Source organism: Botryllus schlosseri, chromosome 6, assembly GCF_051294905.1.
Source record: "Botryllus schlosseri isolate E-star chromosome 6, Bs_hap1, whole genome shotgun sequence".
Taxonomy (NCBI): Eukaryota; Metazoa; Chordata; class Ascidiacea; order Stolidobranchia; family Styelidae; genus Botryllus; species Botryllus schlosseri.
In genome coordinates this window covers 19128860-19367578 of record NC_137241.1, presented here as the reverse complement: position 1 = coordinate 19367578, position 238719 = coordinate 19128860, and the positions used below count along the sequence as shown (strand labels likewise).

General features: G+C 40.9%; 13 protein-coding genes and 3 long non-coding RNA genes across 19 annotated transcripts; 5 read left to right on the top strand and 11 right to left on the bottom strand.

The window, feature by feature from the left end:
• Nucleotides 1-1332: 1332 nt before the first annotated feature.
• On the top strand, nucleotides 1333-4875 carry LOC145440217 (uncharacterized). Its single transcript, XM_080317788.1, has 4 exons — nucleotides 1333-2274; nucleotides 2341-2491; nucleotides 2552-2694; nucleotides 4697-4875. Exons 1-4 carry the CDS (start codon nucleotides 1404-1406, stop codon nucleotides 4741-4743), a joined length of 1212 nt encoding a protein of 403 aa, XP_080173914.1. The 5' UTR covers nucleotides 1333-1403; the 3' UTR covers nucleotides 4744-4875.
• Nucleotides 4876-7872: 2997 nt separating this feature from the next.
• On the bottom strand, nucleotides 7873-9602 carry LOC145441423 (uncharacterized). Its single transcript, XM_080319279.1, has one exon. It carries the CDS (start codon nucleotides 9246-9248, stop codon nucleotides 8316-8318), a length of 933 nt encoding a protein of 310 aa, XP_080175405.1. The 5' UTR covers nucleotides 9249-9602; the 3' UTR covers nucleotides 7873-8315.
• Nucleotides 9603-16842: 7240 nt separating this feature from the next.
• On the top strand, nucleotides 16843-32656 carry LOC145441400 (uncharacterized). Its single transcript, XM_080319250.1, has 4 exons — nucleotides 16843-17637; nucleotides 22407-22628; nucleotides 23563-23892; nucleotides 32475-32656. The coding sequence occupies exons 1-4, from the start codon at nucleotides 17495-17497 to the stop codon at nucleotides 32587-32589; spliced, it is 810 nt and encodes a 269-aa protein (XP_080175376.1). The 5' UTR covers nucleotides 16843-17494; the 3' UTR covers nucleotides 32590-32656.
• On the bottom strand, nucleotides 24421-27744 carry LOC145441401 (uncharacterized). The gene is made up of 3 exons (XM_080319251.1): nucleotides 27398-27744; nucleotides 25676-25755; nucleotides 24421-24837 (listed from the first exon to the last, which is right to left on the bottom strand). Exons 1-3 carry the CDS (start codon nucleotides 27399-27401, stop codon nucleotides 24547-24549), a joined length of 375 nt encoding a protein of 124 aa, XP_080175377.1. The 5' UTR covers nucleotides 27402-27744; the 3' UTR covers nucleotides 24421-24546.
• LOC145441402 (uncharacterized) lies at nucleotides 27851-30818 on the bottom strand. Of its 2 annotated transcripts, XR_013915816.1 has the most exons (3): nucleotides 30177-30818; nucleotides 29475-29738; nucleotides 27851-28047 (listed from the first exon to the last, which is right to left on the bottom strand). It is a non-coding gene; the product is annotated as an uncharacterized LOC145441402 (long non-coding RNA). The 2 variants fall into 2 exon arrangements; XR_013915815.1 differs by lacking the exons at nucleotides 29475-29738; nucleotides 30177-30818 and adding an exon at nucleotides 28355-28599.
• A 4406-nt stretch (nucleotides 32657-37062) lies between the features above and the next one.
• Nucleotides 37063-75123, bottom strand: LOC145441395 (uncharacterized). The gene is made up of 21 exons (XM_080319248.1): nucleotides 74605-75123; nucleotides 65867-66317; nucleotides 65616-65755; nucleotides 65410-65556; nucleotides 65179-65346; nucleotides 58257-58425; nucleotides 52907-53022; nucleotides 52385-52507; nucleotides 49899-50102; nucleotides 49641-49812; nucleotides 48240-48379; nucleotides 47268-47432; nucleotides 45783-45986; nucleotides 44171-44272; nucleotides 43379-43530; nucleotides 43176-43295; nucleotides 41750-41879; nucleotides 41455-41618; nucleotides 40688-40922; nucleotides 39190-40362; nucleotides 37063-38062 (listed from the first exon to the last, which is right to left on the bottom strand). Exons 1-21 carry the CDS (start codon nucleotides 74675-74677, stop codon nucleotides 37749-37751), a joined length of 4662 nt encoding a protein of 1553 aa, XP_080175374.1. The 5' UTR covers nucleotides 74678-75123; the 3' UTR covers nucleotides 37063-37748.
• A 4032-nt stretch (nucleotides 75124-79155) lies between these two features.
• On the bottom strand, nucleotides 79156-79886 carry LOC145441397 (uncharacterized). Its single transcript, XR_013915813.1, has 2 exons — nucleotides 79752-79886; nucleotides 79156-79697 (listed from the first exon to the last, which is right to left on the bottom strand). It is a non-coding gene; the product is annotated as an uncharacterized LOC145441397 (long non-coding RNA).
• Nucleotides 79887-80342: 456 nt separating this feature from the next.
• Nucleotides 80343-80900, top strand: LOC145441399 (uncharacterized). Its single transcript, XR_013915814.1, has 2 exons — nucleotides 80343-80475; nucleotides 80742-80900. It is a non-coding gene; the product is annotated as an uncharacterized LOC145441399 (long non-coding RNA).
• Nucleotides 80901-81035: 135 nt separating this feature from the next.
• On the bottom strand, nucleotides 81036-88876 carry LOC145441396 (exostosin-2-like). Its single transcript, XM_080319249.1, has 9 exons — nucleotides 87847-88876; nucleotides 87649-87784; nucleotides 86130-86372; nucleotides 85398-85581; nucleotides 84994-85195; nucleotides 84460-84556; nucleotides 84235-84401; nucleotides 82642-82827; nucleotides 81036-81294 (listed from the first exon to the last, which is right to left on the bottom strand). Exons 1-9 carry the CDS (start codon nucleotides 88617-88619, stop codon nucleotides 81156-81158), a joined length of 2127 nt encoding a protein of 708 aa, XP_080175375.1. The 5' UTR covers nucleotides 88620-88876; the 3' UTR covers nucleotides 81036-81155.
• Nucleotides 88877-92764: 3888 nt separating this feature from the next.
• On the bottom strand, nucleotides 92765-110248 carry LOC145441393 (carboxy-terminal kinesin 2-like). The gene is made up of 14 exons (XM_080319246.1): nucleotides 110048-110248; nucleotides 107567-107771; nucleotides 106522-106575; nucleotides 106333-106463; nucleotides 105398-105534; nucleotides 103199-103322; nucleotides 102940-103065; nucleotides 102119-102226; nucleotides 100979-101126; nucleotides 100440-100558; nucleotides 97724-97894; nucleotides 96543-96681; nucleotides 96341-96480; nucleotides 92765-93484 (listed from the first exon to the last, which is right to left on the bottom strand). Exons 1-14 carry the CDS (start codon nucleotides 110150-110152, stop codon nucleotides 93287-93289), a joined length of 1905 nt encoding a protein of 634 aa, XP_080175372.1. The 5' UTR covers nucleotides 110153-110248; the 3' UTR covers nucleotides 92765-93286.
• Nucleotides 110249-110341: 93 nt separating this feature from the next.
• On the top strand, nucleotides 110342-111953 carry LOC145441394 (zinc finger protein 277-like). Its single transcript, XM_080319247.1, has one exon. It carries the CDS (start codon nucleotides 110449-110451, stop codon nucleotides 111943-111945), a length of 1497 nt encoding a protein of 498 aa, XP_080175373.1. The 5' UTR covers nucleotides 110342-110448; the 3' UTR covers nucleotides 111946-111953.
• A 602-nt stretch (nucleotides 111954-112555) lies between these two features.
• LOC145441392 (ribosome biogenesis protein BMS1 homolog) lies at nucleotides 112556-123797 on the top strand. Of its 2 annotated transcripts, none has more exons than XM_080319245.1 (23): nucleotides 112556-112728; nucleotides 112784-112952; nucleotides 113638-113739; nucleotides 113807-113875; nucleotides 113943-114062; nucleotides 114126-114268; nucleotides 114328-114449; nucleotides 114932-115016; nucleotides 115072-115207; nucleotides 115264-115394; nucleotides 115972-116171; nucleotides 117745-117890; nucleotides 117951-118087; nucleotides 118377-118512; nucleotides 118852-118962; nucleotides 119022-119254; nucleotides 119949-120117; nucleotides 120178-120333; nucleotides 120399-120566; nucleotides 121241-121447; nucleotides 122764-122898; nucleotides 123197-123361; nucleotides 123567-123797. In XM_080319245.1, the coding sequence occupies exons 1-23, from the start codon at nucleotides 112556-112558 to the stop codon at nucleotides 123759-123761; spliced, it is 3408 nt and encodes a 1135-aa protein (XP_080175371.1). In that variant the 3' UTR covers nucleotides 123762-123797. The 2 variants fall into 2 exon arrangements, with proteins under 2 accessions (XP_080175371.1, XP_080175370.1); XM_080319244.1 differs by having other exon boundaries at nucleotides 115969-116171.
• A 2640-nt stretch (nucleotides 123798-126437) lies between these two features.
• LOC145441391 (F-box only protein 11-like) lies at nucleotides 126438-146314 on the bottom strand. Of its 2 annotated transcripts, none has more exons than XM_080319241.1 (19): nucleotides 145888-146314; nucleotides 144372-144560; nucleotides 143003-143150; nucleotides 142042-142171; nucleotides 139590-139658; nucleotides 139131-139260; nucleotides 138961-139067; nucleotides 138768-138897; nucleotides 137544-137650; nucleotides 135522-135659; nucleotides 134354-134497; nucleotides 134131-134290; nucleotides 133976-134070; nucleotides 133149-133357; nucleotides 132186-132406; nucleotides 130574-130792; nucleotides 129724-129832; nucleotides 129556-129654; nucleotides 126438-127244 (listed from the first exon to the last, which is right to left on the bottom strand). In XM_080319241.1, exons 1-19 carry the CDS (start codon nucleotides 145985-145987, stop codon nucleotides 127124-127126), a joined length of 2625 nt encoding a protein of 874 aa, XP_080175367.1. In that variant the 5' UTR covers nucleotides 145988-146314; the 3' UTR covers nucleotides 126438-127123. The 2 variants fall into 2 exon arrangements, with proteins under 2 accessions (XP_080175367.1, XP_080175369.1); XM_080319243.1 differs by having other exon boundaries at nucleotides 143003-143147; nucleotides 145888-146313.
• A 21774-nt stretch (nucleotides 146315-168088) lies between these two features.
• LOC145441390 (alpha-1,3-mannosyl-glycoprotein 4-beta-N-acetylglucosaminyltransferase A-like) lies at nucleotides 168089-177487 on the bottom strand. The gene is made up of 4 exons (XM_080319240.1): nucleotides 176592-177487; nucleotides 173944-174156; nucleotides 171895-172160; nucleotides 168089-168775 (listed from the first exon to the last, which is right to left on the bottom strand). The coding sequence occupies exons 1-4, from the start codon at nucleotides 177102-177104 to the stop codon at nucleotides 168715-168717; spliced, it is 1053 nt and encodes a 350-aa protein (XP_080175366.1). The 5' UTR covers nucleotides 177105-177487; the 3' UTR covers nucleotides 168089-168714.
• Nucleotides 177488-180664: 3177 nt separating this feature from the next.
• Nucleotides 180665-190111, bottom strand: LOC145441389 (inositol-tetrakisphosphate 1-kinase-like). Its single transcript, XM_080319239.1, has 11 exons — nucleotides 189930-190111; nucleotides 189844-189868; nucleotides 189658-189783; nucleotides 189421-189538; nucleotides 186860-186955; nucleotides 186749-186789; nucleotides 186159-186251; nucleotides 183661-183736; nucleotides 183356-183426; nucleotides 183126-183291; nucleotides 180665-181188 (listed from the first exon to the last, which is right to left on the bottom strand). Exons 1-11 carry the CDS (start codon nucleotides 190016-190018, stop codon nucleotides 180962-180964), a joined length of 1128 nt encoding a protein of 375 aa, XP_080175365.1. The 5' UTR covers nucleotides 190019-190111; the 3' UTR covers nucleotides 180665-180961.
• A 5685-nt stretch (nucleotides 190112-195796) lies between these two features.
• On the bottom strand, nucleotides 195797-204514 carry LOC145441387 (putative tubulin polyglutamylase ttll-15). The gene is made up of 12 exons (XM_080319238.1): nucleotides 204255-204514; nucleotides 204062-204191; nucleotides 203358-203511; nucleotides 202969-203033; nucleotides 202772-202902; nucleotides 202545-202698; nucleotides 202368-202452; nucleotides 201927-202117; nucleotides 201571-201762; nucleotides 196874-196961; nucleotides 196697-196813; nucleotides 195797-196374 (listed from the first exon to the last, which is right to left on the bottom strand). The coding sequence occupies exons 1-12, from the start codon at nucleotides 204376-204378 to the stop codon at nucleotides 196249-196251; spliced, it is 1557 nt and encodes a 518-aa protein (XP_080175364.1). The 5' UTR covers nucleotides 204379-204514; the 3' UTR covers nucleotides 195797-196248.
• Nucleotides 204515-238719: the final 34205 nt, after the last annotated feature.

The following is a 238719-nucleotide window of genomic DNA, read 5'->3' as shown; positions in this document are numbered from 1 at the left end:
TCTTCTGGTGTATTTTAAGGAAGACATGTCATGTAAGCTGTGATAATGACACTTGATGTTAGTCATTATGATTTTGGTTACTCATGAAATTATTTTTATTTACATAACAAAATGGCTAGCAATGATAATGTTCAGCAGTGGTGCATAAGAGGCGGATTCAGTCGCATCCTAAAAATGATTTTGAATTCTTCGCGAATTGGTTTTTTGAGCTTCGTGATAGTTTTCAAATAATATTATACACCTTTCCCTCACCATTTTAAAATTACAATACGTTACAAGAAACCATGCTCTGCAGTAGGCCTATACAAAAAGTATATATTTACAATAACCGGTGTGTGGAATCAGATCTTTACTGGGATTAGTAGTGCCTAGACCCCACATCAAGCCATCTCTTGGTTGGGTGACCTTCTCAAAGACAGACAGTTTGTTCTAACTTTATCCATCCTTTCCAAAAATCAGTATATTATATCGATTCGGCGCTACGACACTACAAAACTAGCAACTTGGTACTTCATTACGAACCCAAACACATGAAAAAAACTTTCCACCAATTACCCATCTATGTTGGAAGCGTAAGCTTAAATGCAGAGCAGAAACTATGACAACACTCAGCATGGAAGCCTCAACTCCAAAAACCATTTTCGTTTTATCGCGCGATGTTTCCCGGCCTTAAACATCGCTCAATTTTACCGACCCATCCATCCACTTGAAGGCACTTCCCCGCACTGCTTTGACGTCAATCCCATTACTTTGGATAACCTTTCTCCCGAATGAAGACTGACAGTATTACCACGCAACAATATTAAATAATTATTTGATGACCTGCACTTCGTTGTGAGTGAATAAATTCGTACTTCTGATTTTTTAATGGGCTTTTTTTAAACTGTTTTGCGACATGCGCCTCGAAGAAGGAACATGTCTGGCCGCCCCTGCTATATGCGATCCCATTGTTCCGGAAGTAAACGCCTTTCTGGGTAACAGCGCTAAACTGCCTCGCCCTGGGATGTGCCAATGCGTTGTTACAAACAATCGCAGCGTAATAAAACAATGTGTTATCGACGCCGGGTCCCTATTGTGTCGCAACATTGAAAATGAAGTCCAGTTCTAGTTGAGCACAGGTTTTAATTGTTCTTAAATTAATTTACGTACTGAGTGATGTACCGAATTCCGCATTATTTTACGCAAAAAATAGCAACGCGTGACTTTATCTTTTCCGAGAATATCATGTTGAAAAATAAGCTAGGGTCACGAAAATTTAGAGCAATTATTTTTGGGTCGCCGAAAAAAGTAGGCTATTTGCGGACCTCTTGTCTACATCGGTGACGATCGTTCACTTCATCTGTTTCGTGTCCTTTCCCAGGATTTACGTACAGTTGTTTTGTAACCTGAGGGGTGTTTTATAGATGTACCTAAACGAGTTTGCGGGCGGTGTAATCTGTTACGAATATTGGAAGCGATGGAAATCACCAAACAGCTCAGAATGGCGCCAGGAGACACCGCCTTCATTTCAGAGTATATGTTACAATGCTGCAGAGAACTCCAACAAAAATCATCGGACATCGACCAGGCAATGCAGACTAGGCGGGGTATTCGTTTACTCGACGTTAATTCCCCTTTCGTCGATACCACAGAAATATCTGATTGGTTCACTGGGCTCTAAGACAGCCACTAAACGAAGTATAAACCACTCTAATTCCAACAGATGCGACGAAATTGCAGTCAGTTTACCCTCCGCAAAACCACCAAACAACATCTCGCCAGGTCGCCGGTGCAGAGATAAGCGTGCTGCACAAACAGAAGTTTCTAGAGCAGTGGACAATCAAGCTTTTTTCCCTGACGCTCGTTTCCGTTACGGTGAAATACCGGCTCGCTCGCAAACTAGGACAACGACGCAATTATTGACATTGCGAAGAACAACGAACGCCTCTCTTGACCGACGGAAAAGGGACAATGTTACATCAACCAAGAAGATGGAGAGATATCGCGCATCGGAAAACAATCACCCAAGAAAAATTGACGCGCGTAATCGAAATACTGATTTCGGTGCGTATCCGCGACAGGTAAAACCGGTGGGGAGAAGCGCCACTTCTTTGCACGCGCGAAGGCGAAAATTATGCGTGACCTGCTGCCAAAAAAGCGATACAGATAGCGACAAGGAAATATCCAAACGCCAACAGTCTCGTTTCCGATCGAATCTTCAGTCCAATTCAGGAAGATTAGATCTTGTCCGCAGCGACAATACTAGCAGTAGCGGCGATAGCACCGACGATTCAGGTGAACGAGTTACTTTCTATGTAGTTCATTCATTTTCATGTAGCTTACTCTGTCGATATATTTTAGGTAGCAACACGGATCGAGACAATGTAGACATCGCAAGGATGCTCGATGTCACACATACTCACCGAAACCAACCCAACTCGTCACTAGATTGCGATTCGGACGGAGGTGACTCTACTTGCACATCAGAAGACTACTCTTGGTCACATGACAGGTAATATTGAACGCGACCAATCTGATAGCGTGATCCTATTTTAATGCGATATCACAACAGTTTGTTATATCGGGATGAAGTGATGCAAATAGAAGAAACGGAGCAATATAACAGAATGGGTGCGGAAAACGACAATGAATCCAACAACAGTGGCGCTAGCGACGATGATATCAGTTTAGGTGATACTATCGACCTATATTCATGTAAGTAGGCTTGCGAGCCATAAGTATATTGATAAAGTAAGAGTAGGGGCATCCGGAAAATATGACACTTTTTACAAATCACAAAAGTTAAATTACCCGACTAGAAAACGGGTGGTTTGAAAATTTTCACGGGAAATACTCTTGTGTTGACTAACAAAGATCATTTTTCCAACTCGACTCCCGAATGACCCGCTTTATAATTAATGAAAAGGTCATTTTTCCTGTCCGACCCCCGGATTCCAGATTCCGCGTCATTTAGGGCGTTTTTAGTTGTGCCTGTCCAACGGCCTGGCTTTCGAAGCTATATAAAGTAGGACGAATGGCCAAAAAGGAAGACATTTGGGCGTTCTCGGAGGACATTTTCGATTTCTAGAAATAGGAGGGCAGATCCCATATTCCGGTCACATGCGATTTACGAAGGAGCAGAAGAGGGTAACGGAGAATGCAAGACTTTTCTGCTTAAGTCTGTTCAGTGTTCACTTACTACTCGCCAACTTTACGAATGTTAGAGGTATGAAAGATCAGAGTGTGCGTCTATTAGTTGCAAAAAATGCAAACAATTTTGATGTAAATGAATGAATTTGATCAATGATATTGGCAGTTTCATATATTGGACATACGTGATCAGATTTACCTGCACATCTGATGGAAGTGGTGTCTGCGACAATCTTTAGCACGTAATCATGCAATACGCATGTTCATGCCACACGGTTAAAACTATTCATGAGATGCCCATGGATTAGCTCGGTGTATGTCCAGTGTCCACTAGTCCCGTCCAATGGACATTGTGAAGATTACCGCTACTCAAAAGATATTGGAAGTGTTCACAGAAGCAGACCTAACTAAAAGAACTCTTCGTTAGATGCATGCGGTTCCCAATTCACATTTCTTCAGATGGTGATATATTTTCTTCAATGGATAGCATTTGTACCGCGGGGCTTAAATTAAAACGACAGGACTCGCCGGTCATTTCGGCGTCTGAACTTGTCAATGTCGCAGGTTTCGGCCAACATGATGCAGCGATGGGCTAAGGTTTTACCGTCACTCGTCACCGACCCATTTGGCAGCGCGCTTCGCGGAGTGGAATGTTGTCCGAACCTTTATCATATATATTTGTGTGTTATGGTTTGAAAATGGCGGGAGCCGGACGCCGCTTGCTGACCGACCCACACCCGCAGGCTCCACGTCCATAAACGAAGGCATCCCAACGGCCTCAATCGATACTAGTAATATCCCTCATAATTTCGAAGACAGTTAGACCAATTTTTGGAACGCGCCGTGCTTCTCATTCGTATATTTATTTTTCGGCGGGGGTAGCTATATTCTATTCAAAGCAAGTCAACACACTAGATCTGCGACGCGCGAGGAAAAACTCACGTTGGAACAAATACGCTACTCTTTGTTAATTTAGAAATAATTTTGGTCCCCAAAGAGCTTGCCCCCCCCCCCCACACACACACACACACATCGGGGGTTTAGTATGCGACAGCTACGTCCCTAGAAATTTGAGTGCGGCTTGGATAGTCCACGGACTGGATATCCGTCGGATTTATTCTTACTTTAGCTGGAACCGGATTTAAAAGGGAGGATCGGAATCGCACTCTTTCTGATAGGGTCGTAGTACTATAGGAAGCAGTGTACGGGATTTGTCCAGATATGGTTGGATGTTGACATGATCTTATTATCGTTGAAGAAACAGGATTGGAGCCGGACTAGGGAATTAGGAGTTCCACTAGGCTGAGTGTGCTATCGTCTAATATGGGAACTTGCAACATCTAATTTGCAGGTTTTCTTATCGCCCACAAGGTTGGAGATAATGTCCTCCCGATCGGGCAATCCCTAGTTGCTGGAGTGAGCGTTACTACCACGACTGTAATTTAAACAAATCTTTTGTGAATTATGAATGATCTCAATTTGGTTCTTCGCTTTTGTTAACCATATCTCATCACGAATTCCCACGCCGTCATCCTGCTTATTGACTTGATCTTTTTTGTATTCTCAGTTTCTGAAGAGAGTGAAGCCGACCTGCGGACGAGCGATGATGAATAAAATGCGGAACGACCAAAATATCAGTTGATTGTTGCTGTACATTTCTTCCATTTGAGGGTTATTTTTAATTTATATGTACTCCATGCTCCTCATCATCGCTTACCTCGCTCAATAAACGACGTTTTGAAAATCCTGGAGTCAGAGTGAGTCTAGCAGCAAAGCGCCAGTAAAGACCCGAAGACGTACGTATGCAAGAGAGAGACCATGAATAACAGGAGGTTAGAGGGTTAGAGAGAGCATATTACGAGACGAAGAATTGTCCACAGAAACTTATCTCTGCTTCGGCGTCATTCTTGAGTTTTCAGAATCCACAACCATCAATAGATTGTCTGGCGCTAATACTGGTAGATGATATCCGAAAAACGGCATCTGGATACCTGGTAATATTTCAAACGATGAACAATCCAAGTGTTTGCTGCAATCAGATGTGATTTGGTACTTGAGCAAGACCGTTTCAATTCGAATACTAATTAATTGATGCCAGTGAATTAATAATATAACTGATTTACGATATACGTTATGTATAGGTCGGCAGACTTTTCTTCTAAACTTTTGAATCTTTTTAAATCCTTTTAGTGTGCCGATAACTCTTGATTAGAGGCACCCGACAAGTCTTCGATTTCACATATGCATATTCTTGTAATGGATATTGTCATGAAAGCTATCTTCTAGCTCGAGTTTTGTATGACTAACCTGTATAACTACAAATAAACCACGATAGGCTCGCCCTTTTTGCAAACGTTTGAAATATGAAAGAGATTTTTGGACATAATTGTTAAATTATCCTGCGCTTACACTTTAAATTACATCCCGCGTCGTATCAGCAGCACGAAACCTCCATCACTATAAGATAAACCAGGGGTGGGCAAACTAAGGCCCGCGGGCCGCATGCGGCCCGCAACACCGTTCTGTGCGGCCCGCGAGAGTCTAAAGAAACTTATTAAAAATAGTGATAAAATGCGTACTAAAAATCGAATTAATGCAGGGACTTGATTAAACTTTTTCTTAGTATATTTCACCATGATAATTCTAAGGCATCAGTGGTTCTCAAACTAGGGTATAGGCGCTCCCCTTGGGAGCGTGAAAGCATCTGAAGGTGGGCGCAAAGCTGAGATCAACTGAAATGTTTTTTCGCGCTCTGCGCGATTTACATCCACTTCCTAATTATTGCTCTGTATTTAGTCTGAATTTCATATTTAAAAATATCTCCTCCATAGACCACAGTCGTAACCTTCAATGTCATCAAACTATTCGTCAGGTTTGCTAGTATCCTGGTTGCGTTTTGTGATAGGCAGTGGCTATTCGTCCGGTACCGGACAGCTAGACACTTCCTTTGTGATATGGCGATAAGGGGCCGCGAAATCTTTCACCATCATAAGTAGGGGGCGTGTCTTAAAAAGTTTGAGAACAACTGTTCTAAGGTAAATACTTCCTATATTATTTTTTAAGTTTAATTTCTTGTGCGACCGTCTAAAGACCCACAGAAATCACAAAAATCTTAAACGAGATTGACATAATTCGGATCACGAGTGTGATTTCAGATTGGCCACACCAGTTTTAATTATTTTACTCCAGTTTTAATTATTTTAGTGATGTGCTTATAAAAACGATTCGCGCGTGTATTAAATAGATTCGTTCTCTGTATGCATAGAATTCGGGTATTTATATTTCATCTACAAATAGTAGAAGCATGCTTGAAGCTAACTTGGTTATGATTCTGTCCGCTTGTGTGTCTTGGAACTGAACCAAAAGTGGAACTAAATTTCAATCCTGCTCTTAGAATCGTGACGACCGACTTTCATTTTGACAAATTGGTTTTTGACGTCGACCAGCCTATGAAATATCGCCACTGTTTCTGACGCTTGTACGATATTATCAAAACAATGTTTGGTTTGTTTTAAATAAGCATATATGTAATATCTCCGTGTCCTCACTATATAATCAAATACCAATATTGGGTTGTGGTTTATAATCCCAATTTTATATAGTGCGGCCCGCGAATGGATTCAGATGTTGAATGCGGCCCGCGAGCTCAAAAGTTTGCCCACCCCTGAGATAAACTATTTTCGCTTTATTCGCCCAGAGTAACATTGCGAAAGTTGATTGAGGGACAACGACGCTACTCGTATACTCAGACTCACTCACTGGTGGAGGAAAGGGCACATGGCCACAATTTGGAATTTTGAAATAGTAATGTCGTCGTTTTAAGATGTTGCAGTAGCTCGCCAAGTCATTGGTTTGTATAGAAGACTGCTTGCATACAAATTTTGTGTCTCGTACACGGTACTGAGAAGTGACAACGTGCTATCGCACGACTTCGTAGGTTCTTGTTCACGACGAATTTTTCACGGGATCGATGGGCCGCAGCATTATTATTTTACTCGAACCGGTCCCGAAATGGTTGAGCACCAATGGGTTGCATTTAAAACAAAAGGCGTTTTAAAACACTTTGTTTAAAACATGTTTCAAACAGTGTTTTAAATGAAAAAACTTTTTAAAAAATTGTTTTTTAAAGTTGTAAAATTATGCTATAATTGTGTAAGTACTTTCCAAAAAACATGTTGTATGCGCCTACGGACAATTACCACCTGATATAGCCAACGTATATCGATATGGGATGGTTGGAGCCAGCAAAATAGTCGGTTCAACATTAATAGTACAGATATCTCGTCAAAGGAGCTATATGTACCCTATATTTTTAATTGTCAATGTCAATCCATTATGAAGTCACACTTGAATATCGGTGACGTCATGACTTTTAAAAAATGGTTTAAATAAGGGCCTTGTTTTAAACATGTTTGTTTTAAATTGATTTTTTGTTTTAAATGCAACCCTAGGCACCATATAGTCCCCACTGATGCGGGAAAACCAAAGTGTTGTTTCGTTGTTGGTTGTTGGTATTTGCAATTCAACATAAATGTTTATGGCACGCTGTCGATATATCGTGTATCGACGCATACGTAGGGATTCAGTCGAGACTAACAATCTAGGGAGGCAAATATCACATACATAGACCATATCATCAAGGGAGATTTTGCTATGCCATTTTGAAAACCTATGCCGAATATCTTGATGAATGAAAATCAGTATACCAATTTCAGTAAACTACAAAAGCAGTAGATCAGACGGTTCGGATTCAGGTCATATATTAAATATTGCAACAAAAGAAACATGACAATAAAAACTCACAGGTTTGTATTGGAGGCTACTGATGGCGTGTGAGTGGCAGTAACCACGTTCATAAGTAACCACGTTCATAGCCTCGATAGCGATTCTGGCAGTATCAAAAAAGTACGAATCCTGCTTCGATCCGGCTCAGACTGTATAAGAAAAATAGGAATCCGGCTCATATCTGGCTCCGTCCAAATATGAAAATTCCTGTTGGGTAAACAGTCCGGCTCCGGTCCATGCCCCGCTCTAACCCTCATAGTGGTGACAAGTATTAAGACATCTGATGTCGTCATCTCCAGACAAATTTATGAGTAATTTTGACGAAGCAATGGACTGTATGTCTCTGTCTGTCCCGTTCAACGATATTGGCGCTGAATTGCGTTAGATTATCACTCCAACAATCAGAGAAACTCATCGTCTTCCCCTCCGTCCACCTCGTCCGCGCGACTTTTGCCGAATGGATATAATCGAAATTCCCAATCAGGGAAGGAGAATGTTACACATAAAATATAAGTAAACACCAATAGTTCATGTAAGCCCTGTATCAAAATAGCATCAAGCTTGCAGTACAGAGAATAGGATATCGCTGCTGTCGCAGCGTCGACGAGTACCGCTATCAGCGTCGTCGAGCGGGCACGTCTAATTAACAAGAGCAACTTGGAGGAATCGATTTTGGAATTCTTCATGTCACGTCGATGCCTTTCAATTGGGTATGCGAAAAGTATGAACAAGGTAATTTGAAAGTATCCCGTGCATGAGATCATCAACGCTTCTGGTAGGTGGATCCATCCGGTGTAACTATGCACGACACAACCCCCGGCGGAACTGGCGTACTGTCTGGTAGTCAAAATCAACAGCACACCGACAACAACCCCTAATATCATCACAATTATAATGGAGACGCTGACCTGACGAAGCAATCGAGTTGTGATAGACTTCAACGCTTTCGAAGCGTAGAACACTCTCTGCCTCATCCACAGAACTAGAAACACTGCCGTAACGGACACGGCATAAACTACAAACTTGGATTTCTTCATGCCCTCGCACGCAAAATCATCTTCGAAGCCGTAGTGGATCTCAAAGGCACTCAGAAATAAGTGAGTTATCAGCGACACTTCCGCGATGACCATCAAAATGCCCATGGTGTTCCTGATGCGATTCCTCTTCCTGCTATATGTGGTCCTCGCTTTTCGCCATTCTGCGGTCACTGCGCAAATAGCCGTGTACAATGTTCCCACTAGAAGTACACCTGTTACGCCGGCCGCAATATACTTTGCATGATAATTCCCGATACTCATTCCACAACCAGTAATGGTGGCGTTTACTAACTTCATGCTTTGTGGCGTATATAGTGCTTAGCTCATCTGCAACTTCTCCCACTCGACTTCAACAATAACACACAATTAGCCCTCGAAGCATAGAAGAGTATACATAAGTGCCGTGACTATCAGCTCAAACCGAAGTATCGTATCAACATGAAGTAGAAACTATTAATTGTGCATGTGATAATTCAGGTATAATACTACTTAATAGCCTGCGATGACTCCCACTGCGCAATTACCGTCTTGCAGTCAGAGATGAGCTGGTATTGATTTCTGAGAATCCGAATCCGTCCGACAGCTCGGGTCTTTGACGAACTATCCGTCCGAATCCGAACAACCTCAACCGAAAATCCGCGCGAATCCCAAAAATGCCGTCAATAATCGGAAAACTCCGAATCGAATATTCCGAAGAATCATAATTGTAGATATGAGCACACTGGCGTAGCCAGCGAGGGGCGACAGGGGCGATCGCCCCCCCCCTAATTTTTGGAAAATTTTTCGTAAAATCAATAAATATGACATTATTTTAGGGCAGATGAATGCAACCTAAAAAATTTCTTCGCGCTTCGCGCGATTTAGTGTCCATGATCATAACAGTCTTGCTTTTATTATCGGTCTCCCGAAAAAAAATCTTCCGCAAATACCCACAATTGATTTTAGCTGCATTCTTAATTATGAGAATACAACAGTGCCAGTAGACACACGAAAGTAACTCAAGGTCGGTGGGTTGATTGAGTTTAGGGTTGTTAGTTTAGTATGGGGATTGGGGACTGATAGCTCCGACAATTCCCGTTACGGGACACACGAAGACATATAAAGTAGGTTACATGCGACTCCGCAAAGTGCGCTCCCAAAATGATTGACGGCCATAAAACCGACGCATGTATTCGATATAGATTTTCGGGTACTTAAATGGCTGGCGCCTAATGATCCTGTCCCTGCAATCAGACTTCTCCCACATGAATGCGACTGGCACAGGAAAATATCGCCACCTCCCTTTAAAAAGTGCTAATTTGAAATCGCACGAGCCTGATCAAAGGAGTTTTGTAATTTGGTCTGGTATATAAATCAGCAATTCCAATCTCTAAACTAGCATCAATCTTTACCAGAGGTCACTAAATAACCGTGCTTCAACGAAGTAATTATTAAGAATGGAATCCACTTGCTCATATACACGCACCAATATTATTGATCAAATACTTTCATTTACTCAAAAACATGTACGCTCCGCGCGACTATAGGTCCGTAATGCACACTGCTTTTCAACTGGAAGCAACTGGAAGCTTCCATAGGGTATGTGTGTGCGTGCGTCTAAGAATCGTCTGAATAAAGGGTAGTGATGAAATTGCCCATGGCAGGATATACGGTTCTGCGAGGTGTTCCCACGGGAGAGCTTCCCTAAACTCATAAAAATCCCCCCCCACACACACAATAAAAAAATGTAATTCTGGCTACGACCTTGTGTGTGAGTGATCTCTTGAGTGGTGACAGCTTTCTCCGCAAGCCATGAAGTAACAGCAATATATGACAACTGCCCCGTCCAGCATCCACCCTATACAAACTCTAAATCAGTGGCTCCAAACCTTTCTGTCGTCGCGGACCCTCTGTGCACCTTCACGTACCCCGGCGAACCCCCAGTTCTTATTTCAAATTTGCCTCTATTATCATGCAACCTTCATCTGTCTTGTGCAATTATTATCTGTAGGCTAGTGATAAACAACAGCGTAATGACCTTTCTTGACAATAACACCGACTTTTTATTATTTTAAAGCGAATTCTGTAGCTGCTTTTCTTGAAATACAGGGCTATGTCTTGAAAATCCACGTCGTCGATTTGATATGAACGAGTGCCGTGAATCAGGTGGCGAGATAGCGCAGTGGTATATTCCGCGGCTGCAACACCAATGGGTGCGGGTTCGAGTCCGACCGAGGTCGACTTCCGAAATTCGATACCTAAGTGTTGGAGGTTTACCTAGGCTCCTCCTCGCCACCTCATCCGCGTCAGCGGTGTCTTACAAAAGCCTAGAGGTGGGTCGTGCTATAAGTCGGCAGTTACGGAAAATAAGAAGAATATCGGCCTGGTGTAAATGACCATAGTAGTCGACAAACACCATGAATACCCCCAAAACAAAACAAAACAGTGCCGTGAATCCATTTCCACGGAGATAGGTGGTGGCAAATGTAATAATAACGCGTAACCCGTCCGACGACACATTTGGCTATGATGGCAACATACATGGATCAATATATCCTCCAGCCTAGTCATTTCTATCTAGCAGCTCATCGTGAAGTTATTCTGGAATAGCGGTCGGTGTATTTCATAGGAGAAAATGGATCTCTGCATACAATTATTTTCAAAACCCCAGCAAAACATCCCTAAACAGCAATGTGTTCGTATAAGTAGGCTATTGGCAATTAAAATGACTTTGCACGGTGGAATATTTCATCTCAGACGGCCATTCTCTGTTTATGTGAGTCCTGAACTTTCAGCAGTTATGAAGCGAAAGTGCTTCATCATCTCTCTAATTTAAAACAAACCAAAAATAGCTTATTATTATTAGGTTATCAACCATTTTGCAAATTTGGAGTTTTCGTGCATCCCTTGAAAAGGCTTTGCAGATCACCGGTTGAGAACCACTGCTCTAAATAGTCTTGCCGTGTGTTATGAACATAGTTCAAGTGTACTTGCCCTGAATGTTCGATGACACCACTTCTATTAGCTTTGCCGGTAAATCTGATAATGAAAACGTATTTGCAATATGCAAGTAACAATATAATGAACAATTTTCATTCTTTAACCAACAAATTTTCGCGCTTCGCGCGAAAGTATTGACGTCAGAGTTTTCTACAATCACACATCATTTTATATGAGCGGAATATATGCATAAAGATCGCCTCAGATGTTGTGTTAATCATTCAATAAGGGCCCAAGACCATCGTTTAGCCCATTTTTCCTTATCTTTAGGTGGGAGGGGCTCATTTAAGTCATCGAATTTTTCGCCCCCCCCTAATATTTTTTCTGGCTACGCCCTTGTATGAGCAGAGAAGGCCTACTCTTTACAAAGGCAAAACTTGGGGTTAGCTACTTTATATTAGCTTGGACTTTTGACAGAACAACTTTAGAGTGCTACCATTGCCATCAGAACGTGTTCACTGTCTGTGTTTGGTTGTCGAGAGGAAGATTTTCGCTTTGACTTGAAATCAACAGTCACGTCTGGTCAGAACCAGTGATGAGCATCGGAGCGGAGTCGGAGTGGATTCGGAGCGGAGTTTTTCCTATTTTGTGACAGTCGGAGCGGAGTCGGAGTTTACTACAGATATTTTTTCGGAGAATTTCGGAGTATTGTAACTTTTTTCTCTGATATCTTTGGATAGATCTGACTAGAATACACTATTGATTATGATTACAAACCAAAACACGGACAGTTGACACCTTGTAAAGTTGTAATATGACGGGTAACATGCAAAAATGATTGCCAAGTGCATAAAAATCAGCCATCTGGATGCAATTGGGGCTGGAGAGTAAACAATACTATGAGGCCAACCATATTATCACATGTACCATGTACCATGCTTGCCACTGTTTTGGATACTTGACGAGATTCTTCGAAGTATCTCGGAGTCTGGGATTGAGCTCTTCGGAGTCGGAGGTAGTTTTCCTCAGACACTAAAGTTGTCGGAGGGATTCGGAGTCTCGAAAAGCACTATCCGCTCATCACTGGTCAGAACTATTCAAATACATCCGAAGCAGAAGTTGCAACTATCCGAAAATATCCGAAACAAAATCGGCAATAGAATCCGAATCCGATCCGACTATATTAAAATTGTGCAAAATCCAGTCCTAACCCTATCCGAATCGGTCCGATGCGCATCACTGCTTGCAGTGCACTCGTTTTGAACAAGATAATTTATAATCGTATTATATCGACGGTATGTTCGGCGTACACTCGTAATGCATCGAGGGTGTAAACCGCTTAAACGTTGAGAACAATAAGTGGGTTCAGCTACCTTTCGTTAAACGTTGATGTAACATTTTAACTAGGGTTGGATTATCCGGATAACGGTTAACCGGTTAACCGGTTAACCAAAGGTGTTTTTATTATCCGATATCCGGCTATAAATCTGCCGGTTAACCGGATAAAATAGTATCGTTATTGATGTGTTTTAAACTTTTAGGAAGCTTCAATAAGTCGTAATATCAGTGTTTCGCGCGGCCAATTAGCGAGAAGCGTGTCGGCAATTAGCGGGATACGTCAATGCACTGTGTAACGCGACGCAATCTCCCGCTGAGAAGATCGCCAAATTAGGTCATTGATTGCCGCGAACTCGGCTATCGTTGCTGGCCTGGTTTTTCGAGTCTTCAATAAGCCTATAGTTCCGCTGGCAGAATCACATCTGCAATAGGCTCTGTGGACATTACACCATCTCTGGCCTACATCATCGCATGTGCATTGGCTTGGTGCTCACGGTATTATCGCTGGCCTGCGCAATCGCATCTGCAATAGGCATGGTACGAACGATATCATCGCTGGCGTAACCATAGTCTCGGGCCTGACATGCGTTGGCTCCTATCTCTTGGTGGCTTGGAAACAATATGCCGCTGAGATTATTATGATCAACGATTCTGATTAATGAGTGACATTGCGAAACTGAATGACATCGAATGTTCACATTCCGCAAACATGTTCGTGCGTGCAAGCGTAATTGATTTCCGCTGATACTAAATTCGAAAAACAATCGAAACCACCTCGTTTTATTCAAAACACCCCCCTTGTTTTTCGGCTGGCTACGGGCCTGATCATGTGAATTTCTCATGGAGGAATTAGAGCGAGCTATCATGTCGGCCTCAATTCCGGTATCAGCTACTCGTCCTTCCAGTACTGGACACCTAAACAGAAGAATGGGCGAAACGAAAAGGAAGCGCTGCTTACTATATTCAGCCTTGCTTAGACTACTATAATTCAGCCCATTTTGTGGAAGCAGAAAGAGCATTTAATACGTGTGGACTCTTTGTTACAAAACTCCGGTCCCGGCTACAGGATGCCACTATTGATGCGGTGTGCTTTATAAGGAGGGAGCTGCAATTACACTGTGTAATGATTTTGCGATCCATTTTTCATGCAGACCTCTTCAAATCGATTATCTCACTTAGGATTCACTATCCGGTTAACCGGTTTGCTAAATTCCAAATATACGGATATATCCGTTATCCGGATAGTGAAAATTATTGAAATCCGAACTAACCCTAATTTTAACCCCACAGCAAAGTAGGCCTACACATATATGATCGTCACATTCCTGAATATGGCGCACTAATAATATTATCAATATCTGCAATATGCCGTGATCAAAGAGTGAGAAAGGCGGATATGTGGCATTCCGTCGTGTTTCAGAACAGATCCTTACAAAATAATCCCTCAACCCCCAAGTGTTCGACATACGTGTGTATGTGACCATGTGCCGATCCTGTTGGACCCATTCTGCAGCGCTTTGGCTAATTCAGCAGCGGTGAGTTTATCAGGGATATGTTTTTTCGTAAAAATTATGCTGCTGAAACAGTATTAATAAACAAGGGGAATGTGCCAGTGTGGGTCCATATTCGAAGGGTCAATTCTATTTATTGTTCCAGTGCATTTTACACGCGTTTCCCAGACCCGCCCCCGCGGTCCGTTTTTCAGAATGAACGTCATAGAACTGTCGGGCACGCGATTGACAACACGCTCTCTCTCATTATATGAGACTTTATTCATTGCAGTCAGGAACAATCGGTATTTTGCAAAAATACTGTATTCTTTCTTTCTCAGCTAGAATTTCATCTCACAGGTATCAGTGGCGGACCTGCATTAATAGCTGCGAGATGAACGCCTTAGGAATTGAATATCAAGAACATCTATAAAGCGGGTTAGTGCTGAATTCCATAGGACTATGATTTACTATACTTGGATTAGGATCAGATAAGTGCCTTATGGTTATATCATCCGGATACTATGTCATTTGAGTTGGTATTCAATGTATGTAATATTTGGATCTATGATCGTTCGAACTAAATCTAACATGTGCTCATTTTCCGAATAATTTTCATTTCCAGTCCAAGAGTTTTGCTTTCGTTCAAAAAACTTATAGCCTATACGCTAAATGCAGGGTACGAAATGTATGTCAGCCGTTCAGTAGCCGCTAAGGAACATTTCCAAATACAAATGCCTTGCATATGTCATATTAAATTCGTGACGTCACGTGATATGACCCCTCAGACTACGCTCATGAATGCGTGCGTGTAGTCAGGATTCCCCACGTGAACTTTGGTGGTCTACTATCTACTTCTGCTTCTACCATTATTGAGATTTTGAAAAATAAGTCACATCATCTTCTATCGTCAAGACGAAGTTATGTCACCATGCTGCGGTCTTGCACGTGACCGCAGTAGACGAAGCGTACTGAAAACTTACCATTCCAATTCAATTTATTGCTAACAATTTCATCATTTCAATACACCAGAAAACTGCGATACAATGAAAAATGGGAAGGTGTCGACACCACCTGACCAAGGCGATGTAAATGAGAAGTCATGCTCATGTATATGCACACTGAATGAGAAGTAAAAGAAGGTAATATAAAAGGACAGGCCACAAAAGAGATGTCACGTGTCGGAACCGGAAGGCAACATCGATGTGTCAGGTCGTGGTCCTGGAAACTAGAGGGATGGATGGTATTGATTCAGTATAAATTGTTTGTATTTCGACTTGAATGTGGACTGAACTTGCTCGATAACTGTCGGATAGCCGGCGAGATACTGTTTCACACTATATGTCTGGCATATTTGATGGAGCGATGATCTTTTTGTCGACCATATGGTAGGGTTGGGCACAATGATTCGAGTACTCGACTCTGAATCGAGTATTAATTTTAATGATTCGAGTCGAGTAGTAAAAGACGATTTTTTCAAGTACTGAAATTATACGCTTCTCATCTCTGAAAGTTAATTTATCAACGAGACGAGAATTATAGTTCCGATAGTATTTTTCACTGTTGAAGCCTTGAAACATTGATTGGCGGTATCGTAGCATACGAAACATATGGTACAAAGTTACGTAGGTTACTGGACGTAGAACATTTCCTCAGTCATGATTAAACAACAACATTGTCACCAAGTGGAATGAAATCGGTATGGTCGAAAAAATACCAAAGTATCTTTTATGAGATAAATAACGGGCGTTATATTCTTTGTGGTACCTACGGTACATATTTGAGCTTTGGCGTATTACATTGTGTTATGACGTCATAATGAGAAATACTCGATAACTAACTCGACCCGAAGCATATTACGTGATTCAGAATCGAATCACTTAGGTACTCGATTTTGCCCAGCCCTACCATATGGTAGTTGGACGACGTGGACGCGAGTGTATTGTACTTATGCACTTTTGATACCGAGGTAAAGACGTTATTGAAGTTTTTGGGGTAGTGACCGCAGTGGAACTGATACATAAACTTGGCAATTTCTAGTTCCAAAATGACATATTGAAGCGGCCTGAGACATAGACAGGTCCGATTGTCTCTCTTCCTTCGAAAATGCGACATTTCGCTGGTGTGCATGACATTGTTTCTTGTATATCGCGTTGTACGTTGAGTGTCTGAGCGGATAAAACTAACAGAACCGTATATTATGCATGCGACTTTACCTGCTGTACACCGCGCCCAAGTGAATAGTGTTTGCATGAAGCATACACTCGATATGCATGAACGCGATGGGTTATATTTTGGTATTTTTGCTCGCTGACGCATTGTTTTGGAACGGAGTTGAAGCAATTGGCTATGGCAAACAAAGTGGTAGACCTGAAGAGTAGGTCGATCGCAAATTACCCGATATTTACGGTCTACGGTGCGGCGAAGCACGTTGTATGGGGCTACGGCCAATGCGTTCTAAACGGTTAGCAGCCCGTACTCGATTTAGCCGCGAATGATTGTTCATTATTCAGCGATAGAGTTTATGCGAAAACTCCTCGAGTAGGCCTTCCTGGGAATCGGTCGTGACCTGGGGTTATCGGCCGAAGTGAGATCGTTCTTCGAGAAGGGTATCTTTCAAAATTATCAGACCATAACGCTACGATGCGGAAGCGCGATCTATATAATCCTTGTGTTGTGTTTGAGTAACCGCTACGTTTTCGGTACCTGGTTCTTTCGCAGGCAGCTCATTGTGATGCTTATTGGTACGATGTATTTTCGAGGTTTTGATTAAATCTTTACTACTTTGTACTCACGATGGTTACTGAGAATGAGGTGACTGGACGAAGCGCACACCAATGCTGCGTCTGCCTCGAGGAAATCCAAGATGCTCGTTGTTTGCCGTGTCTGCACGTCCTGTGTTTTTCGTGTTTGAAGATGATATCTATGCAGAACAATAGGTGAGTCATGTTTTATGGTTTGGTGATGGCATGATGTTTATAGCGCTGTTTTACCTGTACCCGTAACTAGCTTATACTGAAATACCGGCACAGATATGCATTGGTTCCTATGGCCTACTCAACATTATACAATTTACTATGCATCAGTCGCTGATAGTATTATTTAGGGGGTATGTACTTAAAAGCCCTTTTGCATTATGTTTATTATATTCTGAACTCTGGTTAGATGTTTAGTCTATCTGTCCGCATGCAGTATATTTTAGTAAGAGACATGCACTAGAAACCGTGTTGGCGCCTGCCGTGCGATGAATCAACGATTTTTAAGTACTACAATTGGCACAGTAGGCCGACATGTTGTAGGTAAACGAAATGGGACCTCGATATCTCCCGTAGTACAGTAAGCACGTATCATTTAAGCACGGCTTCGCCTGTATCGATGCGATTATCAATGCGATCGTTTAGGCTACTACTAAGCGGTAAGGAACTATCTTTCTATTGATATGTCCTGTCCAGCATGGTGCAATGTGTGCAGTGTACAGTGTACACTGTACACATACACCCAGGACGAATGGTGTACTCCATAATAGCATCTTATAATTATGCGTTCGCTAGTAGATTACGTCGGTATGCTAGTCATCTCAGGAATAACATTACCAAATTATGTAGCACTTATATGCTATTTGTTTGAAATGCGCTGCAATCATTATTTACCATGAATCGATATTGCGATTAGAATCAGTCGTGTCTCTTAAATATCGATGCATCGATAAGTATCGATGTATCAGTTAAATGTATTCTCACTAGAGGTCGACCGATATTGAATTTTACAGGCCGATACCAATACCGATATTTCGACACTCACAAGGCCGATAACCGATATCATAGGCCGATATTAATATGGAAGGAGCAGAGAACAATTTCGCACAAAATATATTATATATTAGGCAAGATGGAACTTGTTCAATGCTCATGCCACAGAAAGGTGAACAACAAACGAGAAGACTGAAATTGAAAAGACTAATTGCTTAATTGTGAACATTCGTTGAAATTTGGGATAACCCGAAAATCAAAAGATGATACAGAATTGCAGATCAGTTCAGAAAAGGTAGATTGTAATGCAGGAAGCAAAGTTTCTCTGCATGCTCACCAAATTAAACTCGTCCTACAATGGTAAATCTGTCATATATTATCCTTTGCGTCGTCAAGTTCTTGAGATTGAGAACACGGGGCATTGAATTTCCGATATTTAAAAAAAAATTTCAATATAAAATATCGGCGGCGATATCGGCCTGCATAGACCGATATCGATAACCAGGCAAGCTCTAAATATCGGCCTCGATAATCGGCCATCTCGATAATCGGTCGACGTCTAATTCTCATAAACGGAAGATTTAGTCAATCGCATTCGGCGATAACATCAAAGTGGACGATTGCTGCTATCGTTATAACAGGTGAAATATCAATCCGGGTTTGTCAAAGTCGGTGGTAATTACGATGGCGAAACAAATTGAGAAGTGTCTTCAGCAGCGTCGTTCGACCTACCATCACACAACATGCGGAATGCTCGATGCGCGTGGTAGACAACCGCGATAAGAAATTGCGCAACATCTGATAACCGCAAAATATGCATATACGTATTCTCGGTATCGCTTTACCAGAATCATGTCAGCTAGTCCGAAATCATCATAACGGGATTTGTGATGCGGAACGTGGCTTTGGACTTGTATTCTTCAAAATATGCTCCTTCCGTCAATCCATTGACGTGACAACACGCGTATGTCGCATATTGGAGTTGAAATGTCTAGTCATGAATTTTGTATTCAGTCAGTACACCCTCCATTGCAAAGAATAGGATAAATCAAACTTTGGGCGGCATGTATTTTTTATCAAGTCATGGTCAAGTCAGAACCAGAATATACTGATCCATACCCAGTGGATTGCTATCATTCAAAACATTACATCAGATGTAGAACAATATATAGTCTATGACCTGCTATGACATCGAATCATAGAATATCCGGCGAGTAGTTTGAGTTAAGTCGCCTGTTCTCCAGGAATTTTGCGCAATGTATTCAATACATCTCGCTATTCTCGTGTATTTCTCATCAATTTTGCTCGGAACGTATGTAACAATACAATTATACATTCGGCAATTCTGGCGGAAGTTATGTGCGCGCGAAATGGCGCCATAAAACTGCGCATTATTGCCGGATCGCAGGCATGGAAATACCTCGGCATGGCGTTACTTCCTGTAATAAGACCTGGCCCGCACAATTTCAAGCGTTCCTTCGATCATGGCTGTCGGCAGCGAACTACTTCCCTCGTCAACTTGAAAATAAGACCTGACTCTTCGAAACAAGAATGCATTGATTTTTCAAGCGCGTTACAAGAAAATGCCAGTTAGCGAAACGAAATTGGAAACCCACCGGCGAAATTCCCTGTCCGTGGGATATAGCTGTAAAAGCGCATCCTGATTTATTTCATGAGTCGTACAAAAATATTACTCATTCATAAGGAATCCGGAGTATGACGCGTATAATGGAGTCTGCCTCACGCTGTTAGATGATTTTCGTGGTAAAAGAGGCGAAGAGATAGAAGAACGCGATAATAATGTGCTATACTCCAGGAAACCAGTGGTCCTCGCAATCCGATTGCATATGAATGCACTTTTCATGGCTGTGCAGTACTATGCAATATGCCTCACTATCATCTTTCAAGTGTCACGTAATTTCGTATTATTTAGCATTGTATTGGTCGTGAAAGTTCTCTACTCGACGAAACTGCCTCCGTCCTTACTTCTTGCGATACATTGAATTCGATAGCAAAGACGATTTTCAATCTAATTCAATATACTGCTAAGAATTTCGTCATTTCAATACACCACACGACTGCGACGCAATGAGAGATAGGAAGGTGTCGAAATGACTTGGAGTAGTCTTCGAAACCAGACACCCACCTGGAAACATCAAATCAATTGCTAACTCTCATACCGTGTTGTTGACGACCGAAACATAATACCCCTCCCCAAACTTGAAGAGTTCGAATTTGTATCTTTTATGCGATCACAGAGTGTATAATGCCAGGATACGTCATATAAATTTCCAAATTGTAAACACAGCTATAACATGGCGCGGATGCATCCTTGTGGATCCTTGCGCTACATGTTTTGAGTGATATGGTATAATTGGTACACGTACAATCGCATTACAAAGGTCCCACGACCGGAAAGTATGGAGACGCAGGAAATCTCTATGATTTCGTGGTAAGAGGTATAAGATTTGGGTATTCGAAAATAATGACTCTCTGATATACCAACTCATTATTCGACTGGAATTGGACAATTATTAGTTATTACTCGAATCATTGTGCCTAGTCTCTAAAGTTAATGACATGCAGGATGCTCTTCGTCATTGCTGCTGTTTTCAAGAATGTTTGCGTTTATGTATCACCATGCGAGTCCAGTGTTGGGATCAAGTCACTACCTTCGAGTCACGAGTCATCTCGAGTCATTGCAGATTTTGACTCGAGTCAAGTCAAGTCAATCGATTTTCGAAGGTGACTCGAGTCAAGTCAAGTCACTCGATTTTTGGAGGTGACTCGAGTCAAGTCAAGTCAAGTCACGAGTCAAGTCACAATTCAAGTCAAATTGAATTTTCGAAGCAAGAGTGATGATTCAAAGTCATAACATTTTGCCAGCTGTGAGAAAGACGATTAATTAGCCATTTATCTTGAATAAAATAACGAATATAAGGTTAAATATACATGCAAAGGTGCATTGTATCGCACACGCACACGTAGAACAACTAATAAAATACGTGAATAACTGTATAGTTACATGCTACAGTATGTTATTAATGTTATTATCAGCCAAAATATAGATTCGAATACGAAGCCTCGAGAAGTTCAAACAAATTGATGTGGTACAATACACTACCCAGCTATACATCCGTGAGAATATAAATGCATGAACTATATTCATTCTATTTAAATCATACAAGATGGTTGGTAAAGGTGACCACTGCGCAATGTAAGCACTAGGCCGTTTAAGAAACAGAGATACCCAGATACGTTGCTTTTAATCTACTTACTACTATACGGCAACGTAAGCTGTGATCATTTCGTTTGCGGCCAATATATTTGTGATGTAACAATGGAGGACCAGTGAAACGTACAGTAATTGAATGACTGGTTGCTCTCACAAGTGCCACCGGCGTATCGGTAATAATCCGAATATACACATGATACAGGGATTTGGTCGAGACCGTTTACTTATTGATGACTTGAAATTGACTCGTAAATTTTGCTCCGAGTCACGAGTCAATCCGCATTTCTGAAGCGCCGAGTCAAGTCAAGTCATTTTTGCAAAGTGACTCGAGTCAAGTCAAGTCATACGAAAAAGTTGACTCGAGTCTGACTCGAGTCAAGTCATGGCTCGAGTCATCCCAACACTGCATGCGACTATTATATTTTTTCGAAATTCTCATCCATATGACATCAAGCCGATGTAAGCCTACTTTGGTGATACTCAGATATTGTTCAAAACAATTGAGCTACATTTGTCAGGAATCATGCATTATCGAATATGGCAACCCTAACTCTGGAATAGTATTCAATAAAGATGCCAAATTGTTCATTGGATTTGCAATGGAGAAACCTGAGTATTTATACTTCACAACTATGGCTAATGGCTTGATCTTCCTGCGCAGTGCTCTGTACAGCACCTATTCGTTTTGCCGTCCGCCATTTTGAAAAACTCGCTTTGTTCGCAGGTTTCAGAGATATCCTACTGAAAAGATATTACACCCGCCTCCCCTGTCATGTCCAATATGTCGCCATACAGTTCCTGTAAGCGCGACAAGCATTGACACATTCCCATCGCCGATTATTTGCAAGATATGCCACGAGTACGTCGGGAAAGTCGTTACGATGAGCTGCGGGCATCGAAATAGTGATATTTGCTGCCAGTGCTTGACTCGGGATGAAAAGAGAAGGTTGGCGACGATTTCTTGATCCGCTGCAACTCTAGGACAAAATCGAATACCGTCGAGTCTAGTAATTAGTACTACTCAGATGACGTCATGTCAGGATGTACTACTTGGAATGTTCAAATATATATTAGTGTCTAGTGATACGAAATCATAACTCTCTCTGAATATTTTGACAAAAAATTCAAACGAAGAGGTCAAAAGGCTGAGAGCGGGGCCTTCGATAACTTACGGGGCCCGCGATAAGTTATCGCAGAAGAACTTGTCCAGCTGCTACCGTACATGTGAAGCGGTGGTTCGTAACCCTTTTCTCTTCATTCCCACTTCTGATTTTTCTCCCATTCTTCATTCCCCACAACCTAAAATCCCTCTATCCAACCCTTAAAAATAATCCCTTCAATAGAATTTGGTAAGACGTTGTTCAGAAAGGACTTATTATTGGTGCAAAAGTTGAGACGCCCCAGAATTGATAGTGACGACCCGTGTGAAGAAAACCAGGGATTGTGGCGATTGCTCGTAAGTTTTCTGAACAAACGTGAAACCGATGTTGTATGGTTGTACATTCTTTGAACATCAGTCATTACGTTTTATCAAACTTAAAGTTTGCCGGAGTGATATGCCGGATGTCACGGAAAAGATATTGGATCATTTGAGTACACCACTTTCCCATGGACGTATGTCAGTAGACAGACAGAGTAGTTTTATCAGCACTGTATACATTTTATGCAACTATTAACACTACAGGTTCGGAAAGATATTATCGTTTAAGTAGCTTCTATAAAAGTACCCGGCAACAGCCCACGACAAATGTCTTTCAAAATTTTCATCTGCATGTGATTAAGTCGAAACCCGATATTTACGTTACAGATCCGCTACCTTAGTATGGGGCTCATTCTGATTTCACTTCTCCCGGTGTTATGTCCATGATCTGTTTTTGCAGGCTCGTGTGTCCACGTTGCGGCCGCAAGACAAACGTCACAGACGCGGCGCGAATGTTCCGCTGCCACGCTTGCCACGAATTTTACTCCGCGAAATGCGGCTCGTGTACGCCCGAACTTTGCGGGCCGGGAATCCCGTCGGAGTCGTTCGATTTTGCTATGGACGCCGCTTGCCCGAGTGTATGCGCGAACGGGTCGTGGTTACTGGCAAGCGTCATCTTTGCGCTTGCGTGCATCGGGATTATTTCACTTGCCTGTGCCAGGCTGGTTTCGCTGGACACGCGCGATGGAGATGCCTATTCGCCGGACGCTGAGGCTTATGATGCTGTCTGGTATGGCTTCACTATTTCTCTTGGATTCACTTGCGTAAAACTGATTATTATAGAACAGGGCTTGGCGCGACGCTTGGAGCGATATTATCCGAGTCTAGTGCCAATTGTAATTATTCGGGCCGAGTGGGGGAGTCGATTTTTAAGCAATGGAAATATGCGCCCCTCGCACTAAGGGCGAAGATAAAACAGTTGGATTAGCAATAAAGTCGATTATCGCGTTCGTCCGGATTTATCAACCCTGGATTAAGGAAACCGGTTCATCGCAGCGCATAAAGTCAGCGTTAATCTCATGACCTAACAAGCCGGAGCGTTAATCTCATGACTTAACAAACCAGAACAAACTATATAGATAACTAGTTAAAGTTATTCATAAAAACTGCGTACACTGCGTACCATTCCTACGCACAAATGTTTTCGATAGTGACCGTGCCGATAGTCTCCAGGTAACAGATTCACTAAACAATCAACGAATTATGTACCCGCCATGGCAGAGCGATATCAATATTCTATAATCCGTTTCTTCTTAGCTACACTGTAAAAAATAATCATGGGTGTACCCATAGTCTAGACCTGGTCCCACCTGAGTCATGTTGACATGGAAAAGGCCCATGATAACTTGTCGACATCCATGTAGACCTGTTGACATCCATGTCCCTACCCATGTCCTAATAATGCTTCAAATTGACCTTTCACCTCTATTAATGTACACATACCCTGTGGTTGGATGTATTTAGCTGTATTTGACATCTGGAATGTTTGCAAGAAAATCTGCGAAAAGTTCAATGAACTCGCTGACGCTGGCGCAAACTTCATGTTGAAAACGCAATATGTCGCCACTGTATGATGGAAACTCATTAGTCCATCGACAGATTCCCAAACGAAATGGATTGTCCACTTTTTCTGAAGAGTATCGCACTTCATCGTCGGGTTGACATTCTTCGGATCCTATAATGAATATAAATGTCATTACCATGCGTGCACTATTCAAGGCACACGGGTTGATAGAATACATATGAATAGTTTCCAAGGTGGTTTAAAGTTGTATCAATCACAGCCAGTTAAGATGACAAAAATCTATTAGCACCTCATTACAGTGACCTTGTCTATGAATTGTCTCGGTATGTACAAAATCTACTTTTCACTTGACAATATCAAGTATGCACACATGCACTGTCTTCCATTCCTTTACCTCTGCACCACTATACTATTTGATGCTACGACCTACGATTATCCAATTATTAATAAATGGATGGATTATTGCACGGATGGGCGGTTAATCCAGGATTTGAAAACTTGTATTTTGGTGACGGAGTTCAACTTTGGTGATTGCGACCCGGCCAAAGGTTGTTTGTGTCTTTTCTGGGAATTCCGAAAACAGAACTACTCGCTTTTTCAAATCCGCAAGTAAAACTAAAACTAGGACTAATCAATCACCTTATAAAATTCAAAACTAGAATTGTAACTAAAATTACTCAATTTTCAAAATCCACAAATATAACTATAACTTACAACTATACCTAGAACTTTTTAAAATTTGATACTAGAACTAGTACTAGCAACCTTTTAAAATCAGGAGCTTACGAACTAAATCACAACTAACAATATCAATGGTTTTTGACTGGTTTTCCCGCGAGGCAATGGCGCACACTAAACTCACATTGTTTGTAGGGCTGGGCATAATGATTCGAGCACTTGAATCTGAATTAACTATTATTATTATTATTGTAGTATTGTCTTGTAGTATTATTGAGCAAACCAGTTTTGGCCATTATCAACAACTCACCTTATCCACAATCAGGAAGCTGTCGAAGCGTTCATTGAAAATGGTGGGTATGCCGACCACCCAGTCCAATTTCTGATTACCTGAATGAGAAGTGAGAGATCAGCTCAAGTGGAACATTCGAGAAAAAAACGGTTTGAAAATTAAATAAATGCAGTTACAAAAATTAAATGAATGCAGTTACTGTTTGTGTAGTGTGAACTGCAAATATGGGCGTGGCAAAAAATATGCAAATTTCAACATTGCCTTAGGAACCAGACAGTTTTTAAAATCGGCAACTTGAAATACCCTATTTCTATAATATCCTACCAAGTAATGACCTTTATAAATCCGCAACTAACGAACTATAATACATCGAACTCAGCCATGGGCAAAGTGAGCCCCATTATTTTGAGAAGCACATGTGGCCAATTTTTGGAATTAAAAACATAAAACCTACTTTTGAATATTGCTGAATAAAACCATAAGCTGGATAAACTGAGCTGGAACGGAAATTGATTTACTTTGAAACCTGCTCAATAATGTATCGCGATAACATAGCGTACGTCCCTCCCAAGCTTGTATGCGTAATCCAGATTTAAAATCAAGTCTATGTAGCAAGGTCGTAACAATAAGTCACAATAAGTTACTCCTTCCGTATAGTTTGGTTCAAACCTTCTTTGTTGCCATTGTCAGTGCGCGTTTTGACTGAAACCTCATCATACATAAAGGGTGAATGGACATATCATAAAAAGAATGTCGAAAGCTGAAATGCACTAAACACAGGGCCGCAACTGCCGCATCCCAGACCCCTCAAATGGAGAGGGCCCGAGCTCGAAGCACCAAAAATTACTTCGTAAATGGACATAAATCCTATAATTTATGAAATTTAATTCAAATTTTCTTCGCGCGATATATAGTGACTAGATGTTTTGATAATAATATGGGTACCACTCTACCCGCAAGAACAGCTAATTTATAGAGATCAGCATTTCGGCGTCGGCCGTTAGCGCGTCAGGACACACCAAGACGTTGACAATGACGTTTCGGCTAACATGTGACTCTGCGAAGTGTGCTGCAAAAAAGCTCAACGGCGAGGAAATCTTGACCAAAAGTACCGCCACATGTCGGCCGAAACCGATATATATATATATATGTCAATTTCATCAAGTCGCACTGTTAAGATATAGCTTACCTTTTAATGTATTGATATAAAAACCCGGATTACAGAGAATTCAAAATGTATCATGTTTAACATTATCTTGAATTAGGAGGGAAAATAAAGATAAATTTTCATTTCGTTAATTAACCGTACTTTTCTCATTAGGCTATCTAATATCAACACATCCACGGAGACGTATTTATTAAAAATGTAATTCACTGCTTTCCATTTATAAATAAAATCAATACACTGGAGAATATAGCTGAACATGTTGGTTTGGCTCGGCACGCCAACTTACTTTCTATTACTGAAGTGGCCTGCAGAGAAAAATAATTGCCCATCCCTGAACCAACTAGATCTGTGGAATCACTCAGGTAGGCTATTCGATTTCAACCCACCCTCGCGATGACATGTGTTTTTCAGTTATTGAGCACCTACACAACTGCGAAGCTGGAACAAGAATTACTCACTTCCCGAAACCCGCAACTAAAATTTGAACTAATCATTTTTCACAATCCGCGACTAGAACTACTCGACAGATATTGACCGCCAACTACCTAAATTTGCGAAAGTATCTTACTTACCCATAACTTTTTGAATTTCTATCGGAATTTCTTGCGGTTGCAGGAGACTGAGTGCTGAGCTCCAAGTCTTTTCCAAAATCTTTGAGGTCAAATCAACATCCAAACAGGCTTGATTCAGGCAACATATTTTCACTTCTTCCAAAATCTGAACATTGTGACAGATTTACATCATAGCTAATTAATTAAGTTTGTCTGCAGGAGCCTTTAGTACTATCAGTAGTCTCAATTTAAGCACAGGTCGGGCTTGTGGTCGAGGATATGTCACAACTATCGTAAATTATTTCAGGAATATATATATGTAGTTTGTTTTGTACTATCATAGCATTCTGTAAAACGAACACTTTGTGAGTTTGTTGCAAAGTCGCAGATTGACTCGATCATGGCAATGTTGTGTTTGAAACCACTGCGTTAGATTGTACCTACCAAGGGAGCATGGGTCCAAACTGATCTTCATTCTTCATCAGTATTCTTGCTGATGTTCCATTTACGACACTGTCGCGGCCTGATTTAAAAGTTCTTCACATTCGATCTTGCAGCATCTCTTCATCTGGCACCCTCTATTTCCACTCTGACTTATTTCCTTTTGATGCTCGTCGACGCTAAGTTCGTCTTCGGAAGGGTAGATGTGTTGACTTTGCAAACAGCTTTCTCTGCACAAGTATAGAAGAGTCACGATAATACTTGGCTTAGCCATGGAAATATCTCTTCAGCGCAAAAATAGCAACGTGCTTGTAAGAAATCGATTGCAAGGTTGAAATTAAAGGGGCACCACTCTAAATATGATGTGGTCTCTTAAGAAATAATCTATAAAAAACTCCAATTATGATACCCGTAATTTTCCATGTATAATGCGCAAAATTTTCACGATTTTTTGCCCTAAAATCGGGGGGTGCGTATTATACATGGGAACAACGCGCTTGAAAAAAATCTCCCTCGATAAAAAACTTGAAATCACACCTATCTTCATTCTTCATGTTTGTTTCCAATCGCGCATCACTTTCAGCCATCGCGCGCAGTAATAAGTGGGAAGCGACGCGTGTATCCAATTAACGAGAGTCGTGTGCAAAAGCACGCGATCTCCTGCTGAGTTGGTTTGCCGTTTGTACGCGAGCAAAATTAGGTCACTAATAGACACTCGTGCGTGGCAATTCTCGCCAATTCATCGCGTCAACGACCGGCCCGAACAATCGCATACGCAATTTATACATAGTACATACACAAGAGGCCATGTGCGCAAGATATAATCGCTTGCGTAATCAGTCGCATCTCCAACAGACCTGTTGCGCATGACATAACCGTTAGCCTAGGCGCAATCGCATCTATAATAGGCATCGTGCGCAAGATGTCGGTTCGTTGGCCTAAACTAACTCGCTGCCGGCGTCGCAGGCTTTGGCTGCTATCTACTATCGTTTAGACACAATACCGTTAATTTTATAATGATTAGCAATCGCATCTGTAAAAGGTCTTCTCGTGCTCAAGATGCTGTGTCGCTAGCCTGAACTATCGCGCCGCCCGCCTTGCAGGCTTTGGCTGCTATCTACTATCATTCAAAGACAATCCCGCTAATTGTATAATGATTAGCGATCGCTGTGTAATGATTGTTCAAGAGTGACATCGCAAAACAGAATGACATCGTATACGAAATCGGAACTATTCATGTACTGAAATGCAGGGTGCGTACTATACATGGGTACAGGCTTTTTCCCAGAATTTACATGCTATTTTAGGGGTGCGTATTATACATGGGGGCGTACTATACTTGGAAAATTACGGTAAATCCAATTACCCTAAATATAATTATTTTACTGCATTTTGATTTAATACAGTGTTCAGTATAACAAGTAGATTTAATTTCTTAGCCGTTTTTTTTTATCTGGACCATACAGTGAAAATGTGACGTTCGTCAAAATAACCCCATGGGATATCACCAAAACCAGAGACAATTTGAAAACACCAAGGTCATATTTGGAATCAGTGTCGTTCGGAACCTCGAAACAACTCTTCGAATATGCGTTAAGAGTGTAGCCTAATCCTAGTATAGTAGCCTACCAATTTATGTGTGGTAATAATTACTTACTTTCATCGTCTGTCAAGATTAGTCGTATTACTCCTTTATCTTGAATTGTCGAGAGATCATACGAGGCAAATGCCTCGTCGTAATATAGAAGTTGAATATACTGTCCCCGATATTACTCCGAAATACAGTTCTCACAGTTTCAGCTATTTCAGATCTGTGATCCACTGTAATCACTCGTTCAGTCGTTCATGATCTCCAGCAGCCTCATTTTCAATGTCACAAATATCACAGGAGTAACATTACAAACAACTGCAGTATGTATATCTGTAAAATACAAATTTACATCTGGTTCTTATGTTTCTAGGGTTTTCAAATCTTGAATCAAAGGCTCAAGTATAGCATGATATCCCATATTTTTTAAAGCTGAAGTTTTTTCAATCACCTCAGGATGAATATTCCTACAGTTGGATAAATACTTCACTTTAACATTGCCAGTACGGTACAAAATAAAAGCAAGGAAGCTTGTGAAACGTCTAGGACTACTAACGCATTACCAACTACCACATGATCTACAACTACATACAAATGCATACGCAGTAAACTTTGATCACTATTTGCAGCCGTTTGGCAGTTCCCGCTATATGCCGGTATCTGACTGAATACGACTAAGTTGCTTCAGGTTCGACTATACCCAGTGACGCATTGCAGATTCGGCGGATATATTACAACGAAGACAGGAACAATAAATACATCAATACTTACCATCCAATCCACGGCTTAATACAGCAACAAGCCATAAACTTTGCAACTTTCACAAAACAACCTATGAAATGACCGACTCCATCAAACTTCCTCTTTTTTGCAATCCTTTTGAATTGAGCGCTACGTCTATACTGTACGCATGACTGGTTTTGTAACCAGATAATCCGGAGTCATTATGGCTCCGTAACCGAACGGCGTTGTTTGCGTGCGATGATGTAGCTATGTACGAATCACGATGTTTGTGTATTGCAATATATCCTGTGAGGATGTAACGATGTTTACTTGTCACTCAGCTGAAATAGCGATATAGTGAAATGGTAAAGCGTCCTGCTTCTTGATCGGTAGGTCATATGATCAATTCCCGGCCATGTCAGACCAAAGACTAAAAAACTGGTATCCGTGGCTATCCGGCTCAACGTTCAGCATTCAGGGATAGCATGGTTATCGCATTTCAATCGTCAAAGCATCTCAATGGTGAAAACGAGAATAAGTCTGATTTCTCTCTTCCCCCTATCTCTCTCCTCCCCTCCCCCTCCCTCTCTCTCTCTCTCTCTCGCTCTCCTTTCTCTATGCTCCCTTTCCCTTCTTTCTCCCCCTTTCTTCTTTCTGCTCTATTCTCTGTCTCTCCCCCCTATCTCTCTCCTCCCCTCCCCTCTCCCTCCCCTCTCTCTTTCTCTCTCTCCTTTATATAGGCTCTCATTCCCTTCTTTCTCTCCCCCACTATTCTTTCTGCTCTATTCTCTATCTCTATCTCCTCTCTCTCCTTCTCTCCCTCCTCTCTTTCTCTCTCCCTCTCTCGCTCCTCTCTCTCTCTCTGTCTCTCTCTCTCTCTCTCTCTTCCTCTCTCTCAGTGACGATGATGATGATAATTATGATGATATCACTAAAGCTCAACGTGATACTCTTACTTGATAACCATAGACATGGCTCCCATCATGTCCCATCATGGAAGTTTTTGTCATGTCAACATGAGATTTTAAAACCATGTCGGTGTTTTCATGGAATTAACATGAGAAAGAGGAAGTCATGTCATTTCCATGATAAAATCCATGTTTATTTTTTACAGTGTATACCATACGAATTGGACACGACTTTGATTTCGCGATGATGTGATAGTTCGACCTATTACAGTGGCAGTATCGCTGTCAGCAGGCAGCTGTTTCATTCAACAAATTGACAACCGAAAGCCTGTAACGCGTTTCCGCAATATGAAGCAACAGATAACGCCACTTGATTGAAAACTCGGGACACCTCGACTAACCATCGCGCGTAACCTTTTCCAACTTTATACGTCGCGATTAGCATATTTAATCACACGATTACCATTATTCCGGATCAGCTAACTTTATTATCTGCGCCTAAATTGCGTCCCGATTAACAGTTTTTATTCACATGATTAGCATTCTCCCGGATCAGCTTACTTTATTATCTCCGCCCTAAGAGTAATTTCATCGACGGAGCATCGGACAGCATAGTCCTAACTTTGATACGAATATGTCCGGATAGTTGTGAACGGAAGGGAGTTTTGATTACAAGCCCACTGAAAGAAGTAGTCAATTCGATAACCAAACGCAGGCAGTTGACACCTTGCGATACGACTGTTAGCACTCTAAAATATTTGTCAAGGGTCCAAGCCAAGATAAATCAACATACACCACTACCATTGGAGAGTAGACAATACTGTAAGGCCAATCATATTATCACATATCACTTTATCTCAGCTCAGTTGGACAGTTGAAATTCTGTGACGGTGTTTTTCGATGCGGATTTTTTGGATTATTGGACGGGATTTTCGGATATAGTTGGATAGTTGAATTCTCGAAAATCAATACCCGCTCGTCACTGAAATACAGTGTCGATATACCTTCCTTGTCAACGTTGGAAGCCTTGAAACCTCAAATGATAGTATTCAGATTCCGTAACAGGCAGCCTATTTAGCACAAACGCAGAAACGACATTTCCGGGAAATGGTGATCGAAGCCAGAGTCGGCAACTGGCAATTTTTCAACTTTTCCAAATTATATTATATTATATTGGGGATACGAATTGTTCATTTTTCCAATTCTCTACTAGTTGCTAACGATTACCCCTGACGAGTGTCAGGCTAAAATATTCGGGTTTATTTCGATATGAGTATGCTATTCCATTAGAATCATCCCTACACAGTTTTCTTTCAAATTAAGTTATGATTAGAACTTCGGCTAAACACTTTTTTTTAAATCGACTAGAAAATGAAATATTTTTCACTTGCCCAAATTAGGTTAACATTAGAATTACTGAACTTTACTCTATGTTTAGTTGCTCCATCACGGTGTGGCACGTCGATCCCTGGGGCAATGTCGACACTAGCTGGTGCTCGGGCGACGATTGGAAGTTGTATAACTCATCGTGTGCGGTGTGGCCGGAAATTTAGTAGCAAACAATCTTCGTCATTCTTTCTTTTCATTCGTTGTGCAATATACGGATCTTGTTTACATCGGGATGCGGCATTATTTGATATGTTATGGCGATCCGTGGAAGGTTGTATATACAGGCAACGGGGGTGGTCAGGGTAGGCAGCGGGCAGTATATACTTATGAAGAGGTAACGCTATATAATTCTAATCAACTACACAAGCCCAAGTATCGAGTTCTGAAATAGAAAACTGCTTCAAATGGGACTAAAACAGTTTGGTCTAGGGATCACAATCTTTTAGCAATTAATCGGAGTAGGCTCTTTTTGGAAGTCCAGTTTGCATCTTTGCGACGAGTACAAAATGTCTAGACAAACAGCTGCAATTATCCAGTTACATTGATGTAGGGAAGTTTCGTCTTGGCACTATCCCCCATAACAATGATGTAAAGATTGCAAACATATCCCAACACGACTTTCTCTTTTACAAAAACTACCCTTTCAAAGGTAAGTAGATTGGCCCAAAAAGCTATGAAGTGGAAGTAGTCTGAAAACAGAGGCGCTGGAGTAAGTAGTGCAAGTATACTATAGAATTGCGAAAATGTATTAGAAGTATACTTGGTTGCTCAAGGCATATGTCTCGTATCTAGCGTTCGGGAGAATCTCGGCTGTTTCATTGCTAAATAGGTGGCTGTTGCTGGTGTTTTTTTGATACTAACACGTCAGAAAGGCAGATAGATCCGCTATACGATATTCTTAAGGCATACCACCAGCAGAGAGGCCTGTTGCGCAAGGCAACTATGTAGTAAAACACATTTATGGTGATTACCGAGCAGAAAATCCGACCACTTTTATGACCAGCTCCCGTGATGGTAGCTGGTTTCTTAGTAACAGAAATAGAAGTTCCAAGAAAAACAAGCAAAGAATTGTCTACTGGTCCAAATTACAGCGATGTTAACGCACAGTCAATGTTGATATTCTTATAATAAAGGCATCAATTAAAGGATTTTACTTGGATCTTGGCTTGCTTCGGAAGTGTCATGGAAACGGGATTAAGGTAAACGCAAGTAAGACCTGAATTTAGGTATTGTTATCTGAGAATTCGGCGGCATGCATGAAGAGCAATTAGAAGCAAAGGACTAATATGAATGAAAGAAAATATCCTCCGCGCCTACGTAGGCATACAGCGAACGGCTCTTCTCGCCGTTTAAATGTACCGTAACGCAATTAATCACATTCGATACCAACCGTCACAGTCAAATCTATAGGTCTAGCAATCTAGCATCGTCACAGAAATGATAGAAATACATCAGAATGAACACTTGTACAATTACACTGCAGGTGATACGAAGAAGCTAGTGCTGTTGGTATCGTACGGATTCATGGCATTTCCAATCGAAATCGCTGAGGGCATTTCTTTTCTCTTTTTTATGTCCAAAAGTTATTGATTCCAAGATGCTATCATTGGGCCAAATTTCATTCTAAATTAGGCTTATTACTTTTGTAGGCATGATCAATTCCCTTCGAATATAGCGTCCATGCACCCACCATTGTCTGTATAGCAGGCATCTAGGGCGGACTGCGATTTTCCTGGCCAGATCATCATACATGCTGCAGTTATATGTGAGGTGACTTCTCACAAAAGCTTTCAGAAATTTTAGTCTGGTGCAAAGCAGAATTCTCAAGTTTCGAAGCAGGTAATTTATAATTTTAGAAAGCTGCATCACTTCGAAAAATGTCCGGATTCTCAGATTTCTGAGACCTATTACCCTCATTCATCCAGCTAGAAATTTGCAATTCAGTGCCCGCAAAATGTAGTTGGATCTACGAATCTTGAAAAATAATGCCGTAGACATTCCGTCAGAAGATCCTGCTAAACTTCAATGCTCATCGGAATTTTTGACATCCAGAATCAATGCAACTACGCTACCTATAGATGTAATTCGGGCCCGCCGTCGTGATCCTAATCGTAGTCGTGTCTGATAGAGCTCCGCGTGCAAGTAGGTAGCGTGGCCTATTCCGTTGTATGTCAGAGAATTCTCATAATTGCTCAGATGTCATTAAAAAAGTGCTGTAGATTCATTCGCGTTATCGGACGCTGGTCGCATTGCAAACATCTTGAGCTTGTGGAACTGTGAGTGCAGTCGCGTAGCAGCCGCTTTAGCGCTTATGGCTCTGCGCCATGGGTAACAAAATGTTACGGGATGACCTATTTAGTCTACACTACAGAAGTACTGAAGCACAAGATTTCCAGTAACTATAATTGAAAAGATTGAAACTATTTCTAAATTGGGGCGGCAGGGGGCCTACGAATATCTTAGGCACCGGGCGGCATTTTCAACGAAAGCCAGGGGCGACAGCATATATGCTCCTACGTTACTGTGTGAGTGTACGACATTTGATCATGTGGGTGATGGTTTGGGTTGGACCAGGGGCTCTCAAAGGGTGGGTCATGGCCCACTGGTGGGCCACAGAGCATTTTGAGGTGGGCCACACAGCTATTTAGAAAATTTTAGAATTAATGCAAGTTTAGTTTTATTTGTTATGTTAAACGCTAGGAATATATTCATGAACTTTTCATCCGACTTTGATGAGACGTAGTGACACGTATGGAGTCAGCATGTACAAGTCAAAACGAGAGGGACAAACGGAGGCTTTTTCCGCTGGCTATGACAAGCTACGGCTATCAGCAACTAAAGTAATTTCAAGTATATGATAACTGGAAGGTAGTGCTGAAGTAACCAAGTATTCCTGCAGGGTCATATGTCGTATGCCGTTGAAAGGGGGTGAAATAAACTAGGAATGACGTGTAATTGATGTATAGATTATACTGTAGGCTACTTCGACAGGTCGTATTATTGTTAGGGCTGGGCACAATGATTCGAGTATTAATTTTAATGATTCGAGTCGAGTAGTAAAAGACGATTTTTTCGAGTACTGAAATTATACTCTCCTCGCCACTGAAAGTTGATTTATCAACGAGGAGTTTATCAACGATCAACGAGTTTATGCTAATTTCACTGTTGAAGCCTTGAAACCTTGATTGGCCGTATCGTAGCATACGAAACATGAAGTACAAAGCTACGAACGTTACTGGATATAGCACATTTCCGAAGTCATGATCCACCCACAATATTGTCACCAAGTGCAATGAAATCGGTAGGGTCGAAAAAAATAACAAAGTATCCTTAATATGATGGATAACAGGCATTATATTCTTTGTGGTCGCTTAAAAGGTACATATTTGAACTTTGACAAATAATATTCTGCTATGACGTCATAATGAGTGATACTCGATTACTCGACTCGACTCGAAGCATTTTACGTGATTCAGAATCGAATCACTCAGGTACTCGATTTTGCCCAGCCCTAATTATTGTAAGACAAAAATAGCGATAATTGAAAATACTTAGTAACTTCTGGTGAAGGTATACTGCACCACCGAAACGAATCGTAATGGATTGAGGATTTAGAAGAGCGCATTAATCTTTGGAGTAGGTTTAAAATGTCCGGCCTGGAAATCAGTGAACATAATGTAAGACTCACATGAATTGATTGTATCATTGGATTGAATATTCTGACATTGCAACTTCAGTTTGTTTGGTACAAGATACCAAATGTACATTGTACAGCATGCATATTAAGAAAAACTCTTTCTCCAGTTCTCTGTAGTACTAAAGCATTCATTAATGAATTGTTTGAAGCTGACCAGGAATGTTTGTATTATTCCCCGCAATAGTGGAACTAAAACCCTAATCATACAGTGAATGCGGGGATTTGATCATTGTGTTTCGCAACGCGAATGGAGCAGCGGATGATCAGAATATACACAGGAATTTTAGCCTATTATGCTCTACCAGGGCCGTAACTGCCGCACCCAAACCCCCGATTGGGGGAGCTCGAAGGGGCCCACGATTATGTCGTTGGTCGCTTGTTGGAGGATATTTATTCAACTCGAAAATTTTCTTCGCGCTTCGCGCGACTTCATGTCCCTGGAGGTCTAGTTTTAAATATCATCAGTAAATTAAGAAAAAAATACGCATATTTTAGATAAATAGGCATATTGGCGCCGACGACTACCACGTATTGAACAGGATTATGACTCCAAGATAAGAGGTGGGCCACAGCACATTTTCAAATCGGAAAATGGGCCACGACCAAGAAAGGGCTGAGAACCCCTGGGTTGGACTGTCGTCTTTTATTGTGTCACGTCCTCATATGTCGGACAATTGACATATTTTTTGCGGAGCTTACTCATGCTTTTCACCGTTCCTTATACCTAAGCAACAAGGATGACTACTTTCACCAATTCCGCGTGGTTTGACCCACCAGCATTCGCTAAGGCGCTTTTACCTGGTGTAACATATCTCAGATCTTGACCAGCAAACTAGTATCACGTCGACGTCAGTATGGTATCCTGGCGCAATTTGATCGCTAAGAATACCTCCCTCTCGATATCTCCCTGGCTATTATCAGTTGCAACAGTGAAGACAACTCGTATGATATCTTTGTTCATTGGTGACCACAATCAACGCTCCAATCACGAAAGAGTGACTTTCGCGAGAAACAAACAGAGTAACTGATACACCAAAGAAGAACCGTAAGAATGAAAAAAGACCGAGAAAATAGTACAAATACAATAGAATATCTCGTTAAAAATAAAACGCAAATCGACACGCGCGCGGCTGCAGTCGGTGCATGATTGAATTACAGATGGACGTAGACGAAAGCAGTTGAAATACGTCGCTGAAGCAAGTAAATTGTGTAGTGGTTTGCCAGGGTTTAACAACAACACAACGTAACTTAGATATAGGCACCAACACTGGGAAGCCTTGTTCCAAATTTATAAGAAGAACATTTCAACTTCATTCCAAAACCGAATATTCCAAACGCAAAGTATTCGTAAACTAAAGATCACTTCACCCAGGTTCTATTCCATGGACAGATGCATGTAATAGAAAGATACACTGTCGCGGCCCCGGACGACACCGAGAAAATTCCCAAAGCTCTGTTATGGCGTCACATTGTAATCTTTGAACTTGAACGAAGTCGATACTGCCGGCTCAAACTACCTTCCCGTCGTATTGCGCTTTCTATACGCATAACGTAACATTGCATATAGGTAGCGTACTGGTGACATGACACTTGTACTTATTATAGGAGTTACAAACTAACATTCGCTTAAACGAGAGTCGACGTTTGCCAGCCGCGATCCTTTTTACCGAGCGAATAATTCGAGTCTTTCTTGTGCGGCCTGTTTTTGTGGCGGGAATCGTGCCTGCCGTCCAAGTCCGCTACGAGCCAGCGGTCCTGTTTGGATTTGGGTCTCGACCCAGTACCGTCCACCGGGGTGTTGTGTCCGGAAGGGGGCGGCGTCGGGATACAGTCTAATCTCCGCGGTTGTTTGCCGCCCATTGGAACATTTTGCCCGCAAGGCGGATAGGAGGATCGCGCGGTTCTTGGCGGCGTTGTGTTGCTCTTCGAGGATATGTCGACTGGAAAAAGTATGTAAGACTGTTGAGGATATTGCGGCAATGTGTTAGGGCTCAAATTAGTAATTAATCAGCTAGCTCAGTTTACCATTGGTAAATGGCGGACGCAAGTGTGTTGATCGGTGCAACATATTAGGCTCGTTATGGGTTTGTCTGATGTGCTTGACTAAGAGATAAACAATTAACGCACCCCATTGACATCATTGGTCAGGTAAATAAGTGGTGAAAAACACATGGGAGAAATTTCAGTTTGTGCAATATGGCGGCATGGAAAGTAAATGAACTCCATGTGTAAATAATCTTTCAATATGACATAACGACCTCAATTAGATAATATAATGCAACCAGTAAATATTATTGTTGGCATGTGTGAAGGGGATAAATAATTCACCGAACTCGGAGAGTATCAGCTGATTTCGAAATCGACCGGTAGGCTCTGCTGTAATCCTTGAAATTCATGACCTCTGTGGCTATGAACTCCGCCATTAATCGCTATGAAATCATGTGAGGTAGAACCATCCTCAAGGGTAACAGTAACAGCCACTACTATTGTAAGGCCGTATCTGTATAGAATCAATTTATGTGTTATTAAGCTGAGATAGCAGACATTTAATCAACAAATGACTCCACACCGTACAGAATAGTGCGGAGCGGATCGACAAATTCTCTGGTCTCCGGTCCGACTCCTAGGCCGGATTCTAGAAATGACCGTGATCCGGTCCGAAACACTCCAATAATAATAATCTGTTCACAGGCTGGTATTGAATATTGACTGAAACAATGCAAGAGAATTAAAAACTCAAAAGATCAAGCCAAGCCTTTATCTGAAGTAATATTGCCAACTTGGACTTAGCATGTGGTTTATTTCCATGAACGTTTCACTTTAACTATTGATTGGGGGGAAGAGGGTAAGTAAGGCTGTCAATGCTGTCATATTCTTAGTAAATATTGCTGATCCGAGTCCGACCGTTTCAAAAAAGTACTGATCCGGCTCCGGTCAAAAATGAGAAAAACCGGCCGGATATACAATCCGACTCCGATCGATGCTCCGCCTTACTACAGATACACCAAAATACGAATGCGGGAATACGAATGCGAGCTCTCTGCTATGTCAGTATCACAACACTCACCGAAAATGTGAGGCTGCAATTTGGCCTGGTTTACCGGCGGCGTGAGCGGGGGCGACATCATAAATTGATGTTCCTTCCTCGCGTTCGAATACGCGTTTCCCGAAATCAACCCCTCGCCTTTTTTCATCTCCATCTCGTCCAAACTGTCCAGAGACTTCCGCCCTGCCCTGACCTTCATGGTCGCCGGAGAGACAGACGCCGTCAAATGCCTCGACGCGGGGCCTTCGTCACTTCCGATACCCGAATCGCGCGGGCTGCTAGTGTCCAGTTTCCTGCTGTTGTCTTTCGCTGGGTAGTCAAATACAGCGTCGGTGTCTGTGTTCGTATCGCTACCTCTGTATTTAGGCGTCCCCCTATCGCGATGCGGTCGCAATGGTGTTGGGTCTGCGCTAGGGGGCGGCGTAAGATAACCTTGTTTGTCCAATTCGATTGAACCCCACGAGGGTGGTTTACTACGATTAGTGCTGCATCTGGAGTCGTACGTGTCTACCCATTGACGTTCTCCGTACGGAGAAGCGCGTAAAATGTCTGCGTTCTGCGCGTGCGCGGTTAGTTGACTTTTCAAATCGTGCGTGTGGTCGTTAGCGTAGGTATTGCCTCGCTGGTGACCGCTATAGGGCCGGTGCATATTAAACTGAGTATGATTGGAAGTGTTGAACGCCGGGTTCGGTCGGGTGTTTACCTGGTGTTGGCGCTTAGCGCCGTGTGCGCCGTCATTATTTAACGGTCTGAAATGGCGCGGGTCGTTTTTCTGCATCATACCGGTTGAATTAGAGCGAAGCTCTTGCTTTACCAAGTCCGCGATTAACCCTGGTCTCGGGAATTGTTTTTCTTGTCGATTTCGACTACCGGGTGGTTTCCGCTCCCTCGTGCTGCGATTGTCTTCGTTTGATGACGGTCTGTAGTTTTTGTTAACGTCGGACGTCCTGTTTTTCTCCGTCTCCGGTTTATGTTTCGAGCAAGACAGCCCGAAAACTTGGGCTAGTTCTTCGTCTGTGCCGGACGACGTGGAAGACTGCCTGCTGACCGCCGGCTTGGTTGCTTTTTTCGGCAGCGCCCGGTCGGTTTTTGCGATCGCCGCGCCGCGGGCGGGTTTGAAAAACGACCAGGTACCGGAGTCTCCGAAGGCGCTCTCGTCGCAAACCAAAGGTTCGGTGGATGGATCTTCGTCATCTAAAACGATATTACAGCGCTTTACGCGTGAATAAGTGTACAACTGTACATGTACATTGTACATATACAAACTGTACATTGTAAACTGTGTACAGACGTCTTGAAGAATACTTAAGAAGTGGACAAGGTCAAAAATACTTTGTACACTACATACAAAACTGGCATCTATTAACCAGCATACCACCAGTATTTGCATCTGCACTGCATCCATTTGGTAAACAGACCAATATCCACCCATGGGTAACAAAATATAAGCATGCTGGATCCAAATATCGTAAGAACGAACGAATCAGGAACATATTATCAAAAATCTTCGTTCATTTACCTGAAGAAGCCATATCTCTAAACACGGCCAGTTCCGCGTTGTCTTTCAACGACAACTTTCCCTCTCTTGAAACTTTCGTCCTCTCGCTGCCCCAGCTACAAGCGCTCGCCTTCCCTTGCGACAGCGTAGTCGCCGCGCTCACAGTCGGCAGATGAGTCAAAACGTCGCATCTCTCCGTCGCCGCGTCATCCACCAAGGGTTCGCAGGAGCCGCGCCTTTCTCCACGCTCCGCGGCCTTTAACAGGATTACAAGGTAATTAAGGATGGCCTTTTCGCTTTCACGCCAACTGTATGGCAGACAGTAGAGAAACTGCGAATTGTACGTAATAAATTTCATGTAGAACATCAAAGACGACGTAAGCAATGATACCTTTGACCAACACTTCACTATGTTTGCCTCTGTCACTAACACACACCCGATCTGCTTCTACTTCTACTTCTACGAACGTTACTGGAAATAACACATTTCCGAAATCATGATCATCCCACAACATTGTCACGAAGTGCAATGAAATCGGCATGGTCGAAAAATATCGAAGTATCTTTGATGTAACGGATGCTAGGCATTATATTCTTTGTGGTGACATAAAAGGTGCATATTTTAACTTTGACATAGTTCATTCTGTTGTGACGTCATAATGAGTGATACTCGACTACTCGACTCGAAGCATAATACGTGATTCTGAATCGAATCACTCAGGTACTCGATTTTGCACAGCCCTACTATCAATGTATACGATATATCGTAATGAATGCGTTTTGCCAACCTGAACTGAAGTTTCGCCGTCGCTATCGATCGAGACAGACGTCTCCACGAGTACGGAAGCCGGGCTGGTGCCTTCCGCGTTCGGTAAACTCACTCGTATTCCCGAATCAGGCGGGCCGTCGTCGTCCGTTTTGTACAGCAGAGTGCGGGCCATTTTCTTTGCCGCTACAAAATCAGACACGGACAGCGCGTTACTCTTTTTGTTATGTTCAAGAACGCATGCATTATCAAGCGAGATTAGCTCGCCATCGCGTCCCTCGAGACAGGCTAGGAGATGTGTGATAATGACTTTGTACCTTTCATCCGCGTGACTTTCTTGGCGCGTTGCTTGTGCCTGTACAGCAGGAGAAGCGACGCTAGTAGGATGACGAGTCCGAATCCGCAGATCATGGGAATCAGGAATCGACGGTCGTGAGATTCGGCGGTCTGAAACGAGGTGGAGATGATCAGTATGGAGTTCGGCGTGCCGATACGTTCTTAATGTTGGCACGTGTATATGGTTCACCAGCGTGGCGACCTCTTGAGATGATCGATTTGGCTTGGATTCAGATTTTTTTTTGAATGGTATCTGGTCAATACCGAGAAAACCATTACCGAGAATTTCATTACCGAAAATGGGCACCACAGAGAATGGGCATTACCGAGAATGCAATGTATGAAATTCAGGCATGTTATGCATATGAAGAGGCCGTGTGCATGTGCATCACGGCTTTGCCGCATTCGGTGTCGGTTCTTAGGTGTATAAATTTCTCGACAGCGTCCGTCCCAGCAAGTTAGATTCTTGGCATTGGCCATTCTCGGTAACGTCCATTCTCTGTGGTGTCCTTTCTCGGTAATGACCATTCTCGGTAATGACCATTCTCGGTAATGACCATTCTCGGTAATGTCCATTCTCGGTAACATCCGTTCTCGGTAATGGTTTTCTCGGTATTGGTATAGAACCGAAAAAAAACCTAATTGACGACTTGAACAGTATTGGATGTACGATTTTTTACTGTTAAATTTGGAGTACTACTTAGACACCGAGATTCATATACTTTCCAATTTCATGAGAGTTTTGAGAAAGATTCTGTCATTTTCGTATTCCTTCGTGCCATACAAGTGTTTCGTAACGGTTAACGAAGTACTTCTACTTTCTCGGAGTATACTAAAGTACTCTTTGCCTATACTTGGTCTACTTACTCAAGTGATTATGATTTAAGATTTCTTCCTCTTCGGCGTAACATTTTTCAATTTTTAGGCAAAGAATACTAGAATACTAAAAATCACCACTGCACTTCAGTAGAAAATTACGACCCTGCTTCTACTTCTACTACGGTGCCAATGATAACTAATTTGACCTCCTCAGATGATATGAAATTCACTCTATTTTTAAATCTCAAATTCGGAACAGGATTTACATTTGACATATCAAATCCGATCGCCTCTGGCGGTATGCTGGGGTACCGCGTCCCGTAGCTTAAAGGTAGGGCGGCCTTCGCGCCACGCAAAATACCCGTGATATTTTCGGCGCGTATTAAAGCTTAGTAGTGGATTTACGATATCTTCATTCTAATATGAATATCGGCCTTCGTTCCAGCTCATTTTTAACACACCCTAACCTATACTTTTACAGTTATTGTCACGAGCACCTTCACAGCAATCGATAATAGTAATCTAATACACGCGATACCGGGCAGACAGAGTAAAGAGACCAAAACATAACAGATTCGTCGCATGTACCTTTCTTTCTATCGGTGGTATGGTAGCTCCGTTGGCAAGAAGTGTCGCTAAAGAATACGTCTTGTAATTGCACCCGGCCACGTTGCAAGCCGATGTCCACACCTTGTACCAAGTGCCGACCTGAGCGGAAGCAAACGCAATGTATAAGATTCCGAAATGTGGGATATTGGATAGTAGAGTATCTGCGGAGGGCTCGCACTCACGTGTAAATCCGTAAAAACGAAATAACCGGGATTTTGATCTCCGACGTCTCCGGTTTTGGTGTCGCCTGATAATCGTCCGTCGAGAACTTCCCTATCCAGTTTCGTCACGTTCCATTCCGTGGTTCCGTGTTGAGCTATTTCGATCCATAATTCTGTATAAGTAATGGTTTGACGTAGATCAGGATATGAGTGCGGGGTTGCACGACTAGAAAATTTTCAGATGTTACAAATTAGATTGTAACTATAATTACAGCTACACAGTTTTTTTCAAAGTAAATTGGAATCATTGAATTCGATACAACTATTAAATTGAATTAAATCGCGAATAAAAAAGAAATACTACTAATTTTTAGCTCAGTTCATATCAATCAGGGTTCGTTATCATTAACATGATAGTGACGAAAGTCTGTATACCATCAAGCTTGACTGGTTTCGCACTTCACAATTCTAATGTAGAATTTTCAGGAAAACCATAATATAAATTTGAATTAAAACTGGAGAATAGAAACATTTCACTTAGTACATTATAATTAGATTATTAGCATCTCGCTTTAATATGTCTAATTATACAATCAGAATGATCTAGTTTTCAAGTCTGGCAGGGTGACATAAACAGGCGGCACACGTGTTCCAGTATGGTACTGGCACATATTTTCATGTACGGCATAAAACATCGCTTTTGTTTAAGGACTCATTCACATTTTGAGTACCCCACGGCAATAACAAAACACCGGAAACCGCGTACCGAGTACGCACTCGACGGGGTAAATAGATTGACGACTTCATGCATACCTGTGATCGGGCAACCGCCGTTCTGAAATGCACGCAAATCCAAAACAACTGTCGTTTGATTCTTGAATACCAGTAGCTCTTTCTCCGCCGGTAACACAGGGGCTGTAAAAATACGGCGAATGTAATCGAATGCGGCAAGTATCGCATGTAAACTTGTAAATACTTGTAAAGTTGTAAAACTTGTAAAGTTGGGTCACACTATTGACAGCGAACATGTATAAAGGATATACAAAAGAATTCTAGTTACTCTGCATAAATCAATTTACTTGTTGTGGTGACGGTTAATTGTGACGTGACATTATAAAGTTACAAGGTGAGAGTAAGTTGATATCGTCAGGGCCGTTATTGGTCTCAACTTCACCTCCACAGGTTATGTACGCATTCCCGAAAAGATAGCAATGCGATATGCTGATAAACACGATAAGAAATTGTTGATATCGAAAAGTATTACAATAAATTCATAACACTTCCTTGCGAATATAAGTCCTACACAAATAATTAGGCGAATAACCCAGGTGCAACTAAGTATCAATACTCAGCCTATCACCACCGTCAGTTCATCGCACTCGTTCACGGAAACGGCACAAACAACGGACAGATGGCTCATTTATCGCAGGCCACTCCAGTACATAATATTTCGTGTCGCATTTTGACGGTTTCACGAGCGGCAAAGCCACGCTTTCCCGACGAAAACACATAATCATGTTTAGAATACAAATCGAGTGTTCAAGTCAGACCACTTCAAGTGACGGAGAAAGCCAGATGAACGAGAAAAATTACGTCACCGCACCGCAGCTAAAATCCAGTAGGCTTCTACTAAACATGGAAAGGTGTAATTGGATAGATATATATCTTTCCGGCAGAACGAATACATGTGTATTTAAAGCGCACGGAAACTATTACGTAATAATAATAGCTTTAAAAAGCACATGCGCGCAATTTGATACTGCGAGGTTGTCGAAGTACAAATGAGATATAGCCTTCATTTGAAACAGGGCATTACTCATAGAAACGATGATATATGCAAGAATCAATGAATCAGGTAAATTACGAGTCCTATGAGGTTAAGGATCTGCATAAACGAGTTATCTGCGGCTATCGGAAATGGCTGGAATCATCAATCAAGGAATTCTGGTTCAAAAGATCGAACATTTCATTGAAAACAGATGGTCGGATACTTCTTACACCGCGGTAACCCATTAGGAAGATCTGGTTCTTTGATTCGCATGATCTAATAAACAATACAAATGACGCGACTTCAACTTGGACCTCCATCCCACTTCACCAGCTTTTAACGCCGCCAAGATATCTATTCGAAAACATGTTTTCGGAAAAACCTTTCTCGAGTTGTCCGTGAATTAGTGTACCAAAATCCTAATCATCGCGTCATGTTGTGTGGACAGTGGTAATGTATGGCATCATCGTAAAGTAAACCCTAAAGCTCGTTGCAGTGTTTGTTTGTCAGTACATACTGATTGGGAAATAAGGCTGTCTGCAAGCATGAGATAGGCACAGATGTTGATGAATCATAATTGAAAATTGAAATCTATATTTAAATATCTCGACCTTCAACACCTATGAAATAAGAAATCAAGCAATAAAATACACCAACCTGTCCCTAATGTGGTAGCGGTCAGGCCTGTCGCAAGAGGGCTGGCGCCGATTTCGTTTTTAGCTCTGATGACAACTTCGTACTTGGTGCCGCATTCCAACTTATCCAAAACGATCTCCTGCGCTCCCGGCTTCGCTGACGCGGGTCGAGTAACGCGCACGGGCGAATTCGCTTCGTCCAGAGACTTGGTCTGTGTTGGGATACCTAAAGAAGTAGAGTGAAACTTATAATTTGTTCAATGAAAGTCGCGAGAGTATATCTCACGGAATTACAGCAAGGTTCTCTGTCGCACCATGTAAATAGCAGGCGTGGTCAGTGGTCACTAACAATATACTTCTATTTTTTCGAAGTGCTCATGTCGTTTTGCTTTAGGACTATTTCCACGTTTGCTGCAGTGATTTTACGGCAAAATCACTCACATTGTACACTTTGTACTTTGTAAAGGACGCAGTAGTTTGCGGTTTTGTTTTCATGACGGTAACTGCTCATATTGGTAGTTTGATTTGTCATTTCGCGTTAGACCTCACAATTTCGAAATTATCCACCACCGATTTACTGTCAAAAGTATGATAACTCTCCTCCAAATCTTCTTTTCGAAACTACTTACTTGAAAGCTTTTCAAATCATTCATTTTCTACTCCCAATCATAGCAGTTTGACATGTCGCGAAAATATTTACTTATACTTATTGTAATTGAGTTTGAGCAGCACCGATGACTACATTTACCGCCCGCGCACAAGACACAGAAAATGCCTTAATTTGCTGCTCAGTTTACACCGAATATATTTTGTTTACGAACGAAGGCAGGTAGGCATGACGGGTGGCGAAGATAATGCCAAAAATAATTGTCTGGTCGGCAAGCCCTCGGTTGACTGAGCACTCGAGTGAACTTACAACTTTTCCAAAGGCCGACATGGGAAATACGCTCACGATAAGTTACGCAGGCCGAATCAGGCGTATGCCGACACTTTCCGCGATGCATCGCAAACGTGCGGAAATGCCGTAATTGGATTAACGGAACTAAAGACGCTGACCTGCGACCCCGTAAGCGCATGCGCACACACCGGCTCGTCATCCCGTACAGGATGCGACCGTGTAGCGGTTATATTTCCATCAATTTAACAAAGCACGCATGAACTGCGACTTATAATTATCGGGAGTATGCCAAACAGCGAAAACACACATGCATCAAAATGCTGGTATAGTTGGTGAACCCTTTTTGTTTACCATCTTCTGAACTCGGGATGCATCTCGGTGCGGTTAGGCTTTCAAACTTGCATCAGTCTGATGCAGTAATAACAAACCTAAATGGTGTACACTAATAGACGATAAGCAAATAGTCTAAATATATTCATCACCAAGCCGTGGTACATGGCAAAACAGAAATTGCAAACTTGCTGAGCTAGGTCGATTATATTAGTATTACTCTTCCGCGGCATGCAGATGTGACAGTTAGGAGCTCTTTCCGAAAATACCTATGTGTACCTTCTGGCGAAGATGGCGTGTCGTTCGCGTGCGCTAATTGCAGATATGAGAGTTGATATTTCCAGACTCTGGATCCTCCGTCGTCCTTGCCGGGCGTGACCAGCAGCCGTAGAAACGAGGTTCCCTTGTCGATGACTTTGAATTCGCTCGGGGCCATCGGCGGCGCTGCGTATCAATAAAAGAATTTGATTATTGCCGATTGACAATTGACTATGTACTTCGTCATTGACCACCCCTGCATAGCAGCCGACAGAAAAAAGTCAACGCGATAAATACACGGTATGACTCAAGGCACATTAACGATTTCGCTGTACGACTCCCCGTGTCGAATGTGTTGTGTGCATGCACAATTGCACATATCCATTGCACGCGTATGATTGAAGTTATGGATCGATTTTTCGATTTACTGCAACAGCTTTACGAGTCAACAAACAACAGAAAAAGGTCGTAAAACGATGCGGACCCAAATGACACGGAACGTACATTAATGCAACCATCGGAAATTTGAAATGTGCCCACAACAAATTTTCGCAATGCTTGCATCATTATAGAGAAATTGGTGACGCATTAAAAGATACATTCCACGGAGATATTGCTCTATATGTAGCATAAGCGAGAGTATAGAACAGTTACACTCGCAATTTTAAGTCAACCCGATAGTCTCCCATCCGGCAGGATGTCTTAAAGGGCGATTTTCTGAGGATATCCAAGAAACTTAATCCGCCATATTGCCCCGCGTTTAAAAATGTATGAAGCGCAAAATTAAGAAGCATCCCGTTCGGTGCTCCTGCTAAACTGCCGAGAACATCAATCAGCGCACAAGGGACAAGGGACGCGACATAATTCATAACATCGATACGAGAACGAAAATCGATAACCTTTTAATCAGGCGGCGATGTCGAATGGAAGTACCACGCGCATTACAATCGAAAAATTATCTTCAACGAATCGATGGTAAATGTGCGAACCAACCTCTCACAAGGACGCTCATCTCCCTCTTCGAGATTCCGTATTTATTTTTAGCCACGCAGGTGTACAGCCCGGTGTCGGATCTGGTCGCGTTTCCGATCATCAATCTGTTCAGGGTGACCGCGTATTGCGAGTCCAGCTTGCTGGTGACGAAAATAGGCGTTAGAATGAATTCCATCGAAATCTGTCGGTTAGTATGAACTGAACAAGTACAATGAATAATAGTATTTCCAATGACCTGTACCTTTCCAGAGATGGTCAGTAACGAAGTGATCAAGTTCTACATATACGGTTTATACGCATAACTATACTTACTAATCTCACTTTGATTTCGAAAAGTATGAAGTAGTTTGGGACAAGGATTGCGTCACTATACTGAGTGAAATTGTAATAAAAACCACGTGAAACAGCCTCCGTATCGCGATAACAGGTTACAACTATTTGTAATGCCGTTACCTTTCATGTTCCACTTCCGCATGAAGTAGTTTCGACGGGACTTGGAATTCTCTACTTCTCCTTGTAATTGAGCATAAATATGCGTCGCTAATTTCACTTCTACTCAAGTATGTTTCAATCAGAACGGAAATCGGGCCGGATACAATCTACTATTTTACATTGAGCCCCAACCCTAAGTCACACGGATTGTGAATTCGTATTTGAAAGGCGTTGCCCTTTCATTACTGACACGAAAATAGAACAACACACATCATATGTTTTCGGCCAATTCTCGTGGGCTTTGTCGCACGCCACCGTTCATGAACTGAAGACTCCCCCAAGGCCGCATGAGTAATGCGTAGGCTTCGCAGATTAGATAACCGGTCATTTTTGCCTTCAAAAGGTTTTGACATCCGACCACAAAGCCTGCATGTATATCTTACGCCCGGAGAGCGCGCCATCTGTGTCACAATCCCGATTTTGTAGAAGTAAAAAAATAAAAGGTCTGAGAAGTAGTCAAGGGAGTAGTTTCGAAACGTCGATTTGGTCGAAGAGTCGTATACTTTACACAGTTAATCGATGGCGGCTACTTTCGAAGTATCAAGATGTATCTTCGCCATTAACGCAACACAACAAACGACGCCACACATTGTCTCAATCTTCGAAAACATATTCAGCAGTTACTTTGAAGGCTATTTCGCGTGGCTCTCATAACCATTCCGTACATAACGGTAAGACACACGTGTCCCAAAACCCCTCCCTACTTGATAACATTCCAGGTGTAAAACGTAAGTAGTCTTACGTAAAAAAACTGCTCAAGTAGAAGTGGGAGTAGTTCAAAAACATACCCACTCGAGTAAGTACCGCAAGTATACGCGAAACCTACTCGAGTACTTCAAACAAGTAGAGGTACTTCGCTACTGACCAGACCACTTCTGCATACGACTCTTTATACATAGCATTACTTACCCGTGGTCTTTCGCGCTTGTTTGCACGCGGGCTTGGCCGGCAGTTAACGCGCGGCCGTCTTTTAACCACGTCACGTATATGACGTCATCGCCCCACGTCGTGCATTTCAGCCTCAAGTCGCGCCTGTGCGTGATGTCCCGCGTGCCGAACACGTCCAGGATTCTCGCCGGGTCTGTCGAGTGCAATAAACACGAAATCGTAAATCCCACACTCGAGATGGTTGATGAGAGTGTACACGGCGATTAAAGCGGTACTCACTGTGCACTTGTAGCGATAAGAAGTTACTGGACTCGTCGACATTGTTCTTAGCCCGACAGAAATACTTCCCGGCGTCTGGACTCGATACGTTGGCGATGACCAGCGATCCGTTTTTGGTTTGATATATTTTTGGAAATCCGAAGATTTCCTTTGTTGTATCGTCCTCTTTTCGGAACGGGATGGAAATGTAATCGCTTTTTGAGTCTGGAAAGGATATTATTAGTTTTACATCTGGAATTGGATTTCAAGACACTTGTCTTAATCCGATATCAAACAGCGGTGATTTACTGTACGGCCGTCGTCCGCAAGTCTACATGCTATTAGTTACGTCATAAGGACATTAGCATTGCGCCTGACCTTCCATTTGTCATCGCAGGTACCCTTCACGATAATACAATATTTCACCATTGGCGTGTCCATTGGCCAGATTCTTTTCGGGCAATCACATAGTAAATACTATGACGATTCAACTATACATGGGCATCGGAGATTGAACATGAGCATGGACATGTAAATATCAATTTAACTTAATCGGTAAAAGGAAAGCATATATGCGTTGCAGCTAACTGGTTAACTAGTAACTAGCCAATAGTAACATAAACTTTACGCACTCCAATGCCGACTTTCGTGTGAGAAAAGCTATCAAAATTATGTTTTACTGCGTCAAATTTTGCAGCTACCCCTTATGTCCACCTTTTAAGTCTTTTGAAATGAAGTGACGTAAATTAAATTTGTCACTATAATCACATTGCTCACACATCGTAAGTTTACAAGCCCCCTACGGCGATATCCCCAATTGATCGCGATTTACGCTGTACCAACACATAAAGTATAAATTACGACTCGAATGAATATAGTTTTCGCAAATCCACACCCCAACGCGCAACCACATTCCAAAAAGTACACAATGTTTTACAACACTTTGACACATATTGCAAATACACCGGGAACGCACTGCGGTAGAGAACATCCAACGTGGTGACGAAAGATCTAACACGGTTCTTCGCGAAGGTTGATACGGAGATACACGAAATCGCGTGTACCAGCGAGGCTATAGTCAATCCCTCTTGGGATCCAAAACATGATAAAGTAGATCAAATCATAACTTTACGCGTGTTATATCCGCCACACGCGATTCGATTGCGAAGGTCAATCCGAGTTCTTAACGTCCACCAGGCCAGCCAGAAAATCATTTATGAACGCCAGATATATCGCTGATTTTACAGAATAAAACCGCACCGGGTATTGGTATTGATGAGTCCACAATGCTGGCTCATAAAGAGTATCAATAATCTGAGTATGGTACCGTCACATCATAATAAAATCCAAATAAAACCAGACTAACAGCCAATGTCCGTAAAAGACCTTTAATGGTGCGCGTCTGCTGTTATCCCATTCCAATAAATTTTCAATAAACCAAACCCAAGTCGAAGTATAATTCTTGTGCCATAGCAATTTTATGTGAGCAGTTAATCGAGAGCTGGCATTTATTCATCGGCAAAATACGAATCCATGCTTGCAACGACCAAGAACAGACAGTAAATCCAATTGGCATTGTCAAAGTTTGAATTCTTGCCTAATGAGCCAAACAGGAGCCAAACAGAAACCGTGATATTTGAAGGATGATTTACTTTCGTTTGAATAGTTTACATCTCACTTATAGGACCTATTGAACAGTGCAAATTACTTGACGCATTGCTTGGAAACGCTCTGTAGATGTAGTCATGATTCTCCATAGTCGATACAAAGGAGAAACGTACGCGTTTGAAAATTGTATCATTTTCAGGGTTTGACTGTAATTTAAACCCCGTGGAACGTAACGTAAAGGTATATCACAAATCGTATATCAATTTCAGATATATCTATTTTGGTTTGCAATTCGCCCCCGAATCTGGCTCTTACCCGAAAAGCGTAGCGAAACACGGTCGGTCAAATCGCAACTTCCAAAGTTGGTAGGGTTATGCCAAACAAGCGGCAGGTGGTAGGACGTATTAATTATGCAAAAGCCAAATAGCAACGGGGTAATATTTCAGGATTAAATGAAGGCCTTGACATTCGAAAACTCAATGCATTCTTATACCGATTACTCCATCGAAATTCCCAACAGTTTGCATGTAACATATTCTAGTACACAGGCAAAAAAGGGCTTCTGTGACAATGCGTACATTATGCAAGCGCTAAGTGATGGATATGCGTCGTTAGCACTCCGTAATACGCAGTTCGTGTCCCGTTTGTTTACGTGTTAAAGGGTTACCATACATCGATCATATGAATTGTTTCCGCTTAGATCTATATTCGCCTATTTAGGAAGATATATTGGATAGATATCATAAGTTTACGTCACCAAAAGCCAAGTTATCTTTATATACTCATAGCTCACAACCGCGACAACGCACGTAGCAACGCACACTTACACGCGTTGTCCCGTAACAATGCACACTGCTCAGTACACCGATGGTTACGATGATTCAATTACTCGCGCTTACCGGCCGACACACGCGCCCACGTAATATTCGGTTTCGGGTACCCGGTTGCCTCGCAGTTAATCTCCACTCGGTCTCCGGATAATTTCGATAGCTCGGACGGCAGGTTTAATATCTTCGGGGGATCTGAAGACAATATCGTAAATAGACATCCGGAACGGTCCGTTTACTTCGGAAGTACGTCATAAATGTTCGAATAAAGGGGTTGGAAATTAAGACGGATGTTATGATGCGCTTGTAAGTGGTATTATAAAAGCCGACTGTTCGCCAATTTACGCAAACGTCACGAGGTAACGTAACTGTCATCATCATCCAATTGCGTAGCATTTGACTGACTGATTGATAACAGAGTAATTGAATTGTGTAAAAAATCTCGAGAAATATCAACGACAAATTATGTCATTGGTCGTTGGCATCGTTGATTAAAATACAATTCACGTAAATAAACCTACGCGTTTTTATGTTGGCAAAAGCGCTCCATAACTAAATATAAACAAAGACTTCGAGTGTGACGTGTGCGCTTACCCAGGACGACTAAAGAACTTGTGTGGCAAGTACTGCTAACGTTGTTCGACGCGCAGCATGTGTAGTCCCCAGCCAGTTCCAGAGTAACGCTGCGTATGGACAGGGACAGCGACGTACTGCAAATAAAATTGAGAATAAGCTTAGCAGATTGCGTTGCATTTTCCTTGGTCAAATTCACACAGTGATGTAATCAAACTACCGTTGTTCTCTATAGTCCGCTCAACTCTGCAAGTGGGTGACTGCACAAGTGCACAATGTAGTGTATATTCCGACCACTACTAAGGCGGAAATTGACCCTGAATGACCTGAAGGCTATACAACGATACGACAAAAGTCACGCTGACATTGGGATTTTGATTTCTACCAATTATTGAACTTTTTTTAACAATAATTGCGTAAAGATAACTTGAAATAGTCCCACTATAGTTTTCGATTATCACAACTATCCTCAACCCAACCCTAGGTGTATGATTGTCACGATTTGTCCGTCTGGTACACACCGCATGCTAGAAAATTTGTGTTTTAAATACGTTCTTGGCTCGCCACGAATTTCAAGTCTGTTTTGTTAGTTTTTTTTAGGAATTCTGCGATACACTTCACAACAATTCAGGTAGTTTATTGATTCATGATCGCTATCTCGGATAAGACGCCGCGACATAGATACGAATCATTCGACTCGCATTTGTTTGAAGGACTGGGAATGTATACGCACTACGCAGGTCCGCGATCGCTCAGTTAAAATCCTGCGAATCTACCTTTCAGCGACAGACCTTTTACGGTATACACAACCCGTCGCAGGATCGTAGCGGACCTGTACATTTACAGCGCGTTGTTGATACCCATCTGTTCTCACGATTTAAAGATGTTATCGCAATGAACGCAATGGCCGCTAATGCATCATAGACGGAAACTTGGCATAATTCGGGGTCGAGACATATATTAAGTCAATTACAGTTGGGATATTTTAAAGGAGATGCTATAGAATCTACAGTTCGCTGCCATGCAACACCAACATTGATATTTACAGTGAAAACGCCAATTCTCGAGCGTTTCGCGTGCTACAGTTTAATGAGTTGTGCTAATCCGAGTAAGTCAAGATTACATCTCGTATAACCTCGGATGAGGTTATTACGGCTGGCTTTGTTGTGTTTATATTCGAAGATTACGCCGCCACATTACCACGACATACACGTCGGACCTGGCACTAAGCGTTATAAAATCCACATCGTGTGCATTGCGTATGTCAAGTCCTCCGCCGCGGACCTGTGCTTGTTTTTGTGACTGGTAATACGCATGACGAAAACGGGCGCCAATTCGCTGTAATTGCCAGATAGTTATCTCGGGAGCTATATCGAATTCCCGGCGTACGAGTTCTATTGTGTCTAACTCATGGTGTTTCGCTCGTAATTCGACAGTAATCTACCTATCGAAATTGTGATCAACCACATAGAATTGACTATGCGAGCCGTGAATTTGGTGGATATTCGAAGGTGGGCGACTCCGCTTTGTTCGAAAGGTATTTGGCGGCGCATAATTAAAAAAGGCCAATACCGGTAGATAAAATTTCGCAACCGAGAGAGTACGACTTCTAGCGCGCTGTGCCTTTCACACAAAGCTTCCAAATTTCACGTAAGATCCACCAGAAGACAGACTGGATATCAGTGGGAATTCCCATTACTAATCGCGGAAGCGATTTCGTTTCTGGCACCCAGTCTGTTGGGAAGCGGATCAAATTTTGGCTGAAGCAACGCACGCGCGCGGGGCACTACGCGTAAACCTATTAAAGGCACGCGAAGATAAATCTAATAAGGCCTAACGTGACAGATTGTCACCGAAAACCGGCAACGGCCGTGTTAATCAGAAACGGAGCGCATATGCGCGTATTCTTCAAACTCCTATCTCTTGAGAATCGAAATTTGCCGGGCGATGCGTCGGCACACAAAACTCGGATGGCCGTTGACTTTTATCTGTACCAGACAAATATTCACTGACGCGTCCCGCTGGGAAATTCGCGTGCGCCTAGAAAACAAGACATCAAAATCGCAAGCAACGTTTCCGAGACTGCGTATACATTGTTGAGGCGATTTGCGATTGGCGAGCTATAATTGCCATCGATTATTTTGTTCTGATTGCGGAACCATTACAATATAATTTGAGAAATGCCCGCGAGCCGATGCTCCTCGAGTCGCGTTTGTTTTCTGTGTTTTGGCATCGTAATTACATGCTGGTAGCGAAAGCGGGCTTTCAAGCACTTGTAATCAAGGTCGCAATTGAAATTCTGAACGTGATCGATCAAAGGCATGGAGCGATTACGTGATCGGTTTTGAGATTGGCAGACGAAAAGTCTGAGATTCAGGCCAACACTAAAATTCGGGAAACAAGCATACGTATGTATCGCTCGTAATGGTCGTATTAGTTGGTGCATGCAACAGAGATTTCGTTAAACACCGGAATTAGCGAGACGGAATGAATGGTAAAAGTCACGCAGAGTGCATTTTAAACGTAACCGCTGCATTGCTAAGCCTTAGTCAAAGCAAATCTTTTTTTACCCTATTAGACTTCGAAACGGGATATTTACAAGGAGGATTTAGCATCATTTTTCGTCTTAATTGCCCACAGCTTCGCAGAACTTCAAAGCGCGGTTCTCATCTCACAGTGAGTATCAGTGCATTCAAATCGGGGTACCCGATATTAACCCGCAAGTAAAAAAGAACACTGTCCACACGCGGCGTCGAAATACTCCACTCCAATCGTAGATTACAATATTCTACTACGGTTTGTAACATCACATACAGTTGACACCAAATCCAACGACACCCAAGCGGCGAAAGTTCGCTCACGCGCGTCTAATAAAATCTCCACATTGACCCGCATATCTGCGGTCGGTCTGTGAGGTCAGATGACCGATAGGACGCATAATAACCGCTCTAATGATGGATATGACAGGACCTTGAATTTCGGCTATGTGCTCAGCGGGTATAATGATAACCGTAAACCGATACGTGCCATAAATGTCACATATCGCCTACATTTCGCGCCTGCGGAATTGAACTTAGCGATAACGTAAAATTCCGACAGGGACATCACACCAAACACCGCGTTCTGCGACACGGTATGACGCGAGCAGACACGTAAAATTTATGCATGTTTGCAATAGAGTGATACACGCATTAAACCACCTAAATGTGCATGCTCTGTGGCCGATCCCATCAAAGGGTTTTCAAGGAATTTAGCACTCAGCGATTTGCTTTACCATCGGCTCGTTGCGGTTCGTCGACAGCGCTTGCGTCAGCCCCGACGGAAGCGACAAAGGTCCGGTGTGTATACCAGTCAAAACACCATCAAGGCGCTAAAAATACCTTCACCCGGCCATGACATGGCATTTAACGGCGCGATGCGTCAGAGCTGGGTAAAAACAGATTTCACGGACCCTTCCGTTATACTCAAATGTTGTCAATAACGAATTACAGTAGCGAAGCGATCGCTAAAATAACTTTCTGCATTCGGTATCGGTCGGCTGGTATCAATATGACGAATGATATTTCCATAGGCGATCAGTAACAGTACTTCGACTGTTTCCTAATAATATTATTATTGTAAAAAAAAAACATGGTGACGCTTTTGGCAGTAAATCCTTTTGCATCACAACAACTAACACATATTATAGCCCATATTACATATTACAAGAATGCTTACTTGCTACTCATTTGTTAATCGCTGCATCTACTTCTACTTGACTAGAAATTAATGACGTCACGTTTACTTGAGTTTCAGAGAATACTACCTTAATCTATTTCTATACTTTGAATTTGAGTATTTGGGAAGTGCTCCTCACACCGCGACGCCCGCCGAGAGTTATGAATCCCGTACGTTATCTGTTATTGATAACAGCCAAAAGTCACGATCAATTATTAATGACTGTCGAGGAAGCGGAATAGTGATAAGAGCAAATTAAGATAGCCGCAAAGTCTGGAGGCGGCCGCATGTATCGTCAACTTGCACGCTGTTTTGTTAATCTTGTTTTCGCCTTCTACTGTGGTGTATCCGGATTGGGAGAGCTTATTTAGAGCTGAATCGATACAGATTCAAAACAAGTGTTAATATTACCAAGTGTTCAGTGTTAACCCCGATGCGCTATATTCCAAACGCCCATCCCGCTAGGTCTTTTGTGGTAACTATATGTTCTCTTGAACGAGTTGCAAGCGTATTTACACCTAAAGTCTAAACGAAATCGTAGGGTGAAAATCGAGTCAACAGCGATTTCTAATACGAAATACAGCTTTCGCACACATTCCAATGGGTGAAAACGAGTCCAATACACTAATTCTCACGGAAATATGTCTCAGGGAGGCACTGGTTTCTGCTTTCGTGCGCAAAAGGCTGGCACACGTGGATGCAATCCACTACGCTCCGGCGATATGCCTCCGTAAGAATTGGTATATCTGACTAGTTTCCCCCGTCACAATGGTTGTGAAAGCAAAATTCGGTAGCAGAAAGTGCAGAGGGGCTGATTTACATTATTAATTAAGATGGAAATCTCCCAAATACAACTTTTTACACAACCATGCAGCGTATATTCCGGGTTATTTTGAAACTAATATATGACAAAGACTCCATAAATATAACATACAAATGTGCGAAACTTATCAACACCAGTCACGCTTCAAATGTCAAATCTCGATGTAATCACCGTATCCGGCAGCACAAGATCTCGACCCGGCAAAACAAGGTTGCACAACCGGCGACTCGCTTTTAAACAGACCGCGCTCTTCAAACGATCGAGAAACCCGACCCTTGCGTATCTATTACCAATAAACATCTACGATTCAATCCAATATCTCTCCCAAGACAGCAGGAAACGCGAGCCGTATCCAGGATGGGACTCGCGTTGCTGCGCAGCGGCGAAAATCGTTTTATAAAGATTTAGATTTAATTAAGATTCACAGTACACCTTTGCGGAACAGGTGATAATGATTAACGGCCGGGGGTCCATCCCCTTGGCGATACAAGAATTCGCGATTATCCGACCGATATTACTCACCTTTCCCGTCCCATGGGCCTTACGTGACACAACAATATCATAAAAAAACACCATACGTTACAGAATGCGGCTGTTGTCATAGTTGGCCGAGGGCATAGGTGGTCAAGATAGTCATCGTGGGTACTCAAGTACTCTAGGCTACGTCTTGCACAAAAACTGAAAACGGTGAAGTATAGAAGTAGCCCAAAGTCTCAATTCCTTGATTAGGTAGTGGAAGTAGGTCAAATATACTTGAGCACTTCAAAAAGGTAGAAGTATGTCCCACCGACTATCCCTACCTACTCACTTTACTTTTACTGTATGACTTACCTTACTGCTGAACGGGTCATTTCGATGCGATCGTTCGGTCGTATCGTGACGCCGTCTTTCTTCCAGTATATGTTGAGAGGTAGGTCGCCTTCCGTGATCACGCAGAATTCGGCGAAAGGCTGCCCGACTCTGACAGCTTCGAACGCGAAAACCTTGATTTTCGGAGGGACTGGAAAACAAGGAACAACAACTTATAATGGATCATCGCCATTTCAGCTACACATGTTGGATTTGTAGGAGTTATCACGTGACAATCAGGGCAGGGCAAAACCTAATACCTGGGTGGTTCGACTTTGAGTCGGTTATCCGAGCATTACTCACTATACGGATAATTTTTATAAAGTTCAAATATAAATATTTTATGCGAGCAAAAAGAAAATGTTGTCACTTACACACAGCATTAAAGACAATTTGTTATTCACTGAATATACCTATTTAATTGCGTTTTGTGTGAACGCCGTGGGTCGATCGCTACTTCAGAGAAATGTCGATTCCACTGATATCTGTAACTTTGTGCTACACGTCTTGATATGACATATCGATGATTCAAAGCTGCAACGGCGGAGAGGATCGATTCATGTAGCATAAAGTTAACACACGTTTATAAAAATAATTCCTGGTCGCAAGTGGCATATAATTTCGGTACTCAAAGAACTCGTATGTCTCTACTCGAATCGTTATGCCCAGCCCTACGGTGACGATATCGATAACGCGGAATTGTTTGACTTACTAATTTGGAACAATATGGAGGGCCCGTGGTTACTATGCGTATTAGAGATGAGCGGGATTGATACTTTTATTCCAGTATAGTTCTCAAAGTGGGGGGCGTGAAATGGTGGTCTACTGATTTTTTTTCGCGCTCCCCGCGATTTTCCTTCAATTCATAGTTATTGATTGCTCTGTATATAGTCCTAATCTCATATTTGAGAATTTTCTCATCAACAGTCATAACCTTCCATGCAATCAAACTAGCCGTTGGGATTGCTAGCATTCTGGTTGCATTTTGTGATATGGCGATAAGGGGGCGCGAAATTTTTCACCGTCATAAAGGGGGCGTGCCTAAAGAAAATTTGAGAACCACTATTTTAACCCCTGTTCCGGATTTTATACTGTAAGCCTAGGCCATAAAAGTTCAGATCCTGAACTCCAATCACGTCGATATCCAAATCTATGTACGTTACCGACTGGAATTCGTTCACGTGCATTCGAAATTATTCGAAATTCCATGCCCAAATCCTGCTCTAATTTTGCAACAATCGCAGATACAAATCCGTTCCTAATCACGTCCAAATATTCAAATCCGTTTTGTTTTCAAATCTTACGCGAAATCTAACCTCATCTCCCACGTGCGAGGACTTAATCCTAATTTTGGCAGATCCCGCCAGACATGGGGTAATCGCGATTAGTAATCGTAATCGATTACGACGATTACAGCATTTTCAAGTAATCGTAATCGCAATCGATTACATTCGAAAAAATTCCGAAGTAATCGTAATCGTAATCGACTACTTCCCATATCTAATCGATTTCTCTGTGAAAGAACGATTACTTTTTATTTTTGCAAGAACTGTGACATAAACTGAACATTCGTGAACAAGGAAGAGATATTATACCAGGCTCGTGACAGCGCAAACGTCTGATTGTCAAACGCCACAGCTCATTATTACGTCAGAAGCAGCCTATTAGCTTTGCGCGTCATTGCGTAAGAAGTATCCACACTAAATAGATATTCGATGTACAATGTACATACGTCGTACATTAGTGTCATTGTAAGAACAGTAGAACACCCGCCGTGCTGTATATCAGGTTATCAACACGTTCCACACGCCACTACCTTGCAGCAGTATTATTTATCTCCGCTCTGCCTAGTTTAAAATAGTAACTTATGAGTTGATGCTTGGTTATGCTTATGCTTAGTTAAACGCAATTTGACCGTAGCTGCTTGGCGAGCAGTAGGCCTATCTAGTACGTACGTACACCGGACAAAGATTTGAAATTTTGTACTCGTCAAATAAAACATTGCGAATTCCATAACGAAGCAGTAAAAATCAACAGCTGGTGATACATATATATCAGAACCGACCCGTTTTTGCCGTTTCTTGTAACGGCAGCTTGCCGTACAATATCTGTATTAAGTTGAAGGCAGAATTTTATGTTCGCTTCGTCTTATACTCATATGACTCTATACTTGAAACGGGCGCCAATCGTTATTTCACAATTCTTTACTCAACATTGGGACCTGCCGCCATGGCCATAGGCTTATATATCATGTTAGCATGGGTTGTAGCTGAAATCAGGACAAAAACAGCAATTCGTCCCCCGGTCTTTGGCCCCTATAGGGTGGTAATCGCAAGTTGAAGACTGAATTTCGTCAATAATTGCATTATATTACTATTAATTTTTAATCCTCTCTCAGCCCGCGATGGTTAGATTTACCTGTAGAGTTTTCAATCTTGGTGTTTGTCGACTACAACGGTCAGTTACTCCAGACCGATTTCCTGCATTCTGCACCCAATGGCGTGGCAGCCGTGGATTATACCACGGCGCTATCTCGCCACACAATTACCTACATGTAGAGCTGGGGGCACGTAATTCATGATTATAACCTCTGGTATCATGTTATAATTACTTTAGTGTATGTTGTTAATTCGTGACCTCCGGTTTGTTATATAATCCAACACTGTAGTGGCTCAAGCGTATAGCAGACTAAAAAAAACTTTCGTGATACGCACAAACAAATTGTCATGTCTTTATATCTGACTGCATGTCTAGCAACTCAAGTTTTAAATTACCAGGGTCAGTGGCCACATTAACTACAATAGGACTTGAAAACATTTTCATCATGGGCAAAAAAGCAGTCATTCCGTCAATGCAGCCGTTGAACTATCAAGTCAAATGATCTATTGGTTTGATCGTCAGATAGCGTTGTAAAACGTGTTGTAAGACCACCTGCACTTAATTAAGTCAGATGATGAGCAGACTTAAATTTGAGTGACGATCCAAACGCATTTGAGTGTGAGCATACTTTTTGACGTGAGTTGAGTAACGAAATCGTTGCTGAGTAGAGAATCGCTACTCGACAGCAAGGAAATTGGTCTCCAGCCTTAATTATAAACTCCAGATTCCAAGCCAAGCTAGTGTAATTTTTGAATATCAATTTTTTTGTTTCTTCTAAATTGATTTTATGATAGTTTTGTTGGATTTTCCAACGTCAATGGGAGCCGCAAATAGGCTAGCTCGGAGCCGCGGTTGGGAATCACTGATCTAGAGAGGATTTTCAAGTTAATTAGATCTCTCGAAAATACTCTATAACTTATGTTGGTTTATGAAACACTTTTTGAGTCCCCTTCGAGCTCCCTCCCCACCCTATTGGGAAATTTGGGGTGCGGTAATTATGGCCCTGGCAAGAATGCAAATCATTGGCCGCGATAAATTGACCTCTATAAAAATGGTCAATGGGTACATTATGACGTAACAAGAAATGACGCATCTCTTTTAAAGGAAGTTTGTTATCTCATTAGGCCTCTTCAGCGCATTCCATATATTGTCTTCCAACATAGCTTCTAAGATGCAAAATAAATGTAATCGTGAGTAATCGTGATTACTTTTCCAATGTAATCGTAATCGTAATCGACTACTTCCTGATTTTGCTGTAATCGTAATCGTAATCGTAATCGCGTCATTCAGAAGTAATCGTAATCGCAATCGATTACAATCATGAAGTAATCACCCCATGTCTGGATCCCGCCAACAATTACACCTCGCATTGGATTCGATCCAAAGAAAGTCGATGGAATATTTAAACAAAACATCGATAAATACACAAGGAAAACGGCTCTAAGTACGCAGCCACAACCGCGAAAGGCACTCGCGAGACACTAATCCTTCAATTTTGCAATTACAAAAATACGCCGTTGATGGATCGGACAGCGAGGCAGATGCACTGCGGCGCGACAATCACTAGATATATCCGTCGCCGCCTGCCATAACGTCAACTATCATACCGTCGGTCTGCGCTTGATCAATTTTAATTACGCATCTGGGAAATGGGAATCGCCGTTACGTGGCTTACGCCGCCGATGAAAGTCGATATTTAATGTTACCGGGCGATTATCGGGGGTCGTACGCCTGCGATCGCAACTTCACGCAAATCATACCGGGGTCGATATTTTTGTTGTATCAAGGATTTGCGCGTCTATACGCCAGACGAGCAGGCCCTTCTGTCAGCTGGCGAGTTATCTATTATCTGATTAAACGAAAAAAGGTATTCCGTCATGTTTAGTTTTTCGAGATGACAATGTCATAGACGCGAATAAAACTAGTTGATGGGATGTATGGGGATAAGAGACTGCTGATTTTCCCAACACGCGGAAGTTGTGCGCGTAAAGTCACAGACAGATGTTTTCTATTACCTCGTGTTGACGAAGCAATTGTTTGTTTGTGTGCAAACGCGGCTTTGAATAAATAATTAATCCCGCGAAACGGTAAGAGCAGGCAAATTAAGACGGGATTCGGCCATGCGTGCAGTCAAATCAAATACCGATAGGTGTTAGTATTTTGTGTTACGCCAAAGTCAGCAAAGCCATTCGAGAGTTTGTGGCGATGCCTCGTTTTACATTGCACTCTCCGAAAATCGTTAGTGGATGTTTTCTAGGATTCTAGATCTTAAATGGATGATAGGCCATCACGCGATGAAAGACCAAATACGGTAAAACGTAGCTATAGTTGCTGGAAGACACGTAATAATTCTGGGCGCAAAACAACGCAAAGTCTCGGAAGGTGTGTGGGCGGAACAGCGCAAAGTCATTACTAGGTTTAAAGGTCGTGACAATCACACACAAAAGTGAAATGTTATGAAACAGTATCCATTACCAGATAGCGATGATTTCACGCATCCCAGTATCAATCTACGAAGGATTTGCATAGGTTTGCGTGTCCGAATTTGGGAGACTTTTTCAATTGATTATTTATAATCCAAAATTCGATGGGATGTTTATACTGATGTGGAACTTACAGACGATGAGGTTTGCAATCGTGATATACGACGGACTGAAAAGGCATGAGGAACACAAATATATTGCACTACTAACCACTAACTATCAAATAGTATCAATTCACATCGATTGAGCAAAATAAATACGACTGCAACACAACCACTTCCAAAAGTCTTATACAAGTTATTTTGCAAGGCAAGCCGAAGAAGACGTGTCTTTGGAGATCGATGCACACATACTCATACCGTGAAATTTAAACAGAAAATATCCAGACAAGTCAAGAGGAATGTGCCACGATGTTTGGCAAACATGATGACGTCCATAGCCGATGGACTGATTAAATCCAAGTGATGCAGCAATAAGGTAATATTGCACAAGGGCAACGCAATACTTTGACCAAATCGAATGCGATTAATATCATAAGTCAGTAATTTTGCCGGGCGAGTGGATTTTTCATCAAAGAATTACGATAACCCAGTTACAACGTAATTTGGTCACCAGGAAATCGTGGTGTGAGGGTGAGGGGCACCTTACCAGATTTCGCCTGGTGCATTTAACACTGAAAACACGAAATAATGATCATTGGCGGTAGTTGTGTGTGATTCGCGTATTATCGCTAACCATATCTAAATCTAGAAAATTGCCGTTACATATCTCATCAGTGCCGTAATGGGCGGTACGAGTGTATGACGCATGACATATCAGTCGTTTTATCAGCATGATCTCGGCAAATGCGCTGCATAAATGCAAGGATCTTGTCAACCTGTGCTTTGAACTTGTGGTTTTGAACTTTGGAGACCTCTGAAACAACTGAGAGTACGTGGCTTATTTTCATTGCCGAGAAAGCTGAGTGGGGACTGAGTCCAACATTCCGGCGATACCATGCATTAATGAATTTTGCATTATACAAAAGCGACAGTCAGCGGTTGCGACATAATCAGATTCATATACAAAGGATGTGCCTATTGCACGTTTTTTTTTCAACCATATGGACAAACAGCATGCATTTGTAAGATCCTCTCTCCTTATAGGAAGAAAAAGTGCAACATACACAATATACACCGTGCAAACAGATTCGACTTTATAATATATTGGACACGCCACGATGTTTCATTGGCAAAACCTTTGGCATTAGCTAACAATGAAAAATTACATGCCAGTTGATAATAATTAATTGAAAACAAAATTACGGGCTCTTTGTTCCAGCTGTTGTATATTACATTATATTCGTAATAGTTATATTTAATTATACAAATAATAGTCGCCGCCATGATAGCGATGATTAGTGACTGAAAACACGGGAGAGCACATTTATATAGCCTGTAACTTGAGTTCAGATTATATTCAAGGCTTATCATCTCGACCTCGAGCTATATGAATATTTTGATACTATAAAACCAAACACACTAACATCTAATCCTGTAATTAGAGAGGCAAAGAACTTAAGATATTGAAAGCAGGACTAGCGACCAAGAGTCAAGACTTCCATTGGAATTTTTACTTCGTGGAGAAACCATCACCAAGTCAGCGTGAATAGGTCGGGGAGTAATGGAAGCTCAGAATAACGAGGATCTGCCGCAATTTGGTATCATATTTTGAGTAGTAAAGGAAGGAAGGAAGAAACAAGTAAACAAATGTTTAGATATAGCCCAGTTGCGGCGATATCGCAGACTTCGAGTATAGGAGCAGATATGTCCACGGTTGTTAGTAGGAAAAAATGCGCCTTCACCCCGCCCACATACTCAATTTGAATTATTACATTCCTTCCGGGGAAGTGTCACGTCACTGCTGAATATTTATTTGCTGCCACCCCCATTTTCATAGGGCCGTGTTGTATCCGTTAATGTCCCTATTTTATGTCCATAATTTTAGATATTTGGCGTGGAGTCGGCAACACAGTTGAAATGAGGAATTATCATTGTACTTACCCATCACCCTCATAGGTGTTTCCGTCTCTTGTAGTATCCCATTTAATTCAACCTGGCACTTGTATATGCCTTCGTTGGACTTCTTCGCTTCGGGTATTTCCAAACTTCCGTTTTGGTGTATTTTCTGTCTTGCATCGTTCGGCATCGACACCCAAATTTCAGAGGATTCTATTAATTGAAACACAAACTAAATAGGGGCCGAATAACAACAACCTCGAGGGTAATGCGTACCGAGATTGCTTCGACCTCGCCCAGGAAACTTTCGATAGAACCATCTCACATCGAAATCGTCATCGCTACCGAGCACAGTGCACGGAATTATCACCAGTGAGTTCAGCAATGCAGGGATAGGGCGGTTGCGCCTTAGCGACAGTGGTCCTGTAGATAAAATGCGCTGCTGCATTCCCAAAGTTTGCCGCCATGACGCGACCACTTACCAGCCACAGTTATTTTCTTCCTCCAAGACGCAGTATGCAAAAATACACTTTGTGCAACGCAGGCGTATATGCCGCCATCTTGCACTGTTGCGTTGTTCAGGGATAACGAACTCTTCATTGTGACCTGGCGGGGTGTCTCCCTGGTAAGTGAAGAGTGGATTAGATGCTTTATAGCATTATGATGAATTTGAATCATAACAATTTACTTCTACGTGTAACTATTTGTATTTTCGGTGTAAATGCATCCTTACTCGTTTATTGAAATATCCAGTACGTTCATCGACTGTCCGTCAATAAAACTGTTGACTGGTGATTGAATATGGATGGCTTCGGGCGCAGAAGTGGTGTCATCACGATCAGTAAATGACATGTTTTTGTTTCCCGTACTGTTTACTTCTTCAGTCTCAATTGCATCAACCGATTTCGTATCGGAATCGTCGTCTGATACTTCATTAGAAGTCTCAATCGAATATTTTGAATGCAAATACTCCCCCGCGTTGGATTTGTAAGGATTGTACGCGGATTGGAAGACGCTATTTGTCTGTGTTGGATCTTGGTCGTACTCCAAAGGCAGGCCGTCCAGCAGCCACCTTATTGACACGTGATATGCACCGGTGGCTGTGCATGTAAGCGTGACGCTCTCGCCTTGTTGCAGAAGCCGTCTTTCAAATCCAGAAACAATCGACACGGTCGTTGATGAAACTAGAGAAATACATATTCGATGAGATAATAACAGATGGTTCGATACAATTTAGAATAAACGTTACATGGACAGACCGTAAATATGAGTCATTTTCAACGACGAAATAACACGGAACGGTAAGCTAAGCTGCAATTACCCGGATCGCGCAGGGGCGGCGAGCGTTTGACTGGGCTTGATCCAATTTATCTCAAGAGTCAAATTGCATTTTAATACCCTCAACGCTGCAATATGCGATTTGAATGCGATTGCGTTTTTACTGGTGTACGGGCTTCGCAGGGTGCCTTTATTTTGTGCTAGGAAACTTATGAAAATTATGGAAACTTATGAAACTTATGAAAACTTATGAAACTTATGAAAACTTATGAAAACTTATGAAACTTATGAAAACTTATGAAACTTATGAAACTTATGAAAACTTATGAAACTTATGACACTTATGAAAACTTATGAGACTTATGGAAACTTATGTAACTTATGAAAACTTATGAAACTTATGGAAACTTATGAAGATAAAGAGCTCTTGGGTGAAGAGCCGTTCAATATACAATTTAAGAATATCTTCCTATTGAAATGAACCCGATTATTTTCGGCTGAAACACGTCAGGGGTAATCGTCAGTAGCTAGTAGAGAATTAAAAAAAACATTGTAAAGCAACAATCGCAATGATATAATGAATACAAGCCAAATAATCAATCAATTTTAGTTGAAACCGTCCTATATTATAAACCTGACTGGAAAGAAAAAATTTATTACCGTGAATTATACTGGACTCATTCACCTTTACTTTGCTTAAATTTATTTCGAATGCCAAGTGAAAACCGTGGGCGTTGTCAGTGTGAAGTTGGATAACTCGGATAAATTTCACGACCAGTTGTGGAAATTGAGATAAATTCAGTTCATAACAATTAAGTCAGAGCTCTTTGTTATAAGCACGAGAATGGCAAATGTCTGTACAACAACCTCGGTTTGTTCCGGACTATACAGTTCAGTACTATTTTCCGGAAAACCAGAAGTAGATTAGATTCAAAATTGTAAAGCATTGACAAATATCAGAATTAAATTAGAGATTACCAGCATTTCGCTCTAAGTAGACAATTATGTCGGAATCAGGGTATCTGGTATTCTCCTAAATTAACAATGCAATTTACATAAACATTGTTCGTAATTGTGGAAGAATTAAAGCTTCGTCCGGAGAGTTAGCATTTTTATTTAATCTGTTGTGAAAAACAGAGAGTACATCAAAACAATGAGACGTCTACCAGCGCATCTGAGATATTGTGCACATTGCGCAATCTTGAACTTTCCCCGCGCGGCAATCAAATTGGGTCACGTGTTAGCAATTTAGCATATGAAGATTGCGACACAGTCGCGTTTGCTGATTGACGCTGAATTGGTATCTTTGGAAATAATAGTCGACGTCAATGCCACTCAAGTAAAGATAAGCTTAAACTATGCTTTAAGACAACCTTTCCGGTTCGCGATATTATTGAAGATACTCGCGAAGTCGTGATACACTCATATGTGACGTATGAATATGTTGTTACTTATCGTTCCCAATGATTATGATTTTAAAAATTATATGTAGAATTGTAGATAGAATCACCGCACATCGACCAATCATCATATTTTGATGACATTTTGGGTCCGTTGCCCTGGTATTCGTGCGGCCCCGACCGTGCTCTGAAATTCTAAATTTGGCCCTGACACCGAAAAAGTTTGGGAACCACTGATCTAAATTATAATCCGTCGGTGTCGATGTGAAGTTTATTTGTAAAAATATTATTTCTGTCATGCCGACAACCAATATCCACGCGAACTCGGTTTACCAGACATATCGCGTGCCGAGAAGGGTTAATCCAGTTTTGTACGATGCGTTGATTGATCGCAGACATACTGGCGCCTGTGAGACAATGCGGTTTTCAAAACCTCATTGCCTTCCTAATTACCATCAAGAAATGAAGCGTCGTCGATGTTCAAGTTTATAAATTCATATTGCAATCAGAACACTCCCCAGCATTCTCTTATTAGGCGTGCTGGCACTTAGTTACCGCATGGTTTTAAGTATAGTACAAGAAGGCAAAGCCTACTCGCGGTCACCGAATAGGTAAAATAGCTTCGTCAGAGATCACCTCCGTGTGTCTATCGGTGCTGTCAAATCTTCCGGTAGTTTACAGTGTGCTGCTAGCCAAAAAAGGTCGATAATGCTAGGGTGCCGCTGACTATTTTCCATTTACAGAGGGTGCCGCGAGGTTGAAGATTTTGGCAACCACTGGTCTATGTAAATCTTGATTGCCATTATTGCAATCATGATTTAAAAATCCCAATTTGGTATCGAATACCGAGGCAATGGTCTCACAATAAACTTCGAATCTGAATTAATTTACCTCATGTTTTATAAGTTTCATAATTTCCCATAAGATTCATAAGTTTCTATAAATTTCATAAGTTTTCATAAGTTTTCATAAGTTTCATAAGTTTCATAAGTTTTCATAAGTTTCATAAGTTTCATAAGTTTTCATAAGTTTCATAAGTTTTCATAAGTTTTCATAAGTTTCATAAGTTTCATAAGTTTTCATAAGTTTCATAAGTTTTCATAAGTTTCATAAGTTTCCATAATTTTCATAAGTTTCCTAGCACAAAATAAAGGCACCCGCTTCGCAGATAGTCTGCACCTCAACACTTCGTGTCGAATGGATGGCAAAGGGTTTGACGTCTCGCGAATGTAAATCAATGTAAATAGGTCGAGAAATAGGCTAATGGTAATTCGCCCCCTGTGTAGTAACTTGATTTCAATGTACCTGTAGAATTTTATACTATATACAGTATGCACACTACACACCCTACATTTTATTCAATTGCATATACACTACATATGCAGATTTAACCACGGCTTACTGGAGGATAATTGACATTGAGCTTGTCGATTCGATATTTCAAAATTGGGTCAGTGATATTGCGACGAAACTAGCCTTGAAATCTGCATTCAGTTAAGATAGGTGAGATATTTTCTATCGAGGTATTGCAGCAGTCAATTCAAATGTCATAATAAATTGCAGTACGCGATTACTTGTTGCTTGCTCGGGGTGTTAACAACAGAACACAGTACTTTCATTTGATTTATGTTCCAGCATTGCGTATATTATGTACTCAAATAATGCGATTAACGACGATCACCAGATAATCCTTTTCCGTGTTAGTCACGGTACTTAACTGCTAATTATGTCGGCTGCGTGTATTGCGACACAATGACTTCATTTCATTTACTAATTGAGGAATATTTGCCACTGGCGGTTTCCTATTTCGAACCCGAAATCTATACTGAATCCCTATTTTACCTTTTTTTCATTCCGTGCGTATTGATAATTTTGTGTACGTTCTAGCTTATAATTAGCCATCATGTTCCAGACACAATGCCGCAAAAACCACGCTTTTATGCCCAATGAAGACTTTCCGTCCACTAATTACGATGTCTTGATTACGGGTTATTGCGGTGCTTCGCTAGTGATTGAACCGAAATAAACGAGTATCGCCAAATGCATATTATTCTCAACAATGCGGATTTGTCGAATGTGCAAAAATAATTGGTAGATTACATACGACATATGTAAAATATGATATATCATAAACCTCCATCAATAGCATAGCCTACAAGACTTTTTACCACCCAGAAATTTAGAAATCATACATCGTAATCAATCCTACATGGCCGCAAAAATTCTCTAGTCTTGTCTTATGACTGACGGCTGCCCTTTAACAAACGTTGCAGAATTTAATAAGTGGGGAAGGAGATGCATGCTTCCCGGCGGATTGACTTCCAGGGTCACAAGGCGGAAAATTGAATTTCAATTCCGTTATAAGCTTTCAAACCAACCGGCTGGGATATTAAAAATAAGCGATCCGTTTCGCGTGTAGGGTACTTCGGGCATAACTTGTAAAAACATTGGATAATTACATCAAACGGCAGCGCGCGTCCGTTATCATTACTTCAAAGAGTTTGAGGTATGATGAGTTTGCATAGGCTACATGTACCATGCAGACTCGCGAATTTCCTCCCAGTGTCCGTGCCAAAGGCCGTCCAGCATACAGGACAGCAGGTATCATTTCGGAACAGTTATTTGTGTTCGTTTTAACTGTGTTGAACAGTACATGGTGTTACTGTCCTAAACTGTTAAATTCGATAACCGATTTAAATGAAATGATTTTCAAATTGTTCGGTAGTAACACAACGAATACATTTCGTGTTGTTGGCGATACATTAGCTGCGTTGGAATTTTTGTCGCCATGCGAGATCACAGAGTGTGCTTCCACGACAGTGATGATTGGCATCCACTTGATATAATAATAAATTGCAATCTAGTTCGTTTCAAACTAATGCTTTTCGATTAGTCGGTAAGCAATAAGATGTGGAAACGGAATTTGGAATCGAACCAAGATCGGTTGTTCTGTCCGCTCATTATCAAGTGCCTTGGTGTGTGGTCTCAAAAATGAATTTGATGAGTTTATATTTGATAGTTTTACAGCCGATGCTGACGAATGTAATTTTATAGAGTGTCTCTGGTTGAACCGCGTTGTAAGGATGTCCTATGGCCATTTCGACTCCAACAATATATGCTATCACCCACAATACAGCACACATCCCGTTTAGAGTATGCGTCAATAACTTTGCACTAATAATAGTGCGTGATAACTATGTTAACGAAGAAATGTACCGGTTGACTTGAATCCCTTGATTAATTACCAGGTACCCGCGGACGGACTCACTCATTCAGTGACTGATTGCAGTCGGTCATTACGCGCCGGAAATAACCAGCATAATTTGCCACTTATTGGGTAATCCTGACGACCTTTCATAATCCGTGACCAGACCAACGGTTTGGCGCGCATGGCAACAAAATACAATTAGATACGCGTACATTCGCCAGTCGTTCGTTAGTCTGAAGTTATTCCCGTTATTTAGTAAAACTGATGTACGGCTGGCAGGCGATGAGAGCTCGTTTAAATATTCATGAGCCGCATTGTAGACAAAAGTTTGAAAATAACGCGACCCGTTTGCCTGATGAGGACGACATCAAACAGGTATCGTGGTCTATACGCTCATCGCTCATGCTTTCTCAAGAGGAATGAAACTCTCCTGTTTGGTAGAAGCTCCTGACAGGTTTTCGAATTGTGACAGCTAACTTGGCGTTTTCTGTCGTCGGAATGACGTTAGCGAAAGATACATTTATTCTTGTACAATATACACGAAGCAATCGGCACTGAGCGTTGGTAGAAAGACGTTTGATAAAGTCCGTGCGGAATTAACTTATTGGCATAATCTAACATTGTACAACGATGGTGAATTTGGAATTCTACCAACTTGCACGAAATTTGTAGCGACACACCAAGCGCCTCTATCGCTACGCAAAGGTCGCGCAGACCGTGTTGATATTATTTTCTCACAGTTGCAAGTTACCTGGCACTTGATTTGTTGCAGTTCAAATTTCCCATTCGAAATTAAGTGTCCATGGGAAAAGTATAATCGAAAGAATTGAGTTCGGAAACATCCAGAATCATAGTTTAACCCAATGCTAAGCGTGGGCGTCTTGTGTTTCGCGCTGCATCGGTGTCGGATCACAACTACTTCGCAAACACGAGAAGTATTTACACCACCTGCTGTTACAAGGACTAGTAATCTATATATTAGCGTCAATTACCTAATTTAGGCGGAAGACGCGCCTCTAGAAGTTCGAGTGTGGTTTCGCCACCTTCCAGTTACCTTTACTTCATTAAGGTTTTGTCTATGACGGCTTTTCGACTGATATTGCTGCCGCGTAGTATACGCTTATGAATTGTGTCGTTTAGCACTTGCTAACGCGACTTGATTTATTTGAAACATCATTCAACAGCACTATATTCCAAGGGTGTTTCAACCATAACAATGCGGGCAAGGTAAGCCACGATATGTTATGAGTCATTTTTTTCGGATGAACGGCCTCAGTTGACTCTGCTATCACAGACTTATGTTCTTACGCCCGACAACAATAAGCATAACATTTCCCCACCGTCACCTAGCATCTGTCGAGGAAGGCCTTATTGCAGAGTAAAATCCGATAATTTTACCCCAACGCTTCGCGGCGCCGTGGATGATCTCATGATTGTGGCTTCGAACCAGGAACGCCAATTTTCGGCTACACATAAACACATGAGGTTGCGTGTAGTAGCGTGATTCAAATCATAGGTTAAAAGGAATGTTAACACAGCCTCAAGCGCTTTTAGTACTAGTGCAATATCATCAGTCGACTCCGACTTTTTAGTATGCCACTGATCTTCATCGCGACATGTTTCCGTACCAGCATTTTCAAGATATGTAGATAGAAAAATATGCGACATCAATCGCCCGTATGATGTGGGGAAAGACACTTCGCCAAAACTTCTTAGTCACGTTCACGTCGTATACACCGAGAACTTGTTTGCACACTCAGCTTACAAAAATTTCGTAGCCGTCAAAACGGCGAGAGGTTGAGCGTGCTGTCATCAAAACATTGTCTCAATCGAGGCGGTCGATACCGAGACGGGGTTCATATTGCGGGTGACATGAACCGCGACTTGCAGAGAGTTCAAATATCAAAAGTTTCGCGGCAAATTGAGGACTGACGACCCGCGCGCCATGCGAAAGTATTTGAAATATTAGTAACCTCGCGCCACAGGACTTTCGTCAACGGAACAACATACAATACTAAGATGGGAACAGTGGCCGAAACAAAGCTAGACGGTTAGGAATTCTGAATGAGTTTCTGATTAATATGACTTACCAACTCTATATATACCGTACTGTATTATACGCATTATCTCCGTTCAGACAAAAAATATATATTCCATGCACAAATACGCTTCAATCGAATTTATAACAAATTACTGACAGCTGATTGTATTAATTGCGGCGGAGCCCTAATCTGCGAATGATTATATTTGGATTTACTCTATCGAGGAATTAGGAATTTTTTTATTTTGATCCAGTAGCTGCATTCATTTCTCAAGTTTTTCATATTTTACGGGACGATATCATACAAATGCATTAGCGTCACCATCATCGTTTACTATACTCCTACTAGGACAAAATAGCCCAAAATAAGTTTGCGGCGTGTTTTTGAAACTGTCGCCAAACCCACCGGCGTGCCTTCGACCTACGTGTTTTCGACGGTTAGTTAATCACTACATGGTTCGCGATTAGCAATGCGGTGACTGCAGAGGTCTATCAATTATAGCTCAAGAACAAAGATCAAGTCGTCTCACCGTCTGCCTAGTGCCTACCTTAGTACATTTAGGTATAGTTAAGAACGTACTTTTATTAAATTCAAGAAACATTATTGACATGTTGTCTTATTTGAGAATCCGAACAACTCATTAGTGGACTGTCAGTGTTGAGCGATATACAGGTGGAGATTCCGGACACATGTTTAGTGACGTGACAATACAATGTGATTGACACCAAAACAAACAACAACGTTGCTTATGTACATGAAATTAAGGGAAGACCGGTATTTGGGTCGATTGTTGTCTCAGCGCAAAACGAAGGAATGTAACATATACCGTAATCATATTATCACATATTAAATGATGTACGATGTCATTATAATAATAACGGGAATGGTAGGTATTATAATTCGGTGACTGATTAGCAATTGAATGAATTGATGGGATTTTATTATATATAATAGCTAGCTTTGGGCGAGCGGAGTAGAGAGGCTGAAACATTCTTTGGTTAATAAACTAATAATAATATATCAAGAACCATGTATAATTCGGTGCTATTTCCGCGCCAGAAGTTGAGTTACGATTTATAAATAATCTCATTGCATGTCTACACCGGTGACCTACGCTTGGAGTCGAATGTAAACTGTACTTAGCTACAGAATAAACAGAGGCGGAACTTTTGAGGTACATATGCTACTTTGGGATGGCTCGGATATTTGTAGATCAGTAAGGATTCAGGAATCGGAGACGGCGATGATAAATTTTGATCTACCGCGCAAATACGTTATCCCGCCAAATGAGGTTGTACATTAATTCCATTTTACGAGGTGCACTGCCCGGAGATAGGCGCGACTATCAAGTTCTATTCACTGAATTAGTTTTATGGGCGCACAGGAAAATTGAAGGGAGAATATTCGCAAAACCAGACCGCAAAGTCCGACAGAACACCACTTTCCAAAGCGGCTTACTGTGTGACTTCAGCATATGGTCTGCGACGAATGTTTACCTTGTAAATTAGCGCATTGACATGGAATAACAATTTAAAAGACTTACCCGGATAAAACATGCAAAAGGCATTCATCATGACAGCGTTGAAGAGCAAGAAACATCTATCCTTCCGATACATATTTACGCTCCTGATTATGTTGGAAATAATCTACAAGACGCGTATATCCAAAGATTGGAGCTTCGTCTAGCGTGAAGACGGGATACCTTATACTAGTTCATATCTGTTTAATTTCTGAAATAAAAAATCAATACTTCAACCTCAATCAAGCCTTCAGGTCGAGTATGCATTATAAAGCCCTTTGCGGTCAATACCTGATAGATTCGAACGAATATTACGACACATGATTGTTTTCTCTACGCGGGGTAAAACTGCTCCACTCAACAACTACAAAATATGAATGACTGGAGACGGTATCGCACGTCGCACCTGTTACTCGTTCCTCCGCTGAGCATCTGTACAGAAGCGAATACAACGAACACTAACGCAGATGCGCCGGTAATATTCGCCGATATTTTAGAGCATAACTCGATGACTCTGAAAGATTGCCAGTCAAATCCATAATCACATAACAACTAGCGGGTCTGCAGTCTGCCGCGAAATGTACGTCGTACTCGTACATACAATTTCGAACAAAGCGCCACGGCTAATTTACTATCGTTTACGAGCAAAATCGTTCTCTCGAAATCGCTTTTCGTTTCTGCGGCCGCCGGAGTCTACCTGTCAGACGCTGACGGGCGTGCTACTGTTCCATAGCCGCATTACAGCTGTCGAAGATACCAGATATCTCCCGTATCTCAAATCTATTATTTGTAAATATATATGCGAATAAGCAAGCGAAATATTCACGCTGTGAAGTGCCGAACGGAACACGGCGATTTTGCCGCTTGAATCGCCGGGCGGTATGGCTTGCGAAAAAGTCAAATCACCCGATGTCTATTGTCTACTCTCGGATATCAGTATTGACGCGTCAAAAGTCGCTAACAAACTCATGGAAAACCAGAAGCGATATCTGCGTTTAGGTCGATAATTGTTGCATTGTTAAAATCACTAAGTCCACTGATACAATCTGGGTAATTTAATTGCGTCTTTAGTTGTTGCTGCTGTGACTTTGTTAATTTTCCGTAACCTATTGTATATCGTAAAAGTTCGGTACTTGTGCCTATGAGAAGAGAATTTGTCACAAAGAACGGGATCGTTGATTTCGCCGTCTTTGTTTCAGATATATTTAAAGTGAATAACATCCATTGAAACTTGTTCAATGTTCAAGTTCAGTCATGCTGCAGGAATAATGATGATGATGTAAAAGAGTCATTCCCTAGTTGTTGTTCTATTTAAATAAATAAAATAGGTGCTCATCACCTGATGGCCTCTATTCTATTGCACCAGGGTCAATGATGACTTACAATGATATGCGTCAGGTAAGTACGTTGTTTCGTCTTTACTCTACCCGTAGAAAACCATGCCAACAATTAAAGCGTAAAGCGTAGGCTATCACAATACGGTTGTAGGTTTTCGGCACTTTCGGGATGCTTCAACAACTAACTTATGTACGTACAATCCAACGAATACTACAGTTATGCAATAGCCAACTTGTCGTAGCTCCGCAGCGCATCTAGTGTATAGTCTCGCCTAATCAGAAATATGTCTTGTAATTATACATACAGGATATGGTAGGGATGTCATAAAGATTATAGAATATAACTTGCTTTCATTTTTCCGAGATTGACTGGTTACAGCGATGACTGACTATGTTAGTAAGCCTACCGCCATGGTAGATATAGTTGCAATATAGATGCATACGTTGGAATGTATGTAGAAAATATGAACATAGTTACGCGCATGCTGACTGCCCTCACTAATCCCAATTACTATGCCAGTAAAGAAAGTTCTCAGTCGACCGTTCAAACACTTCAATATACAGTATATAAAAAATATATATATTCGCTTTAGCCCAGAGGTGACAAAGGTTTATTAGTCGCGGCTATCAATACAATACTTCGGAAGATACGCAGTAACTCATACATCCACCTATACAAAGTTCTTCAACTGTCATGGTGGATTTCAAGTTACCAAATACATTCATAACCTATCGGCTGTCTTTTCGAATCCATTAGAAATTGCCAATACTCTTCTCATGCAGATCTAATAAAGCGGCGTTGTTGAATTGAATTTGACACCACTTGCCATGTACGTAGGTCCTTTATCAAATTCGATCAGAGTAACCGAACGCAAATGTTTACTGCATTGTATTTTACATTACGCAGCTAGTTTGAATACAAAGATGGGCGTTATTATTTTTGCAACAAAAGTGCATATAGAAAACGCTTCCCTCATTCAACTCCTTTTGATATGCGATAAATAGTTCAACGTCGACGTCAAATCGAACATCAATATGTCATTCCGTAACACATTTTCTGTGATAACGACGTTACCATATTGCCGACTGGTATTTAGGGAATCAATATTGTACGCCTTTCTGTTGTCAATATCCTGGAATCGGGACTCTGAGAATAAGTTGTGGTATAGCCTTATAGAATTCCATTTGTCAGTAATAAGCGAAAGTGTCACGGATTAGGAACAGCCCTTTGCATCTCACCGCTAATGTATAATTTCACTTTTCCTATTTCTTTGTTGTTCGTGAAAATGCGGAAATATCAAGCGCGCTTTGTTTCATTGTGACGTGATATCGATATCTTTTTCATCTCTCGTTTTATTCAGCTAGATTTATGCTCATCGTAAAATCGCCAATGTATAGAATTGACTTCTACATTTAGAATTGTACGACTGTTCGTTTATATCTAGCCGCGAACACTGTCATGCTTCTGAAAATATTAAAACAGAATATTCGTGAATACTTGCCCCAAAATTGAAGCTTTATCAATCCTGGTTTTCAATAGACCTTAAATAAGTAGGTAACATGTTACTCCCCGTGGCACTGAAGGCCTTTAGAGACGAAAGGTCCCACCAAGTCCTAATTATTATAGAAGTAATTCAAAACCAAACCCGACTCGTCTGTGCCAATACCTTTGACAATATAGTTATTTCCTGTCGATGAAAAACTTATATATGAACTACCGAAAAAATGCCAAGAAAAAAGTAGCGCTAGAGAGTTTTTTGGTTGTTGTTTAATCTTGATAGCAAACAGGCCACAATGGCAAACTTTGTAGCAAGTTACCCACGATTCGTTTTCTTTCTTTGAAATCCCCTAAGGACCTTTGGCTCGGATGTAAAAATAATCCTTTACCAGTCGCTCCACCCATGGTCTTTAGAGACAAATCAATTATACACAACTTACCACGCCATAATGGGGATCGTAAACTTGATTTCCGGTTTAATCAAATCAAAGGAAATGATGACACGTATATCATGTAAAACCGGAAAGACAGTCTCACGTATTGAATATCCTCTAAAGTCGCTAATCCTTCCAGTTTACAATAACCGGCAGCCTGCATCTAATTCACAATATATTGGTAGTCTAGCAGTTTTGCTAAATCGCAGCAGGGGTTTGACGGAAGTGGTGGACTCAATACAGACACATGTAGAAGTGAATAACCGAACGATACTCGGAAAGATCAGTGCAACTCACTAACGCTGGTACCGTAATCACATTACGACCAACAACAAGAATCTTCGCCACATCGCATAGGATAGGTGTTAAATATTATTAAATCATTTGTTCCGAGAGATGATTCAACAGCCCGATATTACTATATGCCCTGCGCCCATCGTTCAATGCTTCTCTGCAATATTTTCAATTTCGCCGAATAGAACCCAAAAGTCTGGAATATGGTCGAGACCAGTAGCGGCTCCCGGTTGTGGGACGGGCTCTAATAACACAATCGGTGAATCACGATAATTAAACTTTGCTGTCATAGCAATTGCATCATATCAAAACGCGCAATTGCGCATGCACCGAGGATGAATTCGAGACACTTCATTCCAGACTCGACTCCCTTACAGAAATCCACACAGGTGCCTCTTCCCGAAGCGAGACAGGGCATATGCAGATCTTGAAGTCAGATTCAGACCAGATAGCAGACACAACTCGAATTCGTCATAATAGTTACTGATCCTATCTGCCACTCGAAATTGATTATCAAGACTAATTTTTCCGATACGGTAGCTGGCGAAATCTGGAACAATCGCACTCATAACATGCTGGCTCAATTGCTCATATAGCCTCATACTATGCCGCTTGCCAATTAGAAAGTAACCACAAAGTGAAGTGTTGATACGGACCCCGTCCCGGTCTACAAACACTTGACGGAATCTTGCATGGGCACGTTCGGGCAAGCCTGGTAATTCCTTGCCAATACTAGGTCGTCTCCAGCGAGTCTGTCTATGTTTGTAAACAAGTTGGAATTACACAGTATACACACTAGTTTCACCACCTCTTGCGTCAGATTATCGGGCTGCATGTGACTGTCAAAATTTAATCCGTGACATTTATCACGGCTCAACCAATGTCATTGAGCTCATTACCAGGTTACTTCCTTACTGATATTGAAATTCCTTGACCCTCTTATGGTAGTTTAGTTTATTCTCTCGACTACGCGACGGCGCTAACGGAATGACGGCAAGAATCAAAACACGTCTCAGACAATAAGCTGTATTATCGCAATGTCAAATTCAATCAGCAGGTATACAAGAATACAGAAAGGAAAATGGAATTTAGAAGTGGCAAAAAGAGCAAAATCGAGGACGCGTTTAGGCCATAAAAGTGAAGAAGCGTATTACTACCGCGATGCTGAAAAGTGCAAAAAGGTACAGTTGACCGCAAGTGTCGCGAAGCTATTTGATAAGTGACATTCGTACGTATTTGCAGCATACTGATTAAAACGGAAGTTCGGCTATAATAAAATTGTTTATATCGTTTGCGCTGATTAAAACAACAACCCCCAACGCCGCCAATTAGCACCTATCAACTTCGAGGCACTGGTGTCATATTATATGTTACAAGGAAGCTGATAGAAAGGATCATAGATAGGTTCATACTTAATAAGCTGATAGATAGGTTCATACTTGATAAGGAGATTACGCGGCTTAAATACTAAAATTAGTACAAACAAGGAAGCTTAAAGCTTGCTACAAATACAGAAATATGTTGGCACCAACACTGCAGAGGTATTCAGCCTGCCTACGATACGCTGCGTATTTGAATTACCTCGTGTGGAAAAGTTTTGCTACTGACCAATTCGATTATTACAAAGACAGTTACAGGCCTATAAAATTCATCAGTAAGATGATTCAGAAAAAGTAGTACATAGATGTCACATCGAATACCTCAATTGCATTACTTGGCGCGACTGAAGGATGCGCCATCAGCTATCTCAAATTCAGTTTCGTAACAGTACGTTGATAGCGGAAGAGAAAGCCAAAATTCAAGAAAACAGCCGTGAGTATTACCCGCAAACAGCATCAATTTCATCATAGAGTAGGCGTGAACGGGCTCGCCGCGAATTTTTCATCTGCGCGGCGTTTACCGCTAAACACCACGCTTTCTACGAAAAGACTGTCAGAAACGCGCCATGCCAACGGCACTCTCGCGGTAAAAAGAATAACAACATTGGACGCAAAGCAGGCGCGGGTCGTCTGGTCGATAGGTATCGCATCAGGCAGTGAACTAGCAAATGTACCACAGTAATATTCGGCGGTATTGTAGAATGTAGTGAATTGGAAACACCAGAGGCGGTCAAAATAGTCATCGTTGGAACCAGGTAGAAGTAGAATCACAAGTAGAGGTATCCATTTCCAAGACCGATTTCAGATTGAAAATGACAGTCTAAAAAATGCTCGGGCAGTTTCAAAAAGTAAAATTGGTCGATCGGCCGCGTACTTTTCACGATGACACTTGAAATAGACGCAATTTTCGTAAACAATTTCACTTAACGAGTTACTTGAAGAGCTTCTTGGAGGTACAGAACTTCAATATACAATTAAATAGTATATTCATATTGAAATGAACCCGAATATTTTCGGCTGACACTCGTCAGGGGTAATCGTCAGCAACTAGTAGAGAATTGGAAAGAACATTGTATACGATTGTTGATATACAATGTTCTTTCCAATTCTCTACTAGTTGCTGACGATTACCCCTGACGAGTGTCAGCCGAAAATATTCGGGTTCATTTCAATATGAATATACTATTTAATTAACGAGTTACAGGGGCATTTTTCCCAGTTGGTATGACAATTTCACCGGTAAAAGCCATGCAAACACACCCTAAAACAACTTCCTACTTTACAAAATCCAAAGTGAAAAAGTAAGTAGTTTTGCCAAGAAATCTGTCAAGTATAAACAGAAGTAGTATAAAACATAGCCGTAGTAAGCGAAACCTACTTGAGTATTCCGAAAAAAGTACAAGTACTTAGTTAACTGACCGCCTCTGGGATACACACAAACAAACGTTGGTCGCATTCAGAGCCGCGAACGGCGTAACAGTGATAATAACAGCAGGCCGGATTTGCTACAAGAACCAATAAAAAATTGCGTCCAGCAGGCAAAGTAATAAGCGTGCCAGATTAGAGCTCTCCCGCCGCGTCTACGATTGACCGGCGGCGTAATACGACACGCTTCGTCGCTCGCGCTGCGCGATCACAGCGAGCCCACGTTCGGGAACGCCTTGAGCCGGTCCGGAAATTCGTCCATGAAGAGAAGCGGGTCGGCTCGGAAATTGACGGTTTTCAGCGGCAGGCTGCCGTACATGCGCATGAATTCGTTGATGCACGTAGACCTGGAATTAGCGCGTAAATCTGAGCAAAGTCTCATGTATCAGATCCATTGCTGTCACTGCACAAAAGCACACAAGTGCAACAAACGAGCGGCCTTCTCGTCCAACCACATTATAATAAGCACAAATTACAGGAAAACGCATCGTATCACATCAAGTGTGCTGGACCTAACTGTGGAATCGTGTCTCGCCGGCAATACGACGGTATTGGAGCACGCCCAGTTTGCCACATTCAAGTCAAAATACAAGTAGCTCGAACCGAATAAATATTACTAAGGGTTCCAGATTACTGGACTACGATCTGACGTTTCGACTCGCCCCAAACGACGCATGCCACTTCGTTTTCATTGCTTGTTTTATGATATTGCCCGATACTTTTCATTCAGTGTACAATGTGCATGTGCATGTCTCATATTTAGATGTTCTAGGCCAAGGTGGGTGTCTGATTGAGACTACTACAAGTAGATTCGACACCTTCTTATCATTACATTCTATCGCATTTCTTGCGGTGTTTCGAATCGATAAAAGTTATTAAGAAACTGAACGTACGGTGCGATGCAGACATTCGATGGCTGTTGGATACAATCTGCAGCCCGCGTGTGTTTCAGACAAATATCTCGAGCAATGGCGACAGGCAATGATATATTCGGCGTGTTCGACGGGGAATAGTTAAAAATGCGGTTCGCGTTACGATTGTGAAGATATGGGTCGATTGGCGGTAGCTATTATCGCGATAGGTACGCGGTCACGTCAGCAATATGTTTGAGCGGTAAAGCCTTGTGGTTTTGTTTGTGTGCTCTCGTCACCAAAGCAAACATTGCCTGTCTACTACATGGCCGGGCAGAAGTGAGCGAAATTACTAACCAGAGTCAAACAAAATTTCAAATAAAAAGCTGGCTATGACTAAAATTCATTGTAGCCTTCAATAAAGATTGAAATTCTTAGACATTTCATTTCCATGTCCACTTCCATATCAGCCCAAACCATCAATTCGAAAATTCAAGATTTTAGGTTTTGTGACGTCATTTTCGTAACGTAACAATGTGTCTATGACGGAGATTCATTGTTGGAACAATTTAACCTCTTCAAGTCTTCATTCCGGCTAGGCCTCTGGTCAAAGTGATCAGTGATAAATATGGATGTCTCCGTAAAGTGTCGGCTTGCGCGCACCATTAACTAACAATAGGTGCATCACCTTTTTGGTTGCCTACTCCGCTAGTTCCTGTTTCCAATGCTTTTAAAACACGTTAGATAGAAATGTATGTGCACTCAGAACGTGTGTATGAATGAGAGGCATGAAAGTCACCGATACGAACACCAACAGCTTATAACCACGCCACAAACACTTACCTTTCCACCATGTGCGATTGCTCCAGCGAAAGGCTGCCGCCAGTCAGGCACTCCGGGCATCTGAATTTCTTTCTCGGCGTGACCTTGATCGGGGCTTTCCCGGTCGCGTTGCTGATCAGGAAATTCATGGCGATGTCTTCGCAGTTCATGTGATCGTCGACAAAGTCTTGAATCCCGGCAGGCATCCTAGACGAAATAAAAGGTTTCTTCAATAACAGTAGCGGAGACTACTACAATGAAGAGAAACCTTGCATCAATCACGGTTTATTATCAGGTGGAATGGTAACTCTGCAGCGAAAGGGGAACATAAAGGAAAGGACGTAGTTTATTTTTGTCCTTGATGTTTTTGCGGCATATACACCGACTCATGATACACATACACACGATCTGCGCATATGCATACCATGAGTGCATGATGTGCATATGCCGCCGGACAAGGAAGTGCAGATATAGCCTTTACGGCTTTTTTAAGTCATGCACCACCCCTCCATGCTCTCCCAGTAATGCATGAGCGCCAAGCAGAGAAGCCATGGATACCAGTGTTACTAATCAGGTCTTTGGTCTGACCCGGCCGGGGATCGAACCCATGACCTACCGATCAAGAAGCCGGACGCTTATCCATTACGCTATCTTGTCTTCTAAAATTAGCATTTTGTAAGACAATATCTTCAAGCAATACTAAATATGGTACTGCTTAATTTCGTCCCAGTGATAGATTAAAATAGCTCTACAGAAAACACATAAAACTATAGCGCATGTGTTGTTTGCTAAAACTATCCTCAATGACAAATATACAATAGGCTAGCAAAATCTACAGCTGAAAAATTATCGTGGGCTTCTACCAAATGCGTGCAAACCTGCAGTATCAATCCCACAACCAGCTAGAATTCCGTTGTTTGACAATGACGTGTACGCCGGTACATTCACAAAGCTCCGAGTCACAAGTCATTCTCACTTTTACGGTTTTGACTCGAGTCAAGTCGAGTCATTTTCAGTTCACCACCGAGTCAAGTCCGAGTTCAAGTCATTGTGTTGACTGCTCAATTTCCAGTTAAAGTCTTGTTAAGGCCACTCTTATAAATCTGTTTGGTGATGTCGAATGGTTCGCATTCATAATATACTAATTTTCCTCACTTTTATCAGTTTCTGGTCGCATTTTCAAGTACCAGTGCCAATTGACGTAATCCTAATAGAGTGGTTACTTTACTGTTCTTCGAAATTACAATGAAATGTCGGTCTTGGCCGGCTGAATCTCGAGTCATATGACTTAGTTCGAGTCATCTGCAATAACTCGAGTCCAAGTCGAGTCAATACACAAATTGACTCGAGTCAAGTTATTTCCATATTTTGAGAAAATGACTCGAGTCATCAAAAAATCGTGACTCGAGTCATTACAACCCTGATCACAGAAATGACAAATGGTAGTCCATAGCTCATTTCAATTGAATTAGAATAAAAAGGTCCAACATCTACTACCATCAATTAATGTCGGGCAAAATCGATAATCGCGACCCCCACAAAACCTTTGCTAGACCCCAGATAGTTGGGAACCACCGGGACGAATCAAAACAGCAAGCAGAACGAAGCACCCACTTGTTCCAATACAAATAGTTGTAGTATTTGTGATAGAACGCGGCCCCCGTCAAAACGATGGAGATGTCGTTTTTCCATTCCGATTCGTATTTCGGATTCCCGTTTTCGTCCCACACGTGAAGCCGAGGCGGGAATCCGACCAGTCTGTCCGGAAACTCCCTCCACACCTTCAGAAAACAAGATCTCGCAAATCTGGCAGGAGGACATGAACGAATCCTCGAGTACCTGATATCCGAATTCGATTTCGTCCGAGGTCAACATTACGATGTCGTCGTCAATGGCCAGAATCGCTTCCGTTTCGATCTCTTTGTACGGGAAAAACCTGGAAACAGTAACTGTATTGATATTGACACTGCAAACGTGACAGGTTTCTACTCAGAAGAGCACTCAGCAGTAAATCGGAAGTTTTTACTTCCGAAATTGCAAAGTGCATCTTAGAGACTAACTCAAAATGTCTATAACGCTACAGGTAGGTGAATTTATCGAAAACATATTCAGTTGCCGTGATACAGGGACTATTTCGCCCAGTTTTTATGCCCACATCCCACATAAAGACGATGCAAACTTATCCCAAAGTTACTTTCTACTTTTCAAAATCTAAAGCGAGCAGTTTTGCCTGAAAGCAGTTCATGCAAAACCAGACATAGTGGAAAACTAAAACCGCTCCAGTGGTGGAGCACCTCTAAAAAGTAGAAGTACTTCTTTACTGTCCAAGTCCAGTGACTAACTCGGCCAAACATAATGGCAGGTGAGAAATACCTGTTGCTAAGTTTATTAGAGGAAGTCCTTATCACGTTGACGGGCCTTGACAACGGCGGCCATTCTTCCTTGGGCGGAGGCGATTTCTGCTGATTATTCCAGACGACAATAATTTTTCTCAAACTCGGGACTTTGTCGACGCCCGACATGACTTGGTATAGACTTTCGACGCGATCGTAAGCGAGAATGACTGCAGTGAAGCCTGAAGACAAAATTGATAAAACATCCGGTGGCAATTGGCAAGCATGCCGGGTCTTTCCAAGCCATGATTTAGGCTATTGGGACACCAAAGTATGCAAAGATCATAGCTTCCAAATGAAATACAGCCTTGTCTGCCATGCGACAAGATTGTCGATCAGGCGCAAGTGACACAAAAGAACATCGAATATTATTATCCGGCTTACCGTCTTCCTTGGGCGCGATAAGAGGTAGATACAGCGGAGACTGCACGCTCTTCGTCCACCAAGGCTCGTTCCATTCCTCGTATGACAACGCCTTATGGGAGAAGACTCTGTCGTTTATAATACGTATCGTAGCCAACACGATGGCGGACACGGAACTGAAATACCGCTCCCAAATCCACCTCACCTGATGAAATGCAATAGAGAATTCAGTGAGCGTACAAAACCTAAATAAACTAGAAATCTTGAAGGCTATTCTGAGTACGCGTACACGTCGCACTGTCATTAGTCTATGCTTTGTTACAAGTCAAGTACGGTACGGTTTTACGATGATATAAGTTCCAAGAGACAAAACAATTTCAAGACCAAATTACTAAATATAATTCTCACTACATTCAAATATGACAAATTAAATACACATCGAACAATACGACCCAAGCTGAGATACCAGAGTAACAAAACAACTTTTCCTTAAGCAGCTTTCAGTTCTTTAGGCAAAGCTAGGCCTAGAATAGTAGCAAATCGTTACTCCTACATAAATTTTAGTACCAACGATGACTAGGCTACTTTAATATCACTTCTTTCTGTATAAAGCGCGGTTTCAAATGAATCAAGTATGAATATCGGTAAAATTGATGAACCTATTCATATGTGAAACATGAGAAGCGCTGGTGCATAGTGAACTTGGTGAAAGATTGAGTTCTGCGGCAACAGATTGTTCACACGTTCACTCACCCTGTCTTGTTTCAACTTGATTTCGGTCGGCGATATTTTTTCGAGCACTTTCACGGCGTCACGAAGGTCGTCGTATCGGACAGTGACGGAAGCCCTGCTCCAGTCGAGAACTTCAGAAAATGGCTTTACGTATCCGTCGTTTGCGAACACGGGAATGCAGCCCATTTTCAATGCGTCCGAGAGGGCGGTCTGACCCAACCGGGCACTTCGCAAAATCAGGCAGAACACGGAATCTCCCAATACCTGGCAAGAAAATATGAGTGATGAAATATTGGGGGGGGGGGGGTGAAGTTGACAGAAATCGTGAACATCATGTTGCGATGGAACACAAATTCAGGTATCATTGAAGACATTGGTTTGACAGATGAGCGAATGTTGACAGTTACAAAAAAATGGAAGAGGAGTGTCTTATAATACAATGCTACAGGAAAGATTGGTCTTTCTCAATTTCTGAAACTGCCACGATTCACTGCAAATATTATAATTTTGTTAAATTAATTAATTATGTTTAATACATACGGTAAAATCTCATTGTTATTAGTTTCAGCCGAAACTTCGTCCAACGCCGTAGACATTATTAGTAGGGTTGTAATTGTAAACAAGTCACAAGGCTCCGAGTCACAAGTCAATCTCACTTTTATAGTTTTGACTCGAGTCAAGTCGAGTCATTTTCAATTCACCACTGAGTCCAAGTCAGCAAACAGTGGACCGAGTCCGAGTCATTGTGTTGACTGCTCAGTTTCCAGTCAAAGTCTTGTTAAACCCACTTATTATAACTGTGTTTGGTGATATCGAATGGTTTGCATTTATAATAAACTGATTTTCCTCACTTTTTGTAGTTTCTGATCGCATTTTCAAGAATTAGTACCAATAGACGAAATCGCTTTAGTGTGATTAATTTACTATTCTTCGAAATTACAATGGAATGTCGGTTTTGGACGTCTGAGTATCGAGTCATGACTTGGATCGAGTCATGCGCAATGACTCGAGTCCAAGTTGAGTCAGTCTGCTGAGTCAATACACAGATTGACTCGAGTTCGAGTCGAGTCATTTCCGTACTTTTGAGAAAATGACCAGAGTCAAGTCGAGTCATCAGAAAATCGTGACTCGAGTCGAGTCATGACTTGAGTCATTACAACCCTGATTATTAGTAATGGACTTGACAATATGTATGGCATCCATAGGCCTATTGACGACGTGAGGAAATGAATTGGCACAGCAAGAAATAATTTAACACAAATGGACAGACTATTTCAACATGGATACCAGATTGTAGCATTTATTATATTCGTTCAAATCTATTTGAACCCCACACTGCCACTAAATGGTAGGAATATATCATCAGAGTGTATACTTAATTCACAATTACCCTTGACGAGTGTTAACAGACATATTAGGGTTTATTTCAATATGAATATATTATCAATAGTATGCTTCTAGGCTGTCTATATAATATTGGCATTTAGCATTACAAATACACATGTAGTACGCCGATAAATGTAGTACCATTAGAACCTACTTCAGGATAATTTTTACGGCTCGTCTGATCTCGGGTGCATCTTCTTAATTGTGATGGAACATCTTCTGGAATATTGTGGCACTTGTCAAGTATTAATACATTGGGATGAGAAGATGATAAGTCCTCCAGCAGTGATCTTGAAAGAAACGGACCGGTATTGTCATAATTATAGGTAGCCGTTGATATCAAAACACATACCTTGTAGACGGATGGATATTGATTTGTGACGAAATTAACAACAAAGATTTTGCGGATGACGATATATTCTTTACTGCTTCAGAGTTGACAATTGGACTATAAATAGGAATGCTGACGTCATATTCCGGACGGTAAGTCCATTGCGAAAATCCACCCCCAGCCACCAAAGCTTTTTCGTGAGGAGCGTCCAGTACTGTGTTATAATCTGGAGCATTTCCAGGTAGCATGTTAAAAAGTAAATGGTTTGAACCCTCTTTCCAATGTGGCAGAGATGATAAAATATATCCGACATCTCTCGATGAAAAGGAGTCTTGATTCAGCAGATCGATGGGAGGAATAAGTATGCACGCTTTAGATGGATCATCCGTGTAGTATTCACTGTCAACAATAGCTGCGTATAGCTGGTAGAATTCCTTTGACATTGAGGGCGAAATCTCATTGCTGTCTTCATCGAAATATTTTGCAAGCGGGTATAAGTATACCGATATTGTATTTGAGTTATTGGCTTGCTCGTCGCATTTGTAGATATTTAAACAGTTATACATCCGGCAGTCTAAATCACCGACATTAGTAGGTCGTGAATGAAATTTTGTCAGCTTCACTTCTGGTAGATCCGATAAACTGTCCATACCTAGAAACTGTCGCTTTTGTAGGTGCTTGTTAAATTGTTGCATCGGTGAATTTTTCAAGTATAATGCAATGGCAATTAAAAAAACGAATCCGACCAGTGACAAAACTATACGACGACGCAATTCATGTTGTTGGCGTGGCATACTCGGAGATAGATTCGATGCCTTACGATTTTCCAACAACCTTCACTTGAGTTGTACGGTACTTGAGATACTCCACACGGAACTCTGATCGCGTCACCACCACGGTTCTCATGTGCGGTCCATCGAATTACGACGCAAAATACTACAGAACACACAAGATCAACACTACCACACATATAAAACCATAACTAACGTAACGATGATCCTCATAATTTCCACTTGGAATCTGATAGATTCATTTCCGGAATAGACTACACTCCAGAGAGTCACCTACCGGTCGTACAGTATTGTAGTAATACCCGAGTTTTACATTATCGTAGTCGTCGGTGCACCGAAATCTATAGTCAATATATCTCTGACCGAAAACCGCGCGACTATCGGATGGTAAATTTTATTTTCGAAAGAGCACCCTACTCAAAACCAGGCTCCTCAAACTTTTTTGCGTCGATCATGTTCATCATCATCATCATCATCATTGGTTTATTAGCAATTTGATCAGTTCAATACACCACAAAAAATGCGATACAATGAAAAGACAGGAAGATGTCGAAGCGACTTGGAGTAGTCTATGGCACCAGACATCCACCTTGGCCTAGGCGATGCAAAGAGGAGGCATGCACACTGAATGAAAGTAAAGAATATATTATAGAAAAGAAAAACTACAAGAATCGGGCGGCATGTCATGGGAAGCGAGATCGATAGGCCAGTCGTGGTCCGGTAATCTTGAGGGTGGACTGTATTTATTTAGTAGTAATTGCTTGTATTTCGACTTGAATGTGGACATGCTCGTCGACTGTCGGATGGCCGGCGGGATACTGTTCCACACATCAGGTCCGGCATATTTGATGGAGCGGTGATCTTTTCGGTCGATCATAATGATATTTGGACGACGTGGACGCGCGTGTGTTGTACTTGTGCGCTTTTGATTCTGAGGTAAAGAAGTCATTGAAATATTCGGGGCAACGACCGTAGTGGAACTGATACATAAACTTGGCGATTTCTACTTTCCGCATATCTTCTATGTTTAGGACGCCGAATCTCTTCAGCAGCGACTTGTTGGATGGGCAGCCAGGCCCCTTTGGGGCCCTAGCTATGATTCGGAGTACTTTATGCTGTAGTTTTTGCAGCGGCTTGAGTGCAGTTTTACTGGCAGCCCCCCAACAGAGGATGCCATAATGTAATTTCAATTGGATTATTGATTTAAAGAGTATCAGAAGAACCCATGCTGGCATGAAGCGCCTAAGGCTGTAGAACAGGCCGCAATTCAACTTGCCAACATACACTGCAAATCAAAGACATCCCTCTTTTCTACTACGAAAGTACAACTAAAATAGTAAGATATACTCGTTAGAGGTTACCTTTTTGGCATGACTTACACAGCTTGTCTCGATGCGCTCGCGATATTCCAAGTCGACGTGGAGCTTGTCTTCGTTGTTTCAACATCGGCTAACATTATTACTCTATTTGTAAGCAGCCATTCACCGTATCAAGCTCGAAAATTATACAGCATCGGTCTAATTAAAGATAAATAACCCAGAGAGGTAAGGATCTTTGACCAAGTGTTACTTGGCGTAACACCTTCCTGTCTTCAGAAGTACGTAATATATGCAGTTCTACAGTACACCTTTTCTTATTTGCCAAACCTACACCATCCCAACAACTCCCAAATCGCACATTACAATATACAAATTTTGTATTTTGAAAGTTGAATATATAACACTCGCCCAGAACCCAAGCTCTGTGCAAACAGATTCCAATCACACGAGCAAGGATCAAGAACGGGAGACAGATTACTAGATTTCCAGCAGCAAGAATGAGAAACGAACACGCATTTAGAAACGGATAAGATACGCCGAGGTGGTCAAAGTAATCATCGCCGATATTCAAACAGAAGTGGCGATGCAAATTTTTACTCGAGTGCAAGTAGGAGTTGCAAAATATAGTGTTCTAGAACTAGTTCCGCCTAAAGAACTTGATACCATGAAGTAGAAGTAGTGATAAGTGAGAGTGTAGAAGTCTTGAGGAAGTAGTGGAACCAGGCAAAACATACTGAATGATTTCAAAAAGGTAGAAGTTCATCTTTGCTGACCACCTCCAGAATACACACATTTCTTTGTGACTCGCGCCTCGTCCGATAGAGTACACAGAGAATGTACATCGCATTAGCCTCAATCAAAACACACGTCAACAGATTACTTCAAAACTTGACTGCTTTTTGAGCGGTGCCGATGTTACACTGATTGACGGTGGTCGCAAATCTTAGAGTATTGATTGATTCCGACGCCGCAGATGGTGATGGGTTGATGTTGACTATCATCAGTGTCTTGCTGTTGCCTCCCAGGCTGTCTGATAAGAGCATCGTCAGCTTGGATGATCGGAACGGAACGTGTGCTCCCTAGAATTGAACCATCGTTACACAGGCCCAAGAAGACTTGTCAAAAAGTTTTCAGAGGCGGCCACTTTTGAAACCACAAGACCAATGCAAGACGACCAACGACACTATGCGTAAGCAGAATTTTCGAAAACATATTCAGTTACCGTGATACGACGGTTATTTCATGCAAAGGCGATGCAAACTTATCTCAAAAGAACTTTCTACAACGCAGAAATTGTAAAAGTGTGTACTTTTGTCTATAAGTGGTTCAAATCAAAGTAGCCCTGAAAAATAGCAACTTAAGTAAACAGTGCCTGCAGGCGAAACCCACTTGTCAACTCCAAAAAGTAGTACTTCATTACTGACCACCTCTGTGCCACAGTGTTCAACATTTATCAGCCGGAGCCACATATTTGAGGGGTAGCTCCGGCGTATTTCATAAGATGCTATTATAGATGCAACAACCATATCTGCTGAGTTCACATAATTCAACAGCAGGCTTTCGCGAAATTAAGAATCTTTTCCTCTTTGGCGCTACCTTTTCCGACTAACCATGTTCCTGGGGATTTAACAGCAGAGCAGTCATATGTTAAATGTTCAATTTTCATACACGAGTGCCGAACCTCGTTATGCAAAATATGCCTGTGAATATTGTGGGTAGTCTATGGCACCAGACATCCACCTTGGCCTAGGCGATGCAAAGAGGAGGCATGCACACTGAATGAAAGTAAAGAATATATTATAGAAAAGAAAAACTACAAGAATCGGGCGGCATGTCATGGGAAGCGAGATCGATAGGCCAGTCGTGGTCCGGTAATCTTGAGGGTGGACTGTATTTATTTAGTAGTAATTGCTTGTATTTCGACTTGAATGTGGACATGCTCGTCGACTGTCGGATGGCCGGCGGGATACTGTTCCACACATCAGGTCCGGCATATTTGATGGAGCGGTGATCTTTTCGGTCGATCATAATGATATTTGGACGACGTGGACGCGCGTGTGTTGTACTTGTGCGCTTTTGATTCTGAGGTAAAGAAGTCATTGAAATATTCGGGGCAACGACCGTAGTGGAACTGATACATAAACTTGGCGATTTCTACTTTCCGCATATCTTCTATGTTTAGGACGCCGAATCTCTTCAGCAGCGACTTGTTGGATGGGCAGCCAGGCCCCTTTGGGGCCCTAGCTATGATTCGGAGTACTTTATGCTGTAGTTTTTGCAGCGGCTTGAGTGCAGTTTTACTGGCAGCCCCCCAACAGAGGATGCCATAATGTAATTTCAATTGGATTATTGATTTAAAGAGTATCAGAAGAACCCATGCTGGCATGAAGCGCCTAAGGCTGTAGAACAGGCCGCAATTCAACTTGCCAACATACACTGCAAATCAAAGACATCCCTCTTTTCTACTACGAAAGTACAACTAAAATAGTAAGATATACTCGTTAGAGGTTACCTTTTTGGCATGACTTACACAGCTTGTCTCGATGCGCTCGCGATATTCCAAGTCGACGTGGAGCTTGTCTTCGTTGTTTCAACATCGGCTAACATTATTACTCTATTTGTAAGCAGCCATTCACCGTATCAAGCTCGAAAATTATACAGCATCGGTCTAATTAAAGATAAATAACCCAGAGAGGTAAGGATCTTTGACCAAGTGTTACTTGGCGTAACACCTTCCTGTCTTCAGAAGTACGTAATATATGCAGTTCTACAGTACACCTTTTCTTATTTGCCAAACCTACACCATCCCAACAACTCCCAAATCGCACATTACAATATACAAATTTTGTATTTTGAAAGTTGAATATATAACACTCGCCCAGAACCCAAGCTCTGTGCAAACAGATTCCAATCACACGAGCAAGGATCAAGAACGGGAGACAGATTACTAGATTTCCAGCAGCAAGAATGAGAAACGAACACGCATTTAGAAACGGATAAGATACGCCGAGGTGGTCAAAGTAATCATCGCCGATATTCAAACAGAAGTGGCGATGCAAATTTTTACTCGAGTGCAAGTAGGAGTTGCAAAATATAGTGTTCTAGAACTAGTTCCGCCTAAAGAACTTGATACCATGAAGTAGAAGTAGTGATAAGTGAGAGTGTAGAAGTCTTGAGGAAGTAGTGGAACCAGGCAAAACATACTGAATGATTTCAAAAAGGTAGAAGTTCATCTTTGCTGACCACCTCCAGAATACACACATTTCTTTGTGACTCGCGCCTCGTCCGATAGAGTACACAGAGAATGTACATCGCATTAGCCTCAATCAAAACACACGTCAACAGATTACTTCAAAACTTGACTGCTTTTTGAGCGGTGCCGATGTTACACTGATTGACGGTGGTCGCAAATCTTAGAGTATTGATTGATTCCGACGCCGCAGATGGTGATGGGTTGATGTTGACTATCATCAGTGTCTTGCTGTTGCCTCCCAGGCTGTCTGATAAGAGCATCGTCAGCTTGGATGATCGGAACGGAACGTGTGCTCCCTAGAATTGAACCATCGTTACACAGGCCCAAGAAGACTTGTCAAAAAGTTTTCAGAGGCGGCCACTTTTGAAACCACAAGACCAATGCAAGACGACCAACGACACTATGCGTAAGCAGAATTTTCGAAAACATATTCAGTTACCGTGATACGACGGTTATTTCATGCAAAGGCGATGCAAACTTATCTCAAAAGAACTTTCTACAACGCAGAAATTGTAAAAGTGTGTACTTTTGTCTATAAGTGGTTCAAATCAAAGTAGCCCTGAAAAATAGCAACTTAAGTAAACAGTGCCTGCAGGCGAAACCCACTTGTCAACTCCAAAAAGTAGTACTTCATTACTGACCACCTCTGTGCCACAGTGTTCAACATTTATCAGCCGGAGCCACATATTTGAGGGGTAGCTCCGGCGTATTTCATAAGATGCTATTATAGATGCAACAACCATATCTGCTGAGTTCACATAATTCAACAGCAGGCTTTCGCGAAATTAAGAATCTTTTCCTCTTTGGCGCTACCTTTTCCGACTAACCATGTTCCTGGGGATTTAACAGCAGAGCAGTCATATGTTAAATGTTCAATTTTCATACACGAGTGCCGAACCTCGTTATGCAAAATATGCCTGTGAATATTGTGGGTATTCGGCATACCCGCAATTCCATCATCAGCACAACCTTGTTGCCCAATTGTACGGTTCGAAAATAATGATCACTATGTATTACGCGAAATGGGAGTGAAGATAAAAACGTGATTTCGTTGCACATGTCAATATGACGAGCACGAGCCGAGAAATTCCATCTTATCGTTGCTATCAATCGAATGAGCAAATACTCGTTCTTTCTTGATAGTTCTTTAATCGGGCCGCGAAATAGGACCGTGTTATTGCATGAGTATGCAATTACGCATGCTAAGGAATTCAATACTGCGCATGCGCATGATCGTCATTCACTCCGGTAAGGATTTTCGAGCGTAAATAGGGGATGGCAGGAGAGTAGCCAAAAACGCCGTTACACTAAGCGGACAATTGTCGCGGTGCGGGCTACTCAATGCGATGTCATGACCCCATGGTATTTTATGTTGGAGACGAATTACTGATTTGATACGCGATTTCCAATTTGTAATCATCTGTTTCGTAAGTTCATTCTTGATGTCGGCTTGATACTATAGTATTCCCGGATTATCGCGCACTGTTACTTGTAAATGTGCAATGTGCATACTGCATAGTTTGATTCGTTATGGGCATGGCGCAATGTGCATGGCGCAGTGTTTAATTCGATTATTTGATTCGTTTAAGCGGGAAAATATCATATTCCGATAAACTTGATCGACACCGGACGGACTGGTAACGAGTGCACCAATACCGAAAGTCAAACCATTGGCCATTTGATCAATTTGGTACAAATTGAATTTCTATTGATGAGGTCGTGATACCCGCCCGTATAGCTACAGTTACAGTTGATTAATAATCGCACATTTAAAGATTGAACTGGGCTGTATGGCTTAATGTTAACAGTACAGTTCCAGTGTTAAAACGCCGCATCAGAATTTTAATGCTGTACAGAGTAATGGTGTTGAGTAAAGTACGTTCTAGTGCAACTATATGATGTTATCGACAATTGACAAGTATTCATTATGATGTCACAAGTCGGCACGGCTACACCTATGTCTTTGTTGCTGCATCCGATGTTACTGACGGCTCTAGATTACTATAGATAACTAACCTACGGGTAAATTAGTAATCTATATAGACCAGGGGTGGCCAACCTTTTCGGCTAAAGAGCCACATGAAATTGACGAACGAGTGCGCTGCCCTCTAGCCGCACCAGGCGCATAACATTTTCAAAGTTAATATTATTATTACTGGGGTATATTGCGGGTCGACTGTCGACTGACCGCTAGGCTCAGATTGCAAGGACAGGACTATTTGTCATCTGGACATATTGATATCGAAGATTTCCGCTAATATACGACAATCATTTTGTGCCTACATTTCATCGTCGACGATCTTTCTGCGAGCGCAAACGCGAAAAGACTTTCTCTCGTAATTGCGAATATAGTTAGACTCCATCGGCTAAATCAAGCGTTTTTTATTTTCAGGTGGGGGTAGGCTATAAAGCAAGAAATCGTGTGACAATTAAACACGTGAAGCGTGAAGAAAAATTTTACTACATGAAGAATTACTAATAATGTGACTGGGCTCTGGATCTGCCAATGCGTCGGAACTGATATTTTAGTCATCAACATCCCAAGTGTCGCGTCCAGACTAATCATACTTTTGGTTGGCCTTGCAAGTTCACAATCTGAGCAATTCAATTTCGATAATATAATGGGAAATTAGCTCGCGGGCTACTCAAAACCTTCTCGCGGGCCGCATATGGCCCGCAGGCTGCCCAATGCCCACCCCTGATATAGACAGACACCTTTGATAGTTTTCAGAGCCGGAGCTGGAACCGGAGCAGTTGTAATAATGCGGCTCCGGAGCTGGAGCCGGAGCTAATGTATGAAAAAAGAAAGCTCCGGAGCTGGAGCAATGCAAATTTACGGCTGCTATAAAGCCCTGATTGTAACAGGTAAGTAGTTTTGCTGATGCATGTTGGAGTAGAAGCGGAAGTCTGATTACATTACCCTAGCAATGGTCAAGTGAATCAGCGCAGCCACTCATGTATGCTTCTTAATGTCCAGGCAAAAATGACTATTCTCATCATAGTTTTGCTTAAAAAACTGAAAAATTGTAAGCACAAGTATATTCAGTTTAAAATTATAATCGCAAAATGGCAAAACCAGAAGTACCATAACGATGACCTTGACCACGTCTGCAAGTAGTCTAGAGGCAATAACCCTGGAGTGTTCCACGCACCTTTTTGGAGAGTGACGATATGACGGTGCCCAACACCGTTAGAGAATTATTGATCTTTGTCCCCTCGACAAACCGGATCCCGGACGAACCGTTACTGCCGCAGCGTTCAGACCCGGCCAAATCGATCAGGTTCAACGCGGCTGGAAAACGAGACAAAACGAACGTGAAAAATGCGACACCGCAAATTCGCAGCGGAACATACATTCCGTTTTCTGTCCTGTTTCCGTGTTTTTGGCAGCGATGCGCAAGATGAATACCGAATGGGAACGCGACGAATAATCGTTCGCATTCGTGGCCGCGGTGGCGCGTCTTCGTTTTGAAATCAAGAGCAGTTTTTTAACCTGAAAGGCAGAGGCGCAAATTGATCGCTGATCCCAAGTGCACAGAGATTCATTGCGCGACGAGTAGAGATGTGCAATATCGAATACCGGAGTGAATCGATCCTGAATCGAGTAAAAGGCTTTGGGTTGAGCTGAATATTCGAGTATCACAAATTGAAAATACCTTCTATGCGCCAACAGAGAATATATTGCCGGTTCTATTTCACACACATTAAAGACAATGGTGTGGGTCGATCACGACTCCTCAGATACGTCATTATCACTAACTTCACAGAACTATTATTTCCAGTAACGTGCGAAGATTTGTAGCACATGTTTTATATGCTGCAATACAATCGATCGAGGGTTTCAAGGATTCCAAAGTGGAAGATAGTATCAAAAGTATAATTCTCTATGGTAAATTGACAACTTGACAGCAAATTGGCAAAGAGAGTATAATTTCAGTAATCATCGTGCACAGCCCCCATGGGCGAACCAATTAACGACAAAACAGGCTCTTTGACGTCAATGATATCGCATATCGAGCCCGAGTTTTTGTCTCAATGACGGATGCAACGTTTTGACCTCTGACATTAAGGTTAAGTCAAAGGCGAATACGCTTTGTACCATTTGGAAGCCCTTTGAGACCGTGTAAAAAACGACTACTTTGTTACGTTCAAGAGATATGAGACTGAACATCGCTAGGAACTAATAGTGGAGGTTGATTCCTGGGCTGGAATTCAGAGGGTTATTTGGCTATATGACTTCATGAAAGTTGCTAAGATTTGGAAACAGTGGTGTAGCAAGGCAGGCTAAACAAAATGCGTTTTCAGACTTTTTAAGGTTCACTTATCCAAGGTACGCCAGTCCAGATATTTTAATAATACCGGAGCCAGTGAAAACATTGAAGAGATATGCTGGCAAACGGTCACATTTTTTATAATCATCAACAGTGCATGGTGCAATGCGCATCTTCGCGGCTATAATTCAAGTGCAAGAAGATCGCTCGATATGCCGTGCAAATTACTAAACACCAACAAAGCTACAACAGAGCGGATCTCACTTGCTCGTAGCTCTTGACCTCGTGCGAGGTAAGGTCCGGCACCCAAATCGCGGACTGCCCCGACGGTTTCTTCGTTCGTATTTCCAATTTGGCGGCGGGGGCATTTTTGGGGCGTAGCAAATCTTGCACGTTCTCGCAATAGATTTCCAGCTGTTCCACGTGGAACTCAAACTGAACAACACGGAACAATGAGTATCACACGCATCCTATACATTTCATATTATTCTTATTATATACATTAGGGTTGTCCATAATTTAGAAAATCTTACGAATCCTCCGTTGTAATGTCTTATTCTATAGATTATTGATAAAAAACGACACTGAGCCTGAACGAAGCTCACAGGAAGGCCGTTAAGATTTCGTGCAAAGCGTTTGAAAGTAGCTTCCGAAGAATGGGCGTGCCACCTACCATAGAACGGCAAGAAGACTGGGAATCACGAAACCACGGCTCTTGATTGGCTAATCAGCTATGCTTCAATGACCACAACAGCAGCAGCTTGCTGCGTAGGTGATCAAGGAGTCTGCTACCGGCGGCGATTCTGAAAGCGCATTGTATGTAGGTTGACAGATAATGATTTAGGATTAATTCAGGGTATGTTGAGGCACGAAATACATGATGAACAGACAACAGCTGCTTCACAAAAACGTCTAAAGCATGATCGCTTCATTGTGAAGGGAACCGCCGTAGCCTATATGCTAGTTGAAGTTTTGAAAGCTCTAAGAATCCGCTGAATCAGCGGGTTATGCTTGACTCTTGTCAGATGCTTGCATCAAAATGTATTCACTTGCAAGTGTTGTCAAAGTCCTTGATGATGACGCAGAAAAGAGGTGTAAAAGTAAGCACATACTATGCTGAACAGGATATGTCAAAGTCCTTGATAATCGCGCATAAAAGGGCTGTAAAGGTAGGCACAGGCAATGCTGCATAGTGCATAGCATGCAGCATAGTTTGTACATCATATCAAGCAATCAAGCATAGTCTGTGCTTGCATTTAAACCTCGTTTCTGCGGCATCATTAGGGACTTTGAAAACACTTACAAGTGAATTCAATTTGCTGTGAACGTCTGATGAGTGCCAAGCCTAACCGTTTGATTCAGCCGATCCCTAGAGCATTCAAAACTTCAATTATGTACTACAACCTGAGCCCAATAAGATCACACAAATTATAGTGTCATTGTTAAGCTTTATCTTTGTATTCAATAATGATATAGCCTTTCTGAAACTAGGAATCTGTCGGTATTTGCATAAGCTCCTATGCTTTCCCTCGTTGAAAACAAGGCATATAGGCTACGGCGGTTTCCTTCACAATAAAGCGATCATGCTTTAGACGTTTTTGTGAAGCAGCTGTTGTTTGTTCATCATGTATTTCGTACCTCAACATACCCTGAATCAATCCTAAATCACTATCTGTCAACCGACATAAAATGCGCTTTCAGAATCGCCGCCGGTAGCAGACTCCTTGATCACCTACACAGCAAGCTGCTGCTGTCGTGGTCATTGAAGCATAGCGGATTAGCCAATCAAGAGCCGTGGTTTCGTGATTGCTAGTGTTCTCGCCGTTCTATGGTCGGTGGCACGCCCATTCTTCGGCAGCTACTTTCAAACGCTTTGCACGAAATCTTAACGGCCTTCCTGTGAGCTTCTTTCAGGCTCAGTGTCGTTTTTTATCAATAATCTATAGAATAAGACATTACAACGGAGGATTCGTAAGATTTTCCAAATTATGGACAACCCTAATATACATATTACACAATACATACATAATATACGACTTCAGAATAATATACAGTTCTTTTGAATTCTCTACAAGTTGGTGACGATTACCACTGACGAGTGTCAGCCAAAAATATTCGGGTTTATTTCAATAAGAATATATTATTCAATTGTATACACATAATGTACGTTTTTAAGCCTGGCAGCACCAATTACCAGGCGTTTCAAAAACGGATGACTACTTGGCCGTGTGTTGCGATTTTGAAAAAAAAAATTGATGTTTTTTTTTGACTGCATGTGGATTTACGATTATTTTGAAGCCAGACTAGGATTTGAACATATATTTCTAGTGTCTTTCAACTTTTATGCGACCTTTGTACAAATTTAAACCATTACCGGATTTGGAGCAGCATTCGAATAGAAATGTAGTTCCGTCAAAATGCTCGGGAACCGAACTAACGTTGAAATTGCGCTGAAAAACTCCCTCTAATTCAGAAAATTCTCAGCTCAATTAGGACACAGGTCCGCAAGCCCTACCGTTAAGTTCCGACATAATAAAACAGTATTTTCCGTTCGCACTAACACAAGATGAGTGACCATAGTGAAGCAATGACAGTAAGAATCGACAATGAAATGAAATAAGGCCAGGCCAGCTTCGGTGCAATCATCTTTTCTGGTTTTAGCCTTCAATTAGCGTCGTTAGCTTTTCCATATGTGATATTCTGCCCGGCCCAAAGCCTCTTGCTTGGATTCGCACTGTTTTGTGGTGTACTTTCATCAAGTGAAAATACCGTTTTAGTCCCTGCTAAATGGCTTAGTATTGAATTTGAGGAATTACTGTACTGTGTGTATCACCGTAATAAAGTAACAATCAAGCAAAGTCGGCTGTAGTCCTAAATTTATAGAAATCACAGCAAACTAATTACGGATTCGAATCTAAAATCCAAAACAGGATTTGGATTCGAAAATGTGAAATTCGTTATCTCTGCCGCAGATACGTACTTCCCAGCCAAACTTGGCCCGCTCGTTGCCATCCTCAAATAGCTTCTTCATTGCCCGCGGTATAATTCCGCACGTGTCGTCCGATATGTCGTCGGGACCTTCCATGGTATACGTCTTGCCTGAACACGACGGCACATGCATTTGGGGGAGGAGAAATTGCACATATTCGACAAGCGAAAATAAGCAGGCGGGTACGTTTACTAGAGTTGTTCAAAAACTACATTTTTCTTCTAATCTTACTGGATAGTTGATAAAATTGATAGGTTGACTAAAAAAACACAGCGGACTAAATTCTGCTCAACTTCAACTTGTAGAGGCAAAGTTATTAGAGTTGAAAATTTCAAAATTGACTAGCTGGTTCTATAATAGGTAGCCTAATTAGTGAATTTCCTACCGCAAATGATATTTTTTTAATGAAAATTTTGTACTCCAATAGCATCGCTTTTACTGGTCGGAATTGAGCCAAATTCGTTGTCTATCGTTTTTTTAGCCAAACTAACAAATTATCAACTAGTCAGTACAATTTGAAAAAAACTCACCAGAGCCGGTCTGCCCATACGCGAACACACACACGTTGTACCCGTCAAGAGAGCTGGCCACGAGCTGGCCCAGCTCCTCGAACACCTCGGACTGGCTGGTCCCGCAATCGAAGACTTTGTCGAAAGTGTAACGGCTCTGTTTTTCGCCCTTAAACGAGAATAGGCAGATTCATTATTTTAATTCGCACGAGACACGGAATGTTCAACGTGATAGACAAAACGCAATATGATGTAATATTCAGAGGGTTTACCCATTTTGCAAAGCTGTCAAAGTATTCCCTGTTAGTGCCAAGTAGAAGCAAAGAATTCAATTTTTACTATACTAGTAGTGAGAGATGATTTTTTCAAGTACAGTTAACGTACGGTTAAGTACGCACCCGTTTAAGTTCGCATCCCAGATAAGTACGCAAAAATTCTTCACAAATTACGGGTTCAACTTTTTCAACAATTCATTCATTTCAAGGAAACGGGAAGACTTGCACGGCGCATGCTATCAATCCAAAGATATAGAATATCTTTCGGCTCAGGAAACCGACCGACGGATGCTCAAAACTTTTTGTCTCTTCAGACATCAAAGCAGAACGCTTTCGAATAACTTCCCGTATTTTCAAAATCTTTCGGATAGCAGCTTCACTAATGCCATACTCTCTTGCCATACTTCTTTTACTCGGAGAGGACGGCACACACAACTTGGCGATGACTTTCAATGTTTGGGATTCACTTTAACGCTTACCTTTACCTGACATCATGCGAGCGAGAAAATTGTACCCAACAAATTACTTGTGGTGTACTGTACACTAGCAGAAAAGAATGGCATACAAATCCACACACGAGCAACGCATCGTGAATTACGTAATAAATGCAAAATTTGAGCATTGCGTAGCCTAGGTGGCTGTTTAACTGCTAAGTTCGCCCTACCACATAAGTTCGCACAAACTACTCAGGATCAAGTTGCGTATTTAACCGGGAGATGACTGTACTTTAATTATACTCTTCTTGCCAGTGAGAGTAAACCGGACTGGAAAGCCTAGTACTCGATTCAGTATCAAATCACACGGGTACTCGATTTTGCCAGGTGGAACACTATATTAGTCTCAGCACCGATTTCTGGAGATAGCAGCCGAGCAAACAAATACTCACGTTCATAACATTGATGGATTTACCGGCTTGGCCATCATACGCTATGTGGTTGGGTGCGACTTCTTCTTTGAGATGCGGCCGGACCCGACAAAAAACTCTGATGTTACCCTGCAAAACAGGTAGGCCTACCATTACAGGCGGAGCAGAGTGCATAGGTCCGGCAGACAGAATTTGACGAGATAAATTCCAGATTTTGAATTCGGACCGAACGAAGAACATTTCTTCGAGCAGTAACAAAATTAAATCTTTTCCAGAGCACAAGATCGCGGGTGTGATCCAAATTCGTAAAGTTAGGAGTCAATATTTTTGCACTTGTAAATCGATATCATCCCATGGTACTTTTCCGGGGTGTCAATCATCTAAATCAGCGGTTCTCAAACTGGGGTCTTCGGACTAGTTTTAAGGGGTCCACAATAGGTTAATGTTTAGACTACAACTATTGTCCTTATTTATAAGATCTGTCCTTATATTTGGCTATTGTCCGATTCTTTAGTCACCGGGAAGCTCTTCAACTAGTCCCAACTCCGTGAATTTTCACTCAGAATTCTGTGTGGTAAGAACAACCAATTTTAACATCCAAAAAATTCAAAGACCCGTACCAAAAAAGTTCAGGAACCACTATTCCAAATGTAAATAAATACATACATAAAAAGTCCAAATGACACGTAACGTCAAGCCAGGGACTGATTGATGAAATCCACCTGCCACCGAGAACTATTAATATTCCCAAGTGTTGGTTGGATAGTGGAGAATTATTAAATTAGAGCGTTTTCCCAAAAAATCTCAGCTCGCCATAGCGAGTCGCTCGTTGAAATGCCTACCTTCAGCTCGATGACCTCATTCAGAAGTCGTTTCCGTTCTATCTCATAAGTTTTTATATCTTCCTCTTGTTTATCCAAAACATCTTTGCGAGACAGGCTCGTCTGTAACTCTTCTTTGTAACGGTTCTGCGAAATAACAAGCACGTTCGACAAGAATTATCACGCGAGTGTAAGACAGAAAACCGAGATGCAAATGAATTCATAACAATTAAGCGCGTTTGTAACGCTGAGAGGTATGCCGATGAAAGAAGAAAATTACTTCTAGTTGATCCAACTTTATTTTCAATTCTTCATTGGTTTTTCGTTCATCTTCTAACTGTTTTGCCAATGCGGTTTTTTCTCTACAGATCTTCCTCAGTTCGGTGTCTCGGTCGTCAAGATCTCTGCGGCATTAAAAATAACAATTTCACATAACAGACCTAACATTTTTTTGTCAGTCGACAATCTCAAAAGACGCGGGAAGCTTACGACAGGCACAAGCGCACCAAAATAAATATGCACGTTCGGCATTAGCAAACTACGGCCGCGGCATTTACCACACGCACAGTTCACTCCAATATGGGAGTAGACTGTTCTGATCAGAAATGAATGATTTCAAAATATTACTTTTTCGAAGTGCCTCAAGTAGCTTTTGCCTACGTTAGCCTACTCCAGCTGGAATGATTTAAGACTACTCCCACTGCCACTCAACAGATTTCAGTTTTTGAGACATAACCAGGCCTGGACTATACTTTTTCACTTGCTTTGAAAATGCTACTTCTACATCCACCACTACTTGAGTACCAAACAGGCGCATAGCAGGGGGGGTCGAAACCTTCCCTTTTGAAACCCAGTCTTTTTGAAATGGACATTCTGACACTAATATTCAGTTGCACTTCAATAAGTCGTATTTTCAGTGTTGCATGCGGCCAATTAGCGAGATTTATCTATGCACAATAGGGCTGTTCAAAAATAAATTTTTTTCCCGGATTCCAGCCGTTCACTGATTAAATTGTCAGGTTACCCTAAAGAACGCTGCACACCAAATTTGGTTCGATTCTAACAAGTATAGGACTCCGCAGATCCAATTAAAATTTTTAATTTATTATGGAAAATTGAAAAAAAAAATTTTCCAAATTTTTCTGCCAACCACATGAAATTGTTGAGCTGTCTTCAAAGACGTTGCAAAACAAATTTGAGTCAATTCCGACCAGTAGAAGCGGAGTTATGTGAGTTTTTCGATGAGAATTCTCGGATTATCCTTGATCGGTGGATAATCCGCGATTTATCAACGAAAAACTCACATAACTCCGCTTCTACTGGTCGGAATTGACTCAAATTTGTTTTGCAACGTCTTTGAAGACAGCTCAACAATTTCATGGGGTTGGCAGAAAAATTTGGAAATTTTTTTTTTTGAATTTACCATAATAAATTAAAAATTTCAATTGGATCTGCGGAGTCCTATACTTGTTAGAATCGAACCAAATTTGGTGTGCAGCGTTCTTTAGGGTAACCTGACAATTTAATCAGTGAATGGCTGGAATCCGGGAAAAAAGGTTATTTTTGAACAGCCCTAATGCACAATGTAAAGCGACGCATAGGGCAATAGGCCCGGTACAAAAGATATCATCGCTGGCATAACTATCGCGTCACTGAGTGACATCGAATGTCCGCAAACATGTGTAATTGATTTCTGCTATTACTTAAACATGACCATCACAAGATGTGTGTCAAGGCTTGAGTTATAAAAGATGAGAAAGGTTTGAACCGCCTGAAAACAGATTCCATAACAACTTGGACATTTTGACGCTTATATAAACACGCGTATTTAATTGTTCACGAGAGATCAGGGACTCGCTAACTGACAGCACTTTCAGACTCGTTGGCAAGCTTATTACACGCGTAAGTTCGTCAACACGAGGAGATTGTATAATCGTCATTTACACATGTACTTAACCCTAATGAATTGATGCTATATTAGTAAATTCGAAAAGAGAAAAATAAACGAACACCCATCCTTCAATTTTTGGCCGACTATGCGCCTGGTACCAACGATGACTAGTTTGACCGCCTCTGGACAGTAACAACTAACAAGCAGTTTTACATTTTCAGAGCACTTGTGTAGGCTTCGCTTACAGGCACAGCTTAAGTCATTGATTCTAGACTATTTCCACTTCTACTCAGCAGAGTTTAGGCAAACTAAGCCTATAATACATAGTAATCTAATTACTGGTACTTGCTTGGTACTGCTATTACTTTTACTCGAGTAGAAATTTTAAACTTTCTCCTACCTCTAATTGAGTAGTGAGTACCAACTATGGCTGCTTAGACCACATCTGCATCCACATCCACATCCACATATTCCAACATACTGAACATATGACAATGAGCTCCAACAAATGTGGTGCGATTGGTTGTCCATTAGTATCTACTGTGGAATCGTGGAAAAACGACACAAATTCAACAATGACAAACTAACAGTATCAGTGTTCTTTCTCTCTCTTTCAATCGTTTGTTCTCTGCATCCTTCGACGTGATTTGGTCTCTCAATTCCGATATTTCTCCCTGCTGACCCGTGCTCACGACCTGAATTTCTTTTTTTTCACCTTCGAGCAGCTGAAAAAAGGTCTTTGTTACTTTTATCCGTCTTCCGACAAATGGGTTATAATTAGATTAACCCGTATTCGTGAAAATGACATTAAAATTTACACATATTAAATCGTGATCCTGTCGCTTACAAACAATAAATGTCACAAATCGGATACGTATGACACAACAACGTTTCGAGTAAAGGCATTAGTCGAAAGTTGAACAATTGGAAAACTTTCTGCTTTTACAAAGTAGATTAGAACTAGAATTATAGCTACACATTTTTTTTACAAATTAGAAATACTGAATTCACATAAACTTGGAAATTTACTTGAATTCCAAATCAGAATTAGGCACACCAAAAAACCAAGTTCCACTCATATCAGATCAGATTTCATTCTAGCAACACTAAAATGGTAAATTCCGGACATCAATCTTGGCTTCTTTCCACTATACAGTTTCCCAGTAGCATTTTCAGGATAGCCAGACAATAGATGAGAATATAAGTTAAAGCATAGAAAATTTTCACAAATTAGATTAGAATGCATTTCATTCTAATTAGTGTAATTAGTCTAGAACTATCTAGTAGGCCAAGTCTGCGCCAAATGATGCGACTAGCGAATAATATAATGAACTCTTTAGTGTATTGGCAGACTTACCCACAAGTAACAGCGTGTACACTGTACACACTCTGCATTAGACCCTTGCACTATCAGGAATCTAGTCGTCAACGTTATGAATTACTTAGTGATATCGATGCACCATTAGAATCGCTTATCCAACATAAATTACAATGCTTTGAAAAATCTTTACTACAAGACATACCTTAAGCCTTTTGAGTATATCGTCGATAGTTTTATCTTTATCCTTCTGCTGGTTAAGCTCGGCCGCTTGCCGATTACACAAGGCGTTCATGTCTTCCAGTTTTCCTTTCACATCCCAAGCAGGTCTTTTTGCTAAATAGAAATTGATTAAAAAGATCTCGACTCTCAATGACCGGCACTGGCTTGTCACTTTTCTTAGACGTTGTCGCAGATGCTGTGTTGGCTTTCGAAGGCAGAGCTTTCCCTGTAACATGTATCGATGTTGGTATCAAATTGGCGCGTGGATATTTTGAATTCAGTGGTACACAATCAGAGTTGTATAAACTTTTGGATTTCCAAAAAGCGCAACTAGATTTAGGACTACTAAATAAGTTGTTTGTACATGTCTGCCTGACTAGCTTTACTGGTAGTCCTATACAGATTGCACACATGTGGTAGACTTTTGTTGTGTGACTCACTGAAAATTAGGGGTTCCCCGAAGGCTTGTAGATAAGCGTAGGGCAGACCTGGACATTTTACGGCCTGCGGGCCGGATACGGACCATACGCAGGAATTGCAGAGAAAATATTGAAGAAAAATAAAACTTGTTTCGAAAGACCCTACTTCATGTTGATTTACGAAATAATTTGGATTCACCTTCGAGCTTTTTCCATTTTGAAAACTTTAGTCTCACTTTTTGCCAGAAACATGGTTATAACGAATAACGATGCACATCAAATCATTTAGCGTGCCATGAAAAATCACTCAAATTACATACTGCCATCATTGTGAGCTTGTAGGGTGAAACGTAATCAGAAAAACATGGGACTCTATTCCTCCTAGCAAACCTAAGCTGGAGGTCTTCACAAGCCTAATCCAAAAAGTGAAAGATTGAACTTCACATCACGTTCCATATTGGAAACTGGCTTTTTAAACAACATCACCCGGTAATGCTGAATCAGTCGCTGTTCGCCTTTCATACAGAACAGAATTTCATCAGAGAGTAAATACAACATACAGTTACACATTATATTCATGACTTGTGCCGGAGTACTAACGATGAGCGTGGATTTGAAGATTTTGGCCAGATTAAGACTTTTTTAAGATGAATTTGGACTTGAATATGGAATTTCCATTTTTTATGCAATTTTGAGAAAAAATTCTGTTATTGTGGGACATGGATTGTTATCCGACATTGGCCGGCTTCCATTTTGGAAAAGCAGGATTGGAGTAGGACTATAGTACATACACTATACCTGCAGTTGTGGCTGGATTTCTCCTAGCTGTTGCCGCTACTCCCCTGATCCTACAAGAGCTACGTCTTTTGGTCTTGTCAATTTTGGTGAAATTTACTTTTGGAGTTCCACTTTGAGCAGCAGAAGTCCCTTTGCCGCCTACTCGTGGCCTTTTAGTGGCACCACCAGGAGGTGCCGCACCTTTTGCAGTTCCATGATTTTGCAGCTGGATATAGAAAATACTGGGATGAGTAATTTAGAATAACTGCAATCGTTATGTCTTCAAGCACATCCACATTCAAGTCAAAATAGAGCATATTCTATACTAAATGACAGCGTTTGTGATTACCAGACATCACCTACTACCGCCACAACATTTTCATCACTTGACTTTTTATGGTATTATTTGTTACTTGCAATTCAGTGTGCCCTTATCTACATTTTCTATAGGTCAGTTGTGCGTTTGATTGACAGACTATTCCCACAAGACATTATAACACCATCCTATATCTGTGGTTCTTAACCGGGGGGGGGGGGGGGGGGGGGTCCGCGAAACCTTTTTGTAAAATGATTGATAAGCTAATTTGTAATATATTTAAATTTGCGAAAGCATGATACAGCTTCGCTTCATAATTGCTAAATCTTCAGGAATCACATAATTAGAATGGTCGTCTGTGATAAAATATCCTACAGTGCAAACTCCTTTGCCAATAACTCATTGCCAATAGCCTATTGATACAAACATATTGCTGTTGAGAGACGTTTCGTTGGGGTCGTTTGAAATGTAAATTCCCGAATTTTTTCCTAATCTGTCCCAATGAAGGAATTGAAACCTCGCCACGAAATCTATTCTCTACTGTGATATATATAATCACTTCAAGATGACATGCTAGATAGAAATGACTATAGGCGGGACGTTATATGTTCATTTAAAACTTTTTTCAATTATGGTGCAATATATGTTGCGATCACAGCAAAAGGTGTCGTCGGAAGCGTTACGCGTTAATATTACATTCGTTAGCGCCTATTTTTGTGGACATATATTTTCGCCACTCGGTCATTTTAAATCAAAGACATGGATTTTCAAGACAATAACAATTTTATAATATATACAGTAGGGCTCTTCAAAAATGACTTTTTTTCTCAAATCGTACTGGCTAATTGATAAAATTGTTAGGTTACCTAATTTAAGCCTACACACCAAATTTGGTTTAATTCCAACCAGTATCCGCATTCCTACAGGAGAAGAAAGTTTCTATTTATTATATAAAAATAAATACCGAAAAATTTGAAAATTTTCTGTTCACCCCATGAAAGTGTTGGGTCGTCTATAGAAATGATGTTCACCAAATTTGGTTCAATTCCAACCAGTAGAAGCAGAGTTATCATCGTCGAAAAATTAGGATTAAAATGAATAAAATAGTATTTACGATGACCAATTCTTTAACCAAATTAGGTGAACATCGTTTCTATAGACAACCCAACACTTTCATGGGGTGAACAGAAAATTTTCAAATTTTTCGTTATTAATTTTTATATAATAAATAGAAACTTTTTTCTCCTGTAGCAATGAGGCTACTGGTTGGAATTAACCCAAATTTGGTGTGTAGGCTTGAATTAGGTAACCTAGCAATTTATCAAGCAGCCAGTTCGATTTGAAAAAATAAGGCATTTTTGAAGAGCCCTAGCATACAGCTGCAAAAATAACTTTGAAATAATAAAAGTCTATAGGCCTACCCAATTTATGCATATGATATTATGCTATTTTAACGAAAAGTAATTTTTGTTTCACACTAGCCTACAATTAATATTTGCACAAAACAGATGACAATTGCACGATAATTGAGCTAATTTGGAACGAAAACTGGTGGGGGTCTGTGGGGTCCGTGACAGTTCAAAAGGGGTCCACAAAGACAAAAAGGTTGAGAACCACTGTCCTATATTTTCATTGTATCACAATTTTGTGGTGCTGTAAAATGATGAAATTATAATAAAACGATCTATATAGCTAGATGAGTAAAAGAAAGAACAAGCAGGACACGCGCACCTAAATTCTTCTACGTTTCACACCGTTAACATCTTTTATCCATATCTTGGTCGTGTGTTTTTGACTGACGGTGACAGTGACAGGCAATTCATTATACCTACTTCGTCAAAAATAATGATAAATTTGAATGGGGGTGATATGACTTGCAAAGAACTTATAACTTGTTACCAGGAATGATTGCACTAACACAGTCAAAGTATATGCATTGTAACAGTGGATAGTACATAGTATAGTGCGATAAGATAACGATAACAGTGAAGAAACAACAAATGAACATAGTAAAATAACAGCAGCAGTTATGGCAACAGGTTAACCATTACAAATATGAAGTTGGAAGCAGTAACGAAAGGAGTAACTAATATATAGAACACAATTAAAGCGAACAAATCAGTGTATATAGTGTTAGTGCGAGTATATATGTGAATAATGAATGAAGTGTGGTGCCGGATACTTACAGCTGCTGAAACTGCCATTGGCCTCTTTAATTTTGAAACCGACGGTGCCTTCAGACGTGACGTGCCCGGGTCGTTAGGCAGAGTACTCTTATCGCTCGCTGCCATCTTCCAATACTTTAATACACCGTTCAATATAATAATTAATATATGCGCTTCCTAACTTCACAACAATTTTCGAATGAATGCTTATGCCGCCAAAACATACTTGGAGGCAAATGAATGTGATTGGTTCAACTTGTGCGGTCAAAGGTTACTCGCAAGGTGTCGCAAAATATCAAATAGTCATGCTTCACTTATTGTGTCAATCAACAGAGACACATGTTGAGATATACTTACCTGCATACGAACAGTATACATTGATAGCTTCGTATAGCGAAATAGCGATCAGTAATCCGGTAATCATGAGCTCCTCTGAAGCCGCGTGCTCAAGTGATGATTTATCGGAATTCGGAAGTAAAGAAACATTGCGAAATTTCAGTGAAACCCTCACTCTCACCGTAGAACGAGATTCTGAGCAACCCAAAGAAAAAGATGAGATTCTTGCAGAAACTCTTGATAACGCGTCCAACGAGTCTATTTTGAACCCTCTCAACCTTCCAGAGCCGATAAAGCTCCGGAAGATAGTTGAGCAGAGCTCGAAAAACGCTAAAGTTCTTAGTGAAGTGTCTGAAGATACGTTCGAACCCAACAAAACTCCATGCTTATTCTGCGATCAGCTTTATGACGACATTACTGAAAAAGCGACAAAGTCCGAATATCTCTGTCACTTGATTGTCGAGCATAAACTCGTGATAGCCGACGTGAATTTGATCGCGGATTTACGAAAATATGCCATCTATTGGAAAAGGAGATTTGGAGAGGCCCCAATAGAGACTTTCTGTGCTGTCATAAAAACGAATTCCGGACAAAAAGATCATCACCCCAGCGAAATGTACTATCTGCTTTGCGATGAAATACCGGAAGACAGGATATTGCGCGAGGAGCTGCAAATGATACGTCTGAAAGAGTTGATAGATATACAAACAAAAGAACGTGCCGATACTGGTTTCGAAAAAATGTGTCTGTTCTGCACAAAATTTTTTATCGGCAACCGAAATCAGTTATTCATCCACATGAACGAGGATCATAAGTTTAACGTCGGTCACCCTCACAATTTGGTGTTCATCGATGAATTTTTGAAGCAAATCGAGCAAAAACTAGCGGATTTCGAATGCCTCTATTGCGACAAAGTTTTCAAAGATCGCGTCTCACTGATCGAGCACATGCGTAAAAAATCGCACCGCCGTTTGAACCCGAAAGACAAGTCGTACGATAAGTACTACATCATAAATTACCTAGAACTTGGAAAAAATTGGGAAGTACTCCAAAACGAACCAGACCACTTGGATGGCGGCGACGATTGGTCGGGTTGGGATGATGAAATCGGGCAGACTGCGGTATGCTTCTATTGCGTCTCGCAATTCGACGCACACGACAAGTTATTCGATCACATGAAAGATAGTCATGACTTTGATTTTGTCTCGTTAAAAAAGGACATGAACCTCAGCTTCTACCAACAAGTGAAAATGGTGAATTACATACGTCGTACTGTGATTCAGTTGAAGAAATCTGACGAAGCAACCGTTGTAGAAACTGATGTCGAATCCCCAGGTATAAGTGATTGCAACAAGTACGCGTCTGCCATCAAGAGGTGTATATCGTCTTCGACTAAATGGAATCAGCCGCAATATTATTTTCCAACGTATGAAAACGATACTTTGCTCTGTCAACTTGACGATAAAGAAGGTCTCATTGAGCCGGAGGATAATTTCATTATTGGGGAAGACGGCATTGATTGTAAAGCGATTATCAACGGAAGCATTCTTACTGATCTCGTCGTGCATGGATATTTTGATTGATCACCTTGTTGTGTATCATCTTCTTTTCTCTAATTATGTTTAGCTTGTCTTACTCTCCTTTTAATGTTGCTCATAATCTTTATGTTATTTTAAAGTTATTTATACAACTTTGCAGTTATATTTACCTGTAACTCTTGTGTGTGCTGGATTTGTCTCTTCGAGGTATGTCTTTTTTGTTACATATTACTTTTTTTGTGATTGTCATTCGATCCCGGCATACTCGTTTCCAATACCTTGCCCCCTATTTCTTCGTGCATAACATGAGAGTTGTAAAAATTTGGCATGCATGTATGTGTCCCAATTTGTGTCGTTCCAGTTCTTGACTGTTATGGTCCTGTGGAGAATATGTTGGTTGCAATTTTACATTTGGTTTGTAAATATTGGCATTTTAGTGATGGTAACGGAATTTGGTGATATTCTAGTCTATTGTGTGGGAGAATTATTTCATTATCTGTACCGTGGTGGGTGCTTTTATGGCTTTGGGACTGTGTGTGTTGGTATTGATAATTGATATTTTAATTATTTTAGGAACCTAATCTACATTAATTACTGAACTCTGTATCACATATTAGAATCGTGACTCTATATATTCCTTTGGACTTATTGCAAAATGGATGAAGATGTGAATAATAAGTCTGCAAAGTCTCACAAGATACGAAAAGTGGGACGCAAGGCTGAGAAAAAGCGCCAAAAAACTAAGAAAGAAGATGCGGCCACAAAGCAAAGAAATCCCAAGGCGTTCGCGATTCAAAGTGTAAATAAACTTGCGAGGACTTTTCACAGGTAGAAGTACGCCGACCCAGAAAATTTCCATGTTTTTATTAATTTTTCTATTTAGGGCGCAAGATATCAAAACGAAAAAACATCACATAGCTGTTGTAGATCGAACGCCACAAGTGCCGCCCCCTGTGATTGTCGCGATTGTGGGTCCTCCAAAAGTCGGAAAAACAACCTTAATGCAATGCATTATCAAGAACTTCACCAAACAAAAATTGTCTAATATTCAGGTAAGCGCTTTGTTACAGGATTCGTTTCAAATTCCATATACCTGATAGTTATCCGATGAAATTCTTTAATAGTGGACTATCAGTAATGATCAACCAATCTTTGTCATAGTTTTTGAGTGTTGCTGTCAAAAGTCATACGGGAACAGACTGCATGTATAGCTAACTGTCTAAACCCAATATACCACCATCCCGTTAAGAATGTTTCTACCAATATCAGTCACCTTGCTCCACTGACTTGTAATGAGAATAGTACCTGTTGTGATATATGTAAAGCATTGTTCAAGAGCTGAGCAGCCAAGGAGCACTCCAAGTCAATATGGAATGAGCTACATATTATAAAATTCATTCTCTCTAACCACAACTAAATTATGGTTTTCTCTCAAGCCATTACGCGAAGATGCCTGTTACATCCTAATTTAAACAATCATTTCCAAGAAATCTAGATTGATGGCCGACACGTGATTGCATTGCATATGGTTATCACTGACCACTAGTATCATATGCACTTTTACATTTTTTTCTGTTCAATCAGTATACTCTCTTCGTGCCCAAAGAATTTGGTTGGTTTTCACAAAGCTAGACCCTCATTCTGGTATCTGCACTCTGCAGTAAACCTATTTCGCCTGTGTTTTGTATTTTTCCGTGCGACTTGTAGTATATACTGACACACCGCGTTATATTCCAGGGTCCGGTCACAGTTGTATCGGGTAAAAGCCGTCGTTTAACAGTCATCGAATGCCCCAACGATATCAGCGCAATGATCGACGTCGCCAAGATTGCCGACTTGGTAGGTTGATTCGTCTAGTTCTTTTATCGCAAGGTGCCATAACTGTGTGAAAACGATGGTCTTCTAGGTTTTGCTTTTGGTGGACGCGGAATTCGGATTCGAGATGGAAACTTTCGAATTTTTAAACATTTGCCAAGTACGTGCTGCCGTAAAAGCTGTAAAAGTCTGTGTTTTTTTTCAACCGTACGTACGTTTGGTTTTAGGTACACGGAATGCCAAGAGTGATGGGTGTTTTAACGCACCTCGACACGATATCAAATCCCAAGAAAGTGAAGAAGACCAAAAAAGTGCTGAAGCATCGGTTTTGGACTGAAATTTATCAAGTAAAATGAGTCGACCTCATTATTACGCGTCATATCATGAATTATGACCTTATCATTGCACAGGGTGCGAAACTGTTCTACTTGAGCCGAATGGTGTACGGGGAATATCAAAAAATGGAAATCCACAACTTGTGTCGCTTCATCAGCATCATGAAATTTCGACCTCTGGTATGGAGGTCGAGTCATCCGCACCTGATGGTGGACCGGTAAGTGCGGCTCGTGCGTGGCTTGCGATGCGAAGATTTAAAACGCGCTGCTCTTTCAGAATGGAAGACTTGACGGATCCAGAAAAAATCCGACAAGATCCCGTTTGTAACAGGAGCATGTCCTTTTACGGATATGTGAGAGGGATTCACTTGAAAAATGAGACACACGTGCACATACCTGGTATGTGATTTTGACACTGTTAACTAGTTTCGATGGCTTTGACGCGTCGAGACATAATAACCCAGGCCTAATCATTTTGGCCTTACCAACTTGAGCTTTTTGGGTTCTAACCCCGATATTTAGACGGCCATTGGTGCGAATAAGTTTTAGATGATCCGTCATCCTGTGTGATTTGGTGATTTATTGAAGTTGAGAGTGATATGGCACGTGGAACAGCTATGACGCATTATAGTTTGGCGGAAGTTTTTACTTTACCTGCCGCAGCCCTACCCATTTACACAGGCTTGGGACCATCACTGGGATGGATGTAGCTCGTCAGCGGCTGGGTTTTAGTTGTGGATGCTGACGCAATTCAGACTCGGGGACCTGTAGATCACAAGACCAGTCCTCTAGCTAGCGGCGACTGTCATTGCTGTCTGAAATATTTCTAGAACATCTATTTCAAGTCTTGTTCGAGTTCAAAAACCTTCACATCTTCCTAGGTGTGGGCGATCACAAGATACACGACATGGGATTCCTGTCGGATCCTTGCCCGCTGCCCGAGAGAGGCGAAAAGAAGCAGCGAAGGTAGGTTTTGCCGGTAAACGCATTGTTGCCTTTGTCGAAAGCCATGGTCCTTTAGGACGCTGAATGTGCAAGAACGAATGATCTACGCCCCGATGTCTGGCGTCGGTGGGATCATCTACGACCAGGACGCGGTTTATATCGACGTTCAGGACAACCAGCAGAATAAAGATGCAGTCGACGACGAGAGTCAAGTAAGATTATTTGCTGGGATAGTATGACGGGGTGTTTATTATATCTGAACTTTCAGGATAATCAATACGAGAATCCTATGCTCGGCGGTATCACGTCTTCGAAAGAGACGGTCGACAGCAAAATGGAGAAGAGCTTGTTTTCGTTTTTGAAAGGTTCAAACCCGATTCCTAACGAGGACGCTGAAAGGTTTGGTGATTTTGAATTATTGGACGTGGTGAATACTGACTCTTTTTGGGAGAGGGGATACCTTTTTTGCTCTGCATTTTTATAAGGCAAACGAGTAATTCAATTGGTGGTGGCCAATTTGTACGCTTTGGTTTGTGAAGGGTTAATCACTCGTTAGGGAGACTAGCTGGTCAATGTATTGAGAAAACAGCGCTGGACAGTATTTTGGTAATCAAAACTAACACACAGAGGTGGTCACTGACTGGTCAGTAATGCAATAATTCTACTTTTCCTGAGTGCTCAAGTAGGTTTTGCCTACAGTAGTTTTTAAACAAAACTAGACTTAATACTTATTGTTCTACTTACTTCGAAATCACTACTTTTACCTGTACTTGAGTAACAAGGCTGATTACCTTCACCACCTCGTTTTCAAATAATCGCTCACTCTTGTGGCTTTCGAATTTGCCATATACTTTGGCATACCGCACTTTCGTAAATTGTCTATCGCCTTTTTGCGTAAGTTGGTAACCTGTCTGTCTTCATTCCTACGAGGCGGATTAGATAAGATTACGGTATTGCTTTTATTGCCACACAGCAGCGATCGCGATGAGCCGCAGGAAATGGAAGTTGTGGACGAAATCAGCGGTAGAAAGCGAAGGAAAGCAGTCTTTGCCGACGAAGTCGACTCGGATGAGGCGGCATCTGATGATGAAGATGAATTTAGCGAAGAGGAAGCGGACTCTGATGGCGATGGTGACGATGATGATGATGGCGACCATGACGACACTCAAGACAGTGGTTAGTGTTTTGCATTTCCGATTAGAACGGGCAACTGATCCATCATTTGGTGGTGAACGATCGCTTTATCTACCTCTATAACGGCATCTGTCTGGTTGTGTCAGGTCTGAATCAATATGACGGAAATAGTAAGTTTACTTTTTTTAAAGATGGTTTACAAGAATCTAAACATGTAATAGTGACTTGAGGCACCTTGATTTTGACGAAGCTGGTGGGATTTTTGTACAGCTGTGTGATTCATTTTTAGCAGAATTATGAATTCTACTGTGTTGTCCCGTGTACCAAATTCGCGCCATATTGTGTCGGTTACTTAAATCCAAACAACCGGCTAGGTCAGGGCCGGCCAACCCGTGGCCCGCGGGAAGGTTTTGCGAGAAGGTTTTGAGTGGCCCGCGAGGTAATTTCCGAAATTTCTAATGTTATCAAAAATGGATTGCACAGATTGTGAACTTATGAGGCCAACCAAATATTTGATTAGTCTGGCCGCAACACTTTAGATGAGATGACTAAAATATCAGTTCCGACGCATTGGCAGATTAATGAGCCAGTCACATATTGGTAGATATTCGTAGACTACAATAAAGCAGAATAATTTACGATTGATTTATCAAAAGTAAATATTTTCTGCACGCTTCGCGCAACATGTTGTCACTCGATTTCTTGCTTTTAATAATGTTGCCCCTATATGAAAATGAAAGAACGCCTAATGCATCAGATTGAATCGAACTATATTCGCGATTACGAGACAGAGTGTCGTTCAACATATGCGACTTTGCGTTTGCACTCGCAGAAAGACCGTCGACTATGAAACCTAGGCACAAATTGATCGACGCATGTTGGTCGAAACTTTCGATATCGATGTGTCCAGACGCCAATAGCCCAGTTCCTGCAAATAGAGCCCAGCGATATGCAGCAGGCCCGCAATATAGTCGGGTGACAATATTATTGACCTGTGAACTTCAAAAAATTGTCGCGCTTGGCGCGGCGAGTGGCCCGCGTAACAGCTCGTCAATCGAATGTGGCCCTTTGGCTGAAAAGGTTGGCCAGCCCTGGGCTAGGTAGACGGCGTCTCCTGGGTAGTGACAATATCGCTGTCTCGGTCACAAAAGCTTTTGGCGTGCGTGTCGACTGGGTATCATACTGCATTCTGAAAATGACTCCGTTCAAGTTCAGTCATCTCAAGTTTTCTGTTTGAGTTGTAGTTGTAGTATTTTCCACTGTGGAAGCCTTGAAATCTCGATGGGTCGTATCTTGGCATGTGAAATCCGTATTACAAGGCAACACACATTAGCAAAAATATATCTGTTGTGATCAACCCCCAGCATTGTCAGAAAGTGAAATGACATAGGCAGTCTTGAAATTATCCATAATGTGACGTAGAAGTAACATTATATAGTAGCATAAATTGAACATATTTGAACCGCGATTTTGCCTAGCTCTGGTCACGTCAAAATTATTACACATATACATCAAATCCGGGTTGAGTCATATCGCAGCACCTTTGAAAAACTTGAATTTGGCTTGAGTCAAATTTGTCCCATCACTGTCAACGTTTTTCAATCTGCGTTAACAGAAGAGGTGGAGCAGTCTGACGATGATGAAACTGACGACGAGGCTGACAAAGGCCTCCTCCCCAAGAACGACCTCGACGATTTGCAATCTAGCAAGACCAAGTGGAAAGACAATCTCAAATCGAAAGCGCTCTCGTCGTTTCTCGAGGTACGTCACGGCCAGTTCTTTTCTCGGATACCCAGATGACTCCTCGTTTTACATCTTTAGAGACAGAAGCTCGCGGTCAATCTGCCGAAGCTAGTGTACGGAAAAGTGAAGGATGAGTCGGAATCGGATAATGATGATGACAAAATCGCGGGTGAATTGTTTGTAATCAAAAAGAAGGCGGAAACAAAGAAAACAAAGTTCGTATTTATTTCCTTTTATCTCTTTACTCTTCAAGTCTGTGAATTGTACCTGGGATCTCATTATTTCAAAGCACATTCAAAATCCAGATCCAATCAGGCTATGTTAAAATCAATAAAATCCTGAATCGTATTGTGATCACCGCGTATCCTGTTTTTCACCGAAGAGCTTTGCCAGCTGAAAATATGCTCGCCTACATAAGACTACCACTGTTCATCATTTGCAAAGTCATACTTGGTCGACTCAATAGCGTCGATTTCGAATATTATTCACTCTGCGGTCATTTAGGGACAAGCTGGACTGCAGCAGGGTCGCGTCGGAATCGAACGAACATCTGCAATTCGATCTCAAGGAAATGATCGCCGACTGTTTCGTTACGGGCGATTGGAAGGAATCGGAAGACGCAGAGAAGCTTCTGTCTCAGGTAAACTATCATTATGTGCACAGAGAAAAGCAGAGCAATTACAATTCTTTGTTGACAATCGGTTGTACATGAAATTCCGCAGATTGGCAGTGATAACCCATTTGTGGAGGCCGAATGTACACTGTACAGTACAGAGGCAAAAGTAGTAAAGTGTTTAGATAAAGAAAGGTCTATTATGATAGAAGATATTGTGCGTCATTTTTGCAGTTCCATATTTTATGGCGTCTGTCACACTGTATTGTATTGTGGCTCGAGTCTATGGCAGTAACTTACACAACTTACTGCTCGTATAGAACTATTCTGAATGCAAACATGGCCACTATCAATTTCCGCACACAGGACGACGAACTGTATGGTGACTTTGAAGATTTGGAAACTGGCGAAGCATACAAAGGCGACGGCAGTGACGAAGACACCGACGACTCGGGTGTCGGCGAAGTCAACGCGGAGGTATTTTGCGCGTGGCGGTCGGAGTGACGACGCTTCTCATGTTTCCGTCGGTTATTCAGAAAGAGGTCGACAGGGAGACGAGGATCAAGGAGAAGAGATTGGCGAAGAAGAGGAAGATGAAAGCGCTGTTTGATCGCGAGTACGACATCAGTCAGGAGGACGGTAAAATGAAGACCACGACAGGCAGCCTGTTTGATTCGGTCAAGGACGAGATGTCGGAGCAGGCTAAGTTGAATCGCGCCGAATTCGAGGATATGGACGACGCATTGAGAGTGCAATACGAAGGTTACAGGTAGGATTCGAAGTAGCGATCCTGCTGCATTGACGATTATGACAAAGTGTGCCTGAGAATTAGCTTTGTTTGCTGTACTGTCTGTTCACACGATGCGTTAGTGTTCCGCAATCTGTCGCGCCCTTGACGTTTCTATTTTTCTCTTCGTTATTTTTCTCCAATGCTCCTCTATATTGTTATTGAAATAAACCAGAATATTGTCGGCCGACACTCGTCAGGGGTAATCGTCAGCACAGCGGTTGGTAGAGAATTGGAAAGAACATGACGAGTATCAGCCGAAAATATTTGAGTTCATTTCAATATGAATATGGTAGTCAATCGTATATTGAAGTTCTGTACCTCCAAGATGCTCTTCAGATACATCTATGTGGGACCCCTTATTTTCAATTTCTATCCCCATATGTACTGATTACTGTCACGGGGCAAATAGAATATACTGTTTGTCGCATTCCTATATCGAGTTATGTAAATAGCGAATAACAATCGGTCAAGCTGTCTTTATTGTACAGGATTCTATCATGTTTCATCTTACACTGACATTATCATTTTTAATTGTGTTCAACCATCGTGAGCTGTGGATGGAATTGCCTTACGGTCACACTCACCCGATGTAGTTTTATTGATTGTAATCTATACTGAACTAAATCTTGTCTGGGAGCTATGCGGGATATCGTAATGCTGCTTATTTCTGCAGTCCCGGAATGTATGTCCGAATAGAGATTCACGATCTGCCCTGTGAACTCCTACAAAATTTCGATCCCAAGTACCCACTCATCGTGGGCGGGCTGCTTGCCACCGAATTGCAGCTCGGCTACGTGAGAGTACGTATTAAAAAACATCGGTGGTATCCGAAAATTTTGAAGGTGCGCGTCGTGCTTGTTTTGTGAGATTATTCCTATTTTATGCGATCTTGTTCAAATCAGACAAAGAACCCGATGATATTTTCAATGGGCTGGAGGCGCTTTCAGTCGCTGCCCATGTATTATATGGAGGATCACAACTTTCGACAGCGGTATTTGAAGTACACGCCGAAAAGCATGCATTGCTGGGCTTTCCTCTGCGGCGCGATGTGCCCGCAGGTATTTTGCTTTGTAGCTTTAGCGAGATGAATCGTATTACTTTACAACAACTTTTCGAATTTCAGGGCACAGGGTTCCTGGCGATTCAAGACGTTGCCAACAAGGACGTCCCGAATTTTCGTATCACGGCAACCGGCACCGTGCTGGAATCTGACATGACCACGCAACTCGTGAAAAAGTTGAAACTGATCGGATATCCATACAAGATCTTCAAAAACACGTGCTTTGTCAGGGTATGTTATCATGTAGATCCATACTGTCCGTTCTGGGGAAAGGGACATTCTTATATATGGTACTGGTGTTCCGAGCCTTCAGACAAGTAGCCTATAAGACCAATGCAATTAAAATGATCGGTATATAATTTGCTACGTACGACGTTCGTGCCCTATCCTGGCATAGCAAAATATGTTTCGCTGCTTAGGTAGCTCGCGTATTTGCGGTGATGCCTATCCTTTGAAATACAATACTTAGCTTCTTTTGTGTATTGAAATCGTGTGGAGTACTTGTGCTGTACTGTGCTACTGAATATTGTGCTGACCCGGGTAATTATGATAATCGAACACCGAAATATGTAGCGACGTACTCAGAATGACTAACGACACTACAAATAGGTGCAATTTCGGAAATATATTCAGTTACTGTGATGTAGTGGCTATTAATGCAAACATACCCAGGAACTACTTTGTGGTTTACAAAATGAAAAGTGTAAGAAGGAAGTAGTTTTTCTCTATAATTGTTGTTTAGAAGTAGAAGTACTATAGAAACATAACCACTTGAGTCAGTAGTGCAAGTAAACGAAATCTATTTGAGTAATACAATGGACAGGGCTGGTAAATTTGTACTGATCCTAAATTATAAAGCATTTTACAAAGCCATCGCTTGAGTTGCAGAAATTGTTGCTTCTCAGGGTATGTTCAACTCTGCTCTGGAAGTCGCGAAATTCGAAGGCGCCGCCGTGAGAACGGTGAGCGGCATACGCGGACAAATCAAGCGCGCCGTCACGGAGGGCACAAACACCAGCGGCGGGTCGGAACCCGGCTCGTTCCGGGCCACTTTCGAAGACAAGCCTCTCATGAGCGACATCGTGTTTTGCAAGACGTGGTGTCCCGTACAGGTGGGTGGATTTGCCGTGCCTTGTTTTGATAGTTCATTATCTAGTCGGTTCATTTACGCATCAACTTCCCACTCCGGGCATTTTCAATGCACCAAATTTGACTTCAACACCGGAAACTTTAGACACTACAACTCCAATCATTTTCTTCGCAGAACTCAGACTTCGACTTTCCTGTAAATCTAAGCAGAAAATGATACATTTATTACATCATAGTTATTATTGTTACCTTGTTACCTTTTCCATGCTAGAATGAGTCAAGCATTGAGTCGCTTTTCTAACAATAGAATTGACAGAACATTCTAATAGCCGCTGCGCTACGTTCTGTAACTGCAAGTCTGCAACTGCACATTGTAGTGAAAGTTTAGAGCAGTGGTTCTTAACCTCTTTTCCTCCAGCGCCCCCTTTCAAAAATTGCCAGGGTCTGGCGGCCCCTATTTTAAAGACTGTAGTAACAACCAGTGGCTAAGTGGTCGAAGTCCGGTTTCAGGTTGGGACTTCACTATTAGAAATATTGCGCGCTTGAATTGCGCCCCGAGTACCACTCGACTAATTAACGATATGATAATTGTATGTGCTATATTCGGGATCAAATCAAGGTTGTTATAACAGCCATCGGGTAAGTCTACGGGCTCGTACCGTTTGGTTCGAGCTCGATGCACACATCCCGAATTCACATCCGCGACTGGCAATGCGGGGAAGGTAATTGTATTGAGTTTTGATTTATTGCTTTGTGTGACTACTAAATCAAATGAGAATGTGGTAGAGATCTTCGCACACATTAAATTTAGTACTGCACCAAGCTCTTAACCTTAACTTGGATGTATTCCAAACATACGAGTATATTAGGTTAATCATTATGGTCAAAAAGTTTCAAAGAATCTTAAATATACAAAGGGCATCATACTCAATAGTGGTACAGTGCGTTTTCGATTTCGACAAGCTGTGTACTGCAGCATACAATACCTAGTTCGAAACATTTTGTGGAAAATAACCTGAGCTAGCATGACGGGTGTGTTTTAACAGGGGATTGAAATGAATTAGTGAATTTAAATAGTCCACTGCATTCGCGGAAACATCGCTGGTGTTCAGGATTTGACATATTTTTGTGGAATCCGAGGCCATTTTTTTTCAGCGCCCCCCATATCGCCGCCCGAGTGTTTTCGCCCCCTTCAAATCCAAATCGCCCCATGGGGGGCGCTGGAGACAAGGTTAAAAACCACCGGTTTCGGACGTTTGGTTCGATTTTAAAGTAGTCACAGTCGGAACAAATTCCAACTCCAAAGACTTACAAAATGACTGCGTGATATTGACGGCAGGTTCCGAAGCTGTATTTAAACTGCTCCAATCTGCTGCTTCCGGTGAAAGACGAATGGACGGCAATGAAGACGGTCGGGCAGCTCCGTCACGAGAAAGGCGTCCAGCTTGACGTCAACCCGGACTCTCTGTACAAGGTATGTGGGCCAAAATTATCCTGGGTGTGCACGCCAGGGCCAGAGGTGCTTTCTAATAACAAGAAGTAGTATCAATTTCCAAGGCATTCCAAAACTACTTGAAGTAGATGTTGAAAATGAGAGGTCTGAAAAGTGCACAGTTTTGAAAAGTAGATTAGATTTAGGTATCGCATTCATTTAACAGTCAATCGAAGAAGCGTTACTTTAGAATTTGCGAGGACACAAAATGACTGATGACGTCATTGTTTCACTCACAAGAATGATTAAAACAATCCATAACATGTGTTTCGTTTCGCAGCCGGTTACAAGGGAGCCAAGAGATTTCAAAACGCTCGTCATTCCGAAGAAGCTACAAAAAGAACTCCCGTTCAAGACGCGGCCTAAAATGATGCGAGCCAAGAACACGACAAAGCGGGAAGGCATGATGAAAACCGCCGTTATTCGAGAGCCTAAAGAGAGACAGGTGAGCTTTCGGGGTTCCGTGACGATGGGCGCCGAGTAATCTGAACAAATAATCGCGCCAATCAAGATAGATTATTTGCAAACATCTCTGATGAACCTGTTTACGTGTTGTCACGGCTCAAAGTAGTCTGGCGACGTCAGAGAATACTTTAATCTTTTTTTCAATATGCCATAGAATTCATTTTCACTCGAACCTCGATTTGCAGATGGCCGAATTGATGAGGGTCCTTCACGTTCTCGACAAGGACAAGAAACAGAAAACGAAACAGGTTAAGATCACCAAGAAGAAACAGCGACAGGAGATGTTTGAACGGGAGGAGCTGAGAAATCGGTGGAAACATAAAGACGCGAAGAAGAAAGCTTATGCGACTTTGAATAAAATGCAGAAGAAAAATACGTGATACTCGGTTTTTACTGAATACATACTATTGCGTGCATTCGTATTTTGTGTTCGTGAACTGAGTGAAGGCTACATTTGTTCAAGTGTGCTAGGGCGTATTCAAGCGGATCCTTAATGCTCACTGAAAGAACAAGACTCGGGTATTATAATTTTCCGCCCCTTGTTGACAAGAAGAATCGTTTAGATCAGTGGTTCTCAACCTTTTTCACCTCGCGGACCGGTAAAATTTCAGAAAATGTCTGGCGGACCGGTGAACTTTCGAAATTGAAATCGTTTACAGTCTTTCGCGCCGAAGGCACTGGTTTTCACCGACCACGCCAACTCGAATAATATTTTTCTCTTTGACAATATCGAGAGAAGCGTTTTGGAGTCGAACCAAGCGCCTTGTAGTGCTACCTTGCTCATTGCCCACTGCCACCGGTCGCATAGGATACTCTGGCAACTACGAATACAATGCGTACCGCAAGAAAACACCTTACAGCAACTATGCCGGCCATCCGCCAATCCGTGCCGAAAAAGCGCTTCGGCAGCCCAACCCCAAAGACGTTGATCTTGGGCCCCACAGGCGATAAGCCAAACTTCCGGGGGCTTCGCCCCCAGACCCTATAGTTTGGTGGATGTTTTCGCCTTTACTTGTGAGCACATTCTACTCAGTGTAAGCAGAGAGTTTATGTAGCTTAATCCCGCAAATAGCGAACATTTTCGATCAGATCAGTGTATTAATATTTTCATCATTTCAAGTGAATCGGTTTTTTCGCTGCCGAATTTTTGGCACACCTTTCGGAGTCCCATGTTAGGCTAAACTTCATTATGTGATGGTACGTCGTAGCGCGGTAATGGCTGATGCCGAAATGTCTATTTCTATAATCATGCGTATTTCTCGGAGAAAGACAACTAATAAGCAAGACATTTAGTGACACTAAATCGCGCAAAGCGTGAAAAGAAATTGAAAAATTTTGGGAAAAGTTTCAAAAAATGATGCTATATGATTTATGTTCATTTGCAAAACAATTTTGTGCTCTTCACAAGCTCGGCCCCTCGTCCATTGGGTTGTTTGGGGTGCCCCAGTTAAGGTCCTGCACAAAATGAATGAATCGAAAACGAATGATCGCGCAGCGCTAACTGCGCTGTTTAGCGATGAGTCAGCTCGTACCTGTTCTGTGCTTGTCACTCACATGTCGTCAAATGACACTTTTTAAACTTTAAGTTTAAAATTTGATGTTTTATTTATTTTATCAATGGACAAGCCTTCAACATCTTGCATCTTGAATTTAAGGTATAAAATTGTAATATACACCTGGCAGGAATGTCGTCACGGACCGGCACCGGTCCGCGGACCGGCGGTTGAGAACCACTGGTTTAGATAGCCTCGATTTTCCGCATCCTGTTTTCAAACAAATAGCACAAGGTTACACATGGTCAGGAACGACCTGTTGTATTGATTTGGTACACTATGTCTCAGTGGAGTGGTGAAGTTTAAAATCATTTTAATGATGTCCGGCCGGCAATATATACTTCGGGGAGGGGGTTCACATAAGACGTAGCCTACGTACCTATCTCTTCACCTCAATTAGGTTTTACCGTTACGGTGTCGTAAGGCGGGGTAACTAGTAATTATGTTTCTACGTATTCCGGTTGGATGAAAAATTCAGTCTCCTGCAGTGAATCGAAGCACATATCTCATCGACTTTCCCTGTCCTATTGGCATTAGTTGGCCAGTGGGTAGGCTGGGGCAGCTGTTCAATGACTTCGATGAATCCACAAATCCTGACATGCGAGCCGAATGTGATGGGTTGTATTTGCTGCCATCGACCAGGGTAGGCCTATTTCGCATACGTCATCGTAGCTGTAAGAGTTTTATCGCCTAACGACACAATCCTGAATCAACAGATGTTAGAAAGAAAGAAGAGAAACATGAGCAGGGTTGTAACCAAGTCACAAGGCTCCGAGTCACAAGTCAATCTCACTTTTTTAGTTTTGACTCGAGTCAAGTCGAGTCATTTTCAATTCGCCACCGAGTCAAGTCCGAGTCCAAGTCATCGAGCAGAGGTTCGAGTCCGAGTCATGGTATTATGACTCGAGTCCGAGTCCAAATCATTGTGTTGACTGCTCAGCTCCCAGATAAAGTCTTGTTAAACCCACTGTTATAACTCTGTTTGGTGATATCGTATGGTTCGCATTTATAATAAACTAATTTTCCTCACTTTTAATAGTTTCTGGTCGAATTTTCAAATAGTACCAATAGACGAACCCCCAATAGGGTGGTTATACGTTACTACTCTTCAAAATTACAATGAAACTGCGCTCTTGGCCGTCCGAGTCTCGAGTCCTGCGTAATGACTCGAGTCCAAGTCCCCGACTTGCTTCAAATACTCTGAACACCTCTCCTCATCGAGACACGCTAATCCGAATCTGTACCTCTACTGGTTTATCCTGGCAGTTATGAACGCTGCCGCCAGCCACTGTCCACTGGTATCACATCACAATTATACCAAACCGTTGCTATAGTGCTTATCTCATCACGTCTTACAACCTGCATGCGAATAGTGCTTGCCGGTTACCACACCGCTAAATGATTTCACACAACGTTGGCATGTGATCAAGCTACTTTCATGCCGAGTCGCCCTGTTTCCGACTGGACCTGGTCTTAAAAACTGCTACAAAAAACACAATAACATGACGGAGGGTGCATTGCCTTTTTTACAAATGAAAAGGTAATTCCAAATTGCACGCCGTGTCGCAAAATCAAGACGGGCGTATCAGAGAAATATAGCAGGCGACATGTCGAACACAGCCGTTATCCCCACAACCGATCGAGAGGCGAGTGTGTTTCACGATCATTTTGCTTACGGGGAATGAAGTGAAAGGAATACTTAGGATATAGATAAGCAATACAGTTATCAAGGAAGTACTTCGGTAAGAATGGTGGAAAATAATAAATAGAAAACCGTGACGCGCAACAAGATTAGAAAGATAAGGGTGGAAAGAAATAAAACGAAGTGGACAAGGCGCATTTGGATGGAGTGACCAATGTCAAAAGAAATACCATAAACACTAAAAAAAGAAAGCGTTGATCTCGCGAGGATGCAACCGAAATTGTTCGAAATAGCGGGAACCGTAAACTCGGAAACAATACTTACTGAGAGTTGCCGTCGCGAATCGAAACAACCCGGTCGGCATTAGCATGCCTGACTAACGCAGCAAAACTGAAAGCGAAAATAACTAAGCACGACAAAATTAGCAAGCAGTGAGCTAACCGATATAACCGGGATCTAGAGAAAACGATAAGTAAGAGCAATTGCAGTTGAACAATAGAACGGGATCCGCGTCGAGTGGATTGGCACAAGTGTTGTCTCGAGAGCTTCATATCGTGTTGGATTCGGTCGGAGCGGCGGAGTCGTACAAGGTGTCCGTGTCATGGGTAGGCTCGCCCGCTAAGCAGCACGTTCCGTTCAGGGAGCCAGCTCCACAGTCGCAAAAAAATCTGCGGGTTAAAAGCAATGTGTCACCGCGTAGAAAAGGTAACACAATCGTCATCAGCACCTTCTTCACAGTACTCGCATACCTTTTGCGTGCTTGCACTACTCAGGTCGCTGTTTCAAGACTGCTCCCACTTACATTTTTTCAAGCAAAACCACTCACTTTCTACACATTTGGATTTTGGAAAGTAGAATGTAGGAATTGGAAGTTATATCATTTTGTCCTTCGTGCACTTGCACCATATGCACCGACTTATGATATACATGGTTTACATTAGGGTTGCCATATTTTAGTGTAGCAAATTCCGGACACTCTTTAGCGCCTCCTAGCGGATTTCAAAATGAGGTGTAACACATTGACCGTCAGTATGACGTCACACTATCAAAACATCGCCCATCGACTGTATACACAATACAGGAATGAAGTGGACCATAGGTCATGAATTGGGCAATCTGTCATGTGAGCTCTGGTGATTGCTACTTGCTAGCAATAGCATCCTCTACGGGTCGGATGAAATCATCTGGCGGGCCGTGTCTGGCCTGTCAGGATTTGTGTTTGACAGCCCTGCTATACAGTTACGTCGGTGCGGCTATCTGTTTGTGTTTTAATCAGGTCCGAAACAACATTTTTTCTCCTCCCCCCCTTCCCCAAAGCACTGATCTTGGGCCCACCTTAGGGTAGTCGATGTAACTTGTTGGGCACTTACTATATGCATTTGGCTGTTACATTTTATGTATGAATTCTGTCAATAATATTGATTATTCGATATATTAGGCTACTCTAAAATGCACCAGCAGGTTGCACATCCGGTGATTTCCAACCTCTTATGCTCGCGACCTCATTTCCCACTTGAAAATGTTCCGTGGCAAAGCTCAAAACTTGATAAACTGATTACTAAAAAAAATCAGCTTGCCCAAACTTACACACGGCATAGGAAGCTGATTACGTTCAACATCATCGCGATCTTTGGATAAAGGCGGACGACCCCACAATATTTGGAGCCACTGTATGTGATTGAAGCATCCAATCGGCCTTAACCAACTCTAGGAATATACCGTTAGCTTATAATTGCGATTACAATCAGACTTATTTTAGTAAATGATGGTTATTTATATTTATTTGGATTGCATTTTTTGGCTATGGTGGTGCCTGAAGCCCATACTAATATCCTTATACGTTTCAAACTAGCGCGCGGCACGAAGAACAATTTTGAATAGCATAAACCTGCTTGATAATAATAGTGTTTATGTTGATTTACGAAAAACTTTTGAACCTGCTTCAAGCCTTCAAAATTCCGGACATTTAGGTATATTTTAGAAATTCCTCCCGGACGCAGATTTTTCAGTGAAATTCCGGACATGTCCGGGAAATTCCGGACGTATGGCAACCCTAGTTTAGATGCACACGATATGTGCACTGTATATCATGCGTGCATGATGTGGACATGCAGCTGGACAAGGAAGGTGTCTATGTAGTCTTGTGAGGCTTTCTAAGTCTGTCTGTTTGTGGGTGTTCATGGTGTCTGTCGACTACAATGGTCATTTGCACGAGGCCGATATCTCTTATTTTTTTTATTCCGTAGCTGCCGACTTGTAGCACGGCCCACATCTAGTATTTTTCAAGACATCGCTTCCATGGATTAAATGGCGAAAAGTCTAGATAAACCTCCAACACTTAGGTATATATTCTGAAGTCAGACTCGAACCGACATCCCCTTGATGCTGTCGCTGTGGATTTCACCACTACGCTATCACGCCACTACAACTATGAGGGTTGATCCAAAGTCATTACATTTTGCGAGCTGTTTGAAACACGGATTGATTTGACATAAAGTCCACCAGCCCTGCGTGCTATACCGGAAATGCTGAGCGCCAAGCGAGGTAGCCACGGAAACCAGTTTTACTGCCAAGTCTTTGGTCTGACCCAGCCGAGGATTGAACCCACGACCTACTGATCAGGAAGTCGGATGCTCCACCATTATGCGATCCTGTTTTGGGTTGAGTTTGAGAAAAACAACTGCATGAAATAGCGCCTATATAACGGAAACTCAATATATGACTATGTTTGTGCCAATTCACATAAGCCTCAAAGATACATCTTGTGATTTTGTCAGCAGCCGCCTTTGATTAAAAACTGCTAAATGTATGCGATCTCTCTATTTAAATCTACTCTTTGAAACTAATTTGAGAACTTTTCAACCTTTTTCAATTTCCACTTGAAGTATTCATGGCATGTCTAATCGCTACCTCTACATGTAATCATTGAGTAGAAACTTGCAGCACCGAGTACTATGATGACCTCTGTCCGACACATACCTGTCATGACGTATAAACTCGACCAAATGATCCTGGTGACATTTGCGAATGCAATTGACGCAGATCGCGTTTCTGTCCGTTGTGTTGCAAGTGTGACATCTGACAAACAGGAAATAAGAAACGTATCAACGGGATTGCCCGTAGCGTGACACTGAAAAACGTGCCCACCTGTAAAAATCATGCATAGGATAGCTTGTGTAGCTGGAAATTTTATAGAGGCATTGACCGTGCTTGACCGCTTTGTCTATAGCGTTGTGATTCCCGAAAACTTTGTTGTCTGAAAATCAGAAGAGTTTTATCAACAGCAGACTTGAGATTGGATAAATCAACAAACAATAATCGGAATTGATGACCAGTCCCACCATGATTTCGGGCATTAACAGACTATTTCCCACAAGTTGGAAGAGTGCTGTCTCGAAAGACAGAATAAAGGTGCCAGAAGACATTCGAACACACACAATGACATTCCAAGCCCGAAAAATTTTCCAGGGAAGAATTTTGGATTGTGCGGTTAACACAAATTTGGAAATTGTATGATGAACGTATTTGGTCCTCTACCACATTTCCCCTTACTCAGGTTGAATTTTTTTTTAAATTTGATGACTTGACGTTTTATACGAGGTTGAGAAGCGCCATTACAGAAAACAATAGGCCGTGCAACTAGCCACGGCATGTGGTTAAAAATTTTCGATCCTCAAATATTTTGTTGGCAATACTGACAAGGCAATGAACCTACAACTCGCTTACATATAAGCCAAATTTGAAATATTTCATCACTGCTAGCTAAATATGAGGCCTAGTCACAACACTAAATACCAGTCAGAATGACGAAAACTTGCTAAGCCTCCCTATTCCAAAGGAATACAAGCATGAAGTCCAATGGGAGCAATACAAACACATTGCACAAGTCTAATGTAAATATGAATATATTATTCAATACAATATTGAAGTTCTTTACCTCAAAGAAGCTCTTCAAACCCATCAATTCCATAAAATAGATATCAAAGTGTAAGCTCACCTTTCAGTACTGCAGATATGCCGGTGGCCAGAAAAATGCCGCCAAACTTATTATTGAACACTTGATTCCGTTCGAGAACGGCGGTCGCAGAGTTTGTGATCTCGATACCGGCCGCGAAACCGTCGAAGATCCGATTGCGTTTCAGAACCGGCTGGCTGTTGGTGCTGATCAGGACGCCGGCTTGCGCGTTTCGGAAGATTTCGTTCTCTTCCACGATGCCTGAATTGAAAATATCAGGCTCAGACATTTTGGCGTTATTTGGGCTTGAACACAGTATTTCTAATAGTTTCCAATTATCAGACATGAACATGAATTTTGACAGCATCTGAATAACAATTCTTGTTTTGGATTCGAACCTTATTCCTGAACAGGATTTGGATTCCAAAATATTAAATCGGCTCGTCTCTGGAAAGCATTGATGACATCAATGACGACAGTGATGAAAAGAGATGCAAAATCAGAATTGCAACGTAATACTGACAACAGTTTCACGAAGGTACAGAACTTCAATATACAATTGCATACTATATTTACACTGAAATGAACCCGAATATTTTCGGCTGAATACCGATTGCTGACGATTACCCGTGACAGCCGAAAATATTCGGGTTCATTCCAGTATGAATATACTATTGAATTGAATACTGACTAGCGCACATACTCCGAAACATAATAAAAAATGACAATTCAAGTAACAATCAGTATTCCATCGTTACTCAATATCACTTTCTTTTTCGGTTACAGCTTGTTGAATCAACTGCCGCCATAAAGAACATCTTTACACTTTGGCAACATTTCACCACTGTCACGTTGAGTTTTGTTGTCTATGTTGTTATATATAAATATTTATTTACTCATTATTATTATATCCCAGTGACAAAACTCTTTCATATCTTTAATTCAGTGAACGGCATTTACCGAAGTTTACTCCTGCTTATACACAAAGGTCTTTAGCAATCCCTATTAGTTGCTGACCATTACCCTTGACGAGTGTCAGCTGGAAATATTCGGGCATATTTCAATATTGAAATCTGTAGTCTCGATAATTTTTCGCACAAGCGAATTATCCCACAGACGTTTGCCAACGGCAGAATTTATGGCCCTGCACGAAAAATTATCGAGACGACAGATTTCGCGTCATCGGGAGGGGTGGCTCACACTCTCATCTGTGTGCCTTGGAGTCGACCTTTATCAAAATACATCAGCCCACTACAAAGGAATTTGTGTACCATCTTGAAATAGTACATTGAACGCTCTCGTATTTGAGATTTTATTTCATGCTGGTGACGTCATATTTTGTGATACGATTGTTGATACACAATGACTTTTCCATTACTCTACTAGTTGCTGACGATTACCCCTGACGACTGTCAGCCGAAAATATTCGGGTTCATTTCAACATGAATATACTATTCAATTGTATATTGAAGTTCTGTACCTCCAAGAAGCTCTTTAAATATTTCAATATGAATATATTATTCAATTGTTGTAGAGCTACTGGAAAAGCTTAAAGCAGAATACGAACATATCGTTTGTTGCATTATCGAAGATTTGTACTGTACCTCCAGAAGCCTACCTAGACTAAATTACACACTCTACAAACATGCATCACCTCTTCCGCCATTAAAAATGCATATCCCGCCGTCTCGCCCGTCATAGATTTTGTTGCTTCTCATCGTCGGGTTGCTGTCGGTCTTGATCCAGACGCCGGCCATCGCGTTGTCGAAAATCTCGTTATGCTCAATCACCCCGAGCCCCGAGTTGTAGACGAGAATGCCGCCGTTCTGACCGCCCCAGATCTTGTTTCGTCGTATCGTCGGATTGCTGCCGGTCCTGCAATGGCGCGACGTTTACCAACAGATTGTTGAAGGTTAGTGCTATTCGCGTAGAGGCCCGAGGTATATACAAATGAGTAGTCGAGCAAGACAGGTCAGAAAATACGATTTTACGGCGTGTTTTAGCCTCGTTTCTTTGTCCATACCCGATAACAATGCCAGAAATAATTGGTGAGCAACTGATACTGACATAGTAAGAATTTCCTGAGCCGTTTCAAAGCATCATAAACAACAGCATTAACAAAATAAACTAATGCAAATCCATCCCTGAAGATAATAGCCGGTGTTGAGATCTAGTGAAAAGTAGAAATGAAATGAACCCACCGGTTGAAGTAAAGTTATTCGGTCACAGAAAAACGCGACGGCAGTGGGCCAAGGTTACTTGTGTTCGATTTACAGATTATTCCGAATCTTGTGGTGTTTTGAAATAATGAGATTACGATTAAACTTGATGAACTAAACCGAACCGACCACAACAGCTATCATCAAGAGTCAAGACACACAAATCACGATCAGTACACGCCAACAAAAATCACTACACCACCAAAAAACGTGGAAGCAGTTAGACAGTATCTGTTAATACTTATTGTAAACGTGACAGATTTAGAAACGATGGCACAGTCAGAAACAGGCTGCAGTCCGCCACACACTCGGCCATTCAAATTCTCATATAAAACACGCAACATCTGTCTCACTGCCGCACTGTTTACAAAATGAAACACACCCGTGTATCACCACACCTTATTTGCACTCCCGAGTACATATGATTGTAAATGTCGTTATCCTCCAACGTTCCGTGCCCGTTGTCGTAGAAGTAAACCCCGACTTGCTTGCCGGAGTGGATTCGGTTCCTGCGCAGAGTGGGGGCCGACCCGGTGGTGACCCAAACACCAGCGAGTGTGTTTGCGTAGATCTCGTTCTCTTCGACGATGCCTTGACCCCTCTCGTGCTGCAAAGTTCAACGACGCATAAAGTCACGGTATATTATGAACGATACTAGAAGGACGTCATGCTCAGTGACCAAGTACTTCATTTCCGGAGTACTCAAGCACGCTTGGCCTATTTGCACGACCTACTCAAGTGGACACGTGTTTGGAACACTTCCAATTCTAGTTAACGGTATCCGAAGAGAAACTATTCTTTTGTAATATAGCAAGCAATTTTTGGATAGGTTTGCACCACGTTTACGAGTGAAATTGTCATGGTACCAGACCGAAATAGTTTCCGTATAACAGGAATTGAATATCTTTTCAAAAAGCGGACCTATTTACACTGTCATCGGTCATTTTGTGTTGATACATTGCCACATTTATATTTCTAAAGTAGACCCTCCCACCGATAGACTATTACAATCATGAGATGCTTCGACCAAATCTGCTTATCACAACTACTTGCTCGGGCACTTTTAACACCACTTTCCACTTCAACTTTAAACGGCTTTTACCTTATCTTAGGAACCGCTACCTCTACTTGTTGTAGAGTAGAAATTTGCAGCGTTACTTTTACTGAAGTAGCAGTGCCGACCACTCACAAATTCTGGCAACAATGCAAACAAATGCAAACTAACCACATATATCCCTCCGTGCTGGCCGTCGTGTATTTTGTTCCGCCTTACAATCGGACTGCTGTTCGTACGTATCTGTATACCGGCGAGGGCGTTACCTACAAAAAACAAATCACAGTCTTCATGCTGTCTCCTACTGTCTCGCCGTTTCAGCGTACCGTAAATGTTGTTCCTTTCGATCAATCCCTTGCCGTCCCCGAAGATATAAACGCCTCCTTGGTTGCCGTTGAATATTTCATTACCGCGTATCGTGGGATCGCTGTGCGACGTCACCCAGACTCCGGCAAAGGCGTTGTTGTAAATTTTATTGTCGATAAACTGCGAAACGATGCAGAAACATTACATGTGCATTACGATACCATCAAGATCCAAGTATTCTACCTGCCCGCGTCCGCGCGCGTGTACGTAGATACCGCCTGTGTGTCCGTGATGGATGGAACAGTTGACCACGGTCGGATTGGCGCCCTCTTTCACTTCAAAACCAGCTATTCTGTTGTGATGTATGTCGCATTTCTCAAAATAGCCCTGACCAAAGAGAATTGCAATGTCAGCGTAACAGTCTTTAGAATACGCGTCAGATAAGCGAAGTTCGGATAGCCCATATATTGATACATAAACGAAATAATAACTTCATATTGTTAATTTATCAAGTAAAAGTTTTTCGACCTACTCTCACCAGTAGCAAATACCACAGTTATACGGTACATCAAATTTTTGTCTGCATGACGTAATCATAACAAAACAAACATCTAGTAGACAGTGTGGTATAACAGTAAAGGTACATCAGTCAGCCAATCGAAAAGCTTTTACTGAATATATTAACAATATGAACAAAACGACGGCTACAAAACGACAGAGAGACGCAAAAGAAACGCAGTAAAATCAGCCAGAAATCAAAAGAAATCCGACATCCGCGCCTGCAACAAGGAGGCACTTGTCAATGATTAATTAATGAGCGCGATCCTCTGGGAACGAATGCACGGCACAGTGCGGAGACCAAAAGTTGAGCTGCCTTGTGACATGTCATTCACAGTAACACGAGACGTCGTAATTCAGAAAAGACCATTACGATTCGAAAAAATACAGATTTCATGATTATTGGCCGGATTTCGATGGATTTACGATTATTTCGAAGCCGTATATCGATTTCATCTTGGACATGAAATTTCAAATCATTTTCAATTTCCATTCAGCATTTGAACAAATTTCGGCCGAAATACACCAGCCAAGGCAGTGTCAACAAAAAGAGTTCGTGTGCCATCTAAAAATAGTACATTGAACGTTCTCTCATTCAAAATTTCATGCCGGTAACGTCATATTTTGTGACCCGATCGTTGATATACGATGTTCTTTTCCATTCTCTACTAGTTGCTGACGATTACCCCTGACGAGTGTCAGCCGAAAATATTCGGGTTCATTTCAATATGAATACACAAAATTTGGACTTGGATTAAAACACAACACCGCATGGACTTGGATCTGAATCTAAGTCCCAGAAAAGGAGTTGGATTTGTAAATATCAAATCCACTTAGCTCTGCGTGTACTTACACCGCCATGATCGAACGTGAACACCCCTACGTCCCGTCCGTGGTGAACGTGGCATCTCCGGATGACAGGCTTCGCGTGGTCTTTCACCCAGATACCGGCGAGAGCGTTGTTGTTGATTTCGCAGTCTTCGTAGAAGCCCTGTGGGAAGGAATAAGAAGGTGATTCCGCACGCACTGGCACCGAGTGGTGGTGGATAACGAAGTAGGCCTACTCGTGATGTAGATTTTTCCTACCTGAGCAGCCAAAGCGGTCATGATTTTAGACCGCTTTCACTACTTCATAGTTTTCGGTTTTCTAGGACAAACTAGGCCATGAATTCTGTCATTGGTAAACATTCGACAAATTTCGATTTCGTGTTGTCAGGAGAGGCCGTTCAGTTTCATTTGGAGCCATGGAGTTAACTTTTGTCAAAATACACCAACGAAGTCTGTGCCTACAGGAGTTCATGTACCATCTAAAAATAGCACCTTAAGCTTAAGCTCTCACTTCGCCCTGATTAATCGAAATTTAATGCAGGTGACGTCATATTTCGTGATACGATTGTCGATATACAATGTTCTTTCCAATTCTTACCCCTGACAAGTGTCAGTTGAAAATATTCGGTTTCGTTTCAATACAAATATACAATTCAATTGTGTCTTAAAAGTTCAGTACACCTCCAAGAAGCCCTGCAAAACTAGGAGTGGAATATTTGCTTTTTACGTACTTGAAAACTGTTACACTTAACTATTTGTACTTGAGTAGGAATTTACAGAGTTATTTCTACTGAATACCAACGATGGCTACTTTGACCAATTGCGCTAACACAAGATGCTGTCGGATATTTGTGATTTTTCATTCTTTCAAATTTCAAAGTGGAATTTTAATATATTTTTTCACCACTTCCGATGCTACAGACATCATATTCAGATTCGGAGTAAAATTCATTCAAAATGGGGATTTGCGTTTTATGATATTTAATCTGTGACGTGCATACATTAAATTTGTAAACACAAAAGGTCGTGCAGGGTTGCTCAGCATATCTCCAACGTAGTTTATGGTTTTCATTTTGTTTGCATATAGAGCTAATTATGGGTACAATCATCGGTTTAAATCTATAATTAAACACTTCGAGATGCCATCGGCATTCAATCAAGGGAAACGGTTAACCCAGTTCCCCTAAATTATTGAAGTTGAACAAGCGGAATTATGGATTGATTCAGAATTTTCAGCATCGATGAAAACTGATGGTATTAATCGCTTGACCTGCTTTGCCGAAATTCTCCACTCACTGGAACAATCTCACTTCAATCAACGGGTAAAGAGAGCAGTTTACTTAGACATAGTTTACAATACCTACATTTTACTCTATTCTACATTTTCGCCTAATTCATACCATAGTACATACACATAGTAAACACACTACAGAATCAGATGAGAATTATTCATACCATACATGATTTAAATGGAATCAAAAGCCCCTAGCAAAATTGCAGATTCGAAGGGGCCAAGATTGTTTACAATTACCACGCATTGAAGCGGATAAAGACGGCCACGGTCGGCAAGCGATACTGCACAAATTACAGCTCATTATCGGGAACCTACTCTTTGTTTACAAGCAAGAAATCAGCCAGAGGGCAAACGCATGCAATGTCAGCAGCGTGCTGAAAGGGTCAGAGAAGCCACTTCTCGTTCGAGACGAATTCCGGTTAGAATGTCAGAATAACAAATAAAAGTGTGGCAGCAAGAGTCAAACGTCAACAATTAACCTCATTGAGCCGATTCGGTTATCGCTTTAGTGAGTTACATAATTGAAACTTTTTGAAACATAACCAAGCTAGGGGCTAGTACAACAGAATATGTTCAGATCACAGTTATATAAGTAGGTCAATACTTGATCGCCGCATTGAATCCAAAATAAATTACGGGAGAGAAAAATTGGAATAATCTCTCACAATTCAGCTTAAACAACGTCCTACGCAGTTCTACGGCGTTCTTAACATTTTCCTCAACAGCATACAGCATCATTTCTCTCAGTCTCACCTCTGCTTTGTCGTTGATGTAGAGACCAACATTCTCGCAATCGCTGATCTTCACAAATTTGAACGTTGGACAGGCTCCAGAGCCAGTGACACAAACTGCACTGCCCACTGTAACGAGAGGATGAAATGGATGAGTTGCGATATCAAAGCGAATAAAGTCTAGCCTAGTATTGGCTGAGGAACACTATATTGTGTAGCCTATGCCTACATCAAGATTGTGTTATCCACAGCAGAGTAACAACCAATGCAGTCACGTTGCTATCAACAAGATACGAAAATCACCGTCGAACAAGTCAGCAGCTAAAGAGTAATTTGACAAAAACATAAGATACTTGATTCATAGACAGAATAGAATAGAATATAATCTACAGCCAACATTTACCGTTTCATTTAATTTTGTCCAAATGCTGCCTCACGAATTTTTATCAGATCAGCGAACCGGTTAGCAATACTACTGTAATGACTAATGCGATTTTTTTACCCGAAAAACAGAAAATTTTGACCTAAAAAATAAAAATTTTGACATTCTTCTACCTTAGAAAACTAAGTTTTGACCAAATTTTGACCTCATGTAGGCTATGCAAATTAGGTGCTTTCGGGCATAATGTTAGAATTGTACTACTTATCTTCATTTCTGGTTGGAACTGTCTGTCCTTTAGAAGTAGTTTTACTTGATAAAACTTTTTTGACTTGAAAAACACACAATTTTTACATAAAAACTTCATTTAACGAAATCTGGAAGTATGAAGTATTCCAGTAGTTACATCACGCGTTATGGTAGAAATGATTAAAAATTAGTTGTAGTACAACGAAAGATACTTTCCTACATTCTCGGGTAGAAACTGTCTCTGTCCTTAATAAGTAGCTTACCAAGAAAAATAAATCGCCCTCGTCATGACTTTTGTCATAGAATCCTACCACCGACTATCATCGCAGGCACGCCTCAACACTGTTATATCCTGATTCTCGCTATAGCGAAGTCACAAGTTTGCCTCACAACATGTGTTGTGAAGACCGCTCATATACGTCGCCGCTCGCGCTCACAGTAGTGCAGTAATGTTGCTTTCCCGCATTGTTTATTTCTTTAGATGTAGTTGGGATTATTAGCTCTAATCTAATAAATCTTCTGCCGGAACAGTCTGTCTGTAATCTATCATCAGCATCAAAGGACGAGACTTATTATTGGCGACGAGGATGGGATAATAAACACCATCTACAAACTTACCTGTCGATATACATTTCACAAAGCAACGATCAATGGTAGGCGAGCAGTTTGCTCCGACTTTGATGCAGTGCTTATCGTCATCAGCAGCGTATAACGACGAGTTGACTTCTTCGGATTGAGGATGATACAACTGCATGACAAAGTTCACGCATTAAACGCAGTCGGACACCCAGACAATCTCGAAAGATGGCACCTTGATAGTCATGTACCCCACGTACGAGTCTTCGGAACCCTCCATGAAAACGATGGTGGAAGTGTGTGTGTTTTCGATGATTACTTCGGAAGATACCTTGCCGGGGGCTGCAAAACGGCGAATACGTATTGATTTTTTTCGACCGATATTTCGAAATCAGAATAACGTACCGGCGCCGATGATAGTCACCGGGCTCTCCAGGTAAATCCACTCGTCCGTGTAGAGTCCGGAATGCACGAAAACAATCTTGTCCCGATTGCCTTCTGTCGCGTTGCAGGCGTCGTCAATGGTTTCATAATACTGCCGTGGAAAAATCGGATACAATATTTTGAGATTCAAATCTTTAAAGAGCTTTTTGAGGTACAGAACTCCAATATACAGTCAAACAGTATATTCATATTAAAATGAGCCCGAATATTTTGGCTGACACTCGTCAGGGGTAATCGTCGGCAACTAGTAGAGAACTGAAAAGAACATTGTATATCAACAATCGTATCTTTCAAATCTATGCCCAAATTTGTTAGCGTCAAAATCGCAATTGTCAGATATTTCATGCCAATTCCAATTATGGTAAATCGAAACCAATGCCTATCTCTGTGTATCAGGTGATGAATATGAAATCGTCTTACCTTTAGGTATCCTCTTTTCCTGAGATGAGAGTTTTTAGAAAAGTTTTGTCCCACATGCACGCCGTTCTTCTACAGAAATTAATTGAGCTTGTTAAGATTTCCAACACGGATGACAAAATGAAGCACTTTTCCAGTATCCATTGACCATTAACGACAATATTACAACTTATGTCTTCATCTACGGTTTAAAGTTTGAACTGGCCTGGTAATTAGACAGTGGACACACATATTTTTTCACAATTTCTGCAGCTCTGAACGTCGTTTAGGCCTTGAACAACCATGATTTTGGAAAATAAAACAACTTTTTTTATATTAAAGTTCATGCGCTTTACAAAAACACTGAAAAGAAAAGAGTTTACATTATATTTTGAGGACATTCAACAGTGCGATTTTCGCCAGCACGTTTATGACTCCACTACAAAACATCCGACAGAAAATATCCAGATTATGACAGAACAACTCCGACATTCGCGAAGGCATACTTCGAACTTTGAAGAAAGCATCAAGTCTTGATATATTAGGCCAAATAACATTACACAAAGTAACAGCTGGTATTCGTAAATAGTTTACAATAGATTTATTCTTTGATCCCACACCAAGCTCAAAATACACCATAAAATGAGGATCTGCTGCAGGTAAAAACATTTGAATACCGTAAACCGGGGTAACTTTGGACAATTCTCAACAATTCCGCTTTGTATCTTGGAAATGCTAGGGTGTAGGGGAGGCAAGTTTTGTGTTTTTTTGGGTCATGGAACAAAGATTAGAATTAACCAATCCAAAATCTTCATGGTCATAAATAAGTACCCTATTTTTGTAAATTATCCGTGTCCAAAGTTACCCCTGCATGTGGGGTAACTTTGGACAATGTAGTTTTTGTATGCCTTTACACTCTATTGTTTATGAAACCTCGTAAATGAGGCTTATTTGGTAAGAGTTGATGAGAGCAGTGACTAAAACTGAAACAAAATAGTATATGTCTGGCCTATTGCATGATTTTTACCTAATCCCCCCCCCCAAAAAAAAATTAGATAGTTTAGGGAGGCTAATGCCCCCTTATTCATCCCTTATCTCAATTTTCCCTCATGCCTTCACCAATTGGGACTTATAAATAACATATGGTGACAAGGGGTATTCCACTGGCAGTGTCAGCAATCGACAGCAAACATTAAGCATGTTAGCGTGATTTATTGCCGATTTCAAATATATTACTGTTCTTGAAAAGATACATTTTCCCTCTCCTATGTCCTCTGATGGATATATTTGTCGTAATTTACGATATCCCATATTCAGCAGGCGCATCTTTAGGAGTACGTGATACGTTTTTGAAGTAGCTTACACCCGATTATAATCTCTCAGATCATTGCCTACCCATTTTTTCATATTTTGGCAAACTCTTAATTTATTAACCTTCTCATTCCATTTTTAAGAAGCCATCAGGCCGGTCATAAGGAATATAGTTGACGATACACTTTGACACAGATGAAGCAGCCACTTTCCAGATCTCTAAATATCACAATTTTCACTGTCCAAAGTTACCCCGTTCTGATAAAATTTGACGGGGTAACTTTGGACATCACATTTTCTTGTATTAATCTAAGGGTGAGCCCACTGAGATTTTGGCCATGGATTAAGACTACTTAGAGGTATCTGCTGCCAAGTTTTGAATATATGAATCACATGCTATCTATGTTTGGTTGTAAGTTTATTGGCCATCAATTTTGACGAAATTGACCCCCTCCATTGCTTTATCAATGTTGGGTCAAGTTTATCTGGTAGTGAAATGAATCCACCTTCTATAGAGACTACTTGTGGTACTGTTGCCTCATGAAAAAGAATTGGACATCCAGCGGCAGCCCTTTTTCATCAATAACCATTTAAATCTTTTACTGCTTAGTGTCCAAAGTTACCCTAAGTCCAAAGTTACCCCGGTTTACGGTAGGTATTTTGCATGACATGGAGATAAATTGCTTTCCATTGAAAATGATAAAAAATTACTTCTTTGGCTTACTGTTAAAGAGACATTATACGCAGAGATCAAGGTCGTAATGACTCGAGTCTTGTTTTTTTTGGTGACTCGACTTCGACTCAAGCTATTTTCCTAAAATACAGGACATGACTTGACTCGACTCAGGTCCATTTGTGTGTTGTCTCGACATGTACTCGAGTCATTATGCATAACCCGACCACGTCTCGAGACATTTAACACGACTTGGACTCGGACTCAAAGCCTTAACACTATGACTCGACCTTCTGTTCCTTCACTTGGGCTTGACTCGAAGGTGAATTGAAAATGACTCGACTTGACCCGAGTCAGAACCACAAAAGTGAGGTTGACTTGCGGCTCGGTTACAACCCTGGCAGAGACACTGCGGCCATATGAGGATACTCCGAGCCCTAGCTGCTCACCGTCTCGGAACACAAGACAACAAAACAGTGGATTCACACATACCAGTTGTAAAAAACTATCTTTCCACGGATTTGGGCCATCGTGTTCTTTTGGAGATATTTGAAAAAACTTCTTCTCGGACGGATGCATCATCGGCATGCTGTATTCAAATACCTCTTGGTACAGTTGTTTCCTGAAGAAGTCACGTGATGTCATCGGTCAATGGCCAGTAGTACATGATATATGCAAATACAACCAACTCGATAAACGTAATTAAATCCCGTCTAGAATAGACTGTCACAAATATACATGACAGCAATAACTGGTTTGATGACGAAGTCATCACTCTTACAACTGTTCCATGTGAGAGGCTGCTCAGTACTATTTGATTGATTGATTTACGGAGGACCAGAGGAGTTCACTTCTTAGTGAAAATGCCGTTTCCTAAACTACAAGTACACCAGTTGAACCGAAAGTACTCAGATGGAATTTTATTGTAAATTAATAAAATTTATATGAGATACCCCACATTTTTCAAATAACAGCCACCAAATTAGAAGTAGTGGTTCAAAACTGTCATTGCAATATCAATACAAAACATTAGCCAAAAGAGGCCAATGTCATACAGACGATATAGACATCATCGGTTCAAAACTCTGATCGGTGGGGTATAATCATCGACAACACATCAATACGACTTACGCCTTTTCCTGGAATGTACTTCTACGATTCTGAAACTGTAATTTTTGGTTGTGTCACTCAGTGATATTAGACACCTTTAATATAGTGGGAATGTCCAACACACTATCGGTCCACAATTGACCAAACAGTAGCCGAATGTATTAATCTAGCTTTAAACAAAACTGAATTGGTAAGTATGATCTTTCTTTGCATTTCGCCAATTGATGAACGTTCAAAAATGATTACATGAAATAGTCATATGCTTACATCAAAAACTATAAAGGAAAAACATGTCAATAAAAAATGCCCATCCAATTGTAACCACACAATCTCAAAATCTTACCAGAGCACGCTGTCATTTCCTAATATACTGAATCGCTTGCATACTTTCGATACAGAACAAAGATCGTCCTCCAATAAATAAGAAAATATCTTGAGTAGCACCTCGTCAGGTAATATTCGCATCAAATAAGGTCCGCCAGTCGGTTCTGCTGGTTGAAAAGACGAATTAAGGGAAAAGCTCGCGACAATTTCAACCCATTCAACTGACCATGGTCTGAATATACTTGAAATTTCCAGTAAAACTAACTTGTCTATTCCAAACGACTAATCAATCGACCATACCATATGCAGTAAAGAGTAAACATGTCTTGCAATTTGTATCTCGTATTAAAGAGTTTCAAACAATTTTGAAGGTTTAAATTGATGAATTAACTGAATAACTTGGCAACAAACGTACTCGACTGTGTCAAATACTAAAATATGCAATACCGTTAGTTTACAACTTGGAGGAAATAAAATTGATTTCAGGCACGATGATGATGATGACTCATAATTACAAGCAATGTTGACATTTCGCTCTAGCTCAAACAAAAATAGTTAAACTGGCATCCTTTTGCTTTGTTCAACCAAAACAAATGTGCTAAATGTCAATAACAGCCTGGAGAGGCCCTGCTCTCGTCTGGATCCCATTCTAGTGTGTTTACCAATAATCAGTCATACTAATATTTTGGTTTCAGAGAATATTAGTATCAGCTGTAATTCGAAAATTACAGCACACATCTCAAAACATTTCAGCGAAAATTTCTTTTCGTTCGCATCTATGTATAATTAGTTGTGACACAAACGAACATAATTAGAGTAGAATCTGATTCATCACTCTTGCCTCTCTCTCGACATGGTAGCATTATATATTGCTTGAGGAAAGTATTTTAAAATGTTGGTTCTGTCACTGGGTAGCGATATTACACATTTTATACTTGAAAGAGATAAGATTTGCATCTTCCGAACACTAGTGTTACTTTGATGATGATTAGAAACGTTTGCGTCACCTCGGTTATTGGCTTCAAAGGTGGCAGAGCCCAGTGACACGAGGTCTCAATATGACCCCTCAAGGCATTGCCTACTAGGAATAGTAGCAAAATTGGTAGGTTGCAATAAGTGAGCCACCAAAATTCAATTGTATTCAATACAATCAGTCTCTACATACTTGCAATGATCTTAGCATGTCGCAACTCAAACGCCAGTATACTATTGTGGAGTTTGTGAATCCTTAGGGACTTGCAAATTCATCGATCTAGTTTGATTGAAAAAACAGTTTCTAACACTGGTAAGTGACGTGAAATTAATAGATAACACATCATAGTTAAGTTTAGTAATTGTATATATATGCAACATATCGGTTTCTAGATAACTATATTCACTAAGCTTACTGTTTCGGTCAGTTGATTTCACCAGAGACTTTCTGGCTCGTTTTGAGCGGACTTGGATGTTACACTCCGCATCCGGTTTGGATGGGGCGGTCATTTCTAGCAAGCGCTTGTGCTGGCATCTCTGTGACCTTCGCAGAGGGAGCATTTCCTCCATTTTTACATGCACCGTTGATTGATCTGAACTTGACGCTGAAACAGGAGTTCAGGAAATGCCGATAAGTAATAAGTACATGAGAAATTGTGTCTTATTTCAAGAGTTTATAAAAGAAACTAAAGACCATCACTTGAAGAATGCTAGGTCCTAGTCCTAGATGACTGATCGCAATGCAAGTTTCATGTAGATATGCGCAAGGAATTATGTAAAATACATTTGTAACAGAGTTACGGAGCTTCAACAGAACAGGCATCGCACTACCATTCCAATAAATTTCAAACAACCGTCTATACATCATTGAATTTTACAAAAGTTTCCATTGATGGACCCGGATCAGTTGATTGGTTTGCAACATGATACTATAAGTTGACAGACAGACTATCAACTTGAGTTATCGAAGTTAGTGAAGACTTGGTGATCTTACAGGCTAGGAAGCGAACTGAAGGAAACAATGCAAAAGATGCCCAAATCGAAAACTACTGTCACACTGTTTCAGAAATTATATAATCCTAATCTCATCAGGGCACTGTAACAACGGCAAAATCCACCTCGAAGTCGAAAATCAGCATCGATACAAGTTGTCTGAAATCATGAAAATGTAGGGAATAAGCCAAGCTGGATTCCGTAGCCGATGACACGCAACATTCGTTCAGGTTTCGCACTAGGTTTACACATCTATTATTCAATGCAGAAAGCCATTTTTACATAACGTTTGGTAAGTAAGTTCTTATGCCACACAGTAGCATCTTGGAATCGTTTCCACGGGTTGCTAACAACAGGTATGTATCTTACCGAACCTCCTTATCCTCAATTTGCCTGATTACTTTTGGCCTGCCTGAAAACATGTCATCACATTTTACAAAATGTGCCCTTAATTCAGCATACCAGGAATATCTACTTTGATGTTGTTAATAACTTAGTTTCAAAACTTTGTTTATTAGATTCAGAAGGCATGTTATGCGTTATACTGGAATCTCGGTACGTTTTGCCCGATATATCAGGTGAGCAGCGACGATTTTCCAAATTCAAGTATTTTAATAAAAAATGAAACGTAGCGGTTTGGTATGGTATCAATGTAAGTTTGCATCTTTCTATATACAGTCTGCTGAAAAGATAGCTGCTATCTAATAGGCCTACTTCATATTCAGAGACTGTGTCCTGAGGATATTATACGAACACCTAAAGCACCGGCAGCCCCGGCAGGTGCACCGCTAGCCTAGTTCAAGAACACTGGAACAAGCAATCCAAAAATATACGGTAATTCTGCATACAAAAGCAATAAGCTCAAGCAAATGATGACAAATTGCATTGTATCGATAACAGGAAAACTTCGATCTCGATACATATCACTTTTACACGAACCTCTTCCATGTCTGTGCTTTGTGGCTGCTGAAGAAGATGGTTCGGATTCTGCTGATATTTTTCTTTTTCTAACAGAATTTTTTCTGGTTTTTGCTGGCATACCTGACTAGTGCTGGAAAATTAAAAAGATACGATATCAATCGAGTGGACTAGCCTGTTACATCAGATATATGTTCTAAAATTTAAAAAAAATTCCATAAGAATCGGTAACGGTGCTGAACCCAAATCCAAAATGTATAGGCTACGGTAATATCGTATTTACATGAAATTATGCGACAACCGGTAAGCCTATAAATGGCATAAGAACCGCCAGACGTCCACTTTGAGCTACGATATATACGGAATAATTCCGGGCTTCTGGATAGCAATAACGTCGATAAATCTACGCCTTCGTTCATTACCGTCATCGCAAAACCCTGCCTACCCATCAGCAGACAGCAGAAAACATGAGATGATGAGAATGGTAGATTTTTTGACAGAGCCACCTTGTGGCATGGCATTGAGAACAGTCGCAGTGGGAATAAAAACAAATCTCTGTGGCGTCGCAGGCGGTAGGTACGGACGACGAGGCAAGCAAGTTTCGCTGGTGGCTATGTCTATGGCTATGCCAGTCTGGCTGGGTGGTATGGTAATCGTACCAAACGCTCAATGGTCATATCACACAAATGATACGCAGAACACTGGAGACATAATGAGCCTCTTTAATTAATACATTTTGGCTATTTGCATATCCTTGACCGCATCCTTTACCGTGCTGCAACGTCCGCAGTAGTTCGGTTACGTCAGTGGTTCCCAACCGGGGAGGAATTCCCCCCTTGGGGGGAATTTTGCTATTTTTAGGGAGGAATTCCACTTTAGAATTGTAACGGATTTCCCAAAATGTTCATGTCCGAACTGTCATGTTGGCAACCAGTTATATCAGAGCGTATGCTCCTTATAGCTGTTTTTTTGCTGAAAGTATGTTCAAATGCTATTTGAAATCTCTTTCTCCCATACAAGTTCGCCCCCTTTTTTTGAACTAGTTCAGATGTGCTGCAGTTCGCAAGACAATTTTGTAGGCCAGCGACGGTCTCTCAATCAAATATATTCTAAGCGAGCAAATGTCGTGCCGAATCTATCACAGCAAGGCCTCTAACGAAAGTATTTATTTTATATTTTCATGTCAACATTTTCATAAAGTGACAAAATATTCCAACGTCATCGATTCAAGCCAAAGAGATCGCTAGCCTTGCTTTATTTTTAGTGAACAGCAACTCGATCGAAAAAATGCATGTCAAACTTGGTGCAATGTTGCCGAAACCGAATGAGTGTCCTAAAAATTTCAATGAGCTCAAGCAGGAAATCTGATCACGTGTATGTTATATATCAAGGTATATATCAGGGCTGTAACCTAGTCACGAGGCTCCGAGTCACAAGTCAATTTCACTTTCATAGTTTCGACTCGAGTCAAGTCGAGTCATTTTCAATTCACCATTGAGTCAAGTCCGACGGTCCAAGTCACCGAGCATAGGGTCGAGTCCGAGTTATGGTATTATGACTCGAGTCCGAGTCCAATTCCTTGTGTTGACTGCTCAGTTTCCAGTTAAAGTCTTGTTAAACTCACTTTTTATAACTCGGTTTGGTGATATTGAATGATTTTGATTTATAATATACTAATTTTCCTCACTTTGAGCAGTTTATTGTCGCATTCTCAAGTACCAGGACCAATAGACGAAATTCCAATAGGAAGGTCACTTTACTGTTCTTCGAAATTACAATGAAATGTTGGTCTTGGCCGTCTTATAGTCACGAGTCATATGGCTTGGTTCGAGTCATGTACAATGACTCCAAGTCGAGTCAATACAAAGATTGTCTCTAGTCGAGTCGAGTCGTTTCCCTAATTTTAGAAAATGACTCGAGTCAAGTCGAGTCATCAGAAAATGCTGACTCGAGTCCGACTCGAGTGTGGTCAATCCTGCTATATATGAAAATACCAATATTATTGGCCAAATGCATACGCACACTTGAGAAAAAAATCGCCAGACCAGCAAATTTATGCATACTGATTTTTCACAGCAGTTATATTAGCGATTGGTGCATGATAAGCCGAAAACACAAATAGAAGTATGGGGGTCTGTTGAGTCAAGCCTTCCAGAATTTGTTTGATTGGGACCAAGACCATGGTTTTTGGAGGTCTACAAAGTATTCTTACAGCCCTGCTAGAAACAGACACTCCGTACCTCCGGTCTTATTCGTCGGTCAACAGGTGATTGCGCGGTAAAAAATGACCTATTTTAATCATCGGGCAGATTTCTCCTAAGGGGGGAATTTTGGCTCAAATTTCGGCCAAGGGAGGCACGAGATGAAAAAGGTTGGGAACCACTGGGTTACGTGAAATGGGAGAATGAATAAATTCTAAAACGTTTATGGTCGTTTTCAGTTTACTTACTTATTCATGGGGGTCAACGTTAGTGTCTAGAAGTTTGTGGTCATGATACTAGATATGACAACTGTTTGTCTGTGTTCACTGTCCATTCTTCCTAACGAATAGTAATCGCATATAAACAAACAATTTTACTGAATCAATACTAGTTAGCCCTCAAGTTTACCGGACCACGACCTGACATTTCGATCTCACCTCCCTACACACATATGACACCTTTTTTGTCACCTGTCCTTTTATATTATCTTATTTTACTTACCATTCAGTGTGCGTGCCTCCTATTTTACATCGCCTAGGCCAGGTGTGTGTCTGATTTCGAAGAGTGCTCCAATACGTTTCGACAATTTTCCCATCTTCCATTGTATCACGCTCTTGTGATGTATTGAAATGATGAAAATGTTAGCAATAAATTGAATTGAAAAACAAATGTAATTTAAACACGTCACGAGTGTGTACTCTACACATACAGTCCATCGATTACCTGTTCTTGACTTACTACATGAAGCTGGCAATCCTGTCATACCACAGAATCCGTGGGAGCTCGTATCATGATCCCAAGTCGCGCACCATAGAGCAACCGACCAAAGTCGTTTCAGAGGATCGCTTACTTTTACGCAACGAATTCGTTGGACATTATAGCGACGATAGCGCTAATTTTGGTGTGGAACACCTTCGTATTCAAATCTGTTTTTGAAGTTGGTGGGTCATCAAAGTAGTCACTGTTGGTATTCGCGTTTAAGTAGAAGTAATGCCGATGGTTTGCACTTAGTTACAGTAGAACGGTAGGGATTTCCAATTCATGACAAAGCTACTCCAAGTAGAAATAGAAAGTGTTGAAAAGTACTTGAGTAGGTTTACCATATTTTGGAAATCCGAAGAGGACAGTTTTTCAGACTTACAATACTGAAGTAAAATCCGGAATAAATGGTAAATTTTTCCCGACTTTGTGGGTGATTGACTAAAAAAAGGTCAACTTTCCGACTCAGCTCCCGAAATAACCGCCGGAGCATTACTTCGGAGCTGATTTACTGTATCTCAGTCGAAAATCTCCAAAAAGAAGACCTTTGGGCGTCCTCCGAGGACACTTCCAAAAAAGAGGACGTATGGTAACCCTAACTTAAGTAGTTGAAAGAAGTAGATTGGGATGTGGAGTTGCTGACTTTTGTTAGTCAGTCGGCAACGAAGGTTCTAAAAATAGCAAAATGCATCTTTGCGACCTACACGTAATGGCTTATGGTGGTGAAAATATGTGCAGGTTTTGAAATAATTATCTGGTACTGTACCGTGATGTATTTTTTGCATCGACCACTTGTATTGCACACATGAAAATCTACGCAAATAGTACTTTGATAAATCTCGTACAAAACAAGTAGCTTGGTTTCAAAAACTGTCAAGGTGAAGTGGAAATAAGTCTAAATAGCCTTCTTAACCACTCAAGTGGTACAAGTACACAAATACACTCCAGAATTTCGTAGAATTTGATGCCAACCACAGTTGCCACGTCGGTTAAATTGTGATTATTCTTGCTTATAATTTTTTCTGATATATTCAATTATTCACCCATGTATTCATTTAACGTGATCAGATGAAATCACCTTTCTCACAACATACAATATCTATACAAATCTGTCACTTATATACTTGACGAAAGCTTCAAAAACTGGTACCGTAATCAGATACAATCCAACTAAATGTGCTGCTGAAATCGAGAAAAGGAACTGAGCACTTGTATTTGCTCCATCGTCTATCCACATTACCAGAAAAATGGTGCAAAAAGTGACTTGCCTAAGCTCTTCACTGATCACCTATGTTGCCTCTGCCTGCTATGATCATGTTTAATATGTGGTTCCATCTAACATCTATTAGACCTAGTCAACATATATTCAAAGGTGGTCGAAGTAATTATTGCCAGTGAATTTGGCAGTTGGTGAATTTGGCATTAGAAATGTAACAACTCATTATTATGGAAGCAATGCCTCAATATTCATAAATTCGAAAATGTATCATTCACTGAATATGAGTGTTTATTGTGATAGGCTATATACTTGGTTAATTCTGTATTCTACTTGAACTAGACATAAAAAAAGGGATTGACACTACTCACTAGTTCAAAGAAGTATATTGAGCAGAGGCGTAGCAGACTATTGCTAGTCAGCTGGTAACAGTTTTCCAACCCACAATATACAGATTTGGGCCTAACAATGCCAATGAAAATAGGTCATTATTTTAATTGTAATCTATTTCCTTTATACATTGATACAAGGTCTGTTTCATGCAGCTTTCATGGCAATTTTACTCATGACAATGATGTAAATAGATCCAAATACCCCCTTTTACTTGACAAAGGGTAAAATCAGGAGTTGTTTGGCTTCAAAAATGACTGAAGTAGGAGTGGAAGTAGTGTAAGAACATAACCACCTTTGCAATATTATAGCACAGAATAAGTTTCGGTAAATCTAGTTTGAATAGATGCCTCATTCCTCTGGCTCAGCAAGGCTAAATATCTAAATAATCAAACAATTTGAAAACAAAATCGCAACTATCAATTTACTGATACTTATTGTGTTGCATACCGAGATAGTCAATGTATTATAGTTCAATATTTTTAAAAAGGTTGCAAACAAGATATCAGGCAATGTAGGAACATTTTTGTCTCGCATACATTTCAATAGCGCCGCTGGAGGTTTCTGGCTTACACAAAGTTGTGCCTGATACACTCGCAGCCCCCCTTGCCACAGTGTCGCGATATCAGTCATCCGCAAAAATGATCATGAACACATTTTGATCGATCAGACTAGAACTACATAAGAGAGCCTATATGAATCGTCTCTGTTCTTTAGTCGCTTGGTTTTTGTCAAAAATGTCTTTAGGCTTCTTATCGGTATCAGTGACGCTCCCGACATTGGTGCAGTCCTCGTTAATTGCTTGCTCTAATTTTCTTTCGTCTCTTTGTTCTGCCACGCTCACTCTATCCTTCGCTTGGTCATCAGTACGTAGCCACCATTCCATCTTGTAACCAATTAATCCCACAGTTGCAGACGCAGGTAGCATCAGCCAGGGAGCATATGAACGCGCCATTTGTACAAATACATTCATCTCTTTTACTTTAAAACTACCGGTATACAATCTTATCAAAAATACAGTTAGAAAACTAAGAATTAGAAGAAGAAGAATATATTATGTTCATTTAGAGGCAGAAGATGGTCAGTATCATAACATGAACAAGGCAGCGATGCTTAACGGTTAAATGCTGCAGTCATCGCAGTGGTAAATGACAGGGTGGCCCGGTATAATAAAAGTCAGTGCCACCGATACGATTGAGGTGGTAATATGAACACTGCATCGCTTTTCTCAGGTTTACTTTGATTAAATTGGTATTCTTATCCTTATGTGGATGATTTTGCATTAGCCAAAAAAACAGTGGAATTGGTTTAATTACTCAATTGTTCTATACAAGAAACCCTTCTGCCACGCCCAATTTATTGCCGAAAAGAATCACTATTTGCAGGGTAGAGAATAAGTACACCAACAGCACGGATCCGGATTTACAATATACTCATTACTCAACAAGGTAATAAACGGCATTTAGTAGAAACACTGGGTATTCTCATAGCTGGCGGTTAGAGCGCGAAATTTAATCAAACTGGTCTCAATCGAAAGATATTTTCACACTTATTACGAAAACATAAATTAAAATCAGGTCCGGGCACTGGAACTATAGCTCGAAATCGCCTTCAAAATTCAAACTTTCCATTGTTCCGAACAATAGGGGTGCCTCATAATGGAATCACAACTCGCGCATGTTTTGCTTTCAAAAATTGGATAAGCCTTAATTGTCAACGCACAGGCCTACTATAGCCTTAGAGTAGCTGTGTGATAATTAATATTCGTAGTCCCATCACTCCCGTCACCTGACTGACATTGAACATGATCGCAACTTGTTATTTTTATAGATAACTAAGGTTACCTTAGTTATCTATAGTTATTTTATGACGGGCGAAGTATTGCGCAATACCATGTCACGCCTGATCGGGAAACATCGGTGATGCCGTTCTGCATGAGTGTGTCTGTAGGCCCTACCTACAGTTTCCAAGAGCCCTGTGGATATAAAGCTGTATCAGCTGTATCACCCTGTTGATATAAATCTGTATCAGCTGTATCACCCTGTGGATATAAAGCTGTATCAGCTGTGTCTACCCGAATTATCTGAAAACTGCCAGAGTTGCCCCGGTTTACAAAGTCGACGATAGAACTAATGTCACCAACTACCGACCTATATCTGTCCTACCGTGTATTGGAATTGTGTTCGAAAAATTGCTCCTCTCCCGCCTATCTTCGTTCCTCGCCAAGATGTCTGTCATTTCTCCACAACAATTCGGCTTCCGCAAAAAGCATCAAACCTCGCATGCCCTGCTAACAGTGGCTGAAAAGTACTATGACATCTTGGAGAAACGAAGTGTGGGATGTAGCATTTTCTTGATCTAAAAAAAGCGTTTGACTGCGTCGATCACAGTATTCTTCTCTCGAAATTGGTGCGATTCGGGTTCTGGGGTCCACAACTAGAGCTCATGAAAAGCTACCTAACTGGGAGATATCAAATGGTTTCGATATCCAACACTTTGTCCTCCCCCCACCTTGTTACCTGTGATGTTCCGCAAGGCTCTGTTCTTGGACCTGTCCATTTTACTTTACATGTCAATGATATCTTTGAAACCTCATCATTGAATACCACACTCTTCGCTGACGATACTCACCTACTATCTCACGCACCTACTACCGCAAGCTTGAATGCCGTCACCCGTGATCAAATGCCCAAAGTGCATGAGTGGACGTCCCATAATAGCCTTCGGGTTAACGCTGCGAAATCCAAATTATTGGTCGTGAACTCCTGCGATAACCTAACCGTTGACATCGCTGGCCAACCAATTTCCAACACTAAAAATGCCAAATATACCTTGGTGTTTTACTAGATTCGGACATGTCCTGGAAGAGTCACATACAATCACTCAAACCACAACTATCGAAGGTATGTGGTCTATTTCGCCGCCTCAGCTACACTCTGCCAGTCAGCGTGCTGTTGATACTCTTCAACACTCTATTCCTATCAAAGTTACAATACGGAATTCTTTGTTGGGGTGCTGCCTGAAAGAATACAATTGACCCACTGCAAATACTTCAACATCGGATCATCCGTATCATTGCCAAAGCCCCACGGGGGCCTGGATGTGCAACTGATAAATCGCTTCTCAAAAGATTTGGTGTTCTAAACTTAGAAGATATGAGAAGGCTAGAAATTGCCAAGTTTATGTATCAGTTCCGTTGCGGTCAATGTCCCTCAAATTTCAACGACTACTTCACCTCGGAGACAAAAGCGCACAAGTACAGCACACGCGCGTCATCGAAGAACAACTACCATATCATCAACACTGTATACAAGAAAACGCATTGCTCTATCAACTATGCCGGATATAACGCAGAGCGAATGTTTGTAGTTGTATAATTGTATATCTGACTCCAAGATGTATTATTGACTCCAAGAAGGTTGCGTTTACAATTCGCTGCGTGTTTCTTCTTTCGTTCGACGAACCGGCGTAACCGCGCCGTACGGCCTTGTTGGCTGAAGTACCACGAAGCCTGTCTATTGGACACGTATTCGATGGATCACGCTGACGAATATATTTGTTTCCGTCTCCACGACTTGTAACTTTATTGAATCACGTACGACAAAGTAACGGACTTCCAAATCGGCGAAATATCATGAATTGAATTGAATGACCGTCTCTCATAGCCTCGAGAGAGTACATGCACCAATTGTTATCTACATTCACACCACAAAATATACGACTCACAAAAGTCTTATCAGGTTTCAGTTCCGGGAATTACGTAAGGTCTACCAACTCCTTATCGAATAATATTTAAATGGCGTTATACCAATATACTCCAAAAGCCCAAAAGCGATACCATAGAGACAATCACGATCTCATCGCTTGCAATAACATACCATCATTAAACACAACTGCAGAACTAAAATATCAATGGCACAAAAGCGGGACAACGGTGACATTAAAGGCCACTTCGCATGCAAAACCACAAAGTAATGAAAATGAATAGTAAAGATAAACAGCTAAAGTAACTACAATACAATTCATAGACAGAAAAAGTCTATGTGCACTGACGAATGCCATCAACGTGTATGCAAGGCCAACATTATAATTCATCCAGCAATCATGCCTCAAAACCCACAGAACCTGCTATTCACTGTCATTCACTTACTTCTTCTACTTTCTCATCATTACTGTTAACCCGTCCAGCGGGAACAGCAATCATCCGTACCAAATCCGTGTTGCTCGTTCCGCGTCTACGTAACAACAGAGGGCTTATGACAATCCAACAACCATTCTACAATCTATAGTGACCATCTCAAACATGACGCACCATTCCGTGACCACAACCGGGCCTATACGAGACTAACCTTTTGATGTCAGCATTCATTCATTTCTACAACGTATACTCCAGCAATGAGCTTCGGTGACCCCACCTCACATTCTACGACGGGGAGTCACAACATGATGCAGCAATCCTGCATTTACATAATATATCACTGTACGAAGCGCAATTTAACCGCGCCCATCTTTACGTTACGCGATTCGACAATCGATGAAGCAGCAATCCTGCATTTATGCAACATATCAATGCATAAGGCACAATTTTCATCACGCATATCTTTATTCTATGCGATTGAATGCAACACATAATCATTCAAATGTCTTGGTCTAACAATTCGTCTCCCTCTGGACGTATATCTTGGACTTGACTCGGTGATATTTCTGCAATCACGAGATATTTGGGTCTTAGCATCATCGCGCACGCGGGATTCACGCCTACGAATTACGCGATCAACAGCAACAGGTAAGCAATCAGATACACGCTCTCGAGACGCGTCACTAACACTACCCGGACAGTCGCTCTCGCTGTCATCACTACCGGACGAAATTACACCTGCGTCACCCGGAGTTACCGCGGAGTTTAGTACAACTTTGTCCGCATCAACGGGCGGAAACTGCTGCACAAAATCATCGAACATGTCGTTATCTACATCAAATGGCGGAAAAAAAAGTAACAACGGTCTGTTTATGCAGACTACTGAAATACAAATCAACAACATAAGGCGCTCAAAAAAAAAAACACCAAATATCACTTAATACCTCAAAACAACACATACACGATATTACGGCAACATTAAAGGATACATTACATTGGGCATTCAGAAAACCGATAATATCACTCGCACACGCAAACTAATTAGAAAGATACTGTTATGGGTATAAAATAAATCGAATATACACCTGCAATCATTTTATTCTAAATTGATATGAAACTTCCTAATTCATATCACGTAGCATTTAACATTGGTATATACCAACAGAACGAGAGTGTGCCCTATTTATTGTATTACATGCAAATCAATGTTTGCAACTATCATGCACTACCGCGGTGCATATTTTCTCAATCATATACTCAACATAGGGTATCGTCGTATGGCAGAGGCCTAATATCTCTTCATAAGGCTTGCAATACATCATTATTCATCACACATACATATCAAGCTATTCAGCTATTGGATGCATCATGGCATCGAATAAATAGGGTAGCCTTCTTGCTACGGGTTTACCCGCACACATCTCTTATCAAAACATTATGCCAAGGGTCGGCAACCTACGGCCCGCGGGCCGGATCCGGCCCGCCAAGCGAAATCGTCCGGCCCGCGACATCATAATCAGTTATCACAAGAATGCGGCCCTCCGTTTGATAATGAGTTTCAATCTGCAGTGCGGCACTGCTTGGAAAGAATGCGGCATTGCTACGATATAAGTAGCCTACATCGTATTAGTCTATTGTTACGCCATAAAACGAAGGTGGTTAAAGTAGGAGATGGAGATTGCCTGTAGAGTAGACTACATCAGTACTTATCAATCGGGTGTATCTCGCAACCGAACATGTGCCATACTTTTTAAAGGGTTTACCACTCTGATGGGGTGTGACAATAAAGGTGTCCTTCCTCTGCTTGCTGCAATCAATCAATCAATCGTTGAGTTATATTTTTCATCTGAACAAGTCACACACAATGTCCAATGCGATAACACACAATGCGATGTCATGAACAGATAGGAGGATGTCGAGTGACACGCAGTTGCGATCATATTATTCTAACTCTAACATCCACCTCGGCCTAGAGTGCCCGATGTCACAGTTCTTTTCGATGTTGATCTTTTTGAAGCCGCGGCCCATTCTACTAGTTCTTCCCATTCCTAGTGAGTGCTTTCTTTCTTCTCTCGGGTCATTTTCTGGGCTTTTTTTGTCGCCTTAAGAACGGCGACGGCGGGGGAAGAGGAGCCCAGATAAACCTCCGACGGGAATCGAGCCGGGCCGCCAGATTGGTAGGCGCTCATCGTCACCACTATACGCTATGCCCCCCGCCAACGCTTGGAACATCTCAGACGCAATGACAAAATCTTAAACTTACACTGTTTAATTATAGATAACTAGCCTCAGTAGGTTAGTTATTTATAGTTAAATTCACCAGAAGGCATTGTGCGCCAAGACAACAAACCTGAATAGTGTTTTGGCCACAATGATGAAAACTGTTTATATGATTTGGTCTCACAAACTGAATCACCAACATTTACGCCAGATAATATTAGAAGCAGATAATTAATATGGCGATGTCCTGTATATCTGCTATGTTCGCGCATTAAGTCGAACAGCTATGCTTGCACGGGATGTACGAACTGAGAAATGAAATAGCAACTCATCTCCTCGAAAATACAAATATCGCCGACTCATAATCTTGTAATCGAAAATTGTTATCTAATCTTGCTTTCTTTGTACATTTAACGTCACATCTGAACAAATTGAATTTGCAACTTCGAGGGAAAACAGCTGAATACATGAGATGTTGAGGCGCATTCGAAACAAATCTGCGACCCTGGGAATGTCAACAATACAAAAAAATTATGCTCACGTTCCTATACTGCGGAGGAGAGAAAACCTAGTACCAACACTACATTTGTAACTGTGATACGAAATTTAATTACTGAATATTCATCCGCTTTCCCCACATTCCTTCTCTACAAAATAAATTCCGACTATTCAGTACTCCGTTTAATGTGGACGCCAATACCATTGCCTGAAAATTTCAAATGGGCCGTTTTGAAATGCGTTGCAGTTGAATTGAATGACAAATTTCATACAAAGAGCATATCGCTGCATGACTTTACAAAGAGTTCTTGAAATTGGTGTTTATCCTAGCTTGACCAACAATGCAAAAGAAATTGCATCGATTTTTGGTAGCACGTACGCATGTAAACAATCGTTTTCAGCAATGAAATTCACGAAGAGCAAGCTGAGATGACTATTTCGGACGCTCATTTAAAATATGGTCTGATTCTTGCTTCATCTGGCTTGTTACCAGAAGTTGAAAACCTTTCACAAAGCAAGCTGCGTCAATTGTCACATTTATTCTGCGTTGTTGAAGTGTAAATAAACGTGTTTTGTTGTTGGTATGATTGAGATCGCAGCAATGTAGGATAATATACCGAAGATAGCATCAAATATAGAATCAAGAAAAATTCTGGCCCGCGAAAAAGTTGTACACTCGAAATTTGGCCCGTGACTACCAAAAGGTTGCCGACCCCTGCATTATGCTATATAAGCACCTGCGTCCAGACTCGCAGGAAATGCGACCCCTGCTGAACTTCTGCGATTTCTGAGCAGTTTCTGACACTGCAGACGTCTTCTTCATTGTTGTCTTCTCTCTGGAGTATTGATCGTCGAAAGCACAACCCCGCTGCATTTCTTCCTGGCAATAACGTCGTTGTTTTCTCTGAATGGTCTTTCTCGCCGTTGTGTAAGGTGAATCTTTATATTGATTGTCTTCGGTCGGCCGGTCGTCGTGATTAATTAAATGTCGGGGTCACCATATAACGCAGAGCGAATGCTTGTAGTTGTATAATTGTATATCTGACTCCAAGATGTATTATTGACTCCAAGAAGGTTGCGTTTACAATTCGCTGCGTGTTTCTTCTTTCGTTCGACGAACCGGCGTAACCGCGCCGTACGGCCTTGTTGGCTGAAGTACCACGAAGCCTGTCTATTGGACACGTATTCGATGGATCACGCTGACGAATATATTTGTTTCCGTCTCCACGACTTGTAACTTTATTGAATCACGTACGACAAAGTAACGGACTTCCAAATCGGCGAAATATCATGAATTGAATGACCGTCTCTCATAGCCTCGAGAGAGTACATGCACCAATTGTTATCTACATTCACACCACAAAATATACGACTCACAAAAGTCTTATCAGGTTTCAGTTCCGGGAATTACGTAAGGTCTACCAACTCCTTATCGAATAATATTTAAATGGCGTTATACCAATATACTCCGTTAAACCGGACCCCAATTGTGGAACAGCATCTCGCCGGCTATCCGACAGTCGTCGAGCATGTCCGCATTCAAGTCGAAATACTACCAATTTCTTCTAAATCAATACTAGCCAGTCTTCAGGATTACCGGACCACGACCTAACATCGACCTCGCCCTCCGCCACATGCCACCTCATTTTGTCGCTTGCGTCTTATATTCTCTGCATTACTTTTCATTCAGTGTGCATGCCTCTTATTTACTTCGCCTAGGCTAAGGTGGGTGTCTGATCTTAATGGCTACTCTAAGTTGTTTCGACACCTTCCTATCTTTTCATTGCATCGCAGTCTTGTGATGATTTGAAACGATGAAAATATTAATAAACCTGATTGATTGATCGCAGCTGTATCACCCTGTGGATATAAAGCTGTATCAGCTGTATCACAGCTATATCAGCTGTATCAGCTGTATCGCAGCTGTATCAGCCGTATCACTCATATATCAGCTGCATCATCCAGGTATCTCTCTGCAGACTGTGTAGAGACAAGTTTGACTGTTTGATGGCTGTGATAACACTAGTTGACCTCCAAGGTCGTATCGATCATCCCTATCTGATACCGAATACTGTGCAATGCGCATGCCTATTTTCCGTACCGCCATTATTGCCGTCTGTTTGTTTGTATTTCAATTGGATGAAGAAATGAAGACTCCGTCTGTCTCTTTGACCAAACCCAGCCTCTTACGGTGCGCAGATATCAGCTCCACTGATCCTTTAGACCAGAAGTTCTCAACCCGTGGCCCACATACGTTTATTTTGCGACCCGCAACATCTTTTATTATGAACGCAATTACTAATGACACTGTATTGTTTAATTTAGCTACTTAGCTCTCTTATCGTAGGGTTACCGTACGTCCTCTTATAAGAGGATTTGTCCTCCTTTTTCAGGTTTTCGCAATTGTCCTCCGAGAACGCCTAATTGTCCTCCTTTACAGCTTTTACAGATAACATATAATGGATCGATACGAGTGAAAATGGGCATATACGACGATAAATAGGAAATTCGTGGTTCGATCGAAAGCAAACACCTTTTTAGTCAACCTCACTAATTTTAAGTAAAAACTGTGTAAATCGGGAATCGGACGGAAGTGATGACCTTGTTTCTGTCAACCAACCACAAAGTTGGGAAAAATTTAACATTATTTTCGCGTTTACTCCAGTATTGTAAGCCTGAAAATTTTGAAAAAGTGTCCTCCTTTCCCGATTCCTAAATGTGGTTACCCTATCTTATCGCATACATATCAGTGTTGGGATGACTCGAGTCATGACTTGACTCGAGTCAGACTTGAGTCACCTTTTTCGTATGACTTGACTTGACTCGGGTCACTTTGGTCAAATGATTCGGCGTATCAGAAATTTGAATTGACTCGCCACTCGGAGCTAAATTCACGAGTCAATTTCAAGTCATCAAGTAATCGGTGTCGATAAAAATCGTGAACTGTATCTGGCATATGTTTGGATTGTTCGCGAAACTCTGGTATGACCCGTTTAGGCGAGAAGATCTGACTCACTAAATAGACACCCAATAGCGTATAGCCTGAGGGGATCGGTTTATCACCCTATAGGGGGCCCAAGACCAACGTTTTTTTAGGGGGGCTGACGAAGTGCTGTTACGGCCCTGGCTATATTGTGACCTGATAATGCTAATAAACCAATGATGATGATGATCTAGTTTACGTCTGACATTGCGTGTTTGCATAATCACTGTAGGGGACGATACCCTTGTGTTCCGATACCTGACTATTTTGCATCCCAGACGTAGTCTTGACGTGATACTTTTCATGCAGAGAGAAACCTTATATAACATGGGAGCAGCGATGATTCTCAAAGTTAAAGTAATTATAAAAATAATAATAAAAAAATCAAGAATTGTTTAAACACAAGACACCGATTCCATGCATGTAGTTGTAGAGTGATACAGCTGATAGAGCTGTGATACAGCTGATACAGCTTTATATCCACACTCCACAGGGCCGTTTCGCTTTCGAAGACACCTCATTGAGCTCTACCGGGAAATCTGATTACGTGAGGAGGGGGGATAAAAAGTTAATATAGCAACATATATGCAATTCCCGATCATCATAATTACCGATTAAATCATGAATTGTTGAAAATTTTCGCGCTTGGCGCGTTTAGACGTAGAATTGCGTCTGACTCAAAATGACAATAAATGTCAGTGGTAATTCGCGGCAAAGACGATGCACCTGTTAGGGGGTCTGGGGGCGAAGCCCTTCCCTCCTTCCAGAAGTTTGGTTTATCCCCATATGGAGGGCCCAAGATCGACGTTTTGGGGGGGCTGACGAAGTGCTGTTACGGTCCTGCTCACAGGCTACATCAGCGTTTCGAGTGATTCCGCAGATGGCATCATCTTCCGAAAATGTGGTTCATTGTGTGCCTCGAGAACTGCGAATCATTTGAACAGTTATTGCTGCACGGCGAGGTGTGATGGCTTTTTAAGGTAAACTGACCAGTCTGATTTTACTCTACGTCTCTAACGATTGTGGATTTTCCCAGTGTGTGCTGCGACCCTGACCTCGGACATGGCGCGTTCTGGTTCCGAGAAAAGATATCGCTTATTTTACGTGACAGATCGATTCTCAAGATGTTATGAGTCGAATATATCCGTCATTGGTAATGGTGAAACCCGATCAAGGTGAAAATGGCGCTGTCCGGATTCAGTGATGAGCCTGTATTATCATCGAAATTTAGCCAGACGTGTACGTTTCCAGTTCTCAAGATTGCCTGAGCTTTAGACCGGCCCAGCTTGCATATCTGATTTTGATTTGGAAGCAGGGCCGTAACAGCACTCTATCGTCAACCCCCCTCCCAAAAAAATGTTAGTTGGTATTGGGAGCCCATAGGGTGGTAAAGAACACCTCCCATAATCTCACCATCACGATATACGTTTTCACAGCTACTACTTCGTGAACGCGATTTGGTATAAGGCCTACCCATGACTGAGACAGTCTCAAAATAATTCATGATTGAATTGCTCAGTAATATCGGAAATTGCTTTCAGTTATGAATTTATTTATTATCTCTCAGTCCCAGTGTTTGGATCAAGTCACTACCTTCGAGTCACGAGTCATTGCAGATTTTGACTTGAGTCAAGTCAAGTCAATCGATTTTCGAAGGTGACTCGAGTCAAGTCAAGTCAGTCGAATTTTGGAGGTGACTCGAGTCAAGTCAAGTCAAGTCACGAGTCAAGTCACAATTCAAGTCAAATTGAATTTTCGAAGTATGAGTGATGATTCAAAGTCATAACATTTAGCCAGCTGTGTGAAATATAGATTAATTAGCCTTTATATCTTGAATCAAATAACGAATATTAAGTTAAATATACATGCAAAAAGGCGTTGTGTCGCATACGCACACGTAGAACTGCTAATAAAATACGTGAGTATTTTGGTGGGTAAATTGGTATGGTACAATAATACCCATCTACACATCCGTAAAACACTGTATTCATTAGATTTAAATCATTCAAGAGGGTTGGTAAAGGTAAGCACTACGCCATCTTAGAAACAGTTATTAGATTATTACTACTACTACTACTACTACTACTACCAGGGCCGTAACAGCACTTCGTCAGCCCCCCAAAAAAACTTTGGTCTTGGGCCCCCCATAGGGTTATTGACCGAACTTCTGGGGGGCTTCGCCCCCCAGACGCCCCTCCGGCCATGCACTGTTTGTCGCTATTTATCATATTCATTGGGATTTTGTTTAGTGAGCCAGCTTTTGTCGCCTAAGCGCGCGAAGAGCGGACAATTTATACAATTCATGATTGAATCGGTCAGTATGATCGGGAATTGCATATATATTGCTATCAATTTTTATCTTCTCTCTGCTCACGTCATCAGATTTGCCGGTAGAGCTGTGTTTGAAAAGGTAGGACCACTCAATAATAATTAAACATCTTCGGGCGTATACCCGTTGGCAGGAACGAAACAGCACCTCGTCAGGCCCCCAAAAACGTGGGTCTTGGGCTCCCATAGGGTGATAAAACGACCCCCCAACACGTTGTTCGCGTTTGTCATGAAGTCATCTGTACTGTATTGTGAGCCAGCGCCAAGCGCGAAAATTTTCGATAATTTATGGTAAAATAGGTCAATCAGATTGGCGATTGCATATATATTATGCTATCAATTTATTGTACTCTCTACTCACGTAATTAAATTTACCGGTAGAGCTGAGTGAAGTGTCTTGAAAACGGGCGGGCGCGTAAATAATAATTAAACATCTTCGGGCGGGCGGACCCGTTGATATGACTTCGTTACATGATGTTATTTCGTGACTTCCAGTCTGCTATACCAAAAAATGTAGAATCGCCCAAACGTAGGCCTCTAAATTAAGAGACGCATACGATTTCAAATTGGTATTTCTTCACTGGCATAAAATTTTTCCCGGTGGGATGGTATTTGTCTTGTGAGGTTTGGATTGCAAAGACAGGAACATTCGGCGCCAGTCATTTATGCGTCTATGGACACAATTAAACCTATATGTATTTTGTATATATAACGAAGTCTTCGGTCAGCATAAGGGCATAGACCTTTTCGGCCAAAGTTTTCTCGCTGCCAATCGTTCTGGCACACTTCTTGGAGTCGCATGTTATATGGCCTGAAACTTGATTGTATGTCTTGGTGGGTCGTGGCGCGGTAATGGCCCAATACCCAATAATAAAGATAAATAGCTACTTGAACTCGAATTTTGAAAAAATTGCGTAAATATTCAAAAAATACTCCATAATTTATGCTAATTCACGAAATAATTTTGCCCCCCCCCCAATTGGGGGGTTTGGGGTGCGGCAGTTACGGTGCTGACTACTACTACTACTACTACAACAACAACTTGAGCTGCGACCATTTCGTTTGCGGCCAATTCATTTGTGCTATAACAATGGAGGACCAGCGGAAGTGGAACGGAAAAGAAATGACAGACTGGTTGCTCTCACAAGTGTCACTGGCGTATCGCGAATTATCCGAACACACACAATTACACATGATACATTGAGTTAGTCGACACCATTTACTTATTGATGACTTGAAATTGACTCGTAAATTTTGCTCCGAGTCACGAGTCAACCCACATTTCTGAAGCGCCGAGTCAAGTCAAGTCACACGAAACAGTAGACTCGAGTCAATTCATGACTCGAGTCATCCCAACACTGCTCTGTCCACGTAGTCAGATTTACCGGTAGAGCTGAGTGAAATGTTGTCTTGGAAAATATAGGGCCCGTAAATAATAATCAAATATATTCGGGCAGACCGCTGGTATAATAACTTCGTTACATGATGTTATTTCGTGACCTGCTATGGCAAATGACATTGAAATCGCCCAAACGTACTAAACTAAAAGATGCATGCGATTTCAAATTGGCATTTATTCACTGGCAAACATTTTTTTCTCTGCGGGATGAGATTTGTCTTGTGGGGCTCATAGTGCAGGGACAGGAACATTCGGGGCCATCCATTACGGCGCCCATGTATATATATCGTAGTTTTGGGTCAGCATAAGGGCAGTCCTCTTCGGCCAAGGTTTCTCGCTGTCGATCGCTCTGGCACGCCTCTCGGAGTGGCATGTTACATGGCCTAAAATTTCATCATGTCTCGGTGCGTCGTGGCGCGGCAATGGCCGAAAAGCCCATTACTATATGCGTATTTTTTCATGGGGAAGGGTACCCAATAATTAGAAATTTATAAATTGCACGCAGCGTGAAAAAAAATGAATAAATTAACAAAAAATACTCTATAATTTATGTTCATTCATGAAATAATTTTGGACCCCCTTCGAGCTTGCCCCCTCCCCCAAATATGGAGTTTGGGGTGCGGCAGTTACGGTTCTGCGTAGAAGCATACAGCAATCATCTCGAAAAGCTGCACATGGATATGGGAATTTGATTTAACTGTATATATGCCTATTAGAAATTCCTTACCGGATAATCAATCGATTCTGTATAGTTTCCGAGCATGAAATGATTGAGGGACAATTTTTAGTTCAAACCAGAGTTCAATATCTCATATCAATCGTTTTAGATACGCAATTAAATCATATAGAAATACTATCAGTGGAGTGGGGTTGAATTTTTCATCGTTGCCGTCGCCGCTCATGATAGAACGTGCTTTCGTGGCATGACAAGGTTTCTGAATCACAGCAAAAACCAACTGTGTGCTACGGGACGTGGAGATTTTAGAATGAGATTATTCTTATCAAAACTCAAATCCAATTTATTGAGGATAATGACAATGCGCCATTTTCATTGGTCTCACTATTATGTGTACTAAATGCAGAACAATTTATTCTAGTTCTATTTTTTCGTCGTGGTGACTGTGCAACTTTGCATTTATTCATAGGTTAAATACCGTAATAAATGATCAAACTGAAATACAAAAGAACAGTTGCATCGACTAGCCTAATCCCTATCGCTCCAACAACTCACAAGACGTGGGTACTAATTAGGGCTGGGCAAAATCGAGTACCTGAGTGATTCGATTCTGAATCACGTAAAATGCTTCGAGTCGAGTCGAGTATTCGAGTATCACCCATTATGACGTCACAACAGAATGTACTATGTCAAAGTTCAAATATGTCCCTTTTATGCCACCACGAAGAACATAATGCCTGGTATCCGTCACATTAACGATACTTCGGTATTTTTTGTCCATACCGATTTCATTGCACTTCTTGACAATGTTGTGGGATGATCATGACTTCGGAAATGTGTTATTTCCAGTAACGTTCGTAGCTTTGTACTATGTCTCTTACGTTGCGCGACACGGCCAATCAAGGTTTCAAGGCTTCAACAGTGGAAAATAGTATCAAAACAATAATTCTCGTTAGCAAACTAACTTTCAGTTGCGAGGAGCGTATAATTTCAGTACTCGAAAAAATCGTCTTTTACTACTCGACTCGAATCATTAAAATTAATACTCGATTCAGATTCGAGTACTCGAATCATTGTGCCCAGCCCTAGTGCTAATATATACAATGCACGCACATCGCACAAGCACAACAACAAGAAGACGAGATCGCTCATGCGTTTAGGGAAACTATTATAGAGAGAGAGATAGTAGTAAGAGATAATCACACAGTGACGAGGGGAATGGCATTTTATTCATTGTCCAGGGGGCCGTAGCTCAAAAAAGTTTGGGAAAAACTGCTGTAACAGCATATTGTAGCGGCTATAGTGGCATCCAGCATCTTTGGAAAATCAAGTTTTAGTACGATTTTCAGTTTATTATGTTTGTCACATATTGCATCAAACATAAGCATGACCAAGATGAAGATGAAATATTGTGAGAAAGGAATTGATTTTCCTAAGATGTTCTATATTAGGGTTACCATCATTAGGGTTACCTCCATTAGGGTTACCTCCAAAAAAGAGGAACCATCACTGGGGAGAATTCATATTTTGTTGTTTCTCTGCGCCGTCACTGCACAGTACATGCGTGCGTACTTTTGAGGGAGTTTGTGGCTATATGACAATAATAATATTCGGATTTTCGGAATCATTGCAACAATACCATTCCACAAATGTCGGTAATTATAAATTCTGAGATGCTCAAAAGTCAAGATGAATTGCGCTCTGACAACGGAGGATTGGCTTTGTCTGTGCATCGCCTGTGTGTGCCCCGCTTACCCTTTCGCGCTATATTTTTGAACAATAAATATGCAAATTGCGTAATGTTGTTATAAAAATGTTCAAAATTAGTCATTCATGACCATCCATAGTAAATACCAATAATCATTGAAGTTTTTCACAATTCATTTTACTGATCTTGACAAGTGAGGCACTGCCACAGTTGCCTCCCCTGACCGCACGTCACGGGACTGACGACACGAGGAATGTAGCAACAACGAACAAATTAGTAAAAGATCCTACATCGTCACTGCTGGTAACGGATCGAGGCAGTAGAGAAATTAAACTCGTGACAACGATAGATCGGAATATGTCTTGATAATAATTGGCCCTTGCAACCGCGAGGATTCTTTCACGGTAGAATAGTTATAGTTGTCCAAAAAGTTGCCTGATATAAGAGCGTGTGGCACAATAAAATCGGAAGTGTCGTTGACGTATGCCAATTACGTCTAATATATGACGAAGATGTTTTCCCAAGTAATACCTTTCAACTGCGTTTATCACGGGATGGATTTCTTTCACTGAACAGGGCATGTTCTCAGGTTTATAATTCGCCTGCCATCAACGAAATCAGATCTGAAGTCAAAATCGATTACCGTACCAAACTGTGGTTCTTGATCACGCAAGTAATGCGCGAACAGTGAACACTCCAGTGAGATTTCATAATGAGGCACCTATACAGAATGTGTTTGCTCGTCCCTGCCATTAACTCTAGCCAATCCTTGAAATCAACCCGGAATGCAAATGATTGATCAAATATTTGTCGATAGATCAGGGGTCACCAACAAGCGGCCCGTGAGGTCATACGGTATTTTGCGGCCCGCGACCCGAATTCAGATTTCGGAAGTACGCCTGGTAAAGCATTTTAAAATATTGAAACTGATTTCAGTTAAAAATATTGCTGTTGTTGTTTAAAATACGCTATTCTCCTCTGCCTAACGTCACTATTTCTGCCAAGAGCAATAAGACGCTTAGAAAACGACTTCAGGCTTCTTCAGAAGATCAAACTTTACAAGGAGCGATAATTTTCCAGCAAATTTCGTGTTTGGGCAATCCCAATTCTTTACTCGCTGAAATGCATTGCCAGGCATAGCATTTTTATTAAAATATTATTTCTTTTGCGCTATACAAGCCCGTCGCCCATGTTAGAGAGCTCAGAGTTGTGCAATGTACAGACGTAAAGTTTTAGAACGGTGGTTGTTAAAAGGCGTGGACTATTTTATCTCGATATTGAATTCATGCGGCCTCTACGAAATTTGAAAAGTGGCCCGCGACCCGTTTTGAGTTGGCGACCCCTGCGTTAGATGATAGTAATCCGTATCCTGAATGAATATTGAGAGGGAAACAAAATTCAGCAATCAAGTCCGGTCACAGATGCATATGGAGGTAAGCAAGTACGCGATGTCGCAATTCCCAAAACCCAATATTCTAGTTCAGGAAGGCCGCCTCTACGTAGTGGCTCTGAGATTGATGTTATGTTTTCTGTCTGTCACAGCGTCGCAATATCTTGCGTGGGTGAGTTTGATACTATGGTAAATTAGAGTTTAGCATTATATCATTACCTTGCAACAACATATATAATTGCAGTACACCTTACTGAATCTTAAACGGGATCGCGCCAGCGATGCTTCAAATGCGTTGGTAAACGACGAAAGCAAATAACCTTAAACGTGTATTGAACGAGAAGCTCCATTGAATAGCAGCACTACCATTAATTATCTGTAGGAAAGTGAATAAAAATAAATATGCACTAGGCCAGGGACGGCGAATCACCAATTTGAATTTGAATAAACATCTACAAAACATCGAAGCCAGCAGTTCAGCTATATGACAGCTGGAAACTACACCTAATCAGCCTAGTAATATAAGACTTGCTGAGAAGCTGTAGTCGCAAGTTGTCATTGATGTTGACATGTCACACAGGCTCGGTGACCGACTTTTATCCGAATTCCATGATTGAGCCATAGAATGTCCGCCATCCCTGCGCTAGGCTGATAGAAATTGTAAATTCCGAGTGAAACGTGCAGCAAAATACAAAACCGAAGCAACTATAAGATTTATCACAACATCGCAATCATAAATATAACTATATTGCAACAGAGTCTATTGATAGAGTGCCGACCGCGCTGAATCAGGAAGTCAGCGGTCGATTGCATCGTTATTGCGGATGCTTGTCGGTCAACAATTCAAAGCAGCGTGTACCGAGCTCTGAGTAGTCAGCAGAATATCTGAGCCGAATGCGTGAGTTCACGTTGATGTCTTATACGCGGTCCAAACTGGATTCGTCATGTCTTTTTGAAATTCTTATCTTTCAATTTCTGGATTTTTCCAGGAAACGATGACGACCTGAAACAAATTCGCAGTGTTAAGAGGGCTAGCACCTCAACAGGGTTATCTCGCGACGGGCTACCCCATCACCATGAAATTTTCACAGCTGGTATACGCGTCGCTATGCTATAAACAAAATATATACCCACATTGAAATATACTCGAATATAACCCTAACCCTAAACAAAATATCAAAAATTGTAGCTCTAGCCCACAGAATTCGGATTTGACAAGAGAAATAGTGTTCTGACACACCAAACACCGCACCTCAAAATTGTGGTGCCCCCTTTCCGATCAAGCACCTGTTTTAGAAAGTAATATGACTTTCCTATATGTTGCTAAAATTTGGAGAATTATGTGCAACTCATCTTGGAGAAATTTCGTTCGGAAATTTCAGAATTCAATGTGTTTTAAAAAAGTCATTTGGGATACAGACCTTCAGAATAACGCGAATAAATTAACAATATGAAGTCATTGTTTCGCGTTATTCAATGTGTTTTAACAAGTTTGCAGCGAAGTTCTGTAACGCGAACCACGATATACCTAAGCCAAACGGAAATTAGGAAAATAATAGATCTGGATGTTGGCTTTTCAAACAATCACGAGCGAGTCATTTACGACAAAAATTTCGTACAAATTTTCTGTTTATGATGAAGCGATATAACGGAATTTTACAATGGAGAAAAACACTATTGAACATTTTCGCAGTAAAGTAAATACCAACGGTATGCTCAGTAAAATTGAAATTTTGCATTTTTACCTATTTTTGTTAAGATAAGGCGGTGACGTAAGAACAGAGGAACCATGTTAATAGTTCCAACCCCTTAAACGTAAAGCTACACAGATCAATTCGCGCGTTTAATACATCGCCATAAACGGACAGCGATCAGGGATAGGCAAATTCGAATGCCTGAGCGATTCGAATCGACTATCACTTCCTATGACGTCATACGAGTATGGATGACACGGAAAGTTCGAATATGTAGAGTTCAACAGTATATTCTTATTGAAATAAACCAGAATATTTTCGGGCTAACCCTCGTTAGGGGTAATCGTCAGTAACTTAGGGATGGTGTGAACCTCTGAAAGGTTCAGGTTCGTGTGAACGCGAACCTTTTTGAAAGGTTCTGTGTGAACGCGAACGTGAACCTAATGACGTCACGTGACGTCATATTGCTAATTACAACCCAACATTTCAGCGAAGTGATAGTCTATATCATTCTACACGATACCTAGCGATAACTCGGGCCACATAATGCCACAATGCTGAAGTACCTATTACCGTTTTAAACGTCGCCAAATATATCGACTGGGGCAATCAAATGATATAATAATCCCATAAAATCAATCTCTTTCGTCGCTTTGCCAACAATTTCGACGAGTAGTTGCAAGGGAATATAAGCTTAACGGTCTAGGCCAGACCGGACAATGCATTCGGCGTCTGAGTATTGCGACGTTGATATTGAGCAGAGTGTAAAACGAGTTTCTATACTTACTACCGATATTACCCCATTAACAAGTTATACAGCTGTAGCATACCAACATCCCGATAGCGTGGATTCTGTTGTTATGATACAATAAACATATGAAGTCAAGATTGACACCGTACACCTGCAAGATATTTTCCATCAGACAACGATATCAATTCCATTGATTGGTTTATTAAGCATCATTCGCTGACTACATGTAGTGTATTTCGCCCTTGATGTTGTGTCATTGCGGGTCAAGCTCACAGCAGAGAGCCACTAAATATTCACAAATGGAAAGCTGGATATTTCGAGCAAACTTTTGTAACAAAGCACGTAAAATTTTTGTGATTATCAAGAGGTATGCTCGTTTAGTGTTCATTTTTTGTTATGCTGCCGGCGCCACGCATAGAGTGGTCCGCAGTTGAAATGCAATAAATTTCAACCAAAGATGTTATAATGATGTGAAAATTGTAATACATGGAAAAGGTTCACAGTGCAGAACCTACCAAGGTTCGTTTGTGAACGTGAACCTCTAACTTTCCGAGGTTCACACACAGAACGCGAACGTGAACCTCGCGTTCACACCATCCCTAGAACTAGTAGAGAGAGAATTGGAAAGAAAATTGTATTGAATATCAACTAACGTTTCACCTAATATGAAGTCATCGACATGAACTACGGAATAATCGAGGCGATGAGATCGCTCACCTTAAATGATACACGAACTGTTAGCAAAGACTAGGTTGGCGTATTTTGATAAAAGTCGACTCCAAGGCACGTAAATGAAGGCGTGAACGGCCTCTCCCGGCGACGCGAAACCTGTCGTCTCGATAACATTTCGCACAGACAGAATCATCCGTCAAATGTTTGCCAATGGCCATGAATTCAGCCATTCCGGCCGAAAATATTCGAGTATATAATTCAATATGAATATAATATTGAATTGTATATTAAAATTCTGTACCTCCAAGACCTCTTCAAATGTAGCTTATATGCGCCCACAAAGAAATTGATGTCGGCTATACACCGCATAAAGGTAATTTGGGCTTTTTTTCGATGAAGCATGCTCCATAGGACTTTGTGACAATGCTGTGGGTTGATCACGGTTTCACAAAAATGTCATTTCCGCTAACTAGCGTAGCTTAATACTACATGTTTTAGACCCGTTGACACGATCAATTGAGGTTTCGGGACTTCCGCGTCGCAGGACAACATCGAAACTGTAATTCTCGTGGCTCTTAAGCTTTAGTAACCCGCAGAGTCATAAAAACGAAAATATACCACAATACACATCTAATACATTGCTACAGATTCCGGGGCACAACAGTGCATCGATAGAGTGTTAAAAGAAGAAAATCCTTGAAATGTGATTTCCGCACAAAACCGAATGGTTCGCATGCCGCACGTACAGGCAACGCATCATTTCCCAACAGCTAAGCAAAAAGCGCGTATTAAATACCACGCTTTCCGGTAATTACCAACGCATCGCTGTGCGTTTTGCGGCATGAGAATGTAACGGAATTACCCTCGGTTTAACTGTTGTTGCTGTTGGGGATTTATGACAATATGTGTTCCCAAATTCCGTTAACATATCAAGTATTTACGAAATATTATGACTGACATTATCGACACTCGCATTGCAGAGACGAAGTAAGAACATAAACTTACGTTCCGATATGCTGAAAGAGGCTTGGCTTGTAGACGACCTCGACTTCGGCGACAGCGGCGGAGCATTCCTTCTGGCTCTTGCCGATGTCGCAAACCCGTCCGCGCATATAGTCGTACATCAACCAGTCTAGAGGCTTGTCGGACCAAAACAGCTGGATATACTTGATGATGGAGGGCAAGATATCGCGCCGCATCAGTTTGCCGATCGCGCCGAGCTGACAATACGATATGAGCACGAAATTGCGGTCTTCTTTGGACTGCGCGTCCTGCAGATTCATAAATCGTTATGTGGCATCAGAAATGTTACTGGCTTTGATTTCAACGCGGCCCAGTAGTACTGTTATAGGAGCAAATGAATAGTTTGCCTTTATGAAGAAGACTATTTGAGCTAAGCATGACGAATTGTGTGTGTGGAATCAGACGTCAAGTGACTATTTTTAAACAACTCACAATGCTATCATTAAAGCGTAACGTCGGCCGTACTTCCTGCATAGGCACAACGAAACGAGATGGAAAAAGAAAACATGGATTTACATTCTATACACATATCCTGGTTTGTACCAAAGGGCTTTTGGAACTCTGTATAGTCTGTACCTAAATGACATGATTCAAATTACTATCTGTATCAGTAGAGTCTAGTGCTAGTCAATAAACAATTTCATCAGATCAATACACCACACGATTGCGATACAACCAAAAGAAACAACTTGGAGTAGTCTTTGAAATCAGTAACCCAACTGGACCTTGGCGATGTAAAGAGGATGCATGCTCACCGGATGAATAGAAATAAAGGATAACATAAAATGACTCTCGTGGTTTGTATCAAAACGCCTGCGTAGAAGCAGCATCGCCCATAATAGCAGGGATGAGCAAATAAGCCTGGATTAGGCCAGGTTAGCCTGAACCCTGACCCGCGGTCTGCGTGCGTTTCGGTATTTCGCGACCCGAGAACACTATACAGTTATACAGATCGGACATTAGTTTTAACTATCGTAACCTTATTTTTTCTACCGGTGCTGCTCGCAGAATCAAGTATAGTGTGTAGACTGTAGTTCTTCAATCGCTTATTACTGAACAAGTACTTTTACAAATAGATTTCTTGCTGGAAACGGATTAGAATATAGTTGATATTCAACGCAGAAGCGTTGTTGAAGACTTAATTGGGACAACATATATTTTCTTCAATGAGTCCCAAGGCGCGTTAAAGGCCACTCTTGCTTGACAAAAACACGATCCGAGGATTCAGACTGATTCCCATGCTGATATCCTTGCCTTTAAGATTAAGCCACACTAGCGTAAGTATTGCGGGCTCAATAGCAAATCCAATGAAGCCCTGCCTACCACGTTTCGTTCGTCAGAAAATCACCGCTACAAAGGTTTTTGGATGCTATTAAAAGCAAAGAACTGCTTCCCCGCCATATAGATTTCGCGCAGAAAACGTGGTCAATGTACGGCAACATAGGATGAAAGCATCGCGGCAAGGGACATGTATCGTTACGCCTGTCGCACACCGAACCTTTATCACACAATGTCCTAACAATGAACCACAAAAACCTATAGAATCTTGAACTGGTCTTTAGAAGTGTCGTATAAACTTTGCTTCCTAGTAGAAAATCGTCATTTGAGTCTCCAATAGGCATTGACCATTGGGACAGGGAATTATGTCGGTTTAATTATTTCGGACTTTCACATTTGCGGCAGCGAGGCTTTAGTCGCGACGCGATACTTCAACCAACCAGGATATGGTCATTGGGACTTGGACGCGAAAAAGAAATTTCTCACAATTTTGAATTTTCACTAGAGTTTCAGCTGTAGTGATTCCAAATCGGAGTTGCATTTTAAAACCATTCTGATTTACGGGAATCGATCTGTTTCACTAAATATCACAATGAAATGTCGACATTGCGTTCCCCAAGATTTACGCCTAAATCAAGAATGGTCGCCAAGAATGCACACTACATCAAAAATCATTAATTCGCACGATAAGAGCAAGCACAGGATCGAGTGTCAAAGTCATAAGAATCTGTATGAAAAAGAATAAAAACTTACCAAGTATATGACAGAGAGATAATCCTTGGTCGCGACAATATCATCTTCTAACATAAGATAGTACTTTGGTTGCAGGGAATAAGAATACATCATAAGATAAATTTGGTCTAAATTCTGCTTCGATCGCCATTTCACTCTCGAAAATTCGTCATTGAAACTTGGGCGGAGCTGCGCTTGCCAGTCCGGAAAATAATCCTTCGGGGGATATATAACCTGACGAAATAAAAAAAATAATATCAAAATACTCAAATTACAAGTATACCCTACCGCCTAACTGCAAGGTATACGATGTATACGAGACTGCATCATTGACACAATGAGTATAATAGGATAGCTAACAAGCCCCGGGACGAGGACAACGGTTGTTCGTAGCCATACAATTTCACGGGTGTTAACGCGACTAGCCTATAGTCTCGCCAAGATATCCCTGGTTCGATAATGTCGATGGTATATCAACGAAAATACCTAATAGTTTTTGGTCGCAAGCATCAATTAATGAAGGATCATAGTCTCCTAAGCAACCACGAAGTATTATTGGCAGACAGCTCCATAGCAATCCAAAAGAAAGAGCTTATTAGGTAAAAGGATCGCATTCCTCGCGAAAGCTGAGCCCAACAGACCCAACTTGCAATTCGTTTACCGGTGACGAAACTTCACGTTCTAACAATTGGCTCCAATCCAGTACCAAAATATAGGCGTGTGTACTACAATGTGGGTATATAATTACTTTCCACGGTTCTCACGACCCAGAATTCTTTCCGGTATCGACAAAACAAGTTTAATGAGAGCAATCCAATCTCGATAAAATATATCTGTTTACATGCAATCTGTTACTGTAGGGAGTGTAGGGTGTTATTGTCGGCGCATGGCTTCATACAGGACTCGAAATGGATGTTATTTTGTTTGTTTTAGTCGTATTCACTGTGTTTTTCAACAACAATGACCATTTACACCGGGGCGATATTCTTTTAATGTGATTCCGTATTTCCCGACTTGAAGCACGGCCCACTTCTTGGCTTTTTAAGACACAGCTAACGCCAATCAGATGGCGAGGAGAAGCCAACATACAAAGTGGTATTTTAACTAGCAGAATGTTGCCCACTGCCCCGTTTGCTCATAACAGCCAAACTTGTAATAGTTACCATACGTCCTGATATACGCGAGACAATGCCACTTCTTTCCCCGACTCGAACTATTCTACATAGTCAGCAGGTGGGTAAGTAGAAGTGTTTATCCTTTTTTGTTTAGTAATCATGTGCGATATGACGCAGCCATAGTGATAGCCTAGTAATAGTGCTATTCCTGATGGTCGTGCAACGCGCCATATCGGTCACAGGCATATTAGTTTGGCAGCGAAAATTTCCAAAATTTCATGAAAATTCCAAGTATATATGCCGATGCCTCGATCGTCTTATCACTGTGATACAGAATTTAGTTTCAATCGGTATCAAATCATCAGCGCGGCCATGGTAAACACTCGCTATATCGTAACAACGCCTATCATAGAATTATCAGACACGTAATATAATTGAACCCTTTCATACAATGCGGTACCATCAGTGATCCATAAACTGTGTGCCGCGGCACGGTAGCGGGCCGATTCTCAGGTGTGCCGCGAATCTTAAAAATTTTTGGAGAACTGTAAAAACATTTTAAATGAGACACGCAGACAAACACATGCTACTTAAAAGCTCTCCAACAGCTTTACTAGCTAATAAATGCGTACATTTGACCATGACCATGACCATGACCACGAAACCAATGATGACATATTGCCAATGAGTGGGGTAATTGAAAAGTTATCATTGGGCTGCTATGTCTCGAATAAAGTCTTTGATTCGTTTCGCGCTCAAGTCATAAACAAGAAATCGTCCCGCAAATCATGAGCATGTTGTCTGAACTGCAATATTACTTCCCAGGGTTTGTTGTTAACAACTCTCGATGGGCAGTAAATCCATTAGGAAGCAATGAATCAAGCAATATCTTTTGCACATAAATACAGCCTACGTAACTATCATATAACCCTGCTTTTGCAGAAGATGAACACTTCATTGATCGACGAAACGCCCAATTTCTACGCTGTCTCCACAAAGGATGGGTTTGGGTTGTATCCTTCCAAATCCTATTCCATGATTGGTGCGAAAGCAACGAAACTTTTATTTTCATTTGCACCTTCATGTCTATGCGAACATAGCATTTCTGATTTGACTAAAATTAAAAGCTATAAACGAGAGAGACGACTTGGAATTGACGACGAAATATGAGTATGTTTGTCGGCAATGCAAAGTCGTTTTAGTCGTATGCAGCATAGCCATTGTATCATAAACACGTTAAAACTGTTTCTGTAGCAACTTTCTTGAATAGGTAGGTGTGCCGCGAGCATTTTAGAAGTTTTCGAGCGTGCCAGAAGCCGAAAAAGTTTGGGGACCATTGGCGAACCTGGTGAGCCAACGTTTATGACGATATGGACTACAAGCAAGTACGTCAATATTGACTAATGGCCAAGATCTGATACACCGTACACTTTGCCGAGGAGAAAAGCGGGTTCCGCGGCAGCACATATGTAACTTGTAAGCCGAAAGAATCTTCGAAAATGCTACATGTAGCAACCGTTTGTTAGCACATCGTAAATACGCGATTTTACTTACGTGTATTAGTCCAGAGCTTATCTCCTTCGGATAACTTTTCTTGATTCCAGACTCGATTATTTGCCTTTTATCATCATCCTCTTCGCCAATATAGACAAGGATGACAACACTCGAATAATTACCCAAGTTCGTAATCAATGAATAAAGTGTTTCATGCAGATAGCTAACGCTTCCTCTGGCTATCGTTGGTATTCCTAATACAAAGTCTTTTCCCCTTACATTAGTTGGAATATCCAATTCAGTCAATGCGGGATAAGTAAATATATCGCTCCATTTGGTCCGATTGAATGACTGCGGTAAGCTGGGTTTACTTGTAGATGAACTTTCCTCCCGTGAAGATGAGTTACTACTTTCGCTTTTACTGAGATCAAAGGGAACCGTTGCGTTTGATGTGCTGCGACCGCCGCCAACAATCTTTACAGTGCTTCGGTCGATGAATTTTCCAATGGTGATTAAGAATACATTTATTATAATAAGATAGCTTGCTACAGTCTTGAACTGGACTGCTCGCATGCTCCGTAGAGGCAAGTCATGAACCTGTGAATGTAAAAACTCAAACAGAAAGCAGGAGCAAGTCGGTCTATTGAACGTCACATGCTCTTCAAAAAGCGTCTATTACAAATCACCATACTCAAAGAGTTCTGGCTTTAAATTACTTCCTCATCCGCTCCCTGCTCAAATCTAAACACACTTTAGTTTGCTGAACAATACGTAATAGCTGAACAGACTATTTGTAACAATCATGCCCATTATGAAGAAATATTGCGCATTTTAACAACATCTGTTCTGTATTCAGTTATTCGACAATCAACATACGCAGTACACACGCTCTGCTATATCCAGCGGCCTATACGATAACTATCCCCGACGGACGCGACCTCTGCACTGAGTATAATAGCAATGGTGCCTACAATACATTCTCATATTTACACACATGATCTGCGGTGCGAAGACGAGGCAAGCGAAGCATGAACGTACCAGTCGTAGTGAGTGATGGTTGCGTAATGTTATTTAAGCTATCTTGGCATATATCAATGCGCCTAAATCAAGTCGCAAGCCAGTTATATTGTTTAACATTAGTCCGGGGTTCATACAGTATGGTACCTTTAGCTGTAGGTACCATTATTGTGTTCGGCTGTTTGCCTCCACCCGTTCACGTCTCTGCTATACATAATTGGTCGATCTGTAGGAGGCGGTCCATTAGAACGTTATAAGAACGAATACCGCGGAAGAGGTATCCCGCTTATCAGCTTCATACAACGACCCATATAACGGGCTTGAACGAAACAGCCCATTTTTTGTGTTGGTGTATTGTACAATTCGTTCACCGGCTCCTGGAAGGTGAAGGCGCGACGGGGTTGTTCTTCGTCAAATTGTAGTTTTGTACCACATGTCCCACGATGGCCCGGTTAAACGCAGCGGCTAACCCACTCACAGTCGTTAGAGCCTTCGTCAAGCCAGACTGACGTCAAACAACAGAACAAAGGTGCGGCCCGAATACCTCGACTTCACTTACAATACTGCGAGTGTACGATGCCTGAGCAAGGAGCTAGTTATTAATCCACCAACGGAACGGAGAATTCATGAGGCTTCGTCAGTATTTTATATATATCTACATATAAATTAAAACCAAGTAGGTCAAAATACTACGTCAAAGTTGGGGTGAATGGGGCAACTCCATGCTTACGTGGCTATGTTTAATCTATGGAATTTGTCATCAAATAAATGTCAAATAGGAAACTTTTCCTCAGTCCAGTTATCCGAGGTGGTATCGTCTGTACTTCACTGATCTTCTCATGCTAGATAAGAGTAGTGGAACTATAGAGGATCCTACATCCTCTATAGTGGAATTCAATACCAGTCATCCAAATTTACCGGACCATGACCTGACATTTCGATCTCGCTTCCGACACATGCCACCTCTTTTTGGCCGCCTGTCCTATTATATTATCATCGGTTACTTTCCATTCAGTGTTCACATGACCCCTTTTCACATCACATAGGCCAGGTGGGTGTCTGATTTGCAAGAATAGATATACTATAAGTCGTTTCGACACTTTCCTTACTTTTCATTGTTTCGCAGTCTTGTGGTGCATTGAAATGATGAAATTGTTTATATAATAAATTGAATTGAGATCCTGGGCCAACTACGGACGTCCGGATTGGTAGAAATTACTGGGTTTTCAAAATGCGCAACTACAGCTACAGCTAGCCTAGTCACTTTTCAGAACTAACAACTAACTAAAACGGCTCGGCAACCTTTCGTACGGTGCTAAAACGTCAAAACTTTACCAACTAGCGTGCCAAACATTTTCCCCAAATGCCGAGTTCACTGATAATCTTGTCATATATAGCGCTTCAAGCAAGGAATCCCACCAACCACTTGTCTGCAGCTGGCAACGGACTCGGTTACGCCAGTGATCCTTACAGGACCACTGGTCGTTACCGCAGTAGACCTATCGCCTAATTTTCGTAATATATTTGCATCATTTAATTTTAGTTGATCGATCTTTTGTGGTTGCTTTAGTCGTTTCTAGGTCCACTTTGTTCAGTACCATAGCCAAAGTGACGGGCTCGCCAAGGATTTTACGATGAAGAGGCCTGATGAAGAGGCCTTTTTTCTATACTATCTTCTTTACTTTCATTCAGTGTGCATGCCTCCTCTTTACATCGCCTAGGCCAAGGTGGGTGTCAGATTCCATAGACTACTCCTTGTCGCTTCGACATCTTCCTGTCTTTTCATTGTATCGCATTTTTGTGGTGTATTGAACTGATAAAATTGCTAATAAACCAATGATGATGATGGTGATGAACAATGTGCCTACCCTACCCTGTATCATACAAGTCACAATGAGATTGGTCTGACACTAGATTTGTCTGCAAAGCTCCAACGATCGCAGTAAATTGGTAATTGGTTGTCGTTACTCCAGATCGATTGAAATCGCTAATACGTAAATGTTTATATCATTTCGTGAGACCAGCACGATTCCAAATTCGTATTTCGACACGGGACTCGTTAATTTCTTCTGCGAGGTCTCATTTGATACGTGCGGCTAGAGCAGCAGTCATTTCGTCGCATGGACAGTGGACATATTAATGTCGAACGTTTTGGCCAACATGCGGCGGTTATTTTGGTTCAAGGTGTTATCGCCGCCTATCATTTTGGCAGCGCACACGGTAGCATGATGTCCGAAACGTGCGTCTCCTAGCGTAAAAACGCCCAGCGCCGAAATTTCGGCCCATAAAATAGTCGCGCAGGCTAAACACTGCACACTCCCAAATGGCGTCATACAATATTAGGTTGCCGGCGTATATACATATATTTTTAGGAGACATCCCATATCCTAATTAGGAAATGAGGTCACGGCAGATCGCGAAAAAAATCAAGAATAAAATCTGCCTCAAGACCATTTTAATGTTGATTTACGAAATAATGTGGGGTCGTTTACGAGCTTTTCCCATTTTATAATGTATGTTTCACGTTTCACGCAACAACCATGGTTATAATAATATGTCGTGTGCGTAAACTCATTTGGTGTGCCATGAAAAATCATAGTGCCGGGGGGGGTTGCAGACCCCGAACTAAAACAACTAGCTAGATTCAATTCCACATGAAAATCGGCACAAGTTTGTAATGGGAGCGTTTTCGCCTCCCAAAACCTACCCCTTGGCTACGCCACTCTTAGTAGAGGCGACTACGAGGTAGTAACGGCTGCAAGAACACGCACAACATAACACCAGTATCACGATTCACGCCAATACTTGTTTTTGGATGCGAATAGAACTACTAAAATTATACTAGTTGGTTGACTGTCAACTAACTAAACTGGTCTGCGGACGACCTACGAGAGGCGTCGCCAGGTTGGAAGTGATCTTTCATCAATAAGTGAATTTTGTTCAAATTTTATAACATACCTTGAGCAAGTGCGTTGCAAAACATGCTTCATTTCAAGAGTAGCACTATAGGTTCAGACCATGCTATAGCAGTCGGCCACAAAGTATCCAAACTGGTCGAACCGCCTAATATTGGAATGAATCCGCCGCATTGAACTAAAATCAACCATGGTACCTAGTACAACAGACTGGTGCAATTTATTTCAAGGAGACTGAAGTTAGCGTAAAAACAATGTTTGCATAAGAATAAGAAACTCTGCGTAGCATCAAATACATCAGAGGCATCAATCCCCAAAACAGATCCTAGCAAACAATAAAAAGTATCGATAAAAGATCATACCAGAAAATATATGATGTGAGAATAGGCCTACTTCGACATTTAGTTACTCGATGAACTAGTACTAAAGCTACATCTACGACTGCTCGACATTATTCAAGCTTTAGGATCCTACGCATCAATGGACAGCGAGATGGAATCATATATCCGAAGAGACGATGTCGCCTCCGTTTTCCCATTCTGATAACGTTTTCGCCGGAATTTTCACGGTTTTCGCATCCCTATCCAAATCCGCACAGTTTATATGGACAGTGCCGGGAGATCCGGAAATGGGAATTCCATTCGTACCATTGATCTTTTTCTGTTCGAGTCTCCCCATGACATTTTCGACCAGGGTATGTAGAAAATCCGGGACACCATCGTACCCTGAAAAACAACATTATCTCTACTAATTCATCGTCATCCAAATTGTACCGCGTTAACCCAACATCAGGGGGAACGAGTTTTGTGCAAAATTTTACACCCATTGTCAAAATCATGAACAGGTATATTTATTTATAAAACAGTTGAGGGCTGTTCAAAAAAAACTTTTTTTCCTGAATCTCGCTGGCTACGTGATTAAATCGTCAGGTTGCCCTAAAAAACGACGCACACCAAATTTGAACTCATTCCAACTGGTAATCCCGGATTTCGTACAGTTTGAAAATTTTGAATTTACCCAAAAGTGCAAAAAAAATTCTAATTTTTCTGTCAACCCCATGAAATTGTGGCGCTGACTTCAAAAACGATGCAAAACAAATTTGACTCAATTCCAACCCGTAGAAGCGGAGATATTTGAGTTTGTCTTTGATAATTCTGGGAATATCCTTGATCGGTGGATAATATAAGAATTATCATCAATAAACTCAAATAACTAGTGTCTAGTAGGGCTGTTCAAAAAAACTTTTCCTTCAGGTTTCACCGACTACTTGATAAAATTGTAAGGTTGGTTAAATAACGCTGCACACCAGCTTTGGCTCCATTCCAACCAGTAGAAGCGAGATTCACGCAGTAGAAAGTTTCGAATTTATCATTAGAAAACAAAAAAATAAAATTTCAAAATTTTATCAAGTAGCCAGTGAAGTCTGAAGGAAAGTTTTTCTTTTAACAGCCCTAATGAGTGCCCTATCTCAAATATGGACGATACAGCTACGTAAATGAGTGTAACCGCCAAAACAATAATTATGATCCATGAACGTAATACTATGAGCATGTGGGTCAACGGTACCGTTAGGTAAAGTTACGGCCAATTTTGGGGTTAGAAAGTAACATGGTATTGTGTCGTATGCTGAAGTTGTGCTTTTCAATGTGTTACATGCTCAAATGCCGGGCAACCGACCATTATAGCAACTCAAAGCAAATGTGATCCTAATTTAACAGTAATTTGTCCAGTCAAAAGAAATTCAGAAGCAACACATCATTAAGGTCAATTACTAGCCAACTCTATCACCAGACGCATAGCCGAAAGCCAAATTTCGCAACCTAACCACATTTTGTTTCAAGTGTTTCAAGCACTAAACGTTCAGTGTAATTGAAAAGTTTTCTGTAATAGGGTCAACGTAGTGCCTGTGCCAGTAGGTTGTTCAAGGGCATGGCAATAAAAAATGTTGAAATTACGTGTGGAAGATGATATTCTAGTCAATATGAATACAATCAGTAGTGCTACTATATTTAGTCATTTTCTCCATCAACTGTTCTCTTGTGCGGTAAGCTATATCACCCAGGGAATAAGGTGCACCCCCACAATTTACAAGTCTTGAAACCTTGAATTAAAGGTAGCTGTGATGCTACGATTGATCAGAGAGAAAAGCAGACAAGATGATGAGAGAACGTCATTTTCAAAACAAGGTGGTCTACCAAATCAACACAATTCGAAAGATATGGACACTGCACATCACAAACATGGAAACTTCTATTTTCGATTATGAAATAGCTCAATGGTACTTTACCGAAATATGTTGGGTCTACACAAAATTTGCCTTTTGCAAAATCCCGTATTTGTGTCACTAAAAAAGGCCCATTTCCACGACGCAGCAACAGGCAGCATTTGGATACGAAACAACACGCCACAACAAGTCATTGTGACAACATAGAGACGACAATAGTAAATGAAAGTGAAACTCCCATACTGTAATCCAGATACGCCCCATTGGGAACATTCACTTCCATTTTCACACAAATGCATATAAATTGACGTCACCAATCAGACAGCAGCTTCTTACCGAGTTTTCGAATCAACGCCGAACAATCAATACGAAATGTTGCAAGCTCGACACCATAAATCAAACCGCGCATTAATCGATTGAAAGAACAAATCTACTTACCAGGAAAGACATTGACATCAATGACATATTGCTTGCCAGTCTCCCGGCTAGCTATGATATCAACGCCATACATGGTCATCTTGAGTTTGCTGTGTAGTTCTTCTGTGAGAGCGTCGATGGCGGGCAATTTCAAATTAAGAGCGGTCGACACGTCATCGTCCGTAGGCTAAAAATGGCGAACGCGCGAATTAAGAAACGATCAAACGGTGAGAATTTGACAAGTCTTTTACCGTGGTAAGTTTGGACCGGGACGATTCGCCGCTAGAAATGTCATGAGAATTGAAAAATATTGTATTGTGATCTGCAAATTGAGAAACGTGAAACGTCATGCGAAATACAGGATGAAGATCTCAAGTAATTTTATACGTCAAACTAATCCTCAATTAAAGAAGAGTGGTATTTTCAACTCGCTAGAAGGCGCAGTGTTCAAACAGCAACACAGTCATTGTGAGAATGTATATCCTAGCAACAAAGCACCTTGGCATACCCATGTTTTCATAGCGAGTCCGAGATAAACACGGCAGTGACAACATACCTTTTAAACTCTCCTTAGAAAAGTTCCGCAAGGAAGGCCGTCTCACGACTTGATATTTATTGGCAATCACGTATATCTGCAATGGGACAAGCCTAACATGAAAAGTTTTGTATGTGAAGCCAGATGAACTTGCACTATAATTTACCAGCCCTACGCATACCACAGTTTATGGAAGTATGTAAGCAACCCATCTTCTACATTAAATCAGGGCATGGTATGGTATGGGAAATTTCCATACTCCATACCTGGCTCAATCGTTCCGTACCATACTTACAATTTCCATACCATAGCATATTTGATACTTTTTCCATACTTTTGCAGCTGCCCAACCTCTCAGATATTCTATTATTGTTGTATAGACGTTATTATTCTAATTAATTTGGATGCAATTATCCTCCTTAATCCTTCTGAACAGCCCTGATGAACAAATTCTATCCGCAATTCCTTCGTGTCATATGTCAGCGATGCAGGTTAGCTAATCATTAGGGCTATTTTTTGACCTAAAAAGTGGAAATTTTGACATAAAATATCATAATTTTTACGTTTTTTACCCTAAAAACTTAATTTTGACCTAATGCATGCAAATGAGATGTTTTCCCACATAATGTTAGAGTTGTACTACTTATCTTCATTTCTGGTTGGAACTATCTGTCCTTATGAAATAGTTTGGCCTGGAAAAACTTTTTTGACTTAAAAACTGACAATATTTTACATGAAAAAACTTCATTTTTTTGAATCTGTCCCTATGAAGAATTCCAATAGTTACATCACGCATTATGGTAGAGATAATCAAAACTTATTGTAGTACAACGAAAGATACTTCCCTACATTCTTGGGTAGAAAGTGTCTGTCCTTACTAAGTAGCTTGCCAATAATGCAGAAAGAACGTTCAACAGCAGCAGTTGGCTGACAACACTGCAGTTGTGTGTACACTGCTGGTGACACACTGTTGCTTCATTCTAACAATGGTGTCTACATCACAATTTTTCTTCATGCGCTTCTTGATATAAGAACCATGCAATGCTCACGCAGCCTTGCTTCAGTTAGGATATTGCGGTGGACACCATGTCAACCTAATTGTTTCATTTGAATGTTTATGCTTCATAATGACAGACAAGGGTAGGCCTATAAAGTAGGCTACAAGCTGTAAAATCTCAAATGATGAGCTCACCAACAGTGCAAAATCTATGATACAAACGAAATGCAGGTTGCAAAAAAATCTTGACTTTGTAAGAAATTTTCAACATTTTTTGACCCAACGCTACAATTTTGACAAAATTTTGACTCTTTTTGATATGACAATAAAAAAATCGCCCTACTAATCAAAGACGGAACGTAAAATATATACGAGATTATTTGGGAATCACAACAATAGCCCATGAAATGTGAAACTATGGCAATGCACTGTTTAGCACTAGCAGTAATGTGGAGAATGAAGATTTCATCAACAAAATTTAATAAAACGAAGGTATTGTCCTATTAGGAATGGATTATATCTTGGAATACAACATCACTAGAGCCATTAGAGGTTTTACGAATGCGGATCAAATGTTCAAATAGATGTCGACCCGGGTGGTTGAGTCTGAGTAGCAATTTGAGATCTGAACAAAGACCTGTCAGTGAACGATTTTCACAGGTATTCAATCGATTTGACAAATCTAAAATTGGATCATTGCAATGGTTCTGGCAAAGCTGCCATAGCATGTTAGTGTGGAAAGAATTTCCATGCTATACTTGAAAAGTTCCGTACCATACTGTGACATTTCAATATTCCACACCATACCATGCCCAGCATTAAATACCACTTTTCAATTGTTGCTTACCTCTATTACACTCATTGATTACCTAACAATTAACATCATCAATCAAATGTATGTGTTGATGGATGGAATACAGCTAGTAACCTTTCATAAATTTAAACCAACTTTCTAATCTCAAATGAGACAGATTTACTGGAAATAACATGGTGATCACTAACAGCCACTAAGCATACTTAATCACCACGTTTGTAAGGTTATGAACAGTTCACACACACATTAAACAAAACAAATAGTTAAAACTTTTCTTGGCCCAGTTTATGTATTTATTTACTGGTGACTTTTCATGCCCTACTTTACTTGCCCTACTCTGAGTTGTCTTGACAGAACAATTTGAAAGCTAGTATTTAGCGACATCATCTTTACAACCTTGGTTTCTGACAACTTAATTACATTACCATTTAAATGGAATATCAGACAGTGTAGTTAGACTTACTGTGACAGTCCATATCAGCAGACATGATGATTATCACAGTAACAAGCAATTGCACCAAGAGTATGAATTAATATAATAACAAGGTTGATCACACTTGAAATATAATCACCAGTGAATCCATAATCATAATCATGCAGGCTACACTTCAAAGAGTCTGTCATAAAAGGATCATTGAAATCCATTCAATATTGTAGTGAAAGTTATTGCATAGATAGAAAAAAATGTGTTGCTGCAAGATTCCTTACCTTGTGTAATTGCGCTTCGTGGTTAATAAAGGTCTGGACAACACATGGCGGATCGACATCTGTCAGGCCTTCTTTATTGAATATGATTGACATCTAAACAATAGTTGGAAGCGTCTACAAAACCGGTGGCACAACAGACTTTCCATTCACACAAAACAATCGCTTTGCTTGAGTCAAATTACAGGAGAAATTCTTACACTCCATTTAGGCAAACCCATCAGTGAACTACAATAGCAAACAGCCTGGAAACGTGACAAAGTTGAAATGTATCGAGAAATATGCTACCGCTATGACAATAAGCCGACGCAGCCATTAAGCGGGGACATTGTGCACTTGTGAAGGGACTTGAGAGTACTTAAGTAGTTTCAAAAAGAAGATTCGGTCGGGATCGCATACTTTTAGCATACAATCGGAGTTGGCTACTTCTGAAATTGCAGTATGCGGAGTGAAATTGCAAGATGAACAATGAGACCAAAAATAGTTGCGATCATTAAAAATATATTAATTTAACGTGATGAGGGGTAGTTTTGTAGCACATAACTTGAACCTTACGCTATGGACTACCTGCAGAAATTCCAACCAATACCCACCTTATGGGAGGCAGATCCATGTGCAATGCTTTTCTTGCAAACTAGGACACATGAGAGCATTAAGTGCGCTGCGACAGACGAGAATATTCAAGTTTGTTAGAGAATAATTACCGAACGGAAATTCAACGTCGTGTTTGGCCATCTCTTCCAAAATGTGTGTGGGGTCTCGCGAAGTAATATACGCAAACGTCGGAATGTGAAGCTCGCCTGAAAGAAACGCAGGACATGTAAACTTGGAACCGGCGTTCTCATAAGACATTCAATATTAAATTACAGACTAATAATAACACACCACTCTCGCTACATACAAAACGCCATGGCTATTCAATGATAAAAACGTGAATGGAAGATATTGACACAATGAACCCATCCCTTTTCTATCAATAAGCTGACTCCACCCTCAGGTACCAATAGATTAGTGATCAGTTGTATGGCCTGCACACAAGAAGATGTAAAGATGTGAGATATATTCGAATACCAAGGAGATCCTTCATGAATTATACAAAACCTACAATTGAAAATGGCCTATCCTTGTAATAACAACTTCATTAATCGTAGTGCTACTAAGTACCAATGCAGCAAAGAGCCAATTAGTTCGGGGTTACACCCACAAGGCTTAAACGCATTATATAAAGGTTTTCACATCGATGAGTAGGCCTATACTAGGTTACTATCTGAAATTAATAGCCATGTTTCACCAAAAATAACACCTCCCAGAATTCAGAAACGATATTTTAATATAAGCCCTATATTGTCAAATTTACACCGAGTAGATAGTGCGAATATTACATGAATTAAAAATATTAATGAAAGCTGAAATATTAAAGACAATCACAAAAATTATAGAAGACCTTCCCAGAATATAAGTCCTCAAGTGGAAATTAACACAAGTCCTGTCTTATTTTCAGAGAGAATGCAGTAGCAGATACATATTCATCAGCGTTGTAATGACTATAGTCATGACCAGGGGTGAGCAATTATTTTTCCCCGCGGGCCAAATGAGAAGCTGAAAATACGTTGGCGGGCCGAGTAAAAAAAAATTAGCAGTGTTCTCCAGCGCATTAATTATATTTCAAAATTGAAAACAGTGAATTACACCTAATAAATGCTGTTCGGTGGATGTGTTGATATTAGGGAATGAGAAAGTGACGGTTAATTACCAAAAAAGCATATTTATTTGCCGTCATATTTCGAAACAATGTTAGACATGATACCTTTCAAACTCTCTTTGAATCCCTATCCGCGTTTTGCTATCAAGACATTAAAATGTTTTTGGGATACTTCACATCTTATTGTCTTGGTCGCTACCTTCCGACCACTGTGTAGCTTGGCGAAATAGCCTTGCTGTGGAGGGAAGCTTATAGCTTCATCTCAAATTCGCCATCCCTTAACAAAGTTTTTGTCATCAGACCGACCTTAATTATACTTGATCGGCACTAACTACTAAAAATACAGGTTTACCCTAGACTTCAGTAAACAAATATTTATTGCTCCAAACCTTCTTTGAATTTCAGCTTTCAGCTTTCTTTTTTTGACATGCCCGTTCACCCTTTATGGGTCATGATGACTCATAGTAATTATGGGCACCAATCGACTTGTTTACGAATGAGGGATTTGGAACGCATCACTTAACAATTTGAAATACAGACCGTGTAACGTAGTAGTTCTCAAACTTTTTAGACAAGCCCCCTTTTTCAGATAGTGAAAAATTCCGCACCCCCTTATTGTCATATCACAAAATGAAACCAGAATGCTGACAATCCCAACAGATAGTTTGATGGCATGGAAGGTTATGACTGTTGATGAGATGATGATTCTCAAACATGAAATTTGCACTATACACAGTGCAACAACATTGAATATAAGGTGAAATGAGCAGAGCGCGAAAATTTATTTCGGTTGACCGCGGCTTCGCGCCCCCCTTCAGATGCCTTCACGCCCCCAAGACGGGCGTATGTGCGTAATGCGTAATGTGACAATGCCAACAAAGAAGGTTTGGTGAATTCTTGCGACTTTAATTGTTACGGCATAATAATGTGCCACATTGACTTTATTTCGAATCCGGATTACGTATGCGAAGTACGTAGGCTGCGTAATTCCGGCATATTAATGAACAGGCTTGAAAGTAAAAGAATTTTCTGTTCAATTTATATCGCCTATGGTTTTAGTCCACGCCGCAACATTAAAAGGAAGTGTCCTTGGAGGACGCCTAAATGTCCTCTTTTCCGAGAATTCAGGTTAAATGTACGTGGAAATAGGACTGAGATATATGAAATCAGCGGCCAAGTAACGGTACGACGGGTTTTTCGGGACTTGAGCCAGAAAAATTGCTTTTTTTTAGTCATATCCAACGAAAAATCTCCGAGAAAGTCAGTATTTCGGGAGTTGAGCCGGAAAGGTGACCTTTTTTTTCACAAACCCGGGAAAAATTTCCCGTTTCTCCGGATTTTACTCCATCAATGTAAGTCTAAAAGTTTGAAAACGTGTCCTCTTTTCAGATTCCCAAAATATGGTAACCCTAGCAATACACCATGGGTGATATTTACAGCATGTATCAGCAGACATGAGTGCCACAAATAAAATTTTCGAAAATCACGATTACCGACTATTTTGCAAACCACAATGAAGCAAAGCAGCTCCACCCGGTTGAAGCCCGGACATCGGCTACATACCTCTTTTGCAGAGGTCCGTGTCTCTGATCATGCTGTAGGTCTCAAATCGGTCAAGAAGCTTCCTTATGCTTGGCAGGGGATCCACAACAACGGTTTCCGGGTGATCCGACAGGTATTTCTGAAATTGATATAATCAAAGTAGTCACACATCTCAAACATACAGAAATGAACAGTCAAAACGGATTAACCAATTGTCAGAAGCCGCCGAAATTATGTCATCCAATAGACAGAACCTACCTCAACGTCTCTCATGTTGTTTTCGGCAACTGTGTTTCCGTCCATGGCTTCTATCATGCGATCTGTCATTTTGTGAATGACGGCAACAAACGGCCCTTGATTTTCCAGACTTTTGGAAATATCAATCTGAAATAATTACAAATTCAGCTATCGCTGCATCCGACGTAGAAAATAGACAGGCCATACCTCTTTTAGCTCTGCTCCATAGCTCCTGAAAAGAAACGTAAAATGATCAACAGACATACACAAAAATACCCGCTGTGATAGCTTACTCCACTATCTCCTGCAAACTTTTGATATTCACTTTCTTCTTTTTTTTCGCGCTAAACCAGCATCCAACACACTTCCTGCCAGAGCTCATGGCCTTCGTCGATGTATTATAATAATTGGCACACTAATTTTACAGAAATTGTTAACGGAAATGAAATCTCTGAAAGTAGATGGATATTCAAATTTCGAATCACATCCGGGATATTTTTTCAATACTTTTTAATTGATTTTATTGTGAAGTGATATACATATAATGATGTTGTCAAGTTAAGCAGACGGTTCCCACTACTCAAACGGTGTACCATTAAAAAAACTAGTTCTATATTCAACAAGGGTTAAAATCTTGAGATTCATTAAAATTGCATCGTGACACATAGTACTAAGTGCCAAGCATACTCTAAAAATGATATATTATTCGTTGAAAAATAATTATTGACTGTAACAGACAACACAGATGACACATCCAATGAAACCAATGAAATGAGATATTATAATTCCAAAATGATCTCTTGGTTACCATTTGATCTCACTTCTGTCAATTAGCAACATAATATTACAGCCTTCTCCATGGTGACAACAGTAAATAGCCTACCTACGCATTTCATAAAATATAGGGATATCAGATGTTAGGTGAAAAGTGATCACATCTCAGGTTTTTTCAAAGGTGTTCATTTCAAATAGCTTTATACTGATTTCAAAAATAGAAATTTTGTGGCCAGGGTACTCGAATACCCCGATAAATAGCAGAAATTCGACATCGCCCAAAACCCGGTGGAATCTAGGTGCATTTTTTCAAACAAATCCTGCGTGGTGGGAGCTTTTTTCAAGTGACAGAGCCGACTCTGTAAAGAACTGTCATCGATATCGCATTTGATGAAACAGTTTGCATGGCCACAAATGCAAAAAAATCTGTGATGCGGTCATGCATACGAGGATTACCACCCGACTCATTAAAAGTAGGAAGTCGAGTAACGGTGATATAACCCAAACAGTGATATACTTGGCATTGGCACAGTGGCGAAGGAGCATTGAAAACGTCGCCCGAAGTAGACTGCAGCAAATTTCGAAAGTTTCCTATTCAATAAAAATAATTACTAATAATATGCCACATCTCAGAAGTTCTATATTGCTTGAGAAAGAAGCCTCACTGTTCTGTTACAGCGTTACGGCCAAGAATAAAAGACAAAAAATGGAGAGCAAATGTATTAGGTTATAAAAGATCAAGAGCAATCTTAAAATTGAACTTTTCGAGCTTTCGCTGGAGCAAAATCATCGATGACATCTTCAAAATCATGTTTTTGAACGTAGTCTCTTTCTATAGAAAGAGTTGGTAGAGATGATAACCGATCATTACATCAAGTTTTTGCAACTTTTTTTACAGCTTCCTAAATACTCAGAAGTTATGTAGTACCGTATGGTGTTTCAAGGTATTTGGAGGATTCTTGTATTGCAGCCGTCCTCCATTTTTTCCATGCAACTTTTTGTAACTTTTTCGATTTTGTGATTTGTTGATTTCGATTTTGTGATTTGTTGATTTTGTATAAGTCGCCAACACCAAGTTTTGCTACAGTGCCTTGGATACGGATCGATCTCATAATAATTTCAAGGAACTCGTCAATAAATACAACTTTGTGGAAAATAAAAATTATAAACAAATACGACGTGAGCACAGGACATCCATTCCATACAGATTTAGCTAACGACTGTAAAATATCAAACGCTGTTGCATTGCCATTCGCTTAAACGTGGTTTCACTGATCCGCCCCAGCCATAGACTGGAATTAGTGGTTGGTTTCTTACATAGAATAATTAAGGAATTGAATGGAAAGTTGCGTGTGACGTTTGCTACCAATTCCACTCTGGCCCCAGCCTCTTAAATATCTTAGTTTCCACCAGTTTCCACAGCTAACTCCAGAAAGTTAATCTCTCCATGCCGTGTGCACTGTGCAGCCTCATTTTGCCCCCACCCCCCTCGCAGCCTGCCGCAGAGTTAAAACCGCCAAGTGGCTACTGGCTGCTACGCCACTGCATTGGCATCATTCCAGGCAGAGGGGGATGGTGACGTAATTCTAGGTGTGACGTCGTATGACGTCATTATATTATTTCGTATTTACGTCTGCTAGCAATATAGGCGGCAAAATATTAATGTAATTATATGGATATATTCGGCTGGGTACGGAATTACGCTAGACCCAGCTACGGACATCGGACATACGGCCCCGAGCAGAAGTTTTATACAATCCACGATCTGCAAGATACGAAAGACAACCGGTACCTTGACGTACTATACTCGATTCAGCACTCAATGTACGCGCAGAACATCGTTCGAAAGAGCGTGACAAGAGTGGAAGCTCACATCTATATTTACTGCAAACGATTCACGGACCCAACCGCGCTCAAAGGCAACCGGCCGACGACGCGTCCTGAATTCACGAATCACAATCGCCAGCCACACCACAGAACATAGAAGGACCTTCCTTCTACATTCTTTGATCCACACCACACACCGCTGTGATTGTGTCAAGAAATTCGAACGAAAATAGGTGACCGGGTGAATCACGAAAGTATATGCAGGTGTCATTACATTCTGTGGTTACGAGTTACGAGACGACAAATGCCTTGTCAGACCATAGTGTCCTATATGGTGTCGACACAGGCAAATCTCACGCCTCAGTGAAATTGTATCACGTCACAATTTCCATTTGGCTACAGGCAATTTGACGGTCATTTTTGACCGGCTTGCCGAGCATTAAATTTGGTGAAACGGGTATTAATCGAAAGCTGTCTCTGCACTGATAACGAAAATATAAATTTTATTCCGCTCGTGGCCCTGGAACCCCCACAATCAGCCTCGAATTTTTCATTGTTATGGAGATTGGCATTGATACGCAACAATGCTGTCTGGCGAAACGAGAGAGTAACGTGAGAGTATCCCGCCGGCCATCCGGCAGTCGACGAGCATGTCCAGGGCTAGGGTTGTCCAAAATTTGGAAAATCTTACAAATCCTCAGTTGTAATGTCATATTCTATAGATTATTGACAAAAAACGACACTGAGCCTGAAAGAAGCTCACAGGAAGGCCGTTAAGATTTCATGCAAAGCGTTTGAAAGTAGCTGCCGAAGAACGGGCGTGCCACCGACCATAGAACGGCGAGAAGGCTAGTAGTCACGAAACCACGGCTCTTGATTGGCTTATCGGCTATGCTTCAATGACCACGACAGCAACAGCTTGCTGATTAGGTGATCAAGGAGTCTGCTACCGGCGGCGATTCTGAAAGCGCATTGTATGTAGGCTGACAGATAACGATTTAGGATTGATTCAGGGTATGTTGAGGTACGAAATACATGATGAACAAACAACAGCTGCTTCACAGAAACGTCTAAAGCATGACCGCTTTATTGTGAAGGAAACCGCCGTAGCCTATATGCCTTGTTTTCAACGAGGGAAAGCATAGGCGCTTATGCAAGTGGCGACGGATTCCTCGTTTCAGAAAGGATATATCATTATTGAATACAAATGTAAAGCTTAACAATGACACTATAATTTGTGTGATCTTATTGGGCTCAGGTTGTAGTACATAGTTGAAGTTTTGAAAGCTCTAAGGATCGGCTGAATCAGCGGGTTATGCTTAACACTTGTCAGATGCTTGCATCAAACTGTATTCACTTGCAAGTGTTGTCAAAGTCCTTGATGATAACGCAGAAAAGAGGTGTAAAGGTGAGCACATACTATGCTGGATATGTTATGTCAAAGTCCTTAATAATCGCGCAGAAAAGGGGTGTAAAGGTAAGCACAGACAATGCTGCATAGTGCACAGTAACCAGCATAGTTTGTATATCATATCAAGCATAGTCTGTGCTCAGTTTTACACCTCTTTTCTGCGTTATCATCAAGGACTTTGACAACACTTGCAAGTGAATACAGTTTGATGGAAGCATCTGACAAGTGCCCAACATAACCCGCTGATTCAGCCGATCCTTAGAGCTTTCAAAACTTCACCTATATACTACAGCCTGAGCCCAATAAGATCACACAAATTATAGTGTCATTGCTAAGCTTTATATATGTATTCAATACTTATATATCCTTTCTGAAACTAGGAATCCGTCGCCACTTGCATAAGCGCCTATGCTTTCCCTCGTTGAAAACAAGGCATAGGCTACGGCGGCTTCCTTCACAATAAAGCAGTCATGCTTTAGACGTTTTTGTGAAGCAGCTGTTGTTTGTTCATCATGTATTTCGTACCTCAACATGCCCTGAATCAATCATAAATCATTATCTGTCAGCCTACATACAATGCGCTTCCAAAATCGCCGCCGGTAGCAGACTCCTTGATCACCTAATCAGCAAGCTGCTGCTGTCGCGGTCATTGAAGCATAGCCGATTAGCCAATCAAGAGCCGTGGTTTCGTGATTACTAGTCTTCTCGCCGTTCTATGGTCGGTGGCACGCCCGTTCTTCGGCAGCTACTTTCAAACGCTTTGCACGAAATCTTAACGGCCTTCCTGTGAGCTTCTTTCAGGCTCAGTGTCGTTTTTTATCAATAATCTATAGAATAAGACATTACAACGGGGGATTTGTAAGATTTTCCAAATTTTGGACAACCCTATGTCCACATTCAAGTCGAAATACAAGCAATTACTACTAAATAAATACAGCCCATCCTCAAGATTACTGGACCACGACTGACCTATCGATCTCGCTTCCCATGACATGCCGCCCTATGTCTTGTCGCTTCCTTTTTCTATACTATCTTCTTTGCTTTCATTCAGTGTGCATGCCTCCTCTTTACATCGCCTAGGCCAAGGTGGGTGTCCGATTCCATAGACAACTCCTAGTCGCTTCGACACCTTCCTTTCTTTTCATTGTATCGCATTTTTTGTGGTGTATTGAACTGATAAAATTGCTAATAAACCAATGATGATGACTTTCCGCTCAGCTCCCGAAATACCCCGCAGCGCCACTTCGGTGCTGCTTTATGGCATCTCAGTTGGATTTTGCTAAAAATATGACCAAAATTCTTACAAAAGAGGACAAAATCTCAAAAAAGGGAACAAACGGCGTCCTCCTAGGACGCTTTCAAAAAAGTCAGAAAAGAGGACGTATGCTGGTAACCCTATTACACCTATTTACTCACGTGATTGTGCTTCGACTACTTCCACCTGAACAGTTCTCTTGCACTGAACCAATTCGTTTTTTACACTTTGGATTTTGATAAGTAGAAAGTAGTTGTATGATGAGGCTGCATCACTAGCGTGAAATTGTCAGAGGAAACACCCGAAATAGCTCAGGAATGAATCGTGGTAACTGAATGTATTTTCGAACATTGTATCTATAAGTAATGTCATCATATGCCTTTTCATTGTATCGCAGTTTTCTGGTGTTCTGAAATGACGAAAATGTTAACGAACTGATTGCCTACATCCTACAACTTGCACTTGAAGAGTAGCCACTTCCGATAACCTGCTGAAAGCATGTGACCCCACAACCAAATTCACTTTTCAATCTACATACTCGAGTAGTTATACATTACAATTGCTTCTTACCCTTGAAGTAGTCTTGGAAATTGCTACTTTAACCTTTTCAATTGCGTAAAAATTTACGCTTTTATATAAGTAGAAACTCGTACCACTAGGCACTATGACCGCCTCACGCTGTGAGCCACCAGGAGAAACGCCAGAAGAATCATGATACAAAATAAGGACTCTACAGTCTACTTGACTTGAAGTCAATAAAACGAACTCCCACCCTGGCAGACAAACACACCGATAAATAAATGGAAATATTCGGCATCTCTTATTCTTCACATAGCCTACACTTTTGTTTCAACTCCTACAGAAGAAACCTATACCACATCTTTAACCACGACTTCAATATATACTCCATTTATATTTCGTCGATCAAAATCTCATTATATCTTGTAAAATCCGTAAACTTGACTGCAAAAAGAACAATGCAAGACAATCAATAAGCGTAATAGTGCGGTATGGATAACGGCAAGACATAAAATGAATAATCAACAAGTATTTTGTAGACAACATTGTGCATCCTATCACAGTATACATAAGTGCTCAAATTGATGTCTAAGACTCTCAAAAATTTCAAATTTTTCAAGGCCCTGTAGGAAGAAAAAATAAAAGCATCAAAATGTAAATAGATACGTTTTTCACCTATAAACAGCGAATGATTGGGGTAAATGAGGTAAGAATGTCATAAAAACTGCGAATCACTGATTGGATAGGAAAGATTTCAAAGTATAAAACGCGGAAAATATTGATCAACACATTAGCACTGAATTATACCATCGATCTCAAGTTAGTGTTACTTGCACCAGGCGTCGTCGTTGATACATTTGCCTCGGAACCATAGAGCAGCCAACTTGTCCGACGGTGTGTTAAATTTACTGTCAGTCAGCGGATGGTATGCCTTTGCCACTGTACGGTTGCCCTAGAAATCGAGTTCACAAACGACCGTTTCAACGTTAGACATACAGTTGGTCAGCGACAGCTGTTATGTGAAGCCAGAGTCAGAATCGGGAACTAGCAACCTATTCACAATTTGCTAACAGGCTCCTGACGCTCTTAATAAGCTGATGATATGGTGTGATGACCACATGTTGGCATATAAAATGGGCCGTGTAGACAACGGCACAGAAAATTTCTCTCATTTCCATCACGTCGGCCTCTGCAGAAACATTCCCACCCCTCTACTAACCTTGCTTTTGGCCCCCCTTATGAGCATGACAATGATGTTCCTTTAACAGACTTACCAATGGCTTCGGATAAACTCTTTTAAAGTTCCTTCTATCCACAAACTGCCGATACACATCTTTCAACATAATTTTCTCATCATTGGTTAAACAGTCAAAACAAAGCTTGCATATTTCCTGCATTATAGAGCGCATTCACGATCCATTTTTCGGGCACAAGATAAACAACAAAACTACCTGTCGGCAATTGTCACACGTTCCGCACTCTTCGGGATACGCTACTATATCGTAGTCACTAGCGGCCATTTGTTCGGCTAAGTAGTTGCTGCAACAAAATTATTTGACTAACACTAGTTAACGGTACAGCGACATGAACAGAGAAATTGGGAATGCATTAGGTGCTAGAACAGGGGTGGGCAAACTACGGCCCGCAGCACCGTTTAGTGCGGCCCGCGAAAGCCTCAAGAAACGTTGGAAAAATGTTGATAAAATGCGGACTAAAATCAAATTACTGTGGGTACTTGATTAAACTTTTTCTTGATACGTTTTCCCATGATAATGATTAGTTATCTTTTTACCATAGCATTTTATATTTTATTGATGGCGCGTTAGCATGACCTCGAGGCCATGCATTTTTAAAGGTCTTAATTGCTAAACATCACAGGAAGTGAGACGCGAATGACTTAATTTGGACCACTAGTGTAATTTTAGGTTGGCAACACGAGCAAGTTTATTAATTTTAGTGTTGTACTTGAAAAATTCAATTCGCGAGCGCGTTAGACAGACTCGTTCTTTGTACATGCAGAAGTATTCATATTTATAATATTTATATATTGTAGAAGCATATTTAAAGTTGATATGGTTAACTGGTTATGAAGATTGTGGGCATTGTGGGTCCTGGAGCTGCACCTATCTGCAAATCTATGAACAGATCGCTGCTCACAGACTCCAATTCACATCCAGTTGTAAAAACCGGACAACCGACATTTATCCCTAATTTTGACAATGATGACGACCAGCTTATAAATTTCTTGTCAATGTTTCTGGCGCGTGTACGTTGTCATCAAATCAATCTTTGGTTTGTAGTAAATATACTAATATCCGTGTCGTCGGTCACTATCTACTGCAGTGGTTTTCAACCATGGGTCCGCGGGACCCCTGGGGGTCGGTGAAGCATTTTCAGGGGGTCCGCAAGGCCTCAAAATAGTTGATAACGTAAATTTTACTTTTTAGATTCGGAAAATCACGAGGCAGTTTCATTCATTACCAGTAAGACTCCAGAGGTTACATCAATGGCCATCTGAGATAGAATATCCTACTCTACAGACTAATTTTAATTTCTTAATTGCCAATAGCCAACTTATACAAACATTTTGCTGTTTAGATATGTTTTGTTTGGGATTTTGGAAAAAAAAGTTGGATGAGTAAGGTCAATCACGGTGACTTCGAAATGTTTACAAAATTCTATTTTCTCCCAGGATGTGATATACACACCCATTTTCACTAATAACTGCTAAATAGAAATGACCAGGCTTTGTTTATTTGTTTTGTGAATGGTCATTTACACCAGGCCGATATTTCTTATTTTTTGATTCCGTAGCTGCCGACTTGTAGCACGGTCCACTTCTAGGCCTTTTTTATGACACCGCTTACGAGATGGCGAAGGAGTCTAGATAAACCTCCAACACTTATGTAGGAATTCTCGAGTCAACCTAGGTCGGACTCGAACCCACAACCTATTAGTGTTGTAGCTGCGGATTATACCACGACGCCATCTCGCCACCCGAATAACCAGGCTTGACGTTGTATGCTCATTAGAAAAAAATTTGTCAATTTTGGTGACATATTTGCAGAGGTGATCAAAGTAGTCAAGAAATCTACTCAAGTAGAAGTAGCGACGAAAAAAATCTACTCAAGTACGAGTAGAAGTACTTCTTCCATAAGCAACCCTAAAACTACTTGAAGTAGAAGTAGAATTTTCTGACTTTAAAAGTACTCAAGAGTAAGTAGTTATGAAAATGATCCTAATTCGTTCGCATGGACTGTAAAAAGGTGCATATTGAGCTATGGGATGCGATAGGTGACGAGCTTGATTCATATTGATGCATACCAGCAGGTATCCAATTTTCGCTAGCATAAGTATTTGTCCGCATCATGGGATGAAAATGATAGTATTGATATGGAAATGCGATGCTAATCCTCTGTTTTCTCGAACAGCACGTTTTAGAAAATAGCATGGTATGGCGCGATTCCCCATATTATAAGGCTCGTAGTTTAGTCAAAGAGCAATACGGTGAAATTGTATAGGATACGGTGTAAACACTTTGCGCGATTAGTAAACGTTAATAAAAAATAAGGTGGACCGCAAAAATGCCATATTGTGTAGCTTTATTTCCAGAAATTCAAGGCATTACTACACTTGCTTTTATACTTCAACATGTATGTTATCCAGACAAAAGAACTGATAACAATTATAACTCAAAGTATATGATACTGGGAATTGAAAGCGAAACATAAATACTACTTCTAAAAGCAGAACATGTATTTCATGTTTTTAGTCCAGAAAGTTTCAAATGTGGTATGCTAAAACAGCTCTAAAACTGAAAAAAGTCAGAGTCCACTTTTCCAGATTTGGACACGCCATGGTCATGCTAGATCACGATATGACAAGTCAATGCTAGATTGCGAAACATCAGTTTCAAACGTTATATACTGTGATGAATTATTTGATATGGGCGAAGGGCGGCAATGTGGTGTGAACGGAACTACGCCAACCCTCTAACTAAATTATATTCACCGATACTTTCGTGAAATCATACTGGCACTCCGTATCCAGCACTGCGCGCGAAGCGCCACGAAAATTCTGGACTTTACTAAACTTTTATGAAAATTAAATGTTGATACTACATGAAAACAGCCCCGAAATTCCTCAGGCTATCTTCCTGATTGGAAGATTGAACTACTTCTACTTGACAAACTGAAAATAGCAAAAAGTAAGTAAGTAGATCACAAAATATTACGAAGTAGAAGTAGCAAAAATCAGATCTACTTAAGTAAGTACCAGAAGTAGAGGAAAACTACTTGAGTACTTGGAGAAAGTAGAAGTACTTCGTTACTGACCACCTCTGCATATATGTTGCGATCATACCTAAATGTGTCGTTGGAAGTATTGCGCGTTATTATTACATTGCAGCAAACAATACGTTCATATTGTCATAGGTATTCATTCGGCTGTTTTTGTGTGTGCTGTACCGTAACCGTGCGCTGTTTACTGTCGTTCGCGACTATGTGTACTTGTCATTATTGCGTCACAACGACAATATTCTTTCTATATCTCGAACTTGGTTAACCTCATTTACTGGCGTTCACTGCTGAAGAGAGCCAGTCGAAAAGCTTCCAGTGGAATAAATATGACAATATGAATGTATTGTTTGCTGCAATATTGAAGTTCTGTACTTCGAAAAGCCTATTATTACATTCGCCACCACCTATATTTGTGGAAATGGATTCTCGGCACTCGTTCATATCAAATCGAAGGCGCGGATTTTCAAGACATCACCACGTATTTCAAAAATACAGTTGCAGAAATAGCTTCAAAATAATAGAAGTCAATCCAATTTCTACATGAATAGCATGATCCTATTTTCAAGAAAAGTCATTTTGTTGCTGTTTATCACCTACAGTTATTAGTTACACCAAATATTTTTTCAAAATATTTCAAAAATACAGTTGCAGAGATAGCTTCAAAATAATAGAAGTCAATCCAATTTCTACATGAATAGCATGATCCTATTTTCAAGAAAAGTCATTTTGTTGCTGTTTATCACCTACAGTTATTAGTTACACCAAATAGACGACTATATTGCACGATAATTGAGCTAATATTGAGCTGAAACTTCGTGGGGGTCCGAGAGGTCCGTGACGGTCCGAAAGGGGTCCGCGAAGACTTAAAGGTTGAGAACCACTGATCTAGTGAAATAACAATATTGAATTTTGGCTTACTATCTTAATTTTATATAGTGCGACTCGTGAATGAATTCAAATGTTGAATACGGCCCACGAGCCAAAAAGTTTGCCCACCCCTGCGATAGACTGTTTCATGTAATTCAAAGCATTTTGTGGATGAACTCCAAGTAACTGGCACTCGCCGTAAGAGTAGCAGGCAATAGCCATATTAGGTTGTGGCACGAGATATGGTAATATGAACCAAAATTACTATTTTGCATTGCCATTCCAGTAGATATATGTATGGCAAATATACCGAATTTTCCTTGCGACATGAGTGTAGCCAGGGGCAGGGGGTGCTCGCGTATGACATTCACCTTTTCAAAATGTGATCAGTTAATTCGATTTTATACCTCGGCGAACCTTTAACATGAAATTTGAAGACGTGCCCACGAATATGATGCTACTTGGTGATACTGAGATTACATGGCCGTCTAATCTGGTAGGTGCAGCTGATAATTTTATGCGTGAAAATCGCTATAGAGGAAATCAGAAAGTAAGTGCATACAAGTTCAGCGAACAACGCATCATAATGGGCAGCAAAAGGTCAGTTGCTTCCAAATACTGATCAATGGAAACTATCACAACAGATTATGTACAATACAGCTCATGTCGTTACAGGTCAATGCTAATTGCCAATCTGCTGCATGTGATTGGATCAGCACCATGTTAGGAACATCTATGTATGGGACTTCCTTCGGGTTGATTGTGTTATAAATCTATTTTACAGTAAAATATTAGCACAGATTTCGCATTCATGTGCTTCTATATACCCTTTCATATCAATAAGGCATTGTGACAGCACATACATATTTTGATTCTCATCAACCCTAAGGGCACTAAGGCGATGTAACTTGACTTTTGATTATATGCTATTTAAAATTGATCATTATCTCTTAAAATCAAGATACATAAAATTGCATGCCAACCTGTCCGAAACATGATCTGTTTTGGAAGATAGTCCCACCAAGGAAAGAGTGTTGTAGATGACCTGGCGATACATCCTCGCATTGTCGGCAAAGTGCCCACTGGACAAATTCGGAGACATGTTCACCTCCATTGCAAAGACATTCATGTCTTCGTCCAGCACAAAATCGAACCTTACAAGCTCAAAAAATGACCTAAAACAGGCAGAATAGAATGGAATTCACACTGAAATGAAGCACCGACACCGAGAGAAAGAAATATGCTACAAAATCACACAATTTTTCTTTCTAATGCAGAAGGGCATACTTGTAGATACATAGGTATTTTCAATAAAATGAAGTTGCTGATTCAACCATACCTTGTCCCAAAGGGATACTTTGCAACGGAGGCAACAATATTCTTCTGCTTTTCCCATATCAACTCGGCTATTGCTTCATACATGTCGGCTTTGACTTTGTCTGGGTCATGACCTCTCTGCCTTATATATCTCAGAAGGCTTAATTTGTGAGAAACCTTTGAATTCACATATCCGTCCTTCAAAGATGGAAGCTATAAAGAAATTATTACAATTATTGTAGTTGGACACCACATGACAGTGCTTCTATATATTGGTGCTGGATGGTCAGCGATCAGAAATCCCTACAAAGTCTAATTACATGTACAGCTAATGAATGAGTGGTGGGTAGGAGTTGTAGTCTAGATCTGACCTCTATTGCTCCCTTCCTATTAATTGAGATAAGTGACCGTTCGTTGAACCGTATGTCTAATTATATTACGATAATAAACATAATTACAATACCTCCCACGTAGGTGTGTAGTCATCTTCGACTACATATTTCCGTGGATTCGAAGCATCAAACGGCTCATAATCTTCCGGGCAATACCTGGAAAAAAAGCGCAGTGAATTTGCATCAGTAGCTCATTAACGAAATTCCATCACAAAAAAATGGAAGAGTCTCAATTACGCATATATTACCTGATAAGCCATTCAGTCTCTAAAACATATACAATCAATGGTTTAACTGATGTTATGACAGTGTATATCCCGATGTCGAACTTTCTACCATCGACAAGGAACGGTTTTCGTATAAATTCTTGTATGAAAGAATTTGATGATGAAAAATCAAGTTCTACAATAGAAAAGGTGAGATGATTATAAGATTTATCCAGCCGCTGCATAAACAGGTAATTGTGGATACTCACCGTCTTTTGTTTTTATTCTTATTCCTCTATGCTTGTTACTTTTCTGTACCCACATTTTATCAGGGTGATCGTTCACATATTTTTTGAAGTGGCTCTCATTTTTAGGCAATGAAAAGGCCAATGGTATGTATCTAAACGAAAATAATCGCACTGATTCTGTATGACAGTGAAACAAAGTGATTGAGAACGAAACCAACCTCGATTTTGACATGGCTAAATAACCTTTACTTGTTAGAAACCCGGATCCGGGGAAGTGATTTATCTAAAATTGAATAGATCCGAATAGTTTAAAACGTGGAGATGAAACATTCGTCAAATACATTGAAACTAATGGCATATTTCCGCACACACATTAAACAGGGTGCTAGGAATTCAAAATGCAGTGGTGAAATGTTTGCATGACACGATGATTAGGCCTACTAGATAGTAGATAATCACCAGCACAGACCCCTACAGCCACTGCTAGCAATCATACCACCAGTGAGATAAAGTGAGAAACATAACTTTTGCTTTAAAACAAAGTGAAACAGCCCTATTGGAGGCTCTTAACAAAGAGGATGAATTCAACCCAAGTGTACCGACTTACTCTCTGGTGTCTTCTCAGTGAATTACTGGTAATGGTTGACCCAAATGGATATTCGTAAGACCACATGACATCCCAGTTTCCTACTCCATCCCATCTTTGAAAGCCAATTCTTTGGAATGTCTCTTTCACATGATTCATATAACCCGAATCGGCACTGATTCAAAAAGATGTAAAAATATGTTGCACATAATACATTGATTTAATGTTGCTATCAAAAATTAGGTTAATGTCAAAATCACAATGTGCGCAGGATTCCCGTCTGATAGTTGCAACTCCCACATTTAATATATAGTAATGGTGATATTGCAATATTTTGAAATTACGATACAAATGATAAAACAGTACTACTTTTTCGAAGTACTCAAGTAGGTTTTGCCTACTTGAAATGCTTACTTAAGTGGTTATGATTTTATACTTGTTTTACTCGATATTTTCCAGTTTTTTAAGCAGAACTAGGCCTGGAATACTTGTGCCTACTTTCCTACCTAAATGGAAATAGCTGCTTCTAAAACTACTTCAGTAGCAATTTACAAAATTACTTTGATTCCTGCTTGAGTATCAACGATGATTACTTTTACCCCCTGATAATATCGATAAGTTTCAATTAATGGGCGTGTAAGAAAAAGGTCCAGAACCAATAGGCCTATTCCATGACCGATTCAGTCATAGATTTAGATCCTTACTTTCTACAAGCATCAACTTACTTTGCTGCAGAAAGCCAGTATACTGGCATACTCGAAGAAGCAGATATTTTCTGGCTAGGATGATCATTAGCAAAGCGCGTAGTCAGATTCGTCTTCAATTCAGCGAGTGATGACAGGATGTACAATGTTCCTGAAAGTTATATAAATTCAAAAATTCATACTATCCTTACCCCTAATAACGGATGCACCCCACCGAAGGCAGAAAAGATAACGCAAAATGCTTGAACTTTATTCAGTGTCAACATCCTCCCCAACATACGAAAAAATCGAGTATGACTTCGCTTACAACCGCTTGGCGTATCGGTGAAAAGAGTCATATCTTACATATAAATCAAATCACATCTCATGAACATCATTACCCGATCGAGCTGCAATAAAGCAATAAAGCATCCAGCTCAAATTGCTTACTCACGCTGCAATTGCATGTTCAGTTCAAGCCCAGCTGATCGACTTGCTTCAATCAAAATATTACATATATCTGCTACTAGCTCCGGCGGATCCGGTGACTCCGGTTAGATTGTGCCGCAAATCCAAGTAATACTGCTGATCTTAGCACGCGTTACGCCGTGTGAGGCAGACTCAGATACTCACTTTATCAATATTTTCATCAGTCAAAAACACCACAATAGTGCGATGCAATGAAACGAATCAAAGTGACGACCAGGGCCCACTGGCGTAGCAGCATGTGGTGCCGCCCCTGGCTCTCGCTTATAATGCCGCCGCCCCCCCCCCCCGAGTAGACAGCAGCAAATTTCGACATAGATGGATTTCCAAGAAATCTTGTCAATAAAAATAATTACAAATAATATGCCGTGTCTCAGCGTCACCGCCTCAACGTTAATAAGGCCAAAAATAATACAGACGAGAAATAGCTAGGATATGTATTGTGCGAATAGAAAATCAATAGCCGCCTCAAAACTTAACTTTTCGGGCTTTCACTGAAGCAAAATCACAAAAATATCCTCAAATTAGTTTTTGAACGTATAGTGTCTTTCTATAGACAGAATGTATGGAGCTGATGGCCGATCATCATTCATGGTAGAACGGAAATAATAAGTCTTAATCACTTTGAGCTTTGAGAAGCTCCTCTCACAGCTCGCAAATTGAAACACCAATGGTCAGATAAAGTTTCAGGCACGAGCATAAATATGGTATCGAATCAAGTAGCTTTGCATTAAATAACCACTGTAAAACATCAAACGCTGTTGCACTACGATCAAACGTGGTTTCACTGCTTCGCACCAGCCTCTTAAATCTGTCAATTTCCACGGCTAACTCCAAAAAGTCCACCTCGTCATCATAAGTGCTTTTACAAGCGCTGCTGAAAAAATTCTGACTTTCGCTTTGCAGCAGCGCGTGGGGATTAAAAAATCCAAACATATCATTTAAGTGGCGTATGCCGGTAAACCATGCAAGTTTCAGCTTCAAGTTTAGCTGTCACACTTAAATGCCCACACAAGCATACTGCTGAACCAGCTAAATGCAGCATAATTGGTCATGGTCATCCTATAGTTGACCAGGCCCTCCGAGCGCTCAAATTTAACAATACTGATCTTAATCGAAAGCTATTGTTGCCCAGTGTGCATGCCTCCTCTTTACATCGCCTAGGCCAAGGTGGGTGTCAGATTCCATAGACTACTCCTTGTCGCTTCGACATCTTCCTGTCTTTTCATTGTATCGCATTTCTGTGGTGTATTGAACTGATAAAATTGCTAATAAAAACCAATGATGAACCAATGATGATGAGATTCCGGAAATACAAATTAAATGCTGCTTGGTCTGAAAATCGGCATTGTTCCAAATAATCGCTCGAAATAATTTCCATTATCATGGTCAATTGGTCAGTATGTTGCGGCGCTCCGATTGTTAGGAACAATCGGCCTTGACGGCTATTTTGGAGTGGTTCCATTGCCATGTTAACATATTAATTCGTGTTTTCGGAATCAGCGCGACACTAGCTTTCGATTGAGACCAGTTTGATTTAATTTTAGCTCACGGGGCGCCAGCAATAGGACTACCAATTACACTGCTTTTAGCAGGCTGTGCACACTGTGCAATGTGCAGCCTCATTTTGCCGCCGCCTTGGAGCCTGCCGCCCCTGGCGCAGAGCCAGAACCGCCAAGTGGCTGCTACGCCACTGCCAGGCAGACTTGGACAACTAGAAAATTTTCAGCTTTTTTGAATTAGATTAGAATTATAATTAGAGCTCCATAGTTTTTTTCAAACTAGATTAGAATTAGAATTAGAGCTGCACAGTTTTTCCAAATTAGATTAGAATTAGAATTAGAGCTACGCAGCTTTTTTCAAATTAGATTAGAATTAGAATTAGATCGAGCTACTAAGCTTTTTCCAGATTAGATTAGAATTAGAATTAAAGCTATACGTGGTTCACAAAAACTTGGAAATTGAATGAAATTATATATGGGAAATGAATACAGCAAAATGCAGTTCACATCAAATCACAGTGCGTGGTGCAAAAGGCCGTGAGGCGATAAGCGCCACATATTTTTGTTTAATAAACAACAACAACAGTGCATTCCCATAAACATGAGAATGGTTAACTTCTGTACACTAAGCTTGGCTCGATTTTTACTATACTTTAATAAAATATTACTTCTTTTATGGTAACCGTAGGCATTGCCCATGTTAGTCAGAATGGCGATGTACTAACGTAAAGTTTTACAAACTAGAATGTTGTTCGCAGACTACAAGCTACTCTAGCAGGCTATATTCGTCATAATATCTACTATGACTGCACGGTATAAGGCAGGGGTGTCAAACATACGGCCCGCGGGCCGCATCCCGCCCGCCAGACCATTTCATCCGGCCCGCGAAGCAATTCTGAGTAGATTGAAAAATTCTTATATTTTCCAGCACCTTTGTAACAAATGTTGAGATATTTTGCACGACATACTTCCATGTTCTGTTCATAATCCCCACTATAACCACCTGACTACGGCGCTATGGTTGGTTATTCAGTCTAGTTACCGCTATATAGTAACAAGTCGGTGAAATCGACAACCAATTTCAAGAAAGTTCGGAGTTTTATACGAATATGGACAAAAAGTAGTTATTCACAGAAGCGAAAACGTCACTGTGGAACCGTTATATACAGTTTACAAGGAAAATATATTTGTTTTCCAAATAATTGAATGAATAATTGAATGATCTATGGTCGCACTGCTGTGTCAATTTCGACTCAATAGATCTCCAGATATGAGAGGAGCCGGATTCGCGGTTTAAAAATAATAGACCAAACTCCAACGCCAGCGTTTCCAATTAAACATCTTGTATTCCTCGCAACCCATACGCAGGGCTAACACCAGACTACGACTAAATCAAAGAGAGCATAGAATGTGGCAACTTATATCGTCGGTAACGCCACCGTTTCAGCAGTTCAACCAGACAATCATCGTATTTTTGGGTTTTGCAACTTGCTACTTTAAAAACCCTATGACCGTGTATTTTCCATATAAATTTTTATGGCATTCAAGTGAAAAGAAAGAGCACTAGGTGACATTTTGGAATCAGTTGACTGGTCCGACCCGCGAGCAATTTGAAGGCTTGAATCCGGCCCGCGGCGCAATTTGAGTTTGACACCCCTGGTGTAAGGCGATGGCGGCTTGGCACTGGATTTCCCTGCGCAAGCGGGATATTCTTTTTAACTCACTGCAATAGTGCAATATGCCTCGGACAAAGAGGCTTTTTCAGGAAAACAATAATTAGATTAGAACTAGAATTAGAGAATACGCGCATTTCACAAATTAGATTAGAATTAGAATTAGAGCATAAGAACATTTCACAAATTAGATTAGAATTAGAATTAGAGCATGGAAGCATTTCACAAATTAGATTAGAATTAGATTACTGGCATTTCGCTCTAATTTAGTGAAATTAGACAACTAGAATTATCTAGTTGTCCAAGTCTGCTGCCAGGGCCCCAGAAGTTTGGTAGATCACCCAATGGCGGGCCCAGGACAAACGTTTTTTTAGCGGGGGCCTAATGAAGTCCTGTTTCGGTCCTGTATCTTGCAATATCGAAAGTAACCCCGCCATAGATTAACAGATAATCCCCTCGGTTAAATTGACCTTATTTAACTACTTTTCTATAACTTTCATTTGCAGTAGAGTTAAAATGTCTGGAAAATAGCTACTTGTTCTTGTACTTGATTACAAATCTGTGTCGTTACTTCGACTTCTAGGAGAGTGGTAACGCTAACTATAATCTACTTTCTGACAAGCTCTTGCACTCTTTCTCTGCCACTCAAATGAATTGTCAGTCAATCGATTGAAATAACGGCATATTCAATGTGTCACTTAAATGAATTGTATTTATCTCATCTTCGTGAATTAGCATAACTTATAGAGTATTTTTGAAAATTTATGCAACTTTTTCAAAAGATTTTCGCGTTATACGCGATTTCAAGTTGCTAAATATCTTGATTATTTAGTACTCTTACCCAAAGAAATAATACGCAAGATATATACAATAGGCATACCGTCGTTGGCCATTACCACGCCACGACGCACCAAGACAAAAAGTTTTAGGCCATGTAACATGTCACTCCAAGAAGTGTGCCAGAACGATCGGCAACGAGAAAGCCTTGGCCGAACAGCACTGCCCTTGTGCCGGTCGAAAACTTCGTTATATATACAAAATACATATAGGTCTAATTGTCCATAGGCACCTAAATGACTGGCGCCGAATGTTTCTGTCTTGGCAATCTGAACCTCACAAGACAAATACCATCCCAGAGGGAAAAAATACATGCCAGTGAAGTAAAACCAATTTGAAATCGCGTAATCTTTTAGTTTAGTACGTTTGGGCGATTCTATGTTTTTTGATATAGCAGACGAGGTCACAAAATAACATAATTTAAAACGAAGTCATACCAACGGGTCCGCCCGACCAAAGATGTTTAATAAAATTTACGGGCCCTACACCACAGTTACCAAGACACGTCACTCAGCTGTACCGGCAAATCTGATTACGTGAGCAGAGAGGTCAAGAAATTGATGGCAATATATATGCAATTCCCGATCTTATTGACCGATTTTATCATGTATTATCGAAAATTATCGCGCCTCGCGCTGGCTCACTAGACAGTACAACTGTAATTTCGTGGCAAAAGCGAACAACGTGATGGGGGCCGGTTTATAGTCTTATGGGAGCCCAAGACTTAAGTTTTTTGGGGGGGGCGTTGGATTCTAACATTAAGACTTACTATGTCAAATGTCATGGCCGATCTCGGTATGGAACATCGTCAAACTCAATGGAGTAAAATCTGTTTGTGATAGCCTACATGACGGTTGACGGATCAGCACACAGTCAACTTTGGAACCTAAATTACTACCCTAAACTTTAGGTAGCAGCCCTGAAACTTGGAGCAGTGTTAAATAACATCATCTTGGCATGACATACCAAGTTTCAAGAATTATCATGTTGCGAAACACCGTCAAAATCGACTTTTAACAACAAAGGTCGACTCAACGCATAGGACAGAAACAGAGTATATACCAGGTATATATATACTATTGTTATCGCGAAACAATAACTTCACATTGTTAATTTATTCGCTAAAAGCTTTTCGACTGACCCTCATCAGTAGCGAAACGTCAGTGATAGGGTGAATCAAATTCGAAATGTAAGAACTATTTTGTCCGTATGACGTAATAATAATAAAAACAAACAACTAGTAGACGGGCAAGATATGGTAGTAACGGTACAAAACAAACGTTAACGAGTACATATTCGGTTATAAATAACCGAAAACACAACACATAACATTAATGAAATACTCCAAGAGTGTAGAGGCGTTCCTTCTGGCGACAGAGAATCGGCTTTCGTAGCTTTATGATCGTAGATTCCAGGACCTTTAAATGAAAAAGAGAACAGCCACGAGCAAGTATAGAAAATTGACTGTCATTGTAATGATCAGCACATTCTGGATGGGATGAAAGATGCTGTCCAATAGCCGAATTACAAGCAGTAACTTGATCATAATCACGCATTGTGTCAACAGACTGCGATGAAGGAGTAGGAGAAACATTAGTTATTCTAATTTGCCGTGAGACATGCTGGCGAATTCTTTTCTGCAAGCGCTGAGACGTGCGACCTACATACCGACTGTCACATCGGCACGTGTATTCATATATTATGTTGCTTAGATTTGTCGCAGGTAGCACATCCTTTTGTGTTGCAGGCATCAGAGATTTCTGTTATGTTCTTGATCTTGCTTGAACAATAACTCAATGCGACGAGGTTGCAATATGAAATCAGTATATTAAACAGCAGAATAACGTTAAGACAGGCGACACGATCCAGAGTTCCGTTAAACGAAAGACCACGAGACAACAGAACACAGGGTATAAATACAAGCACGACACACGAGGAAATAATGATTGGCGGTAATTACTAATCCTAGACAAATAAGAAACAAACGATACCAACGTAAAATGCAAGAACATAATAGTCCTCCCCTGTAAGTTAAGAGGTAGTTTACGTTGGCCGATAGAACTCGGTTGTTTTCTAAGTCTAAGCCGATAACGTCTGCCCGACGTTCGAGCAGGACTAGCTACAGGACGTTGTGCCCTATTCCTGACCAATGGTTGCTCAACTTGTGGTTGCCGAGGTTGAACAACTTCCTGTGTGGCTGTATTATTGCCAGCTGAAATCAAGCGTGGTTGGAGTTGGTTCTTATGCCTTCTCCAATACCCATGATCTGTTTTTACAATGTACACAACACGCCCCAGTATTTCCGTCACCACGCCAGCAACCCACTTTGGTCCGCTTCGGTAACTGCGAGCGTAAACCAAAGGAACCAATCTCAAAATGAGTGACTGATTGTCCAGGCGTAACGGGTTTCGATTTGTCGAAGGGCGAGCACAAACTCAACAAATTGCGCGGCTGCCGACCATGTAAAATCTCAGCAGGCGTTTTCCAGTCTATGCCCGGGTGCGGTGCACATCGGTAAGTAGCGAGAAGTGTTTGGAGCGCGAAGTTGAGATCTTTTCCCCCGTCGCAATTTTTTATTTATCCAGCTTTTAAAGTCTGGACGAATCGCTCCGCTTCCCCGTTCGAGGCAGGGTGAAAAGACGGTGATACGATATGGCTGATTGCCAAATTAGAGCAAAACGTATCGAATTCATTCGATGTGAATTGCGGTCCGCCATCCGTGACGATTGTTATGGGCAAGCCTTCGATAGAGAAGACTTCCCTCAAAGCGTTGACCACACACAAGGTTGTGGTAGAACCGACATTCATTACTTTAACGAAAGGATATTTCGAATGCGCATCGACGATGACAAGAAACATTTTGTTGTTTATTGGACCTGCGAAATCCAAGTGAATTCGTTCAAAGCTTTCAGAAGTTTTAGGCCATTCGCGATACTGACGATCAGGCGCTTTCATTACTTTACGGCAAGCGTCGCAACTCTTCACGAGATTTTCAATGTCGCGATTACTGGAAGGCCATGCGATGTAACGTCGAGCCATCTGCTTCATTTTCGCGATACCCCAATGTCCTTCGTGCAACAGTGATAAGACTCGCGAGCGAAGTGACTGCGGAATTACTACGCGCTGAAAACCATCAATATTGAGCATGACTATGTCTTCGTGCAGAGAGAGTGAATGTTTGCGAGTCGAAAACCAAGAAAAATCATCAATGTGCGTCTTTGGATTCCAATTACCATGAGTGACTGATAATTTCACTATTTTCATGGTTTTGTCCTTCAGCGTCGCGTCGCGAATTTCATTGCGAGTTAACGGTAAGCCATCGAATGCCACATTAATAGCGTGAACGATCTCCGCGTTTTCACGAATTTCCAGTTTATCAAACTCAGGATCTGGACCCTTTGGTAGGCGAGATAAACCGTCGGCGTTTCCGTGCTGATTAGTCGGTTTATAGCGAATATCGTATTGATAAGCCATGAGCGTTAGTGCCCATCGCTGTAAGCGTTGCGCTGTAATCACGGGAATTTTCTTGTCCGGCGAGAAAATAGCTAAAAGCGGTTTGTGGTCAGTTACGAGCGTAAATTTTCTACCATACAAGAATTGACGAAATTTAGTGACTCCGTAAATGATTGACAGAGCTTCCTTCTCGATTTGAGAGTAGGATTTTTGCGAATCTGAAACGGTTTTCGATGCGTGCGCGATCGGTCTCTCTTCGCCATTGTGCTCCATTGAGAGGACAGCGCCGATTCCGAATTGAGAAGCATCAGTTGACAAAATGAGCTGCTTGTTTACATCATAATGAGCTAACTGCGTAGCGTCGATTACGTCGTTTTTGAGAATGCGAAAAGCTGCGTCGCAGTCCGCATTCCAAATGAATTTCCCGTCTTTTTGCAGAAGACGGTACAAGGCAGCGGCTTTATTCGTGAAATTAGGAATAAACGCGCGATAATAATTGACTTAGCCCAGGAATGCCTGTAGCTGGCGAACATCCCGAGGTTTAGGCAACTGTTTGATTGCTTCAACGGATTTGTGAGACGGGCGTTTGCCGTCCTTGTCGATTATATGACCAAGGTACTCGATACTACTTTTGAAAAATTCACATTTAGCGAAGTTGACGGTGAAACCGTATTCGGTGAGGCGTTCAAAGAGTAGCGATAAGTTGCGAAAATGATCGCGTTCATCAATGCCAGTAACGATTATGTCATCGATAAAACTAGCAACACCGGGTAAGCCGGCGATCATGGCATCAATACAGCGTTGAAAATTTGCGGGACTAGATGCGACTCCGAAACACATGCGTCGATAACGGAATAGACCGAATTGCGTGTTAATGACACACAAATTCTTCGCATCATCATCTAATTCTAGCTGAAAATAAGCATCGGCAAGTTCAATTTTCGTGAAAATACAACCACCCTGTAACTTGTGAAGAATTTCATCCAAGGAGGGCAGGGGATGTTGATCTATCTGAATTTGTTGATTCAATGCTTTGAAGTCACCACAAATGCGTACTGACCCATTAGATTTAGTGACGGCAACAATTGGTGCTGCCCAATCACTGTAATTGATTGGGTCGAGAATACCTTGATTGACTAATCTATCCGATTCGGTTTGAACAGCGATTTGCCTTGCGAAAGGCAAAGGGCGTGGCTTGTTAAATACGGGCTTGGCATTAGGTTTCAAGTGAATTGTCACCTTTGTCTTGGTGCATCTTCCTAATACATTAGAGAAAACGGAGGGAAATTTGGACTGAAAAGATACCAAATTGTCGTTCGAATCACAAATGTCAATAGTATTACATGATTGCGATTTGACCATCTGCGAGGAAATTGCATCCAAAGCAGACGTTCCCTTAGCGGTCATGGAGAAAGCATCGCTCCAATCGAGACCAAAAATGTTTTGCCCACGGTGTTCGTCGAGAACCACCAATTTTAAGCCAACTCGAACTTCAGAACCCACCTGCACAGTTACAGTGCAAATACCTTTCACTTCAAAGGCTTGTCGCCGTACGCTACGAAAGAGCAATGGTATGCTGAGAGTTTCGGAGAGCCCAAAGTTTTGTACCCAGTCAATCCCACCATGGCGGAGGGTGCACCAGTGTCCCACTGTGTCGGCAACGGAATGCCGTTGATGCTGGAGTTGATCCAGAGCTGGTTTCCTACACGTCGATATAGTTGATCGATGTCGAAGGAGAGGAGTGGCACTGAGCAGAAATTGACGGATGTGACCTGTTGCGTGATCTTAGGTTTGGTAGACATGCACACAGGTTTGATATGACCTTTACGGCCACATTTCTGACATACTGCATGTCGATATTGACAGTCTTTTCTCTGGTGATCGATGAAACAGCGGCTGCATGATTTCAGGTTTGGTAGACATGCACACAGGTTTGATATGACCTTTACGGCCACATTTCTGACATACTGCATGTCGATATTGACAGTCTTTTCTCTGGTGATCGATGAAACAGCGGCTGCATGATTTCAGTCTTTCTGGGAAGTTGCCTTGGTTGGATTTGGAAGGTTTTTTCCCCTTCTGGTAACTTCCCGTCATTTTGTTGACGACGGAAGTGTCTTTACCGCTACTCTCGCCCTGGATAACCCTATCAGTTTCCAGCGTTCTCACGTATGTTGCGGCTACTTTGAGAACGTCGTCGAGGGATGGATTGGTTTGTGTTAGACAATGCCGTCTCACATCCGCGTGCGGCGTTTCTTTAATGATGAGATCACGCATTAGCTCATCAACGTAGCTCTGATCACAGCCATCTCTTGAGCATGTGAAGTTGCAATCCTTGGAGATTCCGCGTAGAGTTGCGATCCAATCAGCGTATGACTGTCCCGGCTGCATTTTACAGTTGTAAAATTCGTACCTGGCTGCTTGCACATGAATCCTACAGGGTTGGTTCGATTATGTTCACAATAAGAGCAATTCTGTTCACAATAAGAGCAGTCTCATGTTCACAATAAGAGCAGTCATGTTCACAATAAGAGCAGTCTCATGTTCACAATAAGAGCAGTCGTTGTATTCACAATTACATCAGTCGCAGCACCACCATATCCCCCTGACACGATGTCCGAGTGGCAACATAGTCCGAACACAACCCAGACATGATGTCCGAACACCCCCAGACACGATGTCCTAGTGTCAACGCAGTTCGAACACACTCCTGACATGATGCCCGAACACCCCTAGACACGATGTCCGAATGTCAACGCAGTCCGAACACATCCCAGACACGATGTCCGAACGCCCCCCCCCCCAGACACACCCCAGACATGAGGTCCGAACACCCCCCAGAATCCTCCATACACGATGTCCGAACTCACCACGCCCCAGACATGATGTCTGAGTGTCAACGCAGTCCGAATATACCCCAGACACGATGTCCGAGTGTACACCAGTGTTGGGATGACTCGAGTCATGACTTGACTCGAGTCAGACTCGAGTCACCTTTTTCGCATGACTTGACTTGACTCGAGTCACTTTGCTAAAATGACTTGACTTGACTTGACTCGGCGTATCAGAAATGTGGATTGACTCGTGACTCGGAGCAAAATTCACGAGTCAATTTCAAGTCATCAATTAATCGGTGTCGATAAAAATCACTTTAACTTGCATATGTTCGGACTGTTCGCGAAACAATGGTGTAACCCGTGAGAGCGACCAATCATTCAATGATCGTGCGTTTTACTGAGCCTCCATTGTTCTCTCACAAATAAATTGATCACAAACGAAGTGATCGAACCTTACAGCTTATTGTTGTAGTAAACTAGTAGTAAAGTAATATAATAGAAAATTATATACCTTAACCAAACCTCTTGTTTTATCGATTTTGAATTCGAATATAGCTTATATACTCCTCAACCATTGGCGCAGGCTCGAATTGTATCATATCAATATGTAAATGGGTAAAGGGTAATGTATTGCATCTTACCAATTCGTTTCTCTATTCTCTATTTCTGTCGGTAACTATAAACTGAGACTACGTATATGTGAGCGATACAGCGCCTTCTTGGGTGTATATTCAACTCGATATTCGTTCATCGGTTCAAAATCAATGACCACTCAATCTGTATTTCAGACAGCTAGCAAAATGTAATGACGTAATCATGCCTCATACTACGAAAAGGCAACTTGACTTGAATTTTGACTTGACTCGTGACTTGACTTGACTTGACTCGACATGACTCGAGTCGCCTCCAAAAATTGAGTGACTTGACTTGACTCGAGTCACCTTCGAAAACCGATTGACTTGACTTGACTCGAGTCAAAATGTGCAATGACTCGAAATGACTCGTGACTCGAAGGTAGTGACTTGATCCCAACACTGGTGTACACGCAGTCCGAACACACCCCAGACACGATGTCCTAACGCCCCTTCCCCAGACACACCCCAGACATGATGACCGAATACCCCCAGACATCGTCCAGACACGATGTCCGAACTCGCCACGCCCCAGACATGATGTCCGAGTGTCAACGCAGTCCGAAGACACCCCAAACATGATTTTATGAACACACCCTAGACTTGATATTTGAACACAGGCCGGGACATGATGTCCGAACATGATTTCCGATTGGCAACGCAGTGTGGACACACCTCAGTCATGATATCCAAACACCCCCAGACATGATGTCCAGAGTGTCAATGCAGTCCGAAGATATCCCAGACATGATAATACAATAAGATCAGCAATGTTCACAATAAGAGCAGTCTCATGTTCACAATAAGAGCAGTCATGTTCACAATAAGAACAGTCCTATGTTCACAATAAGAGCAGTCATGTTCACAATAAGAACAGTCTCATGTTCACAATAAGAGCAGTCATGTTCACAATAAGAGCAGTCTCATGTTCACAATAAGAGCAGTCATGTTCACAATGAGAACAGTCTCATGTTCGCAATAAGAGCAGTCATGTTCACAATAAGAACAGTCTCATGCTCACAATAAGAGCAGTCATGTTCACAATAAGAACAGTCTCATGTTCACAATAAGAGCAGTCATGTTCACAATAAGAACAGTCTCATGTTCACAATAAGAGCAGTCATGTTCACAATAAGAACAGTCTCATGTTCACAATAAGAGCAGTCATGTTCACAATAAGAACAGTCTCATGTTCACAATAAGAGCAGTCATGTTCACAATAAGAACAGTCTCATGTTCACAATAAGAGCAGTCATGTTTACAATAAGAACAGTCTCATGTTCAGAATAAGAGCAGTCGTTGTATTCACAATAATATCAGTCGCAGCACCACCATATCCCCCGGACACGATGTCCGAGTGGCAACATAGTCCGAACACCACCCAGACATGATGTCCGAACACCCCCAGACACGATGTCCGAGTGTCAACGCAGTCCGAACACACTCCTGACACGATGCCCGAACACCCCCAAACACGATGTACGTACGTAAAGTACGTGCGTACAGGTACAGCGACCCAGTCGAGACCGATAGATTGATGACTCAAAGTTGACTCAAAAAAATTAGCTTTGAGTCACGAGTCAATTTACATTTTGAGACACAGAGTCAAGTTAAGTCGTGTCTGGGGGGGGGGTCAGACATCGTGTCTGGGGTGTGATCGGACTGCGTTGACACTCGGACATCGTGTCTGGGGGTGTTCGGACATCATGTCTGGGTTGTGTTCGGACTATGATGCCACTCGGACATCGTGTCCGGGGGATATGGTGGTGCTGCGACTGATGTAATTGTGAATACAACGACTGCTCTTATTGTGAACATGAGACTGCTCTTATTGTGAACATGACTGCTCTTATTGTGAACATGAGACTGCTCTTATTGTGAACAGAATTGCTCTTATTGTGAACATAATCGAACCAACCCTCCTCCATGAATCGAGTCTTTGAAGTGTGTAGACAACTTCTCAGTCAACGCGTCGAAAGTTTGCGCACTGACATCAGCAGCACCAAACAAATTACGTAGGAGCGAGTACGTTTCAGGTCCAACCCACGAGAGTAGACACGCTCTTTTCTTCTCCATGTTGGAAATGCCGTAAATTGCTAGGTGATGGTTGAATCGTTGCAGATATTGGTCCCATTTCTCCTTTGATTTTACAAACGAATCAAACTTGGGAGCGGTAGCTTCAGATGTTGACGCACCGGGATTCAACCTCTGCACTAATTGCGATATGGCTTCCTCATGCTGCGGCTTTTGCTGTGTCATATCTTCTTTGTGCTGTGCGCGTTGTTCCGCCATCATTTCCTGCTGCTTCTCTAGAAGCTTCAATATACTTGCTTCCATAATATATACTCGTCGCGGAAATAACTATGAATCCGACTTCTGACACCAATTGTTATGTTCTTGATCTTGCTTGAACAATAACTCAATGCGACGAGGTTGCAATATGAAATCAGTATATTAAACAGCAGAATAACGTTAAGACAGGCGACACGATCCAGAGTTCAGTTGAACGAAAGACCACGAGACAACAGAACACAGGGTATAAATACAAGCACGACACACGAGGAAATAATGATTGGCGGTAATTACTAATCCTAGACAAATAAGAAACAAACGATACCAACGTAAAATGCACGAACATAACAATTTCGTAATTTCGTCATGAAGATTATCTGAGGTTCTACTTTTGAAAAACAATGCCTCACTGACGATTTACTTTGTTTTTCAAACCTGTTGGACACTTTCCCAATCCAAGGAAGATGCAAATAAACAGCACATTTTCTAGGTCCAAACGGTTTAAGTTTTCTGAAATCTTTGAGTTTACGATCCATGGTCATTTTAATGATATGATCAGGCATTTACAAGCGATTCGTCTTCCTTTACAGCATTGACAGCTAGGCTAATAAACAGGTAAACAGAAAATCGCCATAATAAATGACGCGAAATGTGTTATGCGGACGTTGGAACGGGTCTTTCGGGAGTCGAGTCGGAGTGATGACTATTATTAGTCAACACCAGAGAAGCAGCCTATCGTTAAAAAGTGGGTGATTCTTGAGTCAAGTCAAAGTCATGACTAGGGCAAATATTTGCAACTTTTGCAACTTTTTTTACAGCTTTCGAAAGCTTCCTAGATACTCAGAATATGTGAAATATGATGTTTTAAGTTGTTTGGAGGGATTTTATAGTGCAAAGTTTTTGCAACTTTTTTCTATTTTTCATGCCAATTTTTACTACAACTTTTATCAAAGATTACGTGAAAATGTAAAGGAATGATTTAACAACATGCTATATACTATTTCTAGTATGGTTAGCTGCACCTCGCTGTTATATATGACACAATTGCTTGCAAGCAAGAAGTTAAATTATATCCCTGTTAAGCACGACCATGCCCAAACAATACGTAAATAGTTCACTTTGATAATTTCGTCGTTTAAATTTGAAATAGTTTCCCATTTCACGAACGCCCAGGCGAGACCACCGAAAATTACATTTTCACTGGATAACCTTTTTCAGGCTAGTGATTTTGTTAAAGTCGCCTAAAGTGCACGTTTCTGTAATGCTTTGGTTCAAGTTTGCATACCTAGGGGGTCTGGGGTGTGTTATTCGACCTGTTTTGGGGGGAAGGGGTTATCGCTATGCTGTTTGGCTTTTTGGGGGGAAATTATTCCTGCATTGCGTAATTACCTCGCTGTGTGCCGGGAAAAATGTACTTTTTAACGGTTTCGTTGAATGACGAAGTAACAAATTTGACAGCTCTGCAACAACTAGGTTATACAACGGAACTTCTCGAGTATCACAATATCCTAACAATTCAACAAAAATTATAAATGCAACTTTTTACTGCAACTTTTGTTAAAATTAAATGCGACTTTCTCGCGATTTTAGTGCAACAAAAACTTGCCCTAGTGATGACCTTTTTAGTCAACACAGCCAGTTTTCCAGTAAATATTTCAAAAACAGCTGTTTTAAATTTCTGTAAATTAATTTTACTTTTCCATACTATCACGCTACTTCGAGTTATAAATATTATTATACAATGGATATTGTATTGAAAGCTACATTGCGATATAAAGGAAAAATAGCAAGAGTTGAAACGACTTGGTCAATGTATATCCAGGCACCTTCGTTGGACTACAAAAACGTTTCGAAAAAACGAAGGAAGAAATTCAGTTTATGTTCCCGTTTGTATATCATAGAGACGCTTTACTGCAATGGTTTGAAACCTTTTTCGTCTCGTGGACCCCGTTTGTTGATATTAGATAAAGCAGTTCGATGACTGAAGAGTGAAGATAGTCATGTTTCCCGCGCATCGGCGTATGCAGCTATGTGGACTAAACCAGTGGTTCTCAACCGCCGGTCCGCGACATCCCTGCTGGTCCGCCAGGTATATTCAAATTTTATTACTTAATTTCAAGATGCAATATGTTGAAGGCTTGTCCATCGATAAAAAAAAGATATCAAATTTCAAACTGATTCAGAACTTCGTGAGGTCACATTCGGCCCGGAAACATGTTCAATTTGACTTGAATTTCAAGTTCATGTGACCAACAAGTACTAGCTAACTCGCTAACCAGGCAGTTTCCGCGGTCATTAGCTTTCGATCCATTCATTATGTGGATGGCCACTGGCCAGTTGTAGCTGTTGCCCGGCATTTTCGTGCCACACATTGTATTAGTATAGTAGCCCACGTCTGGTGGTAGCGGGAAATGAGCAAAGTATATCACAACAAGAGACATGGGGTGATTACTTCACGAATGTAATCGATTTCGATGACGATTATTTCTGAATCACGCGATTACGATTACGATTACGATTACGATTACAGCAAAATCAGGAAGTAGTCGATTACGATTACGATTGCATTGGAAAAATAACCCCGATTACTCACGATTACATTTATTTTGCTTCTTAGAACTGATCTTAGAAGATATATTAAAAGACAATATATGGATCACGGTGAAAAGACCTAATGAGATAATATATTTCTTTGTAAATGATACGTCATTTGCTTGTTACGTCATAATGTATCCATTACACAACTTTGTACGGGACGATTTATCGCACCCAACGATTTGCACTCTTGCCATGTCCGTAACTGCCACACCCCAAACTCCCCAATAGGGTGGGGAGCGAGCACGAAGGGGACTCAAAAGTATTTCTTAAATGAACATGAATCATTTTAGTAATTTCAAGTGATTTAATTAAATTGAAAAATATATTCGAGCTTCGCGATTTAATGTCACCAGATAGCTTTATTTTGAAACGCATACCTCTCCCACTTGAGAAAAAAACGTTCATAATGTATAGGAATTTCAGTGCCGGTCATTACCGCGCCACGATACACCAAATGACATATGCAGTTCTGGCCAGCATGCGACTTCACCTGCCCGTCAGACCCGCCAAACATTTTTTGAAATTTTACCGTGGTGAAAAGGGTTGAAACCATTGTACTTAACAATAAATTGGTGCCACGCGGCTCTGGAAAAAAGATGGCCAAATTATGCTAAATGTGAACCACATTACACTTTGGTATAGGCCTACGTACCGCTGCAGCCACTTCAATAAATATTGCACAGGGATTTCTAGAATTTCTGATTTTACAGTTCAAACTGCGTCCGGGAGGAAATTATAAAAGTGCCTAAATGTTCTGTATTTTGATGGTTTTGAAGTAGACTAAAAATTCGTAAATCAAGGTAAACAATATTATTTTTAAGCAGATGTAAGCTACTCAAATTTTTTCCTCGCGTGATTTAGTGTCATCTATATTATCTGTAATTTAGGGGCCACAGCCCTCGAAAAATAAATGCTATCAAAAATAAAGAAAGATAACTGTTATTTAATGAAGTAAGACTAATTGTAATCGCAATTATAAAATAAAGGTATATATTCGTAGAGTCGGTTAAGACCGCTTGGATGCTTCAGTCAAGAACAGTGGTTCTAAACCTGGAGGGGGGCGTTTGCCTTTATTCTGATCTGATATGATCGGGAAGGTGTTGAACGTAATCAGCTTAAAAATAGGCAGTGGGTAAGTCTGGGCAAATGTGCTGACTATTTTTTGTAATCATAGGTTATCAAATTTGGATCTGATCGAGCCACGGAACAATTTTAAATTGGAAAGGGAGTCGCTACCATAAAATTTGGAATTCACCGGACGTGCAACCTCTGCGTGTTATTTATAGGCTAATTTTCGAAAGTCATTACCTCCACCAGCTCAACCGCTAACTCCGAAGACTTGTGCGGAGAGAGGATAAAATTTTTGTAGTAATATATAGAAGAACCGGTATTATAGTTGGAATTCATTCACAAAATTTAACAACCAGATGCATATAGTAAGCCCCGCAGAAGTTGCATCGATTACCCTGTGGTGGGCCCAAGATCAGTGTTTTTTAAGCAGGCGGGGGCTGGAAAATGATGTTTCTGTCCTGGTTAAAACCTGAGGTGGTCAGTAACGAAGTACTTCTATTTTTTGGAAGTACTCATGTAGTTTTCCTCTACTTCTGGTACTTACTCAAGTAGATCTGATTTTTCCTACTTCTACTTCGTAATATTTTGTGATCGACTTAGTTATTTTTAGCTATTTTCAGTTTGTCAAGTAGTAGTTTAATCACCCAATACGAAATATAGCCTGAGGAATTTCGGGGCTGTATTCACGAGGTACCAACATAAAATATTTCATCACGGTAATTATGGCCCACCATAACGTTTCTAACTACCGTTTCGCAATCTAGCAATTACCGATCATATCGTAATCTAGCAGCCCATGCCTGTCTTGGTTATCTGGAAAATCTATCTTTTCTGAACGTTACACCAGTTTTAGCAGATCACCTTTGACGCTTTATGGACAAAGACATGAAATATATTTTCCGCTTATTAGAAGTGGTATTTGTATTTCACTCTCAAGAGTGAGTATCATACCTTGAGTTCTAATTACTTTCAGTTCTTTTGTCTGCAGAACATACATGTTGAAGCATAAAAGCAAGGAAGGAGAACTTCTTCTATGAGCAACCTAAAACTAGAAAAAAGTAGAATTGACCGACTTTAAATCTACTCAAGTAAGTAAGTAGTTGTGAGAACGATCGTAATTCGTTCGCATAGATTGTCAAAAGCTGCAAATTGAGCTATACATCAGAGCTTGATTTATATTGATGCCTAACAGGAGGTATCCAATTTTCGACAGCATAAGCGTTCGTCCGCATGATGGGATGAAAATTATAGTATTGATATGGAAATGCAATACTAATCCTCTGTTTAATCGAACAGCACGTTTTAGAAAATATCATGGTGTGGCACCCTCCCCCGTATTATAAGGCCCGTATAGTTTAGTCGAAGAGCAATACGGAGCAGATGCATCGGATATACGGTGTAAACACTTTGCGCGATTAGTAAACGTTAATAAAAAAATATGGTGGATCGTAAAAGTGTCATATTGTGTAGCTTTAATTCCGGAAGTTAGAGGCATTATACTACACTTCCCTTTATACTTAAACATGTATGTTCTCCAAACAAAAGAACTGATACTAATTGAAACTAAAAGTATGATACTAGGAATTGAAAGTGAAATTTAAATACTATACTGCTAAAAGCGGAAAATGTATTTCATGTCTTTCGTCCAGAAAGTTTCAAAGGTTGTATGCTAAAATAGGTCTAAAGATAAAAACAAGTCAGAGCCCACTGTTCCAAATTAGGACACGTCATGGACTGATACACTACGATATGATAAATAAATGCTCTATTGCGAAACATCAGTCTCAAACGTTATGATGGGCCATATATACTGTGATGAAATATTTCATATGGGCGACAATGCGGTGTGAACGGAACCACGCAACCCGCTACCTAAATTATATTCACCGATATACTTTTGTGAAATCCTATTGATCACTCCATATCCACAGTGTGCGACGAAAATTCTGAAGTTTATTCAACTTTTATGAAAATTAAATGTTGCTACTCCGTGAAAACAGCCTCGAAATTCTTCAGGCTATCTTCCTGATTGGAGGATTAAACTACTTCTACTTGACAAAACTGAAAATAGCGAAAAGCAAGTAAGTAGATCACAAAATATTATGAAGTAGAAGTAGACGTAGCAACAATTAGTTCTACTTGAGTAGGTACTTAGAAAAAGAGGAAAACTACTTAAGTACTCCAAAAAAGTAGAAGTACTTCGTTACCGACCACCTCTGAAACACACAACCACATACGCACCGACCTAACATTATAGGCCTATCAGGGCTGTTAAACACACGATTTCATACGGCCCGTGAAGAAATCAGTTGCTTACCAAATGAGAATACAATACAATCAACAGAGTTCACATTAGAGGTGGTCCAATTCAGGACCTATATGTTCCACCCCTGTATACAGTCGACAGGCAAAGCTTCGGCAGTGTGACGTCTTATTGACTGACAATGTGTTAGTAAGCTACCTCATTTTAAAACCCGCTAGTTGGCGCTAAAGAGTGTCCGTAATTTGAGCCTAATAATAAGTTAATCCTACCGTTACCCTATCTCTTTCTCGGCCTACCCCCTACATGGTGCGCAAGCGACGTGCGATGAGGAGAGTCAAGTCAGGCAGTAGGCTACGTAATCTGCCGTTAGGATGAGAATTGAGCATGCAGAACATATAGTTAATGGCATTAACATATGCCTGTTGTTAGTATCTTCGCAGAATCCAGATGCGTTTATAGATCCCAACTCTCTTCATCCCAGCATATGTCTTGCAATAGCCTGAACTGGGGTTCGAACCCACAACTATTGGGTCTTAGCCAGAGGTGGTCAGTAACGAAGTACTTCTACTTTTTGGAAGTACTTAAGTAGTTTTCCTCTACTTCTAGTGCTTACTCAAGTAGATCTGATTTTCCCTACCTCTACTTCTACTTCGTAACATTTTGCGATCTACTTACTTACTTTTCGCTATTTTCAGTTTGTCAAGTAGAAGTCGTTTAATCCCCAATACGAAAGATAGCTTGAGGAATTTTAGGGCTGTTTTCACGGAGTACCAACATTTAATACTCAAAAAAGTCAAGTTAAGTTTAGAAATTTTGTTACGCTTCGCGCACAGTAGTTATATGGAGTGACAAATATGTTTTCACGAAAGTATCAGTGAATATAATTTAGGTACCGGATTGTTTATGGTTCCGCTCACACCGCATTGTCGCCGATATATCAAATATTTCATCACAGTAAATATGGCCCACCATAACGTTTGAAACTACCATTTCGCAAGCTAGCAACTACCTATCCCAGTGGTTCCCAACCTTTTTGTCTTCATTCCCCCCTTCAGATTTATTCCGAGCCTTCATTCCCCACCAGGACCGTAACAGCACTTCGTCAGCCCCGCCAAAAAAAAAACGTTGATCTTGGGCCCCCACAGGGTGATAAACCTAACTTCTGGGGGGGCTTAGCACCCCAGAACCCCCTCAGCCCCGCTGAGCCTGTACGCTTTTTTCCAGCTACTTATCAGCTACATTCGGTATACTGTTTAGTGCAGAGGTCTCAAACTCAAATGTGCTCGCTGGCCAGTTTTCCAGTTTTGACGACGCCACGGGCCGCAGCATTTATAGGGGTATTTTATGTCTTTCCAAGTATACCTTATTTGGCAGGAATGAATTGTCCTATTGAAAGTGAGCCGATCCAGCAGACTGACAGTAAACACACATCATCAAAATGTGATTTACTCTTGTATAAATTTAGGCCTGGCAAGAATAGAATAATCACATTTATAACTATTTGAATAGAATTGTTGTTGTACTTGATATATATTAATTATAACATATAGACACCATATGGGTGGACAAATGAATGATGCCATCATAAAAGCTATCGGGTTATAATTTTGCAGCTACTATGAATATTTTGAATTTTACAGATTGATAATTGAGACTAATCTGATATCAAAATATTTTTAGGTTGACCATTGTAATTCCAATCCAGGATTCGGGTATATACTTTCGATAAGTAGGCTATTAATCTCATGGCCAAATATCTTCAAATATAGGAGCAGAAACAAATATAAATATAATATAAATATGTTAATGAATGTGTCCTAGTGATTGAAATGTCGGAACGCCGAACGGCCCATTGTTGTTACATCGTTGGAGCGTACCACTACGGTACTCGGTATACCTGTAAGTGGCCTTAATAACATGGTTTATCGACCAAATATGTAACTGACAGATTGCCAATGGTTGCCATAACTACTTGCATAGTTAGCGAAATACCAAGCTGCGACCTTCTGATCTATTACTATTCCCCTGATACGCGATTAGTTTGTTGCGTCCATGGTTCTAACAAATTCACGGCATTCCGAGTCACTCCGAGTCCACTCGAGTCATTTTCGTTTTACCATCGAGTTAGCCCGAGTCTGAGTAATTCTACGGAACGTCGCGTCCAAGTCCAACCCACAAATTCCAGTCACGAATCGTCTAAGGGTCAGGTTTTGTCATCATGAATTGGAAATGTGGCGAAATAGTGAATCTTCCACTGCATGGTAGCGTTTGCAATTGATGTGATAGTGAAGTTTGATGAATAGTTTCAGGCTTTCGGGAGTAGTTATATAGATCGGTCAACCGGTGGCAGGGGTTCTTATGGGCCCGCTCGCATGTCGCCGCGAAACTCGTGTTGGCATATCGCGCTTTTCGACCCCCCCTTCCGCTGGCACATCGCCATTGGTTCTTATGGGTGCGTTCGCATGTCGCACTTTCAGGTATAGTCATCTCTCGCACATCGCATGGAAAACTCGTGTTGGCACATCGCACTTTTAGGTATAGGCACCTCTCGCACATCGCATGGAAAACTCGTGGTCGCATTCCCCATGTGTTCTTATGGGTGCGTCGGCATATCGCACTTTCGGGTATAGGCATCTCTCGACCGGTGTTGAATATGTATTAGGTCATAGTAAATAGTCACGTGATTGACTCTTAGTTAATGCGTATACCTCAAATTATTATATATGACCAATTTGAAGTAATCCCAACGTTTACGGTGAGTGCGACAATGATATATCGTTATTCTTATAGATGCGGTGACACGGTGACGTAGCTGATATAGACGCAACATGATAACGTTACAGGTATAGCGTTCGCTCACACGGTTCTACATGAAGACGTCATAGTTCAGTCGTGACAAATGACCGATCGTGTTCTAAGTCTTTTCTCGCTGTCTATTGATTCGTACGTAACCTGGATAATTCCAACTTTCAGACCGGTTTATTCGCACCTTCCATACCGCTGTTTGGCACCTACAGAATAGTCTGCTGTTTACAGTCGCAGCATTAAGTCGCGATTTGCCACAGAGCCGGCGTAGACGGCGTTCGAATATCAACAATAACCACGCTCACAAACTAACATTTCAAAAAGGTGTGAAATAGTTTGCAAAACCCGGCGTTCGCTGACAAGATAACACCTCAGACATAGCGATCACGCAGTGAAATTTTCGTAAGCAGTTTGTCACAGAACTTGATTTCGCTCGTAAGATTTAATAAGTAACGAATAACAGAACTGCCAGCGCCGGTAACTTGAATAGCGACAAATTGTCACTTATTTCTGCTCTAACCCTAATCATTTGTGAAGTGAACGCTTATTCGCTTATTCAAAAAGGTGTGAAATAATTTTAAAATCCTACGACCACTCACAGGGTAATGCTCCAGACAAACCGATCACTCACAAGGTAATATTTCCGTAATTAGTTTGTCACAGAGTCGTCGCAGACGGTGATTCGTAAACCAACAATTTGACACTTTCTGGTGGTTGCTATATGTTCGACACTTCGGAACGTGGTTGACTTTAGTTGCGTGATACAAATCATGAGAATATTCAATCAATGTGTCAATTTGTCAACTTGAAATGAAACTCACTACACAAACCAAGTTGATTCGTATTTGAATGTGTTGATCCGGTTCAACTCTAAGCCTTTGAGAAATCCATTTACCGCGATCAGTTGATTCGAACGTAACCTGAATATTGCTGACTCCAACTTCAGTCGCATCAAAATATTCACACATTCCACGTCGCTGTTTCACGCCTATAGAATCAATACCAACTAACTAAACAAGAATCAAGAATCACAAGTATGCACATACAATAATTGTATTTATTACTGAGAAATCAAACGCCTAACAAAAACACCTCTATTCGCGATCCCGCTTTCCGTTTGTCAAAGAGATATTTTAACATACTCAAAAAAATTATTCACAACATTACCAATTATTAAAAATCTAGTTTTCACTTACTTGATTATATCACCGCAACTCATAAATTTGAATTAATTCATCCGGGCTGTATTCGTATGATCGGTCTTTTTTATTCACTTGTAAAGGTCATTACTATTCTGAAGACAAAGTATTTAATAATCGGTGCATATACGATTTGACTTGAACATATTATATTTTGAGTATACGAGATTTGAATGACTGAAAAATAACTGAGAAATAATTGATCACAATAAAATCCGTATATTACAGCGTAAAAGATGTTTGAATGTCAGCAACTCTGTACGGTCATAGTTACTACCACTAATTTACCCGACCAACTCGTCATGATCATTCCTGAAATCAACACAAACATGACCATACTGACTTGAGTTAACCACAAAACAGCATCAAGTTTTAAATCCACTTGTAGCTTACGACTTATTTGAATGCGGGTTATGTTTTGTTGTAATTGAGTGTACGGAAATAGTGTTACGTCTCGACATTTCACCGTCTTACCATATTCAAAGAGTCAACCACAAAAACATTGTCAAGTAAATCCGTTACCCGACCAACTCAAACAGTATCAGTATGAAAAACAACCAAGCATACACGAGTCCATACAATCACTAAAACCTAAAATCCATAACAAGTTCGGTTTCACTCATATCCCTACGACGCATCTTTTTTTATTCAACTTTAAAAGTCGTTACTATTCTGTAAGATAGAGGAGTTACTACGCGGTATATTCTGCAAGACAAAGTAAATATTACTCGATATATTTTGTAAGACAAAAGTAATTACTACTCGGTGTAGGTGACTTGAGATTAACATAATATGTTTGAGTATACGAGATTTGAAAGTCTGATCAACGTAGTTGCGACTTCATTTCTTACAATCGAACATTGGTGTTATATTCAAAGTTATCATGCTGTAAACATAAGGATTGACACATTGATTTGACATATGAGATTTTGTAATAGTTGATCATTACTTCATTATTAAATTATTTGCGTTAATTAGACCCGGCGTTGTGGTAAATGTTATGACAACAACAAACTTTTCAGTGCAATTGTCATTAACATATTAAGTTGTAAAACTATGCGTGTCTGAAATGTTCTTGATTGGAAAATTATTCACCTTGGTACAAACCGCGCAGTGTATTTGAGATATCAGGAAATATTTTACAAATGTAATTGTCTCCAGTAACCAAGACTAAAGATGAAACAACAATATCGGTATTATTACATTCAACAACCAGTACAATTATTAAAATCTATCGTTTGCGATAAACAGCGCTAAAGATGTAATAATTCCAGTATTCATACATTGAACATCCGATACAAAACGCTTTATTACCCCGATTCGCAACAGGTAATTGAAACGACTAAGTGTAGAGTCAGTATAATGAGTATATCACAATGGCACGTCGTTACTATTGCATCCAGCAATTGATACGATTTATTGTCGGGATTTTTGACAGCGCATTGAAACATACACAGAGTGTGAAAATATCACATTGGGTATCGAGTGCCGTTTGAAGCGTGCGATCAATACGTAATTCCGTTTGCACTCTCTAAGACATTGTGAAGTCTACAGATTTACACTTCAAGACTTTGATCAACACAATAACAATTTGGAATATCTTTACTGGACGCATCCTATTCTACTAGACTTGAGTAATACACAAAACTCATAGCATTAACAAAATCGCAATAGGCGCTACACCGAAATCTACAAAATGTGTTTGTATTGTTGCTCAAAGTAGTGATCATAAATTATCATTTGAATAAGTAATTGTAATCATAAAACCAAACTTGCGAAAGTCATTACCATAACAAAAGAATATTGCATGACGTTTGCTAAATGTATCCTATAGTTAGGCGTATTACAATTATTTGTAAAACACACAGACGACCAAAGAAATTGGAAATTTCCCCATTGTCATTCGTCAAAGTAGATGTAATCATAGTCACTAAAAGAACATACTTGTATGTGATTGAATCGCCGGTAATTAACTCGCTAAATCAAACCCTAAGAAATTCCACTCACTCATCGGATATGAAACAGCGTCGCTTAATCGGTGTAGATCGTTTTTTCTAAATGTAAATCATATATGTCCATCAGAAAACAATTTTCACTCACTCGGAAATGAAACCAATGTGTTGGTCTCCATTCGATATTTTGTTTGTGTCAAATACTTTGAAATGAACACATTTGAGTGGTTGAGCTTTACATCGTCAAGCTGTCATTAGTAAATCAAGATTTCGGTAAACCTGTAAATGTATCGTTTAACTAACCGACATTTAGTGATTGGCGGACATACCAAACGATACACATCCACCTCCGAAATACTGCGTTGATCTTAATTTCCATCATCGTGATAATCGAAGTATATTTCTTTCGAATTCGTAACAACCGGCGTTTCTATGACACGATAAATTTTTGACAAGTTATGCTTAGAAGATTGGTTGCATATCGCGAAAAATAATATACCGCTCATATTGATACTGTTACTCCGTTGATCGATATTTTCAAACGAACCGATTTTCAAACGAGTAAAATTTATTACTTGAGTTGTTCCGCTTACTATATTTAAATGTTAACTCATCCATCTTTCAAAACCACAACGAACAACGATAAAAAGTATGCAATCAAACACAACATGATTTACTTTTGTAGGACACTAATTATTATCTCATTTCATACTAAGTGTATAAGAAAGATATTCATGACACACGAAAATATTCGATATTCCCATGCTACGAACCTGTACAATGATTGGTGGGGCTTTCAAACTGTTTCGATGTCACAAGAACTTTATTGTCTGAATGGTTGTTCATGTATCTTAATAATCAAATAGTTCAACACAGAACTAGTACGAACAGAAACATCAGAGTTTACACAAAAGTTTGTATGCGTGCAGTATGCGAATACCATGTGTAAGTCGAGCACAGTTGCGGTATCCATCCAAGTTTAGTTAACACAAATTCATTACAACGGAGTCGTATAAACTTTCGTGAAAGAAAAGCATACCCACTTCCCGAGGGTTCTGTCAATGTCATAACAATAAACCAACAACAGAGTACATATGTTTTCTAGTCACGGTCCCTACATCTTTCACAGAGATCAATCTACTTTGCTACCGAAAAGTGCCGAGTCATCGCATGATTGTCCTCACAACAAAACAACCAGTAGATGGAGCTGTATTAAAATTTTCCTAACCCTTTGCACACCAGTGACAAATTGTTTAGTGTATCGAGTGGTTGTTCAGCGTCAAGTCTCCATGTTGAAGCATACATTAAAACAGTGCAATCACAATCCAATTAAAACCACGAATCTATTTTCATTTCCTCACAAACTGCCACATACAGAAAAATAAATTTTATTCCACCAAAAACATACTTGTAACCAATCGCTTTCAGTAAACACACAACACCATAAAAGTATTTACTTTCTACAACATAGACATTCCGATGTAGTCAAGAAATATTTTTATTAATCAAAATCATCGACTTCTGTTTACGGCGTTAGTGTGTGCATGTCATACATGTGGGGTCCGTATTAAAATGCAAACGACACGACTGAATGTAAGGAGATAGAAGTCTATCGCATAGATTTACATGTGGTCTTCGCTACGGTTTCAAAAAACGAATCATCTCTTTTGCATTGATCGAGACCGAGCAAGTTAGTTAATGGCCATGATTGTGTTTGTCATATGCGAATAATAGGGTTACTGTCAAATCTACATACAACAACCTTCTGGCACTCATAATAGCAATTTCATTCTCTCCCTTCGTAATTGTACACTCACGACAAGTATATTGTACAACTCGACAGCTACGTTTAACAAGACCAACGACACTGAGCCCACGACGTTTACCTATGTAAAATTACCACTTTCACTTGACAGTCCATCGTTTACCTGACTAAACATATCATTTTCCTTTGGAGATCTGACGTTTACCCAGAGTAAGAAACCATTTTCACTTGGAAATATATTTTTTCCCCGGGTAACAAACCTTTTTCACTTGGAAATATATTTTCTCCCTGAGCAACAAACAATTTTCACTTGGAAATATATTTTTTCCCCGGGTAACAAACCTTTTTCGCTTGGAAATATATTTTTTCTCTGAGCAACAAACCATTTTCACTCGGTAGTCCGTCGTTTACCTGAGTAAAAATATCATTTTCACTTGGAAAATACTTTTACCTAGAGTAACTAATCATTTTCTTTTAGAAATATATTTTCTCCCTGGCTAACAAACCCTTTTCGTTTGGAAAACTATCATTTACCTGAGTACCAATACAGTTTTCACTTGGAAATCTATCTTTTACCTGGGTAACAATACCATTTTCGTTTTAAAAACGGACAACCACACCAGACAATTTGATATTTTTGTATATTGTTACAACGGGCAGTGACAAAATATACACCAACAACGACTCCGATACATTTGTCCAATCAAATATTCACTTCCTCTGATGCATCCCATCAAAATCATTGGTTACTCACATACAATAACAATGTGCTGTTGTACATCGACATGTATGTTTTCGGAATTGGCGAATAAATGGGTTTCCGATATGTCCGTGATGTCCGGGTTCGTGCTTTGGATTTTCCAGAGTCAAAATGTCTGAATAAGACACCTCCTTGAGGGTGGTTGGTACGTGGATGACGGTGTTCGGAAAACTGCTGAATTTATGTTTCCCACCGCGCTAACAATTCGGTTTGAGTTTTCTCCCGCATGTTTACTATATTGTGTCTGTATTGGTCAATACATGTCGCTCCAGTCAGCTGAAACCGGATGAACATAAGAAAGTGTGTGATCGGATCCGGGTATTCACTCATGACCCAACGACCAATATTCAAGTAAACATGTTACACCTTGTGTTTCCACGAAAAAATACCACCCACACATACGTCGCGATTGTTTGCCTACACAAGTATACGCGTAAATGGAGGTGTATGACATTGCATGCAATGTGTCGGTATACAAACATCGGCGAGTAAGCCTTCGATCCACAGACATTATAATAGCCGGTAATTTTGATGCAGATCGAATGTCATCAAACACACCCGATAACAATGTCATACCAATAAGACACATTGCAGGGTCAAATGACTGTCGCGCTATTACATCGATATTTCGGCGCCGTTCACTGATTTACTCGATGATTTTATCGCGTTGTAACATTACAAGATAGTCATGACCCTATCTCCGGACAGACCACCCAGACCAATTGGATACATCGGTCGATATCCATCGTGTTGTCGACACCCTGCGAAGTTCTATGCTGAGACTACAGCGTTTGACCAAGGTGAACTATCGAAGTATGGGTGCTCGAAATGATTGCGATCAGTCTTTCAGTCACGATGAATGAATGTCGCTACTCCCACATAACGACTCCAGATAAATATCGTGAACAGCGATTCTGTAAATCTCGGACTGATACTGTGATCCAGTAAGGTGTGTTTCTGTGGAATGAAGACTGCAATCGTACACCGCAATACAACACTACCTCGTGATTTCACACACAATCATAAAACACATCGTCGTAAGGGTCCAGTTCGTCCGGTGACATTTCGAAACGGGCATCACCACAAGAGATCGGTAACATTTTGAAACGGCATCGTCGCAAGGCTATTGACGTCGATTCTGTTGGTCATGTCAATCCGTTTCACAATCCACCGTTTTTCAACTCCTCGCACCATAGTGTTACGACACAGACAAGAAGCGTCGGTGGAAATAATAAAACACGGAAGGCACACTTTGGTGTTATTTGACATGGATTTTACACCCGACGAACCTCACATTCGAGCGATGCATTGGAATGACTCTTGTATTATTGATGTTGAAGGAAAAGAAATGTATCGATTTATTGGTTTCGTACATATCCAACAAAAATCTGGGTATATGATTGTACACGGTGAATGTTTGTGAACGCTCTATTGGTATATGCTGTATAGTTCACTTTCACCACCAATGGTAGTCGTGCGAATAACCCATGTTACGGTTCAATGTTTGTGTGTCTGTATGTCCTGCTTCAGATTGACTCAGAGTCATTGCAATGTGTCTTATTGGTATGACATTGTTATCGGGTGTGTTTGATGACATTCGATCTGCATCAAAATTACCGGCTATTATAATGTCTGTGGATCGAAGGTTTACTCGCCGATGTTTGTATACCGACACATTGCATGCAATGTCATACACCTCCATTTACGCGTATACTTGTGTAGGCAAACAATCGCGACGTATGTGTGGGTGGTATTTTTTCGTGGAAACACAAGGTGTAACATGTTTACTTGAATATTGGTCGTTGGGTCATGAGTGAATACCCGGATCCGATCACACACTTTCTTATGTTCATCCGGTTTCAGCTGACTGGAGCGACATGTATTGACCAATACAGACACAATATAGTAAACATGCGGGAGAAAACTCAAACCGAATTGTTAGCGCGGTGGGAAACATAAATTCAGCAGTTTTCCGAACACCGTCATCCACGTACCAACCACCCTCAAGGAGGTGTCTTATTCAGACATTTTGACTCTGGAAAATCCAAAGCACGAACCCGGACATCACGGACATATCGGAAACCCATTTATTCGCCAATTCCGAAAACATACATGTCGATGTACAACAGCACATTGTTATTGTATGTGAGTAACCAATGATTTTGATGGGATGCATCAGAGGAAGTGAATATTTGATTGGACAAATGTATCGGAGTCGTTGTTGGTGTATATTTTGTCACTGCCCGTTGTAACAATATACAAAAATATCAAATTGTCTGGTGTGGTTGTCCGTTTTTAAAACGAAAATGGTATTGTTACCCAGGTAAAAGATAGATTTCCAAGTGAAAACTGTATTGGTACTCAGGTAAATGATAGTTTTCCAAACGAAAAGGGTTTGTTAGCCAGGGAGAAAATATATTTCTAAAAGAAAATGATTAGTTACTCTAGGTAAAAGTATTTTCCAAGTGAAAATGATATTTTTACTCAGGTAAACGACGGACTACCGAGTGAAAATGGTTTGTTGCTCAGAGAAAAAATATATTTCCAAGCGAAAAAGGTTTGTTACCCGGGGAAAAAATATATTTCCAAGTGAAAATTGTTTGTTGCTCAGGGAGAAAATATATTTCCAAGTGAAAAAGGTTTGTTACCCGGGGAAAAAATATATTTCCAAGTGAAAATGGTTTCTTACTCTGGGTAAACGTCAGATCTCCAAAGGAAAATGATATGTTTAGTCAGGTAAACGATGGACTGTCAAGTGAAAGTGGTAATTTTACATAGGTAAACGTCGTGGGCTCAGTGTCGTTGGTCTTGTTAAACGTAGCTGTCGAGTTGTACAATATACTTGTCGTGAGTGTACAATTACGAAGGGAGAGAATGAAATTGCTATTATGAGTGCCAGAAGGTTGTTGTATGTAGATTTGACAGTAACCCTATTATTCGCATATGACAAACACAATCATGGCCATTAACTAACTTGCTCGGTCTCGATCAATGCAAAAGAGATGATTCGTTTTTTGAAACCGTAGCGAAGACCACATGTAAATCTATGCGATAGACTTCTATCTCCTTACATTCAGTCGTGTCGTTTGCATTTTAATACGGACCCCACATGTATGACATGCACACACTAACGCCGTAAACAGAAGTCGATGATTTTGATTAATAAAAATATTTCTTGACTACATCGGAATGTCTATGTTGTAGAAAGTAAATACTTTTATGGTGTTGTGTGTTTACTGAAAGCGATTGGTTACAAGTATGTTTTTGGTGGAATAAAATTTATTTTTCTGTATGTGGCAGTTTGTGAGGAAATGAAAATAGATTCGTGGTTTTAATTGGATTGTGATTGCACTGTTTTAATGTATGCTTCAACATGGAGACTTGACGCTGAACAACCACTCGATACACTAAACAATTTGTCACTGGTGTGCAAAGGGTTAGGAAAATTTTAATACAGCTCCATCTACTGGTTGTTTTGTTGTGAGGACAATCATGCGATGACTCGGCACTTTTCGGTAGCAAAGTAGATTGATCTCTGTGAAAGATGTAGGGACCGTGACTAGAAAACATATGTACTCTGTTGTTGGTTTATTGTTATGACATTGACAGAACCCTCGGGAAGTGGGTATGCTTTTCTTTCACGAAAGTTTATACGACTCCGTTGTAATGAATTTGTGTTAACTAAACTTGGATGGATACCGCAACTGTGCTCGACTTACACATGGTATTCGCATACTGCACGCATACAAACTTTTGTGTAAACTCTGATGTTTCTGTTCGTACTAGTTCTGTGTTGAACTATTTGATTATTAAGATACATGAACAACCATTCAGACAATAAAGTTCTTGTGACATCGAAACAGTTTGAAAGCCCCACCAATCATTGTACAGGTTCGTAGCATGGGAATATCGAATATTTTCGTGTGTCATGAATATCTTTCTTATACACTTAGTATGAAATGAGATAATAATTAGTGTCCTACAAAAGTAAATCATGTTGTGTTTGATTGCATACTTTTTATCGTTGTTCGTTGTGGTTTTGAAAGATGGATGAGTTAACATTTAAATATAGTAAGCGGAACAACTCAAGTAATAAATTTTACTCGTTTGAAAATCGGTTCGTTTGAAAATATCGATCAACGGAGTAACAGTATCAATATGAGCGGTATATTATTTTTCGCGATATGCAACCAATCTTCTAAGCATAACTTGTCAAAAATTTATCGTGTCATAGAAACGCCGGTTGTTACGAATTCGAAAGAAATATACTTCGATTATCACGATGATGGAAATTAAGATCAACGCAGTATTTCGGAGGTGGATGTGTATCGTTTGGTATGTCCGCCAATCACTAAATGTCGGTTAGTTAAACGATACATTTACAGGTTTACCGAAATCTTGATTTACTAATGACAGCTTGACGATGTAAAGCTCAACCACTCAAATGTGTTCATTTCAAAGTATTTGACACAAACAAAATATCGAATGGAGACCAACACATTGGTTTCATTTCCGAGTGAGTGAAAATTGTTTTCTGATGGACATATATGATTTACATTTAGAAAAAACGATCTACACCGATTAAGCGACGCTGTTTCATATCCGATGAGTGAGTGGAATTTCTTAGGGTTTGATTTAGCGAGTTAATTACCGGCGATTCAATCACATACAAGTATGTTCTTTTAGTGACTATGATTACATCTACTTTGACGAATGACAATGGGGAAATTTCCAATTTCTTTGGTCGTCTGTGTGTTTTACAAATAATTGTAATACGCCTAACTATAGGATACATTTAGCAAACGTCATGCAATATTCTTTTGTTATGGTAATGACTTTCGCAAGTTTGGTTTTATGATTACAATTACTTATTCAAATGATAATTTATGATCACTACTTTGAGCAACAATACAAACACATTTTGTAGATTTCGGTGTAGCGCCTATTGCGATTTTGTTAATGCTATGAGTTTTGTGTATTACTCAAGTCTAGTAGAATAGGATGCGTCCAGTAAAGATATTCCAAATTGTTATTGTGTTGATCAAAGTCTTGAAGTGTAAATCTGTAGACTTCACAATGTCTTAGAGAGTGCAAACGGAATTACGTATTGATCGCACGCTTCAAACGGCACTCGATACCCAATGTGATATTTTCACACTCTGTGTATGTTTCAATGCGCTGTCAAAAATCCCGACAATAAATCGTATCAATTGCTGGATGCAATAGTAACGACGTGCCATTGTGATATACTCATTATACTGACTCTACACTTAGTCGTTTCAATTACCTGTTGCGAATCGGGGTAATAAAGCGTTTTGTATCGGATGTTCAATGTATGAATACTGGAATTATTACATCTTTAGCGCTGTTTATCGCAAACGATAGATTTTAATAATTGTACTGGTTGTTGAATGTAATAATACCGATATTGTTGTTTCATCTTTAGTCTTGGTTACTGGAGACAATTACATTTGTAAAATATTTCCTGATATCTCAAATACACTGCGCGGTTTGTACCAAGGTGAATAATTTTCCAATCAAGAACATTTCAGACACGCATAGTTTTACAACTTAATATGTTAATGACAATTGCACTGAAAAGTTTGTTGTTGTCATAACATTTACCACAACGCCGGGTCTAATTAACGCAAATAATTTAATAATGAAGTAATGATCAACTATTACAAAATCTCATATGTCAAATCAATGTGTCAATCCTTATGTTTACAGCATGATAACTTTGAATATAACACCAATGTTCGATTGTAAGAAATGAAGTCGCAACTACGTTGATCAGACTTTCAAATCTCGTATACTCAAACATATTATGTTAATCTCAAGTCACCTACACCGAGTAGTAATTACTTTTGTCTTACAAAATATATCGAGTAATATTTACTTTGTCTTGCAGAATATACCGCGTAGTAACTCCTCTATCTTACAGAATAGTAACGACTTTTAAAGTTGAATAAAAAAAGATGCGTCGTAGGGATATGAGTGAAACCGAACTTGTTATGGATTTTAGGTTTTAGTGATTGTATGGACTCGTGTATGCTTGGTTGTTTTTCATACTGATACTGTTTGAGTTGGTCGGGTAACGGATTTACTTGACAATGTTTTTGTGGTTGACTCTTTGAATATGGTAAGACGGTGAAATGTCGAGACGTAACACTATTTCCGTACACTCAATTACAACAAAACATAACCCGCATTCAAATAAGTCGTAAGCTACAAGTGGATTTAAAACTTGATGCTGTTTTGTGGTTAACTCAAGTCAGTATGGTCATGTTTGTGTTGATTTCAGGAATGATCATGACGAGTTGGTCGGGTAAATTAGTGGTAGTAACTATGACCGTACAGAGTTGCTGACATTCAAACATCTTTTACGCTGTAATATACGGATTTTATTGTGATCAATTATTTCTCAGTTATTTTTCAGTCATTCAAATCTCGTATACTCAAAATATAATATGTTCAAGTCAAATCGTATATGCACCGATTATTAAATACTTTGTCTTCAGAATAGTAATGACCTTTACAAGTGAATAAAAAAGACCGATCATACGAATACAGCC

What these genes read in the sequence shown, in the direction of transcription:
- LOC145440217 (XM_080317788.1), top strand. Translation starts at nt 1,404, where the DNA reads ATGTACCTAAACGAGTTTGCGGGCGGTGTAATCTGTTACGAATATTGG. An exon ending in CGATAGCACCGACGATTCAG is followed by an intron (nt 2,275 to 2,340) that starts GTGAACGAGTTA and finishes GATATATTTTAG; the next exon opens with GTAGCAACACGGATCGAGAC. An exon ending in TACTCTTGGTCACATGACAG is followed by an intron (nt 2,492 to 2,551) that starts GTAATATTGAAC and finishes ATATCACAACAG; the next exon opens with TTTGTTATATCGGGATGAAG.
- LOC145441423 (XM_080319279.1), bottom strand. Translation starts at nt 9,248, where the DNA reads ATGAAGTTAGTAAACGCCACCATTACTGGTTGTGGAATGAGTATCGGG.
- LOC145441400 (XM_080319250.1), top strand. Translation starts at nt 17,495, where the DNA reads ATGGTTACTGAGAATGAGGTGACTGGACGAAGCGCACACCAATGCTGC. An exon ending in ACTCGGGATGAAAAGAGAAG is followed by an intron (nt 22,629 to 23,562) that starts GTTGGCGACGAT and finishes CTGTTTTTGCAG; the next exon opens with GCTCGTGTGTCCACGTTGCG. An exon ending in GAGGCTTATGATGCTGTCTG is followed by an intron (nt 23,893 to 32,474) that starts GTATGGCTTCAC and finishes CTCTATGTTTAG; the next exon opens with TTGCTCCATCACGGTGTGGC.
- LOC145441401 (XM_080319251.1), bottom strand. An exon ending in GCTTCCTGATTGTGGATAAG is followed by an intron (nt 24,838 to 25,675) that starts GTGAGTTGTTGA and finishes TATTCATTATAG; the next exon opens with GATCCGAAGAATGTCAACCC.
- LOC145441395 (XM_080319248.1), bottom strand. Translation starts at nt 74,677, where the DNA reads ATGTATCGGAAGGATAGATGTTTCTTGCTCTTCAACGCTGTCATGATG. An exon ending in CTTTTGCATGTTTTATCCGG is followed by an intron (nt 66,318 to 74,604) that starts GTAAGTCTTTTA and finishes GTATTTCTCTAG; the next exon opens with TTTCATCAACGACCGTGTCG. An exon ending in ATTGCAGCCTCACATTTTCG is followed by an intron (nt 38,063 to 39,189) that starts GTGAGTGTTGTG and finishes TACTTTTTCCAG; the next exon opens with TCGACATATCCTCGAAGAGC.
- LOC145441396 (XM_080319249.1), bottom strand. Translation starts at nt 88,619, where the DNA reads ATGCCACGCCAACAACATGAATTGCGTCGTCGTATAGTTTTGTCACTG. An exon ending in AATATCCATCCGTCTACAAG is followed by an intron (nt 87,785 to 87,846) that starts GTATGTGTTTTG and finishes GTTTCTTTCAAG; the next exon opens with ATCACTGCTGGAGGACTTAT. An exon ending in TCTAATAAACTTAGCAACAG is followed by an intron (nt 84,557 to 84,993) that starts GTATTTCTCACC and finishes TACTGTTTCCAG; the next exon opens with GTTTTTCCCGTACAAAGAGA.
- LOC145441393 (XM_080319246.1), bottom strand. Translation starts at nt 110,152, where the DNA reads ATGGCAGCGAGCGATAAGAGTACTCTGCCTAACGACCCGGGCACGTCA. An exon ending in AAATCCAGCCACAACTGCAG is followed by an intron (nt 106,576 to 107,566) that starts GTATAGTGTATG and finishes TACATGTTACAG; the next exon opens with GGAAAGCTCTGCCTTCGAAA. An exon ending in AGGTCAAGAGCTACGAGCAA is followed by an intron (nt 96,682 to 97,723) that starts GTGAGATCCGCT and finishes TCTGCCTTTCAG; the next exon opens with GTTAAAAAACTGCTCTTGAT.
- LOC145441394 (XM_080319247.1), top strand. Translation starts at nt 110,449, where the DNA reads ATGAGCTCCTCTGAAGCCGCGTGCTCAAGTGATGATTTATCGGAATTC.
- LOC145441392 (XM_080319244.1), top strand. Translation starts at nt 112,556, where the DNA reads ATGGATGAAGATGTGAATAATAAGTCTGCAAAGTCTCACAAGATACGA. An exon ending in GACACACGTGCACATACCTG is followed by an intron (nt 114,450 to 114,931) that starts GTATGTGATTTT and finishes ACATCTTCCTAG; the next exon opens with GTGTGGGCGATCACAAGATA. An exon ending in GTGCAATACGAAGGTTACAG is followed by an intron (nt 119,255 to 119,948) that starts GTAGGATTCGAA and finishes TTATTTCTGCAG; the next exon opens with TCCCGGAATGTATGTCCGAA.
- LOC145441391 (XM_080319241.1), bottom strand. Translation starts at nt 145,987, where the DNA reads ATGCCAGCAAAAACCAGAAAAAATTCTGTTAGAAAAAGAAAAATATCA. An exon ending in TGGGGTACATGACTATCAAG is followed by an intron (nt 138,898 to 138,960) that starts GTGCCATCTTTC and finishes TTTGTCATGCAG; the next exon opens with TTGTATCATCCTCAATCCGA. An exon ending in AGCACGGAGGGATATATGTG is followed by an intron (nt 133,358 to 133,975) that starts GTTAGTTTGCAT and finishes TGAACTTTGCAG; the next exon opens with CACGAGAGGGGTCAAGGCAT.
- LOC145441390 (XM_080319240.1), bottom strand. Translation starts at nt 177,104, where the DNA reads ATGCGAGCAGTCCAGTTCAAGACTGTAGCAAGCTATCTTATTATAATA. An exon ending in TAAGCTCTGGACTAATACAC is followed by an intron (nt 174,157 to 176,591) that starts GTAAGTAAAATC and finishes TTATTTCGTCAG; the next exon opens with GTTATATATCCCCCGAAGGA. An exon ending in CTCTTTCAGCATATCGGAAC is followed by an intron (nt 168,776 to 171,894) that starts GTAAGTTTATGT and finishes AATTTGTTTCAG; the next exon opens with GTCGTCATCGTTTCCTGGAA.
- LOC145441389 (XM_080319239.1), bottom strand. Translation starts at nt 190,018, where the DNA reads ATGAGCTCTGGCAGGAAGTGTGTTGGATGCTGGTTTAGCGCGAAAAAA. An exon ending in AGTTTGCAGGAGATAGTGGA is followed by an intron (nt 189,869 to 189,929) that starts GTAAGCTATCAC and finishes GTTTCTTTTCAG; the next exon opens with GAGCTATGGAGCAGAGCTAA. An exon ending in ACAACATGAGAGACGTTGAG is followed by an intron (nt 189,539 to 189,657) that starts GTAGGTTCTGTC and finishes TATCAATTTCAG; the next exon opens with AAATACCTGTCGGATCACCC.
- LOC145441387 (XM_080319238.1), bottom strand. Translation starts at nt 204,378, where the DNA reads ATGACTCTTTTCACCGATACGCCAAGCGGTTGTAAGCGAAGTCATACT. An exon ending in CGTGTGACAATTGCCGACAG is followed by an intron (nt 196,814 to 196,873) that starts GTAGTTTTGTTG and finishes TCTATAATGCAG; the next exon opens with GAAATATGCAAGCTTTGTTT. An exon ending in GAGTTTATCCGAAGCCATTG is followed by an intron (nt 196,375 to 196,696) that starts GTAAGTCTGTTA and finishes CTCGATTTCTAG; the next exon opens with GGCAACCGTACAGTGGCAAA.